This window comes from Hibiscus syriacus, unplaced genomic scaffold (genome assembly GCF_006381635.1).
Source record: "Hibiscus syriacus cultivar Baekdansim isolate YM2019G1 unplaced genomic scaffold, ASM638163v2 tig00110156_pilon, whole genome shotgun sequence".
Lineage (NCBI taxonomy): Eukaryota > Viridiplantae > Streptophyta > Magnoliopsida > Malvales > Malvaceae > Hibiscus > Hibiscus syriacus.
This window is the reverse complement of record NW_024062606.1, coordinates 1,304,889-1,593,246: the sequence shown is the minus strand read 5'-3', so window position 1 is coordinate 1,593,246 and position 288,358 is coordinate 1,304,889. Positions and strand designations below refer to the sequence as shown.

Sequence of the window (288,358 nt, the reverse complement as noted above, 5' to 3'; positions counted from 1 at the left end):
TTTTATCTCTACTTACTGATAAATCATTTATAATACATGTTTTAATAAAAGTTTTAAATTTTCTGCTATTTTTTTCAGTGGGTCGCTTCGGTGGCCCTAATGTGACACTCCAGATCGGATCAGGTTACCCGCATCGGTCTGAGAGGGTTACATTTAGTGGTATCAGAGCTAAGGTTTAAGTCAAAATTTTCAAGTTAGACCGGCTGGTCTAATGTCAAAATATGTCTGATCAGTACATGCCCCTAGACTGCAATCGTACCTTTCTGAGCCGGAACTCCAGGGCTAAGTCCCTATCTGTAACGAGTAAACCGAAGTTTCTATACGTTAAGGCTATACTTGTACAAAAAGGAAGACCAATAACATCTGTCTAAACGATGTAAAGTACCTCACGAGCCATGTGAGAGTTATTTATCTGAGAAATTCTGACTCAACTCCGGAAATGAAATGGGCTGCATGCTCTATAGCCCTCACGACCAAGACTGAATTAATTACTCAAGTAAATTTTCGTTTAGATTCTTTTATTGAAATGAGGGAGAGTTCTGATAAGAATGTATACTCAACTGGTTAAGGGTTTGTGAAGGATCCGTATTTCTGTAAAAGATACTTGAAAATATGGAAGAATTGATGGAATTTTTATTCCTGCAATTATGTGACATGAATGAATTTCGAGGACGAAATTCTTTTAAGGAGGGGAGAATTGTAACACCCCAATTTAGGGGCTAAATTTTAGAAATTATAAAGTATTGGATTTAATTGGTATTTTGAAAGAAAAATGAGGATTAAATTGTAAAATTGTAAAGTTTGCAGACTATTTTAAGAAGCGAAGGAAGTTTAGTGACTAAACTCATGGTTTAACCATTTTTTATAGGATGAATTATAAACCCCCAATTCTCGTATGTTTCTGCAGAATTTTATCATTTTCTCTCCTCCGGTCAACCTACTTTGATCTCTGATCTACTCGCCTTCCGACCTCCAATCGATGAACCGAAACCGCCATCGTGTTTGTTGTCGACCGAGAAACAAAACCCCTCAAACCTTTCGTCGTGAATAGTCGTCGTTCGTCGTTAATTTTAGTCGGAAGTATTGTCGGTAATAACTCGATTTCAATTGGTTTTTCGTCGATTCACGACGATCCAAGCATCCGTTTACGACACCTCCCGCACCATCGTGTTCCTTGTTCCGTTCCGAGTCTGCCGGTGTCATCCTTGGTCTCCGTCGACGGCAGCGCGTGAGGAGGTGAAGCGGTCAAAGTTTTCGATTTATTGGAATCGAGCACTCTACCGTTCAAATTTGTGAACCGAGCTTTGTAAGTTCCTCGAAATCGCTTCAAATAATTTTTAAGAATTTTTTGGTGATTTTTAGGCTACCAGAAGAGGCCCCACGCACCGTCACTGCGCGTGGGGATGGTCCAAATGACCGGTTTGACCGGTTTTTTCTAGATTTAACCAGTTTTTTTCAGATTTGACCGGTTACAACCCGACCCGACCTGACCCGACCCGTTGACCCGTTGATCGGCATTGACCACAGTTGACCAAAACTTTGACTGCTTTGACCGGGCATTAAACGACCTTTAACTTTGACCGAGTATACCTATCCTGACATTTTTCGACGTTCCAACTCCGATTATGTAGTTCGTTTTTCCAAATTCGAACCCGAAGGCCTCGAAATTGGCAGTCAAACCCGTTGACTTTGATTTTAACCGAAATTTCCAAATTTCCGAAAAAGTCATATTTTATGCTTTCGACGTCCTGAATCCAAAGTCCGTTTCGCCAAATTCAAACCCGGTAAGCTATTTTTCACTGATTTATCATCTGATTCGATCCGTTTTTCAGAATTAAGCTCTGTTTTTTATGTAATTTTTGTTGATATGGATCCGAGGAAATATTGGAAGATGATTTCAAGATCGAGGGAGTTCGAATGGAATTTAATGGTCGATCAGTATTGCACGAAAATCGAGGTAATACTTTACCACCTCTTAATGCTTTATAGAATATGTTGGTATTGGTAAATGCATGAATGGAAATGTTTGGTCTCATATATGTAATTAATGAAGATCTACACTTGATACGAATACAGTAGCAAGTAGGTAACTGAATATGGGTCAGATGACTATTATAAGAAATTGGATGACAGTTGAAATTAAATTACAAGTTCTGGAATTAAGTGATAAAAGAATCAGCCATGGATATGTAGATTTAAGTGATAAAAGAATCAACCATGGATATGTAGATTATAATTTATCTCATTAAAGGTACTTAGATGATAAATTATGAGAATATTTCGATTAGGTAAAATTACGAAATTACCCTTATGTTGGAAAATGACAAATATTATCCCTGGAAGTGGATTAATAATCTGAAAAGAGTTATTGATATGATAAAACTATTGATGTGCATAAGAAATGTTAGTTTTACTTGGAAATTATGGATAACCGACTTTTAACCACAAGAGGGTTTATGCTAGATACTAGAAGTCTTTTAAGGAATCATTTCAAGATCAAAGAATGTCTGAGGAAGCAATTAATCATAGGATCTCTATATTATATTATTTTCGTTAAGAGCTAATATCGAAATTATCTGGTTAAGAAATTACAAAAATACCCTTGAGAGGTAAAATAGTCTGAGTTGACCCTTAATGAAAATATATTTTGAGGATTTGTACTTAACTCGATTAATTACAAATTTAATTATTAAGATAATGTCTTTGTAAAAAAATCATGATATTTCGTTTGTAAAATCTGAGAAGGCACTTGATCCGAAAATATCCGAGTAATGAGTAAATACCTGAAGAATAATTTATCGGGGTATTCTGCTGTCAGAATTGTTTGAAAGAACTGAAATAAATGATAAATGGAATTTAATAGTAAGATTGGACGGAAGAAAATGATTAAAAATACACTGAATCTATAAAATGACCAAAATACCCCTATAATGGAAATGACCCAAGAATACCATCAAGCTCAAGAATGATTGGATATCCTCGAGCTCTGAAATGAATGGAATAAAATGAAACACCAAAATTACCAAAATACCCTTATAGCCTATACTAAGTAAATGTCTTGGATTAATTAAGGAATCCAAATAAGCAGAGGTGTGGGACTACCTTTAAAAGTTATGGATCACAACTTAAGTGAGCTGATCAACCTTAATGATATGCCAGTACCTGAACGACATAGATATTATTCGAACGTGTGTTCGTCTTCTCAAGTTTGGTTCGATGATAATTTTGGAAATATTCAAATCAGCAACTCTAGATCGTATTCAATACTAAGAATTTTATATTTGTTCGATAAATCAACTACGAAGACCGAACTGAACTGAAAGGAAGTACAATATGTATCCGAAATTCAGAAACGTCCGGAATTACTTTGGAAAATTCTGAAGTAGTTGGAATAGACTTGACTGCTAAATGAACTAGGTAACCTCAAGGATTGAGGATTATTTAAGAGATTGGAATAAGCATAAAACTCGGATGAACTTACGTGATGTATCATCCCTATAGATTATGAACCACAAATCAAGTACATCGCCATTTCCTGATATAGTTGACACATGGAAATGAAATAAAGACCATTAGAATATCTGTTAGTCTCCTTAAGATCTGTTCAGTGATGACTTAGAAGGTGATCTATGGATAAGAATATTTGGTATTAAAGAGTAAATACCCTGGAAGGTTAATGAATTTGACAAATTGACAAGTATTAGTTCTGGGAGTTATCATTGGAGTGTTCGATAATTTGATCAATCGACATAGATTTTAAAGGTCTTGAATCTTCGTTATTCCTTATCAGCTCAAATCACTCTGGTCATGTATGAAAACATAAGTAACTCAGATGTAATGAATTTTGAATACCCTTCTTATTACGTAGAGCTTCTGATAAATGTCCGAACAAGATGATCATGATAAGCATATTATGAATAACTGATGATTTTGTCAGTTAACAAACTCTTCTAATACTGATTCTAATTTCCGGCATTCTATCGGTAAACTGAAGATTTGTGTTTCTCTGCCCGATAAGATTATCTTGTATCTCTAAATAATATCTAGAAAACTCTAGTGTGTCCATTATATGAATATTTTATCTGATTTCTGATTGAATTCTGTTTTGACATCTGATCTGAAATCTGATCTGATTCCTAACCTGGATTTTGTTCTGATATCTGATCTGAATTATGTTTTGATTTTTGATATCTCTGTTTACCGACAGAGAAATGTTTTATCTGGGGGCTTATTGTTGGAGGAAGATTATTTGCAGACTCCTCGGCTTTGTGCTCAGGGTCTAAATGGCATGTGCGGTTGGGTGTATGGTTCTGGGGAACCTACATATTTATGATGTGAACGGATGGGGGTATATATATGTTTTAAAAGATCTGTATCTTTTTACTGGTTTTACGGGAACACATTAGAAAACCTATTCTGATCTCCTGAACCTAAACATCCGAAATATTTTTATTTAAAATTAATACTATCTGTTACTACATGCGATATCAATGGACCTTAACTCAGCCTAAAAATATATAGATATCTGAACCAATAAGGAAATGTATGTTTATCTGTATCTGCAAGTTCTTCAGCATCATCTGGTAGTTATGTATTATTGAGCTTTCTGAAGCTCACTCTATTACTCAACATTGCAGGTTAAAAGAATTGTACCAGTGCAGCTATCGATATCAGTAAGGGAGTTTTTTTGGTTTGTTGCTGAGTATGGTACATGTGATTAGGGGACATGTAATTGTATTTTGTTTTATATACAAGTCTGAAAATCTGTTTTATCTCTACATACTGATAAATCATTTATAAGTTACATGTTTTAATAAAAGTTTTAAATTTTCTGCTATTTTTACAGTGGGTCGCTCCGGTGGCCCTAATGTGACACTCCAGATCGGATCGGGTTACCCGCATCGGTTTGAGGGGGTTACAAAAGGTTTGGAATTGGGTTATTAAAAGTCGGTTAGGCTATAATTTGTCTGCTAGTAGTAAGAAGGAATTTCAAAGGAATGTCACTAAGGAAGAAATAAAATATATTGTTTTTGGCCAAGAGAAAGATAAGGCCCCTAGGCCAGATGTCTTTAATGATGGTTTCTTTCAATCAATTTTGGATATTGTTGGGGAGGATCTGTGTGAGGCTGTGAAAAATTTTTTTTGCAACTTCTGAGATGCCTCCTACTTTCAATGCAACTGTTGTTGCTTTGGTCCCTAAACTCCCTAACTCTTGTATAGATAAGGATTACAGACCCATATATTATGGTTATATGGTCTACAAAGTGATTTCCAAGCTTCTGGTAGTTATATTGGCCAAATATTTTCTTGGTATGATATTCTCAAACCAATTTATTTTTGTGAAGGGGAAAATAGAAGATAACACTCTTCTTGCTCAGGAATTAGTGAAGGGTTATGGTAAGTTTTATCTATCCTAAATGTGTTATTAAAGCTAATTTACAAAAAGCATTTGAATTTTTGAATTGGGAGTTTTTGCTTGTTGTTTTGGAAGGGTTGGGGTTGCATGTTAAGTTCAGAAGCTGGATTGAGGCTTGTGTTACTGGCTCAAAATTTTTAATTGCTTTAAATAGTAGTCTAGTGGGATTTTTCAAAGGTAAAGGGGGGTTAGGCAAGGGAATCCTCTATCCCTTTACCTGTTTGTTTTGGCAATGGAAGCTTTGACTAGGCTGTTGGATTCTGTTGTTGAGGGCAAGATTTTAAGTATCATCATAAATGCAGCAGAATAAAGTTAACACATTTTTGCTTCACAAGTGATGTGTTGATCTTTTGTAAAGGATATCTTGATTCCATTTTGGGAGTTATAAGTATTCTTGAGTAATTCTATGAGCTTTCTGCTTTAAAATTAAATGCCTCCAAAATAGTAATTTTTATTGCTAGAATGTGTGATGCTGAGGAAGCTCTAGTGTAGGAGGTCACTGGGTTTAGATTAGGAAATTTGACTGTTAGATACCTTGGAGTTCCTTTAGTGACTATAAGGTTAATTGAGAGAGAGTGTGTTGGTCTGGTGGATAAAATTAATACTAAGTTGGGCCTTTGGTCTAGTAAGAAGATGAGTTATGCAGGAAGAATTCAGCTGATGAGGGTTGTGTTGTTCAACATGGCTAACTATTGGTGTAGGCATTTATTTCTGCCTGCTCCAGTAGTTAAAAGAATTGAGCAGTTATGTGCTAGATTTTTTTGGAAAGAGAAAGATGTATCTGCTGGAGGGTTAGAATGAATTGGGGAAGTATATGTACTCTTAAGTCTGAAAGGAGATGGGAATAAAGAGGTTAAAGTGCTAGAACATAGCTTGTATGATGCTATTGGTGAGGAATCTTCTTGTTGAGGAGGGTTCACTTTGGGTGGCTTGGGTTAGGACCTATGCCTTCAAAGGTGTTGACTTTTGTCATGTTGAAAGTAAGCATTCGTTCAGCTGGTCTTTGAGGAAAATTTTGGGGATGAGAGGGGAGATTCATCTATTATTTTATGGTGTTGTTGATTGAGCTAAGGTGAATGCTAGATGGATCTGGAATGAAATAAGGGAGAAGATGTGTTAGCATAGGCTTATTTGGTTTCCTATGCATGTCCCTAAGCATTCCTTCATTGCTTGAATGGTGATCCTTGATAGATTGCCTATTGCTGACAGATTGTAAAGGATGGAAATTGTGGTAGATGACAAATTTAGGAATTGTGGAATGAGGCTTGAGACTAGGAGTCACATGTTTTTTGAGTGCTCATTCTCTAAGGCCATTTGGGAAGTTATTTTGTCCTTGTGCAAAGTTAGTAGAGTTGTGGGTAACTGGCTGGAGGAAATAAACTAGGTTGTTTCTCAGCTTAAGGGTAAGTCCCTTGTGGTTTTCATCCTAACAATTGCTTGGTGTGCGTGTTTATACTATATTTAGAAATAGGGGAATTATAGACAATTTAGGAAGGTGTATAAAAATGTTGAGGATATTGTGGATTGTATTAAAGGGACTGTAAGGTTAAACTTCTTAGGAAAGTTGTTAAGAGTGATATTGTAAATAGGGATCTTTGTTTAGATTAGGGAATTAGTGTTGCTTAGGGGAAAAACAGGTGGTATAGATTTATTTTGTAGATGTATTTTGCTGCTTGGTTGGGATTTGATTGTAGCAGTATGTTTACTGCTTCTAGGATAATAAATAAAGTAACTAATCCAAAAAAATACCACAAAATTTAAAATATGCCGAGCAAAATACTAAAAAGATGTAAAAAAAAAAAAAAAGATGAAAAGAACACAACCAAAGTCGTAATAAAGTATGAATGATAATCGAACGAGTTATAACAAAATATGAAAGACATTTTCAGATAAACTAAAACAAAAAAAACTCTAAAATTAGATAATTTTAAAATTTAATAAAAATAAATAAATATCTGAAGTATATCATTTTCTCCATTTATGACATTGTCTTTTAGATAAACAAAAAGAAAAAAAACTCTAAAATTAGATAATTGTAAACTTTACTATAAAAAGCAAGTGCATAAACTATATCATTTTTCCATTTTGGTGTCTAAACATTTTTCGGTCAAACTAGGTGTCTCACGTTTCCAATGTTACACTTTTAGGTGTCTCAACCGTAATGACATTAAATTATGTCGTTAAGTGACATGTGTCACATTCAAGTATTTTTGAAAATTTTGTTTTTTAAAAATTTATTTTTTAAAAATATAAAATTTATAAAAGTGACATGTGTCATTTAACAACAAAATTTAACGACTGTAACGGTCTAGACACATAAAAATATAACGTTAAAAATGTTATACACCTGAATTGACCGAAAAATAGTTTATACACATAAATAAAAAAAGTGTATAATTTGTACACTTATTTTTATATTAAGCATAATTTTAATTCCAATGTATTGGTACATAATATCATATTTAAAATTATTTTAAAAATAGTTGTTATTCCTTAAGGCCTCCGGTTCAAGCACCAGAAATGTTAGGAGTGTGAGTGTTCAATGTCAAATAATTGAAAGTTATCTTTGAACATATATTGTCTTGTACTTGCCCTGTATTAATAAAAAGTTTTTTATTTGTTTTCCTTGTTTAATTTCCTCTTCTAACTAATTGCCAAAATTTTCAAGTAAAACATCAATTCCTTGCTTAAATTCTTCCTTAAAAATTCCATAAATATGGACTAAGTAGGAGAACAAGTACAAAATATAATAATTATTTTTTATAAATAAATCCATTTGAAAATTAAGGAAAATGTCAAGTATGAACAGCTTCATTAAACCCTACTCAATATTTTTTTTTTGCTAAATTAATTATTGAATTATTGCTTTTTTTATATTTCCAAATATCCATTATCTAAAATGCCATTATTGCTTGCTAAATTAATTATTGAATTTTTGTTGTTGTTTTGTATATTTCCAAATATCCATTATTTACAATAACATTATTGCACATGCTTTGCTTTAGCCTTGTTAAATCATTAAAAAATATTTTAATATTGATCACTAAGTTCTCACTATTCTAATCATTATTTTCTTTAAATATATTTGTGTGACAGTATATATTTTGTAAATAAAAAAATAAAAAAAAATTCTAAAATATATTCGAGGCTTATATATCCTCTTTTTAATGATATTATCTTTAAATTATGAACTTGAATACTTTAGGTATATAATGCGCCTTACCACTATATCTTATACTTGTTAGTTTTTCGAAAATATTAAACGTGTAAATTTTTTAATATATATACACACACGTAATTAGTAAACAATATTTATGAATTAAATTTTAGGGTGAAGTACACAAATGGTCCTCGATTATTAGACATTACTTTGTTGAGTCTTCTGACTACTAAAAGTTACAAAATGATCTCTGACTATACGACGTTGCTTTGTTGAGTTTCTACATTATCAAAAGTTACAAAATTGTCACCCAACTATTCATATATTACAAACTCATCATTTTTCAATAAAAGATTGATGGTAATATGAGGTGGACGTTAACTTGTTAAATGAGATATGATAAAATTTGATCACAGAATCTAAAATGACTATCATATCTTAGTAAGCATATTAACATCTATCTCAGACAACCGTCATTTTTAACAGAAAAAGACGAGTTTTGATCATATGAATAATCGGGTGACCATTTTGTAACTTTTAATTCTTGAAAGACTCAAGAATACAATACCCTATAATTAAAACACTATTTTATAACTTTTAATAATTAGGAGACTTAACAAAATATTTTTTGTTCGTTACCTAAATTTTATTGGAATAAGTGAATTTCTAATTAGGATGCAAACTCATATTAATTAATCAGCAACGGTTAATAAAAAAACTCATATTAATTATCAAATCCATGATTTTGCCATGTTCTTTACTTGGTCAAAAATCTTAATTAATCACTATTTAATACATTTGAGTTAAATTTTGATATGTATAAAACCCGTACTTCCTTCGTCTCATAATTTATATCTTATATTGATTATACACGTAATTTTAGGAGATATTTTTGATTAAGAAAATGACAAAATTATCCTTAAAAGGTGATTAATAGATTTGACAGATTTGATTCGATAGGTGTAAAAGAGTGAGACGTATAAAGGTAAGAAATAAATATAAGTATTATTGTTTGTTGATTTTTCTAATAAAATATTTTAAATGAGAAAATTTTGAAAACCAAAATAGACATATTTAATGGAACGGAAGAAATATTATTTCAAGACTCAAACATTTATGTATTAAAAATAATAGTATTTATTTATTGTGGATTAAAAAAATCAGATTGAATTGATTTATGTGATTTATTAAAAATAATAGTATTTATTTATTGTGGATTAAAAAAATCAGATTGAATTGATTTATGTGATTTTTCATCAATCCAATTGATATTTATAATATAAAAATTAGTTTTTATTTCCGCTACTCTATTATATAGATATTAATTTATAATGAAATTTAACAATATGAAGATTGTTGATGGTCATTATCTAAATCATTAAATGCAAGTGCATACTATTATTTTTCCCACTTGCAAAGCTTATTCTCTCACACACACGTAGAAGGATCTTCAATATTTTGAGTAAAACTATCGGGAAAAATCAATAATTTTAAAGCTGAGAAATTGATTCAAGCGTTATTGAGGAAAATGTAGAATTAATTGTTGGTTCATATATGTACAGATGTATATGATGTGAGTAACGTGAATGTTCGGACCGATCTATCTCTTTATGGGCTTGCAGATATTTTAACCCGAGTATGAAATATTTTTCATCAAATAGAGCATATCTTTTCAAAATTTGTTTTGAATTAAAAGGATAAATATTAAAATGTGCATTTAATCAAAAAATTAATTTTGAAAATTACTTGATTAATTGATTCTCATTAATGTTTCATTAGGTTAAAAATTTGCAATTGTTCACAATGTGAAATCTCTATAAATACTTTGTAAACCTATATGTTAAACATAGTTCAAAAGAATTTTTTTTTCTCTAATTTTTTGTGATAGATGAAGGCAAGAGAATAGTTCATGATCTATACAGAAGTGCAGCTATAATTGATCAACTAGTTGTTGTATCCTGGGAGACAGACGAACAATGATCTCAAGTACAATAAGAGTGACCGAAAATATGTCTTAAGGAAACTGTGTAACTGCAGGCCTCAACTCGTTTTCATTCAGTTGTTGCGATTCCAATCGTGTATTTATTTTACACTCCTTTCGATTATTTAATAGAATAATTTTTCATGTTATTAATCATTTTTTGTTTTATTCGAATCATTATTTAAATAAGATTTTCTTTTTTATTTTATCATCTTGGACTGTTGTACATCTAACAATCTTAAGACAAATTTTATCTTCTACCTTTCTAAAAATTTAGAGACGATTAGAAATCTTGGAGAAATTGTGAAAAGCAAATAAATTCGTTTTCGGGATTTATCTTGTCGTTTTAACGAATTTGCTTGATTTCAAAGTGGACAAATCTATTTAATAGAAATTGTCGTTAAAGTAACGTTGGTTACTGATTTTGTTTCATAATGTTGATTATGTTTGGTAACAAAATAAAAAAAAAAAAGAATAAATGTGATTCTTTATCTATGGATTTTCTTCCATATGTGGTTGGTGTCTATAAACTTCGAGCATTTAAAGAATTCATATAATTCTTTTTATGTTATGATATTATTTAGTAATATCATTATGGTAAGATTTGACACATAAAAGTGCATATAAATATTAATCATGATACTATACATTATATTATTACTATGGGTAGTATTACCATATAACTTTTGGTTATTTAATATGGAATATTAAATATGACATAAATAAAGTATATATTTAGTATTTATAATTATTATTAAATGTTATAATAATTATTGATTGTGTTTTGTAAACACTATAATTTTATTGTACTAATAATTTCTTTTGAGAAATTTTGTAGATGCAAATGAATTCGAAGTTTAATCCAAGGCTTTTAATCATTAAGTTGTCAAAAGTAAAATAAAAATAATAATTCTTTTTTATTGTGTTGCCAAAAATAAAATCAAATGATTAGTTCCTTTTGATTATTGGGTTGCCAAAATTAAAAATAAAAGGAATAGTTACTTTTGATTACTTGGTTGTGGAAATTAAAATCAAAGGATTGATTCATTTTTTATTATTGAGTTGCTAAAATTAAAGTATTAATTCCTTTTGATTTCTATTTTTTAAACATAATTGGTTGTCATGATATATTTGTTTATGGTGTTAGTGTTACTAATCCATTCGTTTAACAGAATATATAAACTTAAAAAAAATGAGAGAGAAATAAATCCAATGATTTATTTCATTGTTAGAATTTTGAGTTGATTATAACTTCGTAAGAAAAATAAATCGTTGAATTAATTTCCTTGAAAATCTTAAATGATTCTAACTTTGTAAGGAAAATAAATAGTTGAATTTATTTCCTTAAGAATCTTGGATGATTCTAATTTTGTAAGGAAAATAAATTGTTTAATTTATTTCCTTAGAATCTTGAATGATTCTAAACTTATAAGAAAAATAAATAATTGGATTTCTTTTCTTGAGAAAAAGTAAATAAATTGTAAAATTTATTTTCTTGATAATCTTGAATAAAGAAATAACTTGTTGAATTTATTTTCTTAGGAAACTTAAATGATTCAAGTTTGTAAAAGGAAATAAATCGTTGAATTTATTGTCTTGTTTTGTAAAAGGAAATAAATCGTTGGATTTTTTTCTATTTAGTAAAAAAATCATTGAATTTAGTTTCCTAAGAATCTTATATGATTTTGTTTTTTAAAATAAAATAAATCGTTGAATTTATTTTCTTGTTTTGTAAAAGGAAATAATCATTGAACTTATTTTCCTATTTTATAAAAAATAAATTGTTGAATTTATTTTCCTATTTTGTAAAAGAAAATAAATCATTGAATTTATTTACTAAGAATCTTGTATGATTCTGGTTTGTAAAAGGAAATAAATCGTTGAATTTATTTTCCTATTTTGTAAAATAAAATAAATCGTTAGATTTATTTTCCTTGTTTGTAAAAGAAAACAAATTGATAAATTTATTTTATTGGAAATTAAGTATGATTATACTTTAAAAAAGGAAAATAAATTATTAAATTTATATTTCTTGAGAATCAAGTATGATTCTATTTTCTAATAAAGAAAAAAATCATTAAATTCATTTCTTGAAAATTTTGATGTGTTTATAAAGTGAGATCTTGAAAATAAATTTACTTTGAGAATTTAATTTCTGTCATTTTAACGAGTTTATTTGATCTACTTTTACAAACAATATGACATAAATATTTTATTACCTTCATTGGTGATAGCAAGAAGTATTGATATACATTTGCTAAAGAGAAAAAGTGAAGCTATAGAGAAATTTATTCTCTATAAACTGAAAGTTGAAAATCAACTTAATAAAAATATTAAAATGGTAAGAAGTGATTATGATGGTGAATAAATTATTCATGAAGTGACATCATCATACTTTCCTGAATTAAATGGAGTAGCAAAAGCAGAATAATTAATTCTTAAAAAGGAAATGATGAATGCAAAGCTAAGAAGTTCTGGGTTATCACATAACATGTGGGGAAGCTGTTTTCAGCTAATTACCTTTCAAATAAGGTTCTTCGGGGGAAAAATGACAAGACACCATATGAGTTATAATAATATAGAAAATATTTTTACAATTACTTAAAAAAATGTGGGGTGTCTTGTAAAGATAATGATCTCATTATTGAAGGAAACGAAAATAAACTCCAACATGGTGGATTCTATTTTCATTGGCTATATAAATTATAACAAGACATGTTGATATCTTGTGTATGAATTAAAGAACCTTGTAACTAGAATCAAAGAATGCTTGTTCTTTGAAGATATTTGATCGAAAACTGTCAATAAAGATAAGTCTAGATGTTCAACAAGATGTTGAATCAGAGATACTATCATGATGACAAAGGAGTGTGAAAAATGTGTGTATGTCAAATTATATACGTCCTATGTTGTTGACATACTAATTGTTATAAGTAACAATGAAATGGTAAAATGTGTCAAAGATATGTTAAATTCAAGATTTGACATGAAAAAAATATGAGGCTGATTGATTAACTTTGGACATCCAAAATTTAACATCCTTATGAGGGTCTCGTATTGATGAATTCACACTACATGGACAAAATAAGTTTGACAAGGATGTTTTCAGCATAGCTAGAACTCCAATGAATACGAATCAACATTTGTTAAAAAAAAAATAGGTTAAAAATGTTAACCAAATGGAATATGCAATGGTAATAAAATGTCTAAATAGTGTGTACCCACAATATTCATATACTGAAACAAACGAAATTTAATATAATATTTTTTTCATATTATTAATCATTTTTGTTTTATTCTTGATTCATGTACAAGAACTTTGTGACGATATATTTATGTGAAATTAAATGTTATTTGTCGTGACTTATGTGAATCAATTATTTAAATAAGAATTTATTTTTATTTCATCGTCTCGGATTGTTATATTTCTAACAAAAACATCTTAATTAAGAAAAGTCAAAATTTTCCTACTATGTTCTAAACAATATTTTCCTTAGAATAATATGAATCATGTTTTTTAACTCATTTAAGGACTTCATTATCATTGATAAAAGAGAGTATTGTTCTCTTTAAATATGAATAGTTATACTTACAAAATCTATATTGTTGTCAATAATTAAGGAACGTTTTGAGTAAATACTTCTTATAATTACTTTAGATCATTCAAAAAATATATAACACGTGTTTTGATGAATCAAACAAGCTAATAAGAAATTGACAGAGTTAACAAATGTTGTAGTCTTGGATCCTTAAATATTTAAGTTTGAACTCGTGAAGTGTAGATTTATTAACCCATCTCATATTTCGTAATGATTAATTTTGATCAATATATATGTATGCGCGTGCGTGCGTCCGTGTGTTAACCGTATTTAAAATTCTTTTATTCATTCGATTGATTAATTAATATTAACTAATTTTTGTTAACTGATTATAATATTAACTAATATTATAACTATAATATAATTTTAAAAATTTAAATTAAGTCGGTCAAATTTTATCTCTAACGTATAAGAAGTATATGTTCAAAAAAAATTTAGTCATTGACAACACATACACATCCGTACAAACGGAGTTGTTTCAACATGAAACCTCTAAGAATAATAACATTCTCTTCTACCATGGAAGTCATTCAATGAGTTTGAAAAATATAGACTTAAACGTGTTTAATCGCATATCTTTTTAATTTTTTTCCAAATATTATCCTTTTAATTTATGAATAAAGAATATTCAAATGATTCAACCTTAACCTGGCTTGGTTGATTAGGTTAATTTTGCAATAATTAAAGCCATCTTGCTGCCTAAGATTTAGTTTTCTTTTCTAGGGCTATTATTATTTCTTTGCTTGAAAGCAAAGAATGAACCCCTTCACCATGTGAAACATAACTAAACACACTTTGCCCTGATCATTATATACTCTAGACCACCATACTAAAATAATTGATTTTATTTTTCAATATTTAATTTAAATAAATATAATTAATTAAATTATAAGTCAACGAAAAAATACATTAAATTTAATAAAAAAATCAATGAAGATGAGTTCAATATTGGCCACCTAATATGGGTGATTAGTAGGAAAGCATAACAGAAAAAAAATGGAAAGAACACTAATAAAACCAACACTTTGTCATGGTAATATACAACTTCACCTCTGCAAATTTGTTAGTTTTTAGTTGGCCAATCTTGTTCATCTCCATTAAAATAAAACCAAAAACCCACCATTTCTAGATGACTTTAAAAGGGGGAGGAGACGTCAAGTCTTTGCGTTTGCATTTGCATAGAGTTTACGATCATCTCTGTGAATCTGCCATGGAAGAGAGCTCGAGAACTCGAAGCAACATCATCATGAGAAGATCAATCTACACTTTCCTTCAAAACTATCATTATTTCACCACAACAGCAGCGATCCTAGCTTTCCCATACTCACTTTTGATCCTCGTTTCGCAGTTCTCCGTCCCTTATTATCCTCTGTTACCAGCAATCCACAGCCACCTCGAAGCCATTTTTGCGTCGGCCGAGTTGCCGCCCTTGTCGGAATTCTTCACGTTCCTCGGTTTCAAGATTTCCCAGACCATTTCTTCATCGATCTTTGCTCTCCCTTTCACCCTTTCTTTCTTGCTGTTGTCCAAAGCCTCCATTATTCTCCTCCTCAAAAGCAAAAACCCGAAATCCCCACCACCTTGTTTCTCTTCAATTTTTTCTCTTTACAAGCCTCTGTTTTCCACTTTCGTATGCAATTCCTTCCTACTTTTGGCTGCAAATTCGACGGCTTTCTCGAATTTGTTCTTTGGGTTCTCATTATCTTCCAATTGGGTCACCTTCATGTCGGCTGCCGGTGCTGTTGTTTATTCGATGATTCTTGCCAATGCCATTATAGTTTGTAACTTAGCTTTGGTTTCTTCTGGAATGGAGAAATCCGGTGGGTATTTGGCGATTGTAAAGGCTTGTTTTTTTGATAAAGGGGAAGACTTTGACTGCTTTGGCATTGGCGGTGCCTGGGAATCTGGCGTTGGCTGCCATTGAAGCTCTGTTCCATTACCGTGTTGTGAGAGCTTATGGTGGCGGTGGTGATTTCAATGCCTTTTCGATGATTATGGAAGGGTTTTGATTGCTTACTTGTACTCCATTTTTTTGTTCTTGATACTGTTGTGGGTTCCATGTTCTTCAAGAGCTGCAAAACTGGGGTGTTTGGATCGGGAAGGCAGGTATTGTTACAAGATTGAGGTTGTTGCAGAGAAATATGGAAATGCCTATGTAAAGCTGAAGAACATCGAGGATTTCCATAGGTAAAAAGATCAAGTCTTGGGTTTCAAAGCGAAAAGATGAACAAAAATCTGCTAATGTAAATTCATACAAACAAGATTCGTTTTCTGGGAAAATATGGATTCAAAACTCAAACGAGGGGTTCTTTCTTAATAATCCCTTTCGAAATTCTGATACAATTTGTTTTGGAATTTGGGGACCGATTCGTGTGTGCTCAACAAGACTAAATACTGAAGTCATGGGAAAGTTCCATATTATATGCATGCCTTATTAAACTTGAATACAGTGTTTATTAGTGTATCATGTTCGTGTCTAAACAAAGAAACTCTAAACACGATTCTTAGAATATGACTAGACTCCGTAGAAGTTGCGGTGTAAATGGATGGAGCTTGAACGAATAAGGTTATTTTTGTGTTCGTTTGTTTATTTTAAAGGTGTTCATATTAGTGTTTAATATCATGTTCGTGTTCGTTTATTTAATTTAAAATTATCATCTATTTTAAATTTTTTCTATGCATTTTTTTATTGAAAATCTGTTTTATCCCCCTGGAATTTTGATTCACCATTTGTAGGTTTAAGTTCACCTTCTAACATAAAATCTTACGTCCGTCTCTGATGTTTATGTTTATTCGTTTAACGTTCACGAACATGCCCACAACATAGTCATTTAAATGTTGGTAAACATACACGTTTAACGTTTGTGATCGTTTAACATTCATTTATATGTTGTTTATATGTTGGTGAACATGTTCATTTAGAGTTGGCAAACATGTTAATTTGCATGTCAAAATGATAAAACTATGCCACTAGTGTTTAGATTTCTTAAGCTTCATAATTTAAAATCTAAATTTCATAATATATTCAATTTAGTCCTTACATTTATCAATGTTTAAAATGTAAAAAAAATAAAATATAAATGAACTTATAAACGAGCTTATTTATGAATATAAACGAACAAGCCGATAAATGAGCTCATAAACGAACCAAACACACCTTTGTTCATGTTTGTTCGTTTATTAATTAAACATAAAAAATATATTCATACTAGTTTATTTAACTTAACAGACGAACATAAATATAAACATTATACAAACACAGCTCGTTCATCAAACGCTCTATTCATTTACACACCCCCACATAGAGGCTCAAGCATTGAGCTTTAAATTTTGAATCGACCTTGAACTCGAGCTCTCTTACAGCTCCACCTCGAGAAATAGTTAAAATACAAGAGAAGAAACGGACAATTCCATGAATTGCTTCTTGATTGAGGAATGAAACGAAATCACATCCAATGAAACGAAAGAAACCAATAGAGGTTAAAAAATCAGCAGACTATATATTCCGGGTGCTATATTACAGTTACATCAAGAAAGCCCCTCTTCCAATTTCTCTTTTTTCTAAAACCTAACATCCTGTACAACCTCTTCCTATGGAGGGGCCTTTTTCATGGGGGGGGGGAACGAAACAAAAGACTATGTTACAAGAATACAAGATAAAGAATTGAATTCTACACTATGTGGATGGTTAGAGCTTTGTACACTATATGTCTTCATGGTACAGTACTGGGTCTCACCGGCTTCTACGATTCCACAGGCATCCATTTTGATGCCGAAACAAATACGACAAGATGAATGATGGAAGATGAAAAGAAATCATTCATCACCAGGACTTGCCGGTCCACCCAGTTTAGGATTCAGAAAATAATGCTAGAAGGGTCATAGCAGTTACCTTGATAGCGTGCATTTTAAACCTCTGGCTACTCTACTCATAACCCACTCTATGCGAAGTTCGGTCCGACTACTCCAAAAGGAATTTCACTGAATTATTCGTAGTTATGTGATTTGGATATCTTCCCATTGAAAATGTCTCCCGAAACCTTATGCATAATTCAAGTGGCCTGAAAGCCCCGTTTACGACACCTCTGAAGGCATGAAATAGGAGGCACATCAAAAGTCCTCGAGAAGCAGCGGTTCCTGTAATTCAGTCATACTCATCGGCACGGGTATCTGCTGATTGGAAGGAGCTTACTATCTTGTAGGAATAGAGAAACTGATTTTCAACTATTTTGCACCCTTCCTTTTAAGGTTGGTTGCCTTGGCTTTCTCCATTTCAGCCTCCTTCTCGGCTTTCTTCCTGTCCAGTTCAGCCTGTTTAACATTCTCTTCATGTGCTTTCCGAAACAACCTCACGAAATTTAAGAGCGTTGCAGTAACTGCATTGATCAATACAGGTCAGATTTGACCAACTTCACATCACTGTATAAAACTAGTATACAACATCAAATTTGACCGGTTCAACTTCAAATAACTTATAGATTATTCAGACTCGAGTGTGAGTATCAGTATGGATGCGTCAGACACAGATATGTGCAATTTCTTTCAAGATTTTTATGTATTTGGAAAGTCTTTCAGAGTATCATATCCCATACCCATATCCAGATGTGGATAAGGCACGGATAATTCAAGAAAACTAGAAAGGAGCAACATAGCAAATCACCGTATAGAACTAGTATACTGTGAGGAACATCTTTATTTAGAAAATAAAGAGAACCCTAACTAGGATTGTGATTTTGGTTTTTCAAAATTTGCAAATTCAAACTCGACTCAAACTTGATTCGAATAATTCGAAATTCGAGAAAAAGAAAGTTCAATTTTTTAATCAAATCGAGTTTTTCTCACCCCTAAATAAAAACAACGGCTTTAAATTGTCTTTTATACCTTTTCCCCAATTTTTCATATTTGGTTATTCAACTTATTTTATTGATTATAGTTTAACTTCCAGAAAATTTTAGCCCATTGACCATATGAGGACTGATATTTATTTCCATTTCATGTGGGTGGGGGAAGGGGGGAGGAATAGAAAAAGGGGGTTTAGTGTGGTGTGAAGGTTGGAGAAAAAGCAAAGAAAGAAAGCTGAATAAAATGCCTTCTAATATTCTTACTAAGAACATAGTAGTGAAGGCATAATCTATCTTAACCAAAACTCGGGTGCGAGTGTCGACAACTACACACCCAACATGGGCATGTTCAATTTTTTTTCATGTATATGGAGTTTCAAATCCCCAAACTAGAGGTTCCATGGGCCAGTCCAGACCGGATCATGACATTATTTTTAAATTTTCCAGACTCGACCTGACCCTGTGACCCACTTAAATAACCCATATTAAATTTAAATAAAAATCCTTTTAAATTATTTAAATAAAGTTTGAGTCGGACTGGGGGAGCCATCTCGTGGACAGGTCTATCCCATACCTATATCTGGATATGCAGCGTACGGTGTCCGATATAAGTATTCAAGAAAAACAAAGAGGCAGAGCAACAAAGGTCATAATAAGTATAGAGGTATAACTATAGAATCTACCTTGCTCAAATGGGCATCGGGCAGGATCCTCACCAAAATAGAGTGCAAGTGCATCTGCATTTCTACCCTGCCCACCAAAAAGTTGAAAGAACCTAAATGATTGAACATAATAAAGAGTTGGACAACAATGCATGATGTATCAACGAGAATGTTGACAGTTGGAAATTTACCACCATAGAATATAGATTTGTTAAGGACACCACCTCGGTCTCAGCAACAGAAATAAATTCCTTTAATGTCTGGATTAAAACAAGAAAAAAGAAATGTTTAGAAAAATGAAAGCATTCCGAAGATAAATGAAAAAGCAATTGATAGTGTTAGAAGTAGGTGACAATGCTACATAACAGATGATCACACCAATGCACCAGAAAACAATATAAAACCCAATGACGTTCAAATGGAAAGGACTGCCATGTAAGATCAAAGAACATTATCCGAAGGAACGTTCAAAACAGAGTATGATTTCTATCCATAGAAATTCTGACTTTCCACTATATTTACAATAATCACTTGTGCTGCAAAACTAATGCCTTTGCATGTTAAACTTTTAGGGGCATTACATGTTTACATACAATTTCCCTTATTGCATTCTATAAAATAGTTACACATGCAAAGGATGAAATAAAGGAAAGCTAGGCCTAGTAGCCAATCAGGAACTTCATCAATAGTCAACAAATAGAATATGATTGAATACAATAGTTGAATGGGGTAAGATACAGTGAAGACAATGCAACAAACCTAGTATAGCTACGTTGAATCATAAAAAGAAATGAAACAATTACGTACCTTCCGGAAAACATCAGATACAGGACCATCATTTTCAGAGGCAACCAGCTCCTGCTTAACCTTTTCTAATCCCTTAATTATAGCTTGCATTTCTTCTGCTAAAGATTTTAATTGTATCTGCGCAGGAGGGAAGACTTCAAACTAATATAGCATCATCAAACTACAAACCTAAAATGCTAAAAGACTGATGGAAACCTTAGTTGCAGCTTCAAGGCTAACAAATTCAAGGTGAAAATCCAGAAGTGTGGGGGCCTTGGCAGCTAGGACCTGAGCAAAAATAAACAGAGTTGAGACTCGATTCAAATTGACAGTTGCTGGTTGCATCAGAAACAAGTCTTCCAGTAGTAACATGACATATAAACTGGGCGTAAAACATAATTCAGGCAAATATTACATGAATCAGAATGAGCTTAATAACACCAGAGTAAAAGAAAAATTAGTGAACAAACCTTGCAAAGATAATGCATAAGTGTCATCTTGCTGGTAGCAGCACGTGTATCTGTGAGCTTTAGAAGACTGTCCAACTTAAATCCAACAGCAGAACCTGTATAAATGTAAATAGTTTGGAACTTCATATTAAAGTAACATGCAACAATTAAAAGATTTTCACCAACTCAAATCTGAACGGTTGATCAGCATTGAATGCACAAATATATAAATATAAATAAAAATAAAAAGAGGCAACACTTTGAACTAGTAGCTTTGGCAAGACACAAAAAAACAAAACTGGAACTAGTAGCATAAGAAGGAATAAAGCGGTGATGCATCAAGTAAACAAAATAGAAGACATAATTTTGGAAGCTGGACGTAAAACGACATATATGCATAACCCAATTAGAGTTCTAGATATTGATGAGGATGCATAGATGACTGCACCATTTAAGCATTCTTCTTTTGATTTGGATTTAAATACATGCCTTAGGAATCACATTTCTTTTTTTTTCTTTTTTTTAAATGCCAAGTTAGTATACATCTATGAAATTTAGAAACAACATAAACACCAAGATTCTAAGACGCCAGGCAACCTCAAAGATTAAGACAAACTAGGAACTAATGTGAGAAGTTTAGAAAAGCATATTAACTTTTCTTCTTACATCCAAGTAACATTTGGCATTTCTTCTAAAGAAGAGGAAGTTAGCGTGTGGGATTGTAAACTAAGCCTTAACAGCATCAACTATCAGAAATGATAAGCATAAACTGTGTATATGCCCCAAGACTATTCATATCAACAAGATTTCCAGTTTGAGATGCGGTAATGCCGTAAAATAATGTAATGTAACCTCACTTGAAACAAAGTATGTAAACACAAAAGCACGTATTATTCACATAAATGAGTCTAGGCAAACATCAAAGTAATACATTATGTGTTTAGCTTGTAGCTCTCTTCTCTACACAATGTTTTTTCATAAGCTGCAGTTCTAGCATTAAAGATAGAAACCAAAAGGAAAATTAAGCATGACACATACCCCTTGCGGTTCCTTGGTTCAATGTATTTCCCAGATAAAGAATTTTCTTCAAGATCTCCTTTAATTTAAGGGAATTCCGTACCTAAATAACCAATATAGAAGTAGTAAGACAAAGAATATACAAAAAGTGCAGTCAAGTCGCTTCAGAGATACTAATGATGTACCTCATTACATGCAGAATTTACAGTGTTTAAGCTCTTTTTAAATTCAGAAATCTGCAGGTGGTAAAAAAGTTAGAGGACACATGTCAAAGACTGGATTCAATAAAGCAAAAAGATCAAATCAGATTAACTAAGGAGATACCACCAAACCTGAGAACCGAACTGAATCTTGAAGGAAAACACTCTTAATTTTGATTCCACTCGTGGCACTTTCATCAGCTCCAAAAAGTACTGAAAAAAAGTTCAAAGCCAGTTAGTATTTATACGATTTTGCAAGATGGATCCAATGAAAGACGTAACAGGAAAAGTATCCAGGAACTAATTGTGTTAGCCAGAGTTTCTTCATAAAATAAATACCAGTCATTATCAGGTATTTTCTACAAATCTCATTGTTCTCTAGTGATTTACTTTTTATCTTTTTGATGTCAGATCAACCAAATAGCCTCTTGCACTTCCATTCACTGATACCTACTTAATAAAAATTAGGAGCATAGAAGCACAGGAGCTTTGTCAAGGGTAATTTTTCCCTGGAACATCCTTATATTTCTCTTCCTCCAAAAAAACCACAAAATCAAGTGAGGGATAAATCTATCAGTCTCCTAACCATATAATCATATATCCAAGACCTCATTCCTTTCCAAGAGAAGCATGCACCAACGTTGAGCAAAATGCATGGGGTGCAAAAATATTAAATGGTCATAATTTAGAAGTGAAGACAAAGGGAAAACAAATGTCAGAAGACTGCATTTGCAACAGGACAATTGCTATGCAACCATCAATCACTCTACCAATATAAAACACCCAAGTCAAACAATTTGACGAAGTTAGAAGATATGGCCAGAGGAAATTTTGCAGACCTGTTCACACTTCCCTAGACTCTCCTTGTCACCAGTGTAGCCCTAAAAAATCACATAGATAGTAAATCAACATCAAAGAAGAAAAAACTCAAAATGATAAAAGGATTCCTACCCTGATAATAAAAACAGTTTCGAATAGCTTAAAATTCAATACTGATCTAAGTATATGCTAAAGCTTCACCTTTAGAAGTTCCATTTCCTCTTTAGTTGGGCAAAATTTTATGAGATTTTCCACTTGATCAACATCTAATACTTTATCATCCATTGCTAGTACTGCAGCCTGAGAAAATAGATGGCAGCTATAAATGGCTAATAAACAAATAAATTGAAAACATTTGATTAAAATTAAGAAGAAAATGGAAAACGAGGAAGATAAAGAGGATCAATTCAAAGAAAATCCCATTTTCTTCCATGCATCCACTAATTTAGTCAAATATAGCATGAGAATCTAAGTAGCGTACACCAAGATGTAATATACTGAAGAAGCCAATGATCCTAAGGAGACCACCTCCTTGAGCACTTAAGTGCAAGTGTGCAACCACTAGTAAATAACATGAATCAAGTAAACTTTTTTCTTGCTCATATATATTACGGGGAAAAGTAAAGCTGCCATATTCCAAGTTCACATCAGTATTGATGATCATATAATACACTTCCTCTATTTGTGTTTAAATCCAGCTTACCATCATATCAGAAAGTGGCATCTTAACTTTAGTGAGCATAATTTCAGTGTTGTTGGCCCTCCTCAAGTCAATCTACAATCCAATAAAAAATGGTCAATGATGAGATCAAAGAAGGGTTAAATAGGAATCACAGTGATGGTCCTATAAAGTTCGACGAATGTAATACACAAACTTTTTTACATTTTAGCATTTCTAGGTGTTCTAGTAATCCTGAAGAGGGTTTTTAACGAGGCCTCCACTTCTTATGAAAAAAAAAGGAAAGGTAGTTTTACATCAATTCTATGACCCAACCCAAGAATACAGAAAAACATAAGAACATCAGCGATAGAAATCACGGAGAATGTACCTAGTCCCAATAGAACTTCGTAATGGTTAGAGCTTGAATCTCAGAATGGTATACCTAGTCCCAACAGGACCTCCTAGTGGCTAGAGCTTGGATCTCAGAATGGGATTTATGGGATCAAGAGGATCACCTCCCCTTGCATTGTCAAAATACTTAAGTCCCCCCCCCCAAAAAAAATAAAGGATATATATTGAATAAAACCTCATTAATATCATCAACTTGTAGCTTTTTTTGGAACAAAAAAAGAAGAAGTGCATATCATTAATGCATAGTCAAAATACTTATGTTCCCCCAAAAATAAAGGATGTATATAGAATAAAGCTTCATTAATACCATCAAGTTGTAGCTTTTTCTTTGGAATAAAAAGAGAACTGTATATCATTAGTTCGAACCAAAAGACAAAGACTAGAAATCCTTTTCTCATGAAAACATAGAATCCTGTACTGTATGTTTAAAATAATGAATTCTTTGATTTCTAATAGTGTGAATCTTGTTCATTCAGTCTAAGGTGATTCAGTAACAGTACTACAATCACCGACAAAGAAACATGTATATGGTTTATTCAAAAATAAAGAAATAAACTCCAGATTACCAAGTGAACTTTTCCAGGCTTTGATCCAGCCGATTTGAGTTGTCCTCCAGATTTACCCCCAGCATCAGCAGGTTTAGGAACAACAGAAGAGAAAAGAGTCTCAATCTCCGACACATCAAATTCAGGTGCACTGGGAAAGAAGGCAATGTCAACAAATACAAATTGGAAATATATAATGTCATGGAATCTTAGCATAAATATCTAGTCAGAATTTATCAATTATATAGGTGAACCATACAAAAGGGGTAAAAATCAGTATAAGATATAATACATTTGAGGCTCTCCATATCTTTGCAATTCTTCCCATAAGCTTCCTTGAACTGCCCTTGTAACCTTGCTCCAGTGTAATGGTTTTAAGGAAGATCTCCGAGGTGCTGCTGCCCCAGGACGCGACAGCCCACGCCCTCTTCCTCTCACATCAACTGCTCTAGCACCCCCTGGTGGAGGCGGAGGTGCACCACAAGGAGCTCCAGGTGGAGCTGGTGGGCCAAGAGCTCGACCTCCAAGTGGAGGCGGTGGAGGTGGTCTTCCACCTGGAGGAGGTGGAGGAGCACTACGCATAGGAGGTGGGGGCGGTGCAGGCGCTCCACGCATAGGAGGTGGGGGCGGTGCAGGCGCTCCACGCATAGGAGGTGGAGGCGGTGTTGGCACTCCACGCATGGGAGGTGGGGGTGGTGCAGGCGCTCCTCGCACAGGAGGTGGGAGTGGTGCCAGTGATCCATGGGAAGGTGGAGGTGGAGGGGGTGGTGCTCCACGTGGAGGAGGAGGTGGTGGTGGTGGTGCTTGATGTGGCGGAGGAGGTGGAGGTGGCACTCCACGAGAAAGGGAAGGAGGTGGAGGGGCACCAGACATTAACGGGGGTGGTGGAGGTGGGGCACCAGACATCAATGGGGGAGGAGGAGGGGGTGGTGGTGCTCGATGCGGGGGAGGAGGTGGCACTCCACGCGAAGGAGTAAGTGTTGGAGGAGGGGAACCAGACATCAATGTGGGTTGTGGAGGTGGGGCAGTAGACTTCAATGAGGGCAGTGGAGGTGGAGGTGGAGGGGCAGGTGGTTTCAATGGGGGTGGTGGTGGAGGTGGAGGAGGTGCGGTAGTAGACTTCCATGCAGATGGTGTAGGCGGCGGCAGTGGTGGAGAAGCCCCATGATGAGGAGGCACTGGTGGAGGCGGGGGAGCTGGAGCTCTAGGCAATGGAGGGGGCGGGGGTGGAGGAGGGGCTGACAGCGTTCCATGCATGAAGGATGGAGTCATAGCACCTGGAAATGGTGGAGGAGGGGGAGTGGGAGGAGGAACATTACCAGGTTTTGATGTGCTTGACTTGACAGGAATAATGTGAGGAGGTGAACATGCTACACTAGGGGCATCTGAAAAATACCCAGATTTCCAAGGTGGTGGAGCTGGAGGAGGAGGCAAAACCAGTTCGGCAGCCTGCTTTCTAGAAAATGGGGGAGGCGGGGGAGGAGGAGGAGGTGGTGGCGCCGGTTGAGATGGTGAGTGTTTAGGTGGAGAGCTAGGTGGAACAGACACTGATTGCTGCAGACCAGTAGTTGATGCTGGAATTATTGGAGTTGTGGATATTTCTTTTGGAGAGTCAGTACCCTTCAAAGGCTCAAACGTCTCACTGTTTTGCTCAGATGAAACATCCTTCAATACCAAAGCTCCAGTAGAGCCTTCTATATTGGAACCTGAATCTAATTCCGTCAAAGATGTGATACTGGAAAGTACAGGTGGTGCACTATTATATCTTGACGGTGGGTATGACACAAGCATTGGCTTAACATGAGAGGCATTGTTAGGAGGGATCCACCGAGATATGATATTAGGCTTTGCTTGTCTTGTAGGAGGGGCCTGAGGTTCTAGTTGATCACTCTTTGGTTTCACCAGAACAGAATCTAAATCTGGTTCAGGGTCAGGTGCAGCCTGTTTCTTTGAAGCATGCATTAGTTCCTCAGGTTTAGGTTGCGAAACGTCAGGTTTCAAGCTTTGCTCAAACATCTTAAACGACTTCTTCGGCGGAATAGTATTGTCTCTGTTTCCCTTATCTTCTATCTCTTCTAATTTGTCAATCACATCTTCTATAACTTCCCTGGTTTCTCTAGCTCTTGGCACATCAGCAGTAAATACCACTGAATCAATCTTCATGTCTCCATCATCAATTGCTATATCTTTCACTGTATTGATGTCAGAATTAATCTTATCTAATTTGTAGTTCACGTCATCCACTGCTATGTCCTTCACTGCATCTATACTAGAATACACCGTTGCATCCTGTTTATGAATCCCATCATCTGACGCACAATCTTGAAATGTAGGAGGATCCACATCCTCCCTCCAGACATCTTTCTGATCTGGTTTGTTGTGAGGAACTATCGAACTGCTGTCATTCACCTTTCCTTCCACCGCATCGATTGCATTGCTGAAGATCTCTTCAACCTCGAAAAATTCCTCTGGTGAAACACTTTCTAACTCACTCCCATATTCACTTGCTACTACTCTAGTGAGACCAGGTACAACAGCATCCGGATCCATAAAAAGTACCTGATAAAGATATAAGTACAATTCAACTCCTAGAGCTTGAGAAAAGAAAAAAATCGCAGTAAATATTTTCAGCCTACCTCTGCTCTGAAGTCCTTTGGAAATTGATCCTTGGCATCCCACAATACATCAATCTCATCACGGTATAACATTAAAATACTTGCTCGAACAAACGCTGTGTGGAACATAACTCTGAAGATCATCTCTTCCCGTACCAAATCTTCATCCAAATGAATGCACTCAAGCACAATATCCCCTTGAATACGGCAATGAATATCCATTTTCACCAATGCACACTCTTCCTGCAGAAAAACCTTATAAGAACATCCTGAATTTTGGGCATTTTAACTTTTTAGTTTCAATTGTGAGAGTAAGGCAACACCTTTAGAAAGTGACGAATTTGTTTTTCCTTCTTTGAAGTTGTAAACAGAAGCTTGGAACTTCGGTTGGCTGGTGTTTTCGGGTCCTGGCCATAAACACGGACAACTGGTCTGCACCCTTTTCTCCCTTCAAAGAGTGGAAGAACTCTAAGAATTAGGCAATCCAAAAATAGCGGTGTATCTGAGGGAGGCCAATCAGAACCCAAATTTCTTCTAGAAATATACTGAAGATATCTCAACTGGGAAGGCTGAGGGTTCAAAGGAGAAAGAAGCTGCAGAAGGTCCCGAGGAGCTTGCTTGTAGATCATTTCAAGAGTCTTCTGCTCACCAGTGTACTGTTTGCGATATAACAGAAGACCAGCAAGCATGAAAGCAAGTATGGGCCATCCCCCTCTTTCACAGTGCATCAAAAGCACATTCTGCTGTCCTTCCAATGACAACCAACTTTCACTCGATCGAAGAAAGTGGTGAATCATTTCAAGCGGCAGCAGCGGACATCCCTCATATTGCCGTGGGTAGTCCATAACAGTCATATCGTATTGAGTTAAAATGTCTGATACTTGGCTACGCTTCTCCCCTTCTCTGAAATTAAATACCATGAAAGAAGCATCAGGAAAATGGTCTTGTAGCTGCGCCACAATGCCACCCATGTACACCTTGTACTCATCTTCTTGCAACACATCCGTGGAGAAGCAACAGTCAAATACTGCAAAGCAACCAACCCGGAAGTTGAAACAAATAAGCAATTACTAACCATATGCCATCAAAAAGCAAAGCATCATTTACCAAGTTATTCAGTGTAAACTGTAAAGTTCCTTCCAAATGTTCACAAGATGATAAAAGCAAATTAGAGTTCCAAACAAAAATATCCATACCAAAAAAATGGTATTCAAACTCAATGCATTGATAAGAGACAGAGAGAGAGAATATCAGTTTCTTAGCTCCAAGTGATTTTGTAACAAACTTCAAAAGCAAATAAACTACTAATTCTACTTCAAGGCAACTAAGCCGCCCAATTTCAGCTCATCGCCCCAACAACCATGAAAACAAACAAGCTAAAAATCCGCCGAGTTTCTTAACTGTAATAAATTAACCCAAAATAAACCAACAAATCCCTAAAAATCAGGGAATTTAGCATTGCATTGTCCACATAAATCAACTTCAACAAAAAAGATATCGAACTACGAATTTTGAACACAAACATTCCTAAACAGAATCAGAGAACTAAAAAACTCGTCACCATTGGCACTTCTCGGGTAGAATAAAGATGGTTGCCACAATTTAAAGCTTAATCGAACAATAACAAATTAAGAAGAAAAGGAATACTAAGGATGAAAATGCTACCGTAGACTCGTTCTGAGATCTCGAGAAGCCGATCCGGCGGCTTCCGGTAAAACAGTCGTCTGAAAAGCGCCATCTGATGGCGCTTTAACTCCCCCGATCGGATCCAAAACTATTTTTTTCTTTCAATCACCACCAATCTGCTGAACTTTCTATTTGATCCTCCACCATTTCAACAAAACCAGCACAGATCCTCGATTCAGATTCTCAAATTCAATGATAACTTCCGTTACTCGTCAATAATTGAACCAACTCCGACGTCAAACCAAGCGCAATTATCCGTCAAAACCCTCTCCAAAACTCAATAAATTGTTTCCAAAATGAAAAACAAAGCTTTGTTGCCAAAGAATTGTACAAAATAATAGAGTCACTTTCCCAAAAAGAAAAATAAACTAAATTAGAGTAAATAATAAAACTTTGAGGGAAAGTTTGGTGCAGATTAAAAAAATTTAAAAAAATCAAAGGGAAAAAGTATGAGACAAGTGACAGTAGGCGATCAAAGAAGGTGGGGATTATGATGAAAAACAAATAAAGAAAATGAAATCTTCAGATTACAGAACCGATAGCCGTAATAAAATTTTATATTTTATTAGGAGAATGAAAAAGAGTAGACTGAAAGGGAAAATTACTCCTTGGACGGTTGGACCCGGGTTTTTATTACTTACGTGTACTCCACGTGGACCTCATTTGATAAAAACAACTTTTAGTCATTCAGTTTGCTAGACTTCTCAATTTGGTCCCTGAACGTTTTTATCTATACTAATCTTTGAATTTTAATTTTTAGTTCATTTTTAATTGTTTTGATAATGCGACCAAATGTTAGAGTGTCATACCGTCAAATTAAAAGGAAAAGTTGTTAAATTTAAAAATCAAGATGAACTAAAATAAAATTTAAGGAGTAAATTAAGAAATTAGTACAAATCAAAATAAATTTAAAATATTAAATTAAAATAATTGTCAAGTTGAAAACTCAAAAGTTACTTTATCCTTTAAAGTAGTTATAACTTTAATTACCGCGAGTGATTAAGATTTTAACGGCGAAAAAAAATTAATTTTTACTATATCTAGAAAAAAAAAAGGGGAATTTTGAGAGAAAGATACGATGGGGAAGAGAGATAACGATTATATATTCCTGAAAAAGGAAGTTTAGTTTTAATATTATTGAATTTGACTAAATTCAAAAAATTTAAAGTTACATTTGACTTGATTTGAAAAATTATCGAATTTAATTTAAACTTGAAATAAAAAAATTGAAGTTCGACTAGACTCAAAAATTTGTAAACTTAAAATTTTTAACTCGACTTGAAATAAAAAAAAGTGAAGCTCAACTTGAGCTCAAAAAATTTAAACTCGAAATATTCTTAGACTTCACTCGAATCAAGCTCAAACTCTAGTTCGAATTTGAACCTTAAGTAGATGAAAGTCTTATATTTTATTTAAAACAAAACGACATATAAATAATTATTAATAATTTAATTTTAAAATTTTAAGTTTCTTGTAAGCTTTTTAAGTTAGATATCAAATAACTCGTTAAGAATTCGAGTCGAATTCGATCTTAAATTGAATTTATTCGATTTGAATATTAACTGAACTAACTTTAATGGAATCAAACTCAAATAACTCATAATCTCTCTTATCTCATTTATAATCCCTTCTTTAAAGGAAAGTTATTTTAGTAATGTTTTTTTAAGTAAAAGCCGCTTGAATTTTTTTTCCTAATATCTATTTACTAGCTAAATTAATTTTATTTAAATTTATCATAAGAGTAATCTCTCAGATAAAGAAATTAATCTTATATATCTGAAAAATGTACTAAATTTAATTTAATTTTATCAACCTCTGCATTCTTATTGATGTTTACCTCCCTTTGTTTGTGTCTCAAGTTTTATTTTCTTTGATTTTCTTTACCTTATTATCTTACCCGACTTTCTATCTTGACACGAATAATAACGAAAATTACAATTAAAATAATATCAGTTTCCAATTTTCAGCACTTAATTTTCAAAAATAATGAAACAGTCACTAATTTATTCTTTTATAACAAATAAATCACTTGATTGTTGATTACTCTATTATTAGAAAATCGACGTGTTATGTTGGACAACTGAATTGTACTATTTGACCATGTTGACACCCTTTAACTTTTAACTCATGTTTTGACCAACCTCATTGACACCTTAAAAAAAAAATTATAAGAGATGATGGACCTATTTCCTCGTAACCTTGAGCGTTAAAATAATGTTAGAAAAATGTGATCATTTAATCCATTTTTTAAAGATGTCTATGTGGATGCTCATAGTAATATTCAAAAGTCAAAGGATTTCAAGATGGTCAAATAGTGCCAAATCAGTCCCCTAAACATGTCACATCAGTTTTATGTTAATTGGGTAACGACCGTTAATGGTCGAATGACTGTTCTGTTACTTTCAAGATTTTAATATTAAATACGAAAACTTACTCATATTTTGATGACCATAAAATGTAGTTTGCCCTTAATTTTTTTAGTAGCTTTGTTCGTTATCATTAACGGCAGCATCAGTGCTTACGTGGCCCAGTTTGGTCGAAATGTGTCCACAAGAATCAGCTGCGTCTCAGCTTATTTAATGTATCTACTACAACCATTTAGATCATGACACGATTCATAATAGAGTACTAATATTCCGGTCACCTCTTACGCGTTTGTGAAACCGAGAAACATGTGAACGTTTCTCCGAAAATAAATTCAAAGTCCGTTTGTTTTATATTTTTCTTATTTTTCAGTAGTTGGTTTGAGTAAAACTGATTGATAAATGTAAACAAAATTTAGTCAACAAAATTTCTTTTATGCTTTTTGAAAAATAATTTACGGTCTGATTTTTCGCAAGTCATTTTTTGAACTTTTAACTTCATATAATAAAAACTCAAAATTATTTTATTTTATAAATTTAATATTAATAAAATACTTTAATATCATTTTAATCAAAAAATTAATTATTAGAATATTTAAAATATATTTATTAATATTTCTAATAATATTATATTATATCTTTAATATTATAATAAAATAATCAATTATATTATAATAATATAAGATATTATATTATATTTTTATTTTAATAATATATAATAAATTATTAATAAAATTTATATTATTTATTAATTTCATAGAAATAATATTATTAAATAATTAATAATGAATAATATTATTTATATATTTAATATTAATTTAATAATCTAATAATATTTTAATAAATATATTTAAAATATACTAATTAATATTTTTAAAATATAATATAACACTGTTACTTTGATAAATAATTAATATAATTTATAATATTTTTATTTCAATAAAATATACCAATATTAATATTTTTATTAAAAAAATTAAAAAAATGTATTTTAATAATAAATAAATTATTTTAATATTTTAAAAATAATAATATTAAGTTTTATGCTAAATAATATTATTTGTAATAAAGAATTTTTAAAAAATTCATCAACTAATGAAAAAACGGTTTAAACAACATATTCCAAGCATCGTAAAACGTTTTCCAGAAAATATTTTTCAGAAACCGTTTTCAATGAAACAGTCGGACCCTTAGTGAAGCACATGGACGTAGATAGAGTGAATTTCATGAACGTACAAATCAAACATTCTAAAGGTTTGGATTTGGAATGTACACTACAATTGTTATCCAGTGGAGTTAATTCGTGAAATAAAAGTTTTAAATTTTAATTTTATTTCATTTTCATTTAAACAAAAAAGTCAATAAATTTAGTTGGGAAATGTTTTAACGTACATAAAAAATTAAATTTAAATATAAAATATCTAATGCCGATTAAAAATATATATTAGGGTTTAGGGTGGATCTTTCACCCTAAATAATGTCCCTTTCGGCCAAAAAAAATAACAATAAAAGTTGCTCCTAAAGCAAGTAACTAAATTTTTGAAAGAAACCTCGATTGAAAGTAATTATCAATCATTAAAAACAATTTTATTTACTTTTTTAATCTTACTCAAATTTTAAAACTTTTAAGAAGAAGGATAATTAATTGATGGGAAAAAATGTTTATAATATTCGACTGAATAATCATTTTAGTTCTTATTATCTTTTTAGTATTTTAGCCCCTAACCATTTCATTTTAAAAGAAAAAAACTCTACAATAAATGAAAATTGTTAGTCAATGAACAATTAATACTCATGGGATTTTAAAGAGAAAATATACTAAAATGACTATTTTATATATGTAGAGACATTCGTCAATATTTTCGAATCAAATTTATGAATGAGAATAACACCATTATGTTTGTATAATTCAACTTTATCGAAAATATACCTTTTTCTATTTTTTTTTCAATAAAATAGTAATATGCGTCATCGTTTTATTAGATAATATTGATTTAGTAAATAAAATAATATGTGATCATGTTGACTCATGATATGTGGGTGTACGATGTCAGCTTAATAGTCCAATGACTGAAGTACAATTTTTCTTAACGATAGTGACTATAATGAAACTTTTTAGATTTCAATAACCAAAGTTAAAGTATCCTAAAACTTAAATGACCACCAATATAATTTACTCTTTTTATTTGATAAATTATAATTAAATATTATCTGATAACACCTTTTGATTAAAATAAATAAAGAAAATATTAAAAGTCACTGCAATTAATTATTTATGTAATCACTATAATTTTCACACCTCCTTACTCTAATTACATTTTGCTTAAATGAGATTTATCGATTATAATAACTATTAAAACATATTAAAATGATATAATTATAAATAATTGAGTTAAAATCTAAGTACATTTTACTCCAATATTAACTATTTTCCTTGTTGTTTATATATTACCAAATAAAATGTTTATTTGACAATTATGGCTCACTGGAAATTTTAGCATCCACACCGTGCATGCCACGTGCAATATTTAATCATTTCATTTGTTTGGTAAAGTAATTATTTAACGTCAATCATGTCCCTAATAAATTATCACGTGCAACAACCTTAATATATGATTAAAATAAAGTGTTATTGATTTTATTATTATTTAAATAATAAAATCGGGTAAAAAATTACTGGAAATATTATTATTTTTACTTGTTTTATTACTATTGGGTGTTTTATCAGTTTTATTAATAAATTCAGTAAAGCGCTATTGATTTTGTTATTTTTTTCTACCGATTTTGTTATTATTGAACATTTTATCGGAAATGTTAAAAACATTGATGTTTTAGGTAAAAATAATAATATTTTAGATAATTTTTTATCGATTTTATTATTTAAATAATAACAAAACCAATAATATTTTTTAATTGTATATTAAGAATGACACACAGCATAACTTCCCCATATCCCCTTTTATTTAATGCTTTACACTAATGTGTGTGTAAGATATGTTTTTTAAGATATTAAATTCGTAGATATATTATTTGTTTATAATGCCATGTTAAATGAGGTTAAATGCATTCTTTATTTAAAACATCAGGTTAAATTATAAATTCTTATTTTAATTAATCAATCTCTTAATAAAAAAAATCAAAATATAATAAAATTTTTAAATATACTTTGACAGATAAATTAGAGTAAAATTTTTCTAAGAGAAAATTGATAAAAATAAATAAAAATTAAAAAGCATTTACATTTAATAGAATTTAGAATATAAAATATTTTTCACAAATAAGAACATGATTATAACAAATGTCCTACTGATAAATTTAATAAATAAAAAATTGAATAGATAAAAGCTGCTTGTTATAATTTTAATATCGTTTATAAAAATAGTTTTATTGTTATTGTATTAGATAATAATTTTAAATATTTTTTTTAAAAATTTAATATTTTAATGTATATTAGGATTGCGTAGGGATGGCCATGGGTCGGGTTTTTGGTCCACCCGACCCGACCCCAGAAGAAGGGGACCTCCACTCGTGACCCGACCCAAAAAATTAGTTTTTCACCCTACCCGACCCGATAGATAGTTTAAAAAATCCGACCCAACCCGAACCGACCCGAAATAATAAAAAATTTATTTTTATTCAATAAAAACAGTGACTAAATTGAAAAAAATAATATATAGAGGGGTATTATTGTAATTTTTTCTAAATATATAAAGTAAAATTATATATTTTTCCCGGGTCGGATCGGGTCGGATTTTTTCACCCTAAACCCAAACTCGAACCGACCCGAACCCAATTTTTTTTAAAAAAAAATCCAACTCGATCGGGGTCGGGTCAGAATCCGTCGGGTTCGGGTTAGATGTCCATCCCTAAGATTGCGTGGGCAACCATTGCACAGCTTACTACAGCTATATAAAGTTCATAAGAATAATAACAAAAATATCTTTAATAATCCCACAGTTTCCTCCCTAATAATAAAGTAAATAGATTTTATAATAATAATACTAATAAGAAGATCAGAAAGCAGCCATATTCCCCCAATTTACAGACACACATTGGCCCGTTTGTCTACCCTTTTCCACACTATTAATCACTCCACTGACCATGTGTAGCAATGTGTATGGATCGGATATAGTTTAGGATGGTAACCGATCGAGTCAAGGTTGGGTTGTTGGTCATGACTTGAAAATATGTATATTTCATTTAAATTTAACTTGATTTGAGAATTATATATTCTCTATCAGATTCAATCTGAAAAATATATATCTTTCATTTGATTCTAACTCGATTTGAATTTTCAAAGTACAAACTAACCCGATTAGACTCGGTATAAAATAATGACTTAATTAAAAATTATAATTTTTTAAAAGAAATTAAAATATTATTATTTCCGAGTCGAGTCGGGTCGAACTTTTTTCACTCTCCATCTGAACCTGACACGAATCTGATTTTTTTTATTAAAAAATTGATCTTATTAGATCGAGTCGGGTCGGAACATGTAGTTTCGAATTAAATTGTCATCTCTATATATAGATGGATTTTTGGTTAATTTAAATCAAATTTAAAAATTGTAAGTTTTTATTTTAATATAATTTAAATTTAAAATTTGATCTGATGAGAAGTTTATTTTTTATATTTATTCGAGCTATCGTCATAATTATAGAGACGTAAGTCATTCTTATAGACCAATCAAACTCATTAAATGGTGATGATTTGCTTCCTCGGCCGAGAGTTTTAAGAATCTTTAATTTTATCTTTTGATGATCGCCCGTGCACCAACCACGACTTTATGTTTAAGTTCAAAAGGCATGAATCGTCGATGACTAATACAACTCACTAATTATAAACCTAGAAACATTTACCAGAATCAAGAAAGAGTCGTTATACTTCAAATAGAAGTCTCAAATCAAATTACTTTATGACATTTTCTTCGATCAAGAGAGATATTTTGTTATACCTTTGAAGATTATCCATAAATATTCATAGTAATCATACGACTTACACAAGTATTAAAAATAACTTTAAATACCATAAATCAAGATTAAAAAAAGGGTTAGAACATCCATAAGATTTGTATCTTCTTTTTCATCCTCCATAACTTTTTATTTCTCTATTAAATACAAGTCAACAATCGTCTTTTTACCAATCATGATCCTTCATTCAAATTAGAAAGATAAATCGTCAACAATCGACGATGTTCTCATCATAAGAGTCCATTTGTAAGATAACATCAAACAAATATGTCATTAACGGTGATTTTGATGTGTCACCATAAAATAATATCAAGTATTTATTGGAAAATAAAAAATTATCACATCAATTATTCTGTTAATTTTTTAATACTAAGATATCAAAATGAAACTTAAATAAAACATTAAGTATAGTTTAAGTACCAAAATAAAATAAAAAATAATATGTTTAATATTTTTTTTGTTATTTTTTTATCTATCGTTAAAAAACTGTTAAGTAATAAGTGTCACGTTTAAATTTTCCTAAAAATATTTTTAAATAATTTTTTATTAAAAAATAAAAAAATATTAAAAGGACACGTGTCAAGTAACGATATTTTTTTAACGAAAACACCTAAAAGTGTAACAGAGAAAACATTAAACATATATTTTTAACCAAAAAAATTTAGACAACAAAAACTAATTTAAGATATAATTTAGACCCCTAAAAATATATTAAGCCATTCTTTAACTAATCTTATAAAACATTCAACGTTTTCTCCATTGCCTTGACGCAAAAGAAACCCCTAATCTACTCGGGACATTCATTTTACAAGCTTACTTAGGTAAATAAGCTACTTATGGACTTTAATATGTTTATTTTTTCAAATATAGACGTGGGATAAAATAATATTCAATTTTTAAATTCGGTAATTCTTTCTAAAGTGATCTTAATTGTTTAATTTGATCTACATTAGTTTCGGAATCTGGATTCTATCCTTTAATGACAAAACTAGAAACTGCCTAGGGGTTAAGGATAAATTATATAATTTTAGAAGGACTAAAATCAAAAAATATTTTAAAAGGATTAAAATTAAATAAATACTTACATGATAACATGAATGCCGAAATTATATTTTTCCGTTTAATAAAAGGGGTAAAAGTAGTTAAATTGTATTATTTATAATTGAGTGGAGCTATATAAACATGCCAAATGAAAGTTTTAAGACCAAATGGTAATTAGTGTTTGTTGACTAATAAAATGATTAAAGAAAATTAACCATATTTAATTTTGACTAAATCATATAAAATTACTTTTTATATAAATATCTAGAATTAAACATAATCCTTTTATGTATTTCTTTCCTATCTTCTTTACAAATCATACTTTTACGGTCGTTTCGATACTTTCACAAAGATCCTCACGACATTTATTTTTGATTGACTTGTCGGATGTCACGTATTGTCATATGCCTTCTTTTGTAGATGATCGTTTGTCAATATAATCAGAATTGGGTAGCGAAGCAGACTGCAAAATTGTTTGGTTCAACAGAGATAAGGAGTTTTATGAATATTACGGGATTGTTTTGATGTTTGGAAGGTTTCAATCTCTTCGTATCTTTGGGTTTAATATTTTTTATTTTATGTAAGAGTTTTTGATGACTATTGTCTCCGATTTTATCTTTAGATGTGATGTGATTTGGATTCCTCTATTTTTATTAAAGAAGTTCAGTTGCCAATGTTAAAAAAAATTAATAAGTCCCTTTCGGGTAAATTTGGTAATATCAATTGGAAGGAGGGTCTCAGGAAAGTAAACCAAATTTAAGACAGAGAAAAAACACGATCGAAAATGTTATAAAAATTATAATATTTTTAGTTGGACGCAACAAAAAATGTTAACTTTTTCTTAACATTTTTCAATTGTCAACTGAAAATGTTTTCTTTTGCTTAATATTTTTAGTTCAACCGAAAATGTTAAAAAATTAACATTTTAGATTGTGACCAACTGAAAATATTATAATTTTTATAATATTTACAGTCGTACCAATTTCTTATCGTTCTTTAATCTCAAATTAAGTTGTCATAAATCATACCCATAATTAAAACGGAAAAAGTTAATACAAATATGATACATTATTTAAATATATTTTGTATATTAAATATCGAACATATTACATCAATAGGGTTGAAGCGGCTGAATGTTTAATTCTTGCGGTTGACTGAAACTAATTCTACCACGTTAGGTTAGGTGTTGTCCTAGATATGCAAAAATTGTATATTATTATTATTATAAAATTAAAATTACTACTTATCAATTGATTTAGTGAAATGATACATTAAATTTTTTAAAATGATTTTAGCAATTTAAATATAAATATTGTAAATAAAAAATTAGATTAAAAGAATTACTTTTATAATAATAAATAGGGTAAATTATATGTTTAGTAACTAAATTATTAGTTTTAGTATTTAAACTTTCAATTTTTCAAAATCATGTCTAAAATTTAGTTTTTGTTTCATTTTAGTACACCGTTCAAAATTTAACGTTAAATTTTGAAAAAATTGAAAGTTTAGGTACTAAAACGGACCAAAATTGATCATTTAGGTACTAAACACGTTAATTTTTTGTCACACCCCAATTTAGGGGCTAAATTTTATTTATTTAAGTAAAATCAAGGGACTAAATTGAATGTTTTGGAATCATGCAACCTAGTTTTGAACTTTTAGGGAGTTCAGGGACTAAACATTAAATTATTCTAATTTTTTGGCCGGTGAAACATAAACCCCCCGTTTTTGTGATTCAAACCCAAAAACTAAATCCCTCTAAACCGATACCACTGTCGTTCACCCGTCACCGACCAGCGATTATGTACATGGTCCCAACCATCATCACCGGCGACCCCTAATGTCCCTAACTCCAACCACCATTTTCCAAAAACAATCGTCGGACGTTGAAAATAAAAAAGGAAGTTGTTCGAGTAAATCATCTCCGATCACCAGTCACCGGCCGACGGTGACTTACACCGTCAGCACCAGGCGAAGCGCCGACCACGTGCGACCAAAACCCTCTTTTAATTCATCGAGAGGAGCTACCATTAGCCTTGGGGAGACATTCGAAGATCGCCGGAGAAACCTAGGTCACGCCTCAGATTATTGTAAATTTTGGTTGATACGACGACCGTCTTACATCACCGTCTCCACTGTTTGGCTGAATATTGATATGTTTCTGGTTAATTATGGTGAGTGCTTGAACAGGGAGTAATCAGCTGACCGAAACAGCCTCTGTCGTCATCGCACGCGCCGCCACGCGCCGGCAGTATGCGTGGGGCTCTCCAACTGTCTAGGAAGCTTCTGGAATCGGTCCAGCCGGACTGATTTGGTCCAGTCGAACCGGGTATGTTGACCCGATTGAGTCAACCCGTTAACTTTAACTGTTGACTTAGACTAAAAAAGTCAAATTTTCCGAAAAGTCATAGTTTATGTTTTTCGACGTATGTTTTACCAAATTCGTACCCGGTAAGTTGTTTTTCAATGTTTTATCTTCGGACTCAATTTGGTTTCTCAATTAAGTTTAGTTTCTTACGTAAATTTGGTTGCTATGTATCCAAGAAATTATCGGACGTTGAATTCAAGTTCGAGAGTGATCGAATGGAGATTAAATGTTTGATCGGTGGAGTACAAAAATCGAGGTAATATTATACTACCTTTTATATGCTTTTCGGAACCCATTGATAAATGGTAAATGCATGAATGTAAATGATTGGTCCATTAGGTTTAGTTAACTATCATTGGACTCAGATGGAAATTAGAATAAAGACGGAACACTGTATAATACTCTAAATGTAACACCTCCAACCCGTACCCGACCCAGATATGAGTCCGAGGTGTCACATTGACTTTTCAAACTTTGACTCGTGAGAAAAACTCGAGAAAATTTAAAACTTTCATTAAAATCACAGCGGTTTGTTTAACTCAATCAATTAGTACATGCCAACTATATTTAATATATAGAATACATCTAATTCAAGACATCTTTTCTGATCTGATCTTCGGTAAGAAGTAGCTGACCGGACTTGCTCCTCTTCACTTTTCTTCTAGCTTTCCGGAACCTACGTGTGAAACACTCACACGCTAAGTCGATGACTTAGTGAGGCATCAAAACATATAACCACTACTAATGAATTCATAATCTATACTTATTATATCATACAAAATCATACATTCTGTCATGCAACCACTATCCACTTGTACACACACATCATTCACATATTCTTATAACAGGTTTCATAGCACAAAACATGTAAATCATATGTAAGGTATTTATTATTATCTCTTTATTAGTCTTATTTTCGTTCTTTATCTTTTTGTCATATGTTCTTGCATCAATTCCTCTTAACCAAGCTATATTCACATCATCATATCACATATATCACTTCACACCATAAAGATTACAAACCAATCACATACTATCATACAAGGTTCTTTTATATTATTTCCTTTATTAGCCTATGTACACATGTGAGAACCATAGATATGTGAGTCTATAGAGGTTGTGCACTAATGCTGTCACCACAGCTCGTATAATTGCACCGAAGTGCCACATAGAATTGTACCGGAGTGCCGCATAGAATTGCACCTTAGTGCCATATAATAATGTCTATAAGGACCACATATCATTCCTTAAGAATCATATACATATACTAGGGATCAAGTATGTGTCTCACAAGACTTCACACATGTTCCAAAGAATATATATATATATCCTGAAGGACCGCGTAGACCCTCGACTCTTGGCATGCCAACTATACCCCTAGCTCTCAAGACACATAACATGGGCACTATCTTTTATATCCTTGCACATATTCATATAAGCTCGTAGCTTCATTCACACATACATGTAATCACATAGTTCATGTAAATTCTCATATGATTTCATATTCATATAATCACGTAATTCACTTACACATAGCACATTTTCATATAATTCACAAACATCCCTTAGCTTATATCTCTTGATCATTTAATCATAACTTCTTATCACATATCTCATAGTCATGTCTTCATATATTCATTTCATCACACAGGCTCATAGTTTCTGGTCATATTATTCACATTCTCTGACTTATCTCTTATGATCTGGTAATCACTACACTTATTTCATATAACTTATTACCGAATAATTCACATATAAACACCTAGATCACTTTCACATAGCTTATATAAGTTTCATGAATCCTTTCATATTACCTGATAACGTATATCATATAGGTATATAATAACTTATCTCATTTCATCTACTTTATGCTTTATTTCTTTATATTACATTAGATTATATAACTTATGTCGTATTTCTAAACATATATATTACACTTAATCATATTTTATTTATATACTACTTTAATCCATTTAATTAATTCAATTTCATACATTCCTTATAGCCTTTTCATATAACCCCATAGATCTTTAGCATATAATTTATCATATATATATACATATCAACGCTTTATATTCAAGTTCCCTAATAGATATATTATTCTCATTCCATTCTATAATTCAATCTTATTTAGTTTCCTCAATTCTCATTAAATCAAATAACTCTATTTTACTAATTCTCATAACCATGTATTTCACATAGTCTTATATTTCATTAACTTATTACTTATATTTATTCTTCTATGATTCTTTATAAACCTCTATTTCCATTTCCCTACATCTCTTGACTTATCTTCTATATTCATATAATTTATAACTTATTTGATATTCTCTCATTAACACTTAATAGTGTGTGTACATAAACCACATAGCACATACAAAACATATCAATTCATATAATCAAGCATACATACACTCATATTCAACTCATGCCTTTAATCATGAATTCATATATAACTCTTCAGGAAATAGACTCATCACAAGTCTTCTTCCCATCACCCATCATATACTATTGAATATGCACTTACCTGGCCTCACTAGTCAATTCCAATCTCTTATCTTTCCCTTTGATCGATCTTACTTGACAATGATTCCGGAACTCGTTCAAGCTCTGAATCTACATAATTATACATTTTCAAGACAATTATTAGATACCTACATCTTGTAATTCGATACTAACAACTTAAACGAACTTAATAAACTAATATTCATTTCTTCCTTTAGGGGGGAATCGGTTCCCTCCTGTGGGGGTATCGGTTCCCCCACGACATTCTGTAAATTCTGGTTCGTTTGAGGGGGTATCGGTTCCCCTTGAATGGGTACCGATTCCCCTAACCCAGAAATCACATTTTGAGCTCGAAAATCACTTCATTTTCAGTTCCACACTTCCTATTTCACTTCCTTTAATATTCTTAACTCAAATATACATACTTAAACTAATAATTTTTCATTCAATATCTCTTTAACTTAAAAATCCACTCCTCCACATAGCATTCAAGAATCATACCAATTTTTTCATGTTACCCAAACTTAATTCTAACACTTCTAGCTTCTTATTCTCATAGATGACAAGTCAAATTCAACTTCCAATTTGAGTAATGAACTCTATTCCAAAATTTCATTCAAAAACTCTTAATCTTTAATCTCTCCTAATTCCACCATCATTTGTTTTTAAGATGATCTTAAGCTTAATTATCATCCAATAATCATAACCAAATCCTAAATTCAGCTAAATATCAACTAACAAGAGATCTTACCTTTGCTTATGGCTTCACGGTGGAAAAGAAGAGAATGAAGAAGAGAAGTTTGTAACTCTCTCTTATTTCCCACGTTTTATAATACTCAAAAGGGAAGATAAAAATCTTTCCCATGAAAAGACCATTTTGCCCCTTTAGTTCATCCATCTTTACTATTTAATCCAATATTAAAATTCTTAACTTAACTACTGAGACGTTTAATTTATTTCTAAATTGAGCACAAAACTTTCAAAATTTGCAATTTAGTCACTGACCCTGATTTGGGATGTTACACTAACGTCTTGAAAAAGAAATTGGTAGACTGATCAGAAACAAATCTCAGTTTAATGATTTAATCAGTAAATCAATCAATCTTATAATGCGTAAATTCTAATTAATTTTGTTAAATGTTAAATATTGGGAATATTTGGATAAGAAATTACCAAAAATAACACTATAGGGTAAAATTATGAAAATGCCCTTGTACTGTAAAAGGACCAAGACTTCCCCTAGTGGTGAAAATAACCTCTAGTGATCAAATGAACAAAGTATTCTGAACTCTAAATAAACTAGAATACTTTTAAGCCTAAGTTGTCATAATGTAATGCCACTGACAGAATTGAATGAAATAACTATATTATATGACCAAGTTGAGGTGAATGGAAGTTTTGTATGTATTTAAATTTCGAAAATGACTGAATTATTCTGGAAACTTCTAAGTGAAGGGATAAACTTGAATAATAATTGATTTAAGTACCCCCAATGACCTCAAATTAAGCGAATAACTTGGATAAGTCTGGAAACACTGATGATTTTATATGTTGTATCGTCCATATGGGTTTTAAACCACGAATCAAGCACGTTGACATTACCTGATATCGTTGTAATACAGAAATAAAATAAAGACCATTGGAGTACATGTTCGTGTTCGTCTCCCAATTATCCATTTCAGCGATGAATCTAAAGATGATCAATTGACAAGAGGTATGAAAGAGTGAATACCCTTGAAGTTCAACGATTTGATCGGTTGACATATATCATTTATGGGATTTGTTCAGTTCGAGTTAATTCGATATCCGATAGTTCGACACAAAGCATAAATGCCCTGAATTTTTTTTTCTCCCTTATTAGCTCAAATCACTAAGAATTCTCCAATAACCTAATGCCCAAAATGCCTCTGATTTCCTGAATAATGGAATCACTCCTGTCATATATGAAAACACAAGTAACTCTGATGCAAAGGATTTTGAATACCTTTATGATTACACAGTGCCTCCAAAAAAATATCCGAATAATATATGATCCTGATAAATCACGTTTTGAATAATTGATGATTCCATCAACTAATGAACTCTTTTGATAGTGATTCTAATTCCCGAAATTCTATCGGTATACCGAATATCCATGTTTCCCTTCCTGATAATATTATTAAGTACCTCCGGATAATATCTGGAACCTCTAGTGTGTTCCCTGATCATACATATGTTTTCTCTAATTTTAAAAGTATGTCTTTGTTAACTGAAATACAGAATGACCTTTGATTTCTGTTATAAACTTTGATATATGTTCTGATCTCTGATATTTGCTCTTATTTCTTATCTCTATTTACTGATTGAAATTATTTTTATACGAGGTACTTTGAGACTCTGGTATGACTGAAGACACTGGCAGGTTCAATCGTTGTTGGTAATTCCTTGTATAGGTTCAACCGTGTCTGGTAATTTCTTATGGACTTAAGGAGACCCTTGGGTGGGCTCCTGGGCCCAATGTGCCTAGTAGTAAGACCTTATAGATCCTACGGTATTTTCTTAGGGATGACACCACTGCTCTGTACTTTTGGGTAAGACTTTGTGGACCTGAGGGCACTCCCCTCAGGTGGGCACCTACGCTTCGGCTAGGGTAAGACCTTATGGACCCAAGGTGCTCCCTTAGATATGCCCTTTGGGCCAAGGGTAAGTCCTTATGGATGCAATTCTGGGGAATTACATATTGTCGTTCGGTTGGAGGGTCTTACTATGTTTTTTTTTAAATACGTTTTAAACTGCTAATGTTTTAAAAAGATTTGTATATTTTCACTAGTTTTGTGGGAACACACTAGACACCATATTCTGATCTCCTGAACCTAGTCCTCTAAACGTTTACTCTGAACTGAAAGCTTCCTGCCTTTGACTACATGAAATATCAATATGACCTCCGCTCAGCATAAAAATCTGTAGATGTCTTAACTAATAAGAAAAATTATGCTTACCTATTATCTGCATATCCTTCAACATCACTTAGTAGTTCTGTATTACTGAGCTTCTCAAAGCTCACTATTTCAGGTTAAAATGATTGAACTAGTGCAACTATCGACATCAGTAAAGGAGTTCCAGTGGCGTTGCTTGCGGAGTACGGTGGATGTGATTATGGGGCATGTAGGTTGTATTTTGTTTTTATATCCAAGGCTGAAACATATATGATTTTAATTATGTTTGTAGTATATGAATGGTTTTATAAACTTGTATTTTTAATTATAATTTGTTTTATGATTTTACACGTTTTAACAGAAATTTTTAAAATTTTTCAAGATTTTTATGGTGGGTCGCTCTGGTGGCCTTAATGTGACACCTCGGATCGGATCGGGTCACCCGCATTGGTCTGTAGGGGTTACATTTTCAATGGCGGGGTACTAAAATGAAATAAAATCTAAATGTTAGGTATAGTTCAAAAAAAATAAAAGTTTGATTACTAAAACGGACCGAAACTGATAGTTTAGGTATTAAACGCATTAGATTTTAACGACGAGATACCAAATGAAGTGAAAACTAAACGTTAGGTATAATTTAAAAAATAAATAAAGTTTAATTACTAAAACAGACCAAAACTAGATAATTTAAGTATTAAATGATAGTTTACCCTAATAAATAATATGAAAAATGCGAATAGTAAACAAAAAAGATGAAATTTAGATTTTTCTTGTACTTGCAAACTTGCTTCACTTTTCTTTGCTTTTTATTTCATCTTTTTTTTTCCTTTTATTTCTTTTGCACTCCAATTTTGATGTAAGAGACTTTTCTTTTCTTTTTGTTTTTTTGTTTTTTCTTTTCTTTCTTTTTGTTGCAGCACTTTGAATGTCAATCAACAAAGCTCTGATTACCGCTTGATGTAAGGTGCTATTCAAGCTTCTTCAGTAATGGAGAAGTTGGCAGCCTTGTTGTTTCATGATCTAGGAGAGACACCAAATGCTAAACTTTGAATTTAAAGTAATCTGCACAAAATAAGAAAAATTGATTAAGTAACTTGATAATTAAGAAAGGAAAAGGAAATGGAAATGGAAAGAATTGAGATGGATAGAAATGTTATCAAAGAAATGTTGCGGAAGTATTGTAGAAGTATCCTTCAATGGAATTTGAAATTGGCCTCCAATGTTGTTGTTGTACGTTGCCTCAATGATGAAGGAAGGATGCTTCAATGGTGATGAATATAGTAATGGAATGATAGTATCTTATAAGACTAAGAAGGAACCAATGCTATAAAGGAGCAAAGACCCATTTCTTATAAGTTGTTATAAGGGATCAATGAAATTTTTCCAAATTTTTTATGTGAAAGGAAAATATATTAGTCAAATAGATAATTTAAGTTGTACCCTGTAGGTCTATGACTAACCATCTCACCGTTCATAGAAAACTGCGAAAATATCGACATCGATGAATGCGAAAATTGAGCCATAGGTATCTGTGTCTCTGATGAAACATCACCCGCCAAATAACCAGCATATGAAGACCACACTGGATCTATAAGAATGAGAGTATATTCGCTAGGATGTGTTATAAAACCTTGCGGTGGTGGCATATGAAATGATTGCGGTGGCATCAGAAACAACTGCGGTGCCATCTGAAATGGTTGTAGTGGCATCTAAAATGGTTGCGAAATATAAATAGGTGATTATTGTGATAGTTTCGATGCTGCAGTTGAAGACGAGCTGAAAGCACCTTCTCTCCATCCATGATTCAAGGGACGATGATGTTGTGATGGTTGATGTTTTTCTCGACGCCGACGAATGCTCCCGCCTTGTGCTTCTTCGAAAAATAAGAACGACTTCCTGTTCGTGTTGAACCATTGATAATATTCATCCGTAACTGAATAATGATCCACATAAACTGAATCCCTATGGGGAATACGTCCATGTCGATCCTCTCAGATCATTACTCACTTATTGTGTTTCATCACCCAGTTGACTTTTTTTGCTCCTACTATCGATGTTATGCATATTGTCGAGATTCATATATGCTTCAGTAATAGATTGTACGGAACCAAATTGGTGGAGAACTAGATCAATAAGATGCCACTCGATAATAACATAACATATCAGAGGGACCACCACCATCCATACATCTAATGGGCCACTAAAGTGAGATGGGATGCAACACCTCATTTCTTCAGTAGAATAAGGATCTCATTGAAACTAAAACAAATATATATATAATTCTTATCAAAATAATATTCTAATTTTATAAAGATAATTAAAGGTAAATAATAAAATTTAAATACATACCTCTATACTAGCCTTTTGATTAATGAGCAGCCGAATTTCTTCCAATTTTTCTGGTATATAATGATGATCTTTCTTTATAGATGACCACCTATTCAGTGTAAAAAAATTCATTATATACTCAAAAATATTATTTATATGCAAACTCAATATTGAAATTACCTCAACAATAATGGGAAAACTAACGAGTTTTTCACGATTGAGCATAAAAGAGCATGTGATACCACGCTCATTGTTGAGTTAATCGATCAACGGAATCGACCAAGAGGGGGTGAATTGGCAATTAAAAATTTTGGTGGAAGCTTTTGTAGAAAATTGAAAAGATTTGCACAGCGATTTAGAGTGGTTCGACTTTCTCAACCAAAGTCTATGTCCACTACCTTAGCTATTCACACTAAGGATTTTCCAACAAATTCACTAATTTGTTCTTTCTTTTGAGGCCAAAGAGATAACCTTACAACTCCCTCAAGAATATACCCCAATTCTTGAGAACACTCTTTCTCAAAGAGAAGATTACAAATTTGCAAACTTACAAGGAAATCCTCACAAGGTAGATTGTTTGTACAATTCTATAACAAAGAAAAGAACACTAAAAAATGAATACAATTGAGTACAAGTAGTGTTCTTGAAAGCAAAATGAATATTGAATGAAAAATAGGCTTGAAATGCTCAAACTTGAGGTTTGATGCTTTCTTTTTGATTCTCTATGATTTCTTCTTTCTTGTTGTCGATCAATGGCTTTAGAACTTGTTTAAATACTCCTTCAATTGATTCTGAACGTTGGGGATGCTTAGTGGAGTCAATAGAGCCATTTAAGTGTGAAAACAATTAATAAATTCAGTTGGGAGCGTCAGTACATCGATGCATTTCCATGGTGCATCGATGCATCAAGTGTAAATTCAAATATTTTGACCGTTGGACCCTTAGTGCATCGGTGCACTAAGAGTGCATCGATGCATCAAGTGCATTCGATGTTTCAAAATAGCCAGAGTGCATCAATGCATGGCTGGTGCATCGATACATCAAATGCATTCGATGTTTTCATAAAATCCTTAGTGCATCGATGCATGGTATGCATTCGATGTTCAATTTATTTCATGGTGCATCGATGCATGAATTGGTGCATCGGTGCATCACTATGAAAATTTGATTTTAGGCTTGATTTTGGTTCAAAATACTTTGTGAAAATTGTTTAAAAATATATTAAGTATAAAACACAATTTTACACATTTAGTAAGGTTTGAAATTGATCTTGAAGACTTGGAGTAATAATTTGATATTCGAGTAATTAAATCGAATATAATTAGAAAATCATTTGTAAAATCTTAAAATTCATTTAACTTATTTTGTTATATCGAAACATCAAAATGTTTTCAACAATCTCCCTCTTTTTGATATAACAAAACATGTGTGTAATTTTAAGATTTTCTTTGAAAATAAATTTTGAAAAATTAAGTTTGAAATTACTCCCCGTTACTTTAACACTTCTCCCTTTAAAACATTTTAATACTTAACACTTCTCCCCCCTTTTTGTTAAATCAAAAAGACTTTAAAATTCAATTTAAACAAGGTTTTGAAAAACATAGCCAATTGATTAAATATATATATATATATATATATATATATATATATATATATAGCTTAAGCTGCTAAGATCAAAGATCAAAAGAGAGATTAGCCATTAGTTTCATAATCAATATTCATAATCAAATGTGAAATGCATAATTGGTCATAATGAACTAATATGATGCAAAAATTAAGAAACATTAAGCTCAAAATAATAAAGTTAAAATCAAACTAAATATATAATAAGTTAAATCAGCCAAGCATCCAAATCATAACTCCTAACAAATTCAAACATTTAAGGATCCAAAATAAATAATCTAGAAACATCAAAATCAATCCAAGTTTTAGAAAACCAAGAAAGCATAACAAGGAAACAAATTCACTCCATCGGAGGATCGGGAGGAGGAGGATAATGAGCTCGAACTTCAAGAGTAAGAGTGTCCATACGTTTACGCATCTCTTGCTGAAACTCAGTAATCTGAGACTCCATGGAGGCAAACCTCATATCAAACGACTCTAAGAAAGATCAAAAATAGGGTGGCGTTTGATCTTCTTGTCGTGTTGGTTCCGGTGCAGACTCATCGTCTGGTACATGATCGTCGATATCTTGCATAAGTTGTTAAAACTCGGGATCATCGTCAACAGTCGGTGCTGGAGGAGGAGGAGCATGAGAAGAGCTAGGAGCAGCTCGTGAAGAACTAGCTTCCGGAGTTTGCTTACCAGGTCGAAATACCCAAAGACCGGTTTTCTCGTCTTGTTTCCAATCCTCTTTCTTCAATAAGGTGAGATTGATTTGATTTTAGAGAGGGATAGGATTATCGAGAGAGATTTTTAGATCGAGTTTGATAAAAAGGTTACTAAGAAGACATCCATAAATCAATGTTTCGACATGTTTTGAAGGAATAATGTTTATAATGTCCACTAGTTGACTAAATATAATGTGGGGCAGATTTATTTTGATCTTATTCTTAATACAGTGCATCCACCATAAATCCCTAGTACGAAGAGTGGAGTACCTGCCTCCGGATGGTCTAAACCACCAAGAGATCATCAAATAAAGAAAACAATCATGATGATATCGTAGAGTACTAACACTAGAGTTTGGAACATAGGAATATTCCACATTTTCATTCTCATTATATAACCCATCATCATCTAACCCAAAATATAAAGCTATAGTCTCGGGGTTAATATTAATATATTGGCCTAAAAGATAGGATCTAATGGTTATAGTCCCACATTGAGTTTGGTTTTGAATGCATACCGCATTAGAGTAGAAGATGCGGACTAACTGTTGATAGACGATAGGTTTGAGGTGAAACAATTTATCAAACTTTCAAGTTTTAAGAATCGGAAGGTATTCGAAGTCAATATTAATCATGGCTTGAAGAGAAGGAATACGCTATTCCCGAATTCTATAGGATTGGAAAGAAATTCTGTACCTAGAGTACAATTCATCTGTACGACATTCAGGAATATTAAAACAAGATCCTATTAGACTATTAGGTGGAGGAGGAACGAGATTTGGAGGTTGGTTTGAACGAGAACGACTCGATGACGTTCTAGGGCATTTGTGATTAGACATGGTTTAGGAATCGAAAAAATGAATATAACTTGCAAATTGAAACACATGTATGCAATTTAATCAATACCAAAACTCAATTGAGTCCTCAATAATTCAAGGTTCTCTAAATCAAATCCTAATGGGCATAGTTTTGAAAAACTATTTATAAAACAATGTTTGAAAATTTATAATATGTATAGTTTTTCATGAAAACAACATAATTAAAACAAAAACATCAAATTTAAAAATTAAATTCAGATTTTTGATAAAAAAAATTTTAATTTCGAAAATTCAAAAATTGTTTGAAAATTTGTGAGTTTTTGATGAAATTGGTTGTAAAATCTAGTTTGAAATCATCAAACAATCAATGCCCGATATAATGTTCATCCTAGAACTAATCTAAACTAGTTCTAAAATCAAAATATGATAAAATAGAGGTTTTTAGAAAATTACCTTGAAAATTTCAGATTGATGAGAATGAGAAGTTGTTTTGCACGATTTAATGATAGTAGTAGGATATAGAGATGAAAAGCTTGAAGATTCTGACAGAATTTCGTTGATTTTGAGCAAGAGGAGAATTTTAGAGAGTGAGAGAGGCGTGCGGCTGAAGAGGGTGTAGTTTAAGGGTTTGAGATAAATGAGAAAATAAGCCTTTTAAACCCTAAAACCCGACGAATGCATCGATGTATGACCTTGTGCATCGATGCACATTCAAGGTGTGCATCGGTGCACCTTCATGGTGTATCGATGCACATTCAAGGATGCATCGCTGCACTGTTAGGTGTATCGATGCATTAAGCACAAAAATGTCAAAAATCCGTTTTAAACACTCAAAATGCTAAATTAATTAGCTCTAGGGGTATTGGAAACTCATATATTGAAAATTAATTATGTTCAATCAATCAATTTTAATCCTTAAACTACATTTGAACATAAAATTAATTTTCACAAAATAACATATACTCCCCCTAACTAATGGCAAAGAATGCAATCAAACATTACTATTATAAGCATTTTTCATTTATTCTTAAAAGTGCTAAAATTATTTTAAACACTAAGTGAAGATAGGTCAGTTAAACCTAATTCTCTCCTAAGTGTCCAAAATCTTTCTTTGTCTAAAGGTTTTGTAAAGATATTCGCTAATTGATGCAAAGTATCAACAAATTCTAGAACTACATCTTCCTTAGCGACAAGGTCTCTAATGAAGTGATGTCTTATTTCAATATGCTTAGTTCTAGAGTGTTGGATGGGATTTTTAGTGAGACAAATAGCACTAGTATTGTCACACTTGATAGGAATAGTACATACTTCAATTCCATAATCAAAACGTTGTTGTTTCATCCATAAAACTTGTGCACAACAACTACCGACTGAAATATATTATGCTTCAGTGGTAGATAATGCAACAAAATTTTGTTTCTTTGAAAACCAAGAGATTAGCATATTTCCAAGGAATTGGCAAGTACCGGAGGTGCTTTTCCTATCTAATTTGCATCCTCCATAATCCGCATCAGAGAAGGTATGCAAGCTAAAACTAGAGTCTCTAGGATACCAAAGTCCTAAATTAGGAGTATCCTTAAGGTATCTAAAGATTCTCTTAACAGCTAGTAAATGTATTTCCTTAGGGCATGCTTAAAATCTAGCACATAAGCAAACACTAAACATAATGTCTGGTTGCAGTTAGATAAAGCAAAGAACCAATCATTGACCTATATAATTTAACATTCACACATTTACCTCCATCATCTATGTCAAGCTTTGTTGATGAGCTCATTGAAGTTTCATGCGGTTTCCCATTTTCCAGTCCAAACTTCTTGAGCATGTCTTTGACGTACTTAGCTTGATTGATGAAGATGTCATATTTTCTTTTCTTGATTTGGAGTCCCAAGAAAAATGAGAGCTCCCCCATCATGCTCATCTCGAATTCATTTTTCATTAGCTTAGAAAATTCTTGGCAAAGAACATCATTAGTAGAACCAAATATTATATCATCAACATAATTTTGAAGTACTAATAAATCTTTACCTTTATGCTTTAAAAACAATGTAGTGTCAACCTTCCCTTTTGAAAAACCTTTTTCAATTAAAAAGTTTGACAATCTTTCATACCAAGCTCTAGGAGCTTGTTTTAAACCGTAAAGCGCTTTTGTCAATTTAAGAACATGATCTGGAAATTTTGAATCTTCAAAACCAGGAGGTTGTTCCACATACACTTCTTCTTTTATAAAACCATTTAAAAATGCACTTTTAAAATCCATTTGATATAATTTAAATTCATGAAAATATGCAAATGCTAATAACATTCTAATTGCTTCCATCCTAGCTACGGAATTGTATGTTTCATCATAGTCTATGCCTTCTTCTTGAGTATAGCCTTGAGCAACAAGTCTAGCTTTATTTCTCACTATATCACCACTTTTATCAAGCTTATTCCTAAATACGCATCTAGTACCTACAGTAGATTTATTACTAGGCCTTTCAACTAATGTCCATACTTTACTTCTCTCAAATTGATTTAACTCTTCTTGCATAGCCATAATCTAATGTTCATCTTTTAATGCTTCTTTAATATTCTTAGGCTCTATGCATGAGATAAATGCAACAAAATTACAAATATTTCTAAGAGAAGATCGAGTTGTTACCCCTTTTGATGGATCACCTATAATTTCACCATCCTTGACATAGTTGTACTCTCTTGGGTAAGATACTTCCCTTTCTTCAATGGTTGGATTCTCGAGAGGATCATGGGTTTCCTCATCTTTCGTTTCTTCCTTTGATGATGATTCTCCAATGTCATGTCTAACGTCATTTGTATTTATAACACCTACATCATCATTCAAACAAGAATCCTTCCTTGGAAGGAGATTATTATCGAAAACAACATGTATAGACTCTTCTACAACCAAAGTTCTTTTATTAAATACTCGATAAGCTTTAGAATTTAAGGAATATCCTAGAAAAATTCCTTCATCACTTTTAGCATCAAATTTGTCAAGATTGTCTTTACCGTTGTTTAAAATAAAACATTTACATCCAAAAGGATGAAAATAACTAAGGTTAGGCTTTTTATTTTTAAAAAGTTCATATGGAGTTTTCTTTAAAATAGGCCTAATCATTACTCGATTAATAACATAACAAGAGGTATTTGTGGCTTCCGCCTAAAAATATTTTGGCAAATTGTTTTCACAAAGCATGGTTCTAACCATTTCTTCTAAAGTTCGATTTTTCCTCTCAACAACTCCATTTTGTTGAGGGGTTCTAGGTGCTGAAAAATTATGGGTAATACCATTTGAATTACAAAATTCAGTAAATCCAAGATTTTCAAATTCAGTTCCATGATCACTCCTAGCACTAGTTATAGAGTAACCTTTTTCGTTTTGGATTACTTTTGAAAACGTGATGAATTTTTCTAATGCTTCATCTTTAGTACTTAAGAATAGAACCCAAGTATATCTAGAATAGTCATCTACCAAGACAAATGCATATTGTTTTCCACCCAAGCTAGTAGTTCTAGATGGCCCAAAAAGATCTAAGTGGATCAATTGTAATACTCTACTAGTTGATACATCATTAATGGATTTAAAAGAAACTCACTTCTGTTTTCCTTTAGCACAAGCATCACAGATTTTATCATTATCAAATTTTAGTTTAGGCAACCCTCGAACTAAATCACCTTGAATTAGCCGTTGCAAAACGCTCATACTAGCATGTCATAGTCTCCTATGCCATAACCAACTATCATGCTCATCCTTAGCAACTAGGCATAAATTAGTCATATCAATATAATCTAAATGCACCATATAAATGTTTCCTATTCTATGACCAATAAGCATAATCCGATTAGATGCAATGTCAATAACTTTACAACCATTAGTTTCAAACATGACATTGAATCCCTTATCACATAATTGACTAATACTCAAGAGATTATGCTTTAATCCATTCACATATAAAACATTCTTAATTTGTATGGAAAATGTATTGCCTATTGTACATATACCTTCAATGTGACCTTTTGAATTATCACCAAAAGTCACTTCTCCTCCATTTTTGGCGTTAAGCTCTATGAACCGGCTTTTATCCCCGGTCATGTGTCTTGAGCATCCACTATCAAGGTACCATGAGTTTGAATTTGTTTCTCGTGCCTTGTAGCAATGTTCCTTTTCCTACAAACATAGATTAATTTCTAATTTTTGGTACCCAAATTCGTTTGGGTCCATATTCATTAGTTTCCAAAATCCTAGTCCCCTTAGGTATCCATTTGTGTAGGATATCTTTATCTTTAGTAGGAATGAGTCTTTTAGGAACCCATATACTTCTAAACATTTTTCCATTAGAGGTTCTTCGGGGACCTCTATGATTGTAGTTTTTAAAACTTTTCCTAAAAAAGTTGGATTTTGAATTTTCTCCATTTTCAAAACGTTTTGTTCCAACTTTATCAAAAGAAGCTTTAAGATCATCAATTTTCTTTTGATGATCATCATTGACCTTTGAAAGTAAATTTTGCAAATCTGAATTTTTCTTTTCAAACTCTTCTAGTTTGATTTGCAAATCTTTGATTTTACTTTCAAAATCATTGTTGGTATTGGATATGAGCTTATTTTCATTTTTCAATTTTGAGACATCATTTTTATATTTTAAAAACAATTTCTCATAATCCGAAGCCAACCCATTATATTCCTCTAATAACTCATCATAAGATAAATCATCTAATTCAAATGAGTTAGAGGTTACCTTAGAATCTTCCCCGAATGCCATCAAGCACAAGTTTGCTAATTATTGTTCCTCTTCATCAGAACCTTCTTCATCGCTCCATATAGCCACATGAGCCTTGTTCTTATTCTTTGATTGACCATTTCTCTTCAATTGTGGGCAATCATATTTGACATGCCCGACTTTTTGCATTCATAGCAAATGATAGGGTCCTTCTCTTTTGGTTCATTTTTTAGGCTTTCATTTCGTTTGAATTTTCTTCCTCGGTAAGGTCTCATCATTTTTCTGAACCGTTTGGAAAACAATTTCATTTCCTCGTCATCGTCATCTTCATCCGAATCACTCTCATCTTTTATGGATTTAAGAGCAACTCCAATGTTTTTATTCTTCTCCTTCTCCTTTGGTGTCTCGTCAATCTTATCGAGGTCCACCTTATCTTCAAGCATCATTTCATGAGTGAGGAGGGAACCGATAAGCTCTTCAAGAGTTAAGGACTTTAGGTTCTTAGCCTCGATGATTGATGTCTTCTTGGATTGCCACGATTTTGGAAACGAGTAAACTAACTTCCTCACAAGCTTTTCATTTGGAATAATCTCTCCATATGATTTGAGACCATTGACAATCGTTGAGAATCTATCTGTCATAGCTTTGATATCTTCATTTGGTTTCATCCTGAAATTTTCATAGCTATTTATTAGAAGACTAATTTTATATTCTTTTACCTCGTCGGTGCCTTCATGAGTGACTTGTAGTTTATCCCATATTTCTTTGGCGGTTGTACAAGATGAAACTATTCCATATTCATCTGGTCCAAGAGCACACAATATGATATGGATGGCTTTGAAGTTGAGCTGGAACATTTTTGTCTCTCCTTCACTCCACAATCTTGGATGAGTGAGAGGCTTGATATATCCGTCTTTTACAACATTCCATGCTCCCATGTCACTTGCTTGAATGAAATACATCATCATATTCTTCCAATAGGCATAGTTAGCTCCATTGAAGAAATGAGGCTTGTTGACGGGCATCGAATCAAGACCGGAGTCGACATTTGAAGTAGAGGCCATTGATGACTTGATAATCAATGTAACACTTCCTGAATCGACTCAAGAGGCGATTAAACCTTCAAATGAGTGAGTCTGTGATACCAATTGTTGAGTTAATCGATCGACGGAATCGGCCAAGAAGGGGGTGAATTGGTAATTAAAAATTTTGGTGGAAGCTTTTGCAGAAAATTGAAAAGATTTGCACAGCGATTTAGAGTGGTTTGACTTTCTCAACCAAAGTCTACGTCCACTACCTTAGCTATCCACACTAAGGATTTTCTAAAAAATTCACTAATTTGTTCTTTCTTTTGAGGCCAAAGAGATAACCTTACAACTCCCTTAATAATATACCCTAATTCTTGAGAACACTCTTTCTCAAAGAGAATATTACAAATTTGTAAACTTACAAGGAAATCCTCATAAGGTAGATTGTTTGCACAATTCTAGAACAAAGAAAAGAACACTAAAAAATGAATACAATTGAGTACAAGTAGTGTTCTTGAAAGCAAAATGAATATTGAATGAAAAATAGGCTTGAAATGCTTAAACTTGAGGTTTGATGCTTTCTTTTTGATTCTCTATGATTTCTTCTTTCTTGTTGTCGATCAATGGCTTTAGAACTTGTTTAAATACTACTTCAATTGATTCTGAACGTTGGGGATACTTAGTGGAGTCAATAGAGCCATTTAAGTGTGAAAATAATTAATAAATTCAGTTGGGAGCGTCAGTACATCGATGCATATCCATAGTGCATCGATGCATCAAGTGTAAATTCAAATATTTTGACCGTTGGACCCTTAGTGCATCGGTGCACTAAGAGTGCACCGATGCATCAAGTGCATTCGATGTTTTCATAAAATCCTTAGTGCATCGATGCATGATATGCATTCGATGTTCAATTTATTTCATGGTGCATCGATGCATGAATTGGTGCATCGGTGCATCACTATGAAAATTTGATTTTAGGCTTGATTTTGGTTCAAAATACTTTGTGAAATTTATTTAAAAAATATATTAAGTATAAAACACAATTTTACACATTTAGTAAGGTTTGAAATTGATCTTGAAGACTTGGAGTAATAATTTGATATTCAAGTAATTAAATCGAATATACTTAGAAAATCATTTGTAAAATCTTAAAATTCATTTAACTTATTTTGTTATATCAAAACATCAAAATGTTTTCAACAATCTCCCTCTTTTTGATATAACAAAACATGTGTGTAATTTCTTCTTATTTTGTTAAATCTTAAACTTGAGGTTTGATGCTTTCTCTTTGATTCTCTATGATTTCTTCTTTCTTGTTGTTGATCAATGGCTTTAGAACTTGTTTAAATACTCCTTCAATTGATTCTGAATGTTGGGGATGTTTAGTGGAGTCAATAGAGTCTTTTAAGTGTGAAAACAATTAATAAATTCAGTTGGGAGCGTCAGTGCATCGATGCATATCCATGGTGCATCGGTGCATCAAGTGTAAATTCAAATATTTTGACCGTTGAACCCTTAGTGCATCGGTGCACTAAGAGTGCATCGATGCATCAAGTGCATTCGATGCTTCAAAATAGCAAGAGTGCATCGATGCATGGCTGGTACATCGATGCATGGTTGGTGCATCGATGCATCAAATGCATTCGATGTTTTCATAAAATCCTCAGTGCATCGATGCATGGTATGTGCATCGATGCATGAAATGCATTTGATGTTCAATTTATTTCATGGTGCATTGATGCATGAATTGGTGCATCGGTGCATCACTATGAAAAATTGATTTTAGGCTTGATTTTGGTTCAAAATACTTTGTGAAAATTGTTTAAAAAATATATTAAGTATAAAACACAATTTTACACATTTAGTAAGGTTTGAAATTGATCTTGAAGACTTGGAGTAATAATTTGATATTCGAGTAATTAAATCGAATATACTTAGAAAATCATTTGTAAAATCTTAAAATCCGTTTAACTTAATTTGTTATATCGAAACATCAAAATGTTTTCAACACTCATGATTGAAGAAGAAGGAAATATCTATCAATAGCATTTTTTTGATAATCTGTTTCTTGACACATTTTTTTATACAGAGATGCCAAAACCGCGGAGCCCCAACTTAATGAGTCGACAACTCAAAAATCTACGAGATAATGCAACCACATACAATGAACTTGGTTGCGAGATTTATCGGGCATTAAGATCCCTCCTATGAGTTTCAATATACAAGCCCGAGCAAATATTTGAGCTCGTTCCTCAGAACAGTTGTCGCTTAACCTTCGAAAATTTCTAGCCAACCATGATAACGATATTCGATCACCATTGAAATTAGGCAGGATACCTCCAAGATACTCCTTGCACAAGAAATGATAGTCATCATCCGCCACACCAGAAACAACATCCCCATCTACAGGAAGCCCTAAATGTAAATGTAAAGAAACATTCTCCAGCGTAATAATGCACTCCCCACCTGGAAGATGGAATGTGTATGTCTCTGGTCTCCACCTCTCAATTAATGCAAAAATAAGGTTGGATTCAAGGTTACAACGCCTTTCATATTTTTCTATGTAATCGAATCAAGCCTCAGTTAAATACAACCATACACGACTCGATATCTCTAATTTAGTGTTACGAATAAATGTATATAATATACGGTCATTCACCTAATTAAATAAAAAGTATACAAATTAAAATATAAACTAGTACTAAAAAAATAAATGAATAAAACATTCACAACAAATAAAATAACATAATTTAAAATTATTACCATATTGGCAAAATGACTCGATATATGATTCTCATCAAAACTCAACAACCCGCCTGCCATTTTATAACTGCAAAAAGTAATAAAAAAATTAATACAATAAAATATAATAAAATAATAAACTATTAAATAATTATATTATAATAAAAAAATTAACTTCTAAAAACGATAATTATATTTACTTAAAACTTGATGGAATAATATATAAAAGGAGGAAATATAGTGTTTTTTGTGTGGTATGAGTGTTGGATGAGGAGGTATTTATAGGGGAGGGGGACGGGGGTTGGGCGATATTTAAGGCAGGACGGTTGGGATTTAAATACAAGGCGCAGATTATGATCCGCGTCTTCCGCCACGTGTCTAATTCCCAACAAAGGCGCGCTTCATGATCTACACTTTACCACCGTGGCACCAACTCGATAGAACCTCGCGAAGGCGCGGTTTATGATATGCGCTTTTCCACCAAGGCGTCATCTCGAAAAAACCCTGAAAAGACGCTCCTCATAATTTGCGCTTTGTCAGAAAGGGTGCTAGATTGATAATATTTGAAGAAATAATACATGACAAGTAATATTTAATTGTTAGGGTGATTTTTGAGTAAAATTACCTGAAAAATGGCTGAATTCACCATGTTTTTTAATTTACATTGTATTTTTTTTATTGTTTTAACGTCCGACACATACGTGAACGAGAGGGAAATTCCCAACAAAAAACTAAAAAGAAAAAATAGAATTTTAAAATTCAAATACAAATTATTTATCTTTATAGTTTTTGTTTTTAAATAATTATTTTAAATTAATCATTTATATCCGATCTATTGATCGATTAATCTAGATCATTTACTATAGAGACAAAAACGACACTCTACAACTAATTTACTACATTCACAAACGTCATGGTTCATTTTAAATAATTCTTCAACTATAACTTTTTTGTGAAAACAAATTTTTATTATTGAATACTTAAAAAAATAATTTTAATATAGTTTTTTACACAGTTTGTCCTAATTATTTTTGTTACATTTTATCACGGGTCTTTATATTGAGTATAAATTGTAAATTTAATTTATTTTTTTTATTTTTAAAAATTTAAAATATTAATCCTCACTTAAATTATATATAATGATAATACAAGTAGATTACAAAAATTTAAAATGATAAAATTAAAAAATATGAATTCTATCTAAAAATTATGTATGATACAAAATTAATAATAGAATTTGATTTAGCATATTATAATTATCATTAGGTTAGGATCAAAATTTGATTACTACAAGAATTAAATCCATATTTTTGATATAGTACATGGACTAATAGAAGGATTTAACCTACTCTTTTTCTTATAGAAGGCTTAAACGATGCGTAGCGTGATCATCCGTCACCATCGAACAAGGGCACGGTAAAGATTCTCTCTTTTCCCACAAGACTCATCTAGAAAAGAAAATCTCACTCCTTTTTCTCGGAAAATTTAACATCCTTGGAATAAAAAAGGAAAGAGAGGCATATGGCGGCGTCGGGGATATCAGCGCCGACAAGAACAGAGGTTTTGCAGCTCTACCGATCACTTCTGCGAGTGGCGCGTCAGTTCTGCGACTACAACATAAGGGAGTACACAAAACGACGAACCATCGACGCGTTTCGAGATAACAAGAACTTAACAGACTCTTCTCAGCTCGCCGTCGCTTTCTCCGACGGTAAGGCTCAGCTGGAAGTTGCCAAAAGACAGGCTTTGGTTTATTCACTCTATGCTCCAAAGGTCAAAAGCATAATGGATATTAAGCCTTCTTAGAAAATATTTATCTTTACGTTTTGAATTGTTCACTTAGCGAAATAAAAAGAAAAACTTTGATTCATTGAGATAATTATCAAGTTTTATACTTGTATGAAGTGAATTTTGCTATGTATACACTGTTTGGGATAAATGACTTGTTGGGTTCTGTTTGTTTTTTATTATATGCAGAATTTATGTTCTTTTAAATTTTTTCTTATTGAATTTTATGATTTTATTAGCTACTAAATCAGTACTGTTCTTCCCTTTTAGGTGAATGATAATCTGGGTTTTTCAGTTGTGTGGTAGAACTTGAATAGATTTGCAAATTGAAAGTTGTTGAAGTAGAAAATGCGGAAATCATTTTCTGGAAGTCATTTTTACAGGAAACAAACTGACCCTTAGTTTGATGATTGATGTATTATTCCTGAGTTTTTTTTAGCTAATTGTTTATTTATCCTTGAAGATATAAATCATGTCAAAGCCATGTTTTAGGTGGTTATGGTTTTTTGTAATGGTGTATATCCCCGTTTGAGGGTATTCTGTGTTTTCATATGTATTGGGTGTTTTATTTAATGAAATATGAGCTACTCTTTTCTTCCTTCCAATGTTCGTTAACATACTTGTTAGTATGTGGACGAATACGAAGGGAGTTTTTAATGAGACCTCCAGCTTTTATCAAAAAATAAATCATGTCAAAGCCATGTTATCAAGTGTTAGTTAAGTTGATAACATTCAAGATGTAGCCATTTAAGAACTTAGTCGAAGACTGGTATTAGAGGTTTAGATAATGGTTTATTAAGTTAAATTTGATTTCATTTGCAGGCATTGAATCAATGCCAATTATCTTGTTACAAGAAGAAAATGTCTTCGATGATCTATTTTTACTTTGCCTTATTTCCTCTCCTTTAGGTCCAAGATGAAGTTATGTAAGTCAATAGCATTGGATTTATGGCCTTCAGAGAAATCAGTTGACTGATATTAAAGCTTCTAGATTATGGACTTAGTTAAAGACTGATACTAGAGGTCTAGGTTATGATCTGTTGAGTTAAAATTGGACTGCATTTCCAGGCATTTAATTAATGGGAATTGTCTTGTTACGACAAGGGAATTTCTTCGATGATATATTTCGTATTTTCCCTTGTTTCTCCTCCTTTAGGACAGAGCTGAAGTAGTTTTCTCGACATGTAGATATTGATTTTGAGATCGGAGAATCTCTGAGTAACCTGTAGTATTCATGGTCTGCTAGTTGAGAAGTATGTCAATAGGTGTATCCTAGCTTAATAAATGGCTGTCTACAATGATTTTGACAAAGGTTGTCAGTATTTTTGCAGTAACAAATGCTAACCATAGTTCTCTTGGAGCAATATGGATTGCTGTAGTGGAACTTGTATAGGTATTTATGAAGTTCTATGTCTAGAAAAGATATTTAGGTGAGTTCGAATCATTCACTGACATGACCAATCTTGGCTGATCTTTTTCGTGTTTGATATTGACAATGGGTAACGAAAGGGAAACTGAGTCAATTTAGGCACCCCATAGACAATGTCTGTGTTAGATTATCAATTATTAATGTAAATATTCCCATCACTATGTATCTTTTCAGAGCATCCCCATGAGAAACCTTTATGGAAAGTTCACATGTTTCATATCTGATACATATTTCAGCCTGGATAAAAAGATCTTCCTAGTATACGAGAAAACTTGGAGAAAAAAAAAAAGAGCGTACTCGAATCGACACTCACCTTAAGTCAGGGTAACATAGGTAAGCATCATGTATCTTGTTACCTCTTATGCTTTTAGATAAGGATTTGAAACTATAAGATAGGACTTTGTGGTCAGTAGGGGAATATAAACTCGGGCAATGTTATCTACTTTCAATGTCACTTAGGCTCAGGCACGATCGTCAAATAACGGGACTTGTCCAACACAGGTCTGGTTAGATTTTTTAAGTGTCGACCATGGATATTTGAAAAAGTACAATGGATATTTGAAAAAGTACGAAATGATGTACCGGAGAGTTGTGGAATTGACATAATAATCATAGGTTTTGCAAAATCCAACACATTTAGTTGCATTGCCTGGAAATCAGGGCTCCCAAATAATCACTTAATAGAGTTGGCTTTCATTAGTGACTTCATTTCCCCTAGCTTGCACTGAGATCTCTAGCTTCATTGAATTTACCTTCTGAATTTTTGGGGTTTTGTTAGTAGGGTTGAGGGGAAAATTAGGGCCGTAAATGAATCGTACATCAATAATCAAATTTGTGTTTATTTTTTAAACATATTTGTGTTCAGGTCGTTTCTTTAGGAATTTCAAGATTTTATTTGTACTATTTTTTAAGTTACGTTTGTTCATTTCTATCCGTTTAATGTTCTCAAGCATGCTTACGAATTGAATACACCTTTGTTCATGCTCATTTATTTAGTTTAGTAAACACTATACAAATGATTCACAAGTAAACGGATCAGATTGTCGAAGTGCATATTGAAGAACAATCCTATGCCTAAAACTTTTTTTTGGGGGGGGGGGGGCATCTTGGTGAAGGAGACAGATACTATAGAATCCCCATTCGTCTGAAAATGGAATCAAGATAACAGAATGTGAAGCTGAAGAAAGGTTAAAAACATGGCAGCATGAGCAAGCAAATCTCATCAGCAAAATCAAGAAACTGCACATTCTACTTCCCAAGTAATCTACGTGTTCGTTGATTAGCACCTTGCACACGGATATTTAGAACATCCACGTCATCTTCTACTCCATCCAAAGCTTCGGTTTGCCTGCAATCAGGGTTTCATTGAGTTGATTTTTGAATAGTGGTGTAATGAAGTAGAGCTACGAAGCTTGACTTAAGATTCAAAGTTCAAAAAGAAACTAACCCCTCGATTTCAGATCGCATATCATCGGCCATAACCTTCATTTCTCCCAGTAGATCGCTTAAATCAGAGAGTGCGTCATCTTGCTTTGTCTTTTCAAACTGTTTAAACAATCCCAGAAATAAACAAATAAATTGCCTGTTCCATAAAAGATTCAGATTTCAGACAAATTAGTTGTTTCACGCCTTCATTTCAGACCTCGACTTTCTGATATGCATCTGTCGGCTCGAGGGGTGGTGTTCGAGATTTCGAACGACCCCTCGGAACTGCATTCAATCCCAGTTTCTCCCTCTGCTCCAAGTGGCCACCACTACTCTTTGGAAAATTATCTGCGGACCAAGTACATTACACATACAGTTCAGGAAAAAAGGGCAACAAAGACATCACCAACTTCCATTTACGAGAAATCATGCATTCATATGCTTAAAATGAGGGCAATGAAAAGATGATTAATGGAGGTGTATGGGAAGAAAATGGACCTCTTGTTATAACAGGGCCAACTATCGGACGAGTCTTCTTTGGCTTCCAGGTTTTAGAGAACATCCCTCCAAGACTTCCCAAGAGCTTCTCGCCCTGAAATCCGAAATAACTACCATTAAGAGTGTCCCTTTAATTTCATAAGATCAATCCATAAGAGGAAAAGTAAGGTTTTTTTTTTTTTGAGTACACAAAGGTAGAAAAGATCTAAACTAGTTTACTATGTTTCCTCTTCGAACGTTCATCAATAGGTTTCCTATCTCCGCCGGAGGTCTTCAAAGTTGTGGAGTCCGAATGGGAGGTTCCATGCCATCTTTGCCAATCCGTCGGCAAGTGCAACTCCGTTTCGTTCTCTCGGAATATGTTCAAAATGTAATTGCCACTTTTTGCTGAATTAACTAGACGACATGTGGTACCATCGGTGACACTCTATCCATCAACGCACTCTTACTAAGTTTATTGATTCTTAGAATATATAACTAAGAATATCTGTCCCGTGTCAAGTAGGTTTCTTATTAAGTAATCTATTCAATGTGGAGGATTTCCAGGTTCAAACGGTTTTAGAACAGGATGTCATGAACATCTCCTAGCATGATCATATGATTTCTAGGGCAATACCATTCATTCAATCTGATAAATATGTAAACTCAAACCTCGTCATCGACTTAATTTTAAGCGACTCATTATGATCATTACAATAGCAACATGATCAAACCTGGATATTGTGTTTATTAAAACATAAACAGTAGGAAATTTCTTCATGTTTTCATGTTTTATGGCAGTTCTTCAATCATGTACCAGAAAGTTTTGCTTTTAAAACCAAATGACGTACCCGACTAAGGTCATGATCGATGCCGGCAGCAACGTTATGAGTCCGTGTAATTTGTTCACCCTGCTGATGCAAGGTGATCAAAGTATTGGTGGCACCTTCTCTCATTTCTTCTGCAATCTTCAAACAGTTATCGACAGTCTTTGTAGTCTCCTCAGCCTTGTAGACGGCATAGTTCTCCAGTTCTTGCACCGGTTGGTTCTCAAGCCCACCAGTGTCACGGAAATCATTCTTATACTTGTTTCGTGATGCCGAAGATTGCCAATATGAAGAAGAAGAAGAAGAAGAAGAAGAAGAAGAAGAAGAAGAATTCACTTTCCCTTCATCATCAAAAGGATTGACCCCAAAATTCGGAGGACTCAAAGTAGCTTCAGAAGAAGCAGCAACACGTGCAGGATCATCTGAATTCTGCTTAGCAGTCTTCAATGGAGATTTCTTTAAACCAAACATTCTTTTTAATGAATGAAGAATTTGTTACTTGATCGAGCAGTTGATATGAAGACAGAAGTCAAATACTATTTAATCTGCAGAGCAATCAACATTTACACTTTAGACCATGGCAGCAAAGGACATAACCTTCAATTCTCCAAGGTAATAACCACATACAGATGCAAGCATGCATGCATACATATATACATATATACATACAAACAAACATACATAGATACATTCAATTCTAAAGTCATCATCAAAGACTAATAGTAGACTTGGGATTTTTCATCTCTTCATAGAAAAATATAAGATTCATTCAGTTTTCATGTAAGGCAAACAAGCATAGAACCAACTAAGAAAACCATGAAGCAAATATCTCCGTCAATTATTTAAGGTATCAATCAAGCTGTTCTAAAAATATCGGAATCGTTACGTATTACAAGAAAAAGAGAAGAAAATCTGGATTTTGTTTGTTGAACCAAGAAGTTCGATTTCGTTTCGACAAGAACATGAAGAAAAATTCAAAACAATCCGTATGCAGAAATTTATGCAAATAAATAAATAAATAAAAGAACCTTGGGAACTACCTTGAGGAATGGAAACGTAGAGAAAATCCGACTAAATTTAGCAGCAAATGAAGTTAAAAAAATACAGGAATTCTTGAAGAAAAGAGAAGTCTTCTAATGGATTGTCAGGAAATGAAGAGCTTTTAAAGAGAGCGAAGGAGACGCCTTAAACGCGTCAGATAATCCAAAGAGAAAGTTCCCCTCTCGACAATTCAATATCCCGTTCCAGAAACTAAACTTTTATTTGTTGAACAAATCAACAGGGGTTTTGACAATAAGCAACTTAAGCTTCCCATCTTGACCGAAACCACGCCACCTTCATTTCTCTTTTTCCTCCCACCTAGTAAATGAAACTTCTATTCATTTTATATGGATTGGTTAAAGATTATTGAAGCTTGGATTAAGAAAAAAAGTAATTATAAATTTCATTCTTTTATTATATGGAAATTTTAAAAAAATAATCTTTTTATCTTAATTGTTTTATTAATTCTAAGATTGATTATAAAGTAATATTTGTTCGAAAGATTCAACTCATTTGACAATGAATATTCAAACACGTCTCTAACACACGATGTGCTTGAATTCGAAACCTCTAATAATAACAACTATTTCTATGGTTCATGCTCTATCTTAATTGTTAGAGTTTGATTCTTAAGTTTAATTACATAACACTTCTGAGTTTTCTTACTGATATGGAAATTAATATTTCAATATTTTATATATCATAAAAATCAATGATTTAATAATGAATAAGAAATTTAGTAGTTTAAACCCATCGTACAATCTTAATAATAAAACAAAGTATTTTTCTCCTTAAAGATTTCGGATTTCAAATCTTAATAATAAAAAAAGTGTTTTTCTACTTAAAGATTTCGGATTCGAACAAATGTGTTTACACTTGTGCTACAAGCATTTATATGATCTTAGGTAAATTTGGAAATATAAGTATAAACATTATATTAGGATATGAGTATGGATATGGCTAATCGAGTACGATCCTCTGAAATAAGAAGAAACTTGAGAAAAAATCGAATAATATATATCGTTGTAGGAGCATACTCATGTCCCACAGTCACAAAGGTCGGAATAAATCGAACTATATATTTCATTGAAATCACAGGATTTGGACATATAAACCAATTTTCAACTACTGTGCACTGCAAACCAACTTGGCTAAATTCAGTGTTTGATCTTACAAAACATAATATGGGGGAGAAACTTCACCATGTCCAACACGGTTTTAGCCAGATCTGGATGCAGTGTGTTGCCTTTGAATGTAATCCCAATACAGAATTTTCATTGAAATAATGAGCTTTCCTCTTAGAGCTTTATTTTCATTCTCAAGTTCATCGATAATTTCCTGTGCATTCTGAAGCTGGACCTCAAGCTCTTCAATTAAAACATTCATCTGGGATTTTTCTTGAACATTTTCTTTCATTGACTTCCTAGCTTCAAGGCACGATTGCTCCATGGAAGTTATATCAAGCTTCAAGCTCTCTATTTCACACTGAGATTCCAATGCCATAGATGCAACTGTCTCCAATTTCTCTATGCACACAGCTGACTGTTGCAGCTCTTCTTCTTTGTTCTCTAATATCTGCATCAGTAACAACCGCTCGGAGTTCGACCTGTTTAACTCTCCTATCAACCGAACAATTTTCTCCCGTAAATCCTCCATGTCAAACAATTTGATCTCAAGGTCGTGCACATGGTCATTTCGAAAATTGACCTCTTCATTCCTTGCACTTAGTTGATCCTGCAGGTAATTGACAGGTTTGAACCTGAAATGGAGAGAAATGGTTGAAGAAATAGAGAGAAAGGTAGATTACAGAAAGAAGTTCTTAATATTTTTCATTCATAATCCTCATTGTTCTGTTACATTTTCTAATATATTCCTCAGCTTATTCAATTATTTATTGACAGCTGGTATATTCTTTCTAACAACATAACCGTTTCCTGTCCAGCTCAGCTATGGCCCGCATCATCTTATCTGCTAATTGCCTTTCAGCCCAGTTACCATCTTCAGCCCAATTGCCGTGCCCAGTTGCTGTTTAGTCCAGCTACCAGCTTCCTCGTCTGCCCCGATAACAGGTAATATCAAAATCCCTAATTCATTCCTTAATTTCCCCATTTTCTCATCTCCAATCCCTAAATCCTTCTTCCCTCTTTCTAATTTTTCGTCCAAGGTCATAACAATACCCCCTTCTGCAGTGGATGCTTGTCCCCAAGGATCAAATCAGGGAATTGTGATTTCATCACATTAAAATCCTCCCATGTAGCGTTCTCCAGTCCAAAATTCACCCACTGAATTAACAACCGAGTGATTGCCTTTTTGTCTCTTTTCACTATGCGTTTGTCTAATACCAGGGAAGGATAAACACGAAGTTGACCCTCGGCATTGACCTCTGGTGGATCTCTAGAGGTAATTGCTTTCTCTCCGATTTTCTTTTTCAACAAGCTAAAATGAAAAACAGGATGTATTTTTGAATTTTCAGGCAATTGCAGTTTGTAAGCCACTGATCTGATTTTTTTCTATGACTTTGTAGGGTCTATAGTATCTGACTGATAGTTTCAAATTCTTCCTTATTGCCACCGAAGTCTACCGATATGGCTGTAATTTAAGGTAAACTTCATCTCCCACTTGTAATACTCTATCACTGCGTTTTTTATCTGCATAGTGCTTCATGCGTTTTTGTGCTTTATCAAGTTGTTCATGTAGAATTGTATTCATACTGTCTCTTTCATGTAGAAACTTTTGTACCTCTGCTACCTTTGAGTCTGTAGACTAAATCATAGTAGGGGATTTACCCATAGAGAGTTGTGAATGGAGTTATTCCCAAAGCAGTGTGGAAGCTGGTATTGTACCACCATTCTACTTGGGACAACCATTTACTCCAACTTGTAGGTTCATAAAACACATCCCTCGCAAATATTGTTCCAAACATTGGTTTAACCTCTCTGTTTGACCATCAGTTTCTGATGGTAGGCTGTAGTGAAGAGGGTGTTAGTTCCCAATAGCTTAAGTAATTCTGTCCAAAAAGGCTTGTAAAAATCTTATCCCTGTCAGATAAAGCTATTTTTGGCTGCCCATGTAGTTTATACACTTGATCCAAATAGACTTTAGCTACCTCTGCTGCAGTAAATGGGTGTACCAGAGGTATGAAGTGTGCATATTTAGTAAACTTGTCAATGATAACCAATATGCAATTGTACATGTTAGAGGTTGGAAATCCTTCAATAAAGTTCATAGTAACAAATTCCCAAGCTTGTTGGGGAATTGGGATTGGTTGAAGTAGCCCTGGTTTCAAAACATGCTCATCTTTAATCCTTTGGCAAATGTCACAATGATAAACATAATCTTTAATCATCCTTTTCATCCCTTTCCAATAAAATAGGACTTCACTCTATGATAGGTAGCTTGGATTCCTGAGTGACCACCTTGGGGTGAGTCATGTAGTCTCTATAATATGCCTTCTTAGGGAACCTGCTTGTCCAATATAAACCTTGCCCTTATTCCTTAAGACATTCTTTGAATAAGACCATTCTGTTGTATCTTGAGTAGAGACAGCTAGCTTAGTAATTATTTCTATAGCCATTGGATCATTCTGGTAACTCTGCTCAACCTCTTGAACCCAGGTTGGAATCACAACAGTAGCTGTTAATTATTGTAATTCCATCTTATCCTCATCTCTTTTAGATAGGGCATCAGCTGCTAAATTATGTTTGCCTTTCCTGTACTGAATAACATAATTCAATCCTAATAACTTTGTGAGCCTCTTATTTTGTATGGAAGTAGTCAACTTCTGTTCCAACAAATGCTTTAAAGCCTCATGATTTGTCTTTATAATAAAAGACCCCCATTCCAAGTAATGCCTCCACTTAGAAATGGCCATTAGTATAGCCAAGTACTCCTTTTCATATATGGACAGATCCAATTGTTTAGGTCCTAAGGCCTTACTGAGATAAGCCACTGGTTTACCCTCTTGAGACAAAACTGCTCCAATTCCCTTAGAGCTTGCATCTGTCTCCAAGCAGAAACCCTTAGTGAAGTCAGGCAGTGCTAAAACAGGAGCATGACACATTGCGGTATTAAGTAATTCAAAGGCAGTTTTGCTTTCTTATGTCCACTGAAACTGATATTTTTTAAGCATAGTAGTTAAGGGTTTAGCAATAAGCATAGTAGTTAAGGGTTTAACAATCTTTCCATACCCTTTTATAAATCTCCTATAATATCATGTCAAGCCCAGGAAACCTCTTAGAGATTTTAGGGTTTTTGGCAATTTCCACTGCTGCATTGCTTGAATCTTGGTTGGATCAGTAGATACTCCTTATCTAGATATAATGTAGCCTAGATACTCCACTTCTATTTGACCAAAGAAACACTTGGTTCCTTTTGCAAACAATTGATTCTGTTTTAGAACTTCCAAAACAGTTCTGAGATGCTTGGTATGACTTTCCAAATCAAGATTGTAGATAAGTATATCATCAAAAAAAAAACCAGTACAAATTTTCTTAGATAAGGCTCAAATAATTTGTTCATTAAGGCCTAAAAAGTTGATGGGGCATTTGCCAACCCAAAAGGCATAACTTTGAATTCAAAGTGACCATGATGAGTCCTAAAGACTGTTTTAGGAATGTCTTCAGGAGTAATTCTAATCTGCCAGTACCTTGACCTCAAATCCAGTTTAGAAAAATAAGCTGCTCCAGTAAACTCATCTAACAAATCTTTCACCACATGAATGGGAAACTTATTTTTGATAGTTAAGGCAATCAATTGCCTATAATCTATGCACATCCTTCAACTTCCATCTTTCTTCTTGACCAACAGACAAGGTGAGGCAAATGGGCTTTTACTTATCTGAATTATAGAAGAAGATAACATTTCTTTAACTTGCTTTTCAACCTCTGACTTCTGATGGTAGTGCATTCTGTAGGGTCTGATGTTCACTGCCTATGTACCATCTTTTAATATGATTGAATGGTCATGTTCCCTTGTGGGTGTCATCCCTTTTGGTTCCTCAAAAACAACTGAATATTCCTCCAATAAACTTTGTAAGTCAGCAGGTACCTCATTACAACTAACCTCCCCACTCGGCATAACAATTTCTCCTGTGATATCATTTTTTTCTCCATCAATTTCTGCAGTTTACTGTTTGATATCAGTCTAACAGTAGATGGACTTTGCCCTCCCTTTAAAGTAACATCTTTCCCTTCCTTCTGGAAGCTCAAAGTCATGTGATTAAAGTCAATCAGTTGTGGACTGTATTTTCTCAGCCAATCCACCCCTAACACCATATCACTCTCTTCTAGAGCTAAAACTCTAAAATCATGTTCAAACTGAGAACCTTGCATTCCCCACCTTAAATTTTTACTCATAGCCGAACTGTATAATTTTTCTCCATTAGCAACTGTAATGGTCAAGGGATGAGTCTGTTCCACTTTTACTTCTTCTTTATACTACTAGCCAGTTATAAAACTGTGAGTGTTTCCACTGTCTATTAGGATGTTCAGAGGTTTCCCTGATATGTGAACTTGTATCCTTAAAGTATTGTGGCCTGTGTGACTTGTTATAGCATTTATAGAAATTTCAAGTTCTCCTTCCACAGATTCTGCTATCTTGGGCTCATTATATTCTGGTTCCATATTCTCAAACTCTCATGTATCCTCTATCTCCTCCATAGAATTCAACTGTTTGACTTTGCATTGATGTCTTGGACTAAACTTCTCACCACATTTGTAGCACAATCCATGTGTTCTTCTATACTCCACCAATGACTGTCTATTATGGCTAGTATTCTGAGCAACTCCCTTTTGTGGTTGATTCAAAGAGGTATTAGGAGATTTGTAGATGGATCTCTGTCCTATAAATGCCACTCTAGGTTGAACCCTCAACTTCCTATTTTCCACCTCCCAAGTCAACTCAACCAGTTTTGCTAGTCTAAAAGCAGCAACCAAAGTTGTTGGGTTATGAGTTTTTACTCTGGGCTTGATTTCTTCTTTCAGTCCACTCAAAAAATGGAAACAAAATACCCTTCACCCAAAAATGGACTATACTGCAACATGTAAGACCTCAACTCTTCGAACTTCTCATGATAATCTTCTACATACTGTCTTTGAGTCAGCATATTAAATTCCTCCACAATATCATTACAATTCTGATCACAAAACCTATGGCATATATCTGTTGTAAACTCATGCCAGTTCACCCTATGCTTCTGAGCTATATAATCATCAAACCAAGTCTCAACCCTCCCAGTTAAGTACATTGTAGCTAATTCCACTTTCTGGTATTCAGGTACCTTAAATATGGAAAAGTACTTTTGGCATTTCCTTGCCCAACCTCTCGAATTTGTCCCATCAAACATTTGAATTTCTATTTTAGGCCTAAAAACATAGTTTAACTGAACATCTCCACCAATAGATGACTCCCCTAAGTCCACTGTATTTCCTTCCATTTTCAGCTTTTGTACATCTGTAGTATCCTTAAGTGGACTTTCATCATTTTGAGGAATAACAGCAGGTCTAGATGATAATATTCCAGGTTCATCTTGCTTATAAGTATATTTCTCATGCTCATTAAGAGTTGTTATTAAGCATGGATGCTTACCTTCCTTCCTGGTTTGATTCACATTTGCTTGCAATCGACCTTTATCTGACAAAGGTGAATCTTTTTCCTCAGCTGTCTGGCTCACCATCTGCAAGATTCTCTGTAAATATCCTCTATTCTCAGTCATTCCAGTTTCCAGCATTTGTATCCTTTCTTTCAGCTCACTTTTCTGACCAGCCCACCAAGATGGTAAGGTCTCTTTATTCTTAGCTTCCACTGATTGTTCTGGTGCCTCTTTGGTTCCAGTCTTCTGCATTTTCTTTGTCTTTCCCAGCTTGAAAATTTCTTGGGATCAATAATCTAGCTCTGATTACCAATGGTCATGTTTGAACCTGAAATGGAGAGAAATAATTGAAGAAATAGAGAGAAAGGTAGATTACAGAAAGAAGTTCTTAATATTTTTCATTCATAATCCTCATTGATATGTTACATTTTCTAATATATTCCTCAGCTTGTTCAATTATTTATTGGCAGCTGGTATATTCTTTCTAACAACATAACTGTTCCCTGTCCAGCTCAGCTATGGCCCGCATCATCTTATCTACTAATTGCCTTTCAGCCCAATTACCATCTTCAGCCCAATTGCCGTGCCCAATTGTTGTTTAGTCCAGCTACCAGCTTCCTCGTCTGCCCCGATAACAGGTAATTTCAAAATCCCTAATTCATTCCTTAATTTCCCCATTTTCTCATCTCCAATCCCTAATTCCTCTTCCCATCTTTCTAATTTTTCGTCCAAGGTCATAATAGTAAACTGAAGGATGCGAACACAAGACTAAAGTTTTTGCATGGTAAGGTAGAAAGTAAATTGAAAAGATGGAAATTTGAAGGAATAAAAAGGTAGAAAGATAGAAAATATTGATGGATTTTTCTTCTTCTTTCCATTAGTTTTCTTGGCATGAGAGATGGAAAAATGGAAAGAAAAAGTAACTTTCTTTCCCTTTGATGCTTGGCAGAGTTAAGGGGAAAAAAAGAATCATTACCTATTTCTTGTGAGCGATTTTTAAGCTCTCTTTCCAATTTTTGAATATGTTTTTGGTCTTGCGAACGAGCTTCCGATATTGACTTCACATGTAGTTTGAGTCCCTGTAGTGAACAAAATTACAATCAGACAATAATGAAAATTGAAATATCTAAACCTCAATATCTACCTTTATTGTTTGGGTTTCAAGGTTGAAGAATTCAAAGGTGTGGCATTTTCCCTTTGTTTTTAACAATTACATTAATTCAACAACCAAGTAAAGAATGGAGACCTTTTCAACCCCAAGGGTATAATTATCTTCCGAGTGTTTGCATATTAATCTTAGGAGATTGTCTAAACCAAAGGACAAGTTAACTGGCCCTTTGAGTTACTTTAGCAGCAAGCAATCTCAAGTCAAATATCGATCATGCTACTAACCAAGCTGAAAAGTCTGGATAAAATAATGAAAATCTACGACGCAAGTAAGAAGTTATTAGTAAAGTTTTCTATAGATGGCAATGGCAGACTTCAGCATACTAAACTGATTAGTGTTACCATACTTCACTATCGGCACATAACACACACACAATATATATATATATATATATATATATATATATATATATATATATATATATATATATATAATTATAAGATCCAGAAACCAGATAAGGTTACATGGAAAACTCTTTCCCCAAGAACCTATGGTACTTGAACTCGAGTATAGTATCGAATAAGGGTATATGCTCGACATGGGTAAGTTCATTCCCCCCCCCCCCAAGTATTTCCATGTATTTGGAGGGTCCTTAGGGTGGTACTCATATCCCAATATCCGGTGTTGGATAAAGATATGTGATCAACAAAGGTATGCTCATTTTTCCCATGTTCTTGGAGGGTCCTTAGGGTGATACTCATATCCCCATATACATATCCAAATATGTGACTGACACCGATGCTTTAAGCAAAATGAAGAGTCAGAGCAACCTGAATAAAATGAATAGGTTATTATTATATATAAGAGCATGTGCATGTTACATTATCAAATGTGAACTCCGGGTAAAACGAGTGTCTATAATATTTATATATTATTTTTAAATAAAATATTTAATTAATAAATATAAATACGAATAATGTATTATTCCATCTAAAGTTGTATAAATTTAACTCGTAATAAAATTCTTAGGGGTGTTCATTTTTCAGTTTTAACCGATTGAATTGAATTAGTTTCGTTAATTTAGTCAGCCATCAAATTAGTTTCGATTGGGAAACAATTAATATTCTTTTCAATATATGATTAACAATTAATTCAATTTGAATTTAGATAATTAATTGAATTAACCGAAATTATTAAATATTAAATATTATATATATATATTAATTACATATTTTAAGTTTAAATCCAAAAATACTTTTATTATATTCAAATTAATCTAATTAAAACAATTGTAAAAAAATTTCGATTAACCTATTAAAATAACCAAACTTTATTCAATTCGGTTAATATTTTTTAAAAAAAATTAGATTCGTATAACGATTCAAGAAAAAAGATTAATTAATCCGGTTAATAGAAATTAACTCAACAAAATTATGTATGGAGAAGTTTAATCCCCTAAAAATTCTTTGTTTTTAACTCAACAAAATTATATTAATCTAAAATTCCCAGCTCGTCTCCTATTTTCCCTCTTCTTCTCCTCCTCGTACTACGTCCAGGCCCTCCTTTTGCCTTCAAGTATCCGACAGACCGGGAAATAAGATTAGGTAAATTTCGAAACACTAAACCTAATTTGAGGATTTACTTCTACTTTAGTCAATAGATTTCGAGTTATCTGCTATCGTGCTATATCTGATTTTCTGTTTTCGATCTTTTTGCTCGTTACCGTCTCATCTCATACTCTCCCTCTCTGTTTATTTTATTAAGTAGGATAAATTTTCTTAGGAGAAATAACAGTCCCCAAATCGCTTTGCCGCCGCCATTTGAAACCCTGTAAATAATCTCAACTCGGTGCGTATTTTTGCCATAGTAGATCGCCAATATTAATGTCGAATTTGGGAGGAGGGGTAGGTAATCCTCTCAAGACTTGGGTTTCGGATAGATTAATGTCATTGCTGGGATTTTCCCAGCCCACGCTTGTAGAGTATACCATTGGACTAGGTATGTATCTTTCTTTCTCTATATATGTATATCTGGGCATCTATAGTTGAAGATAAATATTCTCGATTATGGTGCTTTTATTAAATTGTTCTTGATGTTGCAGCTAAACAAGCAGCATCACCTGCTGATGTATTGGGCAAGCTTGTAGAATATGGCTTGCCATCGTCTGCTGATGTTCGTGTATTTGCTGAAGAAATATTTGGTAAAGTCCCTCGTAAAGCATCAGGTGAAAATGTGAGTTAATGTTTTATGTGAACAAGAGACAAAAGATGTAAAAAGTTACAGAAATTATTTCCAAAAACCAGAGACAAGTTTGAGAGACAACAGTTGATAAAAGCAAGAGAGTTGGACAAAAAAGGATAATAATAATAATAATAATAATAAAACACAACAGGTTTTAAAGAAGTTTTCAGTTAGAAGCAACAGCTGTGTATTTGATCTGATTTTTTAATATTTCTGAAATATATACAAACATGTACATATATGTGTGTGTATAATTGGAAATGTTAAGAAATAAACTATTCTGAACAATTATCACATAGTCTCCACATTTTCACAAATAAAAGCTAGCATCCATACCTCAGGTACCTCTACCTCAACACCATCCACCTCTACTCTAACTTGCCAAGGAAAGTCCGCAAACGTACCGTCCATTATACTCTTAGCACCTTCTCTTGCATAAAGCACTTTATTCATAAACTGCAGGAATATTGAGGTAACTTCATAAATATGGAATTGTATAAGCAATAAGACAAGCTATCAGGCATACAAAAATTATTACAAAAATATAAATAAAATATAGACCAAAATACAAACTATTCATGTATATATCTTCCAATGGAAATTTTTCAATTTTCCATTTGATGTACTTCAAAGCTATATGTCATTACAGCCTCCCTGGTTTTCACTTCCGCTATACGATAAATTGTAATGAGGTGGAAATCTGCATATAAAGTATGCAAATCTCTGCATTCTTTAAATTGTAATAACATTCAGAGAGAGTGTTTGCTCTGAGGTACAAGTATAAGCTTCCAACTGACATGATTGTATTAATATATTTACATTTCTAAAACTACAGGTAGGCTGAAATTAAATATCATTTTTCAATTGAACAAACTACGTAATTAGCCCATAAATCATCAAATTTATTTTGCATAGTAGTTGAAAAGCAACGTTGCAAGAATATGAGAACCTGATTATTGAACTTCTCGGGATTCTCCTCTCTCAAGTTGTGAATGTCCAAAGCGACCTTCGCATCACGTCCAATCCCTGTGTAAGAGAATCATAAAGCATGAGAATACCACCAAGTTATCATAAGTGAACACGAAAGACAATGGAAAGACCAATAAACTCATCTAACCAAGAAAATGGAACAAGATAAATCTACCAATCAGCCAGCTAAAATACCAAGTGACCGATTCAAATGATTTTCACTAGTTCAGGAGATCATGGATATATATTTACAAAATATCCTTGAAAAATATCTATAGTTATAATGCAGCATGCAACCAAATCCAAATCCAAGCAAACTACAAAAACCATCTATGATAAAATTCCATCTTAAACTTGCTTTCTCCTTCCTCTATAAGGTCAAATTCCAACTTGACAACATAGATGTTGAACTTAATCAGATTCTAGAAGACCTAAAAGAACTAGTCTGCATACCTAGATAATTGTTCATAAATTTTGGAGATTGAAGTTGCTTCCCCTGTTAGTTCAGAATAGCTACTTTCCAGCGGTCAAGAATAGTCACTGCAGCATGCCCTATGTCCTGCAATACCGTGCAGAGTCCCCCTTGTCTTTCCAGAGAGCCCAAGCCACCTCCCATGACAGTACCCTGGCCAGATCATTTCCAGTTCCAGCAGGGAGAATAGCAACTGGAGGTGGTGAAACAAAATTTTGCTTGTCTATTGCGTTAAGAACCCAGCCAACAGTACCATCCCCACCACATACAAGTATCCTAAAATGAGGAACCTTTCTGAATAAAAAGAGACCCATCTCTGGTCCCTGTGATGAACTCAGTTCAAAACCTGAATGGGCAAACCCATCAAAAACATGAACTTGAATAACCAACAAATAGTTGTGACCGATTTTAACGAAAATACACAAATAAAAATATCAAACTGGAAAACAAGTAAAAAACATGAAAACAGAACCAACAAAAAGTTCTGACCAATTTTAAAGAGAAAACCCTCCAAAACATCAAATCAGAAAACATATTGACAACTATGAAATTCAAGAACCAAACCTAAAATCAGGACAGCTAGAAGCCTAGAACATAAACGAAAAGAAAGAAAGACAGTCCAAGTAATAGTGTCAGCAGTTGCGACATAATTATAAGGTTATCAATTCATTACGAAACCCAATAAAAATACGTATATTGGGTATCATCTTCCAAGAACTTGAGGGAAGTCAATCCTGGCAAGTGTGTAGATGCTTAATTTGTCTGGGCCTATATCATGGGCAAATGAAAGTAGTTTTTGGGAGTTAAAAACCAGAAAAAAAAAAAGATAGTGGGGAAATAACTACCAGAAACGTGGGACATTTAACCACTAAAAAACGAGAGCATTAGGGGAGACGAGGGGAGGAACTAGGGACAGAAACGAAAAAGAAAAGAGAGGATTTAGAACGAGAGAAAACGGAGACCATTGTAACAGAGAAAAGAGAATAAATAAAAAAAAATTTCTTTTGTAAAGGTCTCTCGACCACCATTTTGGAAGGAATAAAGGAAAGCATTCTTTTATTCACTCTGTCAGTAGAAGTAAATATCACTCATTCGCAAAGGCAATAGCAGTCTCTCGAGGTATATTCATTCTAAGTTCATTTTTTATTTACAGTGTAGTGTTTGTGCTATTTTGATATAAGCATGATGAAAGAAGAAAGTTCTGAAGTAAAGAGCAGAGTTTTCTGTGCGTGTGTGGTTATTGTTTAGAGCGAGACAGGAGAGGTTTAGTTGTGCTTTACCAAGTTCTGTTACGGGTCTTCACGAGTGTAAGGGAGCCAAGAGTGGTTAGCATTGCCTGAGCTTTAGAGTTATTAGGTTGGCAGTGTCGGTTTTCAAAGGTTGACATAGAAGCAATATTGGAAAGCCCCGTATTACCATTGTTTTTTAGAAGCAATGTAACAGGCTTCTCGGATTTTAAAATAAAGGAAAGCATTGTAATTTCTTCCCCTTCGTTTTTCAGAGAAAACAAAACGCACAATCATTCCTATTTTTCTTTTCTTTTCTCCCATACGAAAATAGTGTACAAAGAATAGTAAAGAGATTTATCAACCATTTTTCTTTGCATTTCCAGTAAGTTTTCTTCCCCATATTTGAACCAAAATAATAAGAAATGAAAGAGCAGAGATGAGATGAAAGAGAGTTACCTTGCTTTGATTGAATCTTCGTCGGAATAGAGAGACTGTTCTCGTCTAGTCGTTGGGCTTAAGAGCATGAATTATTGCGGTTAGCTTTGGGAGGTTTTCTTTGTAGATTCATTTTAGTGTCCTAGGTTTTGAGGTAGGAAAGAATGAAGTCTGGATTTGTGAGTTTTCATCTAGGCTACGACTGTCACGGATGATAGCTAGAGTCGATTTCATCACCAATGAATGGTGGAGTTCACGGTACTCATGGAGATTGAGGGAACTGATTCTCATCTTGGTTGTAGGGGTTAAACGAAGAAGTGAAACAGAGAGAGTTAGGGGAGAAGAGAGGTGCTGTCGTGGAGAAGATGAGTGGAGAGCAAAGTGAGAGAGCGGCTAAGGTAGTGTGAGTTTAGGATTAGGTTTAGTTTATAATTAGAATTTATATTAGAAATGTTAGGGTTAATTATTCGTAAGTCATCGTCTTTTAGAAGTTATTAGCGTGAGGTCTAGTATATTTAGCTTAGTATATTTTAGTCCTCGATTAGAATCTTTTATTTTTCATTTTAGTTCTCATATTTTTTTGCGTATTTGATTTCATCCTTAATTAGTAATATACTTAAAATCTGTTTTTTAGACATTTCATTCTTAATTTTCGCATGTTTCGTTTTAGTCCATGTTTAAGTTTCTTATGTGTATGCATGTATGGTTAGTTAGGGTTCGTTTCGTGTGTATATTTATCCTAGGTTTGAATGATGGCGATATGTGTGCATATGTTATTATACGGTTCATAAGCATGGATTTAGATATAATATATACTTTTATTTAATCGATCTTTACATGACATCATTTTGGTATAATTTGCATGATAGCCTCATTTGCATAACTTGACATATTACATAATCGGACTAAGGGTAATACACTTTTAATTTAAAATTGTATTAAGTGGGCAGTCATAACTGATTTGAGGTCCGCTTTTAATGATTTTAAAATAAAAGTGTATCCCGAAAGTGAAACCTAAAAATTGATCCATCACACTAAAATTTGGGAACGAGAGAAAAAGAAATGTTCGTTTATTTAAATATATCGAGAAAAGGTTGTTATATCTTTAAGATCTGGTCTCGATATTTGTAAATAATCGAACATTCTTTATATTTCTAAAATGACTTGGTAATTTTAATTTAATTTGTTTAAGTGTTTTTGAATGTTTTAAATTTACATTTTTTATTTCATGGGATCAAAAATCAGAATAAATTCGAATTTGTAAAATTCATTGTAAAGACGTTAATTGATCGACTAGGTACCAATTTAGGGTGTTGTGGGGGTGCTAATCCTTCCCCACACGTAACCGACTCCCGAACTCGGATTTTGGTGACACAGACCTCAATTTGTTGTTTTAATTAAAATTAATTTTTATTTAAAATGACAAAGCATTTTTGGGTGTCCAATCACACCCTAATCAAAGATTGGTGGCGACTCTTCGAACCTTATTTGTCGATCGTAAAGGAAATTCAAATTTTTCGAAACGAGAGGTCTTTTAAATCGCATATGTTTTTAAAATGAAAAGAGACAATTAAGAATTAATGTGGTTTTCAAAATCTCACCGTTTTTCACCTTTTAAGAAAAAAATCGTTTCGACAGCTTGGCGACTCCGCTGGGGACCTTTTTTAGAGAGTCAAGCTGATAGTCGATTAATTAATTGTCTTTGCAATTGAAAATTACAAATTCGTTTTAATTTGATTTTTGATCTATTGTTTGGTTTTTAATAATTTTTGTTTGTTTATATTTTGATTTTTTTAATTTAATTTGATTGACAATTAAATAGTTGTACTGATATGTTTGCTAATGATTTCAGAATAATTGTGTGTTTTGGGAATTGATTTTGAGTGTTTTTATTGTTTGTTTTTTCGTTTTTCCTCACACACTGCACAGCTGCATTGTCATAACATGAGCTAAAACTCCGCTCCGTCCTATTTAAGTAGGAGTGAGAGACTATGCCCTCGTGTGGTTTTCACCTCCGCATGGGATAGTGGATCGCTCCTGGAGCTCACGCCTTATGGTCCTCGTGATGGTAATCACCTCCGCATGGACATAAGGAGGTGTGTTCCCTCGAAATTGAACTCGATCCCCTAAAGCCTGTGATGGGCTAGGATTGAGGGTTCGGCAGCCCAATGGGGCACCGGCAAGGACAATTCGAGAACCTATTACTTTAGAACCTAACCCGGCATATAGTGAACATAGAGCCTAAACTTAGGTTGAACCAAACCCGAACCTTAAGAATCCCGTGAGGAGGGTACACAAGGAAAAGCTTTTTTGAGTCATTTATTTTCGTTTTTTCGAATAAATGCATGCGAACTAGATATCATGCGGTTAGGTGTATTTTTTGAACAAGCATGCGAATTAGATATCATGTGGTTAGGATTTATTTTTGTGGATAACAAAGCCTGGGGGTAGATATCATGTTGGGTAGGATCTGATAAAGCATGATGGGGTAGTCAGCATATGTGGGTAAGATTTTTGAACAAATTATTATCCTGAATTAATTGTTTCATGTTTACTAATCGATCTTTTGTTGTTTTTGCCTTGTTTCTTTTCTGTTTTGCATTGCATTGTCCATTACATGGTGTTGATTTGGGGTCGATGTCTATATAGAAGGCCAGTAATATGGAACGAACGGTTCAGAAAGAGATTGAGGACAATGCAGATGTTCTGAGGTGGTCGGAACAGTCCCAATTGACCAATGGGGATAGCGTGATGCCTGGATATGTGTCAGAGTTATTTGGTTACACTCACATCAACGTGCGTCAGAATGATCTAAGTGAGCTAAAGGAGATATGGGGAAGATGGACAGTAGCCGATAAGGAGATGTTTTATCAGTTGTACGGCGATATTCCTTATCTTCTGGATGTTTCTATTGACCGAAATCTGTTTAGAGCATTGGCACAGTTCTGGAACCCGGCTTATAGTTGTTTCACATTTGGTAGAGTGGATCTAACACCAACAATAGAGGAGTATCAAGCTTTGGTCCGTTGTTCGAGGTCACAGATGGATAGAGTATATACCAAGCTGCCAATCACTCCTTCGTTTAAGAAGAAATTACTATTGATGACCGGAATGAGTGAAGATTGGGTAATCAGAAACATTAAGAAGAAGGGAGACAGTGAGTGCATCTTTTGGGCTGCTCTGAAAGAAGTAATTGCTCATCATCCTGATAAGAGAAAGAAGCTTGACTTGTTTGCTTTAGGGATTTATGGGCTCGTTATTTTTCCAAAAGTGTTAGGATATGTAGACGTATAAGTTGTTGACCTGTTTGAAAGATTAGACAAGCGCGTGGATCCTGTTCCAGCTATTCTAGCTGAGACGTTCCGGTCTTTGAGTTCTTGTAGGCGCGAGGGAGAAGGACGTTTTATAGGATGTGCGCCTTTGCTGCTAGTGTGGATTTTGAGTCATTTCAAACATGTTGAAAGGGCACCAGGACGAGTATTTTTAGACGGTTTCTCACCTTTGAAGGATTTTCTTTCTAAAGAGTGGCCTGGGGGTTTTACCGAAGAAAAATGGATGGTTATCTTCAAGGATATCAGAGATGGTGATATTTTGTGGCGAGCTTCGTGGAATACCTCTTCGGATATACTTTACCGATGTGGAGAGCGAGATTGGGTTCCTTTGCCAGGTATATGGGGGTCTGTTGGGTATGCACCTCTACTAGCTTCCAGACAGTATGGATCGAGACAGTTCATTCCAGCCACGTGGGACTTGGTAGGGTCGGATTTTGCATTCAAAGGAGATCAGTATAAGGGTAAAGTTAAAGGGGTTGCTGAGGCCTGGAAGCAAACTCGTCGCATGAATTTGTTCACCTATGATCTCGAGTTATCTCAAGAGTACGAGCAGTGGAGAAGCGGTCGAGTAAACGACAACATCCCGATAGTGAATCCTGAAAATATTCAGCCGGTGGAGGAACAATTGAGAGTGGTGCCATCTCCAATAGAGTTAGCCAAGCGCGATTTTGAAGCAGAACGGAGACAATGGAGAATGACTTTACAGAAGCTAGAAGATGAAGTGTATCAAAAGGGATTGAAGATTGACATTCAGAAGAGTAGAGCAGATCGAATTGAAAAAGTAGAGAAGCAACTTCGGCTAGACTTTGACGATCTTCGGTCAACTTATCAGCGAATGGTAAAAGCTCAGGCAGGTTCTAGCTCGAGTAAGTCTGTCGAATTGAGGCAAGAGGTGGCAAGCCTCAAAAGAGTATCCGGAGAGAATCAAGAAGAGCTCAAGCAAAGCAGACACCAAGTGAAGATTTTATCGAAAGAAAATGATTCTTTAGAGCAGCGGTTACAAAAGAGTCAAGCCCAGAATGAAAAGTTGAAGGGGAAAATTTCAAGTTTAGAGACTGCATTACGACGATACCGAAGCGGGGAAGGTAGCTCGAGCCGTGGGGAGGTTGAATGTTTGAAGAGACAAGTGAGCGAGCTTGAAGCCGTGGTTCAAGAATTTCAGAGGCAAGCAAGTGAGCTATCGATAGTTCCCTATGAGGGGGATATACAGTGGCGTTTTCGATGGGAGCGAGCTCAGGCAAGAGTCAAGCAAAGAGAGGACTTTATTGCTTGTTACCTAGAACACGCGCGGAGAATCGCTCAATATTTGGTCATTCTATCTGAGGAAGCTGCTGATGTGACTGAAGAACTAGATCCTGAGGCTGAAGAAAACCAGAAGATTGTAGAGTTACTAGCACACGTACAAGAAATAGGAGAGATGGTGCAGATTTATTTGTGATATGTTTCAACTTTGTAATTGAACGTCGTTCTAATATAAAGAGTTGTTCTAAGGAGTCATTCCAGGATCAACACCCTGCATTTTGCATATGCATTTTTTAATGCATTTAATTTTTGCATCGCATTTTATTCATTCATAATCATATATTTCATATTCATTAATAAATATCAGCGATAACAAAATGACTCTGTGACAGAGTAATACTGGAAAATCCCAAGTATATCTACAGAACCAGGAAGAAAGTTATGGAAGACAAACTTGCCCAAATTGAGAATGCTCAGTTGGATTTACAAGATAATATCAAGAAAATGCAAGAAGATATGATGAATGCCCAAAAGGAGATGTTTGCCAAGTTTGCGAGTATGTTGGAAGGAAGAAATCCAGAACATGGGAAAAGCCCTATGCCAGAAGGTGTAACTGAAGACCCACTTCATCATCCAGGGTTAACCCCAGAACAATCTCAGAATGTTCAAGTGACCCCTGTTCATGTCGGGAAGGTGCACATTAATCCAGTCGGTGCTTCTGTTAACGTACAGCCTGGATCTAGTTCGTATCAGGAAGAACATCAATATCATCAAGTTCCGGACCTTGATGAAGAAGCCAAGAAGGACCAAAACAATCTGTTGGAAGAGAAATGGAAGCAGTTAGAAAGAGAGGTCAGAGCCATGAAGGAAGATACCAGTGTCTATGGATTTGACGCAAAGGAGTTAAGTCTAGTTCCCGATCTGGTATTGCCTCCAAAGTTTAAAGTTCCTGACTTTGAAAAGTTTGATGGTACCAGGTGCCCCTCTGCACATATCACAATGTTTTGTAGGAAGATGACCGGATACATAGGGGACGATCAATTGTTGATACACTGCTTTCAGGAAAGCTTAACTGGCTCGGCAATCCGATGGTATAACCAACTGAGTAGAGCTAATATTAAATCGTGGAAAGACTTGGCTAAGTCCTTTCTTGAGCAATACAAACATGTGAAGGATGTTAGGCCCAACAGGATGATGTTGCAAGGAATGGAAAAGAAGTCTAACGAGAGTTTTAGACAATATGCTCAAAGATGGAGAGATGTAGCAGTGCAAGTCCACCCGCCATTGGAAGAGGAGGAAACAAATATGCTTTTTGTCAACACCTTGAAGGCTCCTTTTTTCTCGCATCTTATCGGTAATCCTTATCGAAATTTTACTGATGTAATTACGGCGGGAGAAATGATTGAAATGGCTGTTAAGAGTGGGAAGCTCGAGGGAGGAGAGTCTAGTAAGAGGCCACCAACGAGGAAAAAGGAAGGCGAAGTTAGTAATGTGAGGCAGTACGATTCTAATAACATCACTGTTTCCCGTCCTCAAGGAGCAGGGTCGTCAACACAAAATGATAATAGACAAGGGGCAAGGGACCAGAGGAGAGAGAGGCCTCAATTTGATCCAATTCCGATGCCTTATAAGGAATTGTTTCAGATTTTGTATGATCGACATGTGGTTTCTCCGTATCACGTGACACCAATACAATCTCCTTTTCCCAAATGGTATGATGCTAGTGCTCAGTGTGAGTACCATGCAGGGAACCCTGGGCATTCCATTGAGAATTGTACTGCTTTTAAGAAGGTTGTCCAAGCTTTGAGAACGAGGAATGTCATCAACTTTGGTGACAGTGAGCAGCCAAATATAGCTCAGAATCCGTTGCCAAGCCATGCAGGGGCAGGAGTTAATGCGATTACTGAAGAGAAAGGAAAGAGAATTGTAAGGAATGTTGGTGAGGTGGTATCACCCATGAGTTGGGTGTGGTGCCAGATGGTCAATGTAGGATTGTTGAAACCCAGTTTGATGGGTGAACAGTTTAACAGTGGAGAGGTGTGTCAGTATCATAACAGTGAGGGACACAATATTCAGCAATGTCCTGACTTCCTATCTTTGGTACAAGACATGATGGACAGTAAAGAAATTGAGTTCTTTAGAGAGATTGCTGAAGAAGAGGAAGCGGAAGTTTGCGCTTCAGAAGGATCGTCTAAAGGGGTATACAATGCCAGTTGTCCCCTAATTATTACTCCCAAAAATCGAGTTGCTGAGAAGGTAGCCCCGAAAGTGGTTATTAGACCTCCATCTCCATTCTCATATTGAGATAATAAACAAGTGCCTTGGAGATATGATTGCCAGATGGGAGATGTAACAAAAGAGAATGAGGAAATAGATGAGGTGGGACGCTTTACTATAAGTGGTAGGTGTTATTCTCTTAATCCACCTAAAGAGTCTGAGAAGAAGGTTGCAGTTGATAAGGGGAAAAAGGTTGATGTGCAGATAGAAGAGGATAAGCATGTTATCAATGAACCAGTAACCGAGAGTGAAGCGGTAGAATTTTTGAAGTTTCTGAAACACAGTGAATACAGTGTTGTGGAACAGTTACACAAGTTGCCTGCCCGTATTTCTGTTTTATCATTACTTTTGAGTTCAGAGGCCCATAGGAATGCTCTGTTAAAGGTTTTGAACCAGACTTTTGTTCCGAAAGAGTTGCCCATTGAAAAGTTGGATCGTTTAGTTTCCAATATACAAGCTGATAATTTTTTATCTTTTTCTGAATATGAAATCCCTTCTGGGATGATGGATAGTCAGAAGGCTTTGCACATTACAGTTAAATGTAAAGGGCATGTGATGTCTCGGGTCTTAGTTGATAATGGTTCAGCTTTGAATGTGATGCCTTTAGTGACTCTAAAGAAGCTTCCATTAGATAGTACACTTATGAGAACCTGTCAAAGTGTGGTTCGAGCTTTCGATGGGACTAAAAGAGAAGTGTTGGGCAAGATTGATGTTCCTCTGAATATTGGTCCAGCAACTTATGAAGTAGAATTTCTCGTAATGGACATTATGCCTACGTACAATTGTTTGTTGGGAAGGCCTTGGATTCATCAGGCCGGTGCAGTTCCGTCCACATTACACCAGAGACTGAAATTTGTGATTGATGGAAGGTTGGTATGTATTCATGCTGAAGAGGATATTATTGCTTCTGTTTCTACTACTGCTCCGTATATTGAAGTTGATGAGCAAGCCGTCGAGTGTTCTTTCAGATCGTTGGAGTTTGTCAATGCTACGTTTGTGGCCGAAGGCAAGAAGATACCAAAGCCTCGATTGTCAAATTGTACCAAGATGGGGCTTAAATTGACTCTTGGAAGAGGAGCAAAAGTTGGAAAGGGTTTAGGCCGACAGTTGCAAGGACCGGTGAATCCCATATGCCCTATTACTAAAAAAGATCGATTTGGTTTGGGATATCAGCCAACTTCGAGGGATAAGATGAGGGGAATTAAGAAGGGCCAAGAAATCAGAAAGGCCAGATTGGCTGGTGAAGACCTTAGCTGGGAACCCATGACCTTTCCGCCGTTGAGTAGCATTTTCATGTCTGGGGGGCATATGTTTCAAGGGAATTCAAGGAACACTGAGACGATGGTTGAGAATGCCTTGGGAGATTTAGGCATTAATGTTATAACTGATGATGAATCCGAGGAAATGAGAGCTATGGGCATTTATCCTGTACCACCGGGCTTCGTGTTGAACAATTGGACCGCGGAAGAACTGCCTGTAGTTTACAAATCTGTTACAGAGTAATGCACTGGAACTTTCTCCCTGTTGTTCATACCCTGGGGCAATAGGTGATTTTATGTAAAGGGTTAAGCTGTTTGTTTTTTCTTGCTTTCAATAAAAGATGCATTCTGTTAGTTCCAAATGGCAAACATTCTCCCATGCATTTCATTCATTCATTCGTTGTTGTATATATGTATGTATTTATTTCTTTTTATTTATTTATATGGGAAAAGATCCTCCCATATGTATATATGTATATATATCTTCTCTTTCATTATTTTTTCAGGAGCTCAGATATCAATAATATAAATGCCAATGACTCTGACCCGGAGATTGATTTCGAGAAGCCTATATGTCAAGGAGAAATCAAGGATTGTGATGATGATGAAGGATGTGAACTACCTTCTGAATTGCTGAAAATGGTGGAGAATGAAGATAAGCAGATTCTACCTCATAAAGAGTTTACTGAGATTTTGAATTTGGGGACATATGAAGATAAGAGAGAAATAAAGATTGGTACCACTTTGTCAGTTGGAGGTCGACATGATTTGATAGAATTGCTTCAAGAATACAAGAATGTGTTTGCTTGGTCATACGAAGATATGCCGGGTTTAGATACAGAGTTGGTTGTTCACAAACTGCCAATAAAGCCTGAATGTAAACCGGTACAGCAAAAATTGAGAAGAATGAGACCTGAGATTCTGCTCAAGATTAAAGAGGAAGTGAAGAAACAATTTGATGCCGGGTTTCTTAAAGTGGCCAAATATCCTGAATGGGTGGCTAATATTGTTCCAGTACCGAAGAAGGATGGGAAAGTTCGAATGTGTGTCAACTACAGGGATCTCAACCGAGCTAGTCCAAAAGATAATTTTCCTTTGCCACATATAGATACGCTAGTGGATAATACTGCTGGAAATTCTTTATTCTCTTTTATGGATGGTTTCTCTGGCTACAATCAAATTAAGATGAATCCTGAAGATATGGAAAAAACGACGTTCGTTACCATGTGGGGAACGTTTTGTTATAAAGTAATGCCGTTTGGATTGAAAAACGCCGGGGCAACATATCAAAGGGCCATGGTGACGTTATTTCATGACATGATGCATAAAGAGATAGAAGTTTATGTCGATGATATGATTGTCAAAGCTAAGACAGAGGAAGAACATATCGGGAATTTGAGAAAGCTTTTTAAAAGACTAAGAAGATGCCAGCTAAAACTCAACCCAAATAAATGTACTTTTGGGGTGACATCTGGAAAGTTGTTGGGATTCATAGTAAGCCAAAAAGGAATTGAAATAGACCCAGATAAAGTAAAAGCTATTCAAGACTTGCCACCCCCACGAACACAAAAAGAAGTCAGAGGATTTTTTGGAAGATTGAATTATATAGCTCGGTTTATTTCACAGCTGACAGAAAAGTGTGATCCCATATTCCGCCTTCTTCGCAAGAATAACTCAGGGGAATGGAGTGAGGATTGTCAAAGAGCTTTTGAAGCAGTGAAAAGATATTTGTCGAGCACTCCAATTTTAGCGCCACCCATCTCAGGCAAACCCTTGATTCTATATTTGTCGGTTTATGAAAATTCAATGGGGTGTGTGCTGGGCCAACGTGACCAAACTGAGAAGAAAGAAAGGGCTATTTATTATCTCAGCAAGAAGTTCACTGAATGTGAGACAAGATACTCACCCATTGAAAAGTTGTGTTGCGCTTTAGTATGGGCTACCCGAAGGCTTAGACAATATATGTTGTATCATACTACTTGGCTTATATCCAAGCTTGATCCCTTGAAATATTTAATGGGTGTGCCTGCATTATCTGGAAGATTAGCTCGTTGGCAGATCTTATTGTCCGAGTTTGACATCCAGTATGTAAACCAGACGACAATTAAAGGAAGTGCTATAGCGGAATTCATTGCAAGCAGGGCTTCGGAAGAATATAAGTCGTTGAGCTTTGATTTCCCAGATGAAGATTTAATGGCCATTTCGGTAGAAGAAGCAGTGGCATCCACTAGCAAATATTGGAAGTTGAAGTTCGATGGTGCTTCAAATGCCATGGGACATGGAATCGGGGGAATTTTGGTCTCACCAGAAGGAGAGCATTATCCTTTCACCAGTAGGCTTAATTTTGATTGTACAAACAATATGGCCGAGTATGAAGCCTGTGTTCTGGGTCTTAGAGCTGCTGTTGAACGCAAAGTAAAAATGCTTAAAGTATATGGGGATTCAGCTTTGGTAATATACCAGCTCAGAGGAGAATGGGAGACAAAAGATCCCAAGCTTGTAGAATACCATAAGTTGGTTATGGAACTTGTTGAAGAATTTGAAGAAGTAACTTTCAATTACCTCCCCAGAGAAGAGAATCAAATGGCAGATGACTTAGCCACACTGGCAGCGGCATTTAAGATGAGCGAGCATTCAAATATGATGCCCATTGAAATGAAAGCTTATGAGTATCCAGCCCATTGTTTTAATATTGAAGAATAAGAAGATGGAAACCCTTGGTATTATGATATCTTGCAATATATAAGGTATCAGAGTTATCCAGAACAGACCACTGAGAATGATAAGAGAACCATTAGAAGAATGGCATCAGGGTATGTGCTTGATGGTGAGACTCTATACAAGAAAATTTTGGATCAGGTCTTGTTAAGATGTGTGGACGCGAAAGAAGCCAAATTGATTCTTGAAGAAGTGCATGAGGGAATATGTGGTACCCATGCTAATGGGCATGTTATGGCTAGGCAGATTATGAGATTTGGGTATTATTGGTCAACTATGGAAACAGACTGTATCAATTATGCCCGAAAATGTCACAAGTGTCAGATTTATGGAGATAGGATACATACTCCTCCTCATCCGTTGCACGTAATGACAGCTCCGTGGCCATTCTCAATGTGGGGCATGGATGTTATTGGACAAATTTCGCCCAAAGCTTCAAATGGTCATCGCTTCATTCTGGTAGCCATAGATTATTTCACCAAGTGGGTAGAAGCAGCTTCTTACGCAAATGTTACCCAGTCTACAATATGCAAATTTTTGAAGAAGGAGATCATTTGTAGATATGGTTTTCCTGAGAGGATTATCTCCGATAATGCGTTGAATTTAAATAATAAGATGATGGACTCGGTCTGTAAACAGTTCAAAATAAAGCATCATAATTCCACCACTTATCGCCCAAAGATGAATGGGGCAGTAGAGGCGGCCAATAAGAACATCAAAAGGCTCATAGAGAAAATGATTGAGACCTATAAGGATTGGCATGAGAAGTTGCCCTTTGCTCTATTTGCTTATCGAACTTCAGTACGGACTTCAACTGGGGCAACTCCGTTTTCTTTGGTTTATGGGATGGAAGCTGTCTTACCTATTGAGGTGGAAATTCCCTCACTTCGGATTTTGTCAGAGGTAAAGCTTGATGAGGCAGAATGGGTCCAAGCTAGGTATGACCAGTTGAATTTGATTGAAGAAAAGAGATTGAAAGCTATTTGTCATGGTCAGATGTACCAAAAACGTATGATACGGGCACATGGTAAGAAAGTTCGCCTTCGAGAATTCCATGAGGGAGATTTGGTGCTTAAAAGGATTTTGCCTATTCAGAAGGATTTCAGAGGAAAATGGATGCCCAATTGGGAAGGACCTTATGTTGTCAAGAAGGCCTTTTCTGGGGGAGCTCTAGTCCTAACTGAAATGGACGGATCAGAATTACCATATCCAGTGAATTCCGACGCTGTTAAGAGATATTTCGCTTGAAGAAGAAATAAAAGAGAAAAAATGAGAAAAATGAGAAAAAAGAAAAATGATGGAAAAAATAAAAAGAAAAAATGGAAAAGGGAAGAAAAAATGAAAAATGAAAAAAAGAAAAATGAAAAAAAGAAAAATGAAAAAAGAGAAAAATGAAAAAAAGAAATAAAAGGAGGGTTCAGGATGAAAACCCGAAAAGGGCGTCTTGGAACCAAAGGAGGTCTTAAGTTGAAAACCCGCAAAGGGCGACTTGAGTTGAATTTGAAATTCAGAATTTGTGCATAGTGGAAGGTTCTGAATTAATTTTGGAAGTGGAAAGAGCTCCTGATATGGATAGTAACAATGACAGTTGGTGACCAGGGATGAGACTAAAGATTAATGAGTCTCGGTTGAAATAACCAGGAGAGATATTGAATGCACATGAGATTCAATACTGGTTTAGGGCATCCAATGATAGAGATTTGGGAGTTTAGAAGTAGTTTCATACTCTTAAGCATCACAATTTTGAAGATCTTTTTGACAGAAGCTACGCTCGAGACATTCTAACGGCGTGCCAGTTCAAAAGCATTTGCATTATTGATATTTGAAGACGCCTACTCTTTTGTTCTTTTACTGTTTCCAGTTAAAAGTTTGCCATAAAATTACCTAAAAATTCTCTGCATTTTATAAATAAAGAGATGTATTTTCTTGTTAATTTCCCTCTTACAAACATCTTATTTTGAAAGGTCAAAACATATAGCTTAACTTGAAGTACATGAGATCATTTTGTATTATTGTGCAAAAGGTTTTGGAGAACGCAGGTATTCTGAAGTTGACAATGATTTAAACATGTAAGCTTGTGTGGTTACGGGAAAATGAGATCTTGAAGTTCGTAGAAAATTTCAGCCATTAAAAGATGACCCAAGGAGGTTATCATTGATCAAGAAGTTGGTCATGGGTACTGACGGGTTTCAAGAAAGAAATAAGTCAAGGTACTATTAAGCCGAGAGATATGGAATTGAGATTGTTAATTGGGGGTGAACTGGTCAAACGTTCTGTGCCCAAGATGAAGCCGAGTTCCATCGAGATCAAAAGGAGATAGAGTTCCTTCAAAGAAGAAAACGCATTGAATTGCATAATTGCATACATTTTAGGCATGAGTAGGATCATGGCATTCATAATTGCATGATGACTTAAGCATTTGCAGGTTTCCCAATGATAGTTGAAGATTGAAGATATTGAAGCATCGAGATGAAGATAACTGGTCTTGAGATTTTGACAAGAATGTTGTTCAGACGAAAATTGAGTCAAAGCAGATTCAAATATCCAATGGCTTTCAGACAAGTTTTTATGATAGAGATGAATTTTAGAAATTTTCTCAAATTCTAAATTTTTGAATATAATATTTCTAAGCATATGTTCATAATTGATAATGTTTGATTTTCAGGTTTGACCTTCAAAATAAGTAAATTTAAGCCTTCACGAAAGAGCAGTGAAGCAATTAAATCTATAAGCCTTCACGAAAGAGTAGTGAAGCAAACTCGTTTGTTGAAGATTGAGTCCTATACTCTCTGAAGGAATAGGGAGCGGACAAGTTCGTTGAAGATTGAGTCATATACTCTCTGAAGGAATAGGGAGCGGACAAGTTCGTTGAAGATTGAGTCCTATACTCTCTGAAGGAATAGGGAGCGGACAAGTTCGTTGAAGATTGAGTCCTATACTCTCTGAAGGAATAGGGAGCGGACACGTTTATTGAAGATCGAGTCTTATACTCTCTGAAGGAATAGGGAGCGGACCCGTTTTTTGAAGATTATTCGAGTCTTATACTCCATGAAAGAATAGGGAGCAGACACGTTTACTGAAGATTATTCGAGTCTTATACTCCCTGAATGAATAGGGAGCAGACACGTTTACTGAAGATTGTTCGAGTCTTATACTCCATGAAAGAATAGGGAGCAGACCCGCCATTTGAAGATTTTTTCAAGTCTCGCTTATCCCGAAATAGCAGAGAAGCGGATTAATCTTCTGAAGTTCTAATGGCCGGACAAACTTGATCATCTATTGATCTTTGCTCTATTCTCGTTGCACAACAATGAGCAAAGAGGGGCAGCTGTAGATGCTTAATTTGTCTGGGCCTATATCATGGGCAAATGAAAGTAGTTTTTGGGAGTTAAAAACCAGAAAAAAAAAAGATAGTGGGGAAATAACTACCAGAAACGTGGGACATTTAACCACTAAAAAACGAGAGCATTAGGGGAGACGAGGGGAGGAACTAGGGACAGAAACGAAAAAGAAAAGAGAGGATTTAGAACGAGAGAAAACGGAGACCATTGTAACAGAGAAAAGAGAATAAATCAAAAAAAATTTCTTTTGTAAAGGTCTCTCGACCACCATTTTGGAAGGAATAAAGGAAAGCATTCTTTTATTCACTCTGTCAGTAGAAGTAAATATCACTCATTCGCAAAGGCAATAGCAGTCTCTCGAGGTATATTCATTCTAAGTTCATTTTTTATTTACAATGTAGTGTTTGTGCTATTTTGATATAAGCATGATGAAAGAAGAAAGTTTTGAAGTAAAGAGCAGAGTTTTCTGTGCGTGTGTGGTTATTGTTTAGAGCGAGACAGGAGAGGTTTAGTTGTGCTTTACCAAGTCCTGTTACGGGTCTTCACGAGTGTAAGGGAGCCAAGAGTGGTTAGCATTGCCTGAGCTTTAGAGTTATTAGGTTGGCAGTGTCGGTTTTCAAAGGTTGACATAGAAGCAATATTGGAAAGCCCCGTATTACCATTGTTTTTTAGAAGCAATGTAACAGGCTTCTCGGATTTTAAAATAAAGGAAAGCATTGTAATTTCTTCCCCTTCGTTTTTCAGAGAAAACAAAACGCACAATCATTCCTATTTTTCATTTCTTTTCTCCCATACGAAAATAGTGTACAAAGAATAGTAAAGAGATTTATCAACCATTTTTCTTTGCATTTCCAGTAAGTTTTCTTCCCCATATTTGAACCAAAATAATAAGAAATGAAAGAGCGGAGATGAGATGAAAGAGAGTTACCTTGCTTTGATTGAATCTTCGTCGGAATAGAGAGACTGTTCTCGTCTAGTCGTTGGGCTTAAGAGCATGAATTATTGCGGTTAGCTTTGGGAGGTTTTCTTTGTAGATTCATTTTAGTGTCCTAGGTTTTGAGGTAGGAAAGAATGAAGTCTGGATTTGTGAGTTTTCATCTAGGCTACGACTGTCACGGATGATAGCTAGAGTCGATTTCATCACCAATGAATGGTGGAGTTCACGGTACTCATGGAGATTGAGGGAACTGATTCTCATCTTGGTTGTAGGGGTTAAACGAAGAAGTGAAACAGAGAGAGTTAGGGGAGAAGAGAGGTGCTGTCGTGGAGAAGATGAGTGGAGAGCAAAGTGAGAGAGCGGCTAAGGTAGTGTGAGTTTAGGATTAGGTTTAGTTTATAATTAGAATTTATATTAGAAATGTTAGGGTTAATTATTCGTAAGTCATCGTCTTTTAGAAGTTATTAGCGTGAGGTCTAGTATATTTAGCTTAGTATATTTTAGTCCTCGATTAGAATCTTTTATTTTTCATTTTAGTTCTCATATTTTTTTGCGTATTTGATTTCATCCTTAATTAGTAATATACTTAAAATCTGTTTTTTAGACATTTCATTCTTAATTTTCGCATGTTTCGTTTTAGTCCACGTTTAAGTTTCTTATGTGTATGCATGTATGGTTAGTTAGGGTTCGTTTCGTGTGTATGTTTATCCTAGGTTTGAATGATGGCGATATGTGTGCATATGTTATTATACGGTTCATAAGCATGGATTTAGATATAATATATACTTTTATTTAATCGATCTTTACATGACATCATTTTGGTATAATTTGCATGATAGTCTCATTTGCATAACTTGACCTATTACATAATCGGACTAAGGGTAATACACTTTTAATTTAAAATTGTATTAAGTGGGCAGTCATAACTGATTTAAGGTCCGCTTTTAATGATTTTAAAATAAAAGTGTATCCCGAAAGTGAAACCTAAAAATTGATCCATCACACTAAAATTTGGGAACGAGAGAAAAAGAAATGTTCGTTTATTTAAATATATCGAGAAAAGGTTGTTATATCTTTAAGATCTGGTCTCGATATTTGTAAATAATCGAACATTCTTTATCTTTCTAAAATGACTTGGTAATTTTAATTTAATTTGTTTAAGTGTTTTTGAATGTTTTAAATTTACATTTTTTATTTCATAGGATCAAAAATCAGAATAAATTCGAATTTGTAAAATTCATTGTAAAGACGTTAATTGATCGACTAGGTACCAATTTAGGGTATTGTGGGGGTGCTAATCCTTCCCCACACGTAACCGACTCCCGAACTCGGATTTTGGTGACGCAGACCTCAATTTGTTGTTTTAATTAAAATTAATTTTTATTTAAAATGACAAAGCATTTTTGGGTGTCTAATCACACCCTAATCAAAGATTGGTGGCGACTCTTCGAACCTTATTTGTCGATCGTAAAGGAAATTCAAATTTTTCGAAACGAGAGGTCTTTTAAATCGCATATGTTTTTAAAATGAAAAGAGACAATTAAGAATTAATGTGGTTTTCAAAATCTCACCGTTTTTCACCTTTTAAGAAAAAAATCGTTTCGACAGTGACTGTGTGATTAAAATTTTTCCTCACTTTTCTGTAGATTTTGTTTTTAAAGAACGTCATTCCAGTCCAACTAACGTATATCTGATGCAGTGAATATATTAACTCTAGTATGATATGGGAAACCATGAACTCAGAAAACTCTCACTACCTTGAGAGGCTGTGCTAGTTACTCTTCAACTTCAAGTGAGTCTGCCAATCATTTGTAACAGGCAAATAGCTAGAAACAGATGGATGATTCTAGAATTTAACTATTGTCATTAAGATGATATTAAATGTTAAATTTTATCATGTTTAGCTAGGCATCACTCCTTATCATCTGTAGGGGGTGCTAATTTACTTCTCGAAAAGGAAGTAAATTATCTCATCAGAGAAGTGGGAGTTTAAATTCATTTTAGCTCATAGTTCCTTTCCTACTCAACTACCCACCCTCACCACTAATAAATAAATAAAAGTACACACACATAAAATTGTTCTTTAAACAAAAATCATTGGTAACCAATCAAACCTGAACAGGATTCAAAAGAAGGTTCAAGCGCTGCCTGAGGGAATCTCCATGCCGGGCACCACTCTTCTTATTGATGAAAACCAGTAACGATATCGATTCTGGTGGTAAATCAGTCAGCTCATATCTTTGCTTCATCCTTGATGCTTGAGACTCGTCCTTCTGATCAATTGATCCATTTCTTTTTGCACGAGGCTTTGACTCTGTTTTCGTATCATTGCAGTTCTTTTCTATAGCATGAGAACCATTTACATTTTGTGGGGTATCAGCAGTGCCCACTGTCGATGTGTCACAGATGCTACCATTACTACCAGTAGCAGCTGTGGTTTTATTATTATGCTTGTGCTTCTTTCTCTGACTCCTAATGGTTTCCCATACTGAAGAAGCTAACTCATTTGCACCATGTGTGATTGAGCTCAGAAAACCAGAACTGGGGTTCAATTTCTTAACATAAAGAGGTGAGAGAATCAACCTTCTGAATGATCCTAAATCACAAATTTTATCAGTTTTATTAGATATGCTACCGTGACAGTCCACATGAAGGAGTCGTTGGCACCACAAGCAACACTATATAGGAGAACCACCAAGGAAAGACCCACTGCATGGTTCTTCACAATAGCTACAGAATGATGCTCCATCAGGTTGATCAGTAAGCTCTGTCCATCGAACTGTCAACTGGTGCATCACATGCTCAAACCCAATCATAGATACACACTTACAATCCTTCTGTGCACGTGAATAGCAGCAAATGAGCCACTGCACCACATATGCTACAACGGTGAATGAAACTATCTGATGCTACCTTAGGTCCTAGAGTTTGGGAAGGTGACATTGGCTTCAAGCAAGCACATCAATTTATATTCTTTGCACGGGATACAGATTCCAGATCCCAAGTATGAGAAGCTCCAGGAATCTTATGCTTGGCCTTAGGGTTTTTCTTTGACAGCGCTACCGCTTTCATCCAACTTAAGTTAATATTTCTTGTCCACTGGAAAGCTGTGTAAACTATAATCAAAATACCAACCAGGCCAGCGATAACACAAGAGAGAGTCCAACTGGGCTGCAACATATCTTCTTCGTCCATTCTTCAAATCATATACAGCAGCATTCAACCGTTACTAACAAGCACTCCAAATCCACATATGCCAATGCAAATCGCTCCTTATAATAAATGCTTGCTAGATGCTACCAGTAGCTATAACAATCCATATTCATACTTCTTACACCATCTCATTAGGTTCTCTTCTCTTGTCTCGCAGCAATACTAGAAGCCACTTTTTCTAAGAAAAATGCCTAGCCATTGGGGGGAAAAAGCAATATCAAAATTAAGTGATTAATAATACATAAAATCAGAGAGGAAAATCTCAACATAAATTCCACAATAATTACCGGAGCAATAAAATGGAGCATATAGATTTCTAACTCTTCGAAGAATGCCTAACCATTGAGAAAAACAATTAATGGCAAAACTGCATTTCCTGGGTTAAAAAAATGAAAATGTTATAAATTCATAAAAGAGCGACTTATAAATTATAACGTAGAAAATCAAAAGGATTTTTCAGCTTAAATTCGACAATAAATACCAGAGCTATAAAAAAAAGGAAAAAGTTAAAAAAAATATCAATTATATTGATTTCAGGAATGCATGAAATTTACTGTTCGAGCTATGAAGAAAAAATATAATTAAGTTTCGCGGTAACAGAAATGAAATAAACCTTCGTTCGCACTGAAGTAAGCTTGATACGCGTCCTTTTTCTTAGCAACCAAACAGCGAATCAGTTTATACATAATTCAATCAATCTGACATGGAAGAATAAGAAACAAAATCATTCGAAAAAGGAAAACAGAGACTTACAGAAGCGGCCAATGAGAGACAGGATCGATGAAATCACAGACAGAAAACGCTAAAGCAAAGAAGGATTTGATATATACAGAGAGAGAGAAACGGTGGGAAAATCGCGATTCGAACAGCCAAAACTCAAATTTCAAGCTTTACCCCTTTGAAATTATTCATTAGACATTATTTAAAACTCAAAAAACAATAAAATTAAATCATATTTCATTATTAAGTCTTTTTTTTAATAGTGGAAAATAAATTTAACTAAAACGATTTTATGATTTTGGAGCGAAGAATGGTGCGCGCTCGGCGTGTGGAGTGCCCAGATTTTTGAACTTTGATTTAAATGCCACGTGGTATTAAAAGAGTTTAGGTGGTACAGAAATTGGGTCCCATCTCCATGTAAAGGGATCGTGGATGGCTTGATACACTGTGGACAGGTTAGCGATTTCTAATGGTGACACGTGTGAGCTACTCAAACTAGGACAATGTATATTATGGGTAAACAATATCGGTGGTGTCTTACATTTTAGGTTCGTTTGATTTTAGTCATCGATTTTAAAACAAATTAGTTCTGATCTTTTATATTATTGATTCAATACATTTTAGTCACTCCACTGTTAAATCCCTCTAAATTAATAAGGAAATCTGTCTTGACATTTAACAAATAAAATCTGTCAGCTTTTGCTTTACTCTTCCTGACCTTAGCATAGAAACACATACCAAATAGAAGAAATGGTGGTATCATTTATTATAAAAGTTTTGGAATTTTTCAAAGACATTCGAAGAAGGTACAATAATATTTAAAATAAACATGCTTGGATATGTATGTATTGAATATAAATATTAAACAAAAAATGTACGTATGGATATTGAGGGCCTAAAGGCTCTTGATATCATCAATAAAGCTCTTAAAGTTCTTCAATGAAGATCCACCTTCACTGGAACTCTTTCTAACAATATCCTTTGCATGTAATGCTGTTTCTCTTATTACATCAGATGAGATCAATGTGTTTATCTTTGAACTTATTTCATATCTGCTTGTAATTCCATTCTCATCTTTGTTCAACTCCAAACCAGTCTTCAAAACATCACATATGTACTTCTTGTTACTGAACTGGTCAGCTATGTATGGCCAACATAGGAAAGGTACCCCCATGGTTAGGCCTTCCATGGTCGAATTCCATCCGCAATGGCTCACGAAACACGAAACCGAAGGGTGAGACAACACCATCTCCTGCGGTGCCCATTCGACAATTCTCGACCGTTCGGATACTCGATCACGGAATCCGTCCGGGAATTTCGCGGTCGATCCATCCATGAAGTCTGGTCTAACAATCCATAAAAACGGTTGCCCTGAAATTTCAAGACCAAGGGCTAGCTCTTCAACTTGTTTAGCGGATGCTATTGTTGAGCTTCCTAATGCCACGTAAATGACTGAACCAGCAGGTTGTTCGTTGAGCCAAGCCGAGCATGGTGAGTCTTTAGGCCAAGATTTTCCGGCGAAAGTTGCTGAACGGTTGGTGAAAAGTAATGGACCAATGGGCAAGGCTTTGGGAATCAATTTGAAGAGTGGTGAATCTAGTTCATAAACTGAGTTGCAGAGTATGAGATCATAAAATTCTGCATACTGAGGAACAATAGAATAAAATCCAAGTAAAGCTTTGCTTAAAATGGGATGACTGCTCCTCCATCCAATATCTGAGCTGCTCCAGGCACAGGCAGGGACATCCTTGGATAGCATGATCGGCTCATCTTTCATTATAATTCCTAGAAATTCAAGTTTTACAATTAGATCAAGCAAAAAATGTTTATATATACATGTATGTATCAATGTATGTATGTATGTATATAGACCCATCTTACCATCACTGTTTATAATTTCATCTTGAAGAAGTATAGGAACGTGAGCTGCCAAGGCCAAGCATGGAGCAGCAGCAGGCCAGATTGCCACAGCTTCAAGTCCCATCTTCTTGGCCACTTCAAGTGCCCCACCAACTGATATATCAGCAATAACACAACTGATCTTCTCATCGGCACCCGACTGATTAATTTCTGCAATCAAGCCCGCCACATAATTCGGTATAACCCTCCGTATCATCTCGATCGCCTCTAAAGTCTTGAGAGGATCATACCGAACATCTTCGTCCACTCCATCGGGGATCGAGACAAGTGTTATCGAGCTTTGCTCTTCGAAGTTCTCGGGCAGGGACTCCCTAAATTTCCCAAGTTCAACCTCCGTGGTGAAGAACGTTACCTTAACTCCATGAGCAGCGATTTGGATCGAAAGTTTCATTAACGGTGATATATGGCCTTGTGCAGGGAATGACACAACAAGAACGTGCGGCTGCCTCTCCATTGAATATGCTTATTGCTTGCACAGGCCTGCCTATGCCTATATATATATGTTTGATAACAATATAGTAAAGTTTTTTCGTATATTTAAGGAATCGTATTCGTTCGAATACGTATTAGATGAATTTGTCTTTTACAATGGACTGAGATGCGCATGGCCTTTTCATAGCGGTATTTTCAATACATATACTCCCAATATATTATCATGTAGACATGGAACTTTAGACCTGTCTGTTTGATGGTGCTTCTACTTGTTCGGCAGGATCAGTTCCTGAATAAAGATTCTGTAAATTCAATCAAATATGGATTATCATAAAAAAAGATCATTTTCATTAAAGTTTAATTATATTTTTAAATAATATTAATACAAAATTAATATTTTTATATCAAGACCAAATCAAATTAGGTGTAAATAATAGCAAAATAGGAAAAATATTTACTTTTTCCAATTTAGGTTTTATCAAAAAATGATTTTATTGTTTGGAAGTATTTATATATTTTTATAATTATAAATTGAATAATCATTTAAAATTTAAGGTTTATGGTTGAAATAATTAATTTTATCAAGTTCTTGTATTGTATTCGATTTTTATTATGGCTACTGCTTCCTATACAGGTCCCTGGAGAACTTTATTTGTCGTTCTTTCGGGGCTTTGGAAGAACCGAAACACTAAGGTGACGTTTGGTTGGATGGAATCCCTTAGAATTAGTGAGAATTGGAATCCAATTCCACCACTTTTCCATGTTTGGTTCAAGTTTTTCAAGGGAATTGGAATCCCTGATGGAATTCAATTTCATCAATTTTGGAGGGAATTGAAATTTGACCATACTACCCTCATCAATCCTTTGGTAACTTATTCATATATTAAATAAAAATATTTTTTTATTATTTCGAGTCGGGTTTCTAATTCATATATTCGGGTCGGGTCGGGTCGGATGAAACTTTATTTTGGTCGGGTCGGATCGGGTTTTTTTAAGTGTGATATTCGGGTCGGGTTCGGGTTTAGGGTGAAAAAAACGGGACCGACCCGAAAATATATATAATTCAGGTCGGGTCGGATTAAGTCACTGTTTTTATTAAATAAAAATAATTTTTTATTATTTCGGGTCGGGTCGGATTTCTAATTCATATATTCGGGTCGGGTCGGATGAAACTTTATTTTGTTCGGGTCGGGTTTTTTAAGTGTGATATTCGGGTCGGGTCGAATCGGGTTTTTTTGAGTGTGGTATTCGGGTCGGGTCGGGTTCGGGTTTAGGGTGAAAAAAACTGGACCGACCCGAAAATATATATAATTCGGGTCGGATTTCTAATTCATATATTCGGGTCGGGTCGGATGAAACTTTATTTTGTTCGGGTCGGGTTTTTTTAAGTGTGATATTCGGGTCGAATCGTGTCGGGTTTTTTTAAGTGTGATATTCGGGTCGGGTCGGCTTTAGGGTGAAAAAAAACCGGACCAACCCGAAAAAAATATATAATTTTACCTTATATATTTAGAAATAATTACAATAATACCCCTCTATATATAATTTTTTTCAATTAAGTCAATGTTTTTATTGAATAAAAATAATTTTTTAATTATTTTGAGTTGTGTCGGGTCGAGTTTCTAATTCATATATTGAATAAAAATAGTTTTTGGTAACTAATTAACATACTCCGTTTGGAATGCATCGAAATATTGCTCTATCTTTTGGTAACTTATTAACATATTTTGATTGCGATGATTTTAACTTATAATGTTTATTAGCATGATTTTTATAATTTATTGAAATGAATAATCAATCAATAAAATATAAATTTAATATTTTTTAATTTTTTATAATATATTATTACATGTAAGTTATAAAATAAACTAAAATAAAGCAAAAAAAACAAGAAGGGTAATTCTGTCATTTTACATTACTGAAATCAAATTCATCTGACATGTCTGTGAACCAAACAGAATATGTAATTGTATTCCAATTCCATTTCCTACCAACCAAACAGAATATGAAATTGGATTCTAATTCCTACAGATTCCAATTCCCTCATAAACATTCAAGCGAACCAAACACCACCTAAAGTCCTTAGTTCATGATTGCCTGTCTCTCATGCAGGCTTTACGAAGAAAATTGTCGCGCGATACGAACGAATTTCAGATGATTCGACATATTTCCAAGATTATTGGAAATCATATCCCATATCCATATATCACAAACAAGTGTCAGATACGAGAACTTCAAGAAAAATAAAGAGAGAGAGAAAGCAACATATAACAAGTTATCAGTATCATGAATATAAACTAGTTTGTCATCTGGAATAATAATCCCAAAAAATTGAACTTTAACAAGATCACCATTTATCTCCACACCATGATCTGATATGAACTGGGCAAAAAGAAAATTCGCAAACTTAAACTACATGATTTAAGTAATCGTTAACTCTGCGTTCCTGGTCGAGCTGGTCCGAAATAGTTTGTAACTAATCCCATGATAGCAAACCTGATTCCAAGACAATCAAATGAGTAATAAATACGGGATATGGTTGAACCATCGTATGAATCAAAGTAAGGTAGCAAAAATATTCCATACAAAACAGGGAAACAAGACACTGCCTAGAATGAGAAAACATAATTAACAAAATCCACTCGACAAACATTAATAAAAAGGTGCAGATAATTGAGATATCCCCAAGCCGAAAATTTCTAAAATGATCTCTGAGCAAGTTGGTAGAAATAAGGTATCAGGAGAAGGAAAACTGGTGTTTTCCATAGAAACATCAGACTAAACACGGAATAAGGGGGCGGGTTACCGGAATAAGGGTGTTTTCCATAGTTCAAAGAGCGATCATCCAATTCAATTAGAGAATGCCACAGAAGAAAATCATCACTAGAAAAGAAGTTCTTAACAACCCCTCTCCAAATTCACGAAGCACGGGGTGACCAAGAATTATCTATCATACATGAATTCGGATCCAGATTGTAAACACAACACACGACCCTTTTCCACCAAGAGACCTTTTCAGAAGCAAATTTCCACACCCATTTCCCTAGAAGATCCCTATTCAAAAGGACTAGGTTTGGGATACCTAAACCCCAAAATTTTTAGGCCTACACACCGAAGTCCAATTCACCCAATGAATATTCATTTTTCCTGTCGAACCCCAAAGGAAGGCTGCCAATATAATGGAATTTAATTTCTTCAAAACAGTGACTGGTATCCGAAAGATAGAAAGGAAGTAGATGGGGAGAGCACACAACACTAACTTCACCAAAACCACCCTTCCGACTCAAGATAGAGAAGAAGCCTTCCATCTATACAACTTGTTATAAAATCTTTGAACAACCGGATCCCACAAGGCCACCGAATTTCTCTTGGTCCCCAAAGGTAAACCTAGGTACTCAAACGGAAAGGATCCCTCCGAACAACCAATATCCTTAGCCCAACCTGCTAACAGCTTCGCATCAACATTAATGCCCAAGATTCCGCTCTTAGCTAAATTTAACTACAACCCCACCAACATTTCAAAAATTAATAACATCCTTCTAACATTCTACGAATCCCAAATAGTGGCATTACAGAAAATATTGAGATCATTTGCAAATTTCAGAAACGACAACATGAAGGAACTGTAACATCCTCAATACCGGGTTAGTGACCCAATTGTAAAGTTTCAGAATTTGGTGACTAAAGTATAAGAATGAAATAGTTCAATGATTATTGGATGTATATGATGAAGGTTAATTAGTAATTATTAAAGGAAATTAAGGGTTAAATGGTCATTTGACCAGAAAGATTTTTATATTCCTTTTTAAGGGTAATATAAACGTGGGATATGTGAGAACCATCGAGAGTGCTCTTCTCATTTCTTCTTCTTCATACGTGGGAGAGCAAGGCAAAGAGCCTAAACGAGTTCCGGAATCATTGACAAGTAAGATCGATAAAAACGGAAGATAAGAGATTGGAATGGACTAGTGAGGCCAGGTGAGTGCATATTAGTATTATATGATGTTAAATGGAAATAAGACTTGCAACAAGTCTATTTCTATAGTAAAATGCATGAATTCATAAATAGAAGTATATACGTGTATGATTTATATGTGTTGACATGTTATTGTATATATGTATTATATGGTTGATGTGAATATGTGATATGTTATGATGATATAAGAATCTCTTACAAGATATATGATATGAAAATATGATAATGAGCTATGTGAAAGAACTATGAGTTATATGGAAAATATATGCGAACAATATATGACATCTATGTTTATATGAAACAATGCAAGGTGATATGAGCTGTGTGAGATATGAATATAAAATCATATGAGAAGTGAAAATAATTACATGAAAATAGACTAAGTGATTACATGTATATGTGAAAGAAACTATATGATGCGATTTATGTGATTACATGCAACATATGATATTAGATATATGTTTACACATATATGTGGTATGTGATAGAAGAGAAGGAACATGTGATTATGAGATCAATGATTACACGTACATGTGATACGTGACTGGAAAGAAAAGATATGTGTTTATAAGAGAAAGAATATGAATAAGTAATGTGAACTGTTACAAATGATAATGCCCATGTTATGTGATATGAGAGCTAGGGGTATAGTTGGCATGCCAAGGGTCGAGGGTTTACCTATGTTCTTCGGGACATATGGACTGTTTACCTATGTTCTTCGGGACATATGGACTGTTTACCTATGTTCTTCGGGACATATGGACTGTTTACCTATGTCCTTCGGGACATATGGACTGATTACCTAGGTTCTTCGGAATCTATGGACTGGTCCTTCGGGACATTGATCGAGCTGTGGTGACAGCATATGTGTGCACAACCTCAATGTACTCACATACCTTAAGTTCTCACTAGTGTACATGGGCTAATAAAGTGATTAAACAAGCATACTGAATGTGATATGTATACGATGGGTTTATAAGTGGTTTGAAATGTGTTACGTGAACCATATGATGTTGTGTGTGTATAGTGTTTGATTGAAAAGGTTAACAATAAAAGTATGTGATTACATGATAAACTGCTAATGATGATTTATGTGTATGTATGTATTTATTGTTAATTAATCTGATATAATTTTACATGATATGAGGAAGTCATGTAATTTGGTATAGTATGATAGAACAGAACATGCATATATTGATATATGTTATAAAGTGCATTATAAGTTTTTATGCCTCACTAAGTCTTCGACTTAGCGTGTGATTGTTTCACACGTAGGTTTCGCGAAGAGTAAAGAGGAATGCGGAGCAAGACAGGTCAGTTTTCCTTACCAAATGTCAGATCAGAAAATATAGGTACTGTTTATAGAGTGTAGTTGGCATGTAGTCTAAAGATATAAATTGTATGAACTCTGATATATTTTGTAAACGTTTTGAATAAGTTAAATGTTATCAAAGTTTTTAAATTACTCACTATTTGATACAAATAAATGTTTGAAAAGTCAATGTGACACTTCGGACTCGTATCCGGGTCGGATACGGGTTGGGGGTGTTACAGGAACGATCTTGGTTACCTAACTCAAAACCCAAAACAACCCCTTGTCCACTGCTTTAGCCAGCAACAAATGTAACATCTCACTAACCAGATTAAAGAGCAAAGGGGATAACGAATAACCCTGATGTAATCCTCTTGCAATTTTAATTTCCTCCGAATGTGACCCATTCACTAGCACATAAATGGAAGCTGTTAACACGTATTTAAGAATCCAAGAACACCATTTTTCACCAAACCCCATGCTCCTCATTATTTTCAACAAAATCGACCGGTCCACTGAGTCATAGGCTCTTTTAAAGTCCACCTTAAAAACCACCCCCTTCAACCATTTTTTCCTCCAATAATCAATACCTTCATTTGCAATAAACGAACAATCCATGATATGTCTCTCCGAAATAAACGCAAATTGTGAGGGGATTATAATCTCATTAATGCACAAACTCAATCTTCTAGCTAAGACCTTCGAAAGAATTTTGTACAACCCTCCAACGAGGCTAATAGGCCGATAATCTTCTAAACCCTCTGGATTTATCCTCTTAGGGATAAAGGAAATAAAAGAATGATTCACCTCCTTGCCCCAGTCTTTCCCTTCATAAAACTCCTTGAAGAAGGCCACAATATCTTCTTTCAAATTTGACCAAAATTTCTTGAAGAACCCTAAATTCAAACCATCAGAACCAAGGGCTTTATTACTGTCCGAGTGAGTAATTGCTTCCCAAATCTCATCTTCCGAGAATGGCTTCTCAAGAAACAAACTCTACACGTTCGACAGTTTAAGAAACTCCAAGTCCAAGTCATCAACAACCAATGTATCTTTCTGATTGAACACTACTTTAAAAAAATCCACCACTGAAGCTTTAATCAAACTAGGATCGAAAATCACTACATTATTCACTTTAAGGGACTTAACACAATTTCGCCTCCCTCTAATTCCAACACATCGATGAAAGAATCTTGTGTTCTTGTCTCCTTTCAGACCCCGCTTCTGTCTTGACTTTTGCAACCAAATCAATTATTCTTTCTTGTACAAGTCCAATAATTCTTTTTTCGCTTCCACTAATGACTTCAAAGGCACCGAGGGAAGACCTTGTTGCATATCCAGTTCCATCTCCTGGATTGATTTCTCGAGACTAGATATTATTCCATGTAACTCTAAATGTCTCTTCCCAGACCATCTCTTCATCGCGATCTTCACTCATTTGAGCAAATTGGAGATAGGCTTCTTCTCCCTTCTGTACGTAACTTAACCAATTCATCTTCTAACATCTCACTAAACTCAACCTCCTCCATGACATAATTAAACAACCTAAATGGTTTAGGTCCCCAATCCAATTCGTTGTTTTCCAATAAAATCACATTATGATCAGAGACAGACCTCGAGAGTAGACTTTGGCTAATTTTAGGAATAAGTGATAGAAACCTCTGATCCACCAGAAAACGATCAAGTCGAACGTAGGTAGGAGCTTCCCTATTGTTACACCACATAAAACGTCATCCACACAAAGGAAGATCCACCAGATTTTCCTTACACACAAAATCGCTGAAAACACCCAAGGAAAAAGAATTAACAGCTCCACCTAATTTCTCTTCCTGCGACAAAACCACATTAAAGTCTCCGCCTAACCACACAAAGCAATCAACGTTCTCCAAAAAAGATAGAAGATCCCCAACTCATCCTTTTATGAATTCACACTATTACCGTACACATTTATGAAACAACAAACCCCGGATAAACCTTCCTGAATACTCGTAATTGCCATAAATATCCTCTGGATGAATTATGCCTGAAAAAAAAAACTCGTTCTCATTCCACATGGAAATTAACCCTCCAGCAGAACTTATTGTAGGAGACACTACCGAACCACACAAAAGTTCTCCCCAATTCTCCTTAATAACGAAGGGTTCACAACTTCAGCTTTTGATTCTTGAAAAAATAGAACGATGTGCCTCTTCTCGTCAACAAACCTCCTTACTGCTCTAGCTTTAACCCTCTTACCTAAACCCCTAACATTCCAAGACATTAACAACCACATAGCCATCATCAACATTCTAGTACCTTATAAACCTACTCAACTAACTGCAGCCGTTCAACTCTCTCTCTTTAGCCAAAGAGACCGCTCTGCTCATAAATGCTTTCTTACATCCTCTAAACGTGATACCCAACAATTTACTAATGTTCCAGCATTCAAGCGCCTCCACCACTCCCTCCGATTTATTTGGAGAAATATAAGATATTCCTTGAGCGAAGCAGCTCTTAATTCCCCCTCCTTGATCTGGAATAAACACGATTGTAGAAACATCTCTCAAATCTATCGACCGACACACTCTTACCAGACTGTCGTCATCGAGACGGAGAAACAGGCCCATTCGGAGAACCTAGCTGAGGTTGATCATCATTATTCTCTGCTGTAATAATATCTCCTTCTCTATTAGGCCCTAAATCACCTTTATCAGGCCTACACACCACAGGCCTATCCAGACTCTTGTTAAGCCCATTCTTCTACTCAAAAATATCACGACCATACGTAAATCCCCCCAAGATCTTCCCACTTTATCTCCCCTCATTAAAATCTCCCGACACATTCTACAGGATGGGGACTACACCTTCAATTGTCTCATCCTTAGACAAGTCAATTAAAGAAATATTTCTTGGGCCTCCATTTTTATTAAAACCCCAAGAGATCCCTGTACTGCCACCTAGTTGAGAATCCAAAACCAAGCCTCCACCATATTTTGAGAATTTGACACCGACTTTTGTCCCACCTGTCCCGCCTGACCACCCTAAGCATCCCCATGGCTCCATTCCGATGAGTTTTCCTCCTAGGGATCTACTGACATGTCATCACCTACCACGTCTGCAACTCAGGGAAGAAGTTCTCGCTATATTCAACTTCAATCTTAATCACATACGTTCTCCCGTACGCATTAATGGTGATATAAGATGGAACATCGAAAGGGCTCTTGACCCTCAGCAGTAATTGTGCAACTCTACAATATACAATTTGGATGGTTTCATCCTGAATCTTCACTAATTTACCCCATCTCGACGCCAGATTAGAAAAAAGCGACGCATACCAGTAGTTTAATGGAACTCCAATCATGGAAATCGCACAATAAGCTAGAGGAACACTCCCATTTTTTGAAATAGACTCCAACCTCGGACAAGAAAATGATTAAACAAACATTCTTTGCGAAACCCCACCTAACCACCTTGGCGTTGAAACTGTCGTTCAAAATAGCCTTCTGGACAAAATCCACTTCAAAAACTGACTTATAAATACCGGTTAAGGATGACTTCAACCATACCCTTTACTCAACCGGAATAAAGACTTCCAAGGGTTTTTTCAATGTCCTCTGATCACTAGAGCTTCTCTCCTGCAAACCCACTGGAACTTTTTTCATCCCAACCACAATATCTTTGTAGGTCATTCCATCATGAAACTTATTAAATAGCGCCACCTGCTCTACAGCTTGCACGGGGATTTCGATCTTCTCCTCTTCGGCCTCTTTGCTTCAACACCTTTCGACCCCTCAGAACTATCACCCATCGATCTTCTCGTGAAACTATTCTTCTCATATTTTACAACCCTCAGTGATATTCTCCTCCTATCCACCATGACATTGTTCATTTTCTCCACAGCAACCAACAAATCCTCCTTACTAGCGAAGTAAATGAAAGCAAACATAACTTCTTTGTATTTAGGTCTCTTGTTAACCAAAGGAATGAACACCCTGACCACCTTACCATGATGAAAAAATTGTTCCCTCAAAGCATTTCTGTGAACAATATTACTGAGATTATCAACTAAAGCACAGCATGTTACTCCGTCAGGAACCTCTCTACCTCTTCCATAGGAAACATTACTTTTCGACTTCTCGCTCTCTCTTTCTCTAACTCTCTCTCCTATCTTTCTAAAAGTTAAATGGAAACTGAGGTGATTATTTATTATCTTTTTCTCTTCTACAAGTTTTCCATGCTTTATATTTGAACATAAAATTCATCTACCATATCTAAAAGGTATTTCAGATACTGCTTTTCATGCCCGCACATGCAACACAAGTGATTTCTACATGCCCTTGATATAGTCCAAATAACGTATACTTGAGTGAACTGTTGGTTCCCCAATTCAATTTGCTGGTTTATTAATGTTTCAACGTGCTAATTGTTCTGATAACTATAATCTATCTTTGTTCTACCCACATATGCTAAACATCGGATTCTATATGGCCTAAAAAAGAACATGGATTATAATATCATACTTAGAACATTTAAATAATATATATACTTTTGCATGCTATCTATCTAAACGGTTGCATTATGTTTCTTCTTGAATGATATATATATATATATATATTCCTTAAAAGATGAGGATTTTCTTCAGGCTTTCACAAGATGTAATTAGATAAGTCTTTAGAGTTTTTATGAAACTTGTGCGCTTTCATGTGAAGGCTCCTTAATATCATACGTAGAACATTTAAATTATATATATGTTTTTAGTTTGGACTTTGCTTAAGCATCCCAAACTGCTATGTACGGGTATCTAAGTTTGTTAGATTATGTTTGAATGTCTGATTGTATTGAAAAATAGGGAAGATTAAAATATAATCAACCAATCTAAGCATTCTTGTCTTTTATCAGTAATAATGATTATTTACATGTATTTGCAGTAATTGGTCCGCACCTTCCGTCCTCATTTCTCTTTAGAGGAAATAATACCTTCTTTTATTGCAGAAGCATGCCAAGAAATGACATGCAAACCTGGAAATCAATAATATTGAATTTGGTTTTCTTCGTTATTTTTGCAGGAACCTATGCAAAAGATGAAGGAGTCTGGTGGCAGCAGAAGGGAATTGAGTCAGAAGAGGACTCACCTCCTAGAAAAGCTCCTACTCATCATCGCATGGCAGTTGTTTACGATAGTGATGAGGAATGAAAATTGCCACTCACAAGACTAGAGTGAGCTTGTACCTTTTCTTGTCCTGTTTTTGTACCCTTTCTTTCAGCTGCTAAATTGGAATGCCAATAATGAATTTGTTTGAGCATACTTCTATGGTTCATGTTCTTTGATCGTGATTCAGTTTCCACGGATCCTCTGACAATGAATTGGTGGCGTAAAATTTTGCAGGCATGAAAGGAATGTGGAGCAGAGCCCGAGCCTTGTACGGCCCTGCTGGAAACAAATGTTTTTTTTGCTCATTCTGAAAAATGTATTGACATTCCTAATGTTTGGATGTTGCCAAAGGGGGTATTATTTCATATTTGGATGTTTTTTTACCCATCGTCACCATGTTAGATCGTTGACCTTCCATGACTAGAAGAATGTATATTGTATTAAGAGAAAATAACTTCAGTGACCGAAAATGTCTTATAATATACGATTTTAACCAACTTTTTTTTGGATTTGCGAAAATAACCAAAATATTCGCAACGCGAACTCCAATTTCGCAACACAATTTCCAAAATTCGCAACTCAGTTTCTGCAATCGCAACGCGAATTTCTTTCTCGTAACGCGATTTTCAAATTTGCAACGCAATTTCCAAATTCGCAACACAAAATTTCAAATTCGCAACTCGATTTCTGAATTCGCAACGCAAATTTCTTTTTCGCAACACAAGTTTCCTTTTCGCAACAAGATTTTCTAATGCACAACACGAATTTTGTTTTCGCAACTCGATTTTCGAATTTGCAACACGAATTTTAATTTCGCAACAACTTTTATTTTCACAACACAAATGTTTTAGGTATATAAACTACGCAGCAGCAGCAACTCATAACCTAAATCCCTAAATCACAACTCATTCCATCTCCATCTCTCACTCTCTCCGGGGACATCCTTCCCAATCTCTAATTTTTTTTTACATAATTTTATTTCTATATAATTTTTCAATGATTTCTCTCCCAAATTATCAACTATCAACTTAATAAAGGTATGTTTTCTCTAAGTTAGTGATGATATCTAGTTTATAGCTCGTTTGTTTAGTAAATTAATTTATAATTTATAGAATGAAATCATCTAATGTTGATCATGTTTGGATAGATTTGTGTTTTGGAGGGTCATGGGAGAATGTTAATGGTGTTTTACAATATATACATTTACCCATGAATCTTCAACTAAAATTGTCATTAAAAAATTTAACTTATGGAACTCTAATGTTACGTGTTGCAAAGAAATTGAATTTAGAGTCTCTAAGTGGATTTAGGCTATCTCATCAAAGAAAATATCAAGTTTATTTGTTAACCCACAATGAAGATGTTGAAAGATTCATTGCTTACATTAGTGTTTCGCAAGATGATGTTACATTGTATGTTGTTGAACCTAGAAGTAGCGAAGTTGGGTCAGTAGCGGGTAGTAATCAACTAAGTTCTTCAACCCTAGTTTATGGTGCTCACAATGTACAACGTTGTTATCAACATCAAAATTTAATGGTTCCACCACAATTTCATCACCAAGAAAATTAAGTTTCACCACATTTTCAATACCAAACACAATATCAAACACAATCTCAAAACCCACAACCTTTCCCTAATCCAAATCCCAATCAACTTTCAACACCAAATTCTGATTTTCGTATTGACCAATTAGACGATGATGAGCCAACAAAAAAATTGTGAGTACTAGTCAGTATTCAAAATTTGATCTTGGTTAATACCCAAACTTTGATCTTTATCAATACTCAGATTTTGATGATGTTTCAGAAGAAGAAACAAACCCTGTGTGTAATGATTTTGATATTGGTCAATACCCAAATTTTGATGATGAAACAGCCGTTGCCGAGGAAGATGTTGTTGATGATAATGAGGAGGAAGTTACGACTGTGAATGAACATGTTGAACATCCAATATGTAATTCATATAACCCTGAAGAAGAAGAAGAAGTCCCCAAAGAAAAGAAAAAGAAGAAAATGCCACGGGAGTATAACTGGAATATGTCAGAATTACTTCAGATACCGGAAGAAGAGTTGGTAAATATAGCAGTTGATTGTTACACAAAAGTTATTCGTATCAATAAAGATGATTGTTTTGATACAAAGGAATACTTGAAGATAGCTTTGTATACGAAATGTGTGGAAGATGGCTATCAGCTAAAAGTTAACAAATCAAGCAAAGATTGTTTCGAAACAAAGTGTATGATTGACAAAAACTGTACATGGCGTATGATTGCAAAGGGGATAAAATATTGTGCAATGTTTCAAGTTATGACTTTTATTGATAAACATACATGTTCAAGAACCCAAGTTTTTCCTCACCATAGACAGGCAAACAAAAAGGTGTTGGGTGGTTTTCTGGCTCAGTTAATGTTTTTGAATGGCAGGGTATATCGGGGACATGAAATTATGATTGACATGAATGCTTGGTTCAAGATTAGTATCTCATATTCTCAAGCTTGGAGAGCTAAATGTTATGCCTTGGAATTGTTGAGGGGTCGCCAAAACCATCGTTTGCCCAACTGTCGGCTTATTGTCACAATTAAAAGCTGAAAAATCATGGGTCGGTAACTTATATGAAAACAGATAGAGATGGATGTTTTGAGTTGTTGTTTATCACCATTGGTGATGCGGTTAGTAAATCAATATAATTTTATTGACTCATTTTTGTTAGTTGCATGCATTTCACATTTAAATGATTATATTTCTTGTGTATATTATTTTGTAGATTCGTTCGTTTATTACTTGCATGTGCCCAGTTATTATAGTTGACGGAGCACATTTGAAAGGTCGATACCTTAGAGTAAACTTATTAGCAGTAGCCATGGATGCTAACAATGGGATACTGCCAATAGCTTACGGGGTTGGCAAATATGAAACCTCTTATTCATGGACATGGTTTATGGGGCATCTCAGGGATTGCATAGGTCCTATTAGCAATCTGACAATCATATCCGATAGGGCAAACTCAATTGACAACGTTGTTAGAAGGTGTTTCTCATATGCTTTTCATGGACTTTGTGGTGTTCATTTGTATAGAAATCTAAAATCAATGTCTGCTGGTATAAAAAATCACAAATGGACATACTGGAAGGCTGTAAAAGCTTATCGGGAAGTGGATTTTAATAAGCATATAAATTGTTTAAGACATGTTTTGCCTCAATGTGCTCAAACACTAGAAGATGTCGGGTTTGAAAGATGGTCAATAGTACATTAACTTGGAGCAAGATATGGTTTCATGACGTCTAATAGTGCAGAATCAATCAACGCTCTAAGTCGTCATTCCCGAAAATTACCCATTACTATGTTAATGGAGTTTTTTTGATCCTCTATTCAACAGTGGTACTACAAGAAAAGAAACCATGCAGGTATTATTTCTTTAAATTCGTAACTTATCATATTTAATAGATTTTACTCAGTATTATTTATTTAAATTTACAGGAACATTGGAACGTTGTGTTACACCATGGATTGAAAAAAAAAGATAATGAAACGTGTTGTGAAGTCAACGTCATGGAGAGTTGAACCATATTCAAACACTTTGTTTGAAGTATTGGATAATAACTTAAATGGGCTTGTCGATCTAAATGCAAAGACGTGTAGTTGTATGAAATGGCAAACATATGGTTATCCGTGTGGCCATATTATAAAAGTTGCTCTTCATCTAAACCAAGATGATTCAAGTGCATACGCTATGAATTGCTACACTACAGAAATATATCGACAGACTTATGCCGAGATTGTCTACCCTATTCCACATCCTTCTGAGTGGGACATACCAGATGACTTACAAACAGTTTTGCCAACAGTCAAGGACAGAAGGCTACCTGGCCGACCAAAAAACCACGATCGTATTACAGTCTAAGGGTGAAGAGAAGAAGATAATGACATGTAGTCAGTGCAAGGAAAATGGTCATACAAGGTTGACCTATGGATCACCAGTGCCATCACAATCATCTTTTCCTCTACCAAAATATGGATCATCATCAAAATCCAAAGCTCATATGGTGCCGAGCAAAAGGAAATCAAAATTTCAATCAAAATAAAATCCCAATCACAACCGGCTTCACCTTTTGGGACTATTAACTTAGGTGATTTTTAAATGCAAACGTTGTATTATGTGTATTTTATGTGTGAATGCATACATTTTCAGTTAGACATGCATTAGTAACTTGAGTTTGAACATTGCTATGATCTGTTCAGTTGTTATCACTTATCAGATTGTTGTTTCTTATCTTTTTGAAGGTGTTTTCCTTGAATTCGTAACGCGACACGAAAGTCAAATTCGCGTTGTGATTTTCGCGTTGCGATTGTTGCGAAAGTCAAATTCGCAACGCGAAAATCAAATTCGCAACACGAAAAACGAATTCGACACGTGAAAATAAAAATCACAACGCGAATTTGACTTTCGCGTTGCGAATTTGATTTTCTTAATGGTGGTGTACCTTCAACAGGTCTTTTTTTCCTTCAACATAATGCAGATTGAAATTAAACAACAAATCAATTAAACAAAAAAAAAACAATTCTTATTTACACTTGACAGCACATTGATAAATCAATTAGCCCCATACAGTACATCCAAATGCTCCTAACAATAGGGAGCTTACATCCAAATACATCAATTTCACGCAGCTCACTTGAAGGATTAACCTGCAGAAACGTTATGGCCATGAGATTTTCTACACATCTAAAACCAACAAATATCAGCTGAAATTGTTGAATTCTAGGTACTTGACCAAACATTTTCAAACCAACAAAGAGTATATATGTTAACAACACTTGCTCAAACTTACCAATAACAAATGGTTGTTTATGCACACTTTCAGCACACGGATGCAGGTAGGAAACGTCTCGCATATATCTCTCTAGCCATAAAATGCCAAAACCACAACCCTACTGCACCTCTATCTCTATCTGTGGGAGGTAGAAACTGTTTACCTCATCTTGTCATATGTTCCAAGCACATACATACAAGAGGACCACAATCCCTTCTGGCTCCCGACGTTTGTTGTGGCGCTGTCTCGTCTCTCATCATTGTAACTTTTAACTTATTTGGCTTCTTGTTTCCTGAATTAGTCCAATGATCAATCGCATCCAAGTATTTAGCCAAATGATCGCTTCATCCCCTACAAATAATATCTTTCAAATCAGACAATGGTATATAATTCAACATGCTGTCATATACTATCGTCTTCAGGGATGTGAGCTGAAGCTCGACGAGAATCCAATGACGACGTTCCATAACAGGGATAAACACCTGCAATCATAAATAATAATTCAATTGTGCACATCAAATAAAATTTATGAACACCTTTAAATATGCAAAAATAAATACTAACCCTATCGACCTCCCACCACGCAGGATAAAGGATAGTTTTTCCATTACCCAATGCATATGAAGCGTCTCTCTGATCCTTCAAGTGAACTTCGTGAAAAGACGAATGCATAATAGTCCATCGCATTTTTTTTATTTTCTTCAATTTCCTTATAATCAGAAGACGTGATACCCATGCATCAATATGTTGTTTTATAAAAAAATACATATATTAGTGAATTTAATAAATTTTAAAAAAATAACCAAAATCAATATAAGAAGAATATAAAACTTACCCCCCATTCGAAATAGTCATTCTCTTCAACCCCTAATAAAACACTCCACCAAGTCCGCTCAAGAAACAAATATATATTGTCGATTTTGCATATGTCAGTGTAGCACCCCTGGCTCCACTTATGTAGATAAAAATCAACTGCGGTCTTAGCCCAAAATGTATTATCCATAATTGTGTCTGGCAATGTGCTCATCTCGTGCTGAGGAATGGTACTGACCGGTAACTGATACGAAAGCCAACTCTGATCCATCATACCAGGCATGAGAGGGGGTTTATCAATATGTCGACATAGTATGCCATGTGAATCGGGCTCTTGAACGGTGGGAGGGGCCTCTTGAATGATGGGAGGGGCCTCTTGAACGATGACAGATGAATCGGGCTTCTTCTTACGCAGTCTTGGAACTATTGGGGTGAAAAGAGACGTAATGGCACGGCCACGACGTCTGATGTGTAAACCCCGTCATACAAGAAAAACCCGACGTAAAGCATCTACCTTATCGGGCCGCTAAAAATAGATTAATACATAAATCAGTAAATAAATAAATAATGCCGAAAAAAGGTTATTTGTATTTTTAGTATAGTATTAAACAAACTTACCTCGTTGCTTAGAGTATAAACCTCATTCTGTAATAATGAAATAATCTCACGTAGAGCGGCTACCTCATCACGTAAAGTAGATACCTCACCACGTAAAGCACAATTGTCATCGCTTAAAACTTCTACCTCACCACGTAAAGCACAATTTTCATCGCTTAAAACATCTACCTCACCACGTAGTCACGTAAAGTACCGACCGCATCACGCAAATCACTGACCTCATCACGTAACTCCCTTATCTCATCCCGTGGAGGTGGAGAACGGGGAGATAAATGTTGTAGCATCTTTGTTGGTCGCCTATCATGAGGTGATTGTGGAGAAGAGGCTCGATGATGTGATGGAATAGGTGATGACTCTCGGTGTGGAGGTGTATAATCGGCTCGATCAGGTGATGGCTCTCGGTGTCGAGCTATAAAATCGGCTCGATCAGGTGATGGCTCTCAAAGTGGGGGGTCTCATCATCCGTCCCAGCAAAAAAAACCTACTAGATTGCCACCAATCAATGGCAAGCTCAGCCTCTGTGGGTGTCAGCCTCTGTAATGGATAGTTTGCCTCCTAACAATATAAAAGCTCAAACAAAGTCAAATGTCTACTAGTAATAACTTGTTTATATATGGTAGTATTTGTGTTAACTTACATCATTCATCGTCGTATATGGTAGTAAATCTTCCCAATCCAACAGTCGGATCCTCCTCCAGGTAATAGCCCTAGGAATATCATTTGAATTTTTGATGGCATATGTCCGCATACTGGAAAAGCCTCAAATATCCAAATCTACAAACAATATAATACACAAACATTAATTTTAGTAATTGTTAAATAATTAATTATAATTTTGGAAACATTATATAGAAATTCTTACCTTAAAGGCCCAAATAAAGCCTACCAAAGTGTATTTGGATCCATGGCCACACAAACTACAACGGTCCTCAAAGGCAGACGACAACTTTTTCCAAGTAGCTTTCCGTAGATATGAACCCCACGGAAACACGTTCCATGTATCTAGGTCCTCTACCAATAATATTAAATCCTGAGAAATAGGTTGTCTGCCCTCTTTGGCTAAAAAATGGGCATTCAAAAGTAATAAAAGACATACTCGGACAACATCAAGGTCATCCATCCGAGCAAAACCATCTTTAAGAAGTAATATTTTCAAATCATCGACGTGTAAACTGGGCTTCACATTTGCCAGTTCAGGAAAAACCTAAAATAACCATGATGGGCGGGCGATATGACTAGTGTACGAACCTACTTCATCGTGTCGTCCGAAACGTAGACCAGTGATTAAGCAAAACTCCTCCCGCCCAAAATGAGTATACGCCGGTGGAAATTGAAATCATATCTCTTCATCACCACGTTGTATCCCCTCGGGTAGATCGTTAGTCATGGTCTGAAGAAAAAAATGGGTTAACATAGCATCTCCACCTGGATGTTGTACTTTTAGCCATGGCCCGAAATAAGTATTCTCAAACAAATTTCTTTGTACAAGTGTAAGTGTCGACGCAATTGTAGTGGCTAGGCTTAATTTATTCCTTAAAGTCAATGAAGCCGAAAAAAATTCCTAACAAAAACAATAAACATACTAAGTTAGATATATCAAAAACTACAAATTATTCACTATAAACAGTCATGATATTAAACATAGAAAATATAGCCAAATATGTTTCAAACTAGCCCGGTATTCACCCAAGTCATTATTCTATCATAGTTCACAAAATGCATCAGTTAACATTCCAGAAGTAAGCACTTATATAAACATTTAAAAGGACAACATATAGATTCAGTGCAGGTTCAAGGACAACATAAAGAGTAGTAGTTTATTCTTGAAACTTAAATTCGCAACACTGTGAAGTTAGTATTTGTCTTTGTTTTTTGGTTGAAGTAATGCAATCCATTCAAGTTTCAATTTACAGAAAAAGAGTAGTTTTTTAAACTTAAATTCGCAACACAAAAATGAAATTCGCAACACGAAAATAAAATTCGCAATGCGAAACTAAAATCGCGTTGCGAATTTCATTTTCGCGTTGCGATTTTTGTGTTGCGAATTTCGTTTTTGTGTTGCGAATTTAAGTTTCAAAAACTATTCTTCTGCAAATTGAAACTTGAATGAATTGCATTACTTCAACCAAAAGACAAATACTAACTTCACAGGGTTAGTTAACAGTTTAGCAGTATTGGCAGCAACCGAATGAATTTACTAAGCAATCTAAGTGAAATGGTTAATCTATATATTGAAATTACCAGTAAATTTATCATCAATTTAAATATGAAAAATCTAATAATAATACGAAAATTTCAAAATAAAAATAATTAAAAAAACTAACCCTCGGTGGTTGATTTTCTATTTGTGGCCGTGAATGGTTGTGAGAGGGTGGCTCTGAGAGATGGAGATAGAGGGGGGTCGTCGGATATAGGGACGGATGTCGTCGGAGATGGGGACGGATGTCGCCGTAAAGAGTGAGAGATGGAGATGGGATTGAGTTGTGATTTAGGGTTTTAGGTTATGAGTTACGATTTACGGGATATATTGTTTACATTTGTGTTGCGAAATTAATATTGTGTTTCGAATTCGAAAATAAAATTCGCGTTGCGAAAATAAACGCGCTTTGCGAATTTGACTTATGTGTTGCGAATTACAAATTCGCGTTGCGAATTTGAAAAATCGCGTTGCGGAAAAGAAATTCGAGTTGCGAATTTCAAAACTGAGTTGCGAATCTGAGAAATTCGCGTTGCGAATTTAGAAACTGTGTTGTGAAATTGGAGTTCGCGTTGCGAATTTGTTGGTTATTTTCGCAAATCCAAAAAAATTGATTAAAATCGTATATTATAAGGTATTTTCGGTCACTAAAATTATTTTCTCTTGTATTAATTGTTTCCATGAGTAAAATTTTCTCCACGTGTTGTGCCCTTTCGCTACACTATTTTCAACTACGCTGTAATTACTTTATCCTAGGGTTTTTTCCTCTTCCCAAGTGTTCCTTCTATCATTTTCTCTTCCCAGCTAGCTTATTGTAATTCATGAATAATATATTTTAATAATTAGTCGCAAATGCCCCGATGCAGGATTTTGGTAAAAGAAATAATTTTTTAAGTGGTTCCTTCTATTTTTATTTTATTCACTTTCGTCCCTACATGTTTGTTTTAATTCTATTTTGATCTTAAATCGTTTCATTTTTCTGTAATTTAATTTAAATTAGTCGAAAGCTAGTAATAACTCTTCTAGAAAATCATCAATACTAGTGACATCCCAAAATAAAAAAAATTGAGCCCAAATTCGTGTAAAATTTGTAGACAAATTTGTTAACTATTGTATAAATTAACGTAATTCACTAAATAATTTTGGACAGAGTAAATTATTATTATTTTTTTTTGCAAAAATTATAAGAGGTCCTATACTTTTTTTAAGAAAAATTAATGTGATTTTTGTATTACTTTTTTCTCTCTCAATATGACTCTCCAACTCAAAAAATAAATCTAATATAATCATTTGACCAATATTTTTCTGTCGTTAACAGTTACAGTGTTGACGTGATAATTCATGGTACTAACGTAACAGTCCACAATAATTGATAACGTGACAAATAACATGACAATTGAACTAAATTAATAACTCAAACATGACATGAATTGTCATGTAAATATTGTGAATTGTCATGCTAGTATCGTGAAATGTCACATTAGCATTATAACGATCAAATGACGAAAAATGTTTATTAATGGTTCATATTAAATTTGTTTTCTAAATTGAAGGGCTAGATTGAGAGAAAAAATAAAACTAGGGCCACAATAGTTTTTTTCTTTCAAAAGTACAGGAACCAATATCTTTTTGCCTTATTTTTTTATTTTTATAATATTTACTTGTTATACCCTTTTAAAACTATTTTCATAATATTTAATTGAAAAATAATAATTCAATGATCAAAATGATATCAACCCTATAATTCAATTACTATTCAAGTAATATACCTTCTAAAATAAAACAAAGATTGAGACTTCAGTATTAAAAATCAATCCAAAGATCAATATTTTACACTCACAATAAGATTACATTAGCACTATAAAATCTTAAATTGGATTTTTTTTATATTTATATAGAAAATAAGAAACATGAATTAGTTACTATATTATCATTTAATATATTAACATAAAATTTTTTAAAAAAATATGTATTTTATATGATTATTTATTTTTCCTATTAACACGAAAAATCATAAATGCAACATTCTCATGTTTATTTAGGAACTAGAAAATAATAATAATTCTGATCATTATTTGATATATTGAAAATAAAATTTAAAAATATTTTTGTATCTAAAAAACAATTCCAAAATTATCATTTAAAAAACACTGGTTTATATGCAAATGACATGCTAAGCATGTATTACACGTAAAGGCTGAACAATTAAATCAATGGGGTGTCAAAATTACCATTGGTTGTGTAATCATATGAGAAAACCTTTTCTTTAGTCTTGAATAATTAAAAAAAAAAGTTCCCTTTTTGAGACAAACGCAATATATCATGGAGGATTATGCATTTAAAGACCAATTCCCACGTACCTAGTTTGACCATAAACATTGATGATTACTGCATCATAGTTAAGCTTTTCATAATACCATGGAGCATGGCAAAATCTATACAAACTGCAACAGAAAGGCGAGCTCAAGAGAAAGGATCGGTCAGAAGCTGATTACCCGACTTCTATAGCATGGCTCGAGAAAAAAGAGAGCTCGGCATGGTTCCTCCGGTTACCTGGACCGATCCAACAGTACCTAGTAGAGTTGGTTGATCAAGATGGTGCGGCAAGATCTTCAATGGAGTGTTGTTGCTCAAAACCAAGATAGCAATCTGAAACCATAATCAGTTTCATCCCCTGGAAAAGGAGGAAGAACGATCTCCGGTTATTAACTAACTAAGATTTCATTTCATGGCCTTATTTATTCAAAGATCAAATTTCATCTTTGCAAACCATAAAAAAAATTTACATCCACTTCAACTGAAAACCATGGGCTAAAACACTCTAATGCTCACACACACACATTATTCAGTCTTGTGTGTGCGCCAGATATTGACATGTATCCAACATGGGTATATTCAATTTCCTGAGTTCTTTCATATATGTTGAACGTCCTTGGAAAGTAGAATCCCCACAAGATATATGAAAATGTCAGGTTAATGCCAATGGAAACTTCAAGAAAAATGAAGAGTGGGAGTAGTGTGTATGCATATATATATATATATTACCAAACCCCTACTAATTAGCACATATGCACCTCAACGTCCAAACATCAAACAATGAATGCTTGTTTGGTCATGAACTAATTCGTATAAACAATTACAATTGTATGCAATACTTTAACCTGCAAAACACACGATTTCAGTTTTCAATAGGGGGCTTTCAAAAGCCTTGATACCTGAAACGAGGTCACATCTGATGGTAACTCCATGTGGGTAACTAAGCGATCGGAGAAAGAAACTCTCTTCAAAGCATATAGTTCGGCAGTAGAGGTGTTACCGAGAATCAGCCACCAAGCTTCATCTTTAATCTGAATATAACATATAACTAAGTATGTGCATCCATATACGAAACTCAAGAGAGAGAAATCATGGTTTTGAAAAACCAGACTGAAAGTCAAATAGTGTGTTGTCCAGATCCTGGTCCTACCAACATGGTCCTTTCAGCAATGTAAGAAATAGTTTACCTTAGGGAATCGAGGGGTGAATGCCCTTGATATATTCCGCCTCAAATTTGTCTTCTCCAATCTAATGTTCAGTTGAAGAGACCTTTCAGTCTCAGTGACCTTCTTCAGTAGTTTTAATTTGATTTGTATACAGGGGAAATGCTGCAGATCCTGACAAATGATAGAACAAAGGACCAAGCAAAGTAATCAGTGTGTATTAACACTCATCAGGAATAAAATCCAAGCAACAACATTTTTGTGATTAAGAGGCTAATATAGAAGCATCAAATTTTTATATATTTACCGACACCCGGAACAATACTTGAAAGAAATTTATTAGAATACCGGAGATAACCTAGATGGCTAAAGATACCACAGTAATATTTAAAGGCTTTTTTATAAGTTATATCAACCTCAGAACAGTAAGACTAGAGGCGAAGAGAGGAATGAATGCATGAAACTAGGAAGTACTGCCACGATAATGAGACTAAAGCGATAAAAATGAAACTCAAGGACATGACGTACTATATCTAGCATTATATTCTCAAGAAAGCGAACCTGATATAATTTTGAAGAAGGAAAATTTCCTATCACAGTTTGCAACGTTGCCTTAGGAATATCGAATAGTTGCTGCACGGTGGAAATTCCTCTCTTGCTCAATGAGCTAGCAAGTTCATCATTCATACATGGCAACATCCAAAGGGCCGAACCTTGGTCAAACCACAAACCCTGAAATGATAGGAGACATCAAAACAAAGACAGAAAAGCAATTTTCTGTTCTATTTTTTTTATCTTAGATCAGAAGAAAAAGTTATATGGACACTCATATTACAGCTCCACTAACATTATTCATATAACATATAAAAACATTTATAGTTGATCACAACTCAAAGACAAACATAAATTCTTTATCGGATGGGAGAAAAAAATCAGATATGTAACATAAAGGGAAATACCTGCATGACCATCTGCAAAAGATGCATGCAAGAAATTGAACTTGTAAGCCATCCACTATTCGCACAAATATCTATCATGGCTTGAATAATACGTATGCTTTGGTCCAACACTGACTTTAAGTCAGTGACATAGTCGCTGATTGGTAAATCTAACTGGGAAAAATGAGCCTGAACTCCAAATATATGCCTTAATTAGATGATATTAAGGAAAATTAAAGAACATTAGAATAAAACAAAGATAAAAGGAGGGTATAGATATGTGATGAGTGGGTTGATATATAATATATATATGCACGTATGAATAAAATGCATTACTGTGTGTGTCCAAGCATGCTAAAGGTTATGCATTATATGTGGAGAAAAATAAAATTTCTGGTTCTAATCACGCAAAAACCAGTCACAAATAACTCAGACCTGAAATAGAAGGTTAGCTTTGACATGTGGATCATCAAGCCGATTCTGATCCACCATATACCGGACTCTCTTAGACAATGCTTCATTATAATTTTCCTGAAATGCAAAAGCAAAATTCATTAAAGGTCATTAGTAAATGTGATGGGAACCATGTTATTAGGAAGCCAAAAAACCACAAAGTAATTTTATATTCAACTGAGCATCAGCGGAGCTTTTAAGTCTTGACTGCTTAACCACACAACTATTTAGTACGAGACATTAAATTACCTCATTATGCCGCACAGGAAGTTCATCATATTCAGAAGCACCCGACAAAATATGCAAAAATACCTATAGTATAAATATTTCAACAATAAAAAGTGGTTAGAGTAGCAACAGATGCCAAATTATGTTCACAATTCACTTATTTTCACTTACTTCAAGAGATGTATCTGGCCCAATGTTTGACCCAAACATTGATACAGTCATGTAACTAAGGTAATACTGAGATGCTATTGTACCCAGCATCATAGGCTCTACATTTTCTTCAGTCATCTTGATGCATCCACTATCTTCTAGATCCTCAAAAGTGCTTTGCACCAATCTGTCAAAGACAGTTTTACTCAGCACTGTACTAGAAAGGACAAGTATCTACCCTAGATAGAGGTGCAGGGGGATCTGCTATACCTGGACAAGTAAGAACTTAATGTTTCATCTTCTGCACTCTCCAGGCCATAGTACGCAGGATTAACCATCTGACACATATATTTACACACAAAAACTTGTGAAGGTAAATAAAAAAGAAAATAAATTGTCACCTATAAAGAAAAGAAAAAAGAACAAAGATTTTGCATTTTTATGAGGCTTCCCATCAGGTTCACGTTTTTCAGATTTGAATTTGTGTAATTCAGGTTCAGGTCATTTCAAGTTCAGCTTGTTGAGTTTTGAAGTAAAATCAATTTCATTTTGGACAGTCTTTAAGCTCATCTGGATTTGAATCGTTTTAGCTTAAGTTATTCAGGTTCAAGTTGTTTAGGTTTAGGGTTGTTGATTTTCTAAGTCAAATCAGATTGTGTCAAGTTCGAGTAAACTTTGCCTGCTCTATTTCCATCAATTATACTAAAAACACAAACAGAATAAGCACAAACGAATCAATATAGTAGAATACGTACATGTGCAATATGAGAAGTGGAAATACAAAATTACAATTGCAAATAAGAAAGAATTGTTAAAACACATTGTTTTCCAAGCAGCTAAGGGTGTTTTCAGGTTTTTCAGCTAAGGGAAAGTGGTATGAAAAAAGTTTTAAAACTCTGCATTAGCCAACTTGTGGAGCAATGAGTGCGATAGGTAGAGAGAGAATTAAAGAAATTTCGAAAAAGTCCATTGCTTCCGTTGAGGAATGGACAGTGTTCATTGATAACCTTAGTAAGAGAGTTTCTAGGCGTGTGTTAAGGGATTTTTTTAGCCCTTTCGGTCAGATTTTAAGAATTTTCATTCCACGATTTATAGAGAAATCATATTATAAGTCTTCTACTTTTGCGTTCGTCCAATTCGCTGAGGAGGATAGTAGGAGGAGAGCAATCCAGTCTGTTAATGGGAGGTGGTTCGATAGGAGAAGACTTTATGTAGGGGTTGCTAAGTATCAGAATACGAAGAGGAGGGAGCCTGTTTGTGGGAAGAGGGCGCTGTCGGGTAAGCAGGGGATTCAGGATTCTTCAAGTATGGGGAGGAAGGGCCAGTCGATGAGCAGCTTAAGGGATAGCAGATCATACAAGGAGGTTGCGCAGTCTGATGCTGCAACTATTAGAGAACAAGGGTCTGGGTTTAATCAGAATGGTATCACACAGGGAGTAGAGGCCCAGAAGATGCGCAGAGATGGAGTTAAGAAGGAGGTGAAGAAAACATTGGATATTTTCATCCCTATGGAGGATAGGACATGGCTGAGATCGTCATTAACCGGTATTTGTAAGGAGAGCTATGACGTAGACTTTGTGCAGAGGGCTCTAAGGAATGAAAGTTTCAATGTCAAGGTGGTTAGGTGGGGATACGCAAGAAACGCCTGTTTAGTTGTTTTTTGATCAGAGGAGGAGAAAACTGCTTTGATGGAGGATAAGTGGGAGGAATTATCTTTCTGGTTTGACAGGCTGGAGCCTGTTATGGATGATAAGTGTGTGCCATTACAGTATTGTGCAGTTTCTTTGATCGGGGTTCCATTAAATTGTTGGTCTATTCTATTTTTCAATAGTCTGGCTTCGAGATGGGGTCAGCTGGTGAAGATTCAGGAGCAAACAGCTAAAAGAGTGGATTGCAGAGTGGCTCAGCTGCTGTTGAGGATGGAAAGCCCTTTTGATATTCCTCCCCATGTCTCTGTTAATACATTGGGGAGATCGTTCAAGATCATGATTAAGGTGGAAGGAACTGATGATTTTTTTCCGGTGCTTGAAGATGTGGCGGAAGAGGTTGGATCAATGGATCCTGTGGAGGGTAACTCCTCCGATGGAAGTCAAGGGGATGAGTTTCGAGGTCTGGATGGGCAGCCGGGGATCCAGGTTTTGCCAGATTCTTTGAATAGAGTGGAAGCATGGGTCCGGGATAATTCACGTGGGAGTGGTTCACTTTTCAAGGGGAATGAGCATGGGAAGTTTGTTTTTAATGATACTGGGGTTGGGAATATATGTTCTGAGGAGATAACAATTGGTGGGATTCCAAGTCAGCAGGAAGTAGGGGGGGATTTTGTTGAAGATAGAGAAAGGGGTCTGTGCATGGGGAAGACCACCTTGGGACTTGAAAATGTTGACCAAGTTAGTGGGTCTAGATTTCAAGGCAGCCCATTAGCTATTAACGAGGTTCTGCAGCCTGCAGAGTTTTTGAATGATAGACCTCGGTTTCAGTTTAATCCTGGAGCGAGAGGTAATATCAATCGGAGGAAGTTTAGAATTGCCCCACTTCGATTGGGTAGCTCGGAGGGCGAAGTGTCGATCAGTTTTCACGACAGAGTGTATAGGAGGGTTATTTCTAGTTGGGCCGGGGATTCTTTGGTAGATGCTAGCTTATCTACAAAGTCTTCTCATTCCTCTTCGAACGCTAGGGTCGAAGCAGCTGCCACTAGGGAAGTGTGTGATTTGTTGGGAATTACTTTTTCAGGGGGTCAACAATTATTAGAAGATGAGATTTTTAAGAGGGAGAGGAAGGGGTATGCGGGGGATAGGGATTAATTTCCCATTCGCTTTGAGGGGTGTAGTGTTTATCTTCTTTATGTCAAATCCTAAAATTATTTCTTGGAACATTAGGGGTTTAGGGAAAATGGAGAAAAAGAGAGCTGTGCACAGATTGGTGAATCAGATTAAACCGGCCATTTTGCTCTTACAGGAGACGAAACTAAGTAATTGTTTGAATGGGTTATTTAGAAATTTAGGGGGTTTTTTGTTGAAGGGTGGCTCTTTTCAACCAGCAGAGGGGTCTGCAGGAGGTTTGTTGTGTTTGTGGAATGAGAGTGTTTTTGAAGTTACTAGTATTTTCAAGCATATCAGATTTGTGGCGCTAACAGGAAAATTTAAGGTGTCAAGTTTTGAATGTGTTATTATTAACGTTTATGGACCTGCAGTAGAGGCTGAAAAAGAAGATTTTTTTCGAGAACTCCTGAGTTTTGCTCAAAACATTATTTTGCCAATATGCATCGGGGGAGATTTTAATGCATATCTTGTCCAAGAAGAGAAATGTGGAGTTTCTCAGAATTGGCATTCAATGGAGGTGTTCAGGGCTTTTGTGCAACAATCTAATCTATTAGATCTTCCACTTTTAGGTGGCAGCTTTACTTGGTGTAGTAATAGGGAGTTTTCAACTTGGGTGAGACTTGATCGGTTCTTAGTCAGTGGTTGTTTTTTACGTGGTTTTCCTAATTTGGTACAAAGAATGCTTCCAAAGTCCCTCTCTGATCATAACCCGGTGCTGTTGGAGGAAGATTGTACAAATTGGAGCCCTAAGCCTTTTAGGTTTTTCAACTACATGTTAGAGGATGAAGGGTTCGTGGATGCTGTTCAAAATGTCAGAGGGAGCAGGGGAATTTTTAGTACCTTGCAAGATACGAAACAGATGATTAGAAAGTGGCCTATCAGTAGTCATAGGGGTATTTCAGAAGCCATTACAGAATTAGAAGGCAAAATTAATGATTTGGAGCTGAAAGCCCAAGGCTCAGGGTTTTTGTCGCAGGATTGGGATCATCTTTTGCTTTTCAGAAAAGAGCTGTGGAGATTGCACAAGATTGAAGAGAGTATTTGGTTCCAAAAGTCGAGGGTGAAATGGCTCAAAGATGGCGACAGAAATACTCGGTTTTTTCATTTGTGTGCTTTGAACAGGAACAGAATTAATAATATTTCTGCTTTGATGGTGGAGGGTGAGGAACTGACTGAGGCTGACCGAATCAAATCCTATGTTTCAGATTTCTTCAAGAAAATTTATAATTCTAAGGATACACTGGAAGTAGAGGAATTGCGGTTTTCTTTTGCGAAACTCAGTGTGGATCAAAGGAACAACCTGGAGGTTAAGTTTTCTGAACAAGAGGTTAGAGAGGCCATTTTTTCCTCGGATAGTGCCACAGCACCTGGGCCGGATGGGTTTCTTCAAGAAATTCTGGCCTTTTTTAAAGGTGAAAATTATGAAGTTTGTGGATGATTTCTATAGAGGAAGGAGATGGGATCATGGGGTTAACCATTCTTTTATCACTCTGATCCCAAAAAAGAGTAGTCCGGCTTGCATTGAAGATTTCAGACCGATAAGTCTTGTGGGTAGTTTATATAAAATAATCTCTAAGGTTTTATCAAAGAGACTGGTTTCAGTAATTAAGGATATTGTCAGCCCTTCCCAGTTTGCATTTATACCGGGAAGACAGCTGCTTGACTGTGCCTTCCTTGCGAATGAAGGCATTCACTTTTGGAGAAAACAAGGGTTGAGAGGGATTGTTTTTAAAGTCGATTTCAAGAGAGCCTACGATTCTATAGAATGGCCGATTCTTCTTAGATTATTAAGAGTCATGGGATTTGGCGAGCGTTGGGTATCTTGGATTGAGCAGTGTCTTTCTTCGGCATCAATCTCGGTTCTGTTAAATGGTTCTCCAACAGAAGAATTTTCTTTGGCTAAAGGACTTCGACAAGGATGCAGTTTATCCCCTCTTTTGTTTAATATAGTAGGAGAACTGTTGAATCTTATGTTGACTAAAGCTTCTAATTTGGGTCTCTTTCAAGGGTTTTCGATTGGGAGTTCAGATCCATTCTTATTAACTCACCTCCAGTTTGCTGATGACCTTATCCTGTTCAGTCGAGACTCTCCTACGCAAATATTGAATATTAGGAGAGTTCTAAGGATTTTCAGTATTATGACAGGGCTTCATCTAAACCTCTCAAAAAGCCATCTGTTTGGCTTTAATCTGGAAAATGCCAGCTTAAACAGTTGGGCTGCTATGGCGGGCTGCGCTGTAGGTTCTTTTCCTACGGTGTACCTAGGCCTCCCGTTAGGTGCTAAAGTAATTCTGAGGCTATTTGGGATCCGGTCATTCAGAAATTTCATTCAAAATTATCAGGTTGGAAAGCTACTGCATTATCAATGGCGGGGAGAGTGGTGCTGTTGAAGTCAGTCCTGTCCTCGCTCCCGATTTTTTTCCTATCTTTGTTTAAAATGTCGTATAAGGTGAATAAGAAGTTTCAGACTTTAATGGCCAGATTTCTCTGGGGAAGAGTTCCACACATAATCGTATTCACTGGTTGAGCTGGAAAAATGTGTGTCAATCGCAGGAAGAGGGAGGATTGGGAGTTGTGGATCTGAATATTTTAAACAGAGCGTTGCTTGGTAAATGGGTCTGGAAGTTTGTGTCGAGAATATCTAAATTAAATATTAGATAGAATCAGTTTTTATTCTATTAGTTATTAGATAGGATCATTTTTAATTAGATAGAATCAGTTTTTTATTCTATTAGTTATTAGATATGATCATTTTTAATTAGATAGAATCATTTTTATTCTGTTGCTAATTTTATGCATCTTTTTATGTAAAGTTGTTACATTGTAAACTCTATTTAAGTCAGCCATATTCAGCAGAAATAGATACGATTTATTCGGAACAAGTTTTTTTCGTCTTTATGGTGTCAGAGCCAAAATGGCCAAACCCTACGATGATACCTCTGGTATCGACTCTATGAGTTCTACTCGCTCACCTTCAACCACCCTAAACACTGAATCCTTCCAAAACATATCCATCACTTCTCACAAGTTGAATGGAAATAATTTCTTACAGTGGTCACAATCTGTGAAACTTTTTATTCGTGGCCGTGGAAAATTCGGCTATCTCTCAGGTACCACTACGAAACCTGCCGAAGAAGATGAAGAATCTGAAAGATGGGAGGCAGAAAACTCGATGATTATGTCTTGGCTCATAAATTCCATGGATCCGAGTGTAGGGAGAATTTATCTCTTCCTACCTACTACTCATGACATTTGGAATGTTGTGAACGAGACCTATTCTGATCTCGGGAACGCAGGACAATGGTTTGAACTAAAAACTCGATTATGGAGGCTAAAACAAGGAGAAAAAACTGTCACTCAATACTACACTGAACTCAAGACCTTGTGGCAAGAGGTTGACATGTTCAGCGACTACGAATGGAGTTGTGCCAAGGACAGGGCTCTATTCCAGAAGATGGTGGAAAAAGAACGCATCTTTGAATTCCTTGTTGGCCTTAACAAGGAATTGGATGAAGTCAGAGGGCGCATCCTTGGTCGTGAACCACTACCAAGCACAAGAGAAGTCTTCTCCGAAGTCAGACGAGAGGAGAGCCGGCGGACAGTCATGCTTGGAGGCCACTCACCAAATCCCACCGAGTCTTCTGCCTTGTTCTCGGGTCAGCCACCACGTCGCAACGATGTCGGAACGACAGAGATCGGCCAATCTGCAAGCCAAGTGTTGGAAGCTACACGGGAAGCCAGCCGATAATTTTTCAGCCAATCGAAATTCTCGTAATGCAAAGGGATTCCATGCCTCATCTGAAGATGCTTCTGAAGAGCCGAAACCTGCCTCAGAACTGTCTGCCTTCAGCAAAGAACAGCTAGAGCAATTGTATCAACTAATGAGTTCTCATTCCATATCCAACACTCCTAACCCATCATCTTATATTGCCTCTTCATCATTAGCCCAGAAAGGTACATATCCTACAACTTTCATAGCCGGTTCTAAATCAAACCCTTGGATCATAGATTCAGGGGCAACAGATCACATGACCGGTAATTCCTCCATATTCTCATCTTATTTTCCTTTATCTGGTAATCTGAAGGTAAAAATTGTTGATGGCTCCCTAACCTCTATAGCTGGAAAAGGCTCTATCATTATTTCTCCATCTCTCACATTACTAAATGTCCTACATGTCCCAAAGTTCTCTTGCAATCTCATCTCTGTTAATCGTATTATTCATGATTGCAAATGCATTGCTACAATAACATTTGCTGGATTTGAATTTCAGGACCCTTGTTCAGGGAAGATGATTGGCAATGCTAAGGAGGTTGATGGACTCTATCACTTGGTCACGGACAATCCTTCAGATAAACAAGTTCAGAAACCGAGATGCTTTACTACCTTGTCTTGTGAGAATGAAATAATGTTGTGGCATTATAGGTTAGGCCATCCTAGCTTTAATTACTTGAAATATTTGTTTCCAAATCTTTTCAAAAAAAAGGACGGTTTTTCTTTTCAGTGTGAAGCTTGTGAATTGGCAAAACATCATAGATCTGTTTATCCATCTTTAAAGTATATGCCATCAAAACCTTTTTCTCTTGTGCATAGTGATATTTGGGGCCCTTCACGAGTAAAAACAGCTTCAGGATCTAGATGGTTCATCACATTCATTGATGATCACACTAGAGTCACGTGGATTTATTTACTAAAACAAAAATCCGAGGCAGCAAGTGTTTTCAAAAATTTTCACTCACTGATCAATACTCAGTTTCAAGCAAATATTCAAGTTCTTAGAACCGATAATGGTCGAGAATATTTTAATGAAATCTTAGATGATTTTTTGAAACAAAAAGGAATTATTCATCACAGTTCTTGCGTTGATACTCCCCAACAAAATGGAGTTGCTGAAAGAAAAAATGGGCATTTATTAGAGGTGACTAGGGCTTTACTGTTTGCTATGAATGTTCCTAATCGTTTTTGGAATGAAGCACTCTTAACAGCGTCTTATTTGATAAATCGAATGCCTACAAGAGTTCTTAATTATATTACTCCTTTGCAAGCTCTAAAGAATATGTTTCCTGAAAATAGATCTTTCACTGATTTAACACCTAAAATTTTTGGTTGCATTGTTTTTGTGTATATATACGGCCAAAATAGAGGAAAACTCGATCCCCGAGCACATAAATGCATATTTCTATGTTTTTCACCAACACAAAAAGGGTATAAATGCTTTGATCCTAAATCTGGGAAGTATTATGTGAGTATGGATGTCACTTTTTTGAAAAACAACCTTTTTTTGACAAAAACTCTCTTCCGGGGGAGAATGACCCTGAAATGAGTTTTTGGGAACAAACATCCTTGCCAAAATCGGTTGTAAATAGCTCAGTGGAACCAATTCATATTTCCGTAACTAATCCTAGGATTTCACAACCTAAAAATTCACAACCTCGTGAGACTCAGGTAGAAACCAACTTGGAACCACCTACTGAACTTCGTGTTTATTCTAGACGGATGACTCGACCAAGTAATGTTCCACCGGTCCCCAAGGTATGCCAACCATCGAACTCGACTATGGTCCAAGGTACGACATATCTTTCTCCTATTTCTTCTCCAAATTTAGAGCCTTCTACAGAATTCTTTGAACCCATAGCCTTGCGCAAAGGTGTTAGATCATGTACCACAAAACATCCAATATCCAATTTCTTATCTTATAATAAACTCTCTCCAGATTTCAAAGCTTTTTCCACTAGGATTATGGATGATGCACTACCTAAGTCGATACATGAAGCTCTAGAAGTTCCGAGATGGAGGCAGTTTTTGAGGAGTTAAAGGCCCTGAAGAAGAATGACACATGGGATCTAACTCCTTTACCTGAGGGGAAATGATCTGTAGGCAGCAAGTGGGTGTTCACCATCAAATACCATGCAGATGGCTCGGTCGAGAGATACAAGGCAAGACTCGTAGCACGAGGCTTCACTCAGACATACGGCCTTGACTACGAGGAGACCTTCGCACCTGTGGCCAAACTAAACACCGTACGTGTCCTACTCTCACTAGCTGCCAATCTGGATTGGACTCTCAGACAGTTTGATGTGAAGAATGCGTTCCTAAACGGTGAGCTAGAGGAAGAGGTGTTTATGGAAGTTCCTCCAGGCTTTGATGAATTGAAGAAGGATGGTAGGGTCTGCAAGCTAAAGAAATCCATTTATGGATTGAAACAATCTCCGAGAGCCTGGTTCGAGAGATTCACGAGAGCTGTGAAACAACATGGTTACACTCAGGCCCAGTCTGATCATACTATGTTCTACAAACACAATAATGGTAAAATTGCTATTTTAATTGTGTATGTAGATGACATTGTTATGACAGGAGATGACACAGTAGAGTTGGAGTCGTTGAAGAACTTCTTATCCAACCAGTTTGAAGTCAAGGATCTAGGACAACTCAAGTATTTCCTTGGAATGGAGGTGGCTAGATCCTCGAAAGGTATAATTATCTCGCAAAGGAAATATGTCCTCGATATCTTGAAAGAGACCGGATTACTCGGATGTAAACCAATGGCGACTCCTATTGATCCGAATCAAAAACTTGAAAAAGAAGATGGTGCTGAGCCTGTGGACAAGAATCGGTATCAGAAACTGGTGGGAAAATTGATTTATTTGGCTCATACGACACCAGATATTGCATTTGCTGTGAGCTTGGTTAGTCAGTTTATGCATTGTCCCTCGGAAAAACACTCCAAGGCTGTTTACCGGATTCTTCATTACTTTTTTTTGATAGGACCGGATTCTTCATTACTTGAAAGGGAGTCCTGGTAAAGGAATCATGTTTTCGAAGAATGGAAATCGAAGAGTGGAGATCTTCACTGATGCTGATTGGGGCGGAAGTTCTACAGACAGAAGATCTACTACCGGTTATTGCTCCTTTGTCTGGGGCAACTTAGTTACTTGGAGGAGCAAGAAGCAACCAGTTGTCTCTAGAAGCAGTGCGGAGACCGAGTTCAGAGCCATGGCGCAAGGAGTATGTGAGTTGTTATGGCTTAGGAGGATCTTGGAGGAGCTGAAGGTTGAAAGAGATAAACCGATGAAGTTGTATTGCGACAACAAATCGGCAATCAGTATTGCTCAGAATCCTGTACAGCATGACAGGACCAAACATGTCGAAATAGATCGACATTTCATCAAGGAGAGGCTGGAAAATGGCGATATCTGCATACTGTTTGTTCCATCATCAGAGCAACTCGCCGATGTTCTCACCAAGGGACTGTTTACTACGATGTTCGAAGGATTTCTGTCCAAGCTGGGAATGATCGATATCTATTCTCCAGCTTGAGGGGGGTGTCAAGAATATCTAAATTAAATATTAGATAGAATCAGTTTTTATTCTATTAGTTATTAGATAGGATCATTTTTAATTAGATAGAATCAGTTTTTTATTCTATTAGTTATTAGATAGGATCATTTTTAATTAGATAGAATCATTTTTATTCTGTTGCTAATTTTATGCATCTTTTTATGTAAAGTTGTTACATTGTAAACTCTATTTAAGTCGGCCATATTCAGCAGAAATAAACATGAATTATTCGGAACAAGTTTTTCCGTCTTTAGTTTGGGAACGAAAAAGATTCTCAGTGGAAAAATTTGATCTGTAGTAAGCATAATGTGGGTAATCTGTCCATCTCAATTGACAAAGTAGTTTCTCCTATGGACTCGTGGATTTGGAAAGGTATAATTAACTATTTTATGAAAAAAGATGAATTGGGAAACGAGCTGAGAGCTCATGCCAAGGTTCATGTTGGTAATGGTAAGTCTGTTTCTTTTTGGAATGATATTTGGGTAAATGATGATACTCTAAAGAATCAATTTCCAAGGATTTTTGCTCTCTCAACTAATAAGTGGGGTAAGGTGTCGGAGTTCGGTTGTTTTGTGAATAATGGTTGGGTGTGGAACATTCAATCTAGGCGTAACTTATGTGATTGGGAGTTAGATCAGTGGATCCAACTTATGTCTATGTTGGATAACATCATTTTGTCTGACTCAGTGGATGACTTCCTTAAGTGGTCGGGGAAGGGTGATGGTTTGTTCTCGGTCAAATCCTGCAGGTCGTCTCTCTCCCTTAAGTCTAGAGGAACGTGTTATTGGAGTCGGGAGGTTTGGTCGGGTCTTGCTCCTCCCAGAGTCGAATTTTTTCTGTGGCAGGTTGCGCACCAAAAATTGGCAGTCAGATCGGAGTTGAAGAGAAGGGGTGTTGCTCTGGAAGTAGTTTCTTGTCTGTTGTGTTTGGGACAGGAAGAAACTGTCCAGCATTTATTTATTTACTGCTCGGTCGCAGGGTTGTTATGGAATAGTTTTTTCAGACTTTGGGATATCTCTTCAGTTATGCCTATGGATCCGCCGTCTCTGTTGAGTTCTTGGTCTGATTTAAGGGCGAATTCCCTAATCTGGAAATTTATTCCAGGTGCTGTTTTCTGGACAATTTGGAAGACTAGGAATGCGGTGGTGTTTGATAAGATGAAGCTGGACAGTTCATCTCTTTTCTTCATTGCAAGATTTAGATTGGCTAAATGGTATCTAGCTAAGTTTCCGAATGCTAATATCCAAGTTGACTTGCTCATTGGGGATCCCACTATTGCTGATAAATTTCTGGATCCTAATGTGAATAGGAAAATCGTTCAGAGATGGCTTCCTCCTCCTTCGGATTTTTTTAAGTTTAATGTTAACGGGGCGGTCAGAGGTGACGGGCTAGCGGGTGGTATTGGATGCATTTTGAAGGACTACTGCTGCAATATTTTAGGGTCTTTCTCGAGTAGTGTTGGCCCTTGTCTTCCCCCTTTGGCTGAATTGAAAGCGATAGAAAGAGGCATTGATTTTTTTCTCGCATCAGCTTGGGTTAAGGAGGGAAGATTGATCATTGAGAGTGACTGTAAGGTTGCTGTGGACTGGATTGTGGTGCCGACTTCAGCCCCTCCTTTCTTTAGGTCATTGGTTGGGAAAATTGTTTCTCTAATTTCGGCTAGGGAAATTATTGTTAGGCACATTCCTAGGAGCTGTAATTGGGAGGCAGATGCTTTGGCCAAACAAGGGATTGGATGAGTTTTGTCTGTGTATTGGTTTTTAGTAGTTAGTGCGGGGTTTACGATTGTTATGTTGGTGTTTAACGTGTATTTGTCTAAGGAGTTTGTATGTGTATGTTTTATTAATAAATAGAGGCACTCTTTTCCCCTTCCGCTGATTAAGGAACACTTATTAGGTGGTCCGTTAATCATGAGGGGGTTTTTAATGAGGTCTCACATTCCTATCCAAAAAAAAAACTCTGCATTACTAGATGTGTATCATATGATAGCCAAGAAAAAGTCAAACTATGCATGAGGCATTCAAACAGTTTTCCTCTTTTCTTTTAAGAGAAGCGGAATGGGGGATTGAAAGCTCAAAACTTGGATGGCAGATAAACCAACCAGAGTATATTAGAAGATATCATGAATGCCAGCAATAAATAAAGAAATTCCTAGCTAGAATAGCTTTATGTCAAAGCAAGCAAGGACTAGGCAAAAGTTACAGACATAAAGACCATCGTATTACAACAAACTCCCTTAACAATTCGCATCATGTTAATAAGTGGGCTAAACACTATAATAATATCATAACCATATCACTCTGCTCTTAGTGATGATAACCAAAAGCATACCAGTCTGCAGAACAAGTAGGTCTATCATACTACAGCATACACCTTTAACAATTTGCATCATGTTAATATGTGGAATAAACACTGATAATATCACAACCATATTTCTTTCTGTTCTAGTGACGATAACCAAAAGCATACCAGTCTGCGGAACAAGTAGGTCCAAGTAAGATAATGCACAGCATCTTCTTTACGGCAAATTGTTCCGGAAACAATCTCTGCATTCATGTGATCATGTAACTGCTCCCTCAGGCTACTCTCAACCGGAAATGGTTCATATAGAAACTGCATGGTGAAAACAAGAAACAGTTAAGCCAATCACTCTCTCACTATAAAGAGCATTGCCAAATTAGCAGGAAAATCGTTAGTTTGTTTGACCTTTTTGTAGAAGCTCTTTTTGGGTTCATGAACAAGAATAACTGCCTTCCCATGCTGATCATATTGAGGACGGCCTGCTCGACCCATCATTTGCAAAATATCTGTAATGGGGAAATCAACATATCTCTTTGTTTTCCCGTCATAATACTCTGTTCCCTGAGTCATTAAATTGACATTTGTTAAAATAATACCATCCCAGAGCACAAGGAGATATCTCAAAACAAAGAATTTAAAATGCATTCTTCAGCACATCATGTAAAGTCAAATCTCTAAAGCAGCGACAGACTACTAAACCTCATGATGAGATCAACTTGCAACATGCAGCCAGTAAGTGGTTCCCTTATATGACAATTGTTCTTCATCTCAACCCAAGAAACTAGACTATTAAATGAATATAAGCATAAGATCCCCCTAGTGTGGGACTCATAAATCACTGCAAAGCACAAGTGCACTGCCATCCCTTATAACTGCAACTTGATCAACTAATGCTTTTACAAGACATTTGCAACCTCTATGCTTTATATGCTAAGCATACTGAAAAACTAAACTGTCTTAATAATTAGCATATCACATGCAAATCACAGCCTTTTTATTTCATAAATTTAAGGGTTAATACCATTTTTAGTACTAATTTTGGCTTCAATATTCAAATTGATACCATGGTTTTTGTCCCAATTAAGTACCTATGTTTAACTTGGTAAACAGACCAAACAGAATCACTGTAAATGTGGCCCAATCAATATTTGACACGTGTTCTAGTAATAAACATAGGTACTTAATTGGGACAGAAGAATACTTGGGTACCAAATTTAACATTGAAGCCAAACTCAATATTCAAATAAGTGTTTTCATGCAGATAATTTTAGAAATATCATAGGGAACTCAACACAACTTCAAAAATGAGATGCATACGGAAAAATAAAATGACTATTATCTTTAAAGTTCTTAAAATTTTTAATCTGAAAAACAGATAATACTTCCATGACTTCCTATGCAAGTAAAACTGTTACGAAAGAAAATGAAAGAGAGCATCCGTATGACCACAACCTGGTTTATGTTTCCCTCACCTTGATAATAACCAAATGGGCGGGAAGATTTACACCCCAAGCTAATGTGCTTGTACAAACCAATACCTGCATTTGGGAAAGAACAATTCATTTATGTTAGAAGTATCATCTTTTCCAAGTAAATAAAAAAAGTTTGTGAGGAAGAAGTGCCTGAATCATATTGTTTGCAAAAAGCTCCTCAACAAGAGATCTATCTTTGTCATTTAGTCCAGCATGATGCAACCCAATGCCAAACTGTAAGGTATGCCTCAGGTTCTGATCAGTAACCTGGGAAAGTACCATCTGCAAATCTTCTTCTGGCATACTCAAAAATTGCCTCGGATTTTCATCGGATGCTGCATACTTCAGTTCAAATATAGAAATTTAACAGTGACAGCCATGGTTATACTACTACTATAGTTATTCCAAATGGGATACAAATCTCACCTGAATAATGTCCAAAGCAGTCAGCCTTGTCTGACGCCGAGATGAAACAAAGATAAGAACAGGTTTCGTTGGTGAATGGGTGCATATTGCAGCATATGCTGGTTTATTCATGCTATTCATTCTTGGGCAGTAGTACTTTCCAGGATAACCCTGTTCCATTAAGGAAAAGCTCAGAATTGAAAGATAATTTTATGTGAGGCTCTGATTCACTTTCATATCAACCAGAAAGGGTAATAAAAGAACTACCCTATCCAATATTCGCACAAAATTCAGGTCAAACAAATTCTTAAAAGGTCGAAATATAAGTGTCCATTAAATGCATCAGGGGCAGGTGATGCACATTCTCAAGAAGTCAAAATATGTCTACCTGATAAACCTACGGCAAGTTGTACACATGGTTAGTTATGCACATAAGTCTAGAGGTGGAATCAAAGGTGAACCTAGCTTTAAGCAACGCAGAATTAGATCAACGCAAAAAAATTGAAACTTGCTCAAGCTCATATTTCATGTCTGTATTTCAATGAAAAACATTCATAAAAGCTTGAGCTTGGCTAAGATGCCTTTCTTATCCAATAGGTGGTGATTCAAGTGTAAGGGTCAAACTTAGATTAACGAACAAGTCACAATCATAAAAGACAGAAGGCTTTATTTATGTTTGTCCAGATAAAAGCTGAAAACGAGTCATTAACAGCTGGAACTTGATAGATCAACTTGGCAAGTTTAGCTTAAAAAGCTCCAATGTAATGCAAATTTGCAGAAGCAATGTTTTTGAGGAGCCAACAACTGTTTCAGAAAAGTTCCACTCAATTTTCAGCCGACTGAAGCCCATTCTAGTCATGTATTTTATCCAAGCCCTTCTGAAGACTAAATTTTGGGTAACATGGCATCTCTAATTTTCTAGTAGAATGGGTACTTTGAATTCAACATGAACCTTAACTAAAGTATCATAGTTCACACCAGCGGCATAATAATGCCAACTGGAAGTGCTCTTTATAACAGGAAATCGGGGTCTATGCGGGCTGACGGAAGTGGTGGAGGCATCTGGGGAATTTTAAGGGATTCCAATGGTAGTTCGCTGTTTTCATTCTCGATTCCTATAGGGTAGGGTCTTCGATTCTGGCAGAAATATTAGCAGTGGAGCACGTGGTGAATTGGTTTATCGGCTCTTCTTGTTTCGATTCATCGGGCCTTATTCTAGAATGCGATTGTGAATCGGTTGTGAAATGGCTTAAAAACCCGGAGTTGATTCCTCCTGAGTGGGAAGGAGTCCTTAGACCGTAGCAGAGACTGTTTTTAAAGGAAATTTCTTAATTAAACACATTCCTAGAAGCAGGAATATGGCTGCAGACTCCCTTGCGAAGCAGGCTGCTGGTGTTATCTCTGGTTAAATTTGGTATTGTGTTTTAGCTTGGCTGTGATGTTCTTGGGGTGAAGCTTTGTTCTGCTTTCAGCCTGCATTGGGTGTTTTAGGCAGTGTTGTTCTTTGGGAGCAGCTTTGTTTTGTAATGGCTTTGCTCGGGTGCACTCTTTTTCCTCCACATAGGGTTAGGGAGGTTTTTTAATGAGGCTCCGTGCTTTGCTTTTTCTTTTTATTACATTAATAATATGTTCTCTTTCAAAAAAAAATAACAGGAAATCATCTCATTTTGGTACATATAGGACCTAAAACCATAATCAGATACCTTGGGCATTGGGGGGAAATACATCTAAAATTGCATTTCCTTTTCTTTTTCTTTTTGGCAAGAAATTTTATAGGAAACTTTCTTTCCATTTCTCATTCATAAAAATTTAATTATGCATGGCACTTGAAGACATGCAAGCAGATTTTGCACAAAACCTAAACTTTAAGAAAGGATGCTTGAAACTTGCCTGGATATGAACTTCAAGAGGTACAGGCCTCACACTTGGTTTAAAGTTGAAGAGCCCAAGTTCACCAACACCTAACCAGTCAGCCAAATCACTGAAAGAAAAGAAAAAAATATATCGGTTATAAAAGATATGATGTACCTCAAATGCGTCAAAGAAAAAGGAACAGCAAACCTAAAAACTTTTAGGATCCGCCTGTAGACAAATTTATGGGGTAAATGCCTGGGTATTACAAATGTAACACTTAAGTTATGTCTTATGTGACATAAGTGTTTGCAGAGTCAAAACCCTGGCATTATTCTGGTGTGGCAGCCCGGAACTCCAGCAACATTTTTCCTTAAATTTGAGATTTTTGTGATCCAATCATAATTCAACAAGACTAGTCAACCTGTAAACCTCAATCCTAACCATTATCTTTTTTTGATAAAGAGCAAGACCTCGTTAAAATCCCCCTTCTTAACCCCACTGCTGAACAAAAATACATCAGCCGACATTGGACGGAGGAAAAGAGTGCCTCAAATGTTATTCCAGACAAAAATACACTACATACGACAGCCGGCTATTACAAACACCACCCCCACACTCAAGCACTCACCTCTGTAAATCCTTTTTTTTTTTATAGGAATGAAAGGCCTTCACCAAAATCCCCTACTTGATTAAGGGAGTTTAGAAGTAAACTCCTTAATCAGCAGGAGGAGGAGAAGAGAGCCTTAGAAATTTTATTAAAATAAAACAGTAACATAAGATACAACCACTACTTCTACAAACAACACATAAAACTTAAAAACTTCTAGACCAGATCCCCACTAAACAAAACGCAGCAGCTAAAACAGCAACAACAGTCAACCAATTCCCTCCTTAGCTAATTTATCTGCCTCACAATTACAGCACCTAGGAATCCATCTAACAACAACCTGTCTAGCAGAAACAGAATACACGATGTCCTTAACAAAATTAGCCAGAAAAACAGGAGAAGAAATGCCATCATTAATCCATTCCACTGCTGTCTTCGAATCACTTTCAATGATAAGCCTACCCTTCGACGCCCAACTTGAAGAAAGAAAGAAATCAATGCCTCTTTTAATTGCCTTTAATCCTGCTAGAATAGGAGTAGCTGGACCAACTTTCTCTGAAAAAGACGAAAGTGTAACCCGATTCCAGTCCCTTAGAATACCCCCAATACCCGCCAACCTCCGCACACTACTAACAGCCCCATCCACATTCATCTTAAAAAAGTCTACTGGAGGAGGAATCCAGCTCAACACAATGTTATTCACAGTCTTATGAGCAGTAAGATTGTCAGCCAGGGTAGGATCTCCAATAAGAGAATCAACTTGCAATGTGATTAGGGGAAACTTAGCCAGGAACCACTTTGCTAATCTGAAACGCACAGTAAAAAACAAAGAAATTATGTCCAACTTTCCCTTATCAAAGATGATCTCGTTTCTAATCTTCCAAATAGACCAAAAAACTACCCCCGGGATAAACTACCAAATCACAGAATTAGGCCTCAATACCTCCCACGAACTAAGCTAACTGGGAGGGTTAGAAGGAAGCGCTAACCGTACACCCCAGAACCCTATGAGTTTAGTCCACAGAACTCAAGAAACCGGACATGAAATAAAAAGATGTTGAACAGATTCTTCCTCTAAGTTACATAACGGGCAAAGAAAATTATCGCCTATATTGACCCCCGTTCTCAACAATTCAGCTCTGACAGCAACTTTTTGATGAGACAGTTGCCACAAGAAAGTCTCCACTCTAGGTGGAACAAACCCCAACCAAACACATTTATTCCACTGAAAAGAATCATCATGAAAAGAAGAAAGAGCTTGCCTACAAGCTTTAACCGAAAACAGCCCATCGTCCGAACCATCCCACAGCATACAATCGTCCATAGTCTCGATAAGTTTAATGTCTTTCAACCTATCCAGAAGCTCAACCAACTGCATTACCTCCCAATCACAAAGATTCCTCCTAGTCGTAACATTCCAAACCCATCCACTCAATTCAAAGCTCCCAAAATCAGCAACGTGGCCCAATTTATTGGATGAGAGGACAAAAATTCTCGGAAACAGCAGTTTCAAAGGGACCTCACCAAGCCACGAATCGTTCTAAAAGGAAATGGATTTACCATTACCTATTTGAAGCTTTGCATGAGACCTAAGACAACCTCCAAAGTCATCATTCTTAAAAAAGTTGTTTACGATTCCCCTCCAAATCCAAGAGTCTTTTTGGGAGAAAACCTTATTGATATCCATGGAATGGCAACTCACATTGTGTTTGCTACATAAGAACTGCTTCCACAAAGAATTAGTATCATTAGCAAATTTCCAAATCCACTTACCCAACAACGCTCGGTTTAAAAGACTTAAATCAGTAACTCCCAAACCTCCTACACTCAACGGTCTATAGACCTTATCCCAACTCACCCAATGCATTTTCTTCTTGTCGACCCCTCCCCCCCACAGGAAATTCGACAACAAGGAATTTAACCTCAGACAAATAGAAGAAGGCATCTTAAAAATTGATAGGAAAAAGATAGGTAAAGAAGATAAAACCGACTTAATAAGTACCAAACGACCAGCCATGGACAAAGAAGAGGCTTTCCAACCTGTCAGTTTCCTATTAAAATTTGCAAAAACTGGATCCCAAAGCTTCTCTGAATTCTTAACCGCCCCTAATGGAAGACCTAAATAATCAGTAGGAAAAGAACCGACCGAACAACCAATGTTCCTAGCCCACTCATCAAGGATGTCACTCCCCACATTAATCCCAAAGAGCTTACTTTTACTAAGATTAAGATGGAGCCCCGTTAGAACGCTGAAAATCCTCAACACTCTCCTAACATTCTTGATTTGAGTGACAGAGGCTCGACAGAAGATAATTAAATCATCTGCAAACTGAAGATGAGACAAAGAAAAAGAATTTGGTTTTTACCGAAAGAGAACCCTTGGAAAAGACCCAAATCCACTGCTTTATTCAACATTAAATGAAGTAGTTCCCCAACCATATTGAACAGAAGAGGAGAAAGGCTACAACCTTGTCTCAAGCCTTTAGCAATCGAAAACTCCTCAGTAGGAGAGCCATTCACTAGGACCGAAATTGAGGTTGTGGAAATACATTGTGCAATCCAAGAACACCACCTCTTACCAAAACCCAATTCTTTCATAAGCCTTTGAATAATCTGCCATTCTACAGTATCGTACGCTCTGCTAAAATCCACTTTAAATACAACCCCTTTAAGACCTTGTTTCCTCCAAGAGTCAATTCCTTCATTTGCTATAAATGCACAGTCCCACTGTTGCCTTCCCGGAATAAAAGCAAACTGTGAAGGACTAATAATGTCCTTAATACAGGAAATGAGTCTTTTTGAAAGAACTTTCGAAAGAATTTTTATACAAGCTGCCCACAAGACTTATGGGTCTATAATCCTCTATTTTCTCGGGATTGCCCTTCTTAGGAATCAAGGTAATAAAAGCATGGTTAACACCATGAGCCCACTTCTTCCCCATGTAGAAATCTGAGAAAAACACCATAATCTGCTCCTTTAAAAAATTCCAGTATTTCTTGAAGAAACCCATGGAAAAATCGTCTGGACCAGGAGCTTTAGAACTATCCGAAGAGGAGATAACTTGCCAAACTTCTAACTCAGAGAATTCCGCCTCCAAAAAACCACTTTGCGAAGCTGTTAATTGCGCAAAATCAAAATTCAAATCCTTCACCTCCAATGCAGAATTGGAATTGTACGCAGAATTGAAGAAGTTGAACACACCACCTCTAATTTTGTCCTTATCCGAGACCAGTTCTCCATTAATATTTAATGTATGAATACAATTTACTCTACTCCTTTTCAACGCCGATAGATGAAAAAACCTTGTATTCCTGTCGCCATTTTTAATCCATCTACTTCTGGATTTCTGACACCAAATACTCTCTTCAATCCTTAACAACCTCCACAGCTCCTTGAACTCAGTCAACTGATCCCACTCCCCCTAGGATAAAATTCCACATTGTGACTTAGTTTCTAAACCAGCTATCTCAGCTTCCAATCGAAATGGAATCTGGCAGCCTTAAATGACTACTATCGGGCCAGCGTCTGATCTGTTTTTTAGCAGCTTGTAGTACCCGAAAAATACCCCCGTTATTAATCTTATTCTTCTCTACTGCTAACAATTTTCCAACAAAAGAATTGAAGCCTTGTTCCTGAAGAAGAAAATTAAAGAATCTAAAGGGTTTAGGGCCCCAATTCAGATTAACATCCTCCAGCAAAACCGGATTGTGATCTGAAATTGATTTCGATAACAGTGCCTGAGAAATCTTGGGAAAACTGTTCAGGAATCTGCCACATATGAGGAAACGATCAAGTCTAACCCAAGTAGAGACTTCTCTATTACTGCACCATGTAAAATTTCCTCCTGACATAGGTAAATCCATCATATTAGCTTGTTGCACAAAAGATCTAAAGATACTAATGGTATGCCAATTCTGGGATTTCCCAAGCTTCTCTTCCGCATCAAGATATGCATTAAAATCCCCCCCAATACACACCGGGAGATTCCATGACATAACAAAGTTCAACAACTCCCGAAAAAAATCCTCCTTTTCGTCTTCAATAGCAGGGCCATAGACGTTAATAAAAACGAACTCCTTAGGATCGTGCATAAAATTTCCCACCAGAGCCAAAAACCTACTGTGAACATGGTGATTGGAGACATTGAACACATTCTCATTCCACAAACTGATTAACCCCCCCTTCGACCCCTGAGTAGGAGACCCAAGACACCCCCTTCTTTACTAGTCTAGCAAAAGCCACCGACTTTTCTCTCCTACCTAAACCTCTAATATTCCACGACAGAATACAAAGATGATTCATAAAAAAGCTTTACTCCAAAACGCCAAAACTGCACCCTTCAGCCAACAGAACTTAAACAACATATCAACCTTCCAAAACCACCTCCTCGCCTTTCTCAAGACTTAGAAATTTTTTGATAAAAGCCTCCCTCCCTTCCTTGAACGAAATACCTAACATCTGACATACATCCCAAGTTTCCAAAGCTTCCTCCAATAGTTTATTAAAGGTACTAGAATACACCGTTGAAATCTCCGCTAAGCCCAAAGCTTCTGAAATTAAGCCTCTTCTTTTCCTTCTATAATCTTTACGAGAACAAGAGGCAATAATAGAATATGTTCCCTTAGGAGGAGAAACTGAACTGCTAACCAGGGGAACCACCGAAGTACTCTGAACAGGGACAGAACTATTGTTAAAGAAACCTAGACCATTTTCCCGAATTCTAAGGGAAAGCTGCTGACAGTTAGCCATATCACCACTACTCTGATTATGCTTCTGATTCTGAATGCCTTCCAAACACAAATTTTCCTTAACAATACCCGAGCATAACCAGACTCTTCTGGCTCTTGACCTTCTATAAACTCTAGCAAAACGACCACAACCCCTCCTACAATCCTGTGCACTTCTGATAGACATGCATTTAGAAACCTGATAACCCAACTTCCATCTCCTAGAACTCTTCACTTTGATTTTACTGGACTCCTCCTTACGAGCAGAGCCTACAATTTGCTCTCCCAAACCATTAACCTCAGGTTCCTGTCGACCTTCCATAGACTTCTCAATAAAATTACCACTTACCTCCCCTAAACAGTCGGAAGACTGAACCTTATTGTTAAGAAGATGCCCGTCACGAGAGACCTTCACGACCCGCCCAGCAGGTAAAATTTTATAGACATGGGAGTGCACCTCCCAATCCGAATCGGAATGGGCTGAAGAGCTGTGACCCACATCCTCTCTCAGCCCAAGACGCAAAATCCCTAGTAGGATCTAGTTCCAATTGAAACTTCTCTGACACCCAATACTGCTGGATTCCGAAAGAGAATTGTTTTTCTGAGAATATTCCACCTTCATGTTCAACGCTGTCATATTTCTCTACCTCCTGCCTACCTTAGCCCCACTTCCCTCAACGACCTCCTTTAAAAAATCAGCCTTGTGGCCATCCACTAAATTAACTGACAACCCATTAGTTTTGAGTTCCGTGCCTGATTTATTATTCCTAGAATGTTCCCCAACTCTTTCATAGCATCCACTATCTTGTGTTTGCTGAAAACATGTGCCCTCCTTGGACCGAACCCCCTCATAATTTACCTCTCAAAACTTCCATCTTCTTCCTCCTTCGAAGGATCTGCACAGTACCCTTCTACTGAGACCTTCTTCCACTCTTCTTCTATTGCAATTGAGAAATTAGTACACTTCGATCCCGAATTAATTTTAACTTTAAAGGATCTACCATAGGACCCTACATTTGTAAATTCAGGAACGTCAAAGGGACTAGCAACCCTTAACAACAGTCTCGCTGCAGAGAGATCCTCTCTCTTTCTAGTCTCCTCCATGATACTAACGAACTCCCCCCACGTACCTGCAAGTTTCTCCAAGAAATGTTCCGACCAGCACAGAAATGGTAATCCTACCAACTCAACCAAACAATACGCCGAAGAAACACCTCCCTCATTCAACAACGGAGATACCCAATGAAACCAAGAAGATAACTTCTCTTGGCGATTCGACCATGCCTCTACGAACTCTTCATTCGAATTGAACATAACAATACAATCATTCCGAACATATCCCCAATTTACCAATTTGACCTCGAACCCCTCATTCTTCTCATGACCTCCCTGCTTTTCCACTGCATCCTGCTCCAATCCCCCTTCTGATATCCACTTTCAGCACCTCCTGAAACGATCGGCCATCCCTCAAGCTTCTCGATTTATCCAGAACCACCTGTTGTTTACCTTTGACCTCTCTAATTGACTTGTTTCCTTCCCACTGATAGTTCTTCCCAACTGGTTCACTCCTCCTATCCTTCTTATATCTTGCGACCCCCACTGAGACTCTCTTCCCGTCAATCAGCGTTCCATTAACGTATTGAACAGCTCTTCTTCTACCAGCCTCCAACGCAAATTGCACAAAAGCAAACGTGGATGATTTATAATTCGGTTTATCTGTAAAACTTGGAATAAAGACCCTCACAACTCTACCATAATAATTGAAAATCTCTCTTAATTCACTTCTAGTAACTCTCTTACTAAGATTATCAACAAAGACGGTCCATTCCTCATCGGAGGTTGAACTTCTAGATACAAACTCTCTCTTTCTCTCTCTACCTGGCATGCCAGCCAAGCTATACCCGCCTTAGCCAAGCTGTCAGCCTCCCAATTCACAGACCTTTTTACAAACCTTAAAATGGCAATATGATCTATAACAACATTAACAATATCCTTAACTAGTTGTGAAAAAACTGGGATACAAATTTGGGTTCTTAATCCATTTAACTGCATTCACTGAGTCGGACTCAACAATTAGCCTACCCTTGCCACACCACTTTGATTCCTCAACCAGAGCTAAACCGGCTTGGATGGCCTTCAATTCAGCTAAAATAGGGGGACCTGAATCAGTTGAAGCCGAAAAAGAGCCCAAAACCTTGCCCTCCTCATTTCGTAGTATTCCCCCAATACCGCTGCTTTCCCAATCTCTTTGTACTGCCCCATCCACATTAATTTTTAAAGAAACCATGGGAGGGGGACTCTACAAGACCGGTGATGGATTAGTTTTCATGGACGGATTGCTCGAATCAGCCAGCTTCGGGTCGCCAACAAGGCAATCAAAGAGAACTGGAAAATTAGGATATTTCGCTGAAAACCACTCCGCCACTCTATATCTATCTAAAAAGAACAATTGATTAAAATCATTGTTTCCCTTATCGAAGATCACATGATTTCGACACTTCCAAACAGACCATAAAACGACTACCAGAATAAAATTCCAGATTATAAACTTTGGAGCAAGACTTTCCCAAGATGATAAGAAGACGTTAGGATGCTCTGGAAGGATCGTAGATAAATTCCACAATCTTAAGAAACACCCCCAAAGAGCCCACGCAATCGAGCACGAAAAGAATAGGTGAGATACCGGTTCTTGATGCACACCACATAGCGGGCATAAAGTGTTCTCTATCCCATTAACACCACACTTTAAAAGTTCCGATTTAACCACTTTTTGATGAAAGACCTGCCACATAAACACCTCCACTCTTGGAGTAGCATAACCTATCCAAACCAGTTTCAACCAAATCGGATCTTCAGCAGACCCTTCTGACATTAACCTAACACATGATTTAACCAAATAAACGCCTTCCCCATTCCCCGTCCAAACACATTGATCATCCGCATCAACCCGAATACTAGCATTACCTAGTAACGATAGTAGTTCCATCCACTGCTCTACTTCCCAGTCCAATAAATTTCTTCGAAACTGTATGTCCCAACACCAAACCCCTTATTATAAAAACCAAACTCGGATATTTTCCCTTTTTAAACCCTAAAGCCATAAACCTAATTAAGCAGACATTCTCTAAACCTATACCTCCTCTATAGGCCTTTGTGGGTCAAAATATTCTCCTTGAATAGTAATCGAAAAATTAGAATTCTATGGCCTGTTACTGTAAAGGAGATAATCAGGCAGCCAATTTTCAGGCCAATTCAATTTGTTCATAAACACAAATTGATTACTCCTTGGTTTCAATTTAAACTAAAATAGACTTTGGTTCAACGAGTTACTTGGTAAAAAATAAATGTACGCAATAATTCGAGTTAAAGATAATGTAGGAAATTGAGAGACAACAAAAAGGTTTCTAATACAGCAATTGATACGTACGCACCACTTACATTGTTTCAAGAAATAATACTTCCATGTAGAGAAGGTTCAAATGCATTGAAAGGGGGCAAATGCAATCAATTGAAACTTTTGAGTTTTGAAAAATAAGTTTAGATGTCAATTGACAACTGTTTTAAGAAACTAAAAGCTTCACAGATCGTCTAGATGAAAAATAATGCAGCTATAAAACTTGAAATGTGAACATTGTAGGCATTAAGCATAAAGAGAAAAAATTGGTATCACTACATTAAGTAGCTTCAAGCTTTCAAAGGTCCAGTTATTCTAAATTTAAATGGATATAACAAGAACACGAGGATAAACACATGCAGGAAGGGTCAATAAAAGTTGAGGGAAACATAAAATAGTACATACCCTGCATTTGCCAAAGCCGTGGAGAGCCCAACAAACCGCACTCGACGCTCTGTTTGTGATGATATGTACCTCATCCTTGAGACAATAACCTGGAAAAATAATTTTCAACTGACATGATGATAGAGAATTCACGCAAAATTAAAAGCAGAATTCATCCAATCAATTAGTTAAGAAAATTGTTGCAATTTACAAAAGATGTCTACAAATTAAATAGCCCGATGTGGGACCTAAAATCCTCTAATCAGCTGTGGTTCAACAATGATAGCCAACCGTTCCCTATCATGTGCTATCAGCTAAATGAATATTGTGCTACTGTGCTCTATGACATTAGCACGGTTTCTAGTATGATTCATATCCATAACTAGACCCAGCACGGTTTATGTAATTCATGGGGATGTTAGCAGATTGTGAGGGTCTGCTTATTTTTTTTTTTTTTTGATAGGAATAGGAGGTCTCGTTAAAAACCTCTGTCATCGTTGCCTCTTAAAAAGAGGCAACAAGCTGAAGGAGGAAAAGAGTACCTCAATTTTATTAATAAACCGAATTACATAAGATACACTTTACAATGACAAAACCTAACAGAAACACAACTTAACAACGAAGACACTCAAAACGTTCAACCTATCCCCTCCTTAGCTAGCTTGTCTGCCTCACAATTACAGCTCCTAGGGACCCATCTAACCAAAATGTCCTTAGCAGAAACTAGGGCAGCAATGTCCCCGACCAAAGACCTGAAAAAAGAGGGGGTCAAAAAAGGCCTCAAGATCCAATCCACTACCGTAGAACAATCACTCTCTAACACTAATCTACCTTTCCCCGCCCAATGAGATGAAAGAAAAACAGCAATTCCCTCTTTGATTGCTTTCAACTCAGCAAACAAAGGCGGACCAGGACCCACAGCAGTAGAGAAGGAGATAAGCTTAGAGTCGTTCGAGTCTCTCAAAATTCCCCCTATCCCTCCTTGTAAACCATCAGACCTTACCGCCCCATCCACATTGAACTTAAAGAAATCAGGTGGAGGGGGGAGCCAACACGTATCCTTCCTCAGCTTAGGAGGGCAAACTCCAATAGAGTCAGCAAGCCTTGGATCCCCTACCAATAAATCAACCTGGATATTTGCCTTAGGATATTTTGCTAAAAACCAGTTTGCCAGCCTGAATTTGGAGATGAAAAACAGTAAAGCCAAGTCAAGTTTACCGTTTTCGAACACCACCGAATTCCTAGCTATCCAAGTAGACCATAAAACAACACCCGGGGATAAACTTCCAAATAGAAGACGAAGCCATAAGATGAGGCCAAGAGCACAATAGAGACTGAGGATCCTTAGGCAGAACAGTTACTACATCCCAAAGACAAAGGAACCTGCTCCATAACTCCCCTGCAATCGGACACACAATAAAAAGATGTTGAATTGTCTCATCAGCCTTGAGACATAAAGGACATAGAACATTTTCCAATGGTACCCCGCGCTTTTTCAGCTCTACTCTAACAACCACTTTATAATGGGATAACTGCCACAAAAAAGTTTGAACCTTTGGAGCAGCGAAACCAGACCACACCCAACTGCTCCACTGGAAATTCCCTCTAGATCTGCCCGAGATAGTCAATCTACATGATTTAGCCGAGAACTGACCATCACCAATCCCAGACCAGGCCAAAAAATCATCAACTGACTCCAACAATCCAATATTATCCAACAAAGACATCAGGGAAATCCACTGATCAAGTTCCCAGTCACATAAATTCCTCCGTAATTGAATATTCCAAACCCAACCACTGATTTCCTGACTACCAAAATCAGCAACTCTCCCCCCTTTATTAATAGAAAGAGCAAAAATCCTTGGAAATTGTTCTCTAAAAGTTGAATTATTTACCCAAACATCATTCCAAAATGCAATAGATTTACCATTCCCCACTTGCATCTTCGAGTTTGACCTCAAGCAGTCACCAATTTCATCCCTCTTCTCATAGTTACTCCTAATACCTCTCCAAACCCAAGAGTCTTGAGGAGAAACTGCCGAACTTAAAGATAAGGATAAGTTACTGCTATTGTGAATGCAGCAGAGCAAGTTCTTCCATAATGAATCCTTCTCGTTAGCAAACTTCCAAACCCACTTCCCAAGTAGCACTCGATTGATCAATCTCAGGTCCAAGACACCCAAGCCCCCCTCGTCAAACGGTTGACACACCAAATTCCAATTAACCCAATGAATCTGTTTTCTTTCTGGACCTTCCCCCCAAAGGAAACTAGCCATTATAGAATTCAGCTTACGATTAACCTTAGGGGGGATTTTAAAAATGGACATGAAGAAAATCGGCAAGGACGACAGCACCGTCTTCACTAACACCAATCTCCCCGCTAACGATAGAGTTGAAGCTTTCCAACCCGCTAACTTCGAAGAAAAATTCTGGATCACCGGTTCCCACAGCATATCAGAGTTCTTGGAAGTACCAACCGGAAGACCAAGATAAGACATAGGCAGAGCACCCACTCCACAGCCTACCACCGAAGCCCTTTCTTCTAAAAGTTCCTCTCCCAAGTTAACACCGAACAACTTACTCTTGGATAAATTAAGATTTAACCCTGACATTAGACTAAAGATCCTCAACACTCTCCTAACATTCAAAATTTGAGTAGGAGAGTCCCTGCAGAAAATAATTAGATCGTCTGCAAATTGTAAGTGAGTCAACAAGAAACGATTATTCTCCCTACCAATACTAAATCCTTCAAACAAACCATTATCAGCAGCCTTTACCAGCATAAGGTTCAGCAGTTCCCCGACTATATTAAATAGCTGAGCTGAGGAGACAAACTGCAGCCTTGTCTTAACCCTTTGCCCATCATAAATTCCTCAGTGGGAGAACCATTAACAAGAACCGAAATAGAAGCAGAAGATATGCAGAGATTAATCCAAGAAATCCACTTATCTCTGAATCCCATAACTTTCAAAAGCCTCAATAATATCGGCCATTCTACCGAATCGTAAGCACGCCGAAAATCAGCCTTAAAAACAACGCCTTTCCTCCCCTTTTTCCTCCAAAAATCAATAGCTTCATTAGCTAAGAAAGCACATTCGTGCAGCTGCCTACCCGGGATAAAGGCAAACTGTGTAGGGCTTATAATATTTGTAATGACAGACACAAGCCTTCTAGACAGAACTTTGGAAATAATTTTGTACAGACTGCCAACTAGGCTGATTGGTCTGTAGTCTTCAATTCCTTCCGGGTTACTGATCTTTGGAATCAAAGTAATAAAAGCGTGGTTAACCCCATGCTCCCAATTCCTTCCATTGTAGAAATCTTCAACAAACTTCATAATAAAACCTTCAGGCTGGGCCAGAATTTCTTAAAAAACCCCATCGTAAAACCATCAGGACCCGGTGCTTTGGAGCTGTCCGACTGAGATATTGCCTCCCACACTTCTAGCTCAGAGAAATGCCTTTCAAGAACTGTCACCTGATCATGATTCAGTTTAGCAAAGTTCAAATCCATAGCATCCACCTCAAGAGCTGAATTCGAGTTATAGACAGCCTTGAAATAGTCATAGATAGAGCCTCTCAGCTGAACAGGGTCCGAAACAACCACACCACCCACCTTCAATGCAGAAATGGAGTTAATTCTGCTTCTATTAAGTGCACAAAGGTGGAAAAACTTGGTGTTTTTATCCCCCTCGCTAATCCACTTCAATCTAGACCGCTGTAACCAAATACTCTCCTCCTTCCTATGCAAATTCCACAGTTCCTTCCTCGAACAGACAAGCAACTCCCTTTCTTGAGCAGAGATCCCCCCACTCTGAAATTTCAGCTCCAATCCATTAATCCTCTCCTCCAAATCTGAGATTTCTACCGAAAACCCTCTATGATTAATCCTAGGCCAGTTCTTTATGGCTAGCTTAGTTTCTTTGAGAAGGGAGAATAAGCCCCTAGCCCCGAGACCATTCCTCAAAATTGCAATAGAATTTTCAACCACCCCAGCAAACCCCTCCTCCTCAAGAAGATAGTTAAAAAAACGAAACGGCTTAGGACCCCAATTAAAACTTTCCTCAACTAACACGACAGGATTATGATCCGAAAGGGATTTAGGAAGCATTCTTTGGATCACATTAGGAAGAAAATTTAAAAATGATCCAGTAATAAGAAATCTGTCCAGCCTAACCCAAGTGGGGGACTCTCTAAAATTACACCAAGTGAAACGCCCCCTACCAGCGGTAAGTCCATCAGGTTATAAAGATGAATAAAAGATCTAAACAAATCCATAGAGTGCCAATTCTGAGTAAAACCACATTTCTCTTCCGGAACGAGATAAGCATTGAAATCCCCCCTATACAAACAGGCACAGACAAACTACCCACATAACACATGAACTCTCTAAAAAACTCTTCTTTGTCAGCCTCTACCGATGGGCCATATACATTTATTATAACACACTCAAAATTACTCAACTTAAACCTCCTTGAAAGAGCCAAGAATCTTCTGTCCTTATGCTCAGAACAGACCTCGAAAACATCCTCATTCCACAAACACATCAAGCCCCCGACTTTTCAAAATAGACCATCCTAGCCACTGCTCTAATTTTTTCCTTCTTCCCTAGCCCCCTAACATTCCAAGTAATAAATTTAAGATTAGACATGCGCAAAAAACCTCACAACACCCCCAAACACTCCTACTCAGTCGATCAGGAATCATTACAAGGCCCCTTCAGCTGCAACTTAACAATCTCCTCTTCTAACAACTGATTTCCCCCTTTAAACAAAATTCCCAGCATGTCACAAACCTCCCTAGTAGCAACAGCTTCTATCCTAGCTTCCACATAATCCTGCGCAGACTGCGTGAGTTCCCTGTCTTGGTCCAAGGAATCCCTGACCAAACTCCTAAACACCCTACTATAAACTCTATCACAGAAATTAATGACCACTTCACCTTCCGAGCCCACACTGCCAGAGTGAGTAGGGGGCACCCTAAACCGTCTCTGAGAACTAAGGTTGTTGGATCGTGAAAGGACCTTGACTGGACTGGTTCTATCACGAGGAGACGAAATAGGATCTCTAACACTCGAATTAGAACAGCAATCCTCATTAATGTTTAAACTGAGGCCCTCCATGACCACTTTCATGTTCAAAGGACCCACTGAAATAGTACCCGGACAGAGATCCCCAAGGCTACCTCTCTGCCCATCAGACTGCTCAAAAACCAGGCGAGCCTCCTGGCCACATTGAGAAGACTCCCCCTCCTCCCTAGTGCACATCCTCCCCACCAAAAAACTGCCATCTTCTGCAGGAAGGTCTGATCTAATGTTGGAATGAGAACAACAATTGTCCTCGGCCCAATTACAAGCCGGCCCAGAGGGACAAACCACCTTATGAGAGACAAGGCATTCCTCATTAAAATCCGGCTGGGCCTTATCGACAGGAAGAGAAAAATCTCCAAGTCCCAAACCCCTTTTACAACCTTCAATAAAGTCCCCCCCACCTTCCTGCTGACTTGGATTCCCACCACTTGCTGTCTCCCCATAGCAAACATTCACATCCCCCATATCCTTTAAACCAACATTCTCAAACTCATTCCCCTTGATACGCGTACCACGCCCACAAGAATAATCCCTTACCCATGCTTTCACCCTATTCAAAGAATCTGACACAGCACAGGTCCCCAGCTGCCCATCCTGACCGTGAACGTCAACCCCTTGGCTCCCGTCGGAGGAACTACCCTCGCAGGGATGTACCGATCCGACCTCTTCCACCTCATCTTCCAGTACTGGAAAAAAATCATCAGTTCCTTCCACCTTAATCATGATCTTAAACGACCTACCCAATGTAGTAACAGAAACATGGGGAGGAATATCAAAAGGACTTTCGATCCTCAACAGCAGCTGAGCCACTCTACAATCCGATCTTCTAGTTGTTTGCTCCTGAATCTTCACCAACTTACCCCATCTCGAAGCCAAACTAGTGAAAAAAGGGGCAGACCAACAGTTTAACAGGACTCCGATCAAAGAAACTGCACAATACTGTAAAGGCACACACTCATCATCCATAACAGGATCCAGCCTATCAAACCAGAAAGATAAAGTCTCCCACTTGTCCTCCATCAAAGCAAATTTCTCCTCCGCTGAACGAAAAACAACCAAACAGGCGTTTCTTGCATATCCCCACCTAACCACCTTGACATTAAGACCCTCGTTCCTTAAAGCCCTCTGCACAAAGTCTACTTCAAACCTCTCCTTACAAATGCCCGTTAAGGACGATCTCAGCCATGTCCTATCCTCCGTTGGGATGTAAATGTCCAAAGGTTTCTTCACCGCCTTCCCCACTCCAGATGTGCGCATCTCCTGGCCCTCTACTCTTTGATTTGTACCTTTCCGGATAAACCCTGACACTTGATCTCTATTAGTTGCAGCCTCAGACTGCACTACCTCCCTATACGAACTACCATCCCTCAAGCTGTCAACCGACTGACCCTTCCTCCCACTTCTTGACGGAACCTGAGGCCCCTGCTTAACCAATGACGACCTCTTTCCTCGAACAGATTCCCTCCTCTTAACATTCTGGTACTTAGCAGCCCCTACAAAGAGTCTTCTCCCGTCCAACCACTTCCCATCGACAAACTGAATTGCTTTCTTCCTACTTCCTTCCTCAGCAAATTGAACGAAAGCAAAAGTAGAAGACTTATAAGATGACTTCTCTAAAAACCGAGGAATAAAAATCCTCAGAATCTGACCATAAGGACTAAAAAAATCCCTTAACACACGTCTTGAGACCCTAATACTAAGATTTTTGATGAACACTGTCCATTCCTCATTGGAGGCACTGGACTTTTCCGAAAGTTCTCTAATTCTCTCTCTACCAATCGCACTCATTCTCTCTCTCCTTGTGAGGGTTTGCTTATGATGTACTAATGTTTCATCTATAAATTTTTAGGCACTCTTTTCCTCCTTTCTTTGTCCTCCATGTTACTTGCATAACATGGAGGGTGAAAAAGGGGGTTTTTAATGAGGCCTAATATTCTATCCAAAAAAAATAGCCAATATTTAAAAAAACCCAGACCTATAAAGCCATTTTAACAGTACATGACTTTGTCAAACTGTTTAGTTTTGAATTATTACGATATTTTTTTAGTAGTTGGTCATTATCTTTCTGTTTTTTAAATTATTTTGAATTTTCTTTTAGGCCGAGTATTGTTCTATAAATACTCTATTTTCAATCAAAAAAACTCTTTTCCTCCTTTCTTTGTCCTCCTGTTACTTGCATAACAGGAGGTGAAAAAGGGGGTTTTTAATGAGCCTAATATTCTATCCAAAAAAATAGCCAATATTTAAAAAACCCAGACCTATAAAGCCATTTTAACAGTACATGACTTTGTCAACTGTTTAGTTTTGAATTATTACGATATTTTTTTAGTAGTTGGTCATTATCTTTCTGTTTTTTAAATTATTTTGAATTTTCTTTTAGGCCGAGTATTGTTCTATAAATACTCTATTTTCAATCAAAAAAAGTTGTATTTCCCTTAACCTTTTTATACTCTTTACCTATATGATCCCTCCCTCCCAAGGGCATAGGTCAAATGCCCAAACAGAACTTGTTTTCTTACCAACTTGTGTCACCTTTTCTGTTATCTGTTATATCCGTACTTCCTGTGGATCTTGAAAATGTTAATTTGGTTACAATCTAGCTACAAGAAGGGCCAGTTAGGCTTGATTGAAGCTTCTGTAATGTCAAAAAGTGACCTGATTCAATTAATGAATTCATAAAAATTTTACATTGATTCTTATATCCATAATAAGCCTAAGTTAGGAAACTCTAAACTAGGAAAAAGACTGATTCTAGGAATATTTGACCTAGAATAAATCCCTCAAAGTTATGGATTACAATCACTAATATATTTACAGAATATCCTAGTTAATACAACCAGTATTCCTTATTTAGGAAACTGGAATCTGACATGTAAGAAGTCTTGTTCTTAAAGTGTTGTAAAGAGAAGCTAAGATGACGTTTGACAAACTTAAAGTAGAGAGTGTTTTAGAACACCAAAAGATAACCATTTGATAATAATTTTATCTTTACTAACAAAATAGACTAATCTTAATTAAGCCAAATCATAATAAATTTAGAGCTGTGAAGAAATAAATGAAACAAGAAACAATTTTAACTAAAAGATTCTATCAAAAAAAATTTAACTAAAAGTAAAAAACAACAAAGAACTGAACCAAATGCAGAAGATGAATCAGAAATAATGACTCTCCTTATATTTTGTGAATTACTAAAGGATAAAATGAGAATGTAAAATAATTCCATTTGGTATTTGTTACTAAAAATTAGCATTTAAAAACAAACTTTAAATTATAGCTTTGTTTGTGAGCCTAAATGTACTTCCCACATCATTAAAATTTGAATGTTGCACCTTATTTTTGTTTTTGATGGAGAAAAGTTACTTCATAAGTGAGCCAAACATCCACTAAGAACATCAAAGTAAAATACAGGATAAATACCTCAAGGATGGGTCCACGATCAGCTCCCAGTAAGTGAATCTCATCCAATATAATAAGTCCGACCTGTTGATTATATTAAACACATTAATCCTCAGCCACCAGAACTTATCATATGACATACAGCTGGTATTTGCATTATCTTTAGAAGGGCAAATAACAAGAATAAAAAATTATAAGCAAACCTTTGTGACATAGCTTCGACTATGCCAATTCCGACTAATACCATCCCACTTTTCAGGAGTAGATATGATGATATCAGCAGACAAAAGGGACATCAAATCTGGAGTATAATCTCCGGTCATTTCAACCTTATAAAAAAAGTAAGATAACATCAGTAACTTTCAAAAAAGAACCGTTAACAATGGATTAAGAAGTGCATATGCAAGTGAATAATGAAAAAAATATGCATGCATATGCAGAATGTATGCTTCTAGGTTCAAAATAATATCATTACCATTTCTTTTCCAAGCTGAGAGACAAGACGCTTCCTCCAATCATGCATCCTTTCACGTACAATGGCCTTCAAAGGTGCTATGTAGATAACCTGCAGTAAGTCACCACGTTTCAGGTACAGAGCAATAAAAAATGTAAGATGATAGAAATTGTTAACACAAGTTCAACTAGAAGACAGAATGCATACATTTTTCTTACATAAAACTAGGGACTATGCCAACTAATATATGAGCAGGGTAGAGAGCACATAATCAGTTAGCTGTGAAGGGACTACGCCACAGATGTACTAAATCCAGTAAATGACTTACTGTTCATTTGGCAATGTATTAGAACGTTAAAACACAGATTATTTACTTTCTCCAAAATTCGCTGCTGGCTGGCAAAAGGTATGTTAGCAAGAAGCACTCATTTTGATGCTATCTTTTATCTTTAACCTTTATTTTCCTTTCCTATTTCTTTTATACCAATCTCTTTCATCATGTCAATAAAAATATCAACACGCATACCTTCATATCAGGCTGAGTATTGAAGAGGTGCAACATAGCAAGTTCAGCAGATATAGTTTTCCCACTACCAGTTGGAGCTCCTAATAGAACATTGTTATCTGTGTGATACAGGACATGAAAGATCTGACATAACAGGAGAAAAGAAACAAAGATTAGCATAGTTAAAATCTAGAACAAGGCATCAATAAACAATAACCTAATGTAAATTGATTGAAGCAAACCTGTGTTTGTATCGGATTAAAATGTGAAAAGCTATACAAGGACTCATAAGTGCTGTTGCCAAGTGATGTTACAGGCAGAGGCTTCAAATCAAGAAGCTCTGTATGAGTAGTACGATCCTGTATGAAGCATATACCATATTAGAAGATTTTTGTCAAGAATAAGTAGACAAGCACTGTTTGATCAAACGTTTCTGACATCGTTAATAGGAACGAATAAAAACCTCTGGAAGTTTTAGTTTTTGGAATGATATGGTGTAGAAAGCCTCAGCATACAACCAAGAATCAGAAACAGCACGAATGTAGTACTGAGGAGGATGTGGTTCAAATATTGGTATAGTAAAGGAAAGCTTCTGAGGTTCTGCTCTAGCCATCTTCTTTGTCAGTGTAAATAGTTCGGAGTGGTAGATGTGATCATTCTCGGTGTCCTGTCCAAAATATTCCATAAAATAAGATAATCTAAATCTTTAATGCCCATAAACATGTTAATCAATAATAATAATCAAAAAGATGAAAAGGCCATAACATGTTCACAATAACATCTAAACAAAAACAAAACATCACACATTTAGTTAAAAACAATAGTAAGTTAAGATAAGATCAATTCAGTGAAAATGAAGATATGAAAGATATCAAAGCCAAAAACACCAGCATATTGCATGAGAGAGACCAGTTTGTAAGTCAAAATAGTCATAAATTGTCACTGAAAGAAATCAAATCAGACACCTATGCTGAATTCCTCTGCAAATGAAACAACCTAGAAAAGAGCTAGCAAGTTAGCACCTCAACAAGAATCCACCAACGTTGTGCGGCACCATGAAAACGATCTTTCCATATAAAATCAGAAGATATAAGCAAATCCACCTGAAAAGTGAAATTATTGTCATAGAGGAACCCTAATTTGATACCAATCTACAAACTAAAAGCTCTCTTCAAGATTTAAGCTAAAGAAAAGAGAATAGTTCAAAGGATAATTACCTTTAAAACAGTCCTAGTTATTGGACTCACAGTGGCTGATAACTGGATCCAAGGGAAATACCCTAAATATTGCTTAACCAACTTCCATAATCCCAAGAGAATGAAAAGGTTAGAAAAAATCTTGACATCATTCCAATAAAAAGTTAGACAAATAAATACAGTTGAAATAGATACCCTTCCTCCAGGTGCATAACGAATCAGAGCACCGATGTCTTTTTCTTCCATCTCATGAAGACGATCTAAGTCTGCCCCTCGTTCTTCAAGCTTCCTTAATATCTAAACCAGCAAAGATGAATTATCATAAAAACAGAAAAAGTAATGAATCCTTTTGAGCAATCAATTCACAATAGTATTGGGACATACTTCTAGTGAAAGATCCTTATCAAATTGTCTGAGCGGATGCTGATGAGGCCAAATTTGGCGATCCACAGCCTTACAGTATTCTAACATGAATAATGTCATCTCACACCAGCCTTTGCGCAAGCATATTTCAAACAAAGCACGCATGATTCGTGCCAAACTAGCACTTATATATGCAGCATCTGATACCAATGAAAAGGAATCAATGGAGCCTCTTGATATGTAGAGCTACAAATTATTTAACAACCTCATTAGTCGCAACAAATTGATTCACTTAGCAACTAAAAAGAAGTTTTCATCGCTGAACACGAAACAAATACCTGAATGAGAATTGAAATTTTCCCATATTTGTTTGAAGGACCTCCTCTAACTTCTAATGGACATGATGTACGTGCCAGCATCTCTAGCTCATTCTGCTCTTCTTCTCGAACAACAATGTTTTCAAATTCAGAAGAATGGGCAACCATTTCAATTACCTATAGCAATAGAAGAATGAGAGGACTATGAAAAGACTTCTTAGTCTTAAGCAACTGTCAAAACCCCATCACAGAACAATAAGTCTAATTAAAAGATAGATCATCCAGGGACCATGGGAAGAAACTAAAGAATTCAGAATCAACAGCCATTGAATCATCGTAACTCCAAGAGTAACAATGTCAAGAAAATGGAACAAAACATTAAAGTAAAAGCAAAAGCAAAAGAGATGAAAAAATGTATTCAAACTAATGGAAACATGTAAAATCTTATGCGTCTAACAACTTACCTCACTGTCATTCATATGGCGTCTCAGCATTTCATTGTAAGTTTCAACACTCGAGTATTGGATATAGAAGTGACTTGCAATACGACCAAGCTCTGTACAATAGAAATTCCCACTTTTCTCATCAAATCGCATCATTTTAGCTTTGTCTAGTGAACGTGCAGCATCTATTATAAGAGATCTTTGCTTTAAACTCAAAGATGGATCCGCAATAACCTGACAAACATAAAAGCACAACAGATTCAATGTAGAAACCCTCTTAAAGTGAGGTTTTAGAATCAGGCCAAACAAACATCTAAGAACATGGTAATATCAATAGAAGGAACTTGTGTTATATTGTCAAGCAAAAAAGCATCATTGTGGTCAGACAACAATCCCTCTCCTTGCACCCCCTCACCTTATTCGCCCTGAAAGGAAAATCATTCATCTTCAACCTCACAATCTAAAATCCCCAGAAAATATCCAGTATGACAATCACCAAGAATATAGGAATACCCATCTTGTAACTTAACCAGACCCTTTGAGGTGCCCTATATCCTCCTCTGCAAAGGGTCTAACTGGGGCGAAAAGGGTCGGCTGATCTTGGAATGCAACATTGTTGAGTGGCTAAAGGATCCTTTAGGTGCCCTATATCCTATGAGTTTATAGTTAAGGAGATTGCTGCTATGGTTAGTAGGGAAGAAATAATTGTTAGAGTGATTAGTAGGAACGCGAATAGGGAAGCGGATGAACTAGCGAAAAAAGGGATAGGGTAAATTCTTAGACTGTATTTGGGATCTGTTGTGATCTTTGTAACTTCGGGATTTTAACCCTTTATCAATAAAAACTGAGGTACTCTTTTCCCCTTCCGCTTTTTGCCGAATTCTTAAGGATTTAGCAATTATGATGGGGGTTTCTAATGAGGCCTCCAATTCTTATCAAAAAAAAAACTTAACCAGACCCTGAGCAAATGGCTCTAGTTACGTACTCAAAAACCTTAGATATCCATAAACCAAAGAAAAACATATTCATAAAATTATCGTCAATTAAGAACAGAATATCAAATGAAATTGAGGTAGCATGGCAACATATGAAGATATTTATAAGGAGGTATCCAGATTTCAGAACAATGATGATAAATTTCAAAAAAAATACAACTAGCAACAATATTGGGTACCTCATCCCATCCAATGCCATAAGCCAGTGGATTCAACCTCATCCTGATAAAGAGATAGGTGTATCCAAGCCATGCGCAAGCCTCCTTGACATTAGTTACAGTACCCAGTGCTACCTCAGCATTTAAATTATCTTTCAATGAGCTGATAAACTGCAATAAAAGAAAATTCAGAAAACAAATGAAAAACCGTGTTAGAAATAAATCCTCAACCTCAAATCTTGTAGATAAACTTACAACATTGTAAAATGTTATAATCACATGAGTTAGCTAAGTTAGGAATTGGCTAATCCAATTGTGTTGTTAGGTCTTGGTAATAGATGTTAGGTTCTGGGTGTTTTCTCTGGTTGTAACAGTTTGGATTATATGATTGATGTACTGTAAATATTGCAATAAAATTGAGGCACTCTTTTCCTCCTTCCAATGTCCGGTGAGCTACTTTGTAGCTTGTCGGTTATGAAGGGGGGTTTTAAAGAGGACTCCCTTTCTTATAAAAAAAGTTATAATCACTATAGATGCATATCAAGGACAACCAAATTCTATGTTATTCTACGAAGAAAGTTCAGATACACGGATGATCATTTGATATTAGGAAGGGAAGGTGTAAATATGAATAAAACATGTTTTAAGATTCACAAGCCCGCCATAGTACATATAAATACCTGACTTTCTATAGGTAGCTGACTTGTCAGCAATCGCAGATAGTAGGCTAGTTTGTCATGGGATGTAATTATGATTCCTTCACCACTTTTGTCAAACTGAGGTCGGCCAGCCCTTCCAAATATCTAAAAACGGAACTTCAATAGACTATCAGAAATAAAAAAAATACAATTAACCCATTGTAAATTCATGTGTTAAGAGGAAATGGGGTTTGCCTGCATAACATCTAGCATGCCCAGGTCTCGCCACCCACCAGCCTTTGGATCATATAATTGAGTCCCCTGGGTGATAACAAACAGATAAATTTAGAAAATGAAGAAGAGAAAGAAAGAAGAAATATGCATATTGCTACAAAACTAGTTATATTGCATCTACCAGGCCATCCAAAAAAAAATTATAAGGGGAGATCTCATTAAAAACCCCCTTCATAACCGACGAGAAACTGAAAGGTATCTCATCGGACATTGGAAGGAGGAAAAGAGTACCTCATAATTTTATATCCAAATTTCTTAGAAAACCCAAAATACAAAGAACCAAACAACTACAAAGGAAACCAGTCCCACAGCACAGCCACCTAAGAAAACCGAAAACAAAGAGACATTAACCAATTCCTAATTTCGCTAACTCATCTGCTTCCCAATTCAAACATCTCTGAATATGTCTCACCACAACATTCTTATCTAAGACTATAGCTACAATTTCCTTAACCAACGTCTTAAACAAAGCAGAGAAAGAACCAGGATTTTTTAATCCAATTCAAGGCATTGGCACAGTCACGTTCCAGAATAAGGCGTCCTCTAGAACTCCAACCAGACTCCTTGAAGAACCGTAAACCCGTTTTAATAGCCAATAGCTCAGCCATAATCGGAGGACAAGACCTCACGCTTTCTGAGAAAGACCCCAACACTGTTTCTGTGAATATGTTTTCTTTATATTATCTGTGATCAAATTTTAATAACCAATAGCTCAGCCATCCAAATTTAAGTGTTTATAATTAAAAAAATGAATATATTCCTTTATATTTTCTGTGATCAAATTTTAAGTGTCTATACTTAAAAAAGTAGAATGAATAAATGAATTTCATCATCAAAAGTCAAAATTTCAACATATGTTCTGAGATACATTTTATTAAACACATCTACCTGTCTTCTAGCAGAGTACGATAGAATGACTAAAAAGGACAATGTAATCTCCTGATTTTTGAACCAGCGGACAAAAAGTTAAGTGTTCATAAGTCACTCTTAAATCAATACTACTACAATCCATTGCCATTAAAATGATTTATTACCAGAATCTGCCTAACAGAGAACAATATTGTTGGTTATGCAATAGCTGTATAGTTAGAAGTCTGACATAATTCTAACTAACTCTTAGAATGTTAGATAGATAAGGATTACTAATAAATAGTTTTATTTCTATTAGAATACTTACCATAACTACTTGTATAAAACAGTGTGTACTTACCTCTGTGAATATAAGACTGAAAAAAAAAATCGGTTGATAAAGGTAATTGGCAAAAAGATGAATAAACATTGATAAAGGTAATTGGCAAAAAAGATGAATGAAAAAAAAATTCAGTCATATATTCACAGAGGTAAGTACATACTGTTTTATACAAGTAGTTAGGGAAAGTATTCTAATAGAAATAAAACTATTTATTAGTAATCCTTATCTATCCAACATTCTAAGAGTTAGAATTATGTCAGACTTCTAACTATGCAGCTATCGCATAACCTACAAATATTTGAACTCTTGGAAGGAAAGGCACTCGTGAATCAATTCTAGAGGTCAGATTTCAAGGTCAAGTTAATGCAGAGAGCTGACTAAAAGGATAGCAAGCTAGCTTCCAATTTTCATTGGAAGCATGAAAAAAGTGACTCTATGGTAATAGTATCCAAACAAAAGTATACAGACATCTTAAATAACTAATTGTTAAAGAAGTCCAAGTGTGGAGCAATATCTAGAATTTGGTGGATTTAAGTAACTCGCATCAAAACTTCAAGTGGGAAGGGACAGAGCCCACAATGGACAAAATGTTCTATCCCTAGCAAAATCACACACCACACTTTTTTCACTAAGGACGTGATAAATATTAATGAACAGAAATTGAACTGATGGAGCCACAACTATAGTTCTGCCATGCAGAGGAAAATGAATGATGTGTTAATGCAGCAATTCACAAACCTTGATGACAACTGTGTGAGCAGGTAAATTAACACCCCAGGCCAATGTAGCTGTGCAAACAAGAACCTAAAATGGAAAATGAAAAAATTCAATCAAAATCGGGTGAGATGAAATTCAAAAGGACCAACCTTGAAGTGAAATTAGAATCAGCTTTACCCTCAAGATTCCATCGGAAAAGAGCTTCTCGGTAAGCCCTCTATCAGAACGTAACATACCAGCATGATGCACACCAACTCCGAAGTCGAAAAGCTGAACCAGATCTTTGTTCCTTGACTTAACAACTTCCTTCTGAAATGCATGAAATAAAAATTCATTTAAAAAGCAACACATAATGACACAGTGAAGAAAACGAAGGGACCTTCCCATTCCTCACCTTGATTAAGGAAAACTGGGGATGGGCATCATTCTTGAAAAGCTCAAGGCCTTCATACTTTCGAGCAAGCTCAACCTGCTCATGAGGTGTTCTAGAAGTTAAAGTAGAAGGAGAGCACAGATAAAGCAAGAGAAAACATGAGTAGAAGGTTCTTTATCACATAATGCACACATATCCACAGCTCAGGTGTTAAAAGCATGCATATGCTTGTAAGATGCTAACCAGACATTTTTCATAGACTGTGCCTAATATTAATAGCATATATTTATGCCACAATGTAATACTTGTCATAGATTACCGAAGTGTTAAGACATATCTTTAGAAAAATGGTTATTCAAAATAAGAAAGCACTAATAAAGGAGGTAAAAAGTATGTTCAGTTACGGGAACTATTTCTTTGACTCTGACCAAAGCCAAACAAACAAGAAAAAAAGTTTCAATATACTTCTCTTCTCTTTGGCAACAGAATCTTGGTTGGAAAAGTTCTAGGTGCAGCCTCAACTCTTCTCAGGGCTACTTTTTTTATAAGAAAAGGGCCTCGTTAAAAACCCCCTTCATAACCGTCAAGCTACATAGGTATCTCAACGGATATTGGAAGGAGGAAAAGAGTGCCCAAAATTTTATTACTAAAACATAGAGTACATCCAGGGTAAAACCATTTTAAGTACAAACCTTCCCCACAAAACACCTAAAACACTCAACCACCACACCCAACCATAACACCCCACATTACCCTATGCCCGACTTAGCTAAACTATCTGCTTCCCGATTAAAACATCTCTGAATATGCCTAATAGTCCCCAAAAAAATGTTACTGGTAAGAAGACTACCAAAAGATCTAGCCAGAAGTGTCTGGCTCAAAACCAATTATTTCTGCCTTGTTTTTCTCCAATTACTTATTCAGTTCTGCCCATATATTTTTTTCTTCACCTTTAACACAATATTTACAGAATATTATCCCCTCTCTCAAGCACACACACAAATGTACAACCAAAAATGTCAAAACTCTCTTTGCTAATCCTCCCTCCTGTAGCATACACCATCTAATTGTAAGCACGTGATATTAACGATAAAAACAACACTTACATACCATTAGATAGACTACCAAGCTCAACTCTACTTGATATATTCAATAAAACTCAGTGGTTTAGTCATGTTGATTACTTATAATTCGTAGAAAAATATTGAGAGGTTTTCTTTTCATGGTAACTTGATTTGTGGTTCCAGGGATTATACCTTTTCCATAACATCCTTTTCTTTTACTAAGTTTGGAAGTCATTCTACAACACAAACACACAAATGCACATGTATGCAGAGAAATAGACAAATATAAGGGGGGAACTTCAAAAGCCAAACAACTCGATCACAATAAACAAAAATAGAATAAAAGGGTATACCAGCTTCTCAGCTGTTTTTACAGTATCCTTCCGTGAGTGAACAAACACCATTGCCTGATGACCTTGCCTTAAGGAATCAACCACCTGGCAGAAAAATATAACCAATTTAATAAACTATCACTCTAGACTGAGTCGTATAAAGAGAGACTACTAGGAAATAAGAGACCTTCTTATAGCATATCTCATTCAACAATTCATTGCGAGCAACAAAGTTTTGCTCACTAATTCCAATATATTGTTGAGCAAGCGGAACTGGACGATAACTAGAATCAAAGAAAAAAAGGCCAGTCTCTGCATTCACTCTAAGGAACTGTGCAACCTGGACAATAAAGACATTAAGCATTTTAATTATTCAAAAGTAAAAGAGGGATCAAATTTTGGGCATTTAAGAGTGATTGTTAAGTTCCAACTATCAATATGGTCAAAGAACCTCCAAGTAATTAGGTAGAGTAGCTGAAAGGCCAACAATTCGTATCATCGACTGTGTTGACTCCACCTGCCACAGAGATAATGAAATTAGGATAATAAAACATTTAGGTTTAAAATAGATATAAATTGGAACTGATTATGACACTACTGAAAACCTAGAACAGGCCAGTTAAAATCAACATATAATTTTATTGTTTAAATCACCCCAGATGAAGATAAATAGATCTTTCATTCAATAAACACTCACAAAGATAATATATTATCTCAAATACATAAAAGGTGTTTATTGAATGGGCTGGCTAAGGCTGAGATTGGTTGATATTGTCCTGTAGGGGGGGTATTTTTGTTTAGTATTTGTTTTTATGGTGGTTGTTGTATGGGTGTTTTATGTTTTGGTCAGGTAATGTATTGTTGTGGATATTGGTTGTAATGTACTTGTGTTGTATGGATATTGTACTTAATTTTAGAGGAGAAACAGTTGAAGACCCAATTGCAATTAAGGCCATTGTTAAGGATTATTTTTTTAAGATCTACAATGACCGATCTACTTTAGAAATTGATGAATTAAATCTGGATTTTTCCAGAATTTCTTTGGAGCAGATTCAGTTCTTAGAGCAGGAATTTTCAGAAGAGGAAGTTTGGGATGTTGTGAAGTCTTGTGGAAGTAACAAAGCTCCGGGTCCTGATGGCTTTAATATGGGTTTTTTCAAGAGGTTTTGACAGGTCCTTAAGGAAGATATTATGATCTTCTTTAAGAATTTTTACTTGGGGAAGGAATGGGAACATGGAATAAATCACACTTTCATCACTCTTATTCCAAAGATTTCAAACATTGGTGGTTTGGACGATTTTAGACCTATTAGCTTAGTTGGTGGTTTGTACAAGATCCTCTCTAAATGTCTGTCAAGGAGACTTAGGAGCTGCATTTCAGATTTGATCAGTCCATGTCAATTCGCTTTTATTCCCGGTCGACAAATCTTGGATTGTTCCCTTATAGCCAATGAAGGTATTGACTTTTGGAAGAAGAATGGTTTAAAAGGATGTGTTTTTAAAGCTGATTTCAAGAAGGCATATGATACTCTTGACTGGCCTATTTTGTTCAGAATTATGAAGGAAATGGGCTTTGGTTCTAGATGGATAGGGTGGATTTCTAAGTGCATCACTTCAGCAACTGTTTCAGTCTTGGTGAATGGGGTCCCAACCGAGGAAATTCCAATGGCTAAGGGTCTTCGTCAAGGTTGTTCCTTGTCTCCGTTGTTGTTTAATATAGTTGGGGAACTCTTGAATTTATTGATACTTAAGGTTGTTTCAGGGGGCCTCTTCTCGGGTTTGATGATTAGAAAATGAGGAGAGGAATTTTAATTTAACACATCTACAATTTGCTGACGACCTTATAATTTTTTGTGGTGCGTCGAAAAAACAGATCTTGAATGTGAAGAGGGTGCTTCGAGTGTTTGAGATTATTTCTGGACTTCAGTTGAACTTGAAGAAGTGCAAATTGTTTGGGGTGAACTTAAAGGAAGAGGAAATTAATGATTGGGCAGCTTCGATTGGATGTTCAGTGGGTTCTTTTCCCTCAGAATATTTGGGACTACCTCTTGGTCCACACAGGAACTCTAACATTCTGTGGGATCCAGTGGTTAAAAGTTTCAATAAAAGGTTAGCAGGCTGGAAAGGCTCTTCTTTGTCACTGGCAGGCAGGCTAGTTCTGATTAAATCAGTCCTATGTTCACTTCCTATATACTATTTGTCATTTTTAAGGTTCCAGCTTCAGTATACAAGACCCTAAACTCTATTATGTCTAATTTTTTATGGGGTGGAGGAGAGGGGAGGAAGAAGATCCATTGGGTAAGCTGGACCGACGTTTGTAAACCAAAAAATGAAGGAGGCTTGGGAGTTCCTAATATGAATACAATGAATAGGACTCTATTGGAAAAGTGGGCTTGGAGGTTTGCTATTGACAGGAAGGCGATTTGGAGGGAAATGATTTGCATTAAATATAAAATGGATTCTTCATTGATGCAGTTTGACAGTAAGGTTTCTCCTAAATTTTCTTGGATATGGAGATCTTTGGTGAATAATCATTTTAAAGCTGATTCGATGGGTTGTAGTATCAGAAGCAATTATAGCTATAAAATTGGCAATGGGAGGAATATTCGGTTTTGGCAAGACAATTGGGCATTGGATCATCCTTTGATGGTCATATTCCCTAGACTATTCTCTATTGCAATGAACAAAACTGGAAGATTATTTCAGTTTGGGGATTACAGCTCTGGGGGCTGGTTTTGGAACGTCCAGTTGAGAAGGGAGTTGGAGAATTTGAACAATGGTCAAACTTGATGGCAGTTATTTCAGACTTTTCTATTTATGTTGATGCTTTTGATGGACTGTTTTGGAAGGGGAATGGAGAAGGGGTTTTCACTGTTAAATCATGTGCCAATCTATATTATTCGGGTATTTCCGATTCGGAGGAAGCTAATTTTTGGAATTCTATTGTTTTCAGGGGCCTGCTGCCTCCAAGAGTGGAGACTTTTCTTTGGCAAGTTATCTTAAAGAAGCTGGCAGTGAAGACAGCTCTGGTTAAGAGAGGTGTTCAGGGCATAAATGATTTTATGTGTCCTTTTTGTAACCTAGAAGAAGAGTCTTCATCCCATCTATTTTTTTCATGTTCGGTTGTTTGGCCAATATGGACTAAATTCATGGGCTATTGGAATTTTCAGTCTGTTTTTCATGAAGATGCTAAAAAATTCCTAGTAGCATGGACTAATCTAAAGACCAACTCTCTTATGTGGTCATTTATCCCTGGAGTGGTTTTATGGACAATATGGAAAACTAGGAATTATATAGTGTTTGAAGGAGGGAAGCTTGATCGAGCAGAAATATTCTTTCTAGCAAGGTGCAGGCTTGCTTCATGGTTTCTAGCTAGGGAAACTCAGATTTCTATTTCCAAGGATGCTCTTATTGCCGACCCGTCCTTAGTGGATTCTTGCTCGTCTAATACTAATCGGATTTCAACTAAGTTTCCTTGGTCCCCTCCTCCAAAGGGTTTTATTAAACTTAATGTGGATGCGGCTACTTCTAGTGATTGGAAGAGGAGTGGTTTAGGTGGTGTTCTGAAAGACATTTCTGGTTCGATTCTTGGCTCCTTCAAAGAGCCTGCTGGTCCGGGACCTCCAACTTTGATGGAATTGAAAGCTATCCTAAAGGGGTTAGATTATTATGAATCTATTCGCCGCAGATTTAAAGATAGATTGATTATCGAGAGTGATAGTAAGGTGGCAATTGGTTGGGTCAAGGATGTTGGTTCTTGTCCTGTCGTTTATGTTCAAGTTGTTAAGGACATTATTCAAAAGCTTAGTGTTTATGAAGGTCTTATTAGATGGGTTAGTAGGACAGCCAATATAGAGGCGGATGTTCTAGCTAAGGCTGGTATTGGTTGAGAATTATGTTCTGTTAAGGGTTGTTTCTTTTTGGCTTTTTATCTCTGGAGGGAGATTAGACTTTGTATTACTTTGTAATTTTTTGAGGTTAATGAATTCCTAGGGCACTCTTTTCCTTCTTCCGCTGATTAAGGAACTATTTTCAAGTTTCGTTAATCATGAAGGGGGTTTTTAGTGAGGCCTACTATTCCTATCAAAAAAAAATTGAGGCACTCTTTTCCTCCTTCCAATGTCCATCAAGCTACTGATGTAGTTTGAAGGGTATGAAGGGGGTTTTTAACGAGGCCTTCCATATTTTTATCAAAAAAAAATACATAAAAGGAGAACTGATAGTCTTACTCTCCAACTACAGCTAGAGTTATTTCTAGTCAAGTTGAGTCTTTATATGTGATTTCAACGTGTAAATCCATACTCGTATCTATTCTTTTTAATTTATTAACCTACTAAAAAAAATTCTACTCGCTAGAGTGCTGTATGCCAAAGATCTTGGTCGTAAGCCCATCTGTAAATGGCGAGAGGAACAGGGGAAGCACTATTAGTTTATAGCCAAATTTTGCAATCATACACATCCTCTCACACTAACTTAATCGAAATGTTACCAATTGAACAGAGCAACAGAGACATTAGACAACTCTTTGTTACCTGACGAAGAGTTCTAGCTACTAGAGCTTCTATCACTGGACCTCTATCATCATTCAGAAGATGCACTTCATCAATAATCAAGAGCTTCACCAGCATTGAGAGTGACATATCACTACTTTTGCGGGTAATAACATCCCATTTCTCAGGTGTTGTAACTATCATCTGATTGGTGAAAAAGAAAGGCAAAACCATTAGGTCTAATATGTTTGTGTTTACATTAGGAAAAAAAATAAGATGAAGAATAAGAACGTGAATTCATAAAATAAAATTAAAAAAACCTGAGTTTCTTCAAGTTCGTTCTTAGAAAGTTGCATGTCTCCAGTAAGTTCTCTCACACACATATTTAATGGAGACAAGCGTTGACTAAATGTTGCTGTGACCTCAGCAGCTAATGCCTAAAAATTATAACCAGCAACAAATAGTCAGTCACAAATCCTCCCAACAAAAGGCAAGAAAATAAGTGGAGGATTCAACCTTCATAGGAGCAACATAAACTATCTTAAATTCATCTTTATGCAAGTAGCCATCCTTGAAGTGCTGCCCAATCTGCAAATAAAACCCACTGGATAAATCTAATATTATACACATTATTTCTGATGTATAATCTATCATAAAGGAACACTATCTTCTTTTCAGTCTGGTTGTGACGGCATATCACTCAAGAATCAGGATAATATCTACACGCTGCTGAACATAACTCTCAACAGCTATAACCCCTCCCCATCCGGGTGCAAGAACTGTTGTATCTACCAGACATAAGAGGGAACAAAATCTAACAGTAGACTGAAAACTGAATGTAATTGTTACAGTTCAGACATATCAAATTATCTTTCCGCCTACCAAAATTACCAAAGGATAGCATCCAGTGCATAAAATGCATAGAAAACAATGATTAATATGTATTCCCCGCCAAATTTTGAAAAATAAAAATCAAAAGAGAAAGAACTAAAGAACATACCTCATGTAGAATAGAAATCATGGCAATGTTTGTCTTGCCTGCTCCAGTTGGTGCACAAACCTTGACAAATGTCAAAATTACATTAAACTTGACGAAAAATGATATTTATGCCAAAAAGAAAGTTTTTGTTGTTAAATTATACTTGTAAAATGGAAGACTCACTAATATATTCTCATTAGTATAATATACGGTTTGAAATATCCGACTCTGAATACGATTCAGAGACTTGTAACCCCGGAAAGCAGCTTGAGCAAAGTCATCCAACTCTTTGATTTCAATCTGACCATAAACATGAAAAAGAAAGAAATATATAGATCCATTATCGCAAGTACAAGTCAGCAAGATATAATAGAATATCCATTTGAAGAAACCAGTGAACAGCAAAAAACAAAAAGTTGAAACTCTGAATTTATCACAACTTATAAATCATAAATTCAGAATAAGTTAAGTTTCATCTAAACCACTTGTCCACATGTCAGCCCTATAAGTTACATGTGAAGGGGAGTGTTAAGTAGTATTATCCCACATCAGTTGCTTATCAGGAAACTTGTGGTCTTATATCAACATCATAGATTAAGGGATGGGACAAAGGTGGAATAGGTGGTTTGATTAGGGATGACAGGGGGTTTGTTACTTGGTTCATTCTCAGAAAAAATTGGAGGTGGTCCTCCTATTCTTGCAGAGTTAATGGCGATCAAAAGAGGTTTGACTCTCATTGAAGAAGTAGGTTCTTCTCCAATACAGAGGATTATCTTGGAATCGGACTCCACCACAGCTCTGAAGTGGATTAAAAATCTAGATCTCTGTACCCCTTTATTTCAGACCTTGGTTAGAAGTGTAGCTACTAATGTGGAAGGAAAGGGCATCATTTCAAGATATATATTTTGAGAGCTGCTAATTGGGAAGCGGATGAGTTAGCAAAAGCTGGTATTGGTTGATCAAGTTGTATTGTGTTGAGGATCTTAAGTTGTTGTGATTAGTCGGTTTTTAGGTTTCTGGTTTTACTGCTGCAGTTTGTTTTATGTTTTTAAGTCTTATGTCAAGCAGTCTATGACTAGGAATTGGTTGTACGTTATGATTCAGAGTTATAAAATTCAGAGGTGCTCTTTTCCTCCTTCCTATGTCCTTCATGTTACTGATATAACATGTAGGATATGAAGGGGGTTTTTAATGAGGCCTATTTTCTATCCAAAAAAAAAATCAAGGTCATAGATTGAGATAACTTTTCCAGTTTGGTAATCTTATGTAATTATGGGTTATTGATATATTAAGGCACTCTTTTCCTCCTTCCGCTATTTGTCTCCACACAAGAGGCAACTATGAGGGAGGTTTTTAATGAGGCCTTCTATTCCTATCAAAAAAAACTAATAAAAGTTAGACAAATAAAAATTAGGATAAATGCTAAGACGTCCTAGAAAGAGTAAGCTCAAAGATGCAATCAATATGGGAGAAAGCCCAAACCTCAATGTACACAAAAAAAAGGGAGAGGGGAGAAGAAACACAAGGTGTTAAACATTCAATGGCTAAAACAGAACACAAGATTGGGTATGGAGGACAAGAACATAGGAGAGGCTTTGATGATGGGTCCGAGGAGTGATGTTGGGGGTCAGAGGATGGTTATTTCCCAAATGGAGGGAATGGGGGAACACAAGACATTGCTGGTGCATGCGGAGAGAGAAGCAGTGGATGTCTTTAAGGACACTTGTTTGCCTGCACGTGGTTTTGTGGAGAGTAAGGATTTTTTAATTAATTCTCCCATCTAGGATGGTCTCTTAGTGTCAAAGGAATTGGAAGATGTGAGCATAAAGGATAAAGTGGATCTGTTGGTTCACGTGGAGAGGGATAATGAAGTTGCCTTTAGGAAAAATAGTGAGTCTGCATGTGCTTTTGTAGGCTCAAAGGATTATTTTAATGATTTCCCCATGTTGGATGGTCGGGTTGAGTTAAGGGAGGTGGAGGAAGGGATTCATGAGGGCTGTTTTTACAACTACGCATTCGTAAATCCAAAGGGTATCGCAAGGCAGTACATGAGACCTAAGGTGGGTTCTGGCAACAAATTTAGATCTAAACAATTTTTTCAAGGGAATTTTACAGCTCCTAAAAGAAAGTATAGGGGTTCCCGAAGCAAGAGCCATCAGAGTAAGGTGCATTGGGAGGAAGAGGTGTCTGTTTTTGATGGCAGATTCACTTATGAATCTGATTTTCCAGCATTGGGGCAGTCTCATCAGAAGGATACGTTCAATTCCTTGCCTTTTGGGAAAGTTTTGGGTTGTGAGTCTAATGGCGCAGTAGTGTATCTATTGTCGGAAGACAATGGCGGGGGAAGGAGTAGAAGGTTCAGGTGATCTACACCTTGCTTTTTGTCTGGAGCTGGAAGTTCGGATGGTCTTTAGCCAACAAGACGTGGTGATGTGGTGGAAAGGCGGCTATATGCGTGTTTTTTTTTTTGTGTTTTCTTATTATGTGAAAGCTCCGTGGCCTTTGAGTTAGAAGTTGGCTTTTATGGTTTTAGTCAGCTGTCACCCTTGGCTTTTTTCTGGTTGTTTTGTTTGATTGAGTGTCTATCGGGCCTCGTTTAGGTTTTTTGTTTGGCCAGTCTGTTTTTTAGGCTGTTGTTGTTGTTTTGTTGGATTAGGCTGGTTCTGGTAGGATTGTTGGTGGCTGTTTTTGGTGTTTTGTTCATATTGGGGGTGGCTCCCTGGTTGTATCGTGTTCTTTCTATGGTTAATAAAATCCTAAGGCACTCTTTTCCTCCTTCCGCTGATTAAGGAGCTTCTCTATAAGCTCCTTTAATCATGGAGGAGGTTTTTAACGAGGTCTGCAAATCCTATCAAAAAAAAATCTCTTCAACTTTAGCAATTGGAAAAACACACTCTGAGCTTACCAACAAAAAATATCAACAATATAACATGATGATGAGAAAAATATACAAAATATTGACTAGATGAAGTACCAGCTTTTCCCCGGGTTTCATTTGTGCAGTTGGTGTTGGGGGTATAATCACCTCCTCATATCCCTTAAAATGCTTCCTTACTGTTCCTTGTGGAAGGGCAGTTACTGCCAGAGAATTGGCTTGAGCAGATCCAATCAAATCTTCAAATGCACTTTTCTTCTCACTCGCTTGAAGTAAAGAAGAAAAGCCCGCAGATGACATATCACTCTCGGCTCCGTATTCAGTTCCACGTCTATTACGCTTTTCCTCCTTGCGTCGTAGTTTATCAATCTGCTTCTCAGACTCTGTATGCACAGTAACCTACAACAGAACAATCATTTAGTGTATTTAAGAACATCTTTCTTCTAATATAAATCCAGCAATACCTGAGTCCCATAGCTGGGCATGCGTAATTGAGAACTTGAAGTCATTTTTTCAGATTTCAACACTGATAATCCATGATGAATAGCATCAACAAGCTCCTTTCGGTGCTGGAAAAGAAAAAAAACAGTGACTTCTCTAAAGGACTGAATCTGAAATATCCAAATAGGTAAGCTTGTTGGGGGGGAGGGGGTTATAAATAAATGGAAGTAGTGACATTCATACTGAAAAGGGAGAGAAAAATTCTTTAAGAGAGAAAAAAATATAAAAATGGCATTCATCTGACAAAGTGCTCTCTTTTAAAATTTGACCAGTTAATATCGAAGAGTTCAACCATAATTCTTATCCTTCAAGGTCATTACTGACTACACAATCCAACAGTAGATACATTAGCTTCCAGTGAATTTAAAAACCAAAATTATATATTAACCTTTAACTTCTCAGTGAAATGTAAACTGCCAATTTCTTAATCAAATATCTGATCATAAGAAGATTTGGCAACAGCCAAATCAGCATCTTTTTTGAGCTTGTGAAACATATAAGAGAGAATAGCGTACTCCACAAGAACACACATATAACACAGGAAGTCAAAAAAAATCTTCTTACTGATAAAAGATCTTGAACAGTTTCAAATGCGCTATCCCCAACAAGGTCCAATAAATCGCCAGCTATCTACAAAATCCTGTAAATGTTATGCAAGAGATACAAAAGCAACATGGATAGGCACAAATCAGAATGATTAAAGACCCATACCTCTTCACCAGGTTTGTCTGAATCAAGTACCCGACAGATAGCCATTGCCAGGTCATCTCGTGAAAGTTGTGAAGTACTCCCTCTGACTATAAGTTCACATGAATCTCTTAACCAACTCAAATTAAAGTTTCTACCATCAGCAGTGTCGTGATAGTTTATAGTGCCATTTTTATCATGCCATCCTTCAATAGATGAAGAAGGTGCAATGCTTCCCTCACCCAGCAATTCCACATCCTCCAAAGAAACATCAACCAGAAACCGGGCTGGTGCTTTAAAGACAAGGTCATCACCAAATTCTAAATCATCATCAGTCCCATTTACGGCCTTTTCAGAACAAAGTACGGCTCCACTGTCTCTTGGTTGAGACTGATGCAGTTTTTTTGCCAAAGAGGACACTTTCCTCACATTGGCGTATGAAACTCCATGACCAATAACTTTCTGCAATTCTACCCTACATATCAAAGAAATTTAATGAAATCAGGAAGTCAGAAAATTTAAATTAGAATCTTACCATATATCTGACACATTTATCAAAGACTTAGGGTATGGTCAAAAGCAATGTCCACTCATCTTCTGCCAACAACCAATAGAACCATTATGACTTACGTCATTTCTTCAGAAACTTAGGCCTAACCATGGGGCATAAAAGCCTTTGCCATTATAACTTTTGAAGCAAACTAAATGAAAACCATCTCAAAACAGTTTAGGGTTCAAGGTCTTTACTAATTACTACTTGATGGTTTTCAGGATTTAGCGACAATTTCTTCCATACTGCATATCAGGATCGTATTCTAAGTAAAATTAAGCATGCAAAATTGGACAGTTGGTAGAGATTCCCTACTTATACTAATTTAACTCCCCTGAATAAAACAGGGAGAAGGGAATGAGAAATCAAAATCGTACTTTTTCTCATTTAAGCTTCTATCAACTTCATCCTCTTCCACTGACCCACTACTAAATAGATGATAAGCAGTCAATGCAACTTCACGGAACTCTTCAGATGGCACATCTCCATCAATCAACTCCACCACGGCCCCAACAAACTGTTTGTATACTTGTCTCACTTCTACTGAAGCTGCTTCCCCTCAACAAAATGAACAAATGTTAAACCCTATATAAAGTAGAAAACTCAGCATGCATAGTAACGATAGTACAATTAAACAAAACATAAGGAGTCTACCTTCTTCCCATCGATGAACTATCTTCCTTGCAAGCTCTGACTCGTCAAGTGGGTTTCCAGAACTAGATTATGCAATTAAAAGAAAAACATTCATAAAATTAGACTAAAAAAATCAGGTAACTGTTAACTTAAGTTAGAACGGAAAATGGGATTTCTTAAAGTTAATTGCTAATGTTCCAAAGAAAGCCCATGAAATATCTTCATTGAGAAGTTGATAGGCAAATTTTAAAAAAACAAAACAAATATACAAGAAATAACTCTTCTACCGCCTCTAATGTTGCTTTTGTTGTTTGTATTTAGTAAGAGCAAAAAGAAAAGCAAATCATTAAAATAAATAAATATAACAACATGAACCCTAACACAGTTGTATTATATAAAATAAATCTATAGAATAATTTGAATTAAACAGCAGTTCCTAATTCGATAGCATTTTTCAATCCAATTTAATTTAACAAACAAACAACAAATCCTAAAAATTTCCTATTTCAGTTCTAAGCAAATAAAGAAAACATATAAAAAAATAAGAACAAATAAAGAAACAATTTTGTGTTTTACTTGGTAGCTTTTTTCTGGGTTTGAAGGATGATCTTGCGCTGAAGATAAGCTTGGTCGACATCAAACGGTTCCCTCAAAGAATTTGTCAACCGAGGAAGCTGAAACAACATTTTGTTTATCATTTTTCACTGTCGCAGCGGCAACAGTTCGCGTCTTTCTCAAACCCTTAATCCTTTGGTCTTGAAGAGCGAAAATATAAAATGAAAAATTAAATAAATTAAAAATTGAACAACAGAACTTATATAAAGTGCAACGATTCAGTAAAGGACGAAATTCAATAAAAATTAAGTTAAAGAGAGAAATGTAAACAACAGAATAAATATGAAAATTGATAAAATCGCATTGATCCTTAAAAGCGGAAGGACTAAATACAAATTATCTCATTTACGTAAAAAAATTGCGAATTCTTTATAGATTTAGATCCAGCCATCCGAAGTGTGTTGATATTCCAAACGATTTCTTAGAACTTGATGCCCAGTACGTTGTCGTATGAATAGGCCTATTTAAGATTTATTTTTAGTAATAAAAAAATAATTCTTCTTTTCTTGAAGGAAAAAAAACATTAGAGTTTCTCTAAAGCGATATCTTTTTTCTCAAAGAATGATCACCATTTATCGATAGTTATCGTTAAGAGTGTTTAATGAGTTACGCAGTTTAAACTCGACTCGATTACAGTGTGGTAAAAATTTAATTCAGGTTGATTCGAATTCAAATTCGATTCGAGACATTCGCGTAAAATCTAACTCGACTCGATAAATTCGCGAACAGCTTATTAATTTTTTTAATATAACTTTTTAGTAGTCATTTTAAAAAATTATTTCATTCAGAAGATGTATATGAGGCTTTAGCTTTAGATTTGAACATTGTAATGGAATTTAAGCCTCAACGTGATTGAGTTTTATGGTGCGTTTGGATCACGGAATATAAGATTACCAATAGGAATAAAAGATTACCTGGGAATAGGATTACTGGGAATGTTACATTACTGTGTTTGGTTGGTTTGGCAGGAATGTAAGATTACAGTGTTTGGTTTGAGGAATAAAAGATTACTGGAAAAGATTACCAAATTGTCCTTGTTCTATATTTATTTTTTTAACAAGTGAAATTCTAAATATTTAAATAAAAATTATTTATATAAAAATTCTATTTGTTGATAATATATTACTTGAGAATTTAAATATATCATGTATTATTTTAATTTTAATTAATATTAAATTTTACACAATTTATGTAAAAATATATTAAAATTTTACATCAACATTTAACTAAATGTTTACATTGTGGAAATTCTTCATAGATATTCATAATAATAAAAAAATGTAAATTATTTTTGTTATCTAAGATATAATATTTATTATATCTTCTATATATAATTATTTATTTATTTATTTATCTTTTATATTTATACTTAATTCTGCATACTTTATCATTATTATTTATCTCATTAATTTATATTACAAAAACATAATTCAAATAAGTAAGAAAATATAACACTAAAAATCATATTGTCTATAATTTTATATTTCACCGTCATTCATCATTATCTTTGCTAATATTTTAATAAAATTATTAATACTCAGTCTTAATCTGATTTGTACTTAACTCTTGATTACGAAAAGCAAGCAACCCAATAATACTCAGTCCTAATCTGATTTGTACTTAACTCGGCCATAAAATAACTTGTTCATCCGTCTTTTTTTATTTCAATTTTTGGTTTTTAAGTACAGTTCTTCGGATTTCCAATTTTATAACCACTAGATCAGTCGACCCTCAATTAAATTGGTTCGATTGATCGAATTAAAGACCCTATTAACAAAGAACCTAAAATGAACTTGCTCATCCGGTTTTTCATATTTCAATGTTTGGTTTTGGTTTTAAAGTTGCTCACAACAATTCTTCCAAAATAGATCTAACCCACTGATTGAACCCACGGCAGGGGCAGGAAACTTTTTTTTCATTTTAACATTCAAAAGTGAACTAAATTAGGCAAAAGCAAAAAATTATAAGAAATGAAGCAAATTCATGATACTGTGATTGACATCTTTGCCGCAAGGTTAACATGCATAAAATGTAACATTAAAGGCTAAATTTAAAGAAAATGAAAATGAATGAGAACGAGAAATTTGAAATGCTTCTACGTGCATGCTTTGCATGGATTGGGAACTATTGCAAAACCCATTGATTCTTCTTGGCTAGTTCTCCACTCAAACAAATGAATTAATTGATGGATTCAAAGTTCTCTTCTCAGTTAGTTGGCGGAGGAGGAAATCAAGAGGTTCGATTTAAGGGAGGTTATTTGGTTTTACTAGATTGCTTCATGCAAATGCAGCTCAACAACTCTTACTTTACTATTTATCATTCACAAAAATATAATATAATGTTCTTAATAATCCTCAATTTTTGGTATGCAACTCATGTAATCAATTGTAAAATTACAACTCTCCTGAAAGATAAGGAAATACCGGAGCAGAAGGAAAGATATCAACATGTCGAGCAACCATTTTGTGTACTAACAATCAGACTCATCCATGACCAAACACATCTTTTATGCTGATAAAATAAATAAGTAAAATTTATTCACAAACTCATGCCAATCTACAGAGGGAAGTATTCGACTAAAAAAAGTAGCAGCACTGCAGTAGGTCATGTTATGAGAATCACCGTTTAATATAAAAATGTTACAGGACCCATCATTAGCACCTCCAACTTCTTTTAAAAATAGATCTAACCCACTCAGAGTCATGATCACCAGCAAGAGCAACACTATTTCAGTTATAGAAATACGGACAAATGCCTGCAGTTCTCCAAGACTTCTAATATTCACTACCGATAAGTTGTGACACACAAGAAAGCGATAACTCTTAACTATCAAAGACAAGGTTTTTACCACATAACAAAAACTATCAAAAGTAATTAACATATTCGAAAACTAGCACATTACTTGCAACTCATATACTATATAACAAAAAGAAGTATAACATTAACCATCAAAAGATTGTACAATGTTCAGACTTACAAAAGATAATAGCCATGACATTCTAAACGTAATCATATATGTTGGCTATATTATATACACACAAAATTCTTCAAGTCAAAAGATTGACATATACTTGGCTAAGCTACACAAAAAAGTTAGGACCATATTCTAAAGTCATAATCAAAAAAGAGATCGACATAATTGTAGAATGACGACAGTCAAATTGATGGTCTAAATTGGCAGCATTCAACCAATTGCTTAATCACATAATCTTGCTTGAATTCTTTTGGCAAAGAAAAGAAGAAATCTACCTTGTGCGCATCTTTGCTAATATACTCTCCTGCAGTAAGCATTTCATCAGTGGGCAGTCCTTCAATTTTCATGATTTCAGTGAAAATCGACATTCTTCGATCATTTCCTTCTGCCTCCTTTTTCAATAAAGCAGTAATATCCTTAATTTCTTTGGCAGTTTCTCGGTATGCAGCACCGAACTTACTTATCTCCTGTACAAGCTCAGTTAACCCATCATCACTTCGAGACCTTTTCTTGCTAGCTACTTTTTTCATTGTAGGGGTAGAGGCAGTAGCATCAGATGTTTGGCAAGTTGAAGGACCAATATCCTCTCTTGATTCAGAATCTCTTACTCCCTCTTCTTCAAGTAATGCATCTATAAATGCATTGTCTTCAACATCAATATGTTCCACTGCATCAGCTGCTGTCTCCGCTGCTATTCCTGTAGCTCTTTCTTTTTCAAATATATGAAAAAAGTCATCAAAGAATGGAAATGACTTGTTTCTCAATCCAGCAGCAGTTGGATGACTCTACAATATAATAAAATCGCAAAATTAATAAATCTTACAAAGCTAAGTAGATAACAAAGAGTATAGAAAGAAGATAAATTCAATTAAAATGCTTACTCTAACCCAATCATCAAACACATCTTTTGGTGCAGTTAAACATTTTTCTTCTTCATTCTAACCGAATCCACTTCCAATATTCATCATTTCAGATAAAGCATTTTATTGTCTTTTGAGTAGCTTCACTCTAGATTCAATATGTGGATGGGCCCTAATTTGTTATGTTGGAAGCTTGATTTCTAACATATTTTCAAGATTAAATAGATAATCTGATCTAAATGTTCCATTATCAGCTTTCCAATGTGGGTCTTCAGCCAAAATATGTAAACATTCAACAAGTGCAACATCCTCCTCTTTAGTCCATGTCCTTTTAGTTACTAAAGACTTAGCCTTTCTAGATGTCGGCGGTTTTTCCCCCCTTTGAGATTCTATATTTGATGTTGACATATTTCTCTTCAAAACAATCTAAGAAGATGTATATAAAAAATGTATAACATAAAACATGTCATCATTGTCAATACTAATCATAAAAGAAATTTAAAATAGTAACATAATATAAATCAAATGTAGTGAATGACATAAGTAATAAATGTCCATAACAAATAAAATTCGAATTTTATAGAAGAAAAATACATAAAATTTAATAAAGTTTATGCCATAAAATATAAAGATGTCAAATACATGAAAGTAATGACCACTAACATTAGATAAAATAGAAGGTGGAAGTCATACATAACATAAAATAACATCTATCCTAAAGTACGTGATGCCAACCAACTAGTAAACATATCTTCTGCTAATTTGTCTCTCCACTCAGTCCAAGCACTGCTTGGCTCACAATGTCTGATCATTTCTACTTCATTAATCTCTTCAACATGCCTACTATCTTCAGTATAGTCAGATTCAATAGGATCGATTGGCATCTCAGATCTTATGAAATTATGGAGAATACAACAAGCTGAAATAAGTTTACATTGTGTTTCACTGGATAAAATGATTTTTCCCTTAAAATTGTCCATCTCGCTTTCAATATGCCAAAGCATCTCTCAATGCAATTCCTAGCTTGAGAATGTTTCATGTTGAAATATTCTTGAGGGGTGGTAGGTTGATGTCCTTCTCTCCAATCATTCAAGTGGTATCTTTGACCTCTATATGGTGCAAGAAATCCCTCTCCATTCGTGTATCCAGCATCACATAAGTAGTAACACCCTATATTATTTTAATTTTAAAAATAAATTAATATACAAAACTTGTAAGAATTTTACATTCTTTTATATATATTAATGACCTAATAATTTACCTTGTGGAACATTTAAACCATTTCTTCTACTAATGGCATCTCTGAGTATTCTACCATCAGCTGCAGAACCTTCCCACCCAGGTAAAACATAAATGAATTGCATGTTTGGTGTGCAAACACCAAGTACATTTGTCGCAATTTCATTTTTTCTTGTTCTGTATCTAGGTTTATCGATTGCAGCTACATTGACCTTAATATACGTTCCATCTAGAGCACCCAAACATCCCTATATTTATCAAATAAAGTTAAATTGCATTATTACTATCCATTTATATATTAAGCATTACTAAATTAACTTAAAAGAAAGTTCAGAATTATGATACAATACCTTAAACCATTTCCATCTATCGTCTGTTGAATTATCTTGTATTGGTTATGGTTTTCTAAAAAGGATCGGATGCAGTTTCAAGACTGAAGCTAACACTGTATGAAGAACTCTACTAATTGTTTCACCAGATCTTACTGTTTGACGTTTTAAAACTCTAATCTTAATATGGTGGGATATAATATGAAGGAAAGTAATAACCATTTCTTCTATAGACATATATCGACTCTCTTTTAACCCACATTGACTTTGTAATAGGTGACACAATTTGATAAATGCTCTCCTATCCATTCGACAATTATCAACACTTTGTCGATCACTTTCAAGTACAATTTTATGTAAATTAAGTGATCTAATATTATGTCTATGAAGTCTTTCATGTGCATAAGTTATTTTAGGTCGATTTTTATATTTTCTAAGAATAACTGAAATAACTATAAGCATATGACACATAATCTCCATCATTTGCAGTTGTAAAATAAGAATTGTGGCGATATGCGTCTTCTTTCGCATTGGTAAACGATCCATAACTGTTATTATGAACAAACATTTTAATATTAGAAAATAATAATATTTAACAAGAACAATTGTTTGTCATCACAATAAAAATAATTGAACACAATAAAAATGATATTAAACAGATAAAATGACTATTGAAACGTGAATATTTTAATGACTATTCTTAAGACGAAATCAGGGAGAAATTGAATGTCTTACAAAATATGTTAACAGATAAAATGCAATCTTATAACGTAACTTTTCATGATTTAGCCTTCCATAAAGATGCCAAACTAAAACTTCAACAGACCATTAGAACTGCAAAAAAATCCTCACATCCTATCTGTGTTACCTGGACTCTTCATTTACCTAAAGCACCTAAGTGATCTCTTAAATGAAATATATGTAGAAACTTCGAAAATATTGAAAACCCATGTTAGATTAATACCAATGAGTAGCACTTGACCCAGAGTTACAGGACCCTACCCCTTGTTACTGAAAAAAAATAGTTCAAGGAGTTACTAGCCTTGGCAGGTCACTTGATTCTTTTCATCTACAACCTATTGAAACGTGAATATTTTAATGACTATTCTTAAGACGAAATCAGGGAGAAATTGAATGTCTTGCAAAATATGTTTACGGATAAAATGCAATCTTATAACGTAACTTTTCATGATTTAGCCTTCCTTAAAGATGCTAGACTGAAACTTTCAACTGACCATTAGAACTGCAAAAAAATCCTCACATCTTATCTGTGTTACCTGGACTCTTCATTTACCTAAAGCACCTAAGTGATCTCTTAAATGAAATATATGTAGAAACTTCAAAAATAATGAAAACCCATGTTAGATTAATACCAATGAGTAGCACTTAACCCAGAGTTACAAGACCTTACCCCCAACAGTTGTTACTGAAAAAATAGTTCAAGGAGTTACTAGCCTTGGCAGGTCACTTGATTCTGCATAGCACATAGAATGCATGCTAATACCAACAATGGTTATTCACATTCTACAATTGCCTTTAACATATTATGGAAAAAAATATGGGTGGGAAGCCATATCTCTTGAACAAAGCGTGAAACCCATAATAAAATCCAAAAGCAAAAGTTGACACTTAATCTACTGAACAAGAACAATCGGGACTTCGAACAACTCTGCAAAATGTGCAATGAAGAACTAGTTTTTACAGACAAATAAGGATAAATCTAGCAAATAGAACTCATCTGTGATCTGACTAGCATTGGTAACACATGCAGGAAAGAAGTAGAATATTACATAAAAAGCTAAACGTTAGTTGGTTCAAGAAAACCTTATGAGAGAGAAAAGAACTTTTGGCCACTGTAAACTGATTTCAACAAAACTATCTACCTTGGAACTCATTCACATTTCAGCACCAAAAGAAGCAAAAGGGGGAAAATGATATTAAACCTTTCCCCTGAAAATAGCTTGACCAATAAAAAGCGTATAACAGAGAGCAAATAATTCAACAAAGAAAACCTTCTGATTTGTGAAAATGACCCTCCAAAGGGTCCTTATAACCATCAGGGTTGGATGAATTCTACATAGAAGAGGAAGCATCACTTAAGAAATGGAAGAAAAACTTAAAAATAATGTAGCCTATAACCAATTAGGACATTTTACTAGGAAAATTATTGTTTGTAAACCCCCAAAAAGGATTTATGTTTGTGTTTTACATATTATAAGTCTGCTGTTGGACAGAACCAAAAAAAAAAATCTTCCACAAAGTAGAACATTGACAAGTTTCAATCATAATTAGTGAAAAAGGAATTGGATCAACAATTTCCTTAATAGAATCTCATATTCATACACAAAACAGAAAAACAAAAAAAAACAGAGATGAAAACAAAAAAAATCAGATTCAAATTAGCAAAACAGCAGTCGATGGATTTTCCATCAGAAACAAACAAAAACAACAACAACAAACAGAGATGAAAATGGCACCCAAACGGAGATAAAGTTGATGGAATTTCAAAAAAGCATGTTGCTGCGAAAATGGCACACAAATGGATGGTTTTAGATCACGAAAATGGAGTGTGAAGGAGAAGAGAGACATACATGTTGGTGTCTGGAAACAGGCGTGATGCTTCGCTTGTGATGGTGATTGCAAAGGCAAAAACAAAGATATCGCGATGGAAACGGGAAAACAAGGGTATTTTAGCCCTTCACACACGGAATGAAATAATACCTAATGGGTGTGGGGGAATAACATTCCCAGGAATGTTCACGATTGGGAAATAAATATTACCTGCACTTGGGAAAGAATACTCAACCAAACATGGGTATCCTTAGTTAGGAAAAAAATATTCCTACCAGGAATCCTAAAATCCTCCATCCAAACACACCCTTAATGTAATTGTGGTTGGTGGATTAATTAATTTAAATTTATTTTTTTAATTTTGTTAAAATTTAATATTATATTTATCAACGAACTGAACAAATTTCTATTTTTGAGTGTGTTATTCTCTTTGTTACATTCAATGTGTACTTTATTGATTTTTTTAAAAAAAAAATTATTTTAATTCATTGTTATTTAAAATTTAAGGTAAATTATGCGTTTAGTATCTAAACCACCAGTACGGCTCCGTGCTGGTCCAAAACCATGGCCGATAATCGGCAACTTGCCACATATGAGCACTATGCCTCACCAAGGCTTAGCCGCAATGGCCAAAGTTTACGGCCCTCTCATGCACCTTAAGTTAGGGTCCGTGGATGTTGTGGTGGCGGCGTCGGCCTCCGTGGCTTCTCAGTTCTTGAAAGTCCATGACTCTTAACTTTTCGAGCCGGCCGCCGAACGCTGGTGCCAAATATGTGGCGTATAACTATAAGGACCTTGCGTTTGCACCGTATGGGCCGAGGTGGCGACTATTACTTAAAATTTGCTATGTTCATTTATTCTCCGGCAAGGCTTTGGATGACTTCAGACACGTTCGACAGGTTTACTCGGTCACTTTACGTATAATCTGGACTGCAAATGGAAGAAAATTAATATTCCCTTATAATTATTGGGCAACGACAGTTCATATATCATAAACTTCATACATTTGATTGTTTATATTTTAGTTGGTAAAAGTAGAACCTGAAAATTTGATCTTATTTTATGCAATAATGGAACTTTGATTTGACAACAGGAGGAGACAAAAGTGCTTGTACGAGCTTTGGCAAGTGCAACAACAAAGTTGGATTTAGGCCAACTTTTGCACGTATGCAATGTGAATGCTCTGGGGCGAGTCATGATGGGGCAAAGGGTGTTCGGAGACGGCAGCGGGGGCGCCGATCCACAGGCGGACGAGTTCAAGTCGATGGTGGTGGAGCTGATTAATATCGAGTAAGTACAAGGAAAAAATAACTTTCATACATTCAATATTTAACACTCATATTTTTAACATTTCTGATGCTCGAACTCAAAACATCAAAAAACAACATTAATTCATTAATCACATGAATTATAGCAGAATACATGTGGATTATTAAACTTGTGAAATTTAGTATTATAACTATTTTCGTTCGCAGTTTAATAGATGTCATTAGATTCAAGATACATCTTTAATGAATAATCTCTAACTTATCCTATCAATACATAGTATTGATCTTTTAAAGTATATGTATATCCATTTAAAATTTACTTGTACTTCAATTGGTAACTATGAGGGCATGTATTTGTAAAATTGAATAATACTTATTTAATTTTTAATTTTAATCACAGTCAAGTCAAATATTAATTTAAAAAATATATAATATTTTATATTCTAATTTAATGATTAAATATTATATATTTTATGAAAAAAATTATCGTTAAAATTTGATGATATATGATTAAGACAGAAAATATAACTCTAGTAACAAGAATAGTATAAAAAATAATTTAATAATCAAAGTAAAAGAATATGATAAGTTAGTGGCTTATAATATAATATACTCCAAATTTAAAAGGTTAAAATGGGAAAAAATATTTTACATTTTATACAGTATTTTCGAAACATTAACAAATTATTTTATGTATAAAAATATTAGGTTTACTATAAAAGTAAATATTTAAAAGTAAAAATATTATGTATAAATATTTTACTAAAAAGTATATGTCTAATGATTTTTTCGTTATACTTATTAATACATATCGTAAGAAAATTATTAAATGACATATATCATTTTTAATTTTTTTTAAATAAAATATTATTTAAAATATTATTTTTTTTAACTGACTTATGTTATTTAACGATTTTTTTAAATAAACACTTAAAAATATAATAAAAATATTAAATAATTATTTTTAACTCAAATTATTTAAACATCAAATCTGAAATCTCAATTATAGGTATAATTTAAGCGCATAGTTTTATACTAAGGGGAAATATTAAATTATACCCGTACGAAATGAAATTAATGAACCAAAAGAAAAAGGAGCCCATAAACTAACACAGAACAAGGACACCTTCATCGCACCCAGGGGTGTAAACGAGCCGAGTCGAGCTCAACTATTGCCGAGCTCGACTCGAACTCGAAAACTTTAAATGTAAGCTCGACTCGAAAACTCGCGAGCCTAAAATTTTCAAGCTCGACTCGAACTCGAAAGATAATATTAAAACTCGACTCGAACTCGAAAAGGCTCGAACTCAAAAAAAATCAAAAGCTCAACCGAAGCTCAAGACTTAGCTCGATTGAAGCTCGATTTTGAGCTCAATTCAAGCTCGACTTTGAGCTCGATTCAAGCTCGATTGAAGCTCGAAGTCAGGTTAATTTTCAATTGTTGAAACTCATCCCCTTTTATATACTCTCTTTACCCCTTATTCCTCAAGAACCACCGATGTGGGATATGGACTACTTTCAAACAGCTCAGCAACATCAACAACAATGGGGTAAGATGATGTTGTATACACATCATTTACATCAGCAAGAGCATCCGCCCCTCCATAGCTGACGAAAAGAGGGAAGTCATTTGGAATGCCGGTCATGTTGTATGTCGGAGGCGTCGGTTGCCCATAATGTTTCATATTTTCGACCACGTCAATGTAATCGTACATCGTTATGGTCCCTTGTCTAATCACTGGTTAATTAACCCCAGAAAATTTTCAGCAGAGAAGTTCTTAAAACTGGAATCTTTGTGGCTTGTTCAAAAGGGTTTTATGGATTACTTACTCTGAGCCAGATAGACCATGTTCTTTGTTGCCGATGGTTGAGGCTCATGAACTAGAAACATAATTACTATGGAAGAGTTCAAGCAACAATTATGTCCTGTAAAACTTGTTAATAAGTTAGTGCAATCAACGCCTGGTTTGCTACAGATTTCTTTCAAAAGTTTAACTATTGTCTCCCTGTTCATAGAAAATAAATGTGAACTTAAATCCCACATTGCTCGAACTTTCATTTCCACCAAAGAATAGAGGTGGGGTTCTTACCCTCGTGGGTCAAATTCATCGAGGCCTAACAGTAGACTGTCTTTCAAAGAAGGAAGAAAATTACAAAGAAATAGTTGTCTACTTTTGTTGTTGTTCCGACTGCTTTGCATTTGGAAGATGATGAAATGTATGTCTTTTTACCATTTTTCTCTTTGGGAAATGAATTTGGGACTGCTTCAGCATACGACACAAATGATGTTGAGGTGAGTCGAACCTTTGCAAGACATGTTTTAGCATTGTTTGCTTTGTTATGGTTGTAAACATAAGCTTTAAGAGGGAGGTGAAACTTGATTTTTCCGCACAAAAAGAGACAAATTGAGCAGTCAACTTAATATAAACTAATTACAACTTGGAGGTTTCATATTAATTTTTTGGTAAATTAAGTTATAGTCCCCCAAACTTGAACACCCTTTTGTAACATCCTTCATACCGGGTTAGTGATCAAATTGTGAAATTTTAAAATTTAGTGACCAAAGTAGATAAATTGAATAGTTGAAAGATTTAATAGGAATGTTTCATGTAGGATGGATAAGCAAAGAAGGGAAATTAAGGGGGCAAATGAGTCTTTTAGCAAGAGAAATAATTAAATATTACTTAAGGTTATTTAATAAACCACGTGGAAGCCAGGGAGAAAGACCAAAGTTTCCAAATTTCTCTTCTTCTTCATTCTTTTTCTTCCCCGTGAGACCAAGCTAAAGGTGAGTTTTCTTGTTGAGCAAATTCTTGATGAATTTAAGGTTGCTTATTGATCATTAGATGATAACTAAGCTTAAGGAAAGCTTAGATTATCTTAAAACAATAAGACGAGGAATACATGATGGATTAAAGAAAGGAAGTAGAAAAGTGAAATCTTGGAATAGAGTTCATAATAAGAATTGGAAGTGAGATTTGACTTGTCATCAAGCTAATTAAGGAATAGGAAGTGTTAGAATTAAAATTGGAACATGTTGGAATTTGAGTGAGATTCTTAAATTCCATATGGAGAATTGGATTTCTAAGTTTTAGAAGTATTAAATGGACAATAATTAGTTTAAGTAAGTGTATGCAAGTTAGGGATATAAAATGAGGTGAAATATAAAGTGTTGAGAGGTTTATAAAGAGATTTTCGTACTAAAATGACATTTATGGGCTTTGTGCATCGATGCACATTCAATGTGCACCGATGCATCAAGGATAAATCCCAGAAATTTGTTTAAGGTGTATCGATGCACCTGAAGTGCATCGATGCACTCTTTTAAAATACAAACATCGAATGCCATCAGTGCATCGATGCACCCCCTTAAATATAAACATCTAATAGGATTTATGCATCGATGCATGGTGTGGTGCATCGATGCATACCTTCATTAAAAGATGAAAATGACTTTTCTTTTAGCCCAAGAAATAATAGTTTAGAATACATTAATTAGTATATTGATTAGCATCAATAAATTACTCTGTAGATACCGAGCCTGAACAAGCTCCAGAATAATTACCTCATAAGATCGATCGAGGAAAAAGCAAGGAAATATAGGTGAGTGCATATGCATAGCATGAATATAGTATTCTATTCAGTTCTAGACTTGTGATAAGTCTAGATTCAATATTTTGATACATGATCGCATTTCATATTATGATACATTATATGAATTCATATTATATGCATTAAGTGATATGAATATGCAAGAAATGTTATATAAGCTATGTGATAAAGTGATGGAACATGATATGTTTATGTGATAAAGGTATGGAAATTATATGTCTATATAATATAAATTATGGGAATGGTAAAAGCCCATGTTATGTACATGAGAACTATAGGTATAGTTGGCATGCCAAGAGTAGAAGGTCTACGCGGTCCTTCGGGACATATATGTATTCTTTGGAACATGTGTGAGGTCTTTTAAGACACATACGTGATCCTTGGCATATGTATATGATTCTTAAGGAAATTTTCTACGTGGTCCTTAGGGATAATCTTATATGGCACTATGGTGCAATTCTACGCGGCACTTCGGTGCAATTCTACGTGGCACTTCGGTGCATTTATACGAGCTGTGGTGACAGCATAGTGCACAGCCTCACAGTACTTACATATCTTAGGTTCTCAGTATGGTATCATGGGCCAATAATCTTATTAATATGAATTCATGAATGTTAATATATTATGCTTACAAGTAAAGAACATGGTGATATAAACTGCATGGTTAAGCATTTGATTTCATCTCATTCCATTTCATTATGGCATTTCCATTACAGTTATTTGTTATTGTTATTATTATATTGTCTCACTAAGTCGATGACTTAGCGTGTGAGTATTTCACACGTAGGATCCAAGAAAGTAGCCGAGACAGGTTAAGTAGCTGGACAATATTACTCCTTCAACTATCAGATCAGAAGCAACTTAAGCAGTAGGTCCTTCTGTTCTGTAAATGAATGTTGGCATATAATCAAAGGGTCAAGTCGTGTAAGCTCTGAATATTTTGATAAACTTGTATTAACATATGTATATTATTGTATTTTAATAATATAAGTTCAAATGTTTTATCGTTTTTTTAAGAATATTGTTTTGTATAGTCAATGTGACATCCTGGACTCATATCCGGGTCAGATATAGGTTGAAGGTGTTACATTTAATGGTATCAGAGCTATGGTTTAGCCGATTCTAGGCATAAACCAGAGTCTATAGAGTCTTTAAATGGAGTACATGCCAACATATAGTGAGAACTTCTGATATGGTATAACATGAGTATGTTGTTTTGCTTAAAGAACAATGTGTTTATTTTTACTAGATGTCCGGACATAATAGCTCCCGAAGTGAAGCGGGAGAAGATAGGCCTGCTGAAAGCAGTAATTCACCTACCCTGGCCAGGCAAGGTGAAGAACAAGCATCTCGAGGAGTGCCTGTGCAAGATCAGGATATGTTCTTCAGAACGTTAGACGCTATTCTGACGCGTCTTCAACCTCCTGTTCCACCAACTCAAAGAATGAATATAGTAAAAGAGTTGAGAGGTTTAGGAGCCCCCGAATTTAAGGGAGAAGCCGAGGAAGGTCCGGTTGCGGCGAATCTTTGGTTAAATGATTTGAAAATTATGTGGGATAGTCTCCACTGCTCTGAAGTGGAGAAGTTTGGTGGAGTTGTCTCGTTACTGAGGGGTCAGGCAAGAATATGGTGGACGAACGTCACCATGAGGATGTGAAGTAACCAATTGACTTGGTCTTTTTTCTTAGATGAATTTAAAAACAAGTACATTGGAGATCAATTTATTCGGCAGATGAACCAGGAGTTTAAGAACTTGAAACAGATGAACCGTTCTGTATATGAGTATGACTGCGAGTTCAACAAGCTGAGTAGGTTTGCATCTGAGCTTGTGTCTACTGAAAAAAAAGGCATGTGAATGGTTTGTGGAGGGCTTACGCCCTAGATTGAAAGAGATGCTGATAGTATTGAATTTGTCCTCATTACAAGAGGTGATTAATCGTGCCAAAGCTCTTGAAAGAGCTCAGAATGAGAGATTCAGGGATTTTAGAGTTCAGACATCAAAGAGAACATGTGCTTCTTCCAGCTCAGTACCATAAAAAAGAGGAAGAAACTCAGGATTTCAATCACAAGCTAGATCAGAATCAGTTGCATCATCTGCTAGAGGAGCAAGTCAAGCAAGACCTAGACAGACACATTCAGTGGGATCTGATGCTGGGATATCTAATCAGGGTCAAGCAACACAGTGTCAACATTGTGGAGAAATCATTTTGGGACATGTCGGATGGCTTCCAGAGCTTGTTTTCGATGCGGAGATACTGGCCATTTTATCCGGGATTGTCCGTTGATGGTTGGTGAGCCTGTACCATCTGAGAGAGTTGGCTCTGCCTCACAGAGAGGTAGGGGAAGAGGCAGAGGAATGAACCAGTTTGAATCTTCTGCTCAACCTGAAGTTCGGTCAACCGCACGGGTGTACAATTTAAAGACAAGTGAAGACTGTGATGACCCTGATATTATAGCATGTACTTTTCAACTGTACGATAAATTAATATTGGTACTAATTGATCTAGGATCTAATTATTCTTACATTACAAGTAACTTAATAAAGGAATTGAGGATTCCCTTAGAAGCTACGAGTAATGAGATTATATTAACTAATCCTTTAGGTTATAGTACTCGGTTGAACAAAGTTTGTAAGGGGTGTCCCATAAAGATTCAGGAAATTGAATTCCCTGTTAATCTGATGGAATTACCCTTTGACGAGTTTGAAGTGATTCTGGGAATTGATTGGTTGTTTCGTTATTATGGGGATGTTAATTACAGATCGAAAAATATAACCCTGAAGAGTCCAGGAGGAACAAAAATAAGTGTGAGTAGTGAAAGGTTTAATCCTTTAGCAAATGTAATATCAGTAATGTCTGCTAAGAAGCTATTGCTACAAGGATGTCAAGGTTTTCTTGCAAATATGATAGATACAAGAGCTAAAGAAAAAGGATTAGATGAGATTGCAATAATTCAGGAATTCCCTGATGTTTTCCCTACTGAGTTGCCAGCATTACCTCCAGATAGAGAGGTAGAATTTCAAATTGAAGTAATGTCGGAAACAGCTTCGATTGCAATGACACCTTATCGGATAGCTCCGAAAGAATTGCAAGAGTTAAAGAATCAATTGCAAGAGTTGTTAGAGAATGGATTTATTCGACCAAGTGTGTCGTCTTGGGGAGCTCCGGTGTTATTTGTTAAGAAGAATGATGGATCAATGCGTCTCTGCATTGATTATCGACAGCTTAATAAGGTGGCCATCAATAATAAGTATCATCTTCCGCGCATTGATGACTTGTTTGATCAGCTAAAAGGAGCTTCAGTATTTTCAAAGATTGACTTACGTTTTGGTTATCACCAATTGAAGATTCAGGAGAATGACATTCCAAAGACGGCTTTTAGAACAAGATATAGCCATTATGAATTTATTGTAATGCCCTTCAGAGTAACGAATGCACCTGCTGCTTTCATGGATCTCATGAACAGGATTTTTAAACCCTATTTAGATCAGTTTGTTATTGTCTTTATTGATGACATACTGGTGTACTCAAAGTCCATTGAAGAGCATAGCGCATATTTGCGAATAGTTTTGCAAATTCTCAGAGATAAGAAGCTTTATGCCAAATTGTCCAAATGTGAATTTTGGTTAAATGAAGTAATTTTCTTGGGGCATATGATCTCTGTAGATGGGATTAGGGTGGACCCTCAAAAGGTAAAAACTATAATGGACTGGGAAGTTCCAAAGAATGTATCAGAAGTTCAGAGTTTCCTTGGACTTGCCGGTTATTATCGAAGATTCGTTAAGAATTTTTCGATGATAGTGCTGCCTTTAACGAAGCTGATGAAAAGAACGTACCATTCATTTGGACTTCGGAATGCCAAGAAAGTTTTGAAGCTTTAAAGAGAATTCTAACTGAAACTCCTGTATTGGTTCAACCGGAATCTGGTAAGAATTTTGTTGTATACAGTGACGCGTCCCACAACGGGTTGGGCGTGTATTAATGCAAGAAGGGAAAGTGATAGCGTATGCATCGAGACAGTTGAAACCACATGAAAATAATTACCCCGCCATTGATTTAGAAATGGCTGCTGTGGTGTTCGCTCTCAAGATTTGGCGTCATTATCTGTATGGAGAATGATGTTATTTGTATACGGATCATAAGAGCTTGAAATATCTGATGACTCAAAAAGAGCTTAATTTGAGGTTACGGAGATGGGTATAGTTCTTAAAAGATTATGATGTGATAATTGACTATCATCCCGGAAAGGCTAACGTGGTAGCAGATGCTTTGAGTAGAAAGACGTTTGAACCCTTACGAGCTATGGATGCAAGATTATCTTTAACTGGAGACGGTGGTCTATGTGCAGAGTTAAAACTTAAACCAGCATGGTTGGAACAAATAAAAGAATTGCAAAGTAAAGATGAAGGGTGTTTGAAAATAATTGAGCAAGTAAAGAGCAAAGAGATTAAAGACTTTGAGTTTAAGTCGGATGGAAATTTGTATTATAAAGGAAGAATTGTGATACCCGATAATGAGGATTTGAAGAAAGAAATATTAACAGAGGCTCATTGCAGTCCATTAACGATGCACCCGGGTGGAACCAAGATGTATATGGATTTAAAAGGTCGGTATTGGTGGCCAGGGATGAAAAGAAGTATTACTGAATTTGTGTCCAAGTGCTTAACATGTCAACAAGTCAAAGCCGAACATCAAGTTCCGTCTGGATTGTTGCAACCACTTTCCATTCCACAATGGAAGTGGAAAATATAACGATGGATTTTGTTTCGGGGTTACCCTTGACTCCAAACAAAAGAGATTCAATTTGGGTAATTGTTGACCGATTGACCAAGTCAGCACATTTTCTTCATGTCATAACGGATTTCTCCATGGAAAAGTATTCGGAGTTGCATATTAGAGAAATTATTAGATTGCATGGAGTACCTATTTTTATAGTTTCTGATCGAGACCCTCAATTCACCTCGAGATTTTGGAAATCTTTGCATGGAGCGTTGGGAACTCGTTTAAACTTTAGTACGACTTTTCACCCCCAGACAGACGGACAATCAAAAAGAACAATTCAAATATTGGAAGATATGTTGCGAGCATATGTCATTGAGTTTAAAGGGTCGTGGGAGAAATACTTACCATTGGCGGAGTTCGCTTACAACAATAGTTATCAGTCTAGTATTAAAATTACACTCTATAAGGCGTTATATGGGAGGAAGTGTCGTACACCATTAAACTGGTATGAGCTCAAAGAACGAAGTGTACTTGGTCCAGATTTGATTCAAGATATGAAAGAGAAAGTTCGGGAAATTCAACATAACCTAAAAGTGGTATTTGATCGGCAAAAGTCATAATCTGACCTCAAAAGAAAGGAGATTGAATTTGAAGTTGGGGATAAAGTATTTCTGAAGGTATCACCAGGGAAAAAAGTATTACGATTCGGTCGGAAAGGAAAGCTAAGTCATAGATTCATCGGGTCAATATGAAGTTGTTAAAAGAATTAGACCAGTGGCATACCAGTTATCCTTGCAACCAGAAATGGAGAAAATCCATAATATTTTCCATGTGTCCATGTTACGAAGATATAGGTCCGATCATTCTCATGTTGTTGCACCAGAACAAGTAGAAGTTCAACCTGATTTGACCTATGAAGAGGAACCAATACAAATATTGGCTCACAAAGTCAAACAATTGAGAAATAAAACGGTTCCGTTGGTCAAAGTTCTTTGGAGAAATCACAAGGTAGAAGAAGCCACGTGGGAACGTGAAGAAGACATGCGACTTCAATATCCTCATCTGTTCGTGCAATGAAAATCCGAGGACGAATTTTATTGAGGGAGGGAGATTTATAACATCCTCCATACCGGGTTAGTGATCAAATTGTGAAATTTTAAAATTTAGTGACCAAAGTAGATAAATTGAATAGTTGAAAGATTTAATGGGAATGTTTCATGTAGGATGGATAAGCAAAGAAGGGAAATTAAGGGGGCAAATGAGTCTTTTAGCACGAGAAATAATTAAATATTACATAAGGTTATTTAATAAAACCACGTGAAAGCCAGGGAGAAAGACCAAAGTTTACAGATTTCTCTTCTTCTTGATTCTTCTTCTTCCCCGTGAGACCAAGATAAAGGTGAGTTTTCTTGTTGAGCAAATTCTTGATGAATTTAAGGTTGCTTATTGATCATTAGATGATAACTAAGCTTAAGGAAAGCTTTGATTATCTTAAAACAATAAGATGAGGAATACATGATGGATTAAAGAAAGGAAGTAGAAAAGTGAAATCTTGGAATAGAGTTCATAATAAGAATTGGAAGTGAGATTTGACTTGTCATCAAGCTAATTAAGGAATAAGAAGTGTTAGAATTAAAATTGGAACATGTTAGAATTTGAGTGAGATTCTTAAATCCCATATGGAGAATTGGATTTCTAAGTTTTAGAAGTATTAAATGGATAATAATTAGTTTAAGTAAGTGTATGCAAGTTAGAGATATAAAAGGAGGTGAAATATAAAGTGTTGAGAGGTTTATAAAGAGATTTTCGTGCTAAAATAGCATTTATGGGCTATGTGTGTGCATCGATGCATCAAGGATAAATCCCAGAAATTTGTTCAAGGTGTATCGATGCACCGGAAGTGCATCGATGCACTCTTTCAAAATACAAACATCGAATGTCATCAGTGCATCGATGCATAAGTAGTGCATCGATGCATGGTGTGGTGCATCGATGCATACCTTCATTAAAAGATGGAAATTACTTTTCTTTTAGCCCAAGAAATGATAGTTTAGAATACATTAATTAGTATACTGATTAGCATCAATAAATTACTCTGTAGATACCGAGCCTGAACAAGTTCCATAACAATTGCCTCGTAAGATCGATCGAGGAAAAAAACAAGGAAATATAGGTGAGTGCATATGCATAGCATGAATATAGTATTCTATTCAGTTCTAGACTTGTGATAAGTCTAGATTCAATATTTTGATACATGATAACATTTCATATTATGATACATGACATGAATTCATATTATATGCATTAAGTGACATGAATATGCAAGAAATGTTATATAAGTTAAGTGATAAAGTGATGGAACATGATATGTTTATGTGATAAAGGTATGAAAATTATATATCTATACAATATAAATTATGGGAATGGTAAATGCCCATGTTATGTAGATGAGAACTATAGGTATAGTTGGCATGCCAAGAGTAGAGGGTCTACGCGGTCCTTCGGGACATATATGTATTCTTTGGAACGTATGTGAGGTCTTTTAAGACACATACTTGATCCTTGGCATATGTATATGATTCTTAAGGAAATTTTCTACGTGGTCCTTAGGGACAATCTTATATGGCACTACGGTGCAATTCTACGCGGCACTTCGGTGCAATTCTACGTGGCACTTCGGTGCATTTATACGAGCTGTGGTGACAACATAGTGCACAACCTCACAGTACTCACATACCTTAGGTTCTCAGTATGGTATCATGGGCCAATAATCTTATTAATATGAATTCATGAATGTTAATATATTATGCTTACAAGTAAATAACATGGTGATATAAACTGCATGGTTAAGCATTTGATTTCATCTCATTCCATTTCATTATGGCATTTCCATTACTTCTTTGTTGTTATTATTATTATATTGCCTCACTAAGTCGATGACTTAGCGTGTGAGTGTTTCACACGTAGGATCCAAGAAAGTAGACGAGACAGGTTAAGCAGCTGGACAACATTACTCCTGCAACTATTAGATCAGAAGCAACTTAAGCAGTAGGTCATTCTGTTATGTAAATGAATGTTGGCATGTAATCAAATGGTCAAGTCGTGTATGCTCTGAATATTTTGATAAACTTGTATTAACATATGTATATATTATTGTATTTTAATAATATAAGTTCAAATGTTTTATCGTTTTTTTAAGAATATTGTTTTGTATAGTCAATGTGACATCCTGGACTCGTATCCGGGTCGGATATGGGTTGAGGGTGTTACACCTTTTGTAAATCCCTAATTTAATTCTTGATTTGTATGTTGAATTTTACGTTTATTTAAATTTAGTCATTAGTTTAATATGTATATGCATGTTTAATAAATTTATAGTTTGGTATGTTATATTTTAATTTTTGTATTTCAATCACATTTGTTTAAATTTTCTTATTTGTTTTAAATGTTCAGGTGTCATTTATGTTAATTTTCATATTATTTTAGCTTAAACCGAATATGATCAATTGCATATAAGACCTATAGTTTATGCGCATTTTGTATTTAAGTCATTGGTTTAATTCCAATTTTGTAAGTTTAATTTTACATTTATATGAATTTAATCATCATTCTAAAGTTAGTTTATTTAGCTTAAATTGGTCCTCACATTTAGATTTATCTTAATTTAGTCCATGTTTAGGATTGTTTTCTTTAATTAGTTGTGTATATTTATTTTGCATATTGATATGTTTATGTATAAGTATGCGATTGATTTATTTAGGAGTCACATAACATCATTTTGTATAATTTATATGTTGTATTCATGTGCCTAACTTAACCTCTATCACATAATCGGGTTTAGAGTTTAGAGTTTAGGGTTTATGATTTATTGCAAAGACATTAATTAATCGACTTGATATCGATTTATGAAATAAGTACAATTTAGGGTTTAGAATTTAGGATTTATAATTTATGATTTAGGGTTTAGGATTAATTACACAAACATTAGTTAAAATTTGAGGTAGTTGTATTATAGAATTTTTTTTATATTTTTAAATGTTCAATAGTGTATTTTTAATAATGTAATTTTAAAAAATCTAAAATTATAATATAATATTTTTTTCGAGATGCTCACGAGCTTTTCGAGTCGAATATCGAATAGTTCGTTTAAACTTGTTAAGAACTCGAGTCGAGCACGAGTCAAATCCATTCGATTCGAATATTTATCGAATCGATATCGAATCGTCTCATTTACAACCCTAATCACACCATCCAGAGAGCTACCGCATCATCACTCTCTCTTACATGTTTTATTTATTTTTTTCCTGTCTTAACGCCAAACAAACCACATTTGCTTTGTTCTCTCTCTCAGACTCACACTTTTTCATAAGCTTATCAGGCCCAAACACCGCCATTCTCACCTCCCTCAACCCTTATTTTCTCCTTTTTTGTTCTCATCAGCCATGGCTGCTGCTTTACTGCTTTCAGTGCTCTTTCTTTCCATGACTGGCCACTCAAGTAAGCTCTCAACATGCTTTCTTTTGAGGACCCAGTCTAGATTTGACATTTTCTCTTTGAAAAATGACCATATTTGATCTGAAAAAAGAGCCTAAATCTGTGTTCTTTTTTGCAGGTGCCGTATGGTGTGTGTGCAAAGATAATGTTGGTGAAGCGAACTTGCAGAAGGCACTGGATTATGCTTGTGGAAACGGTGCGGATTGTAACCCGATCCATTCAAATGGACCTTGTTTCAACCCCAACACTGTTAAAGCACATTGCAGTTATGCCGCCAACAGCTATTTCCAAAGAAAAGGCCAAGCTCAAGGCTCCTGTGATTTTGCTGGCGCTGCTGCTATTTCTTCAACTGACCCTAGTAATTTCCCTTCCCATTTTTACCAAGGCAGTTAAAAACGTTAAAAACGATGAGAGGAATCAGAACTTACCCTTTTGTTTTCGGGGTTTTTTTTGGTGATTTACAGGCTCTGCTGGCTGTTCTTACCCCTCCAGCGCCAGTATCAGGTATGGAGTAAATTTCTGTTTTTTACCTTTCTTTTAAACTGCACATTTTCCATATACATTAAGGTCATTAGATGCCTTATTTTAGGGTTTGAGGCTTTGAGATTAAAAAAAAAGCTTCTTTAGGTAACATCATTTTGGATTTAAGGGTGTTTGGTTAAGGAAATATGGGATGTTATTTCCAGTTTAGTTGACCTATAATCTTATTTTAATTAATTTTTTATTCTCAGTGATATTTTGAGATATGTTATCGGGAATATGATTACCATTATATTAGTTATTTTTAGATTACTAGCGTTTTGGACTAAAATACTCTTAAAAAAAATTCTTTTTAAAAAATATCTTTATTCTGTCGTTGAATAATAAAAATTCTACGAAGGTTGAATTATAAATTTATCTTTAAATTATTTTAAATTTATAAAAAAAAAATCATAATTAGAATTTTATATGAAATTCAGGTTAAAATAAAATTTTACTCTTTTATTAAATATATTTATCTTTTTAATTTTTGTAAAAAAATTATAATTTTATTAATTTAAAATTTTTAAAGAAAATATATAAATTAATTATATTAATATTATAATAAAATTTAACTTGTTAAAAAAATAAATATATAATAAGAATAATTTAGTAAAATAAATATTTCAATAATTTTTTATTCTTTTAATTAAATACTGTAATATTACATTTTTGTTAAACGAACTAAACATAAAATAAAATATTCTCAATAATTTTATTCTTGTCTGTAATCTTATTTTTATTTATAATTTTATATTTCGTGAATTAAACTCACAATAAAAGGTCATAAAAGTGTAATGATAGTGATTCTACTATTCCCAAAATAGTTGGGTTTAAATCTATTTCTTGCTGGTTTAACTGTGGTAAGAATTATTGTGCCATGGGTCATGATATGTTTATTTATATATTGTTCGCCCACATGCAAATGTTTTATTCTAAAGTTTTATCAAAGTTGGACCACGTAGTTGAGGATAAAAAAGTTATTATTATTTTTACAACTCTTCTAGTCCAACATATATTAAAAATGGGTACAAAGTGTGGATTAAATTTTAATTTGGTTTATGTAAAACACAAATTTTTAAATATATAACTTCAAATATTGAATATATTTGTTTTTATTTTTTTGTTATCGTAAAATAGATTGATTAATGTAATTCATTTTGGTCAATATCATTTATTTTTTATTTTTTAAAGTATTTTAGGATATTTTTGAACAATTTATTATCGGTCTAAAATCCACTACTTGATTTAAATAGTGGTGTGAATTTTAAAATCATTTTTGTTCTATTTTTGATCACTTGAGACTCTCAACAAGTGTTTATTTATTGATTTAAATATATTAAAAGTCTTTTTAAAAAATTTAAATCAGTCTTCATATTTGTAATTTTATGATATTAAACTTTTATAATCTTTTATTTAAAAATATTGATCTGTTTATTAATTTAGATTAGATCCTACTGTTAATTATTGACTAAAAAGTATTACAAAAATAAAGTAACGTTTTAAATCCTTTAAATTTATATTTTTTTTTATCAATTTAACTTTAAAATTTTGTTTCACACTTGTAAACACAACTTTTATTTAATGTTAAGTAGGCTAGAAGTCAACAATCTTTTACAAATAAAGAGAGAATTAAGATTTGAATTTTGGAGATAAATATATTTAATAATTTTAAAAAATTAATATCTAAATACAATAAAATAAACATAAAATATAACTGGCATGTGCATTTTGCCAATTGAGTTATTGTTTAGTAACATGGGATTATGATGTTGCCATTTATACAAATTATGCATACCCATTTTTTGTACTATTATGTAACATTTACATATTTTTAATAATAGCATCTTGTTTTACATTAGTTTAATCATTCTTGAAAAGAACAAAAAATTCATCACCGATTTGTGGTGGGGCAAGGGTTTATTTATTCTTTAATCTACCTTTATAGTACCCTTTGAAAGGGACAAATGGTTGCATTGGGTTTAGAGCCCTTTTTTTCTATCTTTTCGAGATTTGTGATGCCTTGAAAGTTGTGCACATTGTTGTCTTATTATTTAAGGGACTTGCCCCCACTTTTTGGGCACCCCTTTTGCTAATTGTTATGCTTTCATTTTCAGGCTTTGTAAATGGTAAAAGAAATCATAAATATTTTGTGTACTAAACTTTTATTTACATGTTTGAATATATTTGGATAATCACTAAATTAAGATCGAATGTTATAAAGAATTAAATTATTTTATATTAAAATAGTATAGATTTAATAAATATTTAAATCTGATCTTGATAGCACATGTTCAGTATCCTTATTGGTACGTATTAGAACATGCTACATTATATGTTTGTGATATGATTTATTGCTTTTCGACAAATATGGTGACTCGTGCGTTTTCATTTTATCGGATCAGTAGCACCGGCACTTCGACAACTCCGGTTACTGCAACAAACCCATCGACCACCACACCCACGAGCATGAACCCAGGCACCAACACCCCAACAGGCACCAACACCCCAACAGGCACGACACCATATGGCTCAACGACGCCGACCGGAGTGTTGGGAGCAGTCGGCAACGGCTTAGGCCCATCCGGAACCAGCACAACCAACACGGACTACAGCCACGGAGGATTCCGGCTTCAGGCTATTTCTTCCCTCACAACCTTGGTGTTTTCAGGCTTGATGCTATTGTGGGGTTAAGAACACAAAAAAACCTATGTGATATTTATCCAAGGACATGTTAAAGATATCTAAGTTTTTTCTCTTCTTTTTTAGTTTTAATCCCCACCTTAGATGAACATGAAGATGGGGATTTTATTTCTTTTTGAGAGCATGGTTTTAGGGGTGACCCATCGATGCATTATTATGTTTTCTTTTTTCGTGTTTTGATGTAAATCTAGTTCTAGGGTTCAAGTAAATTATTAAGTAAATGAGAATTTGGCATCACATTCATGAGAGTAAACTAGAGTTCAACTCGATTTGAAATTTTTAGAATAGAATTTGATTCGATTTGAAAATTTATGAGTATAAAATTTTCAAGTTTTACTTGATTTCGAAATTACGAATTAAAGTTTATAAATGCTCGAATAGTTTGAGTATTATTGAGTTTAATTAGATTTGAAATTTTTAAAATGAAGTTTAATTTAATTCGAAAATTTACAAGACTAAAATTTTTAAACTTGATTGCAATTCGAAATTATTAACGGAAACTTGTAGATGTTCGATTTTTTTTTAAATTTAACTCGATTAAAGTTTTAAATTTGAACCTTAATTTTAAATACATAAAATTGTTATATTAAATCTTAAAAAAAATCAACACATAAATATTAATATTATTAATAATTTATTTAAAAAAATAAAGTCTTAATATTTTTATATTTTCGAGTTCTTTAATCTTTTCGAGTTGAGTATCAAGTAAATCATTTCGACTCGTTAAAAATTTGAACTCAACCTATTCAGGTCGAATATTTATCAAACTTTGATCGAATCAATATCAAATAGTTCATGATATGTCTTGTCTGATTCACAATTCTACACGAGATCATCCTTTAATTTATTCATTATAATTTAGTTGTATTATTTTCGAACTTGTCTACGTTTTCACTATCGAGATCCCAAATTGAATGCACAATAACTCAAAACTTAGAATTGTACTTGAATCCAATTTTCATCTCGTATCATCGACCTATTAACCCAAGATTTTAAAATATAAGGTTCAAATGAAATTAAGTGTCTACAATCAATATATATCATTATAACCCATGATTACAATTTAATAAACCAAGACAACAATTTAATAAAACTTGATGATATTGAACACTAGTGTTGACTATTGAAGTATTTAAGTATTTTTCTCGTATTCGAAGTGTCAATTAATCAAGCTATAGTTAGTGATTATGTCACAGAGGAAATGTTGATGAATCTGTTTATTAAAATTTAGTTGATCATGAAAATGAAATAGTTTCAAAATCAAACTCTTAAGACTTTGAATACGTGCATATTACTCGAATCCGAGGGTGATATCATAGCTTGTCTCAATCCAAGCCGAGAATCGATTCTATCGATGATCGGTCGGCATCTGTTGGAAGAAAGGACCGGATATGTCTAGATTCGATCGATAATTAATTTGTATTTTGAGAATTAATGGGGAGCCTATTGAGCTGCAACAGATTTTTCAGGTTAACCGTCGTAAATATACACCTCTAGTCTTTTGATCTATATGCAACTATTAAATGAATGATCAACTTTTTTGTGATTAAGGAAACTTTAAGTAATGCAGGTTATAATTTGACTCGATTTAAAAATTATAAGAAATCGTTATAGAATTTTCTTATTATTGAAAACAATAATATGATGACTTATATTTTAATTTGAATAATCTTATTTTATACGATAATATTGATCGTACTAGAGATCATGAACAAAATGTGAGGGTATCATATGCCACCCTAATTTTTTTTTAAAAAATATTGCTTTTCTATAAATTTAATATAAAAATATTAAAAGTTAAAATTAACACCCTCTTAAAAAAATATTGACATTCATTATTTGTTTTAATTTAGTTAAAAAAATTCGTATAGTTTTAAAATTTTAATTTTCAAATTAAATTTTCTGATCTTGTTTAGCTTAGAACTAATTAACTTGATTAGTGTATATAAAATCGTGTGTATATAGAAAATAAGATAAGTCATAGTATTATCTCCTATTTTTTTGTTGATTTTCTCGTGCAATTCCGCAGCTAATTATATCCTTCTTAAACTAAATTGTGCGTTGCAATTAGGGATGAGCATGGGTTGAGTCGGGTTTTTGGTCTACCCGACTTGATCCGAGAATAAATGATCCTCCACCCGAGACCTGATCCTACCTGACCAAAACAAAATTTCACCTGACCCGAACCCGACATATAACTTAGAAACCCGACCCGACCCGACCTGAAATAATAATAAAATATTATTTTTATTCAATAAAAACAATGACTTAATTGGAAAAAAATATATATAGAGGTATTATTGTCATTATTTCTTAATATATAAGATAAAATTATATTTTTCCGGGTCATATATTTTTCACCTTAAACCCGAACCCGACCCGAGTATCAAACTTAAAAAACCTGACCGACCCAACTCAAAATCGATTTTTTTAAAAAAACCCCGACCATATCGAGTCGAATCCGTTGGATTCGGGTCCAATGCCCATCCATAGATGCAATTGCAGAAGCACGTATTAACTATTTTTAATTAAATATCAATATAATTATTATAATAATAACATATCTAACCATGTTTTATTTTAGTTTAAATAATATTAATTCAATTAATTAATAATAATAATCGGATTGTTCAAAGTATAACGTACCAACATCCTAATTTCTAGCTTACAGTCTCTTCCACTGGGTTTCTTCATTTTTCTTCCATTTTTCTCTCGTTACCGGCTTTGTAGGAGCACAAATCTTTCTTGGTTATTTTTTTCTCGAGAAAATCTCACCACCGTTTTCTTTCTTGGTTGTTTACAAGACCAAAAAGTTAAAATCCGACAGGAGAATATATATTGTAGTGAGACCCACCGCCGTTTTTTTTCTACCCAGAGACCCACCACGAGTTAAATGGGGCAATCAAGAGATACTCAGTCGGTAAAATGCTCTCTCTCAGACAACCTTGAAACTTTCTATTTATGGTCTTTTTCACTCTTAGCTTTTCCCCTTAGCACTGTTGGTTCCATTCATGTGTTTCTCGTTGTTATTATAGCACTATTAGTACTAAAAGGCAACGTTGATCATGCTGAAAACGATTACTTGATGCCATGAAAAATGGGGTTTTTACTTTCTTTTTGCTCTGTTGCAGTTAATTGTCGAATTATAATTGTTTGGTAGCTACATGAATGCACTTCCTTTATTGAAATAATAAACATTGATGTTACACTATCTAATGCTTGTGCAAGGGTTCCATGGTTATTTGATTGCTTTATATGCTTGTAATGGAAGTTTTCTTGATGAAACTTCATTTTAATTGCACTGATTATTATTTGCTTGTTATTAAATGGGCAATGGTATCCAGAAATTCTTATAGGGCGTTTCCTTGTTTCAACAGGACAACCGATGCGATATATGCGGTGATGTTGGGTATGAGGACCTAGTTAATACCTGTTCTCGTTGCAACATCCGACGCCATTTGTAAGATCGTGATCGGTTAATTTTAAGGTTTTGCTTGTGTGTATGATGGAAATGAATAGGGGAGAATGCTTGTTTTAATCTAATAGTTAAGTAGGAAACTTGCTATGAAAACCAGTAAAATATTTTCGATCCTTCCAAACAAGTAAAGCCTATGTTTTTAATGCACCTTGTGATGTCTTTTGTATGATAACCATGGAGGATCGAAACAGATAAGGAAGAAAGACATGTTTTATTCTAATAATTAGGTGATAAAAGTACAAAAACTTGCATTGGAACCTACCTACCAATTACAGTAAACTACTTTCCATCCTTTGAAACTAGCAAAGCCTTGTATGTGCGATATGCTGCTAATTTCCTTTTGTGTTTTGAGTTGAATGTTCATGATTGTCTGGTTTCCATTATCCAATTTTTATCAATTAATTTTTTTATAAGAAACGAGGCCTCGTTAAAAACCCTCTTCATAACTGCCGCTGTACAAAAGTACCTCAGCGGACTTTGGAAGGAGGAAAAGAGTGCCTCGAGTATTATTCCAAAAAAGAAATTACACCTCAAACAACAGCAGGCTATTACAAACATCACCCACCAACTTAACCTCAACCCTCCCAACAAACACATCATCCACACAAAAATTACTAAACAATTACCCTATACCCAACTTAGCTAAACTGTCAGCCTCCCAATTCACAACCCTTTTTACAAACCTTATAATAACTCTATGCTCCAATACAACACTGGCAATTTCCTTAACTAGCTGTGAAAACACGGTAGGACACACTTCCGGAGTCTTAATCCAACTCACTGCAATTGCAGAATCAGTCTCTATAATTAACCGACCCTTGCCACACCACTCTGATTCCACAAACAAAGGTAAACCAGCTTGAATAGCCTTCAACTCAGCTAACATAGGCGGACCTGGACCAGTAGATGCCGAAAATGAACCCAGAAGCTTGCTCTCTTCATTTCTAAGGATTCCACCAATTCCACTGTTTTTCCAATCACTTCTCACTGCCCCATCCACATTAATTTTGAAGAAACCCGGGGGTGAGGGACTCCACGAGACCGATGAAAGATTTATCTTCATGGACGGATTACTTGAATCAGCCAACTTCGGGTCACCAACAAGGCAATCTAAGAGAACTGGAAAATTAGGAAATTTCGCCGAAAACCACGCAACCACTCTATATCTAGAAATAAAGAACAAATGTTTAAGATCAAGACTTCCATTCTCGAAAACCACTTGGTTTCTACACTTCCATACTGACCACAAGACAGCTCCCGGAATAAAATTCCAAATAATAGACTTTGGAACTAGGCTTCCCGGAAGAATCTGTTGCATCGTACTTCTTGTTTGATGCTGAAAGGATTAACAACTATCACCCTTAGTTGCTTACTTGAACTAGAATAATCACATCTTAACTGATTGTTTCATTCGTAGTTATACATTATGTTTATTCAACCTTCAATTCTAAATACAATATTTTTTCCCCTTTTGGAAGCTATTGCATGATGACCTTAGTGAGGAACAAGCAGGAAAACTGGATATGTGAATTATGTCTTCCGAAGAATGATATAGGTTCTCTAAACTCTGGCTGGACAGAAAATGTTTTGGTTTCTTCTAAGAAAGTTTCTTTCAACTTAGGGAGACGGGTCGCATGTTAAAAGGCAAAAAGTTGTCGAAACTGGGAAAGTGAAATTTCTTCCTACAGAGGAAGTTATTAAGTCGTCCTCTGGCATACCAAAAACCTCCTTTCCTTCAAATAGCCTCTCTGGATCAAAACCTGTGCAAGCGAGCTTCACTCCATCTCCATCCAAGAAGCCATTTATGGGATCCAAAAACATTGGCCCTTGGTTTAATCCGATAAAGGAGAGAAGAAAATCCTACTTTTCTACAGTTAGGATCTGTGAATGCTGGGTGTCGTGGTGTGCAGATCACTCCATCAAGTCGTCAGCATGTGGTCCGAACATCAAACAAGCTAAAAGGTGATAAATTCTTTTGTTTTTGCATAAATTTTGTGTCTTGAGAATGTTGAAAGATGGAACAAAAAGGAGTTCCTAATGGCGTATTTATCTCATTTACAAAAATGTAGAAGCCTTTAATTTTACTTTTCTTTCAAGCAGTTGGAGTAAGTACTTCAGGAAACAAGATAAAAATTGTGACCCAGTAGGCGTAACTTTAGAGTTGGTTAGTGTTAATCATGATATATCTTAAGCTCTTGCTGGACTTAGTATGACATGATTTCAAGTTTATGTTATGCTTTATAATACCTATGTCTTAAATCAAGGTTGTCTATTATCCTAAAGTTTCGTTCTTAGACAAAAATATAGGTTTTCTTTTCCCAGTTGGGGAAAGGAGAAAATAAAGCACTCGAACTTTGTGAGTAATGGTTGCTTCTATGTCCCACTGCAGAAGATGAAGAGAAGGCTCCTCGGACACTTGTAAAGAAATACAGTACTAATGAAGAGTCGGTATCTTCTGTTATGGCTGCTAAAGAAGTCAAAAGTAATGTTGATGCTAAACCAATGATTAAAATGAGAGAGACATTTTCTGTGCCTGTAACTTCAACACTTCGTTCGCCTATTGTCAATACAGGCAAGAATTTTTCTCAAATGATATCATTTTGACATGTTTTTCCTTGAATTAAAACAAAAAACCCAAGATTTGCTTTGGAGATATCTGATTGTTTGAAAGGTGAAAATCTTTTGTTCAAAACTTCTCTGATAGAAGATGTATCTTATACGGTTACAATCTTATGAATTATATCTATGACCTTGTATTTAACATTCGAATACTATAACTCAACTTGTGTGTTAGACCCTTTTACGTGATGATATTTCCGGTCTTAGTGAATGACTGAGCTCTAGTTTTCAATTTGTATGGTGCTACATGATCACAAGTACCGAATTTTCAAGTTCGTCAGTGGTCAAAATTGGCTTTTTAAAGCTACTGTTGTTGTATCCTTATACTTGTCTTTATTTGCAGTCTTTAGCCACTTGATTGATATTGTAGTCTTAGATTCCGGTGGCAAATATCTGCTCTTATTGTATATTTTTTTTCAGTAGCAAGTGCACATGTTGTTCCCAACAAAGAAAATGTCCGCAAAGGGATGATATCAGATACCATTCTACCTGATAAAGAGCTCACAAATCTTCATTCTAAGACTGAGGACCCTATGAGGGCAACTCAACATTTACCATCAAAGCATCATACAACTATTATAAGTTCAGGCAAGCTAATTCTAAACTTAACTTTCCAATTTCTGTGGCATCTATTATCCAATTTTTTATCTTGTTCAAATTGCGGTGGTGATATTGATTATATTGGATCTTTTTCTAGCTGATCAATGTGTGATGCATTCTTTAAATAAATTCCTTCTCAGGTCAAAATTTTCGTAATGATGCAGAAACTGAGAACCCTGATGTCCCAAAAACAGAGACCTGGAACCGACTTAAGGTTTCCTTATATAGACCACATGCTCCTTCTCTATATGCCACCTGGATGTAAGTAAGCATGCCGTTGCATGATAGTGCACTCACTAGTTCACTACATTCTTTCTTATTACAAAATTGTATACTTGTTGAAATATGTGTCTAGATAATTCATCACATAATAGAAAAATGGCATGGATTTCTTGAGGATTTAAAACTTGAGGTAGATTAACAAGCTTTCATCATTGTTAATTACGTTGTTGTACTTGGTATGTTCAAGTCTTGTCTATATTTATGACATGAAAAGCTTTCACATAATAGGTTGATGGATTTTTATCTTTGTTAGCTGCCAGTGGTTCGATTCTGATTTGTAGGGGTTGCAGGGTTCTTAGTTTTGATACGACTCCCATGTAGTGTTTTTGGTTGTCTGTTCTAGGGTAATTAGGGGTTGCTGGGTTTTAGTTTGGTTATAGCTCCCTTGTTGTATGTCTTTGGGAGTGTGTACTTGAATAATTTTTTTTTGATAGGAATAGGATGCCTCATTAAAAACCTCCCTCTAAGTAGTCCACTGCCCTAAGGCAAGAACCAATTGTGGAAGGAGGAAAAGAGTACATCAATTTATTAATGATAAATCAATTACATAAAATTTAAAAAACACTCATACAGAAATACATAAGACTTAAAACACTCCTGCAGGACCTCCCCTCTAAGACATACAAACCAACTAAAAGCAGTACAATCAGCCAATTCCCTCCTTAGCTAGCTTGTCCGCCTCACAATTACAACACCTAGGAATCCACCTGATAATGATCTGATTTAAAGAAACAGTAGACGCAATCTCCTTCACAAAATTTGACAGATAAACAGGGACTGAAATTTGATCTTTAATCCATTCCACTGCTATCTTTGAATCACTTTCAATAATGAGCCTACCCTTCGAAGCCCATACTGATGAAACAAAGATGTCAATGCCTTTCTTGATAGCCTTCATTTCTGCTAGAATGGGAGTATTAGGACCTACATTTACTGAAAATGAAGTCAGTGTCACCCGATTCCAGTCCCTCAGAATTCCCCCAATACCAGCCACCATCCCCACACTACTCACCGCCCCGTCCACATTCATCTTAAAGAAGTCCAGTGGAGGAGGATTCCAACAGTACACAATACTGTCCAGAACCTTAGAGTCTGATAGGTTGTCAGCCACGGAAGGGTCACCAATTAAGAAATCAACCTGAGTTGAAAATAGGGGATACTTAGCTACAAACCATTTAGCTAATCTGACTCTTTTCCCCTTTCCGCTTTCGGATGGTTACCTCGATATGTCCGGTATGAGGGGTTTTTTTAACGAGGCCCCAATTTCTATAAAAAAAGCAGTTTGTCTCAGTTTACCTATATTGCTTGAAACTATGTGACTCGGATGGAATTGTCGGTTGTTTTTGAGTTTTTCGTTGTATATGGAGGGTCTTGAGGTCCATATCCTCATACTTGGTGTTCAAAATGTGTTAAACTTGGGTACCTAAAGAAAAATAAAAAATCGGGATAACATAAGCCTGAAAATTTCATGAGGCCTTACAGCATGCAATTTGCATTTAGGTTGGCATGCATTTGCTACTTTCAATATGTTTACTTGGTATCACAGTATTGACTTTCACCCACCTCTTTTAGGGGAGGTTTCAAATTTCCCAATACCGCTGACCTAGGTGAATATTTCGGTGGTTTCCTGGCTCGACCGCCTTGCAGAGTCCACCGTAAAGCATACAAATTTTCAAAGAAAATGCCCCCAGTTCTTCAGGTTAATCTGCTTCAACAGTGTCACCTTCAGGCTGATATATTTCAGAATGGTTGTTTAGATCTTTTTGACATCGCTTTATACTTTTTTCCAGCGGATTACATGGAAAGGTTTGCTTCAACATGTAAGATTATGGATTAAATTCATTTGCAGTTTCAGTTTTCAACTCATCTTACTTCAATGTTTTCTTTGAAATGCAGTTCTCAAGAGATTACAACAAACTATTTGAGCTCATGGGGATGGAAAATTCAGTGATGATAAGTTACATTGGTGATATGGAGTTGTTGATATTTACTTCTAAACAGTTGCATGGAGATTCACGAGGTAAGTCTAGTTTTTTGGCAGCTTCCCTTTGGAACAATTTATTAGGCACTACTCGGACTTGGGTGTGAGTGTTGGACATGAGAACGTCTAGAATGGACAAGTTTAATTCTTTTAAGTTTTTCCATGTATTTGGAGTGTTCCTGGAGGATCATATCCTCATGTCCAAGTACATGTATTAGGGTTATTTCCTATGTTGCTTCGACTTTTCATTTTTTCTTGAAACACCATCCAAAATCCATAATCCTCCATGGATTTTCCAAATACATGAAATCATGAAAACAATCTCCATACCAGTATTGGAGACGCGACCCTGTCCAACACTCATCCAGATCCAAGTAGTACAAGTTATTTTTTCTTTGAATATTACTCCAAATTAAAGTCTTCTTTGCTTAGGATTTGATATATTGGACTTGTTGGCTTCACTTTGTGAGCTAAATATTCATGCTCAATGGATATGGTTTCAATGCGTTCATGAAGATGACTAATACTATTGTAATATTCTTAGACGTGTTTACTAGATCGAAGATGGACTTTTTCGGGGGAGTCTTCTGCCGTGCGAAAGAAAATCGAGTGAAGGTACATGATAAGCTTCCTTCACTGGTGTCTTATACGCATGATGATAGTAATGCCAATACGGACAGCAGTGAGGCTTCTGATATGGATATCGACATGATAGGTGGAAAGATAGTAGGGATTCCTGATATGGTTCTTTCAAATGTATCGAAGCTGGAGTTCAATAAACAAGCTGCAAAAGAAACACCAGTTTCAATTACTGATGGGAAATTTTCAACTTTCTTAGGGGACTTGAATTCGAAGGTTCAATTGATTTCTCCAGAATCCAAACAAGAATGCTGCATTGAGTCTGATTTACCATCTAAAAGTACTGAGAAAATCAATAATGAGTTCCCTGTTCAGCCTCCTTCGGATAGCTCGCTTGGTAGGTTGCCTGGCAGTATTGTTGAAACCAATATGTTTCCTGGTTTTGATAAGTCAAAAATTGATTCTAGTGATAGAGCATCTAAAGGGAAATATGTTCCAAGTTTACAACGATCTCAAAATCAGCATCAGGTGCTTGAATACTGATTATAACAAAATTTTAAGTTTAGGTGGGTTGAAACTAATTGAGAATTATATCTTGTATGTCTCTAACAGGTATCAGCGTATCATTCGATAAATGATCCTTCAGCTGCTTGTCATCCTCTGTGTATGTTGGGAGAAGGGAGAGAATTTGGATCTGAAGTTAAAGCCAAATTACACGAAGATGAAAAACCCTTCAAACGGAGAGAGCATGGCAAGGATGAATCTCAAATTGCTGGTTCAATGGTGAAAATTGAAGTTCAAGAGGTGGTAAATGATTGCACAGCTGCCTGTCCTTCTCTTTTGTTGAATACAAGTATAAAACTTGGAATGCAAATCAAAACCGAAGAACTGGGGCAATATTGCCTGGCAATACCGAGACATCATTATCTTCAGCACTTTTTGCTTCAAATATGGTGAGGTTGAGTGTAGCCGGGAGGTCTCTAGGGAAACCTGGTGCTGCTAGGGTTGCTGGACTGATTCGTGATGAATCAGGAAGGTGGATTGTTGGTTACAATCTTAACTTGGTAGTCTGCTATCTTCAGCACTTTTTGCTTCAAATATGGTGAGGTTGAGTGTAGCCGGGGTCTCTAGGGAAAACTGGTGCTGCTAGGGTTGCTGGACTGATTCGTGATGAATCAGGAAGGTGGATTGTTGGTTACAATCTTAACTTGGTAGTCTGCAATTCCTTAGCAGTGGATTTGTGCGCACTATATCAGGGAATCAAGTTTACTTGGGATAGAGGGTATAAAAAAGTTCGGGTTGAGTCCGACTCTGATGCTGCAGTGAGAAGTTTAAAGAAAGCCCCATCTCATCAGAATCCTAACCGAGCCCTCATCGAAAGCTGCCGTGTACTTATCAAAGGTGAGTGGGATTGCAAAGTGTACAACATCAGAAGGGAAGTGAATCTGTGCGCGGAATGGTTAGCTACTCATGCCGACGGCTGTCAACTCGGATTGTCCGTCATTAATTTACCACCGTTGGAGCTAATTCCACATTTGGAAGATGATTTTAAACGTGTTGGTCAGATTTGTTGATTCTCCATCTGCTAGTTTGCTTAAACCACAGGAGAATATACTGGCTCAGGTATAGGTCTAATACTTAGTATTCATTTGTAAAGCCACTGTAGGTGTTAACCAACGTTGTCTGTTTCCTACTAGCAACCATCATTTTGGGAAAGGTTCAAAACGACATCAACATTGTGATGCTTTATCATGTTTACCGGACGTATTAATCAGTACTTGGCATGATATTTTCATTTTTGATTTCCGTTCTATATATCCCACTATGTTGTTAAATTGATTTCTATTTTGGTATAATGACTAATCAAGTATTTTCATCCTCACTTCCTTTTAATGACATTTAACCTTCAATATAATATACAGTCGAATTGTTTTTAAAACAAATATTAAATAACATTTTAAATTTTAGAGTTAATTATTCCATTCATACACGAAGTATACCAAATCTTCAGTTTTATATATATTGTTTTAAAATTGTCAATTTCATATATATATTTTTACCATTAATAGGTTTACTCACTTCCGTCACGGGAAGTGACATGAAATCCTGTGACCACTGATAAAATGACGTATGACACTTAAAAAATATTTTTTTATATATTTTTTATATTTTTTAAAATAAAATAAAAAAGTGTAATATATAACACATGCTCAAATAGATGTAAGTCAAATAGTCAATAAAATAAAAAGTGTTGCACTTAATATATACTTACACCTAGGGCTGAGCAACGAAACCGAGGAAACCGAAAAACCGACACGAATCGAGTAAAACGGTTCGGTTCGGTTTAACGTTATACGGTTCGATTTTCGGTTCGGTTTAAATATCAAAATCATAGAATTCGGTTCGGTTCGGATTTTCCATATAGAACTCATTTGTTCCATATTAACCCGAATAAACAAATTGGTCCGGTTACCCAGTACCCACTTACCCGGTTACCCTTACCCATAAGCAGTAAGCCCAATTAAAGAAAATAAAGAAAACCCTAAAATAACAATATGTTCTTTTTCTCGACTCTCCAGCCATCAGCCCTTACCCAGCCGTTCTTGACTGAACTCTCCACTCTCCATTCTCCAGTGTTCACCATTTTCATTTCTGCAACGATTCGACAGAGCTTCAAGTCTTCAACTGCAACGATTTGACGAGCTTCATCTCCCTTTGTCTAGCATCTTGAACTGATTCGTAAGGTAAATATATTAAAATATTTTGTATGTTAATTTTGGGGTGTGAATTTAGGGGTTTTTTGTGGGTTTCAATGTTCATTGATGATTGCTTTTGTTTCATGAAATATATTATTTACATGTGGGTATGTGTTCTGTTGATCCTGTTTTGATGGTGGATGTCTGGATGGTATAGTGGGTTGTTCTCAGGTGATTTATAGATAGGACTAGGACTAGGTTGAGTCAAAGAGTGGTTGCTTTCGTAAATTAAACCTTTTTTTCAAGTTTCTTCTAAATTGAAGAAATTAGGAGATTTGTTGCATATTAGCTTTGAATTTCACGAATCAGTTCTTTTCTTCCTTTCTTTAATTTATCTCATTCAAAGCTTCGTTTAGATCTTTATTTTTCCCTTAAATTATTATAAATCATGTATGTTAATTCTTTTTAACTTTGTAATCAGCTCATAATTAGGGTTCTATTTCAAAGTTTGAACTTATACATATTTAAAGCTTGATGATTGATTTCTATCTGATTTGTAAGGAAAAACATTGAAAAAAAGAAGCAAAAATAGATGAAAAACCAACAGATACCTATTAGAGATGTTTACGAACAAATCAAAACAAGAAAGACAAGCAGGAGACTTCACCACTGTTGTTTCTGTTTTTCAGATGTGTCTTGTCTTTTCTTCTTCTTACAAACCAACTTCCTTTCTTTCCAATGGATTATATTATATCTTTCTATTTCTTGTTTCTGGGAATTATAATTATATATCAATCACTTGAATGTGGATGGAGATCCATGACGTACTAGGTTGAGTTATTCGAGTTATGCTTCTTCATGCTTAATATGTAGTGAGGTTAATGGTTTGTGTTGCTTTGATTGAGTTTAGCATGATGATGATTTTTGTGCGATGACATAATTCACGTTTTGATTCAACTTCCTCTTTTGCTTCAACTTTCACTTTCTTCAATCTTTTCTTGTCATTGTAAAATGTTTTTTCCCTTCAGAAAATAAAATCTTCATCATCTAGTGCTACCCTATGTTTCGCGCTGATGCTGAAACTCCTCGTGATACTCCAAATAATTCAAATGATGTTGTCAAAACTGATCAATCAGCTGCAGCTTCTTCAAGCATCCCATCGAATCTTCAGCAGCCTTTAAAGAGAACAGGAGGTAGGTTAGGTACCACAAGTTCTATAGTTTGGGAACATTTTACAAAATTACCTTGTGGTTGGAGATATTCCACAATGTAGCTGTAATTATTGTGGAAAACCCTTAAATGTCCAACTAAAAGTGGAACTAGTGTCATGCATAATCATATGAAAGTTGTCCTAAGTACCCATTAACAAGGTAGATGAAAAAAACATAATTTGTGTTTTAAATCAGAGGAGGTTGGGCAGCAAAGTTCTGGTTCAGTTATTTGGAAATTTGACCAAACACAATGTAGAAAATATGTGCTAGGATGATTATCATGGATGAATTGCCTTTAGAGTTGTTGAGCATGAGGGATTTCGAGATTTTTGCAATATGATGCAGCCTAGATTCCAAGTTCCGTCTAGGTTCACTATAACAAAGGATTGCATGGAAATTTACTTGGAGAAAAAGATAAACTTTTAAGTATTTTAAGAGTTTCAATCAAAGGGTTTCTCTCACTACTGACATATGGACTTCTAGGCAAAACCTTAGTTACTTGTGTCTCACTGTTCATTTTATTGATGATGAATGGAAATTACATAAACGAATCTTAAACTTTACACCCATTCCAAGTCATTCGGGTGATGTGATAGGGAAATGCATTGAAAAACACTTGCTTGAGGGGAATAGATAAGGTGCTCACAATCACAGTAGATAATGCTGCTCCAATGATGTTGCGATCAAGTATAAAAAAAAGGCTAAATAATTGGAAACATAGGATTTTAGGGAGGAGTGATTACATTCACATGAGGTGTTGTGCACATATTAAATCTAATTGTCAGAGAAGGTTTGAAAGATTTGGATGACTCGATTTTTAGAATTCGTTCAGCTGTTAGATATGTTAGGTCATCACCAGCTAGGATGCAAAGGTTTAAGTTGTGTGTTGAGCAAGAAAAAATTGAGAGCAAGGGTTTAGTTTGCTTGGATGTTGAAACTAGATGGAATTCGACATTTTTAATGCTAGATGCTGCTGTGAAATTCGAAACAGCCTTTGACAGGTTGGGAGAACAGGATTTTAAGTATAGAGATGAGCTTTCAAGTTCAAAAATGAAGGGTCTACCTATTGACTTAGATTGGGAGCATGCTCGTGCTTTATTGCCATTTTTAAGAGCTTTTTATGATGCTACATTGAAGCTGTCCGGTTCTTCATATGTTACTAGTAATTATTATTTTCATGTTGTGTTTGGCATTGGAATGAGAATTAATGATAAGCTAAACGATCCAAACTCAAGCATAAAACTTATGGCTTCAAATATGAGGGAAAAATATCACAAGTATTGGGGAATGTGAAAATCTTAATCCACTCTTATTCTATGATTTTAGATCCTAGACATAAGATGGATTATGTAATCTTTGTGATTGATGAAGTTTACGATGCTGAGAAAGCTGAACAGTTGAGTGAAATTGTAAAACAAACTTAAGTGAGTTGTTTGATCATTATAGTTTGTTAAGTGGTAAATCCCAAGAGGGATCAAGTGTTGCTTCTCAATCTAATGTCTCTAGGGTTGAAAATGATGAGCTGCTTGATTTGTTTGCTTATTCCAAGACCAAGTACAAAAGGAAGAGGGCTGAAAGTATGTTTAGTGAAGGAAAATCTGAACTTGAAAAGTATTTGGAGGACAAAGTAGAACTTGATGTTAAGAAATTTGATTTGCTTGATTTGGTGGAAGAACAAAAGTCAGACCTATCCCATAATTTCTGTAATGGCTCGAGATATTTTGGCAATTCCTGTAACTACAGTGGCTTCAGAATCTGCTTTCAACACTGGAGGTCGTGTTCTTGACTCATTTCGGAGTTCTTTAACTCCAAAAATTGTTGAGTGTCTCATTTGTGCTCAAAATTGGTTGAGAGCATCACCTGTAGCAATCCAAAAAGAGGAACAAATTGAAGAAATGGGAGAACATTGGTGTGGTAAGTAATAATTATGTAAACACTTGTAAATATATTTTCTAAACTCATTTCTATAAATATTCTTACTTCTAAATTTTTTGACTTTTAATAGGTTTCGAAGATTTAAGGCTAAATGAAACAATGATGACCATTGATGATTGATCGAAGATGAACACTTACAAAGGTAATTTCTATGATTTAATGTTATAAAACTTATGACATGATAATATTTGAAACCAAACCGATTGAAATTTCTATGATTTAATGTTACTGCAGCTTATGACATGATGATATTTAAATACTGTTTCTGTTTGTGATATTGAAATATTGTTTTGATAATATATTAAACATTAGTTTTAAATTTAAATATATTTCAATTCAAATGTAATTCTGATTTAAATTTTGTATGATAATCTTATCCGTATAATATAGAGAGATGATTGTTATAATGCTATTTATGTTTTACCTAATTACTTATATGGACTGTTATTGATTCGTTAATGTGTTGGTTTAGATTCTGGTCTGGGTGATGGAGAGCTTACTGTAAAGTTAAACTTGAAGGCTGAAAAGTTTTCCGCATCTGCAAATGAAAAGCTTGAGGATGTTGGTTGTTCTCTCATGCATGGATGATTATAGTTTCAAGTAACTTTTTATTTAACTTTGATAGTTGAATTACACTTTGATTTGGTTGTTTAATTTGTAGTGTGAACCGAACTGCGAACAATATGTGGATTATAGTTTTTGTATGGATTATATATGTGGAATGTGGATCATCCATAGCAATTTTTGTATGGATTATATATGTGTTTACTAGGATTATATATGTGGATTATATGTGTTTTCAACATCTGTAAGGTAATTTTTTTTTGAATTTATAGTTTTTTTCATTGAAAATTAAAGCAGGCAATGATTTTTTCCAATTATGTCGAATACTGTTTTCGGTTTATGAAAACCCGAATTACCGAACCGAACTGAAAAAACCGGTTTCGGGTTTTTCGGTTTTTTAACCATTCGGTTTCGGTTTCGGTTTAAATTTTGAAAAACCGTTTAATTCGGTTCGGTTCAATTTTTGGTAAAAAACCGAACCGAATCGAACCGAATACACCCCTACTTACACCAGTGTAAGTACGTATATCTTCCAAAAAGTGTAATACTTAACACATAGTTACATCGGTGTAAGTATGTACATCTCTAAAAAAATGTAACACTCAACACATACTTACAGCGGTGTAAGTATGTGCATCTTTCAATATAATTATAAATTTTTTTTTAAATAAAGGGGAAATAGTTTTATTTTTTAAATAATAATAATATTTAAAGTGTCATGTATCATTTTATTAGTGACCATAGGATTCCATGTCACTTTTCGTGACGGAAATGAGTGAACCTGTGAATGACAGAAAACATTATATATGAAACATAAAATTTCAAACATTATGTATGAAACTGGAAATTTAATATAAATCATATATATGAATGAGATAATTAACTAAATTTTATAATAGAATAATCGTTACTATTCACAATTAGTTTATGTATTTATTTTGCTAACATTATATAATGTCTCATATACCACATTAATAAATTAAATTAAAATCTATAAAATATTTAAAAAGAATTAACATGAAACATACAATCATAATCTACCTAACCTATAGTACCAAGTTTCCATCTCGGAAGCATTCTTGACCAAAGAAAATCTCGTGATGCAAAAAATCATCAAGAACGTTCATCGCATCTGAACGTGATTAACCTTCACGACATTTACGAAGATCAATCTGATGTTCACTTAGTATTGGAACACTATTTCAACGATGAGTTGTTTAAACGAATCGTCATGAAAATGAGATACTCAAAGGTCGGCGTAGTGATAGCAAATCGCGTAGATCACATTGGTTAATGGTGATTCATAAGGATCTTGAATCTGAAAATTGTTTGTTCTTGAGCAAAAACAAAGAAGATCATAGATTTTAGATTGAATTCAGTGGGTGAATTCATGGATTCAATTATCGAGTCGTTTTAGTCTATTGATTATGTTTCACCAGAGACGATTTCTCAAGAGAAAATCTTTACATGAATACTCTCTCATTTATTTTTGAACTTGTGGTGTTATTGTCATTGAAAGTGAGAAATCTTTCATTATTTTTAAAACGCAACACAAGTCATTGAAAGAAAACAAATAGAACAATGAAATAGAGATACAAGGAGGAGATGAATAACAATTAGATTGGGAAAAACCTATTAAAGATGGGTAAATTGAAATATTATCCATACACTAATTTGAATTAAAAAACTAATAATTAGTATTTTGTCTAATATAAGGGTTAAAATAAAAATAAGACCATTTTACTAACGGACCACATCATCAAACTAACAACATTCAACGTACAAGTGACCAAAACTTAATGTCTTGGACCAAAACTTAATAAAACGATAACGCAGGTGACCAAACTTTAATAAAACGATAACGTAAATGACTAAAACTAGTGTTTTTTTTTTAAATTTAGTGAGCAAAAGTGTACATATAAAAAAATGACCAAAACATAATCCACGTATTATTTACATGAAAATGTAATTTTAATTTTATATATTTATCGTGCCACGTCAGCAAACTATTAAAGATTTAACAATCATTAACCTTCAATGACCACGTCTTAATTAAAACAAAACGAGAGTGACCAAATATTATGTTTTTTGAATTTAGTGAAGAAAAATTTATAAAACTGAAACAAAAGTAACTACTTATGTAGTTCACTCTTAATAAAATGCAAAATCTCATTTCTATCTTCTAAAAGTTGGCAAGAGTAAAAGAAATACCAAAAATTGAAAAAAAAAAAATCCAAAATAATGTCACTTGAGCTCGGTAGAATAAGTTCTTGAGCCGTTGCTGTAGCACATATACAGTGTTAGAATGAAGGATCATTTTATATATGTTACTAAATATTGATAGGGAAGACCTTAATGTTATCATCAGAATTTCAACGAAGCATGACCGCTGTCACCCAAATGCTTGTGTAATTTATTCCTGCCATGTTCACAATATGATTAGATTGTAGCATCAAAGGTGATGCAAATGCTTCAATCTTACTACATTTTTTTTGAAAAAGAATGGCAATCAGAATAGAATATCTACATACTTTGATTGAAATTCTTCTCCACATGTCTCACATACATTGCCGGAATGCTTTGCCGTTGCCTGCATGTTAATGTGTATTAAAAGAGTTCTACAACCAGTACTCATCAAAACCTAAGGTATTTATGGCAGTAATGCATGCATGATACCGATTATTCAAACTAGTCAATCAACTAAGAACCTTTTGAGTGTATTCAAGCATGTAAAGAAGCAAGCAATTATGTAGTTCCTTGTATTCTAACCATGTACTACATATGAACATGCAAGCACACATTATATATATGGAGGTAAGTAGGTATCATTTCATCAAAAGAAATAACAATGAAAATGAAAATGCATACCTTTGCTTTCTTTCCTTTGGATGATTTATTCGATTTAGTATTGAGTTCTTTCTTTGTATTCCCTTTTCTATCAAGAGGTTGCTTTGAAATATTGGCATTGTTCCCTAATTTATCATCCTTTTCACCATTACTGCTCTCGTCCTCTACAGGCTGCTTATCCACATGCAGAGAATCACTTACATTAGCTTCTTCATTCTTGCTTTCAGCTTCATTTATGTCGCTCTTCATGGCATCACTGCTATTCTTCTTACCCTTATCTTTCTTCCCTGTTCTGTTTCTTCTCCTGTTTTTCCGTCTACCATATTCCATATATTCTTCCTCGTCGGTTTCATCCTTGACATGGAGTCCAGTCTGCGAAACCATACCCTCGCTGTTGAAAGAAACATTTTTCTTATCTTTCCGCCTGGACAGCATTGCTTCAAGAACACTAATTTCTTCAGCATGATCGTTATCACTATCGATTTCAACACCCTCTTCACCCCCTTGGTTAACATCAAAAAACCTGTCATCCTCCTCGCTTAGATTACCAACTCCATTCTCCCCTTCCTCCTCCCCTTCCTCTTCGACCTTTAGACTCTCCCTAAACCTCTCCTCCATGTCCGGTTCCACCTCCAAATCCCCTTCCTCTTCTTCCTCGCCGATATAAACGACTCCCTCAACTCCGCCACTTTCTCCTTATGCTTCTTCGACTGCTCGTGATTCTTCCATTGCTTCTCACTCTTGAACTTCTTGCTGCACGCCACGCAGTAAAACTCTTCCTTGTCTATCCCTTTCTCCTCCATCTCATCCCAATCATCCAAGTCTTCCACATCAACTTTCACCCATTCTGGCCCCTCGTACGCCTTGATTCTTTCCAACCTCTCCTTCTCCAACTTCTTCTTCCTCTCCCTCTCCTCCTCTTTCTTCCTTTCCATCTCCTCCTTCCTCTTCACTCCCATATCGATAACCCTCTTATCCCTCTTCTTTACGAACTCCGCCAGCCCTCTAACCGTCTCATTATACTCCCTTTTCGCCTTCTTCCGCAACTTCTTATTCTCTTCCTCCATAACCCGCCGCGATTTTCGGTTCGGTCCGGCCATAACATCATACTCATCAACCCAAACAAAATCCATAACAGTCGAAAACCCCAACCAATAGTTATAAAAAGCCGTAACCTGAGTGTACGGGCTCTCTAAATTCCCCATCAAAGGAGCTTCTTTTACAATATCCAGCCGTAACCCTAGCTTCCTAGCGAAGTTAATTTCATTGGCGTAAATCTTAGAGAACAGTTCGGAATAAACCTTGTAGAAGCCCCGACCCTTGTCGGAGTAACCCGAATAGATGGTGTTGGAGAAGAAGGAGAAGAGGTCGGGGATGGGGGAGTTAGAGGTGTCGTTGCGATCGGCGAAGAGGATTTGGGAACGGTGAGAGTCGTACCAGGGAGCGTTCTTTGGGATCGGAAAGAACTTCGTAGGCGTGGACGAGCTCTTGGAATTGGGCGGTGGCTTCCTCCTGAGAAACGCCGGATTGAACGAGCTTGTCGGGGTGGCGTTGTAGGGCGAGCTTCTTGTAGGCGGATCGAATTTCGTCTTGGGAGCAGTCGAGGGATAGGCCTAAAACCTCGTATAGACAACGCTTCTCGGCCGCCATTAGAGGATCAGAGATTGAACCCACAAATGCCTCCTCTGTTTGGATTATTATGTTGTAATAGGTCGCACAGATGTGGGTTGTGGCTTTCAATCCCTTCTTACAATCTATATAATGCATTTCCTAAATTTGTTTAGGTTAAACTACTTCAATGGTCATTAATGTTTGGGTAAGTTTTTGTTTTCACCACTGATGTTTCAAAAGTTACAAATCAGTAACTACCGTTATTGTTTGTTACAAATTGGTCACTCTCCGTTAACAGGCGTGACGGAAAATACATGTGGCCTGTTAACAGCAGTTAACCTGCTTACCTGGATGGTATAATTACACAAATAGTCTATGTTATTTATATATTCTTTCAATTTGATTCTAGTTTTAATAAATTAAAATATATTTATTTTTAATTCTTATAAATAATGATATATTTTTCAAAAAATAAATTCAAAAATTTAAAATTAGTTATAAAATAAAAAAAAATTAAGTTCTTAGTTGTGTGCATTATTCTTTCAATTTGGTACTCTAGTTCATTTAGTTTTTAGTGAACGACCGTACCATGCATTATTCTTCAGTTATGTAGTCTGTTGCTTCTGAATCTGTTTTAGTTAATTCAAAAGTTTGGTACTCGAGCTCATTAACCGATCTTCCTGCTCTCTTTTCCTTGGATAAAAGGCATTTTGCGCAATGTGTTTGATTCCAACTCTGGTGTATGCTTCTTTTGGAAGTTCGAATTACCTTCCTATGTGTTTATACCATTTTAGCGAATAGATTCCTTGACAAAGAGTTATTAGAATTTGGACAATATCATTAGCACTTTCTATTTGTATTTGTTACTTTCAATGAAACCACTTTTTGATCACCTTTTATATGCAGTATTATTTTCAAATATGTAAAGTTCGAAGCAAATGACCTTCATGCACATTTTTGTCGGTTACGGGTCTTTTGAACGTATGGAGTTTGATTAATCTCAAGTTGGTGCTTTTGGTTTTTTTTTTTGTACTTATCAGTCAAGTTGCAATCCGACAAAATTTCGTTTTTATTATTTTCTTTTTCTACTGAAAGAGTTTCTTATCTTGGGTTAAACAACTCTTGGTGTTTTTCGCAATTAATTGTTGCCTTATGATGCATGTAAAACCTTAGATTTAGTTTTTTTAACGTTAGAATCTGTTCTGATATTGTACTCGATGACAAATCAGATATCGAAGAAAGAAATAGCAGGCAGTCAGCGGCAGGCAAAGAGGCACCGGCATGACTAAAATGGATTGTAACAAAGACGAGGCCATCAGAGCTAAAGAGCTTGCTGAGAAAAAACTTGCGGAGATGGATGTTGTTGGTGCCAAAAGATTTGCTTTGAAAGCTCAAAACTTGTATCCCGAGCTTGATGGTCTTCCCCAATTGCTTGCAACTCTTGATGTGTACATATCTGCAGATAAAAAGATCAATGGAGAAGTTGACTGGTACATGGTGCTTGCTGTTCAACCATGAACCATTTGCTGATGAGGATACAATTCGAAAACATTACAGGAAGTTGGCTCTTGTTCTTCATCCCGACAAAAATAAATCTGTAGGTGCGGATGGGGCTTTCAAAATTTTATCGCAAGCTTGGAATTTGCTGTCTGATAAAGCGAAGAGAATCGCTTATGACCAGAAACAGAACTTGAGGGGCAGTTATACTAATGTTTCGCATGGGAAATCATCGTCATCAGTAACAACCAGTCCTAATGGTTTCCATAAGTTCTCTGATGAGAAGATTTCAAACACCAGTGGTTGGAACGATGCTACTTATTCCTCGCCTGCTCCTCGCACAGTGAGAAATGACACCTTTTGGACAACTTGAAATTCTTGTAAGATGCATTTCGAGTACTCTAGGGTTTACATCAATGTAAATCTTCCTTGTATCAACTGGCGTACACACTTTTTTGCTGTTGAGACACCAACCCCTGCTATAAATGCCAGTAGTAAGTATGCTCTATTTTCTGACTTCATGCAGCAACAAAAGTTCCGCCAAGCTCATAATGCTGACACGCGAGATTTTCTAGTATATCTACAAAAATTACTCAGAAAGGTTGCAACATCCTCAATATCGGGTTATTGACCAAATTGTAAAATTTCAGAATTTGGTGATTAAAGTGAAAAAGTTGAATAGTTCAATGATTTATTGGAAAGTATTTCATGAAGGGTTGTTAGTAATTATTAAAACAATCAAAGGGCAAATGAGTCATTTAACAAGGAAATAATTAAATAATGGTTAGTGGGTATTATAATACCCATGTGAATCACAGTTGATGAGATAAGTTTCCAGAGACTTATCTTCTTCATGTTCTTCTTCTCCCAAACGTGAAGCACCCAAGCCCAAGGTAAGTTTGATTTCTTTTGGTTAATCCTTCAAATTCAAGCATGTTTTTGATTTATGAAGCTTTAGGAAAGATGATGGAGATGAAAAAGGTTATAAAAACTCAAAGATTTGTAAGTTATAAAGGATTAAAGATAAGAAGTGGATAAGTGAAATTTTGAATACGAGTATTTAAATAAATTTGGAGGTTGAATTTGATTTTTCATAGGTGTGAATAAGAAGTTATAAGTGTTAAATCAAAGTTTGGATAACATGGAAAATTTGGTATGATTATTGATTTCCATATGAAAGATGGAATTTTAAGGTTAAAGGTGTATTGAATGGGTAGAAATTAGTTTAAGTATATGTGCTTGAGTTAAGAATAGAAAAAGGAATGAAAAATTAAGAATTTTAATGAAAAGTTGTGAAATTTTCGGGTGAAACCAGATTATTATTGACATGTGCGTCGATGCACTAAGACCAAATTTGAAGGTGCATTGATGCATTAAGGGGTGTGTCGATGCATTAAGGGGTGCATCGATGCATGGGAATTTCGAACTTAATTGGGTACCGATGCACCCATAGTGCATCGATACACTCCTAAAGGAAATTAGGAATATGAGTTATTAAATTCGTTTAAATTAATAGCATCGAAGTATAAAGTTTAGGCTTCTGATAATCGTCTTGAAAATTATATTTATGTAGATACAGAGCCTAAACGAATTCTGGAACAATCGAAGGATTATGATTTATTCAAAACAAGAAGGCTAAGGTGAGTGCAATTTAAATCGTACTTATGTTATAGAATGAACATTGGCTTGCGATGAGCCAATGACGGAGTTACTATGGTAAAAAGTAACTTCTAAAATATTATGTGATTCTTATATGTGCATGAATACATGAAAATATGATATAAGATATGTATATGTGATCTAGGTGAATGCATGTATGTATGATCAATTATATGACTATGAGCTATGTGTGATGATAAGTATATGATCATAAGTGACAAGATATATGTGATATATGTTATACGATATGATTTATGTGATTACATGCAAAGTGATAATAACTATGTGACATATGAATATGAAATAAGCTATGTGATAAGAAGATATGGGTTTATGTGATATAAAAGTGTATATGTGAAATAACATGATAGGTGATAAAACTGTGAGCCTATATGAATATGTGATATGAATGTGATATATGTGATGTATGTGAAGCATATGAGAACAAGAGATGACAATGATTTACATGTCATATGAACACAAGAAAAGTGTTATAAGATAAATGACATATGATTATGAAATCATATGAAAAGTGAAATGTGCATATGAATATGTGAATGTTATAAATGATAATGCCCATGTTATGTGATATGAGAGGTAGTGGTATAGTTTTCATGCCAAGAGTCGAGGGTTTACCTATGTTCTACGGAACATATGGACAAAATTACCTATGTCTTTCGGGACATATGAACAGTATACCTATGTTCTAAAGAACATATGGACAATTTACCTAGGTTCTTCAGGACCTATGGATAGTTGCCGAGGTTCTGTATGACCTTTGGATAGGTCATTCGGGACATTTATACGAGCTGTAGTGACAACATAGTAGTGCACAACCTCAATGTACTCACATACCTTAAGTTCTCAATAGTATACATGAGCTTTAAAGATAATAAATAACTTGATATGATACTATGTGTGCTCTGTTGTGAAATGACATGGATGCCCGATGGTGAGTATAGAAAGGTTCAATATATGCTTACACGATATAAAGAAATTAGTGATAGTAATATAAGTATCGATAAGCATGTTAATGATGATATATGTGCATGTATACATTTTGTTATATTAAATGTTTTATGGTTTTCATTATATGTTTATATGCCTCACTAAGTCGTAGACTTAGCGTGTGATTGTTTCACACGTAGGTTTCGAGAAGAATAAAGAGCAATGTGGAGCAAGACAGGTCAGTTGCTTCTTACCGAAAATCAGATTAGAAAAGAATTTGGAATAATATGTATTTTGGATAGTGAAAGTAGTTGGCATGTAATTAATGTTTTAAATGGTATATGCTCTGACAAGTTTTGTAATGTTTTAAACGTATAAATGTAAATGGTAAATGTATAGTACTGTTCATGATATTGTTCACAGTACTGTTCATACCGTATAGTATTGTTCATAAATATGTTTTTGCCACTAATTTTTATAATGAAGCATAATTTAATAGTATTTATTTATTGTATTTTCTTAATATAAGTTCAAATGTTTTTATATTTTGTAATAATATTGTTTTAAAAAGTCAATGTGACATCTCAGACTCGTATCCGAGTCGGGTACGGGTTGGTGTGTTACAAAGGCGGATTCCCTAGATCAGGAAGTAATATAAATGTGTCTTCACCATCTTCTTTCACCAATGAAGCTAATGGTGTTACACATTCTACCAGTGAAACATTAAAGAGTGCACACAACAAATCACTGACTGATATTACGAAAGGCAAAAACTTGCAGATGAAATGTCATCATTCTCAGAAAATCGATGCAGGTTTAGTTATTGGGCCCTCGGCTTCCGTTTCTAGTTTTGCGACAAAGATTTAATGACAAATTAAATTATAAGATGTTAATTTTTTGTTTTTATAACTAATTTTAAATTTTTGTTTTCCTTTTTTTTAAATATATCATTATTTATAAGAATTACAAATAAATATATTTTAATTTATTAAAATTAGGATCAAATTGAAAGAATATATAAATAACATGAACTATTTGTGTAATTATACCATCCAAGTAAGCCTGTTAACTATTGTTAACAGGCCACGTGTGTTTTCCGTCACGCTTGTTAACATTGAGTGACCAATTTGTAACAAACGATAACTGTAGTGATCGATTTATAACTTTTGAAACATCAGTGGTGAAAATGAAAACTTACCTAAACATTAATGACCATTGGAGTAGTTTATCATTTTTTATTAAACTAAGTTCATTATAAAGTAAAGTAATGAATATTTTAAATATTTTTCATCATTTGACACCATTTGACGATGAATGTTCAATTACTCTAAGATCATTATAAAATAAAATAATATATGTTCTAAATATTCTCAATCATTTGCTAGTGAAAAGTTTAATCACTCAGTAATAGTTACTGGTGCTTAAACCTGTAACCTCTAGATACAACAATTCCTTTAACCACTATCATATATATATATATAAATAATAAGGCAGAATAAGAGTACAAACTAACCGATTTAATGATGAAGAAGTCTTGAAGTCTTAAAATTCAAATACGACACATATTAAAATATTAATATTTATTGTCATATGATTGACATTTTTTAAATATATACTACTTCATATATATCTTAAATTTATAACATAAGTTAGTACAACACCAAAATATAAACTCTAGTCTCACTCAAATGCAAACTCTAGTTTGATTTAAATTTGTATATAGTTGATTTAATGTAATTATATTCATAAAATCTTATTTCTAATAGAATATTTATAGATTTTAAATTTTAATTAAATTATATATAAAAATAAATATAATTATTTTTTGGTCGTAATACGTTAACATCAAATAATGCTATATCAAATATTGATAATAGTATTTATAGTTTACAAAAATTAATTATAATTAATATTCACGTATTATATTACACTTCTCATTATATGTAGTTTTGAAATTTACCTTTACTTTTTTGTTAAGCTATTATAAAATATTTTAATCGTATGATATTTTGAGATTGTTACATGAAAAGTACTATCTATTTATTAAATATATTTTATCATTTAATTATAATATATTATATATAATGAATTACTAACTGTTCGTTCATAATATTTCTTAGTTATTGACTCTACAAATATATTTGTTTAAACCTATAACCTCGATAAAGAATAATGCTTCATTCTACTACTGATACCACATAATGAATTTATTATAATTAAATTTAAATAAATCTAATTTTAATTTGAGGTGAACCGGGTACCACAAATCGAAAAACCACCTGGCCAAGGCCCGGCTGCTGGTCAGGTACAGTGTTAATAACTCCAATGGCTTCAAAAACATGAAGCAAAATCTGACAAAACCCTATGCTATCACCGTTGAATGAAAATTCAAGCTACCTCTTAGAAAGAAGATTTCGGTTTCTCGGTTGACAAGCTTCTGCTTCTTGCACTGTCATTCTCCAGTTTTTCGTTGAATTGAACTCGTAGGAATTCGAGAGCCATGAAGGTTAGAGCCAAGGCTGGAATATACCATGTGATCCGGGGGGACACTTCGCCGGAACATTCCTTTCGGGCCTTCGGTTTTCCAGATCTTACTCATTGCATCCAGCCAGCCATTGTAACTGTTAAACATTTAGCATATAGCGCCAAGGTGGGCATGTTAAACATTACCACAAAAAGGGGGGAGCATGAAACATGGTAATGTTGTGCATGCAAAAAATTTAAGTGACCGAGATGCCGAAAAAAGGGTGAGCATGCTTAATACATGTGGTAATTTTGGTTAGATAATCCAAGTTTGATGACAACTAAAGGTTTGCTCTTTGCTAAAAACCTATGAATGCAAATGAAATTTCCGATGTTCGAGACAATTTTATGTCCAGAACTATAGATCATTAATAGCAATGCGACAGTTTCAATACCTGCGGATGATCCCTGCACTTGTAATCTTGTTTTTATTATATCCAAGGGAGTGGTAAGGTATGCACTAAACCCTGCACATTTTAATTAGAGTATTAACAGTCTCTCGGGTCACGGTAAATTCTGCATTCAATCATTAAAAAGTGAAATAAAAACTGCATGAGATGAGCTGAAGCAGAAGCAAGGTAAATACCACCAGCCAATCCTCCTAATGAAGTCCCTAGAAAGTACTATCAACATGGAAATTAGGAGCCGATATTTGTCTCCCTTTCTGTGTCAAATCTTTCAGGGCTTCGTAGAACATAACCTGCACCGATGGTTCATTAAATCTGTTTAATGTTGAATCAAAGATGCAAGTAGAGTGTACAAAAGCTGTGGATACTTTCAAAGGAATTTCGTGATTAAAATGATAGTGGTTCGGCATATGTGTACGAGAAAAGGGAAAAATGATATCAGTAGTCAGTTCTCCCTTGATTGAGGCATGGAACTAATCAATCAACTGATTCAATTTATGCATATAGAAACACATACGTATGAATGCCAAAAAGTTAAAAGCAATCTTAATGTCGAGCTCATTTTCCATTCATGGAGAACGAATGTGATGGCGTGGAGAGAGAAAAGCACTGACGAAGGAATGCTAGATATGGTACATGCAATGTTTTGATGATCATTTTCCTCACCTATTGATCATAAGATATTATTGAACTGAACTCAAGTTAAAAATGGCTATTAAAAACAAAAATGTAACAGCAAGGAAACTAAGAATAAACACAGACACCGTATGCAACTAAATCTAAAATAATTTACATTACGTACCATAAGGCCAGCAAATGGCACATCCCTTGCAAGTGTAGAGCCATACCTGAAAAGGTACAAAGAAGAATGAAAATCATCAATAATCCGAAAGTTTAGAATACTCCAGATTTCAGAAAAAAACTATCTTAAATATAAGGTTAAAAGAACATTCTGCATGGATCCAATCCTGAAGACCTGTAGCACTTACGAACACATACTGTTAGATGCCCCTACATGCCGAACAACAAAAAATGAAAAAGAATAAGCGAGAGATGATATAACGAAATTGCACTCAGGCCATCTAAAATGAGGTTGTATCAAATTCCCAAAACGGTAGAAACATTCAAATCAGAAGTGTCAGATACAAGATATTAAGCATCTGTGTATATGCCGTTCAGGATGTATATGATCATATGTGGATGGAGTTAGACAACATAATTGTTGCATGCGGAAATCCAAGTATTTGTTTATCTAACGGTAAATATAATATGCAAAGAAGGGAAATATTTACCCAGCATATAAATCCCCTTAGTCCTTGCTCTTTCCATATTGAACATCCAGCTTGGAACATTCCAGTGTAATAACCATACATTTGTGTTCCGGAATTCATTCGCATTTGGTCTTTCATGATAGCAGAATTCCAAGAATTTCCTGAGCCTTGAATCTGCATACGTTGCTTAATCACTTCACATGGAACATAAACAGAAGAACCAAGTGTATCACCTGAAAATCACAGAATTACAAGACAGAAATCAGAGCTCATTTGTGCATTTCAATTGCTGATTAAAACATAAAACATAAAAGCATTCTTCTCTGCAATGCTTTATCCATACAAATATAAAGCAACTATAATTGAATCAGCCAGTATTTACGTCTTCAGCGCATGAGAAACAAGCATCATCTACCTGATTGAAAGGACTATGTGGACATAAAATTTTACCAAAATGGAAAATTTAAAAATATGGGGAGAAAAGAAAATACGAAACATCATATACCATTTACATCGGTAGAAAAAAAAGATATTTTTATGGCGCACAAAGAGATAAATATTGATCACTGAAACAAAAACAGAGCAGAGTGCACTTCATTGTCAAAGTTGGACCAAATCAAGAAGGGGCATCCCAAAAGTGAAGTAAATGCAAATCGCTCCGTAGTTGTAACTAGAATGCAAGCAAATTCAATGGAACAATTTTAGTAAAAGATATAATTTCCAGAACAGCTTACCAACAGCTCCAGCTATGAAATGTGCCCAGTGGCCCCCAAGGTTAGGATGCGACTTCTCAATCCATTTTTTAGTGGACTCTATGAAACCAAAGTATGTTGCTCCAGTTGCGAGAGATCCAGTAATTCCAGGAGCTATACCCCTATAGAAGCCTACAAATATGATCAGTCTGGACAAGCTGCCTAACATGGTGGATGTGTAACACATTATTAAAGAAGGAAGCCAATAAGCAAATTCCAAAATATGCTACATAGGGTACATGTGCAAATCGGAAATGTAGGAACATTGCAAAACATAAAAAAAAACAGGATACCATCAATGGTCAGCTGTCAGACCATGGATATTAACAAGGTTATTTCTCAAAATGACTCTTGGATGTGGAGGGGAATTGTTAATAACTTCATGAAGGATGATACCATTGGAGGTTGTCTTAGATCTCATGCAAAGATACAAATTGGGAATGGGAAATCTATATCCTTTTGGTGTGATACATGGCTTGGGGAGTTTCCTTTGAAATTTCTTTTTCAATAATTTTTGCCCTTTCTACTAATAAAACGGGTAATGTTGCAGACTTTGGGAGTTTTGATTCAACCGGATGGGAATGGTGTGTGAAGACTAGGAGGAATCTAGTGATTGGGAGTGGAGCAGCTGGTAGAGCTGTTGGATAGGCTGAAAATGTTAAACTTATTGAGTCATTGGATGATGGGTTGTTGTGGAATGGGTTGAATGTGGGGGCTGTTTCTGTTAAGCTTGCAGGAAAGCTCTTTATAATTTTAATGATGAATCTTATTTGGAGTAACTGTGTATGGTCGGGCTTAGTTCCTCCTAGAGTAGAATCCTTCATTTGGCAATTGTCCCATCAAAAAGTTGCTGTTAGAGTTGAATTGTTGAGAAGAGGGTTCCTTTAGGGGAGAACATTCTTTGTCCACTTTGTAACCTGCAGGATGATCAATCCACATCTTTTCATTTCATGTCGAGTTTCGTGGAACTTTGGTATAAGATTATAGGGTACTGGGGTTTTCGGTTAGTTTTACCGCCAGACCCTCCTTCGCTGCTTAGTTCTTGGGCTGATGTGAATCCTAAATCTGCTATGTGGAAGTTTATTCCGGGGGCAGTCTTGTGGTCAATATGGAAGATTAGAAATGAGATCATTTTGAGGAAAAGAAGTTGGATAGATTATCATTGTTTTTCACTGTGCGGTTAAGCCAAATGGTATTTGGCAAATATCCACTTATCCCTATTCAGGTGGATTCTTTAATTGCTGACCTTTCTTTGGCTGATAATCTAACAGAGTTCATAGGCATGAATAGGAAGGCGATTTGTTGGAGTCCTCCTCCAGTGGATTTTTTTAAGTTGAACGTGGATGGGGCTGTTAGTACGGTTGGTATGTATGCTGGAATAGGGGGTATTCTCAGAGATTGGAATCGGGATTCTTTTTTTCGTTTTCAAAAAGTCGGTCCTTCTCCTACTATCCTAGCAGAGCTGAAGGCTATCAAAAAAGGAATTGACCTATTTGTTTCATCACAATGGGCTTCGAAGGGCAGACTAATTATTGAAAGCGATTCAAAGATAGCAGTGGATTGGATTAAAGACCAAGCTCTTGCACCTGCTTTTCTGTCAAACTTTGTCAAGGAAATTGTGTCTATTGTTTCTTCTATCAGCTCTTGTTAGGTGGATTCCTAGATGGTGTAACTGTGAGGCCGATAAGTTAGCAAAGGAAGGAATTGGGTAATTTTTGTCCTTGCTTAGGCAGTTGTGTAAGCCTTAAGAGCAAAGTACCCTCAGGACTGTTTTTAAGTTTTATGTAGTTTTGCAAGACTGTTTTTAAGCCTTGTATCTGGTTTATTATCATTAAATTGATGCACTCTTTTCCTCCTTCCGCTAGTTGGTCCTACCTTAGGGCAGAGGACCACTATGAGGGAGGTTTATAATGAGGCATCCTATTCCTATAAAAAAAAAGTGGTTGAATATACCTCTTAACCATCTGCAACCCAGACAGTTCGAACCATCTGCAGTATGCTCTTTTGACTCTGCTCAAAATCAAAACAAAAATGCATCAGCAAACAAATACACAAAGATTACATGTCATCATGGACGGCATTATGAGGCAGGTGGGACATTCACCGCCCTCGGAGTTCCTAAACCTTTTTTACACTAAATTTTTGTCCCTTCTCCCACCCTTGCACAAAGATTGTTATAAGATTTTCCTTCCATAATTGTAAATCTTGGTTCCATTAGGGAATATCATCATACCTGACTTCCACTAAGAAGAGCTTGACTTTGAATTCTTGTCTTTATGGTGTCAATGGATGCATCATCCCCTCTCCAAAAGCTCCAGCTATGGCTCCCCACACGAACTCTCTCCATACTGTATCCAAATCATAAATGTTCATCAACTTATTTTAAATTTTGCCCAGTAAGCACATATTATTAGAGCAATTTCTTCATAAGCCCATTGTTAATACATCAATATGACTAAGTCAGAAAACCCTTAAAAAACAAAAGATATTTCATTTCATTCTTCAGACAATAAAAGAAATTGTTGCAAAAATAGTTCAAAACAAATCTTCAATTCCATTTCTTCAACAAGGATAACCAAAGAAGGACAAGAACAAATATCCTTTTTCCGGTTCTAAAACTACTTCTATAAATCTACTTTCTATGCTAAATTCAATGATTCACAAACAACTTAAGTGGGAAATTGTACGTATATATTCTGTTTGAACAGAACATCGCACTAAGGTAAAACGACTTCAGCTTCTTTATTTCCACTTAGGAAATACAAAAGATTCAGATTTTCTCGGGAATCAAACAGAGCGGATTAATAGTAAAAGAGAGAGTAGAAATCAGCTAATTTACCAAAGAACTGATCTCCATGGTGAGTGGCTTTGTTGGTTACATGAGATAATGGACCATCCAATTTGATTGAAGTTGAGCTTTTATTCGCCATTTTTGAAGATCCCAGTAGCAGAGTTCTGTGCTCTATGAATCTTTGTACAAAGTCTAAAAAGTTTTCACTGTTTTTCAGTAGGGTTTAGGGTTTGAACTTTAAAAAGGTTCAATGGAAGAAAGAAGGACAAGTTCCAACCTGGTAGGATTTGAGTATCTTTCACTTGAACCGCACGGTCTGGTGTATTCTTATTAAGGGTAATCCATTCCTTTTTCTACGGGTTAAATATAAATTAAATGTTCAAACTATAGGGTACTAAAACTATTTTTGAATGATCTTGATATCTAATGTTATGTTATTACTTTAGATATTTGGATAGTCAACAGCTTTAATTTATTATTTTCATAATTGTCTTTCGGGTTGGTCTGGAATTAGGTTTCGATTTAAATAAAACACGTTAGAGCCGCCACTGATCATTTAAAAAAATATTTAGGTTGATCGGACACTATCTTACCTGATATGCGTTTTACCAGAAATATGTCGAATTCGAGAGTCGGTTATAGTCAAGGAAGGATTAGCACCCTTGAACTGCCCTTTCGGTACCATTCTAATTTATTGATTGTCTTAATTGCAAAAATTAAAATTAAAATTAAAAGACTTGATTCAAATTACTTGTTTAAAAAGAAAATCCTTTTACTTGATAAGAGATCTAGCAAAAACATAAACTTAAAGGATTAAAATGGCAAAAACAGAAACTTAAAAGGCTAAAATAGCGAAAACATAAATTTAAAGGACTATAATAGGAAAAAAACATAGACTTAAGGGACTAGAATGATATTAATAGAAACTAGAAGGACCTAATAAATAAATATGAGCAAATTAAAGCCTCAATAATTAATTTAAATAAATTTAGGGACCCAAATTATAATAAAATATAATTATGTTGACTAAAATGCAAGAAAACATAAGATAGTAGTTAAATAAAAAATAAACAAATATCAAAATGAAAAAAATTAAAATAATAGTGGCTAAATCAAAAACTAATAGTGACTATATTAAAATAAAATAAAATAAAATAATAAAATAAAAATAAATTAAAAACGAATGATCCAATGACTAAAACGTAAAAAATACGGCTAAATTTGAAAGACTAAAATGGTGAATTTACCAGATAATTAAAACATTCATAACAAAGTGGTGTCAATTTTAGTCCCTGTAGTATAAAAATACAACTAAAATAAAAGCATTTAAGATGCAATTTACCCACTAACTTTGATTCATAAACAAGTTAAGTGGGAAATTGTACGTATATATTCTGTTTGAACAGAACATCGCACTAAGGTAAAACGACTTCAGCTTCTTTATTTTCACTTAGGAAATACAAAACATTCAGATTTTCTCGGGAATCAAACAGCGCGGATTAATAGAAAAAGAGAAAGTAGAAATCAGCTAATTTACCAAAGAACAGATCTCCATGGTGAGTGGCTTTGTTGGTTACATGAGATAATGGACCATCCAATTTGATTGAAGTTGAGCAAAACTATTTTTGAATGACCTTGATATATAATGTTACGTTATTACGGGCCGTGGCTTTAATTTCTTACGTTAAGTGATATATGTTAGAATCTAGTAATTTAAAATTAAAATTATATCTATTTTTAAAAAAATGTAGAAATTTTGAAATAATCTCAAAACTTTGAAAATATTCATTTCAAACCCTAAATCTATGTTGGTCATTGTCCTTTGCCTTCGATGAAGCTCCACCTGATTTCACTTCTCCGTATGACCAAAACTCCCATAAAATTGTGACTGATCGACGATGAATCGACGTTTTATACCTCATGAACCATATGATGAAAATCATGATCTCACGCGATTTTGACGATAAATCAGTGACAACTATGGTAGCGTATGACTAGAAGAATGACATGGATTATGTCAGTGGCAATGGTTGTGGTCGAAAAGGGCAAGAGAGGTTAAGGTTAGAATTTATGGATTTTGGAGCTTTTTATAATTAAGGTTAGAATTTATGGATTTTGGAGCTTTTTAAATCATTCAAAAAAATAATTTAAGTATCTTTCATTAAAAACATTATAATTTATATACTTATTTTATATTTAAGTCTTTTTCTATTCAACCAGACAGTCTGGTGTATTATTATTAATCGAGATAAATTAATACAATACATTAATCGGTATAAATTCTAGCGATGTATCATATTAAATTAAAATTAAAAATTAAAAATTAAAACACTAGAAATGAAGAAGACTAAATCAAAATCGAAATAAATTTAAATAAAACTATCATTATTTTTGTAAAAAATAAAGTAGACTGAAATAAAATCACCATTAATTTAAAGTATTTTTTTATAAAAAAATATTTGATATTTACATGGACATGGTATAAATTATAATTTATATAAACCTATTTATTACGTTCCATAGCGGTGGACATTGTACCCAAATCGACTACATCCTGGTTCGAAATCGGGATCGATGGGCTTGCATTGACTGTAAGGTGTTCCCTGAAGAGGCATGTGCATCACAACACAGATTGCTGGTTTTGGTGTTCCGCGTATGCCACGGGTGGAGCACAAATAGGAGGGCTAAACTTGGTAAACCTAGGATCATTTGGAAGAACTTACATGGAGCGACAGCTGATGACTTTAGGAGTAAGGTTATGTCAAATACAGGTTTTGGAACTACAAACTCTAATAATGCAGATATGTTATGGAAAAATATGGAAAATTCCATCAGAGAGGTGGGCAAAAAGACCCTTGGGTTATCGACAGGGAAGGTCAAGAAACATAAAGAATCGTGGTGGTGGAACGACGAAGTCCAAACTAAGGCGAAGACAAAGCAAACTTGCTTCAAGGAGTTTCTACAATGCAATGACGACGAAGAAAGATCGAAAGCTAAACAAAGATACAAGGAGGCAAAGCGGGAAGCCAAGAAAACAGTGGCTAAAGCAAATGATAAGGCATACGAGGAAATGTACAAGTGATTAGACACCAAGGAAGGATAAAACGACATCTTCAGGGTTGCAAAATCCAGGGAGAATAGGAAAAATGATCTAGGTAGCATTAGGTTTATTAAGGACAACAATGGTGTTCTTTTAGTGAAAGATCATGATATTAAGAGGGTTTGGGGTAGTTACTTATTCGGCTTATTTAATGATAGTGCCTCTCCCTGTAAAGATAGTACCGTTGATGGGTCAACAGACCATCATACTACGGCCAATGACTGTCCTACAAGTAGGATTGGGTTTGAGAAAGTCAAAATGGCTCTTAGAAAGATGAGGAGGGACAAAGATGTCGGTCCATATCAAATTCCTATCATTGTGTGGTTGACCCTAGGAGAAGAGGGAGTTAAGTGGTTGACCAACATCTTTAATATTATTTTAGAGACTTCCAAGATGCCTGAGGAGTGGAAAGAGTCTACGGTGATACCAATATATAAGAATAAAGGATATCCCCAACATTGTGGCAACTACAGAGGTATTAAATTACTCAGCCATACCATGAAGCTGTGGGAAAGGGTAATAGAGGCTAGGTTGAGACAGGTTACTAGGGTTTCAGAAATCTGATTTGGCTTTATGCCAGACAGGTCTACTATGGAGGCGATTCATATACTTCGACGGCTTATGGAGAAATATAGGGGAAAAAATAAAGATATTCACATGGCGTTCATTGACCTTGAGAAGGCGTTTGATAGAGTTCCCCGCGATACGATCTGGAAGACGTTGGAAACGAGACAGATCTCATCTGCTTATATCCGGGTGATTCATGATATGTACTGTAGATCTACTACATACGTCAGGACTACAGTTGGCGACACCGAGGCATTCCTGGTGGAAATCGGACTCCACCAGGGGTCGGCTCTTAGCCCTTACATTTTCGCCTTGATTAGAGGCATTCCTGGTGGAAATCGGACTCCACCAGGGGTCGGCTCTTAGCCCTTACATTTTCGCCTTGATTATAGATGACATCTATTGTGCTACACCAGACGGTGTTTCATGGTGTATGTTTTTCGCTGACGACATTGTCCTAGTTGCAGAAACAAGAACTGGGTTGAATAGTAGACTGGCTACCTGGAAGACTGCTTTGGAAGAAAAAGGTCTAAGGATCAATATTGAAAAGACAGAGTATTTATGTTCAAACTTCAGGGGGAACCAAAACAATGAAGATGTAGAAGTATGCATAGAAGGACACGTTCTCCCATCAAAGGATTGTTTCAAGTACCTAGGGTCTATGATACATAAAGATGGGGGTGTAGATGATGACGTTACACACCGTATAAAGGTTGGATGGCTAAAGTGGAGGGTTGCTACTAGAGTTTTGTGTGACAAGAAGGTGCCTCTGAAACTTAAGGGAAAAGTTTATAGAATGACAATAAGACCAGCGATACTGTATGGATCCGAATGTCGGGCAATCAAGAAGGATCACGTAAGGAGGATGGAGGCCGCATAAATGAGAATGCTTCGATGGGCATGTGGTAGGACTCTGTGGGACATGATACCAAACTCTGCTATTAGGATGTCCTTGGGGGTGGTGCCTATATCCAAAAAATTGAGAGAGGGAAGACTATTGTGGTTTGGGCATGTCCTTCGGCGACAACCGTCGGATGCGGTCAGGAGGGTAGAGTCTATTATAGTCGATGGTGCCAGAAAGAGAGGACGACCAAGGAGGAAGTGAGAAGACTGCTTGAGATCTGATTTGAATGATTTAGCCCTTACCGAGGACATGACCTCTGATAGGAAAGTATGGAGACTTAAGACCAGGGTAGCCAAGTAGTGCGGATTACATCCATAGGGTGTATCATCTCTATCTTCTTTTAATGCCTTTGTAGTAATTTCCATGACTTCTACTTTTTATACGTTTCTGTCATTTGAATTTATGAAGACTTAGAACTAGGGTAGCGGAGTAGTGTTGCCTTAGTTTAGGTTTTAACCCATTTGACTTTATTATTTATCGTAGCTTGCTATCGTTGATTTCTATGTATCATTCTCTTCATGTTTCCTCTTTTTAAATTTAGCCGGGTCTTACGTTTCTGTCTATATGCAGAGATTTTTAACGCATGAACTTATTTGCATGGATTACTTCCCATTACATACACGCATATGAAAAATGCATATGAAGACTGTTCAACTATGTATTTATTTATTTATTTATACATGCATTGCATTTTATCTCCATTTTTAATTTTCTGACTACCGGGGGTCTTTCACGAAAACTGTTCTCAAACTGGCGTTGGGGGCAGCCTACTACCCTACCTCCCCCTTACCCCATTACATATGGGAATATGGCTTTGTTGTTGTTGTTATAGTATTTGAAATTTGGAATTAAAGAATTTAGGTTTAGAATTCAGCATGAATCAAGTGGTCTCTATGGTAAATGAATTGTTATTATTTATGAGGACTCGGGTTCGAGCAAATAGATACTAGGGATATAAGCGATCAATGTCAAAAGGTTGAAAGCTTATATTTAAACAAATATTGTATTTACCTCAGATTAATAAAAAAATGTTAGAATTTAAAATTATAAATTTCAAATTTATGAGTTAAAATTTTAAATTTTTAAAAATTTACGATTAAGATATATTAAATTATAGAGTTATTTACATCACGTGTCCTTAAAATATGACTTTCATTTAAAATTAATCCTTAAACTTTTAAATATTTTAGTTTTATCCTTAAACTATGACTATCATTCTAAAGTAGTTCTCAAACTTTTGAACTTTTTAATTGCATCCCCAAACTATGACATGCATTCTAAATTGATCCCCAAACATTTTTGAACATTTCAATTTCATTCCAAACTATACATATATACTAATCACACCTTTTGTTAATAAAATCGTTAGGCGAAGTTATTTTATTATATGTTTCAAAAAAAGAAAAATTTGGTTAAACTATGGTCGAAGCTAATTACATATTTGAATGGATGAGATTGTATTATTCAAAAGTTTGGGGACTAATTTAAAAAGAGGGTCATAGTTTAGGGATGAATGAGAGTCATAATTTGGGATAAAACTAGAATATTCAAAAGTTTAAGGACTAATTTAAAATGAAGGTTATAGTTTGGGGACATATGATGCAATTAACTCTAAATTATATAAAATAAATAGTTTTACATTATTCATGCATCAAATAATAACCCAACTTTTATATACACACAAAAACTTAAAAAAAATTATTTTAATAGTTTATCTTTTTTCCTTATTTAGGAATTAGGATTGTTACGAGTTTGACCTGGTAGCTTGAAATAGAAAACGATGTTGTATTTAGCTTTGCTCAAATCCTTTGTATCTGCCTTATATTGTATTACTCTCTATGGTTTTCATTTTAACCGTAACAGTAAAACACTAACCTGAGAGCGAGACTGCCCAAAAGAAAAAACAAAAAGAATAGCATTGATCAACGCTAGCACGGATTTTCTAGGTTTTCCTTTTCTGTATCAGTAAGCAATGGCGATGGCTGCTCTCAGACGCGAAGGGAGGCGTTTCGCCCCTCTGATCTCTCCCCGTCCAATCACCGCCGTCCGATCCTCTCCTATCGCTCCCACTTACGAGTACCGATCTCTATTTCTCGATCTCTTGCCTCATCAGCTAGCATGCATTCTCATTGCATTTATCCTTATTTTACCTTGATTTATGCCTCATTGATTAACAGATCAGGCCATGTATTCTATTTCGCGTTTTGGAGTGATTCGATTCTTAGCTGTTTCTGAGCAAAATAAAGTTTTGTATGACGTACTTTCGGATTTTTTTCGCTCTGTAATTTTGTGCCCCCCCCCCCTCCGCGTCATTTTCTAATAAAAATTTAAATGTATTATATTTCATTAATCTGCTAATGGGATTAGTGCTTTAACTCTTTAATGCTGATTTGTTTTTCTTTTGCGATTAAATGCGTGTCTAAAATGGAGCTAAACAGTTGGTATTGTGGCGTGTTCAATTATTCCAAAGACTGAAAAAAGAGGAATATTTCAAAAAAATTATTGAACATTATAGGATTTATAATGAAATTCACATTTTTGTTAATTTTTTGATATGTTGTGAAGTAAATAAATTAATTTGGATGACAGGGATGAGGGTCCGATTGGTGTTCGATATATTTCAACTCAAGTCGGTAAGATTTGTTTTATTTTCTCTTTGTTTCTTTTCTATGTCACGTTATTCATACTTGCTTGTTACCTTTTCTTTTAGAGTCAGATTCTTGGTGAAGGTTATAACTTGGGTGGTGATCAATTATTTATGCAGTTAGAAACCGGATGAAGAGTGTTAAGAATATTCAGAAAATCACGAAGGCAATGAAGATGGTTGCTGCTTCAAAGTTGAGAGCAGTTCAAACTAAAACTGAGAATTCCCGAGGTCTCTGGCAGCCATTCACTGCACTTCTTGGCGATCTTCCGAGTAGGTCCTCTAACAAGTCTCTGACATGTGTTTCCTTTACTGAATAGTTCAATTGAATTTAATTGTGTTCTCATTGCATTTTTCCTAATGTTTGTTATTTCAAGTTGTTAACAGTTAGTTTGTGCTCTCCCGTTTATGTTGATCTTGTGTTCATGTTGTCAATTGTATGGGGCAGTGACTTATTTTCTTTTATGAGTTTTATCATACCCTCCCTACCTAGAAGGTGTATGCAAATGTAACTTTGATATTTGATTGATAACAGACAAGCTGCACTTTTATAAATGCTTCTTAGTTCATAGCACCATATGTTTGAAAATCTTGTGCTATGTTGGTATGCATTCAGTAATACCTAGCTTGATCAGTTAATCACTAATATTACTTGGTTCAGGTTAAAATAGAGTGGTGTTTTATGCATAGTAGAGAATAAAACTGAAGTTATACAGAACTGGATGCTAAAGATTATGTTAGTTTGACTTGAGTGAATTTCAAATATAGGAGTGTCTGACATGAGTATGTTCAATTTAAAAAAAAAAAAAGATTTCCCATGTATTTGGAAGCATATTGGAGAGTCGCATCCAAATGCCCATGTCTAAAAATTTATTGGACACAAGTGTTGGATGTGGTTACTTAAAGGAAAATGAAGAGTTGAAGCAACCTAGAATTAGAAGTATTTTATCTTTGACCTGTTAAATAACCATACATAACATGCTTTTGAAATTTATGGTTATAGAGTCTTTGCCTGTTTATGATCTTGTTTTATCCTTATACTGTATTGTTTAATAATCTCTTACAGTTTTACTTACATAAAATATATTTTTTCAGCCTTGTTTTATTAACATATCTTGTCAAAATGTTAGGTGTTGATGTCAAGAAGAGCGTTGTTGTAACCATCTCTTCTGACAAAGGTCTCTGTGGTGGAATTAACTCCACAGCAGTCAAGATAAGCAAGGGGATCCGCAAGCTGAACTCTGGTAATTCTCCAAAGCAACATAATATTTTCTACTTCTCTCTCTCTCTCTCTCTCTGTGTGTGTGTGTGTGTGTTCTTAGTTGGTGTCCTCTTTCTACTTATGATTTAAATATCTTGATCTCCACAGGCCCTGAAAAAGAAACAAAATATGTTGTTCTGGGTGAGAAGGCTAAGGCTCAATTGATTCGTGATTCTAAGAAGGACATTGAGTTGATCATAACTGAGCTACAGAAGAATCCTTTGAACTACACTCAGGTCTTTTATTGTTCTTTTATTTGTATTTGGCAGATTCCCAATGAGAGAACCTTTTCATACAAGTTGAAAATTTTATTTCTAAATTGAAAGCTTGATTAATTCATTAAGATCTTCTTGTTGTCTCACTTGAACCGGATATGTTGACTTAAAATCTTAAGTTTCAGTAAATGTACTGGTTGTTGACTTTCCTTTTGATTCAGTTCAGAAAATGCCATATCGGGACAAGTCTGGTTATATAATTGGCAAGAACCTGTAGCTATAGGGTTTAATTTGATAATTGAAGATAATTAATATTGTTGGTTTAGAAAGGAAAGGCTCATTCTTGCCCTGGGAAGTGAATGGTAGCCATCACAGAAATGTAAGATAGTGTTGATATTTGGAGGTAGGTTAATTTGACAATGTTAGAAAACAAGAATAAGAAGAGGATTATATCCAGGCTTAACACCTAGATCTCCTCACTTTTTACATCAAAAGCTTTACATATAGGGTTAGGAATATCTTCACACAAGGTGAAAGAGTATAAAGCTGTAATTTCTCATATAAAATTTTTCTTTACCGGTTGGACGACCTGTGTACATTATTACTTTTCAGCTATCCTCCTCTCACATTGAGTAGATTTCCAAAGTAGGAGCTATTAAAATTGATTTAATGAAGTTCTAAACTATGAAATAAAATATAATAATAGAAGGAAACCTTAAATGGACCATTGATTTCAAATTTTAGGCCAAGGGAAACAAAACATTGACACGTTAATATTACTTCAAGCTTAAATAACAATATTCTAACATCAAATAAAGACTAATTCCAAATTTTCTTGGAATTTAATCTCGACTTTACTCAAGCCACACTTTTGTTCAAGTTGTCTTTGATGAATGTCTTGAACCATTTCCTTTGGTTTCAAATTCTAGACTAAGGGAAACAAAACATTAACATTACTTCAAGCTTAAATAACAATAATCTAACATCAAATAAAGACTATAATTCCAAGTTCTCTTGGAATTTAATCTCGACTTTACTCAATCCACTATTTTCCTCACCTTAACTTGATAAATGTCTTCTTTTTAATTTTGTGGAGGTTGTGGTGGACTTTCTTAGCCATTGATCTCATGGGTGAACTGGAATTCTCTGACATACAGATCTCTTTCTTATGGAAATTTTCTATTTCTTTTCTCCATACTTACAAATATTTTCACCTTCAGGTCTCTGTTCTTGCTGATGAGATCTTAAAGAATGTGGAGTTTGATGCTTTGAGGATTGTTTTCAACAAGTTTCAGTCAGTAGTTTCATTTTTACCAACAGTGTCAACTGTTTTATCACCTGAAGTGAGTGGAACTTTCAGATTGATAGATATTTTTTCCCTGGTTAGGTGTTGCTCTCTATATTCTCTGTTTTTGTTAATTGGTGTTTTATTTGTATAGATTGTTGAAAGGGAAGCTGAATCTGGGGGAAAGCTTGGTGATCTAGATAACTATGAAATTGAGGGTGGTGAGACAAAGGGTGAAATACTTCAAAATCTGGTTGAATTCCAGTTCTCTTGTGTAAGTCCTACATTTTGAAACAAGCGTCCTTATTTCTTGATATTCTGCATGAAATTCTAACCATTAAGGCATGAACTACAACTTAAAAAAATGGACCCCATGTTTCAAATTTGTGAATTTGACACGATACCTAGGTTATTGAGAGCTGTTTTATGATGACCAGAACCACATGCCATGTACTGCTCATTAATACAAATGATTCCAATGATTTCTGAGTTAAAAGTAAACACACAACTGGCTAGGTTCTTATGGTTTTGAAAGAGCTCTATGTTTCCTTGTTACAAATTGGTGCTGACCAGTTCGGCAGGAGGAAAGTTTTTGCTACCCCTTTAAGGAATCTGCACGAATAAGCACATGCAGTTTTTACTTATTAGAGAATATGAAATTTGTATGCTTGTAATCTTGAGGATGCATAAGCCACCTTATCTTCTTACTAGTAAAAAATCTGCCAAAAAAATAAATTTTAGATTATTTTCGTTTTTTTTCTGTTTTCTTGTCTACTGGTATGGGCTAATTGCTATATTCTCTGCAATTTACCATCAAAGAATTCTTGTATTTCCGCCAGGTCATGTTCAATGCGGTTTTGGAGAATGCTTGTAGTGAGCAAGGGGCAAGGATGTCTGCTATGGATAGCTCAAGCAGAAACGCTGGTGACATGCTTGATCGCCTTACCCTCACATATAACAGGTCTCGTGCCTCTGTCATTTTTATACATATGAACTATCATGTGAATCGGTTTGTACACTTGATTAGTATTCTGTTCTTCATCATGTTGTACTGAACCCCATTTAGTTGTTTTAATTTTTTACTCATTTTTCATAGCTGAAGTAAAAATGTTTTGGTCATGTTTGTGTGTTGCAGAACCCGTCAAGCTTCGATCACCACTGAGTTGATTGAGATTATATCTGGAGCATCGGCACTGGAGGGTTAGTATCATATTCTTTTCGCTACTAGTCTTTTCGATGGTGACGAAATAAAATGTCGGTGTACTCTTTTTCTGGACTTATTGGTGTTTCACATTGAATGTTTTGTTGAGGTACTTAAATAATCTCCCGCGGTGTTGAATCTTCATTTCTGGGAAGTATTTTAATTTGTGACGGTTCCAAGCTTCAACAGCCTTTTTGGTATTCATATTCGAGTTTGTGAAAATTTGGTAATTTTATCATCTTATAAATACTGAAATACCTGATGATAAGTATATTGCTGATATCACCCCGACTATTTTGTTTTAAACACACCAACATTATATGAAAAATAGATATATAATAGTATCTCTAAATTTAATTATGTCCCAAAATATAATACATGAATTGTTAATTCTACAGTTCCAATATACAGATGTTGGGGTTAATTTAAAATTTTCATTTTTTTCATATTAATTTTGAAGCCAACCCGTACCCACACCAGTGTTAAATAAAACGTTTTTCAACATCTCAAAAGGTTCTTTTTATTTTTTTCATTACCTTTCTCAACAAAGTCTCTTTCTCCAAATTTTTTCTTTTTCAACATAATATACAATTAAATTGAACCAACAATCAATTGGTCTAGTGAGGTAAGATTACATTCCTTAAGTAAGATTAGGGGTTTGAATCCTGACGTTTGCGTATGAGTATGCAAATTGGGTTAGGAGAATCGTTCTCATAATGGGTTTATGTAAAATCCGATTTGGATTAATTGATTAATAGACCATTATTAGACAAAAACCACGCAAGGTGGGAGTTTAAATTAGAATTTTTTTATTTAAAAAAAGGCACGAAGACATGAACACAAGTCCTCAAAGTTTCAAAGCTTCGATCCTTTCTGGTGATACTTATATCTCATTTACTTAATTAATTTTATAATAAAGCTTAAATACCAAATAAGCTCTCGTAATTGTATTAAAAAACCAAGCAAGTATTTGGTTTGAACCTCTATTTATACTAGCACATAAACCAAAAGACAACCAAGTAAGTCTTGAAATTGTAATAAACATAAAACACTTAGAAAATGAAAAAAAAAATAAACAGTCAGCAAGCATCAGTGTGCTTAAAATTTAACACAATTATAAGAATTTATTCAGTCGTGACTCTCCATTGGATTAAAAGTTTAAATCGAAAAATTATTTTTTAAAACAAAACTTGTATTTAAATTTTATTAGGAATCAATAAAATAAGATTCGCTAAGAATAAAATAAATAGGGTAACTAGTACTTAAATCAGTTTTGGTTCATTTTAGTACTTAAACATTTAATTTTTTAAAAATCATGCCTAACGTTTAGTTTTTTGTTTCATTTTAGTACCCATCATTAAAAACTTAATGCGTTTAGTTGTAACATCCCAAAACAAGAGTAAGTGACTAAAATGAAAGTTTTGAAAATTTGAAGTCTGATTTTGAAAGATTTTTTTATTGTTTAGTAAATAACTGATGAAATAAGGGGTAAAATGGTCATTTGACAAGTAAGATTTTTTATTTTTCCTTTATAAGATAAGGGAACCACGTGGAAAATGAGAGATTTCTCCATAATTCTCTTCTTTTCTTTTCTTCTTCTCCTTCACGTGGAAGCCAAGAGCAAAGGTGAGTTCATGGTTAGTTAATTTCTTGATGAATTCAAGGTTAGTTTGTGATCATTAGACGATAACTAAGCTTAAGGAAAGCTTAAGTTATCTTAAAATCAAAAGATGACAGAGTTAGGAGAGATTAAGTAAAATGAGTTTTTAAGTGAATTCTTGAAATAAAAGGAGTTAGTAGAATTTGAGGTTAAATTTGACTTGTCAAAGGGATAATTAAGAAGTTAGAGGTGATAGAATTGAATTAAGAACACATGGAAAATTTGATGAAATTATTTGATTCAAGAATTATGGTGAATTATGAGGGATAGTGAAGTGTTATAATGTTATAAGAAGGTTTACATAGGTATAGATAAGTTGTAAGGTATAAGGAGAGTTTAATAAGTAGAATTTGAGGACAAAGTAAGAATTTTCGAGCTCAAAATGTAATTTCTGGGTTGTGTGCATCGATGCATCTTCAATGTGTATCAATGCACTCTCAAATAAATGAACATCGAATGCCACTAGTGATCGATACATAAGGAGTGCATCGATGCACCCCCTTAAGATTTGAACAACGAAGGTGAATTGTGTACCGATGCATGGATAGTGCATCGATGCATGGATAGTGCATCGATGCACATGTTAAGGAATGCATCGATGCACTGTAGAATGTATCGATGCACTTCAAAGGGAAATAGAATTAGACCTTTCTTTTGGTCTAAAATGATAGATTAGAATACATCAATTGGATACTGATATGTATCAATGTATGATTATATAGATATCGAGCACGAACAAGTTTCGGGATGACTATCAAGTTAAAATTCGATCGAAAGAAAGGAATCATAAAATGGGATTGGAACTTAGTGAGACCAATGTGAGTGCATATTAGATAGTGTATTATATTTAATGGAAATAAGACTTGTGACAAGTCTATTTCCTATAGTAAAATGCATGAATTCATTAATATGAGCATATGTTTGATATGTTACATGTGTGTATTGATTGTTACATGTGTTAATGGTATGTGTGAATACATGTTATGATACGTTAAGTGTCCATGATATATGTACACATGATAATATGATATAAGTTAAATTATGTAATATGATAAATAACTATAAGATAAGTGAATGAATGTATATATGATAGAGATTATGAATGATATGAAAAGTGACATGAACTACGTGAAAAGAAGCTACATGATTATATGTAAATGTGAAAGAAGTTATGAGCTTATATGAACATGTGATGAATGTGTATATGTGATACAAGTTGCGACATAAGCTATGTGATATGTGACAATGAACTACATGTTTATATTATGTGAAATGTTATAAATGAATGTCCATGTTATGTAATATGAGAGCTAGTGGTATAGTTGGCATGCCAAGAGTCGAGGGTTTACCTATGTTCTACGGAACATATGGATAGAATTACCTATGTCTTTCGGGACATATGGACAGAATTACATATGTCTTTTGAGACATATGGACAATATACCTATGTTCTAAGTAGCATATGGACATTTTACCTAGGTTCTTCGGGACCTATGGACAGTTGCCGAGGTTCTTTATGACCTCTGGATAGGTTCTTCGGGACAATTATACGAGCTGTGGTGACAGCATAGTGCACAACCTCAATAGACTCACACATCTACAGTTCTCACATATGTACATGGGCTAACAAAGAGATAACAATAATTATATATTACATGTAAACTACATGCTTTTGTAATATGAATTGCATTATATGAGTGGCTTAGGTGGTATTTTGAAAGACATGTCTGGTTCGATTCATGGCTCCTTCAAAGAGCCTGCTGGTCCGGGGCCCCCAACTTTAATGGAATTGAAGGCTATCCTAAAGGGTTATTTTTTTGAATCTATTCGTCATAGGGTTAAAGATAGATTGATTATTGAGAGTGATAGTCAGGTGGCAGTTGGCTGGATTAAGGATGTGGTCTCTTGTCCTGTTGTTTATGTTCAAATAGTTAAAGACATTATTCAAAAGCTTAGTGTTTTTGAAGGTTTTATTAGTTGGGTTAGTAGGACAGCCAATATAGAGGCGGATGTCCTAGCTAAGGCGGGTATTGGTTGAATTATGCTCTGTTAAGGGCTGTTTCTTTCTGGTTTTGTATCTCTTGAGGGAGACTGGTTTGTATTACTTTGTTATTTTTGAGTTTAATGAATCCTAGGGCACTCCTTTCCTCCTTGTGTGGATTAAGGAACTATTTTTAAGTTCCGTTAATCACTAAGGGGTTTTATTGAGGCCTTTTATTCCTATCAAAAAAAATTGCATTATATGATTATATGATGATGTGTGTATTTCTTGGTTAAAGAATCATATGTGGCTTAAAAGAATATACATACGAGTATATGATTATAAGACATAAATGATAAGAATATGGATAGTGGAATAAGATTAGTATGGAAATAGTGTGAGATATGTATATGTGTATATTACATTGTATGTAATGTTATATTGTTTTGGTATGACATCATGAGATGATGTGTTCCTGCATGTTTAAATAATTAGAGTTCCTTATAAATGTAATGTCTCACTAAGTCATAGACTTAGCGTGTGATTGTTTCACACATAGGTTACAGAAGCGAGAAGAGAAGTGAAGAAGAGAAAGACAGGTCAGCATCTCTCTTACAAAGTTTCAGATCAGAAAATAGATGATTTAAATGTATTTGGTTATTTTGAATATAGTTGACATATACTAATTGATTGAGTTGAATATGCTCTGAATGGTTGTAAAACAATTTGATAGTACTAATGATTGTAAAGTAATAATTTTCTCAAATGAGGAAATTAAGATTCAATGGCTTTGTAAAGAACAGAGTTTTGAAAAGTCAATGTGACACCTCGGACTCGGATCCGGGTTGGATACGAGTTGGGGGTGTTACATTAGTACTTAAACTATCAGTTTTGGTCCGCTTTAGTATCTAAACTTTCAATTTCTTTCAAAAATTAATGTTAATTTTTTAGCAAGGGTATTAAAATGAAATAAAAACTAAACATAAGATATGGTTTTAAAAACTTTTAGGTACTAAAACGGGTCAAAATTAATAGTTTATGTACTAAACTCAAATTTACCCAAATAAATAATCATAGAGAAGAAAGAAAAAGCACAACAAATTTAGACTTAAGAAATTGGTGGTTAAGTCATGGCGGGTAAGGTCGTTAAGAAAGATGGTTAAGCCTATACCAATTATAGACCCTAAATTCCCCTTTCTATTTCTCATCCAGCATTCTCTCTGTCCCTCTGTTATTTTTTTTCTTTTTTTGGTTTCAGGTTGTCTTGTTTCATGGTTTCTCTGTTTCTCATTCTGTTGATCCATACACGAAATCCAAGACGATACAGGTTGAGTTGAAGGTTTGTTGATTTTCATGCAACTTTCCAATTTCCTTTGTTGTTAGAAAATTGCATGGAAAATTTTGCTGGTTGTACACAAGTTAGTCGTTGTTTTGCCCCAGCCAGAACATTTGATCGATTTGAGGCCTAATTTTGTTTCTTATTTGTATACAGAATGAACTCCTCGATTTGGTGATATAGGATTAGTGATTACTTGATTTCTCAGACATTTCAACTATGGAATCAGGGGATGTAAGTGAAGATAAAAGATCCTCGTCTCGGTTGTCTTTGTCGCCCGCTTCGTCCAGTAAAGATCAATCCACCGATGGTCCGACCATGTCGATCGCCCCATCGGAAACTTCGGGATGGTATGTCTTTAGAACAAGCACGGCGAACCAAGCCGGATGGACCGCAGCGAATGAATTTGATGTCTAAATCCGGTGATTTCAGTTACAACTGCAATCAGTTAACCATTTCGAGTCCATTGATGGATCTCCCAACGACCAGACTATTTGCCGAAATGAGCTCGAATGGTCGGGATTGTCCGGAGGATGTCGTTGAACCAACCACGGCTATGTGGAACCATCCCCTCATGCCCGTAGTTTATCTCAGCTTTCGGATACCAGCGTCAAATCTTTCGCCTTCCCAATGCAAGTTCTCTCACTAATCTCAAAATTTCAAATCTAATAGCCAAGCAAATTCATCAACATTCCATGCCATTTATCTAGTATTTGATACTTTTGCTTGCATGGTCGAAACTGGGTTCTCTTTGTTAATGCTAAGTATTTGTCACGAATCCGCATCTAGGACACAAGTAGGTAGACGATATGTTGCAGATTGGTATGAAGTACTGTGACATTCGATACCAAAGTTGGATTCATTAATGTTGACACCGTAATGCGTACAGAGCCTCGACATAAATCGCTACTTTGAACATCTGAAGTCCTAATCAGTATCATAAACATTAACTAATATATGTGTGTATTTGTTTTTAATGAAGATTGACAGATGGAGAGAAAGGTGGTTCATTCCAAAAAGGTTCACAGAAAAAAACCCCCTCCAAATACCCCTCCGGAAACCCCAAAACCGAGGGACTCTAAATCAGGGGACCCTCAGGAGACCTCTAAACCAGAGAACCTTATATCAGAATCACAAAAGAATGCGGTTCTAAAAAACGATTCACTTGCTTTTGCTGCCTATCTTGTTCATGATCATTCTTCCACGCTGGAGGATGCTTCAAAAGTCATGCATATATATACAACTACATTTATATGCGCGCGCGAACGTGTGTGGTTCCGAAAGCAAGCAACAAGGATCCTGTTGAAGTTTGGGGCTACTTTTCACTTGTTTTCTCTTGTTGTGCATCCTGTTGTTGAGAAGTCTAAGCACTGGAAGATGCTTCAAAAGGCATATATGTAGATATGTGTGCTTTTGGTTTTGAAAGCATCCTCAAGGATCCCGTCGAAAGTTTAGGGCTACTTTTCAATCGCTTTGTCTATGTTTGAAGTTCTCTCCTTTGTTGGTTAATACATTAACTTACTGTAATTCTTAATTTTAGTGAAAACATCGAAGATTCATTTATATTTGTCTTAATCGGAGATAATTTTTTTAGGTTAAGTTCTTCTATTAGTCCTTGTACTATGTAAAAGTTGTGGATTTAGTCCATATATACAAATTGGTCATTTTTAGTCCTTGTATTCTAGCTAAGATGTAGATTTAGTTTACGTTCTCCGATTTGATATTTTAAGTCCCTGTGATTTAGGCATATTGCCCATGTATTATTTAAGTAAAGATTGAATTTTTAAAATCTAAAAAGCACCTGGACTAAAACTAATCAAACTAAAATACAATGACTAAATCTATATCTTATGCATGATACAAGGACTAATAACAGAATTTGAATTATTTCTTATGATGTTTTTAATCTTCTTAGTGATTACTTGATAGGCCAAATAATTGACTAAGAAAACATATTAATGGAAGCAACTGGTGGTCTGGGAATCACATTCACTAAAGGGTAAAATACATTAGTCACTAAATCTTAGGTACATTCACCATTCTATAGTTATGTTTACTGAACAGAAACAAAAATCAATGAGTCGAAATCAGTGTCATTAGCTCGAGCTTTCAAATCAGTCAATGAAAATGATTAAAACTATAAAAATGGAAGCTTCGTGGTCAAATTGCATACGAGGATTATATCAAAATTTTGATCAAATAATCTTCAACACGTTGCTCCAATTTTTTCTTTTTAAATGGTCTCCTTCACAAGTGGAATTTATGAAAATCGACAACTTGAATCTGATGGCCCTCATCTCCGTTGTTTATACCGTCAAAAATAATAATAACCTGAGACCCAGTACCACCGTTTTGATTAACTCGCTGATAGTTATCTCCGTTCCATCCACCAGAACCCTTTGGTCGTCCTGAAAATTCCCCTGGTTTCTGAATTCATTCCTGCCATAGCCTGCTCGGCCACCGTTGAAGTTCCCTCGACCCCTGAAATTGTCACTCTGGAACCCCATTTTACCTGAAGCATACCTTCCTCTTCCTCTTCCTCTTCCAGTCCCAGTACCACTCCCACTGATACCAACTGCAAAATATTTCAGGTTCCCAAAGTTATCCTAGATTATTCGCTGAAGCTAATAGATATACATCATGCATTTGCGAGAAAATATGATAGAAACAAGGTGAGAAGCAACATCCCCGAAAATCTCACCGATCAAACAAATATGTCGAAAGGGTTAATCCGAATATGAACAAAGTCGCTTCATACAATTCATGGCTAGCTAAATTGAATATATTGCACGATAGCCACCTTTTAGGGATCATAACCTTATTAAGCTCAGTTCTATTATTGGATGAACTAAACGTTTGATTTGAGTAAAAAGTATTAGGGGACAAATGGAAAATTTGATAAAATTTCAGCATCAAAATTCTAAATTTTGAATTACCTCGAGTATTAGTCCTCTTTTCTTCTACATCAGCTTGACGATCCCCGATAGTAATTGGTGAAGACTGGAATGAGAGAGCACATCCATAAATTCAAAGATTAACCATACGAAACACAGAAGGGAGTCTGTCCAAGATTAACAAGGAATTCTACAAATACTTCTTAGCTTATTATATAAAACCGAGGCCCCTCAATAATATCAAATTTAAGTTTTGCAACGAAAATACGGTGATGCAGTTGAGAGAGCTGCAAAAATAAGGGATGAATGGTAATCTAAAGCTTTTTTTTTTTTATAAGAATTGGCCCCATTAAAAACCCCCTTTATAATTATTGTGTTGTGAAACAAAATAATCGTTGGAAAGGGGAAAAGGGTGCCCAAATTTTATTACCAAACATAAGATTACAACCAAAACCAAATAAACACTTAGTACAAAAGGCCTTCAACTCAACAACCCACCTACCCCAATCTCCCACACCAGTAGCTCAACACTCCCTAACCTATACCAGGTTTAGCTAAACAGTCCACTTCCCCATTAACACATCTATTAATATGTCTTATGATAACATTAAAGTGCATCACAGACTACTGAATCTCTGTGATCATATCGACATAAAGAACCGGGCAGAGTTCCGGGTTGTTGATCCACTTCAGAGCAAGAAGTGAATCACTTTCAAGAATCAGTGACCCTTTATCCCTCTACACTGAATCAAAGAATAAATCCAACCCAGCTTTGATTGCAACAATCTCTGCAAGAATCGGAGTGCAAGGTCATGTCGCTTCTTGAGAAGAAAGCCAACTTATTATTCTCAGCATCCTTAAGCACACCACCAATACCACTTCTCTTCCAGTCAAAAGCTACTGCCCCATCAACATTCACCTTAAAGAAACCCGCAGGAGGGGGGGCACCACTTTAACTTAGGCAAACAAGACTTATAAGGGTGATGCTTATCTGCCAAGGTTAAATCACCCACAAGGCTATCAATCTAAATAGAAACGTCCTTGTATTTAGCTAAGAACCAAGAAGCCACCCTATATCTCACCAAAAAGAAAAGATTAAAGCTTTGGTTTAACTTTAGGTTTAGGGCCTTAGAATTGTGCAACGGGAAGGTGCATTAAAGTGAAATTTTTACGACATCCAAAAGACACCAGTTACAATTTAGTTGGCTAACGCTTTTGGATTTTCCAACTTAATTCAGCAAGGCTGCAAATTGGTGCAACTGAAAAGTGGCTGATATAAGGAAAAATATAAGATCTAAACTACAGAAAACATTACAAGGTTCCGGATTCATTTCCATGATTGTATATACTGACTAAAAGTTGCAGAACAGAAAAACATCGGATCAAGGTGGATTTATTATTTCAGGCCAGCTGGTTTAATTACTTTCACAATCGGTAGGGTTTTATCAAAGAATGTTCTACAGAAATCATCAAATCAGATACAATTCGAGTTGCCAAACCTCATGTTCACATGACCTGACCCAAACCATCTCTAAACATTGACCTGATTTTGGGCTTTAGTTCTTGTTTCTTATCTTTTCGAGGTAGTACTTTGTTTTAAGCCAAGGAAGGGGGCCCTTGACATGATTGTAAATATCAAGACAGCTTAACCTCATGACACATGGTATGTATTTGGGAGAGACTAATTAAATGCTGTAAGTGATAGAATGGAAGAGTGAATTATGCTAGTGGTCATACCTCAAGTGCAATCTGAACTGAACTTGCATTCTTGAATTCCACGAACCCGAATGTGAATCCCTGCTGCAGGAGGAAAGAGATACACAAAAACAGTAAGAACCAAGAACTTGAAATGTCAAGTATCAACTAGGAAGGAGAACTGGAGAAGCCCAAATCAATATCTTAGTCAACCTTATTGCTTCTGACTTGGATGCCATTGCGCTTAATGGGTCCAAATTTTTTGAATGCCACCTCAAGTTGTGCAGGTGTTGCAGTGTAAGGCAAGTACCGTATATATATGGAGTGTCCTTCAGCTTTGGTAAGAACAAAGTAAATGAGATTTATATTTAAACCAAAAAGAAAAGAATATGCATCATGATATATCGTCAACCATGCAAATCACATATGCCTGATTTAAATCCATAATTTATATATTTATTCATTGAAATCTGAAAAGGTATGGATCTAATTTCCTTGCCAAAGATAAAAAAATATATATTGCTATTATTATCCAATCGTGCATAAATGGAGTTGGCAATTATCTTCCTCATTGTCATTGCTACTTTCGGGTGCATTATCACTGTCAGGTAATGCTGCCTCACTGACCGGAGCAGGTTTTACAGAAATAATTGAATGTGGTTCTTTTGGTGCTATCGTCACCCTCACATTATTGGTAGGAACGTAGACTGGAGTCGAAGCTGTATTACTTTTTATTACTTTGACCTAATATGTAATTTGGTAAGTTCAATAAAAAAATAACAGGACCAACTAAATCATGACAAAAAAGAAAAAAATCATTAACATTAACTCACAATTGAAGCATATGATTTCTTACGTGCATCCTCCAAAACTGCAGGAGCTGAATCAATAGTCACAACACTCTCACGATGAGTTACAATGTTTTGGGGTTCAACAACTTCTTCAATAACCGATCCTTCGTCCTTATCTGAGGGGTTAAAAACTTCAGCACCACTATTAATATCTTCATCTTCTGCGTACGTTATTGGGTCTTCCACAAGATGGTCATGAGCTGCCTCTGGAAGAAAAAGCAATTCCAAGATTCGAGCTTGAGGAAAGTATAAACATAATTCATAAAATGAGAGAATCAAGTCCTTGGTAAGAGGTGTAGCTACTTATGTGGAAGGAAAGGGCATCATTTCAAGACATATTGTGAGAGCTGCTAACTGGGAAGCGGATGAGTTAGCAAAAGCTGGTATAGGATGATCTGTGGTTATGAGTTATAGTTATTAAGCTGTGGTGTCCATTCAGTTTTTTTAAGGTGTATGGTTTTAGTGCGGCAGTTAGTGTTTAGGTTGTTAAGTCTTATGTTATAAGCAGACTATGGTTATGGATTGGTTGTATGTTATGTTCCAGATTAATATAATTCAGAGGCGTTCTTTTCCTCCTTCCTATGTCCTTCATGTTACTTATATAACATGTAGGATATGAAGGGGGGTTTTAATGAGGCCTATATTCTATCAAAAAAAAAGTCTAACCTGGTTCTGGTGCCAAGGCAGATGTTGAAGCCTGTTCATTGATGTCGTTAACTGGAATGGAGTTTTGCAACTCTTTGTCCTCAACATATCTAAAAACATCATTTAAGACAAAGTAACCTTTGTCTTGTGGAGCTAGAAAGAAGGTTTGTGTGAATTTCCTTCTCACATTGTCCTTTCCGGTTAAGCATCCAGTTACTAGTACAATGACCCCTTTCTCAAAAGAGTCTTGAGCATCTGCAGTTTTAATCTCTGCTGTATAGTCCTGGTAATTCAGTGACAGTACCTTCTCATTGATTGCTTACTCGAAAGAAAATATAAAAGCACTCATCAACCAAAACACGTTTAAGCTATGTTAAGAGAATGAGAAACAGAGAGAGATGCGGGCAAATAATAGTAATAATTATTTATTTTAGGAAAGATATTAGTTTATTTTTATTAGGAGTTTTATTAGGCAACGTTTATTCAACTTTATTAGGAGTCTTTAATAGGCAACTGTTATGCAATTTTATTAGGAGTCTTTATCAGGTAAAAGTTTTTCTCCTTCATTGTAACCTCTATATAGGAGGCCATCTCCTATTCAATAAAGTTAAGAAATATTTTGAACCTAAAAATTGAGATCATACGACTCTCTCTCAAACGAGTGATCAGGAAACAGTTTGGAACCAACTAAAGGACCGCTATTCTTTAAGATGGTTGAGCCATGTTAAGAAGGTTGAACGTAGATTCAACGGACTATGCTTTAATTGTGATGACTTATATACGAGGGGTCACCAATTCGAGAAACAGTTCGAGACTATAGTAGAGATTGACTAGGGAGTAGCAGATGGAGACGATCCTAATCCGGAGAAGGGATAGATGCACAAACTATGCAATCCCGAGCTTGCGTACAAACTCTTTTTCTAAGAGGAGTAATGTTATGCACAAATAATAATAACAAGAAGACAAATGTGCAAAGTTATCCTGTTCGTACGAGATCCTATACCTGGGACCATCTATTCAAGTCAAATATGAGTCTCCCGCAAACAAAGAGTTACAAAAATATCCATTCATTAAGTTAAACATATGCATTTAATAGATATACCGAGCTTCTCCCAGAGTTTCCCACACTTTTTAAAACTGAAATTCTTAGTAACAATCATTACAATTAGTCTCGATAATCATTCTTGAAGAACTTGTCATTTACCTAAAGCACTGGAATAACCAATGTACAAAAAGAAAGAGGTGTGTATTTTAATTCTCACTGACAATATGCTCATGCCTATTACTGGAGGAATTTATTTCAACTCCCAATATGGACTTACTTGCATGGTTGTCACTGTTGTCATGTTGCCATACATATCTGGCCGACTTAAACAACTCGAATCTTGATAAAATCTATGCACAAGATTCGGTGATTGGTGAAGAATTTGGTAATAATGCTCCACAAAAACATTTCCAACAACTTGAGCACTAGGAGTACCCGCAGGATTTCCTTCCTTCAAGGCCATCTGCTCATTTTCAATGAAATAAACAAATAAATCGTCAAATACCGACATCCAACTACAAAATTGAAATAATCTATAAGGATTACTGTCCTGAACTTTCACCAGAACATAAAGAAACATGAAACAAAAATACTTTAAATAACATCTACGAATGACAATAAACATAAGATAAACAATTATATATGTCGTAGATAAATCATCCGAAACTCACTTAAAAAATACAAGATATTCAACATCCTAAACAACTTTAACCAACAAAAAGCAGAACACGAACAGAGATGCAAGGGGAAAAACCTTTTCACCATAAATTAGTAATTTGATAGTTATAAACGCTAAACTACTTTAAATACTATGCCAACAATTCTGAAGCAATTCAAAAACACTCCAAAGCTAAAACAAGTAATAATAAAAACCCATCACTGAAAATAGATTCTTCTAAGCTTACAAGGCAAAGAAATAGTTCTTTATATCTAAAAACAGCTAACACAGAATCAGAAAAGTAATAATTATAATTACACTAATAGCAAACGTTTAATCAATAAAACGAGGAAACCCCAGAAAACCCTTGATAGAAAAGAAGAGTATGAAGCATATTAAATAACCAAATTGAAGTGAAAGTCGGGAATCTGAGGTTGATAAGCATATCAATCATATATAAACAATCAAACAGATATCAAATGCAATTAAAAGAGAGGGAGAGACGGAGAGACGCCCAAAGCCAAAGAGAGTATGCCTTGGAAGCACTGAAGCAGGAATTGAACAAACTACAGCTACCCGAACTAAATATATTTAAATTGTTATTATTATTTTAGGCCGCTACTGAAATTAAAAGGTTTATTAGTAAAATAATCCCTCCATTTTAAAAAAAAAATCAATTAAATCCATTACAATCTTTTGTACCCAATTAAATTCCTTTAACTTTAAAATTAATTAAAAAATCACTTTAATCGATACTAACCATCAAATATATTAATGTGATGATATTTTCTATTAAGTTAGGGTGATTATAAGTGAGGATATATCATATATATTCTAAAGACTTTTAACTATTTGACAATGAACGTTCAAATATTCTGTAATTATTGGTGTTCTAACCCAAGATCTTTAGAGATAACAATCATCCATTTGATTACTGAGGTCGCTTGACTCGTGTTATTAACGTGATATCTAAAATTAAATTTATTTATCATTTTAAGTTTTTTTTATATGAATCATTTTATGGTGTATGATTCTTGAAGTGTATCACATTATGTTTGCTAATACTATTTATATTTATATTTATTTAGTGAAGAGAAATTGAGATCAGTTATGATGGATATTGAATTGAGTACTAAAATAATCTCATAATAAACTATAGATCAGTTTCATTCTGCTAAAATTCAAAAGAAAAATCATTCTATTACACCATGAAATGAGATTAGATCGTGCCATTCAACATTCTTTTAAAATTTAGTGTATGCCCATGTTGCAGCATGCAACTAGCAAAAGTCGGTTACAGGCATCTTGAATTTGGTGATGAACGCTAAACTCTTATACCAAGAATACATGTTCCTTCTAAGGTAAATTTCTTTTCGAATTTCATCCACTTCAACACTAGTACGAGTTCATTTTTTGTAGGTTTTGTTCCTTGGAAAAAATCAATATGAGGAATGATCAAAATCAATTTTAATGGTGTCTTTGATGCCACACGCCAAACTTTTGTTGGAGTTATTGCTAGAGGTTATGATAGCAACGTTCTTGGTGGTCTGGCCCAACCATTCGTTGGTTGCTGTGAAGTCAATCTTGCTGAGATTCATGCTTTGATAGCTGTCATTTGTCTTGCTTGTGATCATGGCTGGGAATCTGTCCACTTTAAGACTGATTCGACTGTTTTTTAACTAAGATGACTAGGCAAACTCAAGATTATCCACTTTTGATTTTCATCTTCAGGAGGCGCGTCATCTCTTCCAATCTCACCTGGTACTCATATCTCTTATGTCAGTCAAGTTTGTAATACTGTTGCTCATACTCTTGTCAGTTGGGCTCTTAGAATTTGTTGTGCTCTTTTTTTTTAGTAGGTTTGTGCTGATCTTATTGCTATGGTTGTCTCTGATTAATCTTAATATATTTTGGATACTCTTTTCTCTTTATTAGGACTTAGAAGGGGTTTTTAATAAGGTTCGTAGGTTTATTTCAAAAAAGTACTTATGGTTATTGAATCGGATCGGTTTAAAATTTTAATCTATTCAAAAAAAAAAAAAGCAAAAGTTTCTACATGCCTAGCTCGAGGAGAAACCGCCAGTGTTATGCATTCTCCCACCGGATTTCTCATCGTCGACATTACTTTTTCTCGTTGCAAACAAAGCATCTCAGTCCAAAGACGATAAAACCATCCGATGAACAGTTCTAAACAAAACTAATTCATGCATGTAAGAGCTCAAATAAAACGGAGGTATTCTTTGTTAGAAAGCAAAACAGAAGAGAATCAGTGGGTGGCCGATCATCAGTTAGTAAGTAACCCGGATAGATTAAACATTGATCAATCACATGCATCTATACCCAACTAACTTGAAGTCATATACATGGCTTCTGGATTTTCATTGCACTGAGTAGTCACCGGTAACGGGTTAAAGATCATCAAGATTCATAATGATATTTCGGGCTTGTTATGCTCCAAGGTGTTCGGTCTCAGCTCATCTGCCAGAATATTAAGAAAAAAAATGTGTTCACCAGATGTATATTAAAATATGAAACCAACAAATTCAAATAAGTTTGCAATCGTGCAAAACACATGGTACACTCAACCGAGCCTAAGTACCTTTCTTGGGAGATAAGGTGATGGAGAAACCGGTCGTTGTGGATCCAATGCCTTCCAGAAAAGCACTGCTGGAGTTTGGTGCATCACTGGCCTTATCATAGTTTAAGTTCAGATGAGCTACGGCCGGTTCTTGCATTGCAAGGTTCTGCAAGAGAAATGATCAGCACAAACTTGTTATATGACACATGCCGATCAACGTCAAACAATGATGGCTATTGAAACTAGAAATGGTGTGTTTAGTTTTCCTCGATTATCCACAAGAAAAATGACTATTAAAAAGTATCACGTATGTAACACCGACTTCATTTTCCCTATTTATGACGCATATTCAAACTTGGGTATGGAGGTACGATCCTCCACATGTAGAGCTGTACTTCCTAAGTAATCTCAATCATGAACATATCAAAGGAAGAAGAGATAATGCAACCAAAAAGAGATAAAATGGTAAGCACAAGCATAAACCACTGATTCCCTAGTTCTCAACTTCTAGTAGCCAACCGGAATCACCGGATCGAGAAGTAACAATTTGCTTTTTGTAAATTGCATTATAATCCAACATTTGACAAAGATATTCAAGGATTTCCATAAGATTTAGGGTAGTTCAAGTGGAAGCCAAATCATAATTCTTACTCGAGTTTTAGTTGATCAAACATAAAGGAAAGAGGTACGAACCTTACAGGTTGATAGATCAGGAGGTGCAGGATTCCTTGAACTCGGAACAGGAGCTTCCGTCTCAAGCAATGAATAATACTTCTCATGAACATCATGTTTATGAACTCCACAATTCTGCACCACGCTTCTTGAAGATTTGGATTTACTATTGCAATCACCATTTAATACAGTACCCACACCTTCTACGGAAGTCCTTTTTCTGAAGCAAGTACCCCATATTAAGACTAAGCAAAAGTATCCAAGACGTAATTTATAAACGAAGGATGCAGGTAGACTAGCAAGAATTATAAAAAAGACTGTTGGCTACCATGATCGATGTTGGTTAAAGGAGAAAGGATGCAGCAAGAATTTCCTACCTACAGAGATTATAATTGGCTACATGAACAGAGCTGGGCTTGGCTGAAAACAGTATTCCTCGAAGAGGCTTCCCGTCTATAACAGTCTCAATGGTATATCCATGTGGGAAGCTCTCAGTAAGTTCAGCATGAAATGTCTTCTTCCCCTGATGTAGAACTTGTATTGATGGAGAATTCTCTCTTCCTGCAGCATTGGATGATATTACAAGTTAAAATCGTACCAATGAGGGAACATTTCTATATTACTATGACTTGATTTTTCTCATGTCCGATGCATATTTATATTTCTAAATTGAACAAGCCCGTGGTGGAAGTACATCTGTATCCGACACACACCAAGTCTGTAACATAGAAGAAACATTTTTTTGGATGTTTACTAGTTTAAAAGTAACAATTGTTCATTGAAACTATGGTTTAAGACATCCAAGAACGTTTCACCACCAAACGCAGTATAGCACAAAATATAAGAAACAAGCATCCTTACTTGCTTGGCCATAGCTAAACAAAGGAATCGGTTGGAAGTGTACATTATTGCCGACTTCAATACCACCGAGAGCTTTATCATGTACAAGATTACTAAGATTTTGTTGTTGGCACTTTAACTTCAGCTGCTTTCTCAAGGATAATTTCTCCAACGTCCTTTCATCCCGTACAACAAGCCCTGAATGTCAAATTAATTGCTATTAGAAAATCAGCAGAAGTGATTGATTAAAAGATTTATGGATTCCGAGGACGACCGACAAATAAAAATGCAGCCAAGCTGGCAATGTTATCAATTCAAGATAAACGGAATTTTAAGAGTAAACCTGTATATAAGAAGTACATGTCATCCAGTGCTTCAAGAGTCTTATTACAGCCGCCAACGAACATAAGAGCACCACTCTTCAGGGGATCCAAACAATCCCCAGAAACCGCAAATCTAGCAGAAGGACCATCACCCGTAGTAATCACCCTGGTCCACAAGCCAGTCTCTGCACCAATGATAAAAAAACATAAAATATGAACTAACCAAACTTGTAAGGAAAAATATAAGTTTGCCAGCAACCCTTCCAACCGCAAGGAAAAAAATACAATTATATACATATTATGAAACGCATATTTAAAGAAAACATATGTCTTTCCCTGATTCTCATACAAAGGAACGAAAAATGAATTTACATTGATTCCTTAACTCTTAATGCTTCTTCTTAAGACTCTAACATACATAAAGAAACAACTCTCAGAAACATAGTGATAAGTTCTAAATTAGGGGTTTGTCAACACCACCTGGAGGTGCAATGAGTCTATTCATTCCATTTCTCTGGTTTCTGAAACAAAGACTAATCCATGTAGATAACACGACCAACAATAATGTAATACGTACCAACATCAAGCATGTAGAGATCATTGTAAAGATTTTGAGCATCACTAAATCCCCCAAAAACAATTAAGTTCTTGCCAAAAGCAATTGTGGAGTGGCCAGCACGGGGTGGCAATATCTGGCCTGAGGTAGTCAGCTGTTTCCATGCAAGAGTATCTAGTTCAGATAAAACAATTCCAAAAACAACAACATTAAAATCAGCATGTTATAGTTGGATTTATATATCGTCAAAGCTATTAGTTGTTTCATACATATAAGTTGAGCACAAAGTCAAATACCCCGTGTAAACTTAGAAAACGATAGATATGCATGCAAACATAGAACACATAAGTGGAGGGAACTCGGTTAAAAGAAAGAAAGAAAAAAAAAAGAAGGAAAATCGATACCTGCGTCAAGGATATGGACATCAGATAAATAGTAATCACGTGCATCTTCACCACCAATTACAATAATTTTGTTCTTCCAAGATGAGCAAGTATGGCCATCGCGGGCAGATGGTTGGTTTCCTGATGTTTGAGCACGCTTCCAGACAAAGGTCTCTACAAGTCGAAGTAATGGAATATAGATTAAAAAAAACATAAATCCAAAAAGGAAGGGCATAAAAAATGTCAAGATGTAACAAATCACCGTCAAGATGTTCACCTGTATTTAAAATATAGAGATCGTTGTAATATATTTCATCATTGCTATCGGAAGATTTCCCACACCCACCAAATATGAAGAGCCGTTTGCCAACAACAGCTGCACTGTGACCCTCGCGTGCCTCTGGCCCCTCACCTCTTACACTTGGACAAATCCATGTGTCTGTGCCTGCAACATAAATAAGTAATGCAGTTATGCATTCTCTACTACAATCATCTACCCATAGCAGTAACTTTTTGAAATAAACCACTTAATGATAATGGTAATTTAGTCTTAAAAGATCAAGGGGGAAAAGATGCTCTAATAGCAATCTAGTAATTTCCAGAAAATCGCTCCGCAATCCTCACTTTCCTCCATTCACTTTGTATGAAAAAACAACAACAACAATTCCACATAATTGATTCTTATCACTCATATGGGGGTGGCATTGTGCTAGACTGCTAGTATGGATAGAAATAGACAGCTTGGGAGTGCATAACCGAAAGCACGATTCGTAAAAGTTATCTGTCTTTACAAAGTATATAACGCCATTAAACAAAGTTTCAAGACAAACACCAAAGTATATTAATTCTTATAACAAACTTCAAACGGGAAAAATATGGTGATTTCTATCACACCTAATCAATCCACTTTAACAAAATGATAACATTCATAGAATTGAAAGAGAAAAAAATAAGACAAATGCAGATAAATGGTCATGAAAAGTTAATCAAAGAAAAAAAGAACTCACAGGTTTCTAATATGTGTAGATCCTTAAGAGGTTTCATCCCATCGGTACCACCAAAAACAAATAGATTGTCATCAACAGTGGTACAGCTATGGCTATCTCTAGCACGTGGCAGTGTGCCTTTCATTACAGGTTGACTCCATGTCTTCTTGGCTGGAAAAAATTACAATGTGGGAATATTTGAGAGTGATTAAAAGATCATTAATATGGGGAAAATGGTTCCAAGAACAATAAACTCATAAAAAATTCCAAAAAACAAGAAAAGTTTATGCCAACGATATCATGCTAAACCAAGCACATATCAAAGCATCAATGCTACACCAATGTTCCACATAAACAAAATCAAAATGCTTTATAACAAGATAAACCCAATAAAATCCCCAAAATGTAAACCTCAACAACATATCCACCAAAGGAATCAATTAAGAAAACATATATAAGACAACCATTTCATCTTAAACACGAACGAGAACCACCATGTAAAGAGTAAACCTCAAAATCCGACGTAAAGACTAAACACGAAATGAGAAAAAAAGAAAAGAAATCCAGATTTTAAAAAAGGACCCACCAGTGTCAAAGACATGAACTTGATTGGTTTGGCAATTATCTTTGCCATAACCACCAAAAACATAGAGAAATCTGCCTCCTTTAATGGAGTTACAAGTGTGTCCCCATCTTTTGCCTGGCCATGAACATGCTTCTCCGATACATCCAGCTTCTTGTTGATTAAGCGGAACCTTTTCCCACCTCATTTCTCTCTCTTGTAGTTGTTTTTGACAAGAAAAGGAAAAAAATTTGAGCGGGAAAATTGCAATATTTAAAGGGAACACACAGGCTATGGGCAAGGGATTTGAGACTTTGAGTGGATTAGGAGTTCATGCAAACAAATAAAAAGTGGAAATAGCATGTGGACACGTGTATCAGTGTTAGGTGTGTCCCATAAAGGAACGAATAGGCGGCTGAAAAGTGATGGATCACTGAGGAAAACAGCAATCACGTATTTTTCCATCAGACTCTTACTACAACTTGGGCTTGTATGACGTCAAGAAAAGGTTGGGATTTTATTTTGTGTTTAACGGTCGATAATGACACGGTATAGATGGTGAGTTATTCAGATTAATTCGATCAATACTTGATAAAAATACTTGACGTGAATGAATTTGATTTGAGCTCGAGTTTAACTTGAGTTTTTAACGAGTCAAAACGAGTTACTTAATACTTGAGTAAAAAAGTTAACTAATAAATAGAAAAAATTATATATTAGAACTCTATTTTAAAAAAAAATCAAACTATTAATAATATAACATTTATGTGTTTATTTTTTTAAATGTGGTAGAAAGTTTTTAAGTAAGGTTTGAGTGTGAGCTTCAATCGAGTTAAGTTCAAGATTTGTTAAGATAAATTACACGCTTACTCATTGAACTTTATTTTCTCTCATATTTCACTTACCGTACTTTCAATTTTTTCAATTTGCTCACTGAAATTTAGACATTAAACTTTTTTGTCACACGACCGTTTTCTTTCTAATGGTGTGAAGATATGACAATCAACACCAAAATAGCGTAGTTTTGGATTTTATAAAAAATTAAATTTAGATCAAAACGACGTAGTTTTAATCTAAATATTTTTTTTTCATTTTGGCTCTTTCCTTCATTGTTCTTCTTCCTCCCCTCATCTTTCCATTTCTCTCCTAATCTCATTTGAACTCAGATTCTGACCATATTGTCGACAGATATCTAACCACTTCTGAGCACCTTTACCGAAGATCAATGATCAAATATTGACTTCCAAATTTGCAAAAAGAACTGTGCTACCATCATTTATAATTTTTCAAGAGTCGAAAGAAGAAATTAGAGGGACAATACGAAGTTCGATTGCATCATACAATGCTTGAAGAAATTAATCCCTAGGGAAAAATATTTTGGATTAAACTAATGCCACAAAAATAATGGATTCTAAGTTCAAACCAAAATCTAAATGAGCAATTCCCCAATCTTCTTCACTCTCACAGCTTCTTCACAATCTTTTCCTATTATCAGAATGAACAAACCAAAAAATAATAGAATGAAGATAAAATCCATAAAAGATGAAGATCAATTCTTTCAAAAAAAAAAACAAGCACATGCAGTGAACAAGAAAACAACTAAAAATCAAAACTAGAAAATGAGTTTCCTAAAATAAGATTTATAAATTGAAGAAAATTTGTACCTCAAACTTGGAGAATGAAATGGTGATATGAGTCTTTTATGGGGTATTCATCATTTCTCCATTGTTAAAAAAATTTCCTATTTTTTTTATCAATTTATTTTAAATTTTAAGATACCAAATATAGAGTAATGAGAAAAGAAATAATAAAACAAAGAATAATGAGGGGGAAGGCGGGATAAGACTTGGAATTTTATAAAGATAATTATTTTGAAATATAATAAAATTAGATAAAAAACTAAAAAACCATATAAATAGAGAAAGAAATAGAGGAAGAAAAAGGAATAGAGAAAGAGTAAAAATGAAAAGCAAAAATAGTTTATCCTTTTTTCTACGTGTCATTTATAATATTTTCAAACGATTTAAAAATTATTAATATATTCCAAGTCATAACGCTATTACAAAATTAACAACAGAGTGAACAACTTTAAAAAAATAATGGAATTGGGGCAAATCGAAAGCCTGAGTTGTTTAAAAAAAATATTTTTATCTCAAATATTTTCTTTAATTTCTTTAGAATAAATATTTATTTTATTTTACCTGTAAATAAAACCCTTATTTATTTTCTTTCATTTTTCATCCAGATCAAAATAAAAACCATCTAAATCAGCAACTCCCAAGTCTTTGTAGATCGACCATTACTCTCTCTTTACTACTTTATTTTATATATTTATTGAGATTAAAGAATTTATTTGACATTAAAACGACGCGCGTCAAATTGGCGCCATTATAGGGGAACTCAACAAAGGTTATTGTTCTCGTTTTTTTATTTATGACCAGGAAGAACCTAAACACACTAGAAGAATTTAATCCAGAGATCGAACCATGAGTTAGATGAATCTACGGACAAATACTTCGGAAGAAAAAAAGACGACGATAGGAACAATCAAATCCCAAAGAATCAATTGAAGCTATCTCCCATGAGCAACCGATGTTTTCTACACAAGAAATATCAATGAGTTAGATGAGTCACATTCATTAGAGGAACCAATACCCGATGCCACACGTAATACAAAAGCACCATAATCGATGGGCGATCCAATGATCCGAGAGTTAGTAACTGTTCTTGCGGTTCAACAACCTCTCTTCATCGTCTTCCCTCAAGGTGAAACCTCATTTCAGCTTAAAACGAGCTTATTCATCTTCTTCCTACCTTCTATGGACTTCCCAGTGAGAATCCGCACAAACATCTCATAGAGTTCTATATGGTCTGTTCCAGTATGAAACCATAAGGAGTATCCGAAGACCAACTTAAATTACGAGCTTTCTTTTCTTCTTTATATGGTTCAGAAAAAGAATAGTTATATTACTTGCTCCGAATTCTATCAATAGGTGGACTGACTTAAATTGAATTTTTCTTTAAAAGTTTTTCCCAACACCAAAGATGAGCGAATTGATAAGAAACATCCTAGGAATTAAACAAAAGGATGAAGAATCATTTTACGACTATTGGTAACGATTCAAGAAACTTTGCACAAGTTGTCCACAACACAGATTAACCGAGCAAACATTTCTCTAGTACTTTTAAAAATGGTTGTTTCCCTTAGAGATGAAGATGGTCGATGTTGCTAGTGGAGGAGCTCTCATCAATATGACACAAAACGTAGCAAGGGAATTGATTTCGACGATGTCAACCAACTCTCAATAGTTTGGCTCTATAAATGAACCCAATTGACGGGTTCATGAGATAATTACTATTTCAATTGAAAATAAATTAGATAAATTGACTGAACTAATTAATTCCCTTGTCACATGAAAAATTGGATAAATAAAAGTATGTGGGATATGCACGATGCCTGGTCATCTGACAGACTGCTGCCTGATGTTACAAAAAGAAGTAGACGCATAAGTAAACAATGTGGGGAATTTTCTGGGATCTCCCTAGAGGCTTATAATCCTCACGGAAATACATACAATCCAGGATGAAAATATAACTCGAACTTCAGTTATGTACAAGATCCGAGGCCTAATCAAGCCTATCAACTGAGGTTACCTCCATAGCAACCTTATCAACCGCAGAAGTCATTACTTGAGTCAATAGTTAAATTATTAGTTAATTTTCAAGAAAAATTTCATAATCGCACTGAGTCACATTTACAAGAGATAGAAAAGCATATTAGTCAATTTGCTCAGGCAATGAGGCGCTTAAAATCACAACGTAAACTTTCATCTCAAACCGAGGCGAACCCACGAGAAAATATAAGTGTTATCACCCTCTGAAGTGGAACAGTTGTCACATAGCTAGTCCTAGAGGAGTTAGGCGTAAAATCCCAAAAAAATATGAAAAGTCGAGATCCTAGGAGGAAAAAGAAGCGGTTGACGTAAACTTCCAAAGAAGAAAAAAGATTGAAATAAGATCCCAAAGAAATGATAAAAATGAGGCATCATCAAATCCGACATCATCTCCCTATGTTTTTCCACCACTGTTCCCTTCCAGGTTAGTAAAAATAGATAAAAAAGTTGAAGAAATAGAAATTTTGGATGTTTTCTAGAAGTATAGATCAACATTCATATTCTTGAAGTTATCCGGAAGGTCTCAAGGTATTCTAGATTCTTTAAAGATCTCTGCACGACAAAAAGAAGGCTTACCGAGAACAAAAAAGTCAATTTGGAAGAACATGATCCTACAGTTTTTCAACGAATGCTTCTATCAAAGTTAAAGGACCAATGTATGTTCGTTATCCCTTGTAAGATTGGTAAGATTGGCATAAAATGTGCAATGCGTGATTTGGGAGCATATATAAATGTGATGCCCTTATCTGTACACAATTTACTCTCTGTTGAGCCCTTAAAGGATACAAGAGTGATGATACAACTAGCGTATCACTCGATGATTTACCCCGAATGAATCTTGGAGAATGTGTTAGTAAAGGTAAATGAACTCATCTTTTCGGTGGATTTCTATGTCATTAACATGTAAAACGACCGGATAAATACTTCTTACGAAATTCTCCTTAAGCGTCTGTAACACCCCAACCCGTATCCGACCCGGATACGAATCCGAGGTGTCACATTGACCTTTTAAAACATGTACTTGTATAAAATAGTGAGTAATTTAAAACTTTTATAACATATAAATGACTAATTTACATAAAAGACATTTTCTTTATTACAAAACCAATCAGAGCGTGTATATTTCACTTATTTATTTAAATATAACTATTCGAAACATTTATAAAACTGTTCATAGCTTAAACAATATATTCTTTTGAAAACATGCCAACTAGAACTTTATATACTAAAATACATATTATTCACATCTTTTCTGATCTGACCTTTAGTAAGGAGAATTGACCTGTCTTGCTCCACATTGCTCTTTACTCTTCTCGAAACCTACGTGTAAATCACTTACACGCTAAGTCAAAGACTTAGTGAGGCATATAAACATATAAGGTAAACGGTAACTAATAATCATACCTAAACAATTACTACTATCATTTCATACCACTCATACTTTTATATGTAACAAATATATGCATATATATATGTCATTATCATTCATATCTCTTATGTCCATATCATATAACATATATCATAACCAATTGCACATATACATATCATGTCATGTAAACTATATATATACTATCATTGATTCATTTCATCATATGGTCTTATAAGTTACCATTTGTACAATCAATATCACACATGAAATTCCACAAGGAAACAAACATATTATCATATCACTTTATTAATATTATTTATTTAATAGCCCATGATACACATGTGAGAACTAAAGATATGCGAGTACATAGAGGTTGTGCACTAATGCTATCACCACAGCTCATATAATTGCACCGAAGTGCCACATATAATTGCACCGTAGTGCCGCGTAGAATTACACCGTAGTGCCATATAATAATGTCTATAAGGACCACATATCATTCCTTAAGAATCATATACATATACTAGGGATCAAGTATGTGTCTCACCAGACTTCACACATGTTCCAAAGAATACATATATGTCCCGAAGGACCACATATCATTCCTTAAAAATCATATACATATGCCAAGGATCAAGTATGTGTCTCACCAGACTTCACACATGTTCCAAAGAATACATATATGTCCCGAAGGACCACATAGACCCTCGACTCTTGGCATGCCAACTATACCCCTAGCTCTCATGACACATAACATGGGCATTATCTTTTATATCCTTTTACATATTCATGTAACCATATCATATATTCTTATAAGCTCATGGTTTTATTCACATATACATGTAATCACGTAGTTCATGTCAATTCTCATATGAGTTCATATTCATATAAACATAGGATTCACCCTCATGTATCACATATACTTTCTCTTTCATATGGCTCATAACATTTCTCATGTGTTCATATGACATGTAAATCATTGTCATCTTATCATGTTGTCACAAAAACATATCATCTTACAATACATACAAAACACATCAATACCTATATTCACATATACCTATCATTTCATTATCCTGATTATTATTCTTATCATCACCATTAATCCCTTTTACTTACCATATTCATATCAATAACATATATACTCATGCAAACATATAAATCATAACAAATACATACTTCTATGAATTCATGTTTTTCACTATTAGAAATAAACTTATCACAAGTCTTATTTTCCCTTGAACCTCATATACTGGAGAATGTGCACTCACCTTAGCCTTGTTTGCTTTGAATCAATCTTAATCCTTAGATTGTTCCGGAACAAGCTTTATTCTATATCTACATCATAATAATACATTGATACATATCAGTATACTAATTGATATCTTCTAAATTGTCATTTCTTAGGCTAAAAGAAAAGCCCATTTCATCTTTTAATGAAGGTATGCATCGATGCACTGCACAGTGTATCGATGCATTCCCTATCGGTGTATCGATGCACTACCTGTGTATCGGTGCATAAAATACATTCGATGTTTGTTTATTACTGGGATGCATCGATGCATGCCTTATGCATCGATGCACCAATTTCATTCGATGTTTTTGGATTAAAAGAGTGCATCGATGCACTGCCTGTGCATCGATACACCTTCAAACAATTTCTGGGTTTTAACCTTGGTGCATCGGTGCACTATGAATATGCATCGATGCACTCTGCCCAGAATCCTCTTTTTGAACCCAAAAATTCATTTTTTTTGGATTAAATCCTTCATATTTCAACCCCTTTCATATTCCTAACTTACATATACATACTTAAACTCATTAATATTCATTTATCTCATCTTTAACCTTAATATCCTCTCCTCTTTAGGAATTTCAAGAATCATACCCTATTTTCCACATGTTTCAAATCTAATTCTAACACTTAATACTTCTTAATTAAGTTGATGACAAGTCAAATTTAGTTTCAAGTTCAACTTATCAACTCCATTCTGGAAATTCACTCAAGAACTCCAAATCTTTAATATTCCCTAACTCATTTATCTTTTGATCTTAAGATAACTTAAGCTTTCCTTAAGCTTAAGTATCACCTAAGAATCATAACCCAACTTTTAATTCAACAAATAACCAACTAATTAAGAAACTCACCTTTGAGCTGGAGCTTCACGCACAAAGAAGAAATGAGGAGAAGAGAATTCTGGAGACATTGTTTTTGGTTTCCTATACTCACACGTATAAAAATATATATCCCCACTATCACATTTTTAATTCCTTAAATGATCAAATGACCATTTTACCCTTTAGTTCCTTTAATAATTACTAACAACTTTTAGGAAATACTTCCAAATAAATCACTGAACTAATCCATTCTTCTACTTTAGTCACCAAATTCTGAAACTTTACAATTTGGTCACTAACCCATAGTTTGGGATGTTACAGCATCCCTTAGTATGGCGAATACAAAAATCGACGTAAAAAGCGAAATTCTTACAATGAAATTTGACGGTGATGTCGTAAAATTTGATGTATATAAGGTAATGTCATATCCTGATAATGTTTCAAGTTTAAATTTTGTAGATGTTATTGAGTATGCAGTTGATGAATTTGTGGAATCTAATTTTGTTGATGATTTATGTAGGGAATTGGAGGACTACAATGAGAAAATAAGGGAGTTCGAGCAATTTTTTCACTTTATTCTAATTCTCGTTTAATTCCTTTAAATTATAAAATTTTACCTTTTGTCTTGCATACTCCTCAAATTGTTTTGAAGCAGTTACTGAAACATTTTAAGTATGCATTTATGGGAGAAAACGAAACCTTACATGTGATCATCTCAAACAAATTGTCGAAAGAAGAAGATGAGAATCTTATGACAGTGTTGCGTGCGCATAAAGAAACTATATGATGGACGATCGCTGATATTAAAGGTATCAGTCCCACTTATTGTATACACAAGATCAAAATCAAATAAAGAGCAAAACCGTCATGAGAATGATAATGCCGGTTACATCCATTGATAATGGAAGTATTAAAAAGGATATACAAAAATATCTAATCTCAAATAATAATTGAGTAAGTACGGTCTATGTGGTTTCAAAGAAAACTAAGGTTGCGGTAATTAAGAACTCGGAATGTGATTTCATTATGACATAAGTACATAATGGATTTAGAGTTTGCATCAACTACAGGAAGTTGAACTCATTAACCCGAAAAGACTATTTTTCTATTCCCTTTATACATTAAATAATAGAGAGCCAGTGAAACTCATTATTATTATTTTTATGGATTTTCAGGTTTCTTCTAGATCCCAGTGGCGCCACAATATTTGGAAAAGACAACTTTCACTTGTCCCTTTGGCATATTTGCATATCGACAAATGCCTTCAAACTTTGCAATGCATCCGCCACGTTCCAGAGATGCATGCTTAACATCTTTTTGGACTATGTTGAAAAAGGTATATAAGTCTTCACGAACGATTTTGCTATGTATGGTAATTCTTTCAATGAATGCCTCTTTAATTTACTAATGTGCTTAAACGGTGCTTAAAAGTTAACCTCGTTTTAATTACGAAAAATGTCATTTTATGGTTGATAAAATGTTAATTCTAGGCCATATTATTTATTCAAATGGAATTACAATCAATAAAGAAAAGACCAATATTATACGTTCACTCTCTTATCCCACAACGGTAAGAGAAGTTCGTTCATTTCTTGGTCATATAGGATTTTACAGCTGGTTAATCACGGATTTCTCAAAGATAGCATGACCATTATGCAATTTATTATAAAATGATCAAGTTTTTGACTTTAATCTAGAATGTAAAGAGTCATTCGACATCTTGAACGAAAAACTTATATCGGCTCTGATTGTACAACCGTCAAATTTGGACTATCCTTTCAAACTTATGTGTGACGCAACATATGTAAGTGTTGGTGTTATTCTCGATAAAAATGGGCAAAGTGTCGCATGTCATAGCTTACGCGTCTCGGACATTGGATTCAAAACAAAAAATTATTCTACAGTAAAAAAGAATTATTTGCTATAATTTTTGTTTTAGAAAAATTTAGATCGTATTTGCTTGACACTAAAATTATTGTTTTCTTTAATCATGCAGCTTTGTAATATTTGATGAGCAAAAAAGATGTGAAACTGAGACTTATCCGATGGATCTTACTTCTCCAATAATTTAAATTGGAGATCAAAGATAAAAAAGGATGTGATAACTTGGTAGTTGTTCATTTAAGTCGCGCTCCCCTCTCCATGTAACACCCCCAACCCGTATCCCAATCCGGATACGAGTCAGAGATATTAAATTGACTTTTAAAACACAACTCATTACAAATAATAGTAAAATACTTGAACTTATATTACGAAAAATATAATAATATACATATGGTAATATAAGTTTACCAAAATATTCAGAGCATATACAACTTAACTCTTTAATTACATGCCAACATCCATTTTCATAACAAAATAACCTACTGATTAAGTTGCTTCTGATCTGATAGTTGCAGGAGTAATGTTGTCCAGTTTCTTAACCTTCATCGTCTACTTTATCGGATCCTACGTGTGAAACACTCACATGCTAAGTCATCGACTTAGTGAGGCAATGATATAATAATAATATCAATAAACATAAAGTAATTTCCAAAATTAGATGGGTTACAATAATAAGATGTATATAAACAATGCAATAACCAAAACCATGTTTCTTACGCATGTACTTATCAATTCACATTCATAAGTTCGCCTTAGTAAGTTCATTAGCCCATGGTACCATACAGAGAACCTAAGGTATGTGAGTATTGTGAGGTTATGCACTATGCTGTCACCACAGCTCATATAATTGCACCTAAGTTCCACGTAGAATTGCATCGGAGTGCTGCGTAGAATTGCACCGTAGTGCCATATAATAATGTCCATAAGGACCACATATCATTCCTTAAGAATCATATACATATACCAAGGATCAAGTATGTGTCTCACCAGACCTCACACATGTTCCAAAGAATACATATATGTTCCGAAGGACCACATATCATTCCTTAAGAATCATATACATATGCCAAGGATCAAGTATGTGTCTCACCAGACTTCACACATGTTCCAAAGAATACATATATGTCCCGAAGGACCACATATCATTCCTTAAGAATCATATACATATGCCAAGGATCAAGTATGTGTCTCACCAGACTTCACACATGTTCCAAAGAATACATATATATCCCGAAGGACCACATATCATTCCTTAAGAATCATATACATATGCCAAGGATCAAGTATGTGTCTCACCAGACTTCACACATGTTCCAAAGAATACATATATGTCCCGAAGGACCACATAGACCCTCTACCCTTGGCATGCCAACTATACATATAGTTCTCATTTACATAACATGGGCTTTCACAATTTATCTAATTCATATCACGTAGATATATTATTTCCATACCTTTATAATATAACTCATATAACTTTTCTTTCATATTCATGTCTCATAATGCATATGGTATGGATTCATGTCATATATCATCATATGAACTACGATCATGTATCAAAATATTGAATCTAGACTTATCACAAGTCTAGAACTGAATAAAATAGATATTCATGCTATGCATATGCACTCACCTAAATTTCTTTGTTTTTCCCTCGATTGATCCTACTTGTCGATGGTTCCGGAACTCGATTAGGCTCAATATCTACATAAGCAAAATTTTCAAGATGATTATCAGATGCCTAAGTCTTGAAATTAACCTCTAATAGCCTATCATAATAAGAAATTGATAGTTTAATCTCTTTTCTTTCTTTTCTCTTTTTTTTATGGGGGAATCGGTTCCCCCCTGGGGGTATCGATTCCCCTCTAGCATTCTGGAAATTCATATTTGTTTGAGGGGGTATCGATTCCCCTTGAATGGGTATCGATTCCCCTAGCCCAGAAATCCTATTTTGAGCTCGAAATTCACTTCATTTAAGCTTAAACCTTCATATTTTACTTCCTTTAATATTTCTAACTTCCATACACATATTTAAACTCATTTCTATTCCATAATCACTTCTTTAAACCCAAAATTCCATCATTTACATGGCATTCAAGAATCACACTAAATTTTCAAGGTGTTCTAATTCCAATTCTAACACTTCATATCCCTTAATTAACTTGATGACAAGTCAAATCTCACTTCCAATTCTTATTATGAACTCTAATATAAGATTTCACTTTTTTACTTCCTTTCTTTAATTCTTCATATACTTCTCCTCTTGAGGTTTTAAAACAATTTAAACCTCCTTTAAGCTTAACTATTGCCTAATAGTCATGAATCAACCATAAATTCATCAAGAAATTCACTAACAAGAAAATCTTACCTTAGCTTGGGTCTCATGTATGAAGAAGAAGAAAGAAGAAGATGACTCTGGAAGTTTGTTTTAATTTCCTACTCTTCCACGTGCTTAATATAATACTAACCCCAAAATTATATTGCTATAAAAAGACCATTTTGTCCTTCTAATCTTCCTTCTTTATAATTCAATCCTACACCAAATAACTCAAATAGGTCATTGAACTCTTCCATCATTCTACTTAAATCACCAAATGCTGAAACTTTACAAATTAATCACTAACCCGGCATGGAGGATGTTACAAATCTCCCTCCCTTAAGAAAATTCGTCCTCGAATTTTCAATAAGAAAATAGATGGGGATACTAATTCCTCATATCCTCCTCACGCTCCCATGTTGCTTCCTCTACTTTGTGATTCTTCCATAAAACTTTAACCAATGGAATAGTCTTGTCCCTCAATTGCTTAACCTCATGAGCTAAAATTTGAATCGGTTTTTCCTCATAAGTCATATCCGGTTGTACCTCGATCTCTTCTGGGTTTACGATATGGGAGGGATCCGATCGATATCTTCGAAGCATTGAGACATGGAGTACATTGTGAATCTTTTCCATTTATGGTGGTAAAGTCAATTGGTATGCTACGGGTCCCACTCTTTTTACAATCTCATATACATCTTGGTTCCACCCGGGTGCATCGTTAACGGACTGTAATGAACCTCTGTTAATATTTCTTTCTTCAAGTCGTCATTGTCGGGTATTATAATTCTTCCTTTACAATATAGATTTCCATCTGACTTAATCTCAAAGTCTTTAATCTCTTTGCTCTTTACTTGCTCAATTCTTTTCAAACACATTTCATCTTTACTTTGCAATTCTCCTATTCGTTCCAACCATGCTGATTTAAGGGTTAACTCTGCACAAAGACCACCGTCTCCCGTTAAAGATAATCTTGCATCCATAGCTCGTAAAGCTGCAAACGTCTTTCTACTCAAAGCATCTGCTACCACATTAGCCATTCCGGGATGATAGTCAATTATCACATCATAATCTTTTAAGAACTCTACCCATCTACGTTGCCTCAAATTCAACTCTTTTTGAGTCATCAGGTACTTCAGGCTCTTATGATCCGTATATAAGTAACAACGCTCCCCATAAAGATAATGACGCCAAATCCTGAGAGCGAATACTACAACAGCCATTTCTAAATCATGAGTGGGGTAATTCTTTTCATGTGGTTTCAACTGTCTCGATGCATACGCTACCACCTTTCCTTTTTGCATTAATACACACCCCAACCCGTTATGGGATACGTCACTGTATACTACAAAATTCTTGCCAGATTCCGGTTGAACCAATATCGGAGTTTTCGTCAAAATTCTCTTTAAAGCTTCAAAACTTTCTTGACATTCAGAAGTCCAAACAAACGGTACATTCTTTCTCATCATCTTTGTTAAAAGCAGCACTATCATCGAAAAAATCTTAACGAATCTTCGATAATACCCGGCAAGTCCAAGGAAACTCCGAACTTCAGATACATTCTTTGGAACTTCCCAGCCCATAATAGCTTTAACCTTCTGAGGGTCTACTCTAATCCCAACTGCTGAGATCACATGTCCCAAGAAAATTACTTCGTTTAGCCAAAATTCACATTTGGACAATTTCGCATAGAGATTTTTATCCCTGAGAATTTGCAAAACTAGCCTCAGATGTGCGCTGTGCTCTTCAATGGACTTCGAGTAAACCAGTATGTCATCAATAAAGATAACAACAAATTGGTCCAAATAGGGTTGAAAAATCCTGTTCATGAGATCCATGAAAGCAGCTGGTGCATTCGTTACTCCGAATGGCATTACGATGAATTCATAATGACCATATCTTCAATTGATGATAACCCGAATGTAGATCGATCTTCGAAAATACTGAAGCTCCTTTTAGTTGATCAAACAAGTCATCAATGCGCGGAAGGGATACTTGTTCTTGATGGTCACCTTATTAAGCTATCGATAATCAATACAGAGACACATTGATCCATCATTCTTCTTAACAAATAACACCGGAGCTCCCCAAGGTGACACACTTGGTCGAATAAATCCTTTTCCTAACAACTCTTGCAATTGATTCTTTAACTCTTGCAATTCTTTCGGAGCCATCTGATAAGGTGCCATTGCAATTGGAGCGGTTCCTGGCATTATCTCAATTTGAAATTCTACCTCTCTATCTGGAGGTAATCCTGGCAACTCAGCCGGGAAAACTTCAGGGAATTCTTGAACTATTGGAATCTTCTCTAGCCCTTTCTCTATAGCTCTTAAATCTATCACATTTGCAAGAAATACTTGACATCCCTGTAGCAATAGCTTCTTAGCTGACATTACTGATATTACATTTGCTAAGGGATTAAACTTTTCACTGCTCACACTTATCTCTGATCTTCCTGGACTTTTCAGGGTTACCTTTTTCAATCTGCAATTAACATCTCCATAGTAATGGAACAACCAATCCATTCCCAGAATCACTTCAAACTCGTCAAAGGGTAATTCCATCAGATTAGCAGGGAATTCAATTCCCTGAACCTTTATGGGACACCCCTTACAGACTTATTCACCCGAGCACTATGGCCTAACGGAGTTGTTACTATAATCTCATTACTCGTAGCTTCTAAGGGAATCCTCAATTCCTTTACTAACTTACTTGTAATATAAGAATAATTAGAACCCGGATCAATCAGTACCAATACCAATTTATCATACAACTGAAAAGTACCTGCTATAATATCAGGGTCATCACGGTCTTCACTCGTCTTTAGATGGTACACCCGTGCGGTTGATCGAACTTCAGGTTGAGCAGAGAATTCAGACGGGTTCCTTCCTCTGCCTCTTCCTCGTCCTCTTTGTGAGGAAGAACCAACTCTTTCAGATGGTGCAGGCTCACCAACAATCAATGGACAATCCCGGATAAAATGTCCGGCATCTCCGCATCAAAAACAAGTCCCAGCAGCCATCCAAAAAGCCCCATAATGGTTTTTCCCACAGTGCTGACACTGTCTCTCTTGACTCGGAGTAGATCTCCCAGCACCAGATCCCACTGACTGCGTCTGTCTAGGTCTTGCCTGACTTGCTCCCCTAGCAGACGATGCAACTGATTCTGATCTAGCTTGTGATCGAAATCCCGAGTCTCTTCCCCTTTTTGATGGTGCGGAGCTAGAAGAAGCACCAGTTCTCTTTGATGTCTGAACTCTAAAATCCTCGAATCTCTCATTCTGAGCTCTTTCAAGAGTCTTGGAACGATTGATCACCTCTTGGAACGAGGACAAATTCAATACTATCAGCATCTCTTTCAATCTAGGGCGTAAACCCTCCACAAACCATTCACAAGCCTCTTTTTCAGTAGGCACAAGCTCGGATGCAAACCGACTCAACTTGTTGAACTCACGTTCATACTCATATACAGAGCGGTTCATCTGTTTCAAATTCAAAAACTCCTGCTTCATCTGTCGAATAAATTGATCTCCAATGTACTTGTTTTTAAATTCATCTAAGAATAAAGACCAAGTCAATTGGTCACTGGGCATCCTCATGGTGACGTTCGTCCACCATATTCTCGCCTGACCCCTCAACAACGAGACAACTCCATCTAACTTCTCCACTTCAGAACAGTGGAGACCATCCAACATGATTTTTAAATCATTTAACCAAAGATCTGCCGCAACCGGACCTTCTTCGGTTTCTCCCTTAAATTCGGGAGCTGCTAAACCTCTCAACTCTTTTGCTACATTCATCCTTTGAGTTGGTGGAGCAGGAGGTTGAAGACGCGTTAGAATAGCGTCTAACGTTCTGAAAAACATATCTTGATCTTGCACAGGCACTCCTTGAGATGCCTGTTTTCACCTTGTCTGGCCAGGGCAGGTGAATTACTGCTTTCAGCATGCCTATCTTCTCCCGCTTCACTTCGGGAGCTATTATGTCCGGACATCTAATAAGAATAAACACATTGTTCTATTAGCAAAACAACATACTTATACTATACCAGATCAGAAGTTCTCACTATTTGTTGGCATGTATTCCATTTAAAGACTCTATAGACTCTGGTTTATGCCTAGAATCGGCTATACCATAGCTCTGATACCATTAAATGTAACACCCCCAACCCGGATACGAGTCAGAGATATTATATTGACTTTTAAAACACAACTCATTACAAATAATAGTAAAATACTTGAACTTATATTACGAAAAATATAATAATATACATATGGTAATATAAGTTTACCAAAATATTCAGAGTATATACAACTTAACTCTTTAATTACATGCCAACATCCATTTTCATAACAAAATAACCTACTGATTAAGTTGCTTCTGATCTGATAGTTGCAGGAGTAATGTTGTCTAGTTGCTTAACCTTCATCGTCTACTTTATCAGATCCTACGTGTGAAACACTCACACGCTAAGTCATCGACTTAGTGAGGCAATAATATAATAATAATATCAATAAACATAAAGTAATTGCCAAAATGAGATGGGTTGCAATAATAAGATGTATGTAAACAATGCAATAACCAAAACCATGTTTCTTACACATATACTTATCAATTCACATTCATAAGTTCGCCTTAGTAAGTTCATTAGCCCATGGTACTATACAGAGAACCTAAGGTATGTGAGTATTGTGAGGTTATGCACTATGCTGTCACCAAAGCTCATATAATTGCACCTAAGTGCCACGTAGAATTGCACCGGAGTGCCGCGTAGAATTGCACCGTAGTGCCATATAATAATGTCCATAAAGACCACATATCATTCCTTACGAATCATATACATATACCAATGATCAAGTATGTGTCTCACCAGACCTCACACATGTTCCAAAGAATACATATATGTCCCGAAGGACCACATATCATTCCTTAAGAATCATATACATATACCAAGGATCAAGTATGTGTATCACCAGACCTCACACATGTTCCAAAGAATACATATATGTCCCGAAGGACCACATATCATTCCTTAAGAATCATATACATATGCCAAGGATCAAGTATGTGTCTCACCAGACTTCACACATGTTCCAAAGAATACATATATGTCCCGAAGGACCACATATCATTCCTTAAGAATCATATACATATGCCAAGGATCAAGTATGTGTCTCACCAGACTTCACACATGTTCCAAAGAATACATATATGTCCCGAAGGACCACATAGACCCTCTACCCTTAGCATGCCAACTATACCTATAGTTCTCATTTACATAACATGGGCTTTCACAATTTATCTAATTCATATCACGTAGACATATTATTTCCATACCTTTATCATATAACTCATATAACTTTTCTTTCATATTCATGTCCCATAATGCATATGGTATGGATTCATGTCATATATCATCATATGAACTACGATCATGTATCAAAATATTGAATCTAGACTTATCACAAGTCTAGAACTGAATAAAATACATATTCATGCTATGCATATGCACTCACCTAGATTTCTTTGTTTTTCCCTCGATTGATCCTACTTGTCGATGGTTCCGGAACTCGATTAGGCTCAATATCTACATAAGAAAAATTTTCAAGATGATTATCAGATGCCTAAGTCTTGAAATTAACCTCTAATAGCCTATCATAATAAGAAATTGATAGTTTAATCTCTCTTCTTTCTTTTCTCTTTTTTTTTATGGGGGAATCGGTTCCCCCCTGGGGGATCGATTTCCCTCTAGCGTTCTGGAAATTCATATTCGTTTGAGGGGGTATCGATTCCCCTTGAATGGGTATCGATTCCCCTAGCCCAGAAATCCTATTTTGAGCTCGAAATTCACTTCATTTAAGCTTAAACCTTCATATTTTACTTCCTTTAATATTCCTAACTTCCATACACATATTTAAACTCATTTCTATTCCATAATCACTTCTTTAAATCCAAAATTCCATCATTTACATGGCATTCAAGAATCACACTAAATTTTCAAGGTGTTCTAATTCCAATTCTAACACTTCATATCCCTTAATTAACTTGATGACAAGTCAAATCTCACTTCCAATTCTTATTATGAACTCTAATCTAAGATTTCACTTTTCTACTTCATTTCTTTAATTCTTCATATACTTCTCTTCTTGAGGTTTTAAAACAATTTAAACCTCATTTAAGCTTAACTATTGCCTAATAGTCCTGAATCAACCATAAATTCATCAAGAAATTCACTAACAAGAAAATCTTACCTTAGCTTGGGTCTCACGTATGAAGAAGAAAGAAGAAGATGACTCTGGAAGCTTGTTTTAATTTCCTACTCTTCAACGTGCTTAATATAATATTAACCCCAAAATTATATTGCTATAAAAAGACCATTTTGTCCTTCTAATCTTCCTTCTTTATAATTCAATCCTACACCAAATAACTCAAATAGGTCATTGAACTCTTCCATCATTCTACTTAAATCACCAAATGCTGAAACTTTACAAATTAATCACTAACCCGGCATGGATGGTGTTATACTCCAAATCCAATCCGTCGATTTAAGAAGAATTTACCGAATAAAATCTGATGTTGGTGCACAGAATCACTCAATGGTTTGAGGATATGGTCAATTATTTGGCCACAAGTAAATTACTATTGGATTTACCGAGAGCATATATTAATCAGATGAAAATATAATCTCGATATTACATTTAGGATAATCCTTACATTTGGAAGCATTGATCTGATCATGTAATTCGATGTATTGCCAAAGATGAGGTAAACTTGATTCTAAATTTATGTCATTCATACTATTGTGACGTCATTTTGAACCGAAACGAACTGCTCATAAGATCTTAGAATGTGGTTTCTTTTGGCCTAATATTTTTTATGATGTTTTCTTATTTTGTAAAACCTGTAAAAGGTGTCAACGTGCATGTAATTTAGGCCGAATGAACGAAATACCTTAAAATTCTATTTACATCTCTGAATTTTTTTATGTGTAGGGAATCGATTATATGGGTCCATTTACTTCTTCATTTGGAAACACATATATTATACTTACAGTTGATTACATTTCTAAATGGGTAGAAGCTAAAGCTATTCGGAATAATGATGTCAGAACTATTGTTAACTTCTTGAAATTTTTTATTTTTTTCAAGGATTCGCACATCAGACGATAATAAACGATCAAGGAACTCACTTCATCAACTAAATAATTGATACACTCATGAAGAAATTCAGAGTAACTCAAAGAATTGCCACAACCTACCATCAACAAACAAATAGGCAAGCGAAAATATCGAATCGTGAAATCAAGGCAATTCTTGAGAAGATTGTCAAATCAGATTGAAAGGATTAGAGTATTAAATTATCCGATGCGTTATGGACATACCAGACTGCTTATAAAGGTCCCATTGGAATGTATACTTATTGCTTTGTCTTCTGTAAACTGTGCCATTTACCAGTTGAAATGGAGCATCGAGCATCGACAAAGCGCAAAAATTACATATTCACGAGTTAGAAGAAATCTGAAGAAACGTTTACGATAATGATTAGATATTTAAAGAAAGCAAAGAATTGCATGATCATATGATTTCATTTAAATAATTTGTTGTCAGACAAAAAGTTTTATTATTTAATTCTAAACTTAAACTTTTTGCAGGTAAGTTTAAATCGAAGTGGCTCGGATCTTTCACAGGAATTCAAATATTTTCTCATTGCGCGATTGAAATTGAAAACGAATCATAAGCTCGATTTAAAGTTAATGGTAAAAGATTGAAGTTGTATTACACCAATGCTCCAATTGGATTAATCGAAGAAATCTAACTAGAAGAGCCTACAATTTAACATAACATGTCATCTAGCTAACGTCGTTAAAAATAGCTCTTTATGGGAGACAACATAATTTTAATTTTAATTTTAATTTTATTTAAATGTTTTCATTTTTTTATTTTAATTTGTTAATTTTAATTCGACTTATCACTTATTTTAATTTTTTAATTTGATTTTGTAGGTACTCAGTTGTTCGTAATTAAGTTCAGATGAAGCCGAGAGTAATTTTTGGCTTAAACAGTGGCGAAAATCCTTCTCCTGAGCAGCTGAGCAGCAAAGACGTGCGATATCAGTAAAAAAATATTCCCTTGTGCGGACCGTCTCATTATACAGTGTGTGTTAGCATTACCCACTTGAAGTCGGCGCAAGATAGTAAACCACATCCCTAAATTTTATTTCCCTATCACCCAATCTCCCCAAATTCAAACACTTTCCACTGTCCAACATAACCAATCTCACTCACCCTTTTTTATTTCTTTTAATAACTCATTCACTTTATCACTAATATTTTTAAGTTCAAGACAATTCATTCCCCTTATATTTCCTAATTTCTTATTACCAAAACCCATCCAAAATAAAACTCTTTTATTTTAAACCTACCCCACATGACGAATAAAACCTCAACCTCCCCCTCTTTGTTTTTATTCGACTGCTCGACAAACATTCATCATCTTCTTTGTTTTCTTCTCATAACTCACGGCCACCAACAACCGAACTACCCCACTACTTCGTTGGTTTTCTTGCGCTGCCACATTACTCAGATCGATTCTCCACCGCTGCTCACCTCTTTTATTCATCTCTCTTCTCAGTTTTAATCATGGTCAGAACAACAACAAAATCCAATGCTCCTGCTCAACCATCATTCACTCTTGGTGGTGTTCATCACCAATTTGTCGTCCCGTCCTTTGTCCATGTATCAAGTAGTTCCAACTCACTTTCTCAGCCTCTCGCTCCTGTTTCTCATCGTGGAGGCTGACGTGCACAACAACCACGTGTACCATCACCTCCTCCGTCTGATATGATTCATCTCACCTCCAGCTAATCTCGTGTCATATCCTTATCGGTCGACTACATGGTGCATCCGTACGGTTCTTCCGGTTCATTCAAACTGCGACAGAATCACCCTTTCTCATCGGCTATGCGTACGTTCTACATCGTACCATATGATTCCCATTCCCACTCTATTCCAAACAATAAGATGAAGTAAACTGTACACTCGTTGAAATCGAACCTTTATTAATGTGGCACCATGTGTTTGGTTTTTCAAAGGACTTTGGTAGCGGGTTCCCGACCGAAGCACCACTACCACCTACTGTTGATCGTGCATCACACTCCCACCAGTATTTAGGGCAGTAGCATTATTCCCCATCGTTTGGCGCAAGCTCGAGCGAATCTCCCATGTACGAGGATAGTGTACACAAACACACCCACTACTCTGAGCGTCATCTTCAAGGTCGAACCTACACTGTCCCGATTGAAGAAGTTTTGCAAAGCTATTTGTAGTTTGATGATGAGAAAGTTTGGTGGTTTGATAAAGTGTTGTTTTCCATCAAATCTACAACAATAGAAATATTAAAGTAAGTAAATTTACTGAATTAAAAATTTATAAATAGGACTTTATTAACAAATTACTCCTACTAATTTATTCAAAATTAAAAACCCTCTCTGTTTTAATTTCGAAAAAATTCAACAAATTTTTTTCTAGTGGGTGAGGATCCATAATACATCAATTTCCTAAATAAGCTTTGACTTTTCTTTTAGGATAGTGATTATTTAGGTAAGTAATACTTTACTAGTTACATCTCATGTAACTCCTCATTTTGGTGAACAACTCTTGTTCAAATCATCTCATGACTTATCCAAATACTTAACTGTTGAGTTAATCGATTGACAAAATCGACCAAGAGGGGGGTGAATTGGCAATAAAAATTTTGGTAGAAGCTTTTGCAGAAAATTAAAAAAATTGCACAGCGGTTTAGAGTGGTTCGACTTTCTCAACAAAAGTCTACGTCCACTACCTTAGCTATCCACACTAAGGATTTTCCACAAATTCACTAATTTGTCTTTCTTTTGAGGACAAAGAGTAACCTTACAAACCTTCAAGAATTATACCCCAAATTCTTGAGAACACTATCTCCC

At 35.1% G+C, this 288,358-nt stretch overlaps 17 protein-coding genes, 2 long non-coding RNA genes and 1 pseudogene across 27 annotated transcripts; 9 read left to right on the top strand and 11 right to left on the bottom strand.

The window, feature by feature from the left end:
• The first annotated feature begins 15,285 nt into the window (after positions 1-15,285).
• LOC120215774 lies at positions 15,286-16,347 on the top strand. The gene is made up of 3 exons (XM_039213347.1): positions 15,286-15,933; positions 16,019-16,158; positions 16,227-16,347. The coding sequence occupies exons 1-3, from the start codon at positions 15,286-15,288 to the stop codon at positions 16,345-16,347; spliced, it is 909 nt and encodes a 302-aa protein (XP_039069278.1).
• Positions 16,348-17,642: 1,295 nt separating this feature from the next.
• Positions 17,643-29,249, bottom strand: LOC120215963 (formin-like protein 20). Of its 5 annotated transcripts, XM_039213489.1 has the most exons (17): positions 28,828-29,247; positions 27,486-28,189; positions 27,184-27,405; positions 24,840-27,106; positions 24,569-24,698; positions 23,634-23,705; positions 23,132-23,230; positions 22,951-22,992; positions 22,244-22,324; positions 22,097-22,147; positions 21,933-22,014; positions 20,916-21,010; positions 20,662-20,733; positions 20,467-20,583; positions 19,851-19,919; positions 19,681-19,747; positions 17,645-18,532 (listed from the first exon to the last, which is right to left on the bottom strand). In XM_039213489.1, the coding sequence occupies exons 1-17, from the start codon at positions 28,898-28,900 to the stop codon at positions 18,381-18,383; spliced, it is 4,395 nt and encodes a 1,464-aa protein (XP_039069420.1). In that variant the 5' UTR covers positions 28,901-29,247; the 3' UTR covers positions 17,645-18,380. The 5 variants fall into 5 exon arrangements, 3 of the variants coding, with proteins under 3 accessions (XP_039069421.1, XP_039069420.1, XP_039069422.1); XM_039213490.1 differs by lacking the exon at positions 19,851-19,919 and having other exon boundaries at positions 17,643-18,532; XM_039213491.1 differs by lacking the exons at positions 27,486-28,189; positions 28,828-29,247 and having other exon boundaries at positions 17,647-18,532; positions 24,840-27,062; positions 27,184-27,391.
• Positions 29,250-60,365: 31,116 nt separating this feature from the next.
• Positions 60,366-60,853, top strand: LOC120215961 (LYR motif-containing protein 4-like). The gene has a single exon (XM_039213488.1). The coding sequence runs from the start codon at positions 60,496-60,498 to the stop codon at positions 60,778-60,780; it is 285 nt and encodes a 94-aa protein (XP_039069419.1). The 5' UTR covers positions 60,366-60,495; the 3' UTR covers positions 60,781-60,853.
• Positions 60,854-63,300: 2,447 nt separating this feature from the next.
• Positions 63,301-66,130, bottom strand: LOC120215960 (SNAP25 homologous protein SNAP33-like). Of its 2 annotated transcripts, XM_039213487.1 has the most exons (6): positions 65,961-66,130; positions 64,945-65,465; positions 64,115-64,208; positions 63,834-63,964; positions 63,639-63,736; positions 63,301-63,539 (listed from the first exon to the last, which is right to left on the bottom strand). In XM_039213487.1, the coding sequence occupies exons 2-6, from the start codon at positions 65,389-65,391 to the stop codon at positions 63,440-63,442; spliced, it is 870 nt and encodes a 289-aa protein (XP_039069418.1). In that variant the 5' UTR covers positions 65,392-65,465; positions 65,961-66,130; the 3' UTR covers positions 63,301-63,439. The 2 variants fall into 2 exon arrangements, with proteins under 2 accessions (XP_039069418.1, XP_039069417.1); XM_039213486.1 differs by lacking the exon at positions 63,301-63,539 and having other exon boundaries at positions 63,605-63,736; positions 64,945-65,412.
• Positions 66,131-75,180: 9,050 nt separating this feature from the next.
• On the top strand, positions 75,181-75,919 carry LOC120215959 (pre-mRNA-splicing factor ATP-dependent RNA helicase DEAH1-like). Its single transcript, XM_039213485.1, has 2 exons — positions 75,181-75,656; positions 75,760-75,919. Exons 1-2 carry the CDS (start codon positions 75,542-75,544, stop codon positions 75,897-75,899), a joined length of 255 nt encoding a protein of 84 aa, XP_039069416.1. The 5' UTR covers positions 75,181-75,541; the 3' UTR covers positions 75,900-75,919.
• Positions 75,920-76,068: 149 nt separating this feature from the next.
• Positions 76,069-97,305, bottom strand: LOC120215773 (diacylglycerol kinase 1-like). Its single transcript, XM_039213346.1, has 5 exons — positions 97,099-97,305; positions 96,225-96,788; positions 77,322-77,663; positions 76,849-76,925; positions 76,069-76,375 (listed from the first exon to the last, which is right to left on the bottom strand). The coding sequence occupies exons 1-3, from the start codon at positions 97,303-97,305 to the stop codon at positions 77,421-77,423; spliced, it is 1,014 nt and encodes a 337-aa protein (XP_039069277.1). The 3' UTR covers positions 76,069-76,375; positions 76,849-76,925; positions 77,322-77,420.
• Positions 97,306-98,938: 1,633 nt separating this feature from the next.
• LOC120215772 (UDP-glycosyltransferase 83A1-like) lies at positions 98,939-100,417 on the bottom strand. Its single transcript, XM_039213345.1, has 2 exons — positions 99,925-100,417; positions 98,939-99,828 (listed from the first exon to the last, which is right to left on the bottom strand). Exons 1-2 carry the CDS (start codon positions 100,415-100,417, stop codon positions 98,939-98,941), a joined length of 1,383 nt encoding a protein of 460 aa, XP_039069276.1.
• Positions 100,418-121,584: 21,167 nt separating this feature from the next.
• On the bottom strand, positions 121,585-178,814 carry LOC120215957 (DExH-box ATP-dependent RNA helicase DExH14). 2 transcript variants are annotated; one of them, XM_039213483.1, is made up of 49 exons: positions 178,616-178,814; positions 178,061-178,122; positions 177,784-177,955; positions 176,881-177,331; positions 176,734-176,799; positions 176,133-176,237; positions 175,768-176,067; positions 172,977-173,093; positions 172,815-172,874; positions 172,331-172,402; positions 172,135-172,251; positions 171,857-172,018; positions 167,776-167,841; positions 167,512-167,664; positions 167,346-167,429; positions 165,950-166,024; positions 165,733-165,864; positions 165,577-165,642; positions 163,608-163,673; positions 163,395-163,517; positions 162,736-162,885; positions 161,583-161,795; positions 161,140-161,295; positions 160,823-161,047; positions 160,634-160,735; positions 160,460-160,540; positions 160,265-160,345; positions 159,706-159,909; positions 159,485-159,601; positions 159,264-159,386; positions 158,759-158,848; positions 158,487-158,612; positions 158,305-158,367; positions 149,821-149,909; positions 140,724-140,814; positions 138,855-139,004; positions 138,579-138,770; positions 138,429-138,494; positions 137,362-137,517; positions 137,125-137,268; positions 124,771-124,838; positions 124,522-124,687; positions 124,372-124,434; positions 124,105-124,200; positions 123,691-123,858; positions 123,293-123,463; positions 122,756-122,905; positions 122,468-122,599; positions 121,585-121,926 (listed from the first exon to the last, which is right to left on the bottom strand). In XM_039213483.1, exons 1-49 carry the CDS (start codon positions 178,735-178,737, stop codon positions 121,843-121,845), a joined length of 6,288 nt encoding a protein of 2,095 aa, XP_039069414.1. In that variant the 5' UTR covers positions 178,738-178,814; the 3' UTR covers positions 121,585-121,842. The 2 variants fall into 2 exon arrangements, with proteins under 2 accessions (XP_039069414.1, XP_039069415.1); XM_039213484.1 differs by lacking the exons at positions 175,768-176,067; positions 176,133-176,237; positions 176,734-176,799; ... (2 more) ...; positions 178,061-178,122; positions 178,616-178,814 and having other exon boundaries at positions 121,588-121,926; positions 172,331-172,418; positions 172,977-173,031.
• On the bottom strand, positions 157,236-157,890 carry LOC120215958. Its single transcript, XR_005525004.1, has 2 exons — positions 157,758-157,890; positions 157,236-157,522 (listed from the first exon to the last, which is right to left on the bottom strand). It is a non-coding gene; the product is annotated as an uncharacterized LOC120215958 (long non-coding RNA).
• Positions 178,815-187,185: 8,371 nt separating the features above from the next.
• On the top strand, positions 187,186-187,921 carry LOC120215771 (flavonoid 3'-monooxygenase-like). Its single transcript, XM_039213344.1, has 2 exons — positions 187,186-187,526; positions 187,721-187,921. The coding sequence occupies exons 1-2, from the start codon at positions 187,353-187,355 to the stop codon at positions 187,919-187,921; spliced, it is 375 nt and encodes a 124-aa protein (XP_039069275.1). The 5' UTR covers positions 187,186-187,352.
• Positions 187,922-200,494: 12,573 nt separating this feature from the next.
• On the top strand, positions 200,495-204,184 carry LOC120215868 (PLASMODESMATA CALLOSE-BINDING PROTEIN 3-like). Its single transcript, XM_039213399.1, has 4 exons — positions 200,495-200,725; positions 200,841-201,080; positions 201,187-201,226; positions 203,647-204,184. The coding sequence occupies exons 1-4, from the start codon at positions 200,671-200,673 to the stop codon at positions 203,933-203,935; spliced, it is 624 nt and encodes a 207-aa protein (XP_039069330.1). The 5' UTR covers positions 200,495-200,670; the 3' UTR covers positions 203,936-204,184.
• A 2,446-nt stretch (positions 204,185-206,630) lies between these two features.
• On the top strand, positions 206,631-209,080 carry LOC120215956. The gene is made up of 3 exons (XR_005525003.1): positions 206,631-206,864; positions 207,322-207,404; positions 208,901-209,080. It is a non-coding gene; the product is annotated as an uncharacterized LOC120215956 (long non-coding RNA).
• A 2,489-nt stretch (positions 209,081-211,569) lies between these two features.
• Positions 211,570-212,435, bottom strand: LOC120215770. The gene is made up of 3 exons (XM_039213342.1): positions 212,404-212,435; positions 212,144-212,189; positions 211,570-212,061 (listed from the first exon to the last, which is right to left on the bottom strand). Exons 1-3 carry the CDS (start codon positions 212,433-212,435, stop codon positions 211,570-211,572), a joined length of 570 nt encoding a protein of 189 aa, XP_039069273.1.
• Positions 212,436-214,381: 1,946 nt separating this feature from the next.
• Positions 214,382-215,116, top strand: LOC120215955 (putative ribonuclease H protein At1g65750). Its single transcript, XM_039213482.1, has 2 exons — positions 214,382-214,461; positions 214,627-215,116. Exons 1-2 carry the CDS (start codon positions 214,434-214,436, stop codon positions 215,055-215,057), a joined length of 459 nt encoding a protein of 152 aa, XP_039069413.1. The 5' UTR covers positions 214,382-214,433; the 3' UTR covers positions 215,058-215,116.
• Positions 215,117-222,110: 6,994 nt separating this feature from the next.
• LOC120215954 (DNAJ protein JJJ1 homolog) lies at positions 222,111-224,453 on the bottom strand. The gene is given in 6 exon segments (XM_039213480.1): positions 222,111-222,212; positions 222,245-222,308; positions 222,421-222,479; positions 222,758-223,399; positions 223,402-224,175; positions 224,177-224,453. Coding segments are annotated over 5 exon segments (1,740 nt in total). The 5' UTR covers positions 224,387-224,453; the 3' UTR covers positions 222,111-222,212; positions 222,245-222,253.
• Positions 224,454-225,637: 1,184 nt separating this feature from the next.
• LOC120215769 (chaperone protein DnaJ-like) lies at positions 225,638-226,475 on the top strand. The gene is made up of 3 exons (XM_039213341.1): positions 225,638-225,837; positions 225,905-226,187; positions 226,371-226,475. Exons 1-3 carry the CDS (start codon positions 225,638-225,640, stop codon positions 226,473-226,475), a joined length of 588 nt encoding a protein of 195 aa, XP_039069272.1.
• Positions 226,476-231,587: 5,112 nt separating this feature from the next.
• LOC120215768 (uncharacterized mitochondrial carrier C1442.03-like) lies at positions 231,588-233,573 on the bottom strand. The gene is made up of 5 exons (XM_039213340.1): positions 233,387-233,573; positions 232,674-232,885; positions 232,331-232,392; positions 232,184-232,229; positions 231,588-231,674 (listed from the first exon to the last, which is right to left on the bottom strand). The coding sequence occupies exons 1-5, from the start codon at positions 233,571-233,573 to the stop codon at positions 231,588-231,590; spliced, it is 594 nt and encodes a 197-aa protein (XP_039069271.1).
• Positions 233,574-242,645: 9,072 nt separating this feature from the next.
• On the top strand, positions 242,646-269,295 carry LOC120215953 (ATP synthase subunit gamma, mitochondrial-like). Of its 2 annotated transcripts, XM_039213479.1 has the most exons (10): positions 242,646-242,842; positions 243,356-243,399; positions 243,531-243,683; positions 244,541-244,654; positions 244,780-244,907; positions 246,107-246,229; positions 246,326-246,445; positions 247,011-247,132; positions 247,307-247,400; positions 269,261-269,295. In XM_039213479.1, exons 1-9 carry the CDS (start codon positions 242,739-242,741, stop codon positions 247,374-247,376), a joined length of 978 nt encoding a protein of 325 aa, XP_039069410.1. In that variant the 5' UTR covers positions 242,646-242,738; the 3' UTR covers positions 247,377-247,400; positions 269,261-269,295. The 2 variants fall into 2 exon arrangements, with proteins under 2 accessions (XP_039069410.1, XP_039069409.1); XM_039213478.1 differs by lacking the exon at positions 269,261-269,295 and having other exon boundaries at positions 247,307-247,558.
• On the bottom strand, positions 254,373-260,681 carry LOC120215952 (annotated as a pseudogene).
• Positions 262,331-267,302, bottom strand: LOC120215951 (RING finger protein B-like). 2 transcript variants are annotated; one of them, XM_039213477.1, is made up of 11 exons: positions 267,062-267,302; positions 266,497-266,646; positions 265,767-265,934; positions 265,511-265,663; positions 265,128-265,280; positions 264,571-264,735; positions 264,249-264,425; positions 263,765-263,948; positions 263,409-263,607; positions 262,723-262,881; positions 262,331-262,615 (listed from the first exon to the last, which is right to left on the bottom strand). In XM_039213477.1, exons 1-10 carry the CDS (start codon positions 267,243-267,245, stop codon positions 262,729-262,731), a joined length of 1,686 nt encoding a protein of 561 aa, XP_039069408.1. In that variant the 5' UTR covers positions 267,246-267,302; the 3' UTR covers positions 262,331-262,615; positions 262,723-262,728. The 2 variants fall into 2 exon arrangements, with proteins under 2 accessions (XP_039069408.1, XP_039069407.1); XM_039213476.1 differs by having other exon boundaries at positions 262,737-262,881; positions 267,062-267,301.
• Positions 269,296-288,358: the final 19,063 nt, after the last annotated feature.

Bases quoted from the DNA above. Each gene is read 5' to 3' on its own strand.
- LOC120215774 (XM_039213347.1), top strand. From the start codon at position 15,286: ATGACTTTAAAAGGGGGAGGAGACGTCAAGTCTTTGCGTTTGCATTTG. The intron at 15,934-16,018 runs GTTTGTAACTTA...TTTTTGATAAAG, and splicing joins TTCTTGCCAATGCCATTATA to GGGAAGACTTTGACTGCTTT. The intron at 16,159-16,226 runs GTTTTGATTGCT...ATGTTCTTCAAG, and splicing joins TTTTCGATGATTATGGAAGG to AGCTGCAAAACTGGGGTGTT.
- LOC120215963 (XM_039213489.1), bottom strand. From the start codon at position 28,900: ATGGCGCTTTTCAGACGACTGTTTTACCGGAAGCCGCCGGATCGGCTT. The intron at 27,406-27,485 runs GTGTTGCCTTAC...GTTTTTCTGCAG, and splicing joins AAATTCGTCACTTTCTAAAG to GAAGAGTGTGCATTGGTGAA. The intron at 27,107-27,183 runs GTAGGCTGAAAA...TATCTTTATCAG, and splicing joins CAAAGGACTTCAGAGCAGAG to GTACTTTTTATGGATCCGGA.
- LOC120215961 (XM_039213488.1), top strand. From the start codon at position 60,496: ATGGCGGCGTCGGGGATATCAGCGCCGACAAGAACAGAGGTTTTGCAG.
- LOC120215960 (XM_039213487.1), bottom strand. From the start codon at position 65,391: ATGTTTGGTTTAAAGAAATCTCCATTGAAGACTGCTAAGCAGAATTCA. The intron at 63,737-63,833 runs GTCTGAAATGAA...TTGTTTAAACAG, and splicing joins ATGCATATCAGAAAGTCGAG to TTTGAAAAGACAAAGCAAGA. The intron at 63,540-63,638 runs GTTAGTTTCTTT...CCCTGATTGCAG, and splicing joins ATGCGATCTGAAATCGAGGG to GCAAACCGAAGCTTTGGATG.
- LOC120215959 (XM_039213485.1), top strand. From the start codon at position 75,542: ATGTCGAATTTGGGAGGAGGGGTAGGTAATCCTCTCAAGACTTGGGTT. The intron at 75,657-75,759 runs GTATGTATCTTT...TTGATGTTGCAG, and splicing joins AGAGTATACCATTGGACTAG to CTAAACAAGCAGCATCACCT.
- LOC120215773 (XM_039213346.1), bottom strand. From the start codon at position 97,305: ATGGACGAAGAAGATATGTTGCAGCCCAGTTGGACTCTCTCTTGTGTT. The intron at 96,789-97,098 runs GTATCCCGTGCA...TCTCCTATATAG, and splicing joins ATACTTGGGATCTGGAATCT to TGTTGCTTGTGGTGCCAACG. The intron at 77,664-96,224 runs GTTTGATTGGTT...AGTTCATCACAG, and splicing joins TTCTTTTGAATCCTGTTCAG to GGACCAGAGATGGGTCTCTT.
- LOC120215772 (XM_039213345.1), bottom strand. From the start codon at position 100,417: ATGGAGAGGCAGCCGCACGTTCTTGTTGTGTCATTCCCTGCACAAGGC. The intron at 99,829-99,924 runs GTAAGATGGGTC...TTGAATTTCTAG, and splicing joins TGAAATTATAAACAGTGATG to GAATTATAATGAAAGATGAG.
- LOC120215957 (XM_039213483.1), bottom strand. From the start codon at position 178,737: ATGATAAACAAAATGTTGTTTCAGCTTCCTCGGTTGACAAATTCTTTG. The intron at 176,068-176,132 runs GTATTGCTGGAT...GTTCTGTTGTAG, and splicing joins TGCCCAGCTATGGGACTCAG to GTTACTGTGCATACAGAGTC. The intron at 160,346-160,459 runs GTAATTATCCTT...TTCACTTTTCAG, and splicing joins TAACTAGGACTGTTTTAAAG to GTGGATTTGCTTATATCTTC.
- LOC120215771 (XM_039213344.1), top strand. From the start codon at position 187,353: ATGACTCTTAACTTTTCGAGCCGGCCGCCGAACGCTGGTGCCAAATAT. The intron at 187,527-187,720 runs GTTTACTCGGTC...ATTTGACAACAG, and splicing joins ACTTCAGACACGTTCGACAG to GAGGAGACAAAAGTGCTTGT.
- LOC120215868 (XM_039213399.1), top strand. From the start codon at position 200,671: ATGGCTGCTGCTTTACTGCTTTCAGTGCTCTTTCTTTCCATGACTGGC. The intron at 200,726-200,840 runs GTAAGCTCTCAA...TCTTTTTTGCAG, and splicing joins TTCCATGACTGGCCACTCAA to GTGCCGTATGGTGTGTGTGC. The intron at 201,227-203,646 runs GTATGGAGTAAA...TTATCGGATCAG, and splicing joins CCCTCCAGCGCCAGTATCAG to TAGCACCGGCACTTCGACAA.
- LOC120215770 (XM_039213342.1), bottom strand. From the start codon at position 212,435: ATGCATGCCAACCTAAATGCAAATTGCATGCT. The intron at 212,190-212,403 runs GTAAGGCCTCAT...CTTTTTTTATAG, and splicing joins CTAAATGCAAATTGCATGCT to AAATTGGGGCCTCGTTAAAA. The intron at 212,062-212,143 runs GTAACCATCCGA...TTTTCAACTCAG, and splicing joins CTCATACCGGACATATCGAG to GTTGATTTCTTAATTGGTGA.
- LOC120215955 (XM_039213482.1), top strand. From the start codon at position 214,434: ATGGTGAGGTTGAGTGTAGCCGGGAGGT. The intron at 214,462-214,626 runs CTCTAGGGAAAC...GGAAAACTGGTG, and splicing joins GTTGAGTGTAGCCGGGAGGT to CTGCTAGGGTTGCTGGACTG.
- LOC120215769 (XM_039213341.1), top strand. From the start codon at position 225,638: ATGGATTGTAACAAAGACGAGGCCATCAGAGCTAAAGAGCTTGCTGAG. The intron at 225,838-225,904 runs GTACATGGTGCT...AAAACATTACAG, and splicing joins ATCAATGGAGAAGTTGACTG to GAAGTTGGCTCTTGTTCTTC. The intron at 226,188-226,370 runs GTGAGAAATGAC...GACTTCATGCAG, and splicing joins CCTCGCCTGCTCCTCGCACA to CAACAAAAGTTCCGCCAAGC.
- LOC120215768 (XM_039213340.1), bottom strand. From the start codon at position 233,573: ATGTTAGGCAGCTTGTCCAGACTGATCATATTTGTAGGCTTCTATAGG. The intron at 232,886-233,386 runs GTAAGCTGTTCT...TGTGATTTTCAG, and splicing joins TTTCATAGCTGGAGCTGTTG to GTGATACACTTGGTTCTTCT. The intron at 232,393-232,673 runs GTAAATATTTCC...TTCGGCATGTAG, and splicing joins TAAGGGGATTTATATGCTGG to GGGCATCTAACAGTATGTGT.
- LOC120215953 (XM_039213479.1), top strand. From the start codon at position 242,739: ATGGCGATGGCTGCTCTCAGACGCGAAGGGAGGCGTTTCGCCCCTCTG. The intron at 243,400-243,530 runs GTAAGATTTGTT...TTATTTATGCAG, and splicing joins ATATATTTCAACTCAAGTCG to TTAGAAACCGGATGAAGAGT. The intron at 247,133-247,306 runs GTCTCGTGCCTC...TGTGTGTTGCAG, and splicing joins CTTACCCTCACATATAACAG to AACCCGTCAAGCTTCGATCA.
- LOC120215951 (XM_039213476.1), bottom strand. From the start codon at position 267,245: ATGAGGTGGGAAAAGGTTCCGCTTAATCAACAAGAAGCTGGATGTATC. The intron at 266,647-267,061 runs GTGGGTCCTTTT...AATTTTTTCCAG, and splicing joins AGTTCATGTCTTTGACACTG to CCAAGAAGACATGGAGTCAA. The intron at 263,949-264,248 runs GTAAGGATGCTT...CCAATGCTGCAG, and splicing joins GTTTAGCTATGGCCAAGCAA to GAAGAGAGAATTCTCCATCA.